The following is a 240,733-nucleotide window of genomic DNA, read 5'->3' as shown; positions in this document are numbered from 1 at the left end:
CGATCTTTTTGGCCCACTTGGGTCTTGAACGCCTTTGCCTTCTGAATGGGAATCCTGTCTCTTGAAACTGTTTCCCCAAATTGAAAGAAAACCAGCTGGTCCTGCCAGCTGTTTTTTCACGAATGATTACTCTCTACCTCATCACGCCATCTAAACATTGGTGAATGATTACTTACTTATTTTACCGAACTGTTTATGGAATTTAACAAAATGCTGCAATACAATCTTGATTATTATCTACGATGTGTATGAAGTACTAGAGGGACAAAGAACGACCATATTTATACCTACCACTTTCAGAACGCCATCTACTGGTACGTGTACAATTATGAAACCAGCGCTGTTGTATAATTATTTGACCGAGTACTTTTCGGTTTTGGTTCAGTATTTTTTGAGAAATTTAAAAGAAAAATAAAATGCATTTATTCTCTTATGGTGTAACATTAATGTATATGATAGATATTATTTATCATGATTACTTGTATTAATTGCTTGTCAATACGTAGATATTTGCTTTGTAAGTCGTCAATTTCGGGCCAATTCTCAAAATTGTTTTTGTTACCTAGGGATTTCCTTCATTTTGCTTTGGCTCGAATCAATTGTATAGGATATTGCAAAAAAATATTTAGTTTTAAATTTTTTTTTTAGTACATTTTTGAATTTTTTCCCTAATGCTATGATTATTCTGTTTTGGGGAGTGAGGATACCCTCCCCCTCGTCCAACTTGTTCTACTTTTTGGAGTGGGAGCTCTGGATGTATCGATATATTATTATATCGTGATGTAAAGTTGACGATGTATCATCGTTAAATGTAAAATTTTAAATATCGCCCAGCCCTACTGTGCACACTGACGTAGCGGTAGAAGCGGCACAGCAGAGTGCTCTTGAGGATCCATCTGTCTACCCATCGTCAGTGCCTAGTTGAGCCGAACCACGACGGGTAGAGGAAGATGGATCTTTTCAAGGACACTGCCGTACAGCTTCAACCGCTGCGTCAATGTGCACAGTGCACTTACGACATCCACCCGGAAGATCACATACTGATCCCGTTTTTTCAAACCGAGTGATTAGGTTCCGAATCATGTTACTGCTAGGAGAAACTCTGACATTAAAATGTTCCGATATTTTCACTGAGTTTTAATAATTGATCTTTCACTGGAATAGAAAAACCCAATTAATTTTACTCGTTGCTGGACATCATACTCAATCAATCTCTAAGGGATGCTCTATAACCTGTAAATAAAATTAAATAAAAAAAGCTTATGAAAATGAAACAAGTTATGACATTATTAAACCCTTCAGTCTTTAAAAATGACCACCCTTACTTCAAAATACTTACAAATAAATTATAATTTATTTGTAAGTATTTTCGTGGAGTTTTGAACCACTCTATTGTGGTTCAAAACTCCACAAAAGACCTTAAGGGGTGCTAATATTAAATTAAATAAATTTATGATGACTGTAAATGGCAAGTGAAGCTGACAGAAAGCCCTGCTTGCTTGAGGATTGATGGAACGCATCGAAGCGAACCATATTAACCTGTAACGGCATGTGAAAGTGATGAAAAATACTATTTGCAAATGTTTTTGGAAAGAGGGAGGGGACTTTAGAGAGAATAAAAATGCTATTCATATTAAAAAGCATCATCAGAGAAACGTCTTCCGGAAATGATGGGATCACTATTTGCCAACGATTTGAAGGGTGGTACGTACATATTCGTAAGGAAAGCAGCACCTGAAATGATACGCTAAGTTGACAGGGATTATTTTTTGCCAGCAGTTTAAGGGTTCATAAAAGCATAAAAATTAATCATATCCATCTAGAGAAAGCATGACCGGAAAAATCACCCGAAAAACTGGAAAATTTGGAATTAATTGGGTGGAGAGCATGGGCTACTACTACTAAACCAGACATGCACCTCGTCCATATTCCTTTACGGAACTATTCACTTATACGTATTTTTTCTTGTTTCCAGGCACCGACGCACAAATGAGAGATAGCTATTGCATTAAGGGTCCCATACCTTTTAACATGGTAAAAAAATAGCATTAAAAGTAGAAAATCAGTAGGAATATCATTTACCCTAGAATACCAACTAAAAAAAGGCTGATCAAAACTGCACGTTACCTGCCTATACTTCTATGTCCCTGAGACGTAGAATTAGTATTCTAGGGTTAAAAATGTTTTGCATGATTCATTGAAAGAGCATTCACCATATTAAGAGGTCTCATACCTTCTAACATGGTGAAAGCTATGCTCTGGTAGAAATATCATTAAAAATACTAATCAAAGATTGATTTATTTCAAATTTTTTACACATATTTTGATTATACAGTGGATCCCGCTTATAACGTTTTCAAAAAACCATTATGAAATTTCTCAGCCACTTCGTTGGGCATTTTGCCTGTTGTGGCGTTGTTTTTGTATTTGTATTTGAAGAACGTTATATACGTTAAAACGCTTTAAGCGGGAAATTATACTTGAAGTTGAGACCACGAAAATATTTCGTACTAAGCGAGAAAACCTTATAAGTGGGAACGTTATAAGCGGGATCGACTGTATATACTATCTTGTGACAATATAAAGTTTTATACCTTTCGAGTACTTAATTTTTTAGAAATTTTCAAAGTAATGCATCGAACACATCTTGCGAACATGATAGAATAGCATTACATTAACGTAATTGAATATAAATTGATTCAAAATATAATATATAAAGGAAACTTCCGTTTTTGAAGTGAGGCAAAAGGATGAGATTTCATTTGATTGAATCTTATTATAAAATTAAATATAAAATTTCGAAATTTACAAAAAATTTAATTTCAACTAAGATTGTGTCAATGAAATCTCAATCTTTTGCCTCCCTTCATAAACTCTGTAAACAGTTTCCTTTATATGTTTTAAATAAATTTTTATTCAATTACATTAATGTAATGCTATTTTATCATGCTCGCAACAGGTTTTTAATACATTATTTTGAAAATTTGTAAAAACTTAAAAAAGTACTAGAGATACATGAAACTTTATACTGACATAATATAGTACATATATATAATCGAAAATATGTGTAAAAAATTTGAAATAAATCAATGGTTAAGTAGTATTTTTAATGATATTATTAATGAGAGTATAGTTTTCACCATGTTAAAAGGTATGACACACCTTAACTCGAGCATATCTACATTTTCAATTCATAAAAAATTACCATCACTCTTACCATTAGTAAATCAACTTATGCATTACAATAATACCTAGTACTTTGAGTTACGAGTACTTCTAATCGTGAATCCAATCCAAATTGCGAGCAATAAATACATATATTCACTAAAAAATTATTTAACATTGAGAGCATACGAACATACAGCTCTAAACTTACGAGAAGACGTGGAAACTTGAAAAAATCAAAGTAGGCTGTGATTGTTGGACTGTACTATGTACCGTATTTGTCGTATAGGGAAAAACTCTTTTACTCTGGTAGAATAAAATAAACTACCACTACTACTTAACCGTTCAAATCATTCCTCTGAACGAATTTGTAACGAGTTGGTTACATGCAAGAAATGTCTTGTGTACGTGTAAACGTGAGGGCCTAACGCATTTACGTTGTCAGAGAATTGCTTGTTTCGTGTTGTACTGGCGCTGCCATCTGCTTTCCATATTTTGAAGTGAAAGCGGTAAATGATGCTTGAATTTTCCTGTTATATAAACACAGGGTGGCAACTAAAGGAAGAGGTAAAGTGGGCGATCGCCTCGTGCAACAAACTTTAAGGGGCAACAAAATTTTGAGAGGGAAAAAAATTAGTTATAAAATCATTGTATTTTGCAGTGGTGGGGGAGTTAAAATCATCCCCCCTTTAATAAAATAAACCTTTTCACGGCCCTGTATAAGTATCATTCGGAAGGTCTGCCTGTTCTCTGCGGTGGGACTTTTTCAAATGAGTGTATACAGTATGTTTTATTTTTAAACAAAACCCACTGTACCATAATAATTTCATAATTTATTAGCATATTAATTTTATACATGTGTTAACATTGTTAATATGTGTAATGAATTAAAGAGCCACCTCCCCCCCATTCTTTTCAAGTGGAAGGTTTGCTTCGAAATGCTTAATGATACGAATAACTTTCAGCAGTGAAGTATGGTCTCAACTCGATATTACCGTATTTTTCTTCTCAAGTAAATAATTAAATACAACTTGACTACTGCTAAATGCCATGCATGAATTAAAATCCCTGAATTTCCATAATCCGGGTCCATCTAAATTAAATTCTCGCGTAAAACCCTTGGGACAGGACTACAATACGATCCGAGAGCAGGATAGTTTCTTTGCATGAAGACCTAACCCGCAGTGTAGCCATGTTCCAGGGGTTCACATGATTGAATATCTAGCAACATAAGTTTCGGAATGCGAATAATTATGATATATAAATAACTTTGCTAAGCGTAATGTGTGTGTGAATAGTGCTGCAGTGAAAAATTTCAAATTTTATTTTTTAATAAAATTTAGTTGTGGTATTTTATAAGATCTTCCAACCTATTTATGATTTTATAATATACGACACTATCTCGATAAATATCAGTTAGAGCTTTATAATTAATGCAGAGGTGTCATTAAAAATTTTTAATGAATGAAATTTCGTGACTCGTGTTTACATATTATGATGAAAGTTCCCTCATTAATACTATTATTTGGTTTTACCGAATTTCTCAAGTTGTCGAAAATTTCGATCATTCTTATTTTTCTTGATATTACAATTGATTTTCGAAAGAGATCTCGAGGCTCAAAGTTATATATGATCATAACAATAATTATTCCACCATTTATAATCGGTATTTCATGTAAATACTCATTATGAGTATCTCCTAATAGGTATAATTGTCTGAAAAAATACTAATGGATAAAAGTAATTTAAAAAATAATCTTATTAGATGAAAGCAATTTAGATTCATCCAATTAAATGTAAAAGTAATTGGTTTGAAATAATTTTTATGGATAAAAGTAACTTAAAATAATCTTACTAAATAAAATGGTTTAAAAAAATACCAATAGTTAAAATGATTTTTGAATAAATCCTAATAGATAAAATGATTTGCGAAAATCTTAACAGCTACAAGTATTTTTAAATAATCGTCGTATACGGAAATAATTGAAAAGAATCTGGTAGAAGAAATGTAATATAATCCTAATGAATATATAAAAGTAGCTTGAAATAATCCTAATGGATGCAAGTAACTTGAAATAGTCCTAGTAGTAAATTATCCTAAACTAACTTAATAATAATGATAATGAATAAAAGCTTAAAATAATCTTATTAGATAAAATGGTTTGAAAAATACTAATAGATAAAAATGCCGACAAGCATTTTTAAATAATCGTTGGGTATGGAAATAATTAATAAGAGTTCTGATAGAAGAAAACTAGTTCAAAATGTTTTTGATGGATAAAAATTAATTTTAAAGAATTCTTTTTGATTATGAAAAATTAGTGAAAAAATTATAATAGATAAAAGTAATTTAAAATAATCCTAATCGATAAAACCATTTTAAAAAAACCGTAATTGATAAATTTATTTAAAATAATCATAATAGATGTAAATTATTTAAAAAGATCCTGATGTAAGAAAAATGATTTTTGATTTTAAAAAGTTGATAATCCTGATGGATTAGAGTTTTAGAAATAATGAAACATTTTCAGAATTGATGAAACATAATACTATAATTGATATGAAAGAAATAATTAAAAATTAATGAGATAGAAATTATTCTCGATTTAATGCATTCTTACAATAGTTTGGGGGTCCTTGTTTGATTCGGGACCAAGGTTCAGGCCTTGGCTCGGCAATCCAAAACTTTTGTTATTCGTGAATAATTAATAAGCATTTCCTCTCTCTCAAATTCGAAATATGCCTTAGGTTGAAATACAGGGTGATTATAAAAAAACTATCCCGACATATGGGCCCCTAACTATCATACCATTCACAGAAACTGAATGAAATTTTGGCATAAGGTATTTTGATGTATGCGCTCAAGAATGATGTGGAAAACAACAGTGTCACTCTAACAGTTACGGTTACAGTGAGAAAATTTCGAAAATATCAAATGGCAACACCAAGATTTTTGTATTGGAATGTGATCTCCATTGTGAAAAACCCTAAACAGCGTTCGAACGGCAACTATAGCATGAAAATCACCGGCGGTAGATAGGCTAAAAGTGAGGACAACCAATAAGGACAGAGAAGCAGCATAAAGCATTTTATTATTCTTGAGCGCATACCTCAAAATACCTTATGCCAAAATTTCATTCAGTTTCTGTGAATGGTATGATAGTTAGGGGCCCATATGTCGGGATAGTTTTTTTATAATCACCCCGTATACCATGGGTTCAAATACCCATAGGTCACTAGGTTACCCATAGGTTGACTGTGTTGTTGATTATGGGTATCAGTTAAAATAATAAGGGCCCCTAATCTAGTAAGTGTTCATGCACCGTCAGCTTTAGCCAATCAAAGTTAGTGTACAGCGTAAAGATGCAACAATAAGATCGCGACACACTGTATGAACTGCCAAGTTTTTTTGCGTATGGCAGACTAGCGTAATAGACGAGTGATCGCAATGTAATAGCTCATCGATGTACAACCTTTTCAGTTCGCGGACTAGATACGCGTTACTTTTACTGCTCGGGAGCCAGGAACTTGTACTTCCAGGGGTAGCCGTAAGACCCGTATTTTACGGAACATTTCCGTAAATTTGGCCGTTCAAAGGTTTTGTAAAATGTCCTGTTTTTTCCCGTATTCCCAACGAGGCTTGATTGAATTTTTAATCTTCACTGAAATCAAGAGCTCAGATTACTTTCATAGATTATAAATATGATAACTATGACTCTATCATTATAGTCCTGTAAAGAAATTCAGGTCCCATATTTGTAAAACTTTTTTTTCGTATTTGTCAAAACCTTGTTTTTTTAATAACATTTTTTTGGTGACTTACGGTACATTTTAATCAAAAGCGACTTACAATATCACTCTTTCCCGTCATTGGTGTTTTTCGGCAATTTAGCGATAATTGACAACTTTGCAGACTCAGGGGCGGCTGGACTGTACATTCATCCTGTCTTAACGAAACCCTGAAACTTTTCTCCAACTCGTCTGTAATCACCAACACAAAATTTGTTAATCACGACAGTACCCAATTGTCCAGTGCCTGAGTGGCGCCGTGGTAAGATGCTCATTTGCCACTATGAAGGTTATCATCAAGGCCCATGAGTTCGAGTCCGGGCATAGAACGTTAGAAGCAAGTTCTAACCTATCGATCTTGAGACGAACATCGATGGATGGGACCTCCATTTTCCACCCAATTCCTCTGGTTGGAAATTGCCGTATGGCGGTATATGACTGGAGTTAGTGTGTGGTGAAAATGTGTTGTAAAAGTTTTTTTCTTTTTTGACAAACAATTTTCACAAAATAAAGTTTTCCAGACTCTGCCACGAAGCTGGGCTGGAAGAGATCTCGGCAACGGGATAAGTCCAGTGGTAAAGTTCTGGCGTTCATTCAATCAGGGGCGGCTGGAATAAAAAATCTCCAACATTGAAGGACCCATTTTTGGCACCACCTGACCACGTTTTTTCGGTCGGCAAAGCTTTTTGTCGACGAGTCTCCGACGATTCTACTTGGCGTTGACGATGTTTTTTGGTGATAATTGGCGATGACTCGTATGAATTCTAATCTCACGTATTTTTATGAATCATATATGGTCATATTTATCGCGATATGTATTGATACGTTGGAATGCATTGATGCTTTTTTACCGTAAACATCTTTCGGAGCCACATTTGTCCCGCGGGTCGGAGGTTATTCCCCCTTAGTGCATACGTATATTTTAAACTCTCAACAAAACATACGTACAAGGTGTTTCGCAATTTCTCGTAAAAACAATCGGTGTGGACGGAGATCAGATCCGATTCCAAGCTAACATCCAGATCATACATTATAAATGGACACTAAATCAATTCAAAAATCTAACTTGAAACCACAAATTTTTCCTAATTATCAGAAAAATAAAAAATTCTTACACAACAGAAAAGATGGCAAAGTTGTTTATAAGCAAGAGGATGAGTTCCTGTTTCGCCAATTCAGATTATAAAATAACTGTTCTGTCTTTTCAAGCAGAGCAGTATTTGCTTGAATCTTGACACCAAGTCTATTTCATCTTACGTTGAAAACAGTAATAATGGTGCGCTAATTTGTTCAGATTCTCTCTCTTCCTTGCAACGTCTGCAAGGAATTCAATCGAATATAAATAAGAAATTCAAATAGGATATAAATTCAACAGAAAATCTTGTGGTGGAGACACAATATCTTATAAATAATGTTAAAAAGAAAAAATATATAATCGATTTCCCACATGTTCGTCGAAGTCGCTGTGGAATCGTTGGGAATGAGAGGGAAGGTTCTCTCGCACGGTCTGTTATACACTCCTTGATGTTATAGAAAATATGAATGGTCCCCAAAATCTTACTTTAAGTATGTTAATCGACATAAATCAATTCATCAGAGGAACGCGGAATACCACAGTTCTAAAAATGCAAGGCCGGTTCTTCCTCCCTTCAATTTCGGCGAGAATTAAATGTCATCATTTCTCCACCTACTTCCACTTGACTCAATTTATTTCTGGGCATGGGAACTTTCAAAGTTTTCTCGCCTGGATGAAACTTGCTGGTAGTTCGTTATGTACATGTGGAACCGATGAAGAAGATTCCATGCATCTTCTGATGTCATGCAAAAATCTGACGGAGAGGGCTTATCTCCGAAGAGAACTTGAGAAACTGTCTATTTCTTGGCCACCTGCTTGTCTGTTCTTCGCAAAGATATTTTGTACATATAATTTTAGAATGTGAAGGACTTCGTTTGACCTGACTAAATCAGACAATACAGGTGGCCAAGAAATATATAGACGGTTTCTAAAGTACTCTTCGGAGATGAGCCCTATTCTTCGTCAGATTTTTGCATGACACCAGAGGATGCATGAGATCTTCTTCATCGGTTCCACATGTATCTAATGTGGTTACTCTTTTATTATTTGTAAATACAGTGTATACATGTGTACATTCTCTTTTTTTTTTTGCAAATGCTGTTTTTTTTTTCGAGTAATTAATCTAATTTTTCATTATAAATTGTTATTTTTTTTCTTATTACTTATTATTATTTGAATTTAATATTTATTCACTATTTTCATATCTAAATATGTGTATGCGTTATCGTATATTTATCTATACATGTATGCATTGTGTGTACAAATCTGTTTTTATTTTTTTAATGCCTGCATTGATACCTCGTGGCATCCACTAGAGCTTTATTGCGCCTTCAAACTGCAACCGCATGTCTTTATTGTACATATTGATTTGTTTTATTTTTATTTTCATTTTTTTTGTATATTACGCTGTATTGCAATTTTAAGTTTCTCTGAATCGTATATGCTTGTTACTTGCGTTTGTAAACCTCGTGGCATACTCCGTGGAACACGAATAGTTGTTTCTGTAGGAACAAATGGAAAAATAAAAAACAGAAAAATGAATTCTAATCTCAAGTTCTTAAATATGTTTTTAAATTAAATTGTTTCTAGACTCCCAAAATTGAATTAAAATTTTATCAACTGATATTTTATCTATATTTTAAAAACAAAAAAAATTATGTATATATATTTATTTATTTAAAAAAAAATTATATCTATACGAATAATTCAGAAATTATCGATTTTTCATATAGGAAATCTGACACAGCAGTGCATCGGCCTTGAATCCGTCTTGTAATGAAATTCGGTCAAATATACAACGGTCGATGACATTTTCTTCGTTGAAATCCGATTCCAAATTAATTTGAAATTTTGTAAAAGTAAATAAATATATTTAAAAAAAAAATTTTAGCATTGATAAAAATATTCGAAACGAAAACCGATGTCGGTATCGTATTTTGTATTTATAGATACTTAATTCATAAAATTTGATATATATATTTTTCCGTTTTACGTGAACCAATTACAAAAATACGTTTGTGAATGAAAATCAGTTTATGAAAGAAAATGATGAGGTAATCTTTTTTTTTTTGTTTTTTTTTTTTATCTTACACATGCATATCAAATTACTCGAACGTATAGTAGCAAAAACCCAATCTTAGAAAAATTACAAATGATATATAAAATTGATTTTTCTAAATCTTAGGAAATTTATCAGGTATACAATAAATATATGTGTATGTAAAATCAAAAATACCGGGTGTTTCAAAGTTCATTCATCCAATTTTACGAATGTTTTTTTTAAATGAATGTAAGGTATATTTTTTTTAACAAAAAATTAACTGCTACTTTGAATTTACTATAAATGTTGAAAATGTTGGCCTTTTTCATGGATGCATAGGCACATTTGTTTTACCAGATTGCTCGAGACTTTACTAAGTCTGCGAAAATTAATTGTCTGGTATTGCATTAATGATGTTAGTCTTGAGTTTATCAATCGTATGTAGATTATTGCAGTAGACTCTCAATAACCCGGCACATATCAGACCAGCAGGGTGTGCCAGATTATCGAAATCACCGAATTGTAGAAAGTTATAGTTGAAAATGTCCATTTGAATAATAAAATAAATGCTGCTTATTAGAATCATGGATAATGTTATCATTTGGATAGTGTTATGACTTTTTCAAAGTACGGAATGGACCAATATAACAACATGGGTTAAAAATTCGTTAATAGTTAATCTGAATATTTCGGTTTCTATTATCAATTTTTTTTCCCTATAAAAACAAAATGTCCTTCCTTCAGTTCTTGGTAATTTTTTTTTCAGTAGACAAGATTCATAGTCGGACGACCGAAAGATTTTCTCATGCTTTCTATGGAACATATGCTGTATATTAGAAAAATTACCATAATTCGTAAAATCAAAATGACAGTTCCATTCAAACCCCTCATAATATCTGAATAATAGTAATTAACGCAGGATTTTTTAGCTTAAGTAAAAATGTCCTGTTTTATTTCATTAAGGAAAAAAGAAACACAGATTGCATTTTGCTATCAGTTGTGTGGGAAAAAATGTTTTGTTCCGAGTTGTCCCGTTTTCATACGTCCTGTTCGATTAAACTGGATCATTTTGCTCTTGGATTTCTTTCTCATATAGTTATCAATCGGTTATTGTTATCAGAAACCTCGAATCCCGATGTGAACACGTTAAGCGTCGTGCACTGTATAAGTTTCTGTGCACAGACATATATAAATACAAAGCCACAACAGGCAAAATGCCCAAAAGGTGTCAGGAAAAAAAGATGTCCATAACAGCAGCGACATGTTTTCCTCTTCTATGGACTTAAAGAAAAAACGCCGGATTACTGGACGGGCCGGATTTGCGCACGGCCGGATTATCGAGAGTCTACAGTATGCCGTATTTTTAAGATAGTCAGAAATTTTTTTATTTATCCACTATTAACCCTCATAATGTTCATGAACAGTCCTTATATGTTAATTTCGAGCAATCTAGTAAAAAAAATGTGCTTATGTGTCCATGAAAAGGGCCAACATTTTCACATTTATAGTAAATTGAAAGTTTCACTGAACTTTTATTAAAGATAATGTTTTAATTCATGAGTTTAATCTGTTATATTTCTGTTAAATAGTCATATATATATTTAAAAAACATTCATAAACTATGATTTACGTGAAATGTTGAAACACTCTGTACTTTTATTAGCGAATATACTATAAATCAGGGATGGACAACTTCCCTCTGCACGCGCGCCAACATAATGGTCAGCTGCATCGTCGCAGGCTACATCAGGCTAGATTTTACATACAGGGTGTCCCATAAATTCGTAAATCGTTAAAAAAATTTATAAACATTAAAGGAATTGCTAAATTTAAATTGCAGTTTACGAAAAAGTTATTCTCACGAAGGGGATTTTTTTTTTTTTTTTTTTTTTTTTTGGTGCAGGAAACAAATTTAGTTCAAATTTTTGTCAGGAACCTATAAGATGCAGGGTGTACGATTAACAGTTCATTTCTGAATTTTCCTGTTACTGGCGCTTACTTAAGGTTTCATTATTAGGGTTTTAACGTTGGGAATAAAAAACTATTAGGAAAGTTGCTTTACCTCAGCCGCAAATCGCCGCTGAAGTTTTACGAACGTTTCGAACATAGAAGAGATTGAATAAAGGTTCAGGTCCAATTTTCCCCTGCTGATCTGGTTCCCTTGCCCCATCGACAAAAACTTGAAATATATATTTATATATATTTTTTTTTCATTTTCAAAAATATCTCCGTTCATAAGAATAATTTTTTCGCAAACCGAATTCACAATTCATTCGATTTTTTTCGCAATTCATTCAATGTTTATGAATTTTTAAACTAGTTACGAATTTATGGGACACCCTCTAATTTTGCCTTGTTTGTGGTTGCACAAAAGGATCTCGCGGGCCGAATGCGGCTCGGGCCAGATGTTAACTACCCCTGTTATAAGTAATTTTTATTTCAAATGTATATAAACTTACTTTAAGTCATTTTTGTATTATAAGTAAAATAAAGGAATTATGAATAAGATCGGTCTCCGACCCCCCACCTTGGGATAGAGTTCAATGAGCTTCCCTCTTGCCTTCGTTCTATAAAAGGCTGTTCAACATCACGGGCCCTCGGGCAAAATGATGTTCTGGATGCCCAATACTTATCTGGAAGTAATAGTTTGCACGTTGCTAAAGAACAGTTTCAGTGTTCTCATTCGGGTGCTGCATGACGCCCTTGCGGTACTGGGATACTTACTCTAAGTCAACAATTCTCAACCTGTGTTCCACGGAGTACTTAGGGCTTTGTGTGCACTTTCCAACAGGCCCCCCTTTTGCCGCTCGAGGAAAATAACATAAATCAGTAAAATTGATGAATAAATAAGAAAAAAGACCTGCGGGCATTCTCCAAAGAATAATATATACCAAAAAGGGTTCCATGAGTTCAAAACGTTATGGACCGCTGCTTCAAGGGGTCCACTGGTGCAAATCAAATGTAAGGGAAGCCATTGCAAGTGGCTAAGGGGCGCCACAGAGAGCTGTGATGAAAAAACAATTCAGAAGTGAAGAAATAAAGGTTTAAAGTGAAATATGATGGGACAAAGTATATAAATAATTTTTAATTCCAGCAAAAAATACTCTTAGAACCAGAGCCATCTTAACGCATGGGCCTTTCTGGTCATTTCCCGGGGGCCTATGTTCGTAAAGGACCTAGTTACATAATAAGACCGAGTGACATTATTTTTCAGTTTGATTATGTAAATATGCAACCCATTAGCTGTTACATTCGTCTAATGAGGTCCAAATCATCACTTTATGAGGCCCTAATGCCCATGATGGTCCAGCATAGAACACCGATAAGAGAACACTCACTGAACTTTAGCCTAGGCGTCCGGAGATTGACCTCATATATTTTTCACATTTTTTATGGGCATCTTTTTTCGGCCATCTTGTCGGCCATTTTGTCTGTTGTGGCCTTCGCATTTGTATCTGTATAAAGTTTTTGTTCACTATAAATTTATTCAAAAAATTAACTCCAAATTATCTCACTCCTGGAGGGGGGGGGCGTGTAAGACAGGGAGGCCACAAGAAGAAAATGTAGTCTAAAAGAGACCATGGGCGAAAAAAGGTTAGGAAACACTTGCTTATATGCATAGATGTGCCCATGCGTTAAGACAGCCCTGGTTATAAGGGCAGTTCGGCTGAACTCCAAAATCAGTCCCGCCATATTTCACTTAAAAGCTTTATTTCTTGACATCTGAGTTTTTCCCGAAACACTTTACCGTCCGTCCGTCCCCCACGTGTTTTTCATCTGTAGCCCCTTTTTCCCCGCCCCACCCCACTAGTTAGGGTCACTCATATGCTTGTACACTCTCTAGGTCAGTGGTTCTCAACCATTGTAAGCCAGCGTCCCGGTTGATTCCTTTAAAGCAGGTCACACGCACGACTAATAAAAAATACAGGGTGTTTATAAATAAACTGACACTACTCAGACGTATGTACTGCTTAAGGTCACTCTTTAGGTCGCTCGCTCCCCTGATCTCTCGTTCTCTAGACAGAAGCAGGCGTACTTATGGTTTTGCCATCCTTCAAACATTCGACTCTAACTTTCTTGACCACTCATTCCTAATATTTTCCACTATACTGAAATTGCCACCCTGCATCCCCCCTCCCGGTAAATACGCCTCTACACAAAAATATGCAAAAATCGTAAATAAAGTGGCAAAAAGTGTCGTCTTGGAAATTCCACAGTCACATCTCAACACACTGAATAGAGCTGTCAGATAACATCCTGGCAAACTTTTCTGTGTGAATACTTTCAAATACATTTTTTTTTTTTTAGGAAAGGGTTGGAACTAGTTTATACATCTCTTATAAAGCCATTTTTTTTCCTCTTTCCTTTCATTTTCTTTTACAAGAGCAGACGTAAGACGTTTTTCTTTTCTCACACGTGAGAAGCATCGAATGTACCAGACGGCTTGACGACCAGTCGACCTACTCGCTTTATTTTTTATTTTTGCCAAAAGAAGAACCCTGGCTTCGAACCTGTCAAGCTGGTTACCGTGATTTTTTTTTTATTTTTAAAATGCTAGTCTCTCTCTCTCTCATTCTAATCATTTTCGCTCTCTTATCTCTTTTGTATGGTAGTCACGCTTCAAAATTCTGACTGAATGCCTACGGCTTTCACCTTGCAGGTGGTCAAACTGTGCAGGTGTGAACGAGATCTAAACGAACACTGAATTACTCCTTCCTTCGATTAGCATCTCTACCAATAATATTTCTTATTATTCTTATATTATCATCTCTGATGTTATTAATTTCTAATTTTTGTGGTGATGCAATTGCGAGGCTTCAATATTGCCATCGTAGATTGTGTGTGTGTTTCTGTTGATGCGCCGTATTAAGGTGGTGGGGAAAAAATTTAAGGGCAGGCAACCAAAAATCGTCGTATCTGGAAATCTTGTGGGTGTAAAATATCAAAATTTTTAGAGTGATAACTATACATTGTGACAGCTTGACAAGTGAAATGAAACATTTTCCAGTGAAAATAATTTTGTTGAGACAAACCCGCGACAGTGAAAGTTCACCAGATCAATCAAATCAAATAACGAATTGTTCCGGAATTCAATAAAACGTATAAAGTCCCTTTATTAGTTGAATGCATTAATTCTTAACCAGTGAGGGTTCAGACCCCTTGAGGACCTTTGGAGACGTTTCAAGGGATCTGTGAGCTTAGATGGGAAAAAAATTAACTTATTATTTGAAATTGTTAAATGCTGAACATTATTCTTTAAAGGTGTCCGTGGCCCTCCATCACACTAACACAAAAAGATCCCTGGCTTTCGTCGTATTGGTACAAAGGGACTGCGGAGCACAAAAGGTCAAAAACTCTTGGTCTGATGTCGCAGCAGAGCGCAGGAACTTAGTCAAGATCAAAAATACAAGACAGTTTAAAATTTCACAATTTTGTGTGGATACGACCTTTTATGGGGAAGAAAAACGTGTCTTTAAAGAGAACTATTGACCGCAATTGGTACATAGATTTGGTGCCCGCAAGTGCCTTACCAAACATTTACCACTCTATAACAACAATTCTCGTACGGGTGACATAAAATATTTCAGTGTTGAAATCACATTGAATATAACGATTGGAAAAATCATTTACAACTTGTGTGTCGTAACACTTTAGGGTACGTATAAGGACAAAATAGCGGATATAAGGGGAGCGCGTAATTTTAAATTCTGATACCATTCTCGAAGTTGCCGTAAATTAAATAAGTTTAGGAAACCCATGAATAAACGTTACACGCCAATTTCTAATAACCAAAATAAAACTTTCGGAGGAATATGATGGTATCTAAAAGACTATTAACTAAGGAAATGATTTATGCATCGTCATATGTCATCGAGGAAAAAAAATGGCTGCATTGCTTCCGTGAATATAAATATGTGTTTGATAATTATGAAAACATGCTTCCTTATTAACGAGGGGATTTTTTCGATGAAGGGGGGGGGGGAGCCCTGAGCAAGTGGATATAGCCATTTCTACTCAAAATAGACCGAACGTCTTGGCTGTAAGACACCATGACAAATCGTCTCCGACGTCTTCCACATGAAAAAGAACCGTCTCTTTCACAATCTCTTCACATGCTCTCCGTCCCATATTAATTACCTAAATAATTAAAACACTTGGCTCTTAATTAGTCAACACTAACTAGGTGGGCTGGTTCGCGGACTTCATTACACACAGGTGTGTATGTACGTACTTCTTTTTCTTTATTACTATCGGCTCCGCCCAATCGGGAACGAAAAATATTCTCCTCTTGGAAGATAAGAAAACGATATTCCCGCCATTTTCTTTTTTCCTGTAGTACTTTATCAGCATACATTTAGTCATTTCATTGACATTCTTAGTATTTGCGGAATGAATTACAAATTTATTTATTCATAGCGATATATTTTTTTTTCTATTTTTTACGTCATGCGCCGTCCATCACAGACGCAGGCCTAGGCTGACCATCGAGAAAAAAATACCGAAAATCAAGACCCTGAGTGCGAGAATGTACGAGACATCGCCAATTGTCTCGTAGGAAGTTGCCAAATATTGACAAAATAGCCAATTATTGCTGAGATTACTAATGGGAGGGAAATGACGAGCTATTGCAAAAATCGAAGTGAGTGGAAAACGTGTCTGGCAATGAACGTTTAATCACTTTACGATCGCTGACGAAATATTTCGTCCAAACGCCAGTGAAATAAACTCAATCAAGTTCATTGTGTCTTCTTTCCTCTCTCTCTCTCTCTCTCTCCCGATCATCGCGAAACTTTATTGTGACCATATGAACTGAAGTTGTTGTTGCTCTTTGCTCCTTGTTCTTTCTAGATCCCTGTTAGTGATTTTTCCCCGTGTATCATGCATCTTTCTACTATATACATGTAAGAGCGAAAGAGAACAGATGGGGTAAGAGTGAAAAGTGAAATCTACTGTACAAAGTACTGTCTTATCTACTTATCTATTATACTGTTTCTTTCCTTTTCTATTTTTTTCTTTACTTTTATTTTTTTTCTTTCCCTCTCTTCTTTCTTTTTTAACGTGCGGTAAAGTTAGGGCAAGATTACCAGATTTATCACCGATTACGTTCAATAGAAATCATACAAATTTGTTGCCAAACGCATACATGTTAAGGGGTTAAAAACATGAGAAATCTATGAGGTTAAAACTTATATTTATATTGTCATAATTGTCATAACGCAATTTATAAGTTACGAATATTATCTTCATCCAAGATTTCAGTAAAGTTCATGAATGAGTTCGAACTCTTTTCATTTTCCTGTTGAATATTTTTGTATAGAAGAGAAATACGCATAAAAGACTTTGCGCTGAAATCCCTGCTACCACCTATCAAATCAGATCGATTCTATTTGTTATAAATTCTTCAAATAAAATTGACTGTAGGTTTATACCAGTGTGTAGCATGAAAATGAACAATATGTGGTATTATACCATATATTATTTATTTTCAAGCTGCATGCCAACATTCTCATATTATTTTTTAGTAAACATGTGAAAACACAGTTACCTGTATTATGGCGCATAAAATTTCCATTAACATGCAGTATTAAAATAAAAAATATACGATGTCATACCATGTACTATTTATTTTCACGCTGCACTCCGGTTTAAGGCCAACAATTAATTTTACTCCCAAGTTATAGCTATTAGTTTGTTTTTATTTCATAGGTGGCAGCACTTGGCCTAGCGCAATTGTTTTTTCGTTTGCTGTGAGTCAAAAGCATATGCAAAAAAGACCAGTGACCTGTTAGGACGCAGAAAATGCACACCAATATGCAAAAAATGTATGCTATCATACCACATACTATTTACCTTCATGTTTCACACTAGTTTAAAAGTAACAATTAATTGTACTTTGTTAGTTATAACAAATAGTTTTGTTTTTATATGATAGATGGCAAAAGGGGATCCAAGATCAACGCTGTTTCTCATATGATAAAATATAATAAGTTAGAAGGTTTAGAGAAATTTTCCTGTTTTTTGCCGGTAGTCAAATTATTTCTCCCGTTTATGCCTGTCCGCGAAATTTTTCATTGAAGTTCGCCGGTCCGCAAGTACAAGGTATCCCATGAGTTCTGAAATAATTTGTATATTTTTTTGTGGTTTGCGAAACAGTTATCCTCTGGAAGGGGGATTTTTCTTTTTACCTTGGTGCAGAGGAACAAAATAGTTCAATTTTTCGTCGGTAGAAAGCACTGCACGAAAGCAAATCACTAGAAATGAACAAATCAGAGTCCTATAAAATGCAGGGTGCATGATTAACTGCTCATTTCTGAATTTTCTTGTTACTGGTGCTTCCTCAGGTTTTCATTATGACATTTACATTGGTGGATTCAATTTTTATAAATATTTAAACTATTTACGAATATATTGGACGACCTGTGTCACATTCCCAGATCAACGATGAGCTGGAATCAAAATTAAAATTAATAAAAATTTAATTTCAAAAATAATTGTGAATTTAAAATTTATTTTATTCGCATTAATATGTATGTAAATGGAGTCTCTCTCTTTCGCCATTAAATTTCGAAATTTATTAGCAATTTCTATGACACTGAGTTTGTGGAAACAACGTTATGCCGATGAACTCACATGTAAACAATAATAACATTATTGGGAAATAAAATCCTATTTTATTGATAATTTTTATGCCGGAAGTTTACTTCCCGTTCTCGTGTCCGATTCACTTCCTTCTTCCTGTTCCTTAAGATTGATATTAACTCATGGAAGATTTGTTTCCGTACTTCCGTGGAAAAATAAGAGATTTCGAGTGAAAATCTTATGTTTGTGGCATTGATACTTATGACTAAATATGGCGTCATCTATCTCCATAACTCTGCTTGCATCATGATCTATTTTTAAATAAATTATCAATGCCAAAAAAACTATATAAGTATGGATTTTTTTTCTTAAATGACCCCGGTCAGCTGGACTGTCGTGTGGTTATGGTCATGTTATCGACACATAGGATTTATATTTCACGTAAGATTTTTTTACTAGACATTTTGCCAAAATTTTTGGTGATATAACCAGTTGTAAAAAGTAAAACTATAAATCGGTATTAATTGTTCTGCCAAAGTTTGCGATTCGGTCAGGGATGTTCTCAAAGAAAGGTCGGTCAATGAAGCCAAAGAAGTTTTAGCGATTGAGCTGTTAAAGAAAGCACTTTTGTTACCTCATAAAACATTTTGTTACAAAGATTCATTGTAAGACTGGTAATTTATGGAGGTGAAGATTGCGAGAAAATTCATCTCTGCCCCCACGGGGACTTGAACCCCGGTCTCTCGCTCGCCGGACGAGTGCTCTACCATCTAAGGTTCTAAACCAGTGTTTCCCAAAGTGGGCAATATCACCCCCTGGTGGGCGATGGAATGGTCCAAGGGGGCGATAGAATCTACAGATTTAACATAGGATCCTATGGGTTTATTTGAGTTGGGGGGGCGATGAGAGGAAAAAATTTCTGATGAAGGGGACGACGGAACAAAAAGTTTGGGAGACTATGATCTAAACTATGGAAATAGGTAGGGCATTTCAACCTTGGAGCTTGTACGTATATGTTGAAAGGCTCCGTACATGGACGGCGGCAGCAATCAACTAATAGCTCGTGAATGATATAGGCCACCAACATATATATATACTTATATATACGCTCCCAGGTTGAAATATTCTATCTGTTTCCATAGCTTAGATGGTAGAGCACCATAGGCGGAGATAGACTTGGAAGTCTGGGGAGAGCACGGTCATTATTGCTGGGGGGGCACGTTGATGATGATGTCAATTCATATATACATTAGACCAGTCGATTCCACCTTTGACGCTGGGGGAGGGGGGGGGCAATGGCCCCCACGCCCTCTCCCCCCCCCATGTATCTCCGCCCATATACAGCACTCGTACGGCGAGCGAGAGACCGGGGTTCGAGTCCCCGTCGGGGCAGAGATGAATTTTCTTCCTCATAATCTTCATTTCCACAAATAACCAGTCTTTTAATGAATCGCGTATTAACAAGTGGGGAGCACACACACACACACACCCATTTCTATATACATTTTACTTATTCCGAAATTCTATAACACATTACCCCCAGAAATCACGCACAATACCAATTTATCATCCTTTAAAAAATTTGTCAAGCCATACATATACTCACTTAATGGTATGGAAAAATTTTTTTAATGTTTTTCTGTTGCTCATGTAATTCTTAAATAGCATAACAGTTGAATTTATTTACATGCTGCATCTTGTTTGTTTGGTTTTTCATTCTGACATCCAAAATATTGTTTTCTTCTTTTTTTTATATGCAACATGTGTAAAACTGTTTTTAAATTGCTCTCTTCTGTTGCCACGAATTTTCTTTTAACATACAGGGTGTCCTGTAAGCGCTAATGCAGCTGTATCTCATCAACCGTAAGTCGAACATTTATAGTTTAAATTTAAACAATGCTCAAAAGGCGTTCCAAAATTTCCCTGTACCAGTTCTAAGAGTGAAACTCTGTAACGAAAAATATATAAATTTTTATACGGTTTCCCCGTCCTCTAATTTCCAATTAGAAAGTTGTTGCCCGTCTCTTGTGAAACCAACAAAAAAAATCCATATTCCTAAGTGCAATATTCGCTGAGATATTTGAATTTACAAATCGGAGAAAAGTTGGTAAAAGACAGCATAAAATGAGGGAAAGGAGCGTTGTCCGTTAGTTTTTGCTGTTCTTTCATAAGTTTTCTCCGATTTTTAAATTGAAATATCTTATCGGATATTGCACTTAGAAACATGAAAATTTTCTGTTAGCCTCATGAGATACAGTGCAACAACTTTCTAACTGGAAGTTACAGGGCAAGGGCACCGTATAAAAATTTAAATATTTTTACTTTGTGACACGCTGTATTTTCACTCTCAAAACTGATCAAGGATAATTTTTGAACGTCTTTTGAGCATTTTATAAATTGGAATCGTACCTCTACGACGGAAGTTTGATGAGATAAAGGCCTCATTAGCATGTACAATATTTAATTTTGTCCTTTCAATATTTTGTATTGTATACTAATTTTACTAGCATTTACTAGAATTGGTCATTTTTTTACTTGCCTCTTTGGTAAATTTGTTTTTTATATTTTTCTTATATTTTTTTGTACTTGTATAATGGTAGTAATAGATATGTTTTGATTTAATTTTTGGCTATGGGGTTATACGGGGTGTTTCGGAAAGGACTCCCAAACTTGGAGAAAGTAGTGGGTATAAAAATGGAACAAGTGGGACGTTTTATGGCAAGCTTGGAATACACTGGTTTGAAAAATTAATTTAAATTTTAACAAATAGATGGCACCACAGTCGTATTGCTCTAGAACTTCTCTCCGTGGAACCTTTGGAAAGTCATTGTTTACAGTAAGAGACCTTTAACGTAATATCAGTTTGAATAGTTCATCTATGAGGCATACGCATCCATTGTACTAAAGAAATTGCAAGGAAGAGGCTTTAATCTCCACCCATCACTTCTGCCGTGCCGTTTCTAGGTAAAGCGATCATTTCGCGATGGAGCATAGAACAAGGGCCTTTGTTTAAAGCACCGTGACGCCATTAGTCAAAGTTGTAGCTAATTTCACAAACCAGTTTATTCGAAATGCCAGGCCAATCGAATGAACTACTTGTTTCATGTACTACTAGTGTTACGCGGGCGTAATAGCAACCTTCATAGTGGTTGATGAGCATCTTGCCACTATGCCATTCGGACGCTGTTTCATGTCATGTACTGAGTCGTTAGAAATTCCCCAGAAGAATGTTCAAGAGGTGCATGCGCGGTCAAGTAGTAGTATTTATCGTGCTATACCGTGGACTAAAATCCACCAAGTGTAGAATTTCAATATCGGTGGGTTGCGTGACCGTTAACTGACCAGAGAAATAGTAAGTTTTGAAAACTTAGAGGCAACTGAGGTCATGGCCATGAAAAAAAATCTTGACCACGTGTTAGTGCCTCACGGTATAAAATAAAAATTCAAATGTCAAAACTGACTAAAAAAAACCTCTTTTACCTCCAAAAACCTCATTCGAATCATGGAATAGATTTATAAATCTACCGCAAATAGCGTCTAACATGCTATATAGGACATGGTGCAGAGCTTCACGTGCCGTTACCGTACGCTGGCAGTGACTAATATATTAAGAATCCAGGGAAGATGGATAGCACACGTTGGCGTCCGCCACTCCCCTAGAGTAACCAGATTCTTTGGCGTAGGCACCACTCCCAACCTGCAAGGCACACACACACACACATATACATACATACGTGCATCCTATATGTACATACACAGACCGAAGACTTCGTGGTGAACTATCTCACTCGGTACTATATTAAAAGAAAAGTTGATCCTTTCTACCCACTATCAATCATTAGTCGGAAATAAAAACCGCTCGCGATATAATGTTAGAAAAGGTGTCTCGCCTCGAGCGCGAAATGAGTCACAGGTGCCGTGGAGCTGGTTATTTCCCATACAGGTGTAATGCCTTCTATTTTATTGTTATTATTATTACTGTTTGTTATAATACGAAAGCGTGGGAGAAGCTTTTGTTGTCTTGTTGAAGCCAGAGGATGCGGTTCATTCAAGAGGAAAACGGTTGAAAGAGAAAATGAAACTGGTGGACAACATAAGGAACTTCTCTTTTGTTTCTTAACCTACCTAGAAATAATGTTACAGAATTTCCTTATCTTCATAGATGAGGGATTTTGATAGCTCAAGAATAATTGTTTGTATATTTTTTTGTTGCGCTTGAATTAGCGATTATTCTAAAGACACATTTGCTACACTGAATATTCTAAATAAATACACGGATTGTTCTGAAGGCTCATTTGCTGCACTGGATCAACGATCATTCTGATAGCTCCAGATTAATCGTTTGCGTATTTTTGATGCATTGAATTAACGATTTATTCTGATTTCTTCAGAATAATAGCTTGTGTATTTTTATACAATCATTTGTGCTATTCTAAGTAAACGATTTTCCACAGATGGTTAAAACAATGTTTTGTGAATTTTTACTGCACCGAATTCACGATTATTCTGATAGCTCAACGTTAATCGCGTTTGTATATTTTTGCGGCACTAATATATATACACACACTATATTAACGATCATTGAGATGGATTTTGTTGTGACTAACGATTATTCTGAAGGCTCGTTTGCTGCACTAGATCAACCATTATTCTATAATATCAAGGAAACAGTTATTTTCCGGATATGATGCTGAGGCAAACTCGGAAAGAAAAGTCATCTCGTCTCCGCCGGGACTCGAACCCAGGCCCTCTTGCATACCGGGCAAGCATGCTACCATCTACACCACTAGAGACATGACCCTGCCTATATATCTCATTATTCTAATAACTCAAAATTAATCGTTTCTGTATATTGGCTGCACAAATTAACTATTATTCTGAAGGGTCATTTATTTCACTAGATCAACCTAGATACGTACTCGGGGTGTTAGGTACACATGCCCACTTTTAGCACAACTCTTTCGGTAGTAAATTGCCCATGGCGATAGACCGAACTTGCATTCTGTTCGAAAGAAAGAAAAGCAGCCACGAGCCGTAGTCACGTAAAGAAATTCGCATAAACCTGTGGCAGTAATATATACAAATGTAAGGTTCCTTTTCCGTAATAATTTGTGGATTTTTGTGGAAGACTTCATTTTTCTATCTCTAATCATTTTATCGTTAATCATCATCATCGTAATTCCATTGATAATTTTTTGAACACCTTGTACTCAGAATTTTTTATTTCTCAAGTATTCTAGATTATTTCAGAATGTTCAAACGAGCATTCCAATCAATATTAAATAAATAACGGGTATAAAGGACCTTGATGTCACAAGCAATACACAGAGCAGATTCCTTTCAAGACAGAAAATACACACTCATTAAATAGTCAAAACTCTCTAAAACGTATTCTTATAATCGTTGCTGTGACTTTTTGGATGTATTTATGCAGGCCATGCTTTGTAACTATGTAAGTGAAGTCGGATCTAGAGTGTCTGGGAACTGAGCTGTTTGCTTTTGTTCGGGAATGTTTCCATCAGATTTACGTGGCCGTCTCTCCTCCCAGGTGGGTGTATTTAAGTTTGTAAGCTTCAGAATTTTTTTCAGTACATGTATTCTTCTCTATTCATAATTCTTGTTCGGATACAGCACTCAAAAAAAAAAATAGAAGAAATGACCTTGCAATATCTATTGAGAGTTCTAGGGTTCATTGTACAAATAATAAATTCAATTTCTATTCCCCGTGTTACTCAAACTTTCACTTTTCTTCCATACGGTATTAGTTTTTGTTGGGGGGTGGGGGGGGGGGGTATGTTCTACTTATTTTCCAGTTCAACTATATAATAGGATATTGCATCATCATCTGCATGTAGTTTTCTTTACTATATAGAATCATAGCTATAATTTCGTAACTAAAAACCGGGAGTTAAAGCACTAAATATTATAAAAATAGGCAGCAAATAGTCACTAACGTGCTTAGGCACTCGAAAGGTCATTTATAATTAATGGAAAAATAACTGAAAACCTTAGTTTTTAATTTTTCTATTAAAGGTCCTAAAATTGGCTGCTGATATGGCTCCGTCTACTCTTCCATACTACAAGGAGCAAAATAGATAGGCATCAACCAATTTTAGGAGCCAAGAGTACTGTTTTAGTCTGAGCTAGTAACCACACATACAGAATTTTAGGCACCAATACCAATTATTTAGTCACTATGGTGACTCGGTACCTGGGATTTGTCAAGCCCTGCCGTGTTTGGTTATAATAACTGCATTATTAGTAAAGCCAAGTTGATACTATCATGCCTGAAAGAAGTGTTCGTGGTCTTTCAAACGCTTAGATCAAAAACAATTTAATTAATACAACAAATATATGTATAATTAGCTGACATGCAAAATAATGCTAGCTAAAATTAAAGAATAATAGCTAGTAAATAGTTTTAAAATTATGTTTTAATTAGAACTCTTACGACATCAATTCACAACTTAATGGTATGCTAATTGCTATCTGAAAACTATGTATATCAAAGATGAAAAATCTGTGTCACTTACATTCTGACAACACACTGCTTTGTCAAGTGTTAATCTTTCAGGCACTTACTCCTACAAGCATTCAAACGGGGCTGGAAGGGGGTTTGGCTTTCTGATAAGAATGAATACCAAAAATTGAAATTTTCAAGAAGACCAATTATGTTATAAATTTTAATGTCTAAAATATCGAAGTTATACAGAATTTTGCCCCCAAAATTCACCGGATAAACATAAAATACTTTCTACATAATAAAATATACATTTACGGCAGGAAAACTGTAAAAAAATCGTTTTTTATAAAACTTTTTGAAAATAGGAGTAAAAAAGGCTCTTTTATGTGTCATTTTGCCTAAACTTTCGTGCTCTATTCATTACAGATGCATGATAACAAAAATATACGAATAATACAGTAGATTCTCATTCATTCCTTTTTCCAAAAAACCGTCATAAGAAACGTTATAAGCGGGAAAACGCTTTGAACGGGAAATCTTGATGAGAATTAGCTAGAGTTGGGACCACAAAAATAAGTCGTACTAAGCGAGAAAGCGTTCTGAATGGGAACGTTATTAGAGGAATCGACTGTATACAGTAATATACGAGAAGAAATTTCCAGATGAATTTAAATCGAAATATTAAAGCTGAGTAAACAAAATTACGATACATCTTCAGCACTAAAAATGTCATTTTGTATTCCAAGAAATTTTAGCTCCGAGAGAGGAGAGATGCGCTGAATTTTGATAAAGCCTGGTTCACAAATATTCGAGAAGTGATCTATAAATCAGCAAATCAGCCATATTCATAATAGCATACCCTGAAACGTCAGTTGTAGGTTGTTTTGTTACTTTAGGCGAGTAATTAATACTTTTTGGGGATCTTTGAGGCCCTGTTATCTCGCCAATGCCACGCAGTCATTACTAACTAATAGCCATGATAACGATTCTTGATACGAGGATTACATGTCCAGTTGGCCCCATTTAAACGGATATCAACGGTTCCAGCACACACGATATTCAATTAAACGGGGTATTCGATTATGTGGGTAACAATTTTAGTACAAATTGTGTATTGAAAACTGGTGAATTATCATTATATTAATAAAGCTTCTAGAATAAATCAGACATGAAAATGAAATGAAAGTAATATTGAATTACATCTATCACAATACCTGTTTCTTACATTTTTTAAATTTTTCATTGCGAAATTAAGTGCTCTCTATGGGCTCAACAGAGAATAAAAACAAAATGATTAAATGTACTTTAGATACTTTGTGGGCAATACCCGCTCCAAAGTCTAAGTTTTTTCCAAGTCTTAACCAGTCAACATATTTTCCATTACAGTAAAACCTCTCTTTTGCGAACACCGGCGGGACAAAAAAATTAGTCCGCTGATGAGGGGTGACCGTTAATCAAAGGTTTGAAATGCATACCTTTATTGTACAAGGGGAAATCATTATTGGGCCGCAAAAGAGGGGGTGACTGCATCTGAGAGGTATCCGTTAAGAGGGGGTTTTACTGTAATTCCAAATTGAAAGGCAGTAAAAATATTATATGCATAATGGTTTATCTGCATTTACAGTTGTCGAATGAATCGTAATATCGGATTAAGCGGGGAAAAACTGATGAACTCATTCGATAAAGCGGGGAACTTTAACATTGTCTGTATGGGAGAAATTTTGGTTTCAGAGGATTTTATTCACTTATCCGTTACTCGATTAAGCGGGACCGACTGTATTTCAGAAACAATTTACGTTCCGTACACTCCTTTGATCACCTACCTTCCTACAGAAAAAAGTTTTGGAGGGGTGAATGAAAAAAGTGCCTCGGGTGGTGTTTTGGATTTTTTTTCTACTTGAAATATGGATAATTTTGTTCCCTATATCTTATCATAATATTTACGTGAAGTTTTGAACCAAACTACATTGTATATATGTAGTACGTGAGAATCCTACTCAAATTTTATTCTGAATCTACAGTTCTAAAGATAGAGTTGTCAGCCACGTCTTCTCGGTGCGAGTCTACAATGTAGAAAGTTTTAAAAAAAATAGCACAGGGTAAAAGAGTGAGTACACAGCGTATACACCGTGGAGTATTTGCTGCTGTCATCTTGGGTGATCCCCGAACGAATCTTTTTACTCTGTTAAGGCGCTGATTTATCGTTTCGTAACTTGATGTCTTAATTGGCGGTGAAATTTATGAGTAGGCCACAGAATCCGGGTGTCCCTTATCTTGGACGACCCATTCACTGATAAGCAAAAGTGAGATGAATGAATGAAGTGAGGGAATCACATGTGAAGCAAGCAAGAAAAAAGAACTAACAGCATTGACAACAAGGAGGAAGAGTCTCTCTCTCTCTCTCTCTCTCTCTCTCTCTCTCTCTCTCTCTCTCTTCACTTTAGGCTACGTGACCAGAATATCGTAAAAAGTCAAGCGGTCAATTCTCAATTCAGTTATAGGAAGAATTTGTAGTCAGTTTTTATTTTGATAATTGGACAGAAAAATTGTAAAATATGTAATTTTCTACATCAAATTAAAGACTGACACTATAATACACCAATTCAATTTTTTTTTTATTATGAATATGGGAAAAACTTCAACAGTAGTTTTTACCGAAAAAAGGAACTATCTGTTCCATGGTTTCATAACCGGGGTCCGTGAGAGCATTTAGATGGTCCGTGAGCTTGCTTGAGAGAAAATTCAACTAAATACATTTTTTCCTACACGGAACGAAATTAAGTGCATTCATAATTTCATCAAGGAATTGGCAGCTTCGCCATTTTCCTTCGGTATGCAGTTGGATGGAACTACTGACATACATCTCTCAATGTTCCCGGCTTCTTGTTTTTGCTCGCTATGTGCATGTTGGAGCCATCAAAAAATAATTCTTATTGTGTGAGCATTTTTCGGAAACTACAAAGGCTATCGATGTTTTCGAAATGATGAAAACATTTTTTTAACGATGAAATTTTGATTAGAAAGAAAAACTTCATTTTTAATTTGCATTGATGGAGCTCTTGTGATGCTTGGTAATAAATCTGGTTTCGCTATTTTGGTGGGAAAAAAAAGCTTCTCAAGTCATTGTCGCTCATTGCTTTTTGCACAGATATTTTCATGGGCAACAATAGCCATAAAAATTGTTAACTTTATCAGCAGCAAGTCTTTACAACATCGAATTTTTAGACGATTTTGTTTACGTAAAAAAAAAACTATATATATATCGGAAAGTATTTAAAATACACATATAACGTGGATTTAATCTTATATATCACTCGCACACACACATTTTTTGTTCATCCGGAAACATCTGATGCCTTGATGAATTTTAATCCGAGAACTGTCACCTCTGATTTTCATTCATAAACAAATTTTGATAACGCGGAAACATGTCCAACATTCAAAATATGCCAGGTCTCTTGCGATTCTGCTTTAAGTCATTAGGTCAGTATTGCACTATAAAAGTTTTGTAGAAAATCTTTTATCAAACTTTTATAGTGTAATGCTGTCCTCAAACAAGTTTTTTGTGTATTTCAAAGGTGGCGAAGAATAAACACATACTTGTTAGTGTGTGACTGTTCCGTATAGTTTTTATTTTACTATATTTTATGTGCTTAAAAGTTCTTTACAGAGAGAGGATGCGCTGTCTTCACTCTTCTGATACAAGGGGTCCGTGGAACTAAATTTGATCATTTCAATCAAATTTGTGGAACTGAAAATGTTAATAACCTCTGACTAGCTAAAATCCTGATTCTCTAGTTAGATCCCGACAACAAATATACCTAATATTCCAATATACACTGTTTTGGGCTGTATGATATCAAAATTTCAATGTCAGCTACCATTAGGAGCTAAGTAATATACAGTACGTTCGTGACTTTTTAGAAGGATGCCACATAGATCTCTCTTCCATCATATCTACAAGAACTTAACTAACATTTCTTATGAGAGTGAGTTTTAGGCGTAATGATGAACGTGATTTATTGTTTCTTCTAAGCGCAAACCTATCGTGACACTTTATTTAGTTAAAGAGCATAAATAAGGGTAGAAAGCATTTTACTTTCACGCGTGTATGTTGTTTTTTCCCACCTTTTCCCCATTTTTTGAATTCAAGTATTTCAACAAATATTGAACTTAGAAAACTTGGAATTTTATTATTTGGCAGCAGAGTGAAGACAGGACGTCAACTTTCTAATTTGGTTTTTGAGCACAGGGTGTCGGTATAAAAAGTTTTTTATTTTTTTATTTTAATAACTATACAACACCTTGAAATATGAATGACGTATCTGAGGTCCACACGTTATCTAGATAATTTTTCTAATTAGAAGTATGCCTCTAGGATCAATGTCTCACCAATAAAATGCGGTGTAAGATGTTGTTACATCACAATCGTAAAGTCGAGGTCTACTCATGCACATGCAATGATTCAGCCTGAAAGAGTTCAAATAATTCATTCAATAGGGTTCATATGCCAGTATTTTGTGTGTACTAATAAATTCGCTAATCTGATTACAGTAGGTCGAATGTCTAACGTAGAATATTTTCCAACTTCGTTTCTCACAATGCTCATCCATCAGAAATTGTACTAAAAGTTTCAATGAAGAATTATTTTCGGTCATATTTCCATTGAGAACATTGAACTCTCAAACATCGTTTTAATCAGTTTTTCTAGATCTTCCAATCAATCAATCAATAATTTCTCAAGTCATTCCTTTATTTACACGGTACCGCTCTATTTGTCTCGGGGAATTTTCAATAGTATGTGTCCTTAAAAAGATCGGAGTATAGTCTTTTCTTAACTATAACGTCTTTGATTGCCGTTAAAGCAAAACAAACGAACAACTGACTCTGTGAGAAAATGATTTGCTTTAATGGCGTAAGTGCCATCGATAACCTTTTGCATTCTTTTTTCTTTCTTTTACTTTAAGAACTAACAAGCAGAAAATGTGTAGAAACATGTTCGGTAAACATTTCAGCTTTTTGCCACTGCATAAAAAAAACATTTTTCGCTCTCGAATCTAAAGGTGAGTAGAGGACAGGTTCGGCAAGTGTCAAAGACAAATTCCTCGACGATAAGCTGTGGTTGGTTCTCCTCTACCTTTTCTTTTTTATTTTATATTCCTGCAGAACATCCATTGAGCAGAAGCTGTCATCCCTCCCGTAGAAAACCTATCGGAACGTCTTTATCTATGTTCAAAATCAAACAGCTTCACTAAGCAAAATTTCTCCTCAGCTTCTTATTCTTCTTCTTACCTTCTGTCTCACAACAACCTGATGATTCCTTATTCACCTTCCCCACCACTTCAACACACACATTGGGTAAAAACGATAACCTCTGTGCGAAAAACTTGATTTTTTTTTTTTTTTAAGGTTACTTACTTACTACGGTGGTCCCTGACAAGGTCCAGTGCAGCAGCAAACTATCCTTTTTCTCTCTTTCTCTCTCGGCTTCCGTACCAGAGGCTATACCATACTATACGGATGCACCTAGGCCCTGCGGTAGGCTTCTTTCCATTCTAAACTTTACCTTAAAAAAAAATATCTCTCTAATGGGTTTCTGTTTTCCTCACCGAATTTCTTTTTTCAGCCATTGTATACTCAGGGTTAGAAATTCAACAGTGTTAGTATGTAGTTATCAGTTTGAGAGATTCTCTCTCACCTGTTTATCTGAGTTACTACGTCTATGATGATCAGTTTCAGGTATGTTCCGGCTTTACTGAAAATTTCAGAATGTCTCAAAAAAAAGACACTTGTTTTTTTTTTTCCTTTAGCCACGCCCAAGTACGAAGACCTACCTGTGAAGTATGGGAACGCTTTGTTGTTGTTTTTTTTAACTCTTGTTAGAGTAGATTAATGGTTCCTTGCCATGGGAAAATGTAACAAGGGAAAAAATGTATATTCAGTTAAAAGTACAACTTGAAACTGCCGACCGGAAAAGTATCATTATTATGCAGGGAGATTCAGAACTCATACGCAAAGCTTTAAGAAATGATAGAAACATCTAATTAAGCAAGTTTAGGCTCGCTGTAACTTAGCGTTGGGTTGCAACCGCTTCAGCCTCCACTGCCTTCTCTGTGGCAGGCAATGCACCACAAATTACGAATTTTTCACATTGCTTTTGTACCTGTCTGATGCTGATCTCCCTACGCAATCAATCACCTTCTTTTGATATCTTTCACCCCCTCTCTTTCCAATTTATTCATTTTTTTTGAAAACGCAGCCAAGTCGGGTTTGCGATTTCACTAATAGCGTAAAAATACGCATTCGTAACACTCACGGGTAAAACACGTTTATTTTATTCTTAAAATTTTATAATTATGATGTTTAAAACGATCTGTATGCCAGCGTCTTTAACGTGTATATGTTACTGCCAAAGTCCGAAATTGGCCAGTTCGTGAACTGGTCGGCCCAACTGACCCGATCAATGTCCGAATTTCGGGCTTTGGCCGGCCCTATATATCGATCCCTATAATTCGGGGTCATTCCCGCGTTGGTGTAATTTTTGTGATAATCATGGCCATTCATAATTATGATTATCTGTGGCAACCCTAACGATCGAAGGAATCGGAATATCGATGCCTTTGGGATCGATATATAGGGACCCGACAAAAGCCCGAAATTTCGGACATTGGCCGAATCAACTGGGCCGGTTCACGAACTGGCTGATTCCGGGCTTTAGTAGTAATATACGGTATATATTTCTGTATATCTAAATTCATTCATTCTTCCTTTTTCTCTTTCTTTTGTTCAATATACAGTCGAATCCCGTTTTAACGAATACCGTTACAGCGAAAATCTCATTTTAACGAACACTTTTCCAATCCTCCATGTAATTTTATATAAGAACAATGCAAAGACCCGGAATTCCTTTATAACGAAATTTCGTTTCAACGAAATTATTTCTCCGGTCTCTTGGCGTTCGTTATAACGGGATTCGGCTGTATAACTGTGTATGTTTGCTCACGGACTTCAGCCCTTTTCATTATACAGTGTATGGTCGTAACGTGAACGGTGGGCCACCTTGCTGGTGCTGTGTTCCATATTTTGAAGCAAATAAGGTAAACGCTTGAATTTATGTTATGTAAGAATCATGTTGAAGGTCTGCCTGCTGTTTCAAATGGGAGACCGACTCGCATGCGCTTGCGGTGGACCGCTAGAAGGCGCTATTTTTGAACGCATTGAAACGCGCTGGTTTTGTACAGAAGAGATGACTTGTTTCACGAATCAGAAGAAGGCGGACATACATTTCGTGTCTGATGCTGAAACCTTCGAGCAATTTCACCGGTGTCTGCGCGAAACGGGCTCCTTATGGTGTCCTAACACTCCTGGTACGGATTGTATCCACACATAATTCCGGATACCGGATTAAACAGATGTCTTCGTTTTCTCCTCTTTAGTTTCTCTTCCTGTTGTTTAATTGTGACCCTGGTTGCAGAATTACGGATATTCAAGGGAATATAAAATTTAGTTATGCATTAGTACACATTCAAGTCATAGTACTATGACCACTACCTATTTCTAATATCGATTGTGTGTAGCTAAATAAATGAAGCAAAAGTTGCGAGCTAGCTCGGCGGGAATATAAAGTGAATTTTAAGCATTCCGGAAGCCATTTTTTCGACCTTTGTGATTATGAATTCATCAATCAAAATTATGCATACCCATAAATGTTTGTTGTCTTTCCTGAAGTGTATGGGATCTTCCAGAACGGTAATAAGGTACAGCAAGAGGTTTTCCAGAAATGTATGAAAATTATACAAATAGCGTGACTAAGACTTCCATTGCTTTTCTAGTTCCCCAGGCTTGATTTGAATCTAACACACTTGGATCAATTCAATCATCATAGTCCTACCGTTAGATCTTCCGCCACGCACTTTCCAACGGCTATCAAATATGCTGTAGTCTGCTTGGATCAAGATAAATTCAAAAACCTTCCAGCATCTTATTGTGTCATTTCTAGACCATTTTGCTGCTACGTGGACTGCCTAAAGCCGTTTTTCTGGATCTACGTTGGTATGAAGGTGCACGTGCGAGCACCTTCGTGTCTCGTGCGTGTGTGTCATGAATAGTGTGTCTCCACTATTCATGCGACAGTTCATACAACTGGCTGACGCGAAGAGGAATTCAGGAAAGAAAGTTCACCTGCCTACGCGGGAATCGAACCACCGTCCTCTCGCAATTCGGGTGAGTGCCCTAGAGAGACCACTAAAAAAGAAGTTTCTAAACGAAAAAAAAAATGATATTGAAAATAAAACATATATGATATTCGTTCTATGAAAACATTTGGGACTTATCCTACCGGTCGTTGTAATTAAATGGTCGCTATGACGTGGGGTCGCTGTAACGAGCGTCGACTATACCATGTATAGCACACGCATATGAATGGACTATAATGGACTTGTATCCCTACGGGAAAAAAGTAAAATATCAAAAGGGGGGGGGGGTGGATCATAAAAATAGGTATCAAGCGGAAAAAGTAGATGGTGGAGTTTGTGGAAAGCAACCGATACTCTCGCTGCTGATAACTGCTGAAAGTTCGGGAATGCTAGATGCTAGAATAAGATAAAGAAAGAACTATCGAATAGATGAAAAGACTAAAAAGAACAGAGAAAAAAATAGCAAGTGGTTGGTAGAGAACAGTTTGAGGTAGAATGATGGCAGATCACAGAGGTGATGGATGGACGGGTAACCTCCCTGTTGCAGTCAAAAAAAAGATGCCGACGACCGCTTCTCAGGGGCGTCCATCTTTATGTATGCTTTTTATTATTATTATTTCCTTCTTGTTGGTCAAAAGAAAACTCTTCTACAGTGTGGTCTCTTCAGCGAACGGAACGATGATCCTTCTCATGAATATTCAAGGCTGAATAGGATTGAGGTATTCTCCGGCAAATACGACATTAATTCTGAAAGACTTCAGAAATCACACTTCTGGTAATTAAAGGTTGAGTTATCGCTGACGTGAAAAATAGCCGTCACTAACTCAATCAAAGAGGTGATGGTTTTTGCGGTAGTAATTTCTCTGAGCACCCGAAACCACACAATGGTTTCCCTGAGCTCCCAAAATCTTCAGGTGATTTTCCTGGGCTGCCTACAGGCCCCTAAGCAGAATATGCTGAAATCTGCGACGTACATCGCGGTCGAATCTGGAAGAATTTTAAGAAAAGTGTAGTGCACCTTACGAATACAAATACAAGGCCGAAACTGGCAAAATGCCCAACCAGGTAGCTGAAAAACATGCTAAAAAAATATGGATGTCGAATATATATAAAAAATACAGCAACCCTATAACAGCAATAAAAAGCCAATAATTAATGATGAAATATAAATATACTGCCCATAAAAAATTATGGTTGCTTCATCTACGTATAGATAGCTTCTCTATTTGTCCCATTATACAGAGTGTCCCGTAAGTACTAATGCGGCCTTTATCTCATCAACCGTCCGTTTTATAGGTTTAAAATCACCCACTACCAGTTTTGAGAGTGTACGCCCGAGTGGCGCAGTGGTAAGATGTCGTCTTCTACTATGGAGGTTTCCATCAATGTCCATGGTTTCGAATCCAGTCAACAGAACATCAAAGAAAGTTCTTCACCTGTGTCGAGCCTGGGGCGATCTCCGATAGATAGCGCCTTTATTTCTCACCCAACTCCACCAGTTGGAAATGGCCATATGGCGATATATGACTGGAGTTGATGTGTGGTAAAGTAGTTTGAAGATAGTGTAATTTACTACCATTAATGAGTTAGGTTCGAAATGAAGACGCCATCTATAGGCGGTCGCCTCAAGCTCGTTAGGGAAAAAATCGTATCTAGTCTCCCCCGGGTTAAAATGTCCTCTAAATTCTAATATGAAGTTATTGCCCTGCCTGTGCTGAGGCCAACAAAAAAATTCCAAATTTCCAAGTGCAATATTTGCTCAAATATTCGACGCCTTCCCTGAGCTGCCAAATTCTAGAAGCAGCTTTTCTGAGCTTCCAAAATCTACAAACGGCTACCCAGAGCTCCCAATATCTTAAAATGAGTCTCTCGAGCCCATGAAAACTCCAAATAGCTTCATCGAAGCTCCCAAAATTTTCAAGCAGGTTTCCTAAGCTGTAAAGTCTTTACAAAAAACGCTTTTTCTGACCTTACAAAATCTACAGGCGCCTTCCCTGAGCTGCCTAAGTCTTCAAGCGACTTCCCTGAGCTGCCTAAGTCTTCAAGCGACTTCCCTGAGCTGTCAAATTCTAGAAGCGGCTTCCTAGAGCTCCCCAAATCCTGAAAGTGGCTTTTCTGGGCTTCCAAAATCTACAAACAACTTTCCAGAGCTCCTAAAATCTTCGAATGACTTCCTCGAGCTCCTCAATTTTCAAGCAGATTCCTCGAGCTCCTAAAATCTTCGAATGACTTCCTCGAGCTCCTCAATTTTCAAGCAGATTCCTCGAGCTCCCGAAAACTCCAAGTGGCTTCCTCGAAGCTCCCATAATCTTAAAGCAGTTTTCCTTAGCTTTGACATCTTTACAAAAGACAAAGATTTCCCCCGACCTTCCGAAATTTACTAGCGGCTTCCCCTGACTTTCCTAAATGCGGGTGAAGACATCCATGAGTCCTATTAGTATCTAAATAATACTTTAAAAAAAGTTGCTTTTAACTAGATATAATTTTGAAATTTCAGACATTTTCGCACCTCATCCTGGAAACTTTAAACGTCTACACGAAGGTGCGCCTTACAGTTTGACAACTCTTTAATAGTCGAATCCACATCAAAGAAACTCGTGTTATTGACTAGAGATCAAAGTAAAATTAATGGGAATTCCATTCTTGAGATAAAGTCACTCCGATTTCAGAGAGATTGAGATTTATTTCAGTACTACTTTCTGGTCCTGATATCTGAGTGGACGACTCAGGATACCCAAATTTGTACACTTTACACAATGTATATTCTTTTATTATCCAAACATCTTTGACACTATCCGTGGATCTTCTCAATACTTGTGTCGCCCAAGGGCCTTATCTGATAAAAGTTGCAGCCCTGGTTATTTTTGAAGACACCGTTCCAATTTTAAATTCAGAGAAATCTCTAAGAAGGGCCACTTTCCTAAAAGGCCCATTTTTTAAAAAACACTTCTTTAGAAATTTGATCGTTTTTGTAAGCATTGTTGGATGATTGTAAATACAGTAAAATTTACAAAGGGGGTACAAACTCCGCATAATGGTCAATTTTTTTCATGTCAAATTTTTTTAGTAAAATTTCTGTTCACCTCTGTTGAAGGGGAACACCGCTTTGAGAAGAGCCGTTTTCCTAAGAGACAGGGAGTTTCAAAACTGTTTGAGATGAGTTTTACCGTTGTTATTTTTCTGTCCAACATAATTTTTTTAGCATGGTTGTACGTGAACGCGCAAACGTAACATATCATACCGAGCCGGAAGCTTCAAGCCCTCGTGTAGCCAATCCGTACGCAGTACGTGATCGGACTTGACAAAATGATTTCATCCATAGGAGAAAGGCAAAATAATAAATAATAATACTTTGTGTCTCGCAACAAATACTTGTGACGTTGCAACAGGATAATTCCGGTATGTTTGCACCCAAAAATGACCGCAATAAAAATATGCTGACATAACATTTTGTGATAATAACGATGATAGTAAACAATTGCGATCTCTTTTTATTATTATTATCAGTTTCAACACATGAACGTCAACTGAATAGTAAAAAGTACACGCGTCCCGAAACTGAAATAAATGTATATTCGCATCACGTCCTCGGAGTTACCTCGCTCTACTCTTTTGAAGCTGTTAATCAGTTGATCTATCAGCTCGTTTGAAGCTAATTGATGGTAGGAGCAACCTCGAACAGAACAAGAAAAGTTGGCGACATTTGAATAATAATCAATAGTAATTAATTAGCTAATTTCAGCTATAACAACGTCTACAATGAATAATTGAACAGTTTATCGTGTTGTACATTTATCTATTTGTGAATATGTTGTTTATATACGTCCCAGAAATCTCTACAAACAAAATGGAAGGTGATATTGTAGCGGTTGCCATTTTGGGTGCCTGAACCCCCAAGGATCCACGATTCTTTTACTTGGGGTTCACGGCCTAGTTGTAGAATTATCGTTGCCGTTGTTCGAAGTACGGAGCACTCCATTCCGTGTTCTGCGTCTTTGGCACTCCAATGATATTTCATTTCATTTGATACTTTAATAGACCCAACAAGAAAACTTGGGTTGGCTAAGAAATATACAATTGTAGATCACATCAAAAAATAATTATATAAATGAATTACTTGAAATGAAAATTCTTAATTAAATTAACACGCAAAAACACCGCTGCAACTTTGGTACGAGTATTAGTACTAGTGTGAAATCTTTTTTTAGTTCCTTTGCAGTCTTTCAGCAGATGACATTGCTATTTCGTTATATTTACTAATACTGGCTTGAATTTCTCCCATTTTTCGAGAATATTCTCACTGATAGATGGCTGTACGTAGTTTCTGCTGCTATAAAAATGGGGGTGGGGGGTACATGGCAGACAGAAGATTTCAGGGGATCCGTGACTAAAAGTATTTGGGAACTGCTGGTGTACATCAATACGAACAATTTTCGCATTGGAACCAGAGTCGCAACTTACTTATTTGGGAGGGGGGATACGTGCATCACACCAACTCCAGAATTCGCCAAAATATCACAAGGAACTACAGAGAAATTTCATACATGGTGTGAACGAGAGAAAATACATACAATATCTCCTCCCAATCACAGGCAATTACGGGAGAAAATATCATCCCCTTTTCCTCTCTCCAACGATAATATGGTGTGTGTGTTGGGGGGGGGGGGGGATTCTTTCATTCCTAGGTTTACTTTAGGAACTTTTTCCCCCTCCCTTTTTTGGCACCATTGGTCTAAATTCCAAGGAAACAAGCGCTAAATGAAAAAATCATTTGTAACCTCAGCTGGTTCCATTGCAAAAATTGTTTGTCTTCGCATGTATTATTACCTCTAATCCCGACAGTAAAGTTCTGTGATACCTGTACATATCTTGACTTCTGAATATACTGCTCTAAACTCGCCTTTTATCCCACATAAAATTGCTTTTAAAATAAAATAGCATTCACAATGGCGAACGAAACGTCGAAAGACAAAAACTGTACTCCACGTCGGCCAAAAAACCCGAAAACTTTCATACTTGATTATAATTTACAAAGAAAATAGCCATATATGTTCTTTAAACCACGTATGTGAACATTACCATATACTATATTTAATTGCCCATCTGAGTCAGTTTTATCTCCCGCGCTAAAGGGACAGTGAAAGAATGTAAAAGCCCATTCCATTTATACCTTTTCTTTTGTATAGTAAACGAATTACCTTTTCTTTAAAGGGCAAAAAAAAATGGAAAGGTAAACCTAAACAAGTTTACCTGATCGTCTGGCCCCCGCGGGTAGGAAGAACATACAAACGGGGCAGAAAATGAAGAAACCTCCCGGACCGAGACCACCTTGTCACATTAGGGAGGACCTTATCTGGGAGTCCAATCTCGGACTTCAAATTTTCCGCTCTTTTAGGCGGTCTCAGCTGGGTGCCGAACCATAGGACATTTCTCACTCCAGAAGTCCATTTCTCTTCTCTCCTCTCGGTTCCTGTTTACGTCTGTGGAAGCGGGTTGAAAAAGCACCGACATTCTTCGCGAAACGTCTCAATGGCCCACACCTTAAAGCACGCGACGCTAACTAACAGGACGGAAAAAGAAGTTACAAAAAAAAAATTATATATATGTACATGCTTCTACCATACCTCACTGCAGGGTATCCTCAACCTTATCAGCGTGCGACGCAAACGTGTGAGTCCGTTCTGTACAATTCCGAAAGAACAAAAATATACTGAAGCAAATAACTGCCGAAATCTTTTTTTTTAGGATGCTACAGTTTGGAAAAGACAACACTCTGCAATAGATAAATACTATAGTCAAAATCTGTTACAACGACATCCAAGATTCCACTAAATTTTGGTGTTATGACCAAACCACGAAGTTGACGTTTTCAAGACCTTTTTTGGTGGCCTCTCATAGCCTGTGAAGTTGAAAATTCCCTCTTTTTTTTTTTTTTTTTTTTTAATTTAAAAAAAAAGTTTAAATTTCACTCACAGGAGCGCTGTAAACGAAAAACTAAACATAGCACATAAAATGAAACACAAACAGTGCATAATTACTGTTTATGGCAATTTGCATTACATAAAGCTACCATACTTCAACATGTGAACAGGGCCGCAACAAGGGGGGAACAGGCCCCGGGCGCTAGACCCAAGGGGGCGCAAATTTCATTCTGAAACCTCTTCTTCAACATTACAAGGGGACGTCAAAATGCGCGCTTGCCCCGGATGACCACGCATCTAGTTGCGAATCTGCATGTGAACATGTGTGAGTACCCTTTCATCCCTTTAGCTGTAGCATGAGATAAAAGGGGCGCTCTTATTGATATGCAGAGCCGCAACTAGATGCTTGGTCAGCCAGGGCAAGCACGCTTTTTTGGCACCCTTGTAATGTTGAAGGAGTGATTAAAGAGTGAAATTTGCGTCAATTCTTGTTCAGCCTGCGCCCCCACCCTAGTTGCGGCTCTGCTGATATGTGAGTTTTATGTAACGCAAATTGCGTGTCATAAACATTACTTATGCACTTTTATGTTTCATTTCATGTGTTCTGCCGTTTTACAACGCCACCTGTGAGTGAAATTTAAACTTTTTAATTTATCAACTTATTACCCCTCTTTCCCCTGTATCCGCTTATGCGTTGATGAGTAAATCGAATTGTCATACACGCATTTGTTAATTTTATGTTTTTTTCACACGTTAGGAAAAAAAAACAATTACGGTGGTATATATACGCGGGATCCTTTTCTTTTTCGAGATGTGGGGAGCAGCAAAGAACGGAAGCATTCTCATTCTCAGACCCCCCCCCCCCCAATTGTCCTTAATGTCCACAATTTGCAAACTTATTCATCATGAAACAAAGTGCCTTTCTTAGTTGATTTTGACCATGACTATAACAAACGGGTTACAATAAAATTTCATCAGTAAAAATGAGCCTTCTATAAAATATTAATAAATAATATGTATGCAGAGAGAGAGAGATTATATTATACACAAGAGAAACAGTATCTAACCTCTTCTGCCACCTATGAAATAAAACGGTTACAATTCTTCGATTGAAATTGTTACTTGGTTTCTAAATTATGTGCTGTATTGAAAAAATTAATGCAGTATGATATTGATAAATATTTTATAAACAATAATTTTAGTTAATTTGTCCCATTTGGTGTTAAAATTTTAACAGTTGTTATTTGTACACGGTAAAGTAACATTAGTATTGTATATTTAAAATATTTTTCTAGAAGGCCCATTTTGCTGATAGACTTTTATTTTTACTAATAACATTTTATTTATTGATCATGGACAAAGCTAACAAAGAAAGGCACCATTTTTTCATGTTGAATAACCTAGAAGGGTGAGGCTGATAGGGCTCCAGCCCCGGCACGATTCTCATCATTTTTGTGATTTTTCCATGCTATAAATTTACTGTTGGAGGGTCCACAAAATGCCCCAGCATAGAGCCCCTACTCCATGATGTGGAGACCCATGACAATGGCTCCCCACAACCTGGTCCCAGACTCCCTTGGCTGAGATGTTTGGTGCACCTCCTTTATAGTTAATTTATACTGTAAAAAATAATAATAAAACGGTTTGTCCCGGGCCAGAGCCCTGCTAGGCTTACCCTTGTAGGGATCATGGTTCTCATTAAAACCATGGAAGATGGATGCTTGATTTCGTACTCAGGAGTTCAGGGTTATTCACCGACAACTCGGATGAACACCCCGAGATTCAATGATTCGTATCATGATTATTTCAGTCTGAGTACGTGGGATTTTCTTGTAATGAATCAATGCTCTTGATTCGTGAATGTGCTTCCCAATAGACTAACAGGGCTCCAACTTCGTGGATATTCATAGAAATTAGGGCAATCTTAAGAGCGTCATCGGCATCCCGGGGCAAGTGTTGTTCGGGTACCCTTATCTGGTTGAAATTCACAACCTACCAGTTTATATGCTTTCTCTTGAAAATCATACTGTCGGATCTCAAATAATCATGAGACTCTCGTGTGCATCCGAGGACCCTGGGTAAGGCCCATGCGTTAAAAGTACCGAGAGTCCTCGCTTATCACTCTACAAAATAATGAAAATTTCCATTTTCAAAGACAAAGGGGGGAAAACACGTCTTAGAGAATAGTTCAATTTGAATTATTATAGGTGGCAGAAAACATTAAAAACCTGTAAATTTCTCTTTTAAACACGAAGACGTCAAACTTAAAAAATAATTTAAGAAAAGCACTCATTTCTTTATAAAATTTGAATTTTTGCCAGACTGTTCACGGGGCCATCTTTATTTGACTTTATGATGTGAAAAACAAAAAATGATGAATGATGTCGAGGTCCCAGAATGGAGCCGTCAGCCCCAACCTCCTTATGGGGGGGGCCAGACAGGGACCTCAGTTGCACGGGGGCTTCCACGATAAGATCTGGCACAGCGATTTAAGTCCATTATTTGTGTATATGAAGTCGTGGTAACTAAGCCTTCTCTCATTTTGTCCTGGGGCTATGATGCTGCTGAGACAGCAGTACAAACACTTATTTTGAATAAATATTGAAAAATTTGAGTTACATAGAACAGCCTCATTGTCATCAAGCGTTTCTCAGAACAGCTTTATAACTTTCACTGGTTCCGCGACAAGCTTTACGTTGGAAACCCATGCAATAGAACTGACAAACATAGTCTCAATGTGCGAGTAACATTATTTTGACACATTGTCTTATATGCATTTCTACGGAAACTTCTTTTCGTTTGTCATTTTTCCTCTTTCCACACGCCTTTATAGCCTTGAAAGCACAGTAAATATTTTTATTGTCTATCCAAAAAGGCATGCAGAAAAATGTACCATTTTCAAGCAATTTTTCCAAACCGATGGTTAAATTTTAAAAAAAAAAATTCTATATCAATACTTTTTCTTTTTTTCAGTCACGTCGCAGTGACCAACAGATTCACAACATTTAGAACCACGCTCATAAAAACACTATATTCACATTCATTGCCAGTTTCTCCTTCCGGATTGAAAAGACAAACGGCACCTACTACTAAACCGCATATGCACCACTGAGAGACTTCTAACGAATGGTGACAAATCGGAATATGGTGTATATATGTTCTGGTACCCAATGTAGGGTTACCAGATTCGCGTAAAAAGTCTGGTCTGAGGCCTGCCAAGGTCCCGGCCTAGAAGACCCTGGATCAGGACTTCAGGATGTGGAGGGTCATAATACGGAAAAAAGTCAAAATTTGCAAATGCATATGGACGTATATATATAAAAAGCTATACAAGTCTTGAAACGTCTTGACATTTTGGCATATGTCTAAACCCCCACCAACACACTTCAGTACACGGCATCTGCTGTTGGTGCGCAAACAATAGTATTCTTAAAAATGGATATTGCGGTTTTCTTCTTTCAGAGCTTTTTTCCGACTGTCTTTTTCATGTTATCCTGGGTCAAGCTGGGCCATGGTTAAAGCAGCATCTGCCCTGCTAGAATTGCCTCCTAGGACTTGGATTCACCTGGGAATTTCGAGGGCGTCGGTCAAAGCGTGTAAAAATGTGTGGAAGAAAAACACATGTAAAACACTCATGATAAAGAAGAGCTATATGTTTCAGAATGAAAAAAAATCCTCTAAAAAATAGAATGTTTCCGGAAAACTGAAAATATTGGGACAAATTTTCTAAAACGTAGGAGAATGCTTGAAATGACACCAAAAAGGAGGGCAGATGGTAACTCTAACCTAATGTAGAGTTTGTTTCTGAAGAATGCCTGTTATGTATTAAAAAAGTGATACCATGTCTTCCGGGTTTGTAAGCAAACAACTCTGCAGATCATTTTGTTCGTTGTATTATATAATTTTTTGAAATGCTGTAAGCCTGATTGCTCTCTGCAGAGTGGCTTTTATTTGCAAATGGATGGCAGCACTTGAACGCAAAAACAAGCCCAATACTTGTGCTTATAAACAGGACGATTCAAAAGTCAGTTAACATTTGAAAGTTCAATAATTCAAGGAATAACATATGTGGAAGAGTACAAACCAACGCACATGATGGAAACGACATGGGGGTTTTATTCAAACCTTCAAAAAATAATTACGAAATGGCCAATAGATGACCTTTTATCTGATAACAAAAGCAAGAATTAGCACATTTCAATGCATCTGTTAGCAAAGATTAATAAATACATCAATTAAAAATAGATTAAAATCCGTCCAGCGCCATGTCTTGATCATTTTTGTATTTTTTTTTCTCTCTTTTAAGGTTTGAATAAAACTCTACATAATTTCTAGCATGTGCACAAATTCGTCCCCGTCCTCCCGTATATTATTCCTCCATGAATTATTGAACTTCAAATGTTTTCTGACTTTTGAACAACCCTGTAAAGGCCTATCCTTTATTCCTTTTTTTTTTTTCTTTTGGCCCCCAGTTCCAACAAAAGATGAATAAAATGCATTTCTATCAAACTTTTTGCTGTAAAATGATATGATTGCATAATTTTCAGATCAGACTATGTGGCAATCAAACACAACTACCAGTTTCACTGGATAAATTCATAAGCCACTTGACAGGATATTGTGTGCTTTAGATCCCAATGTTATCCACTTTGCGAGAGAGTTTTGAATACATATAGTTTTAAAGATGTAATAATTAATAGAAAAATTAGGCAGAGTCAAAAACTCATTCAATACATGGTTACGGCTAATAAGAACGATTATAAAATTTAGAAATGCTTCTAAAAAATGGGTTCCCTATCTGGTTCGCTATTTAATTTAACGACAATTTCCCATGCTTTTTTTAACCAATCAAACAAAATGCTCCATTTATGAGAAAAAAAATTTTTAACTTCAAGTAAATTTTTGTTGCTAAATTTAAAACATGCCATACGTTGAAAACCATTTATTCCCTCCTCCCCATTGTTAAAGATGTCTTTTGTTAGTATAATTGTTACGTTTTAAGTTTGAAGTCTACCATCTTCAAAAAGTGATCAGCAACTGGTTAGTCATTTAGCAAAGTGGCTGATGTATGAAGTCCGGGTAATATGCAAAGTGGCTGGGCATTTCACAAAAACGCTAGACTTCAGAGAGAGAGAGAGACTGACTAATATATATATTATAATAACACGTGCATGCTTATTTTCAAAAGAACAATTAATAAATTTACATTACTATTTATAAAAAAGTTGAGTGGGCTGCTTTGCAAAAGTGGAAAATAGCCCAACAAATAGCATATGGTAGTGGTATAAAAGTATTTAAATATTATATTTCTTGATCAGCCATTCAAGGGAAGAGTTCATTTACATTTTGGAGATGTTCCGTTTTTTAAGAAAATTAGTGGAAATGTTACCTTTTGATCGAAATTGGAACTGGTTAGGGCTGAAAAATTGGAAATTTCTATGCTACCTTGTTGATTCCAGAAGGTTTCACTTAGACAAAAAAGGTACCAACTGTATTTCTTTTTTAAGATAAGAAACGTGATCATTCTACCATGAAACCTTCACTAATGGATGCTCCTGTTAGCAGACACCTCACTAACGGACACTCTTTTAAATTACGTCGACGGGACTCAATCTGCATTTTAAATCTGCATTAATGGACACTCCCCATAAGCAGATAAATTTTTCGGCTCCATAGATGTCTGTTATCGAAAGGTTTAACTGTAAGATGCAACTTTGAAAGTATACTAAAATATGTGTCATTTTGAAAAGAAAAAAAAATCCCTTAATACAAATAGGAAAACTGCATTGTTATGTTCCCCTTTGAATGAAAAATACCAAGCTAAATGAACAAAGAGGATATATTCCCTTTCGTTAGAAACCACTAACTTTATATTGTAATTTCTAATAAATATATTCCAGTTTGAAAAAATTCCTGTTCCAATAATCCTACACAGCTCATCACAAAGATTCAAAAACCATTGGAAAGGGAATTTCGAAGAAAAAGTGGAGATGTTCTCTTTTGAAAATAAGCTCCTTACATGAGAGAGAGAGAATGGTACTAGTATTTTTCAATACCAGTATAGACTACCATACTGCATGAAAGAATTGGCTTATTCAAGAACAGACTTATACACGAGTATACATAGTAAAATAATGAAATCACTCTGAAATAAAAACAAAAAAAAGTATGATACCCCCTTTGCCACAATATTTATTTCTAAATTTTTTTGACAGTGCACCAGTGGAAACACCCCTCAAACATTAGATGAAATATACACAAGCAGAAACATATCAATTTCTTTTTACATGCCACCATACTTATGAACAGGTTATTCACACAGGTTATAGAGGAATCTGTATCGAAGAGAGACAGATCTGTACATTTCAAACTGGGCCAACAAGTAGGGGGAAAGGTAAAACGAAAACATACAAATGAAAAACTTTCGATTAAGCCCGTGCAAAATGGAATAACTACACATACTTTTGCAAAATGTGATCTATACTGCCCATAATCGAAATAAACTACCTAATCTCAGAAGTTATACTAGTGAATATCTACACTCGAAATCACAGTAGAGGTGTCATTTAAAAAAAATGTTACTTGTATTGTACTGGCTTTCTCTCACAGGCACACATATAGGCAACTCTTATCATTTCATTATCAAATCATTAACATGTTACATTTATACATTACAACATGACACAGGAAAAAGTGCAGTTTACAAAATTAAGTGTGATTTTTCCAATCAAATTAGAATTTACCCTTTAATCCTTTGAAAATTGTTTCCTCATTAAAATGTAGAGAAATTGCAATTTCATTCCATAATTTACATTTCAACAATATATTTTTTCAATAATACACATATTATTTTGTTCTGAGATGTCTCATATTCTTTGCATTGTGAGATAATGTTCTTGTATTTATACATTTGAATTAAAAAAACAAATATTTTTCTTAAATGCATCCACTCATGCAAATTTCAAATTATCAGTACCTTTCTTTTCAATATGCATAAACATATTCAGAAAAATATGTACACTGTCTGCACAAAAAGTAACCACCAGCTACTAAATTCTACACAATCTTGTCTGAGCCACAGTGATCGCCATGTGTTATTTGCCTTACCTGGGTATCTTATAATCTTTATTTTTCTTCAGATTTTTAACTATCAATTTTTTGAAATAAGCACATGGGGGGGGGGGGAGGTGGTCACCAAATATTGTCTAAAATTTGGGATTAAAAACTCATTTAGCACTTTGTGAATTTTTAATCAGTAACTTCCAGTTTTGAATAGAAATTTAGTGGCAGCTTTCTTTCTTTCTCACACCTAAAAAACTTCATTCAATAATAATGAATTCAGTTTGTCACTTTCTGTGGAGAAAAAACATTTTTTTCTCGTGTGTGTATATGCTACCCATTCATATGTAAACAATATGTTTTTACCAATTATTATTTTTAAATATTTATTTCTATTCCAACTACCCAAAAGAAGAAAAAATATAATAATATTCAGCATTACAAAAATAATCTTAAAGGGAGAAGAAATTGAAGTTTTAAATGCATAATCTGCCGGTTATACACAGGAAAATGTTAGATAGTGCAACAAAGACGACTGCAGAAAATTCAGTTTAGAAACTTTCTGTGCAGAGGGTGTACATTCATAAACAGCCATAATAACTTGTGTCAGCAAAAGAAATTTAAAAAATTATTGTGGAAAAAAAATTTGGAAAACAAGAAAAATCTGCAATTCCTATCATCTTCAAAATAAAACTGAGAAATTATAATACTGAATATAAATGTATGTAAAGGGATCAAATAGAGTTTGTATTCTTTTAGGAAAATTCAATAAATTGAAACTTGTTTAAAATTTTCCACCCCATGTGACGTAGTTATATTTTAAAAATATGAGGTCACCATAAAAATATATAAAATATATAATACAGCTTTACACAAAATTATGTGTACATTGATAATTGATTAACCAAAAAGCATATTTTGTCTTTTCTGTGAAGTCTGTGATATTTTAATAAGTATAATATCAAATAAAGAAGCCATGAGACAATTAAAAGCAAATTATTTTGCATTTTACATGAATTTAACACTTGTAACAAAAAGAAAATTAGGAGATCAAAGCCATTATTTTAGAATAAACTACATTACACACAGTATAAACAATTATTTAACTCACAAGATTTGTATATGCAAATATTAATTTATTGAAAATAGACCCCCCCCCCCTTTTCAAAAAAAAGCATACCAATCGTACTTGGGCTCAGTTTAGAAAAAATTTATATAAATGTATTAAAAATATATGAGCAATGCAATTTTAAATTTCAAATATAACTAATTACGTCATACAAAAATACAAATTTTATGTATATTTGCGACTTCAATCTAGGTCTTAAGTAAAAAATTAAATTTATTACAGAGCTTTAAGGCATAGTATTAATATAAGAAACATATTCACATCGTAAAAAATCACAGGGAATGGAATGTCCAAACACTACAGCCTACATATCACTGCAGCATAAATAATTTATTTTACTCATAATAATAATATTGCAATTATTGGAAAGTGGCGGCACAATAATAGTTTGTATCATATGAAAAATTGCTTACAATGATAAGCCTAATTCAGCAAACAACACCTAACAAAATGTTCAGCATACAAAGAACAATAGGGCTAAAGAAATCTCGAAATACTCAAATGGGAAAAAACATAGGTTCAAAGCAAAAAAAAAACACATCTAAATGGTGCACATAGCTCAAGAGTCATTATGAACTTTACAATACATGAAATCAAAGGGAACAAATATCTATGTAATATACTTCTAAAAAAAATGTGGCATGCTGAAAAATATATATTTAATGAAAATTGATGTTATTTCAATTGATGAAACTCTTCTACAGATGTGACTCAATAAAATGGCATAATAACCAAACTCTTAAAATTCTCATCCTGACCTTCCGAACCATAGTGATATTGTTTACTGCACACACAAACACAAAAAAACATTTTTTTTTTTGCTTGTTTGTGGTATGATTCTCAATTCAACTGACAATAAATATTCAGATCACTACTCGATGTCAAATATTCAAACAAGCAGCTTCTACATACGTAACAAAATACTAGCTTAAAAAAATATATAAACTAGAAAATCTCATTCTAAAAAAACAACCTCTCTTAGTCCAAAAATGCAATATCAAGTTACATTTGAATGTACCTCACCTTTTTCAGAACAAAAACATGTAATTAATGAAATAATTACATGAAATTAACTTCAACTTATCTATCTTTTCACTGCCTTTTCTAGAATCACAATGTTTAATACGAGACATTAAAAATAACTATAAATGCCCATTTATTTTATGTATTCACAACTATGTTAAGAAAACAAAAAACAATCTGACGTAATTCTTTAAAGTTTGTTAACAGCAAGAAAAATGAAAGCTATTAGATTTAAATAATTTGACAGTGAAAAAATTAAATACTTACAAACTCTTGCAAATAAACAACCTATTATCAAAATGCATTTTGTGCAGCAAATCTAAAAAAACTAACAAAAACTTATGTTGCATGACAATTTCATGAGAGAAAAAATAGTTATGAGCACAAAGTGCAATTTATATAAAATGTAGAGGATAGCATAAATTACTTATAATCAACTGAATGCAAATCAAAAGAAAAATAAATCAGTGGCAAAACAATAGTCAATAACTAGAATGCATACTACAGCCTTTTGATTCAATGACTTGCAATAGTATGTTACAAGGCTATAGCTACATGCTACTTGTTCAAATACACTCAACAATTATCTACAAAATTTACAAGGAAAAACAAAGTTTAAAGGCACATCAAAACTAAAATTAAATAAATTGTTTTAAATATTTGTTTAATGGCTTGAATTCTGATCTGTGCAACACAGCAGAAAAACAAGCCAATATTTTTCTAAATTCAGTTTATATTCAATAATAATTAGGCAAATCTTTTAAGTATATTTCTGGTGGGGGAGAATTAATCAAAAAAACATAACTACAACAAAACATTATACACAATATGTGTTAGAATGACAAACATTTTCTTCAAAAAGAATTTAACAAAATTAGGAGTCATATTAGAAATTACGTGGGAAAGATGTATCGGAACCAGGAGTACTGGGACTTCTTGGTGAATCCCCATCAGAGGCAATGTAATTTCTGAGAAAAACAGATGTGCCGTAAAATCTATCTTGTTCTTCTCTTTGATGGATAAACTCTTCTTCCAGTTTCTAAAAAAACAAAAATCACTCTAAGATTAATACTAATTATGATGCTTCTAACAACATGAAAAGCCTGCCTAACTAGACATATCTAATAAACCATAACATATTTATGGCATATAATGAAAACCTCCTATATCAAAAATTCCAAACTTTATGGGAAGAACAAAAAAGGCTTGTTATTAAGAACACACAAAGAATATACAGATGGGACAAATATGGATTTGACTGAATAACTGAGTACCGAATATTCGACTAATGCTTTAGCCAAATATCAATTTTCTTAAAATTCACCACAATTATGAATAAACTTGATGTTTTAATTAAAAATAAAATTACTGGCAATTTTAAATGATTGAAATTTGATTTTAATTATGCAATTTTCGGAGCTCCCACTCAAAAAATTAGAAAAAGTAGAACTGAAAAGTATGATGACAACATAATCATAGCATAATGGGGAAAAAATCCCAAAAAAAAATTATTTAAAAAAATTTTATTTATATATATACCATTATTTCAATATCCTGTAAGATTGATTCAAGCCAAAGCAAAATGGCAGAAATGACTAGGTTACAAAAACAATACTTGGCCAAAACAATGTACTAGCAACAACGAATAAATCTTTTGTCTCTCCCAATATATATTACTAGCTGATACCCGGCGACGTTGCCCCCACCGTGAAAAATTAATATATGTATATTAATTATTCCTTAAAAAAAATTCTGTATCAAGTACGAAAAAATTACTTTTATTTTTAAATATTTTAATTAAAAACTTCAGGCAATTGCTTGCGGATACACAATGTTTTGTTTTCCATCTGGTGTGTAGATGTACAAATTTTTGGGATTACCAACACGCGAACAGGCAACGTAAAACTGTCCGTGTGAAAAACAGGGCTCAAGTAGGTTGATACCTGCCACTGCTAACGACTGGACTTGCAATTTGTTGATTGTCATGGCAAAAGATAAACAAATCTGGAACTTTAATCACTTCAAAGTGAATGGCATGTCTTCAGTGATAATTGGGATATGTGGAATGAAGACATCTTCTTTGGCACATCCAGTTAGAATCGTTGCTTCAATGATGTAATTGTGCAATTTCTTCAAGCAGAGTCTGGAGCCATTGCAGAGTCTCTGTGTCTCTAAATTTCTTAAAAGAATTATAAGTGCACCGACTTTGAGGGTCAAGTTGCGTGGTGGCACACTCGGAATATCCAAAGAGTTCAGAAATTCTGCAGGATACAGAACTGTCTGCACTGTGTCTGTGACAGTGTCAACTGATTTGTAAAATGTGGAGTCTCCTGGAATAATTTTCAGGATTTTTTCGTTGATCTTGTTCATACTGTGATTTTGCCGTGCCAGAATTGCTCTTTCACAAAGCCACGCATGGTTTCAGTGATTTTGTTGAATGTTTGGTCCATATACTCTCCCCCCCCCCTCCCCAAATAACCTTAAAAACGATACAATTTCTGCTTTTACAGAATCATTAATTGCAATCTACAACATTTGTAACATTGAACAATTATATCAATGATTCCCCCCCCCTCCTTTTTTAATTGATTTCAATTAAAATCAATTACACAAATTTTGTTGATAGGATTTGGTAAAATAAGACAAAAACTAGAAAGTAGGACATTTTACCAAAAAGTAGGAAAAGTAGGACAAGTGGGAGCCCTGAATTTATTATTTAATTAAATATTTAAAAATGGCAATCAGAAGACTTTCATGGCCATGATACTGATAACCAAATTTAATAATGATACATTGTATTTCAATATTACTTACAGAATCAATTTTTGCAGTAGGACTCTATTGTCAGTTTCATGTTTTCCTTATCCTAGAAATTTACGCTGGCATAGCCTTTTTTCACAGAGGGAATATACAACGCACAATAAAATATAATCAGTATTTTTTTTAAATTTGAGAAAATTCTACTTAATATATATTTTTTTAATTAGTTAATTGTACTTATATTTACACAGATATTCAGCCAGATACCTCAGCATTATTTGGCAAATGAGCAGAATATATTGAACACAGAAGAACTGCTGAATGTTCGTCCTACTCCTATATAATATAATGGTTCCTTTTTTTTTTACATAGAGAGCAGATCAGTGGCAATTATTATTTTTTTAACAGAAACAGACGTGCTAACTTTTGGGGTCCAGAAATTCAGAGATTGTTCCAGGAGGGGAAACCAGTTTGGAAGCATGGCTGAGGACAGCACAAGTGATTCTGACAGCATGACAGAACTAATGAAACAAGGCGAGGAAAAGGAAATCTACATATATGCTGAATCTAGCGATCTCATGATCGAGAAATTCGCATGAGCTGGCAAACTTGTTTTCCCCAGACATCATGTATGAAAAAAAAAATTAGGCTGATGTCAGACGAACATGATTATTGCCGCATGCTGAATATGACGGTAATATAACTGGTTGTCTTTTTTAATTTTTAAATCGAAAAATTTGAGACACTTCTTGATATTTATATTTTTACATTCTCTACAATATTAACAAATGAGAGGCTTTTAAAAGACGCATTTTAACATATGGTATTTCAGATTTCAAAACTAATTTGAAAATGAGTGTTTTTAGATTTAGCTTGTAGACTTGGTAATCACTAATTTTAAAAAATCACTACAGGAGAGACTTAAAACACTCATTAGAACGGCAATTATTTTTCTTGTTTTTGCCGCTGATGCAAGTCTAAGTTGCGTTTTTGCACTCTTCAGTTTCAAGCATTTTTGAAGGTTTATTTTGCTTCTTTTACCAGAATTTACCCATTTCATATTTGAAATGATGTGTTTTTTTTTTAGTTCACTCTTGATCATTACCTTACCTCAATTTGATTCAACATACTTTGAATATTGAATCAAACTGGCAAACTTTGAATCTTGAATAAACAACTGACCTTCTTTTGCTGGATCATTCTCAAAATATTTACTAGAAATTCTAAGAAATTAAATACAGTGATTAAAAATAATAGACCATAGTTTCCTAAACTTCTTGTTCCATTGCCCCCTTAACAGAATTTTTTTTCTCTCATTGCCCCCCACCTCAAGTGAACCCATAGGATCCTGTTAAATCCATAGCTGCTATCGCTCCCTGGACCATTCCATTGACCACCAGGGGGCGATATTGCCCACTTTCGGAAACAGTGGTATAGACTTGAATTATTTTTAATTTAAACTATAGAAATAAAAACTATAAAAAATAATGATTAAGCTATTAGAAATTTAATAGAATGATTCCATTTTCACAAAAAAATTCAATGCAAATACATCTGTTTTCACTCCCTATTTTCACTTATTTCTCATTTTGTTAATTTTCTGGGATTTTGACACATTTCCATGATCGTAGATACTATGAATTTACAGATGGCTTTTGCACCACAACTCCCGATGTTGAAGACGGATTCATCATTGTAGTTTTTCCAGTGCGTTAATACGTTCTTTTGCAAACTTTCCTGTTCTGTTAAAGGATACACAAATGTTTCGTCAAGTACAGCCAGTCAAGAGAAATTGACGCAATTTAAAAAATAATTAACGTTAAGAAATTCATAGATGAAAGGAGCCAACTTTTTCATTAAAAAATAGCTGGAAACAGCAATTGAAGGTGGGGTTTTTTTTTTTTTAATGAGTGGCAATTCACATAGTTTGATCCCATTTTATACGTTTTTAGAAGCCTGGGCGCCGAATCCTGGGGAGGAGGTCTCAAGCTAATTTGATTTGTGGCACCATGAAATAAAATTGCAGGGAGGAGGTCTCAAGCTAATTTGATTTGTGGCACCATGAAATAAAATTGCAGGGAGGACAAATTATGTTATCAAAAAGTCAGCTTCTATTGTGACGCAACTTCAAAATTTCTTAATGAAAAGTTTTGTTTTTGGCACAGGATTGTGTAGAATTGAAGAATTTTGGCATTTTTGTAGCAAACACCAGAAATTGTAGCAACTTGTAGCAGATTTTCCACCCTGTGTTTCGTAAAACTGCCAGACAATCAAAAGCCATCAGATTTTTGCTGTCCGCAATCATCTGGCAATTCTAGTTAAGGCTGCTCTTCATCCAGCAAGGCACGTGTTGAAAATAACATACGTGCAGTTAAATCTCATAATTTTCTGGCTAAAATCAAGCAAAAATCTAATTTTCGCCCAAAAGTGAGAGAAATTTCTAACATTTCTGAGAGGAGGGTGAAGGGTAAAAAATCTGGAGTCTCCCACGTTGGCAGGTCTGCAGCTGTAATAGATGAGATACAAGGTTTTCATTCTAAAACTGTCAAAACAACTAAAAGTCATTTTCAAAACAAAATGTAAAAGGTTTTCATTATAAGCCATCAATATTCAAAAACTCTGAATCTTATCAAAAATTTAATGGGGGAAAAAAATGGCAATTTTTTAAGGCAAGTATTTTGGAAACAAAGTCAATATTGAATTAACAGCTTTTTACAAGATTAAATATTTTGTGTTCTTCCCCTACTCAATAAAACCAGAAAAAAAAATGGTTTACCACTTTGAGCAATTGCAAATACCTAAATATGGTCATGATAACACCTGTTTTAAAGCGCATAGTACCACAATGGTTAATTACATAACATGAAATATTTAATTTTCATAATAAGACACAACACTAAGATTGTTCAATTTTATTTTAGAGGTGCAAAAAACATAGCAGCATTTCATTTATTTCCAAATGCTTCACATGAAAAAACTATTTGAATGTTAAATTTTTTTCAAATTGAATAAGTAAAAAAACATTTAAATGTCTGAGAAAAAAATATTAATACTTGAAAATTAACTTTGATGGGAACTTGTGTTTTAATTCTATGAAAAATCTATTCCTCGTAGAGATTAATTTGTATGCTCTTAGAGATCAAAGAATTTCTCCAACTCATAATTTTTCTATCATTCAATATAAATTACCTGTTTTCTAGGCTTAAGGTTATTTTTCCATTCTTTCAGTTCAACAGAATGTTCTTCCTCTAATTGTTTCAGCTTCAGAGTTTCATGTTCTAATAGCATTTTTCTTTTTTCATTCTAAAATTGAAACACAAATATGTCAAACAATCAAAAAGAACCACTAGAATAAATATTATGTCATCAAAGTTGTAGTTTTATATCTTTCAACTCAGAAGTTGAATGAACTAATAAGTGATGGCAAACATGAAAATTTCCAAAAACTATTTCATTTTATTTAAGTCCCATGTAAACTTTAAAGGCTGGACCCATTCTGACAACCATATAATACTTATGGATAATTAAGCTGTGGTGCATAGCAAACGCTTTCTTTTGATTAGACTGTCCCAAATGCTTCTTTCACCTTATGAGACAAAAGAATAAAAAGTTTGAAACTTCTGCATATTTTCACAAACAAGTGAAAAAATTGCACTAAAATGTTTAAAAAATTACTTTTCCCCACTATAAAATATGCCTCGAAGCAATGCAAATTAAATACATAATAATATAGCCAAAAACAAGCAAAAATCCTCATCATAAATTAGAAGAAACAGCAGATTACACACAACAATATTACAATATAATTTTTAGGAACTTTTTTATGAGATTTTCCACTAAGCATAAAATTTCTAAAAGTGAAGTCTACTACTACTTAACCATACATGTATCTCATAAAAAACAGTGAAATCTCTTGTCTCATTGATAACCAAGGGAAATGAAAAAAGTGAAAGACAAAGTCCACTATAGATGCAGATATTAAGTTTTTTTTTTTCCTAAATGGTAATAAAAAGTTCAACACCCCATTACCTCCTTACAAAGATAACTACTCCACCTGATTTTTCTTTCAATGAATGAAAATGGTCATAGAATGAAAATTTTAAAAGTGTGCTTAAAATAATGTGAATTAAGTTACCTGCAACTGCTCTAACTCTTTCACAGTAGACTCTGCTAAAGCCCTCTGCTCTTCTAGCTGTTTTTTCTGCTTTTGCTCCTGGCGCTGTTGTTCCAATTTATAACGTTTATTTTCTCCATCTTTGAACTGTGAATAAAAAATCATTTTGATGAAAAATTTTCAACATTATGGATAATCGATTTGAAACAAAATAAAATCATAATTTTACATAACATTAAATAATCACAATATGATCAACGTTGCTTACTAGAACCACAGATAATGTAATCATTTGGGTATTGTTACCACCTTTGCAAGAAACGGAACATACCAATATCATAATAACATGGGGAAACATGTTTATAGTTGTCTAGACTTTGGATATTGTTAGCAATTTTTTTTTTCTGGCAAAAGTTTCTTCTGTGTATTCTGGAGCTATGGTTTAATTGAACTCAATTTTTACCCTGTAAGTTATCTTTATCAGGATGCAAGACTATGTACGAGGATAGAAAGTGTCTCCCTTCCCTGTTAAACATTTCGGTACTTCCACAGTGCACATCATTCACTGTAATCAATATACATGTGAAGCTGCTTTTTCAATGGCCTTCCTGTAGCAAAGGCAAATATATGACAAAAAAAGTTTTAATTCAGCTCTTTATCAGTTTTTTTTAGTTGACCAGATTCAATTTTTTTTCCCAAGAGACTTTCTGTAAGGATGTATGAAACATATTGTGTACATTTAAAAATGCTGTAATTTGTGATAAATATTAGACAGTTTCATTCTAGCACCTCACAATGGCCAAGAGAATAACAAAAATGCAGCTAAAAGGAGAAAAAAAGGTGGCATTTTAAAATATAATTTAAAAAAATTAAAACAATTAAGCATTTTGCAAAATATTATGTGAGAAAGAAAAACAGTTGCCCCCCATTTACCATACGTCCTATTGGATCAAACAGGATGATGGTCACTGTACTTGCAAACTGGGCTTTTTTGGATTTAGTTACAGTTATCATCATCAGAACCCCTTCCCAATCTTGATGTTATTACATTCAGCCGGGTGGACTGCTGTATTATATAAATCAATACTACACTGTGCCTATGTTGAAAATAATTCAAATAAATAAATAATAAGAAATTCAATATTATTTATAATTAGTGTTTTATCTACAGATATGGCAATTACTCAAATTCAGATAGCCATGACATGGGTGGTTGCTCAATATTCAAAGATAGAATATCCACTGAGAAAAATATTACCTTCCTAATTTTTTCTCTCTCATCTTCCTGAGGCTCTGACAGATTCGCATAACTTATGCGAAGACTCTCTCTAAACATAAGCTCTCTAGTTTTCATCTCTGAACGTATTCTTTTCGGCAACTGCCTTCTTTCAATCGCTTGGAGTTTTAATAACTCTTCTTCCTTAGCATCATTCATGTGACGAATTTGCTCTAACTCCTGTTATAAAAAAATAAACATGTGCATTCATCAAGTAATAATAAAATAAACAATAAAAGTGGTGGGACAGTTTTACTTTCAAACACACTCTGGCAGGGTATTCATGTTAGAGATGGGGCAAATATCCGGCTGCTATTTGGTATTTGGCCCTTTTGCGAAATATTTCGTTCGGCCAAATAATGCTGAGGTATTTGGCCAAATATCTGTGTAAATCTAAGCCCAACAAACTAATTTAAAAAGATTACAATAATTGGAATTTTTCTCGCAAATTAAAAAAAAATTGCTAATTATATTTTATTATGTGGCATATATCCCTTTCTGTGAAAGAGGTTATGTCGGGAAGAATAGGAAAACGTGAAGCTGAAAATAGAATTCTGCTGCAATAAGGTGGATGCAAGAATGAGTTATACACAAGTTCACTAACTCAAAGATATACCTAGACAAGATACGTATTGAGCTATTGAAAGATGGGGCAAAGAACATCTAAAGAGGAATAATACGTGAATAAGTCCTAAATCTTACGATGCATTACCAGCTGAGAGTAAATAATGATGGGCATTTTCTTAATTAAATGTAAATTTGTATGTTGATAAAAAAATTGATTCCGTAAGTAATATTGAAATACAATATATAATAGTTAAATTTGATTATCAGTATCTTGGCAAAAAATATCTTTCAATTACCAGTTTTTGAATATTTAAATAATAAATTTCAAAATTAAAATTCAATATCAATCATTTGAAATTACCAATAATTTTATTTCCAATTAAAATGTGTGTTTAAAATTAAATTAATTCCATTTTAATTGGAATTTAAACTCGTGTTTTTAATTTTCAATTAAACACACAAGTTTTATTTATAATTGTAATGAATTTTAAAAAAATTGATATTTGGCCAAAGCATTAGTCGAATATTCGGTACTCAGTTATTCGTCCCATCCCTAATTCATATATGTTAACTGAAATTATTTTAAAAATATAACTAGTCATCATATATGATTGATTATGTAAGCCTAAACAAGACATTCATTCTTTATTTCTCACCATGTACATTCATCATTGCATACCACTTCAATTGTGAAACATTGACAAAAACTTGTTTGGAAAAGACAATTATATTCAAATTTCTACCTTTTCATGTCTGACGAGCATTTGATGCCTCTGGAGGAAGAAAAGATCTTTTAATTGTCGTTTAGCCAACTGATGTTTCTCATGGAGATGACGCTCTTCTAGTTCCCATATTGCAGCTTCTCTGGCTGTTGATGTGAAAGCAATACGATGTTTAAGACAAATAACCATGAAAATTTATTTTAACTATCACAATTGTCACAGAGTTCATTAATTACACTGATGAGTATTGAAGTGAATATAGCTCATGATTTGAAGGGATAAAGTATACAATGGAAAGACAACATCCAAGAGAGCAGATAAAGTTATTGTATAAAAATGAAATATAGCCAGCATCTTTATTGCATAATTATGTGTGTTTTAATCAAATCAAGGGAAAAAAATTTCACCATAGAATAATTTTAAAAATGAATGTAATTCCCATTAAATTATGCACAAAGACAATTTTAGTAATGCATTTGATTATGTTCTACTCAAATAATTATCATAAAACCCAATGACCAAAATTTTACCTCTCAAAAGCTGTTGCTTCTGTTGAAGAAATTGTCTTTCGAGGAGAGCAATTTTCTCTCGGTGAGTCTCGTTCAATCTTCTGAGTGATGCATCATGACTTTCATTCAGTCTTTCCAGAAATGTTCTTTCCTATAAATATCAATGAAAAAGACTCTATATTTTTTGAAAGAGAAGATGCAAAAGAAAGTAATTTTGCAGAATATTAGTTTTAAATCAATTCATAAGTCATCCAGTGATGTTACACAAAAATGAAAAAAAAAAACTTTTGTTTACTTTATCAGCATGATCCATTTCAAGCTGTTCTTTGCGAATCCTAAGAGCATCTTTTCTTTTATCTTTGGGTAGCATATCAACTTCTTGTTTCACTATTTTAAATTCATTTTTCAAGCTTTCTCGAAATCCCTTGATTTCTCTTTCCTGCAAAAAGAAGGATCCAAATACCTAAAACTGTTTTCAAGACCATTTACATCTAATGTAGTTAAGAATCTTTTCAAATTCTATTGAAGAAACTTGCACACAAAATTCTTTTACATGCATTCTCAAGACAAAGATAAATCAAAATCCTATTTTATTAATTATTACACAGTGAATTAAAGAAAATGTGTCATTTTCACTTCTAAATATGGAAAGCAGATGGTACCACTTTAGCACAAAACATAACTCTAACAATATGAATATATTAGGGCCACACATACATGCACAGAATACAAGTTCTGGCATATACAGATTCAATAGAAATCTCTGAAAGGGATGTTTAAAAGTTGCATGTTCAAACATGATCATCACAAAATGTTTAATAAACTGATAACTATGTGCAGTTAAACCTGTATAAAACAGAAGGTCAGGAGACTGAAATTATTTTCCATTCCACACAGGTTTCCGTTTTATACGGGTGCACATAAAAATATATGCAGTGATTTATTTCTATTGTTTACGAGTTTCGTAAACATCATCCTAACCAATGAGTGTTAAGCAAAGACATGTATATTATTATTTTGAATTTTTTTCATGTTTGCAGTTTCAAATTACTATACATTTGAAATTTCATATTTAATGTGCTAATAGTTAAACTTCAATATAAAACACATTCTCCTGAATAGCAATAGACTGAACACTTACTTTTGTGAAAAATTAAAATTTTTTAATCCAATGAAACCTTAATATAATTATGTTCTGCGGACCGAGAAAAAATATTGTTGTAGTGGGATTATCATTATATTGAGAGGCGAAATTATCCTTGCATGTGATAAAATTTATGCAGTTGTCATCTTTTCTACAGTAACATTGTTAATGCCATCGGAAAATGTGCTTTTATGAATTTATTCACCACAAAAAAATTTTAATTTTAATATAAAAAAAATAATTTGTTTATCACATTGCACTTTCATGTCTTACACAGAGAGTACCAATAGCAATAACTTTTTAAAGGAAGTTATTGCTTTCTGTGATTTTTTAGTGCAAGATGTTGATGTTATCGGATACCTTCAAAAGAAAGAAAGTAAGTGGCAAAGTTCAAATTTAATTCAAAATGATTTTGAGCGAAATATAAAAAATACCATTACAGCAGTTTCAACAATTTCCTAAAAATCTTGTTATAGAGAGATTTATCGTAGTAAAGGATATCGTTATATCGAGTATCATTGTAGAAAATCATATGTAACACTGGCAACAAAGAAAAAAAATTCTGTGTTTTTTAAATGATTATTCAATCTTATTTTCTTTCTTTTGTTTTTCATGTATTTATAAAAAAAAATTTAATACAATCTGCTTGAAAGTGGTGCAATCTACTGCAAAAAAAATGGCCATTTGAAATAGATTATATGGTCAATTAATACCTGATCTGCTCGAATTTTCTTTGAGGCAAATTTCAAGTCCATCTCTTGCTGCTGCTCTGCTTTTTCTACAAGTTGTTTTTGCTGTCGATTGAGTGCTTCTAAATCTGTGTCATAATTTTTTACTAACAGCTGGAATTAAGTAGAATTTGCACATCAGTTTTGAAATACAAGATAACTCAACATACATATTTTTTGTATTTCCCAAGTTTGTGAAATATTCAAAGGAAAATCAGACAGATGAGAATTAAACTTTTAACAAGATTGTCTTATTTAATTTTCATCAATTTTCCCCAAGTACAGCATAACAAATTTTTCTAGCTTGCCAACAAGTTAATCCATTTTTGTAAATGCTACAGGTTTCTGGTAAACGGAAAACTGTGGTTCATTTTGTGTTGGATTAGATTTGCATGGTAATAAAATTACAGTGAAATCTCAAATTCATGAAGTAAAGTGTGATCTTAAATTCATGAATTAAAGTGAAATCTTTCACCAGAAGCAAATAAAACAGGATACAGATATTAAATGTGCTGTATTATCCAACCACTGAAACTTAGTACACCAATATGTTGAAATGCTCACATAAAAACTAACTCACCACCATTTCCTGTTCAAACCGCTTTTCCTGTTGCTCTCGAGCAAATTGAGCTTTTATAGCCAAATCTTGAAACTGCTTAGTTTCCTGCTTCTGAAGCATCTTTAGTTCTCTAAGTTCTTGTTTTCTAAATACAAAAGTAAAATTCAATCATGACCAAAAATCATATTTTAATTTTAATACATTTACATGCAGTCACGTAAAACCATACGAGGTATCTTGTAATTGCACTGATATCATAAATTTTCCAGCTGTATGCAAAGCTAATTGTTTCTTTCGCACTATTCTGAAAAAATAGGAATACGATTTGATTGAGCTGCTGAAAAATATAGTTCCTATGCTGTATCACACTCGGTCAGTGTTTCCCAAAGTGTGCGATGGAAAGGTCCAGAGGTGCAGTAGAAGTTTTGGGTTTAGTATAGGATCCTTTGGGTAGGTGGGGGGGGGGGGAGGGGGTGCAATGAGGAGAAACATTTTTTGAAGAGATTGGGGGCAAATGGACCAAAATGTTTTCGAAAACTATGCACAAGGTCATTCAAAATCTTTGGCACTCGTGTGTTCTTGAACATGTCAAGTTTCTCATACGAAAAGAAAGGAATTCTTGTCCAAAAAACAGAATAAATATCATTTTGTCTCATTTAAACATCCAAGCCAAAAGAATCATTCAAAAGAAATAGTACTTAACTTTAACATCCAATTAAATGCTATAATATTAATCTCTTAAATTAAATTTGCAGCATTCATGATTAGTCAACTATTTCTGTGACCAAAAAAAATGTGTTCTTTTCCCTTGAAAGTGCAATTGAGTTTGTTTAAGCCATTTACTGATAAAAAAAATTTATAATGCTTAAACTTGAAGAAAAAAATATTTCCAATTTTTTTATGCATTACTCTGAAATGTATACCACAATTAAGGGATAAATAGTTGTGATTTCTGTCCCTTTCAGAAAATTTACTCTGATACTGTTCAGATTTTTTAATGCTATAATTATGAATTCTGATCAACAAACTTTCTACCTTGTGATCTGATCTTCTCTCAAAGTATGGTTTTCATCATCGTAAATTATTTTACTTGTGGTTGTAGTTACGACCACACCATCAACCAAGAATTTCCTAGTCTTCTTTAGAGTTTTAGGTCGGGGAACTTTCACTTTCCCGGGCATACCATTAAGTTTCCTACTGTTAGCATTGGACTCTTTTTGTTCCTAAAACAAATATAAAAATAAAAACAATACTTCACCTATGAGAGAAATTAATTATTGAATTTACCATTCTACCATTTTATTAAGCATATCATATTAGATGTGACCAAATGAAAAAAAATGACAAGAAATGCATGAAAAAAAAAATACACTGTGTGTCATGCAAAAGACGAGTGTGGTATTTTGCATGCAACAATGTGGGAGGTTGTTATGCATTAGATCAGCATGATGTCATGTATTTGGAAAAATTACTCTCCAATAAGAAGCAGCATGAGTAAGGATATATAAATTTCGTATTCACGAAATAAATGTGATAAATGCTAAATTTACAGAAATGTAAATTTTTTAAGTTTGACTCATAAATGAAAAAATTTGAATTTTTACTACTTCTCTGCAAAGTCTCGACAATTTATAGTTTGCACTTAGACGTCAAAATTCTTTCCTATGCTCCCAAGCTATAACGATGCCGTAAAAGAAAAAGTGAATACACTGAATTTCAGGATGTAGTATCAAACTCTGCGCCTTATATGACTGTGTATGATTCATCTTATTAAACACACTTCTTGGTGTGACAACATTTTACACTACTAATACTGGGCGCACAAAGTGAATATCGTGGTTGAAGTATTCATTAGAGTTCAAAGAACTGATTTCTCTTGTGGCCAAGACGTAGACAACTTTTTTTGCACTAACGAAAAATAAAAAGTGCTTTACACTGAATATGTATATATATATATACAATATTATATATATATATATATATGTACACATATATAAAAGCTACCAAAAAAAAAATATCACAACTGCCAGCAAAACTCTTCCACACGGGACGGGCCTGTACTAACCAGGTGGAATTTGTGGATCAAAGCTGTCATTTATCAGAGCAAATATATAAATCATATTGCTGTTTTTCTTAATGAATATGAAGACGATAACTTGAGCATGTTTCCTTTAAGGAAAGTTTTGACAATGAAATTCTACCTGGTAAAATATGGGCTCAGCTGAATTTCGTTTCTGAGTTCTGTTGGAAAATCATGAAAATAATTGACAATTTGGAAGGATCAAACTGTTTATTCGTACACATTTTATGGAGTAAATTAGTAGACTTTAAATCTTCTTTTGAGTGTCAATGGCATTTTTGTGAAAAAACAAATTTTGACAAACGAGAATGGTGAAATATAAGAGCAGGGCTGGACAAATCCCAAGTGCCAGATCACCATGGCAACTAAAAAATTTGGGTTGGCATCTAAAATTTTCTTTTTGCTGAGAGCAGCTCAAAATATTTGGAATTTATAACAGCCTATCTGCCAACATGAAAGAGGGTGACTATACCCTTAAAAAGTCAAAAGAACTTTTTTGTCTAGTAGAAAAATTTTTGTCTCCTACAATTTTTTTTTTTGCGATTTGTCCATTCCTGGTGAAGAGCATATTATTATGCTGAAAGAGCAGCAGCAGAGAAGAGTTTAAATAAATTGACTCTACACATGACATCGAATGCAAAAAATAAAGCTTTCCAGAGTATAGGTAAACTATTTATTCTGTCCATCTGAAGCTGCAACAATACCAGCATCATTTTTGAGATTCTAAATTTATTATCATAAAGCTTCCCCAAAAAATACTTTTTTTTTAACACATGCTAAATTTCTTATTTAACTTTTTTTTTTGCTAATACAAAATTTTTTACCAGTAAAAATTTAAATATAAAATTTTTTTATCAATTACTCAGAAATGAAATTCAGCTGAGAGAGCCTGTATTTTACCAGGTAGAACTTCATTGTCAAAACTTTCCTTAAAGGAAACATGCTCAAGTTATCGGCTTCATATTCATCAAGAAAAACTGCAATATGGTTTATATATTTGCTCTGATAAATGACAGCTTTGATCCACAAATTCCACCTGGTTATACATTACCCTTTTTCTGGGAATAAATACAAAATTTGATTTTTTTTTTTTTTTTTTTTAATTTGCGAAATTTATGTATCCCTAAGAGTGAGTTATCTGGCAGCCTAGTGCGCTCTCTCAGCTTCAGCACGGACATCACCAAGAACTGCTGCTGATTAAATTCTTTAAACATGGGCCATCACACACAGCCAGGCTATTGTAATACGTTGCAATGTCTGTGATGTGCTGCAAGGCGAAACATTTCATGATTCTGAATGCAGGTGTTGTTTTCGGTTCAATGTTAGACAAGAAAATTGCTTCATTGCGATAAAACAATTTTCGCTAAGGGAAGAAAAAAGCCAATTTTTTCCAGCAAAAATATAAATTTTTAAACAGGTATATACAGTAATTTTTTTAAATTTAACTGGAAATTCTCAAGAGCATAACAAACTGATGAAAATAATTACATTTTTCCAACAATTTAATAACTAATGTTTTCTTAAACAAGAAAAAAAGTGGTGTATACTAAAGAAAAATATTTTTAACACAGTACATTAAATTTAGTTCAAAACACAAAAGAAGAACACACAATTATAGCTATAAGAAAAGGATCATCTAATATAAAAACAAAAACTTGTATGTACCTTCTTCTTCAAACGCTTTTCATCAGCTTTGCTTCTGTTTTCCTTGTCACTGCTACCAACACTGTCTAGGGTAGACACACTTTCAGTGTCACTCAAGCCTTTTTTATGACCTTTGGCTTTGTTGTTCATGGTTGAGGTATTGGAAGGTATAGGCTCATCTTCTGTTGGAGTCAAAACTATTTCGCCAGACTGCTGCTGCTGTTGCTGCTGCAGCTGGGTGCCCAATGAAGGGGCCAAGCAGGATGGGTCCTTTTTCAAGTTGACACTGACACGAATTTTTGGCTTGTCCTCAGAGAGTGTTGGAGAAGATGGAGAAACACTTCGTGATGACTCACTGACCTGAGAGAAATTCTGACTAGATACAGGCTTTCGCTCAACAGTATTTTCATAGTTTTCTACAGGTACATTTTTCCCATCATCCATGCCAACAAGTTTTACAGATTCAACAACGTTCAGACTAACATCAGACAGAACTTGCTGTGTGGTAGTAGTAGTGCTGCTATTTACACTCTCTCTAGAACTGTGTGAACTGTTTTTAGAAATTACCTGTAAGCCTCCACCGCTGCTACCATTAGTGGTTTGGGAACTGTATGAACCCATTGAGGATTGGCTACTTCTTTCAGGCTGAGAAACACCATTGTTTTGCCAGTCAGATGTTCGAACTACCACAATATCAGATTTAGAAAGAGTATGAGTAGATGGTGACTGCACAACCACGACACTTCCAGAGTTCTCTGGAATGTAACTGTCAACATCTGTTGAAGTGGTAGTGATTCCTTCTACACTGATTGAGGAGTCTTTTACTTTTTCAACCTCACCAATTGTAACAATGGAAATGTGGCTAGAATCTAGAGTGGACACAGATGACACATTTACAGGTTCGATATTATCAGTATCTTCAAGAATACTATGAGAAGAAACTGTGACTTCGGAAGACTGTGTCTTGGAAGGAATCAAAATCCTGTGAAACAGAAATATGTACCTTATGAATGTGCAAATTAAGAAGAATCACGAATACAATATTGAAGTTAAACAAAGATATGTTTAAAAAACTCATAAACCACTATAAATATCACTCTCTCTTAAATTTTACGTTTTAACTTCCTCAGTCTTCAAGGTCATTCTAAATTTTACATTTTTCATGTTTATTTTAACTATGAAACTGGCTAAAATTAGTCTCTTTCGACAGATGAGAATGAGTATTTTACTACCAAATCTTTACAACTATCTAGACAATTAAAGTATTGTCTTAGGCTTTCATACCAGCGTTCAATGAGTTATAAACAGCTTCCGGGCTGTTAGGCGATGGTTTGAGGGATTTTCTTTACCTACATCTGTGGCAGGCAGCTTCTGAGGCTAAACACATGTAGATTTCTACAAGTGAGAAGAGTGTCATACATTTAGTGTCATCTTGTTGTCCTCTATATAGACTTCTGAGGCTTGATCAGAAGCAGAAGAGCTGCATTGGCTAACTTGAGTGGATGTGTTGTGCTCTGATTGGCTGTGTGAGGGGGGGGATCCTAATGGTGATTGCTGTCAAGATCCCACACACAGCTAATCAACATTAGCACGCAGCTACTTTTCCCTAATTGATATCCCCAACCACACAGCCAGAGCACAACAAATGCAACTCTTCTGCTGCCGATCAAGCCTCAGAAGTCTATATAGAGAAAAACTTGATGACACTAGATGTACAACACCTTTTTTGCTTGCTGCAGAAACCTATGTATGTTTATGCTCAGAAAATGCCAGCCACAGATGTGGGCAGGAAGAAAATGCCTTAAACTATGGCCTAACAGCCTGGAAACTGTAACTCATTATCTAGAAAATTTTTAATCACATCTAATAAGTGAAACTAATTCAGCTTGAATTTCATCTTATGTAAATGATAACCAAATAGTCAAATTTTATCTGAAGAGCACTGTCAGTGTGACCTATGACACAAGGGAAAGTGGGGCTTGAGAGAAGGCCAAATTGTTTTGTCTTTATTTCAATACTTCTTTCACATCTGAATGACAGCATTCAAATGGCTGTCATTAATCACAAGAAGTTAACCATCCCTGATTATTAGAGAAAAAAAAGACGGAAATCAGTTCTTCTCGACCACATTATCGACAGTCTGTTGTAGTTCATTTATACATAAGAATGAATGATATTTTTCAGTTTAATTTCTTTACTATCATTAAAGAGATTTTGTGGAGCCATCTTCTCAGAGTTCTGCCATCATATGGATCCCTTTCTTTTATTCTATAAAGATTTCTCAAGTCTGCATGACTACTTCTAAAGAAGTAGTAACAAAGAGGTGTCTGAAATGTTTCAGATCTGTGGGTGCTTGCTTGGCTTCAGCTTTACAGAAAGGATAGGTTCTAGCAGGGGTTGGTTCTGTTTCTCTTAAAGCTGCTACACACTACAGTGACATGGTGAATTCTGATTCGTGGGAATTCTGTGATGTGAGAATGTTATCAGCCTTTGCAAGGCTTGAGGAATCAAAAAAGTATTTAGGTGACAAACCAATTATTTATTTGCCCAAGTAGCATGGTGGTAAGATGCTCGTCTACCACGGTGAAGGTGGCTGTCACAGTCCTGGATTCGAATCCGAGGGAGGATATAGATAAGATATTTTCCCTAATGAACTTAAGGCAACCACTGACAGACAGCGCTTTCATTTCCAACCCATCTCATTAATGGCAGTAAATTGTAATATAGCAATATGGCCAGAGTTAGTGTTTGGTGAAGTAGTAGACCAATTATTTAGGGTTCAAACATTTTTTCTCTTGAGAAAAATGGTGCAAAACAGGGGTTCTCAAACTGTGCACCCTCAACGTTTGTCGGGGGTGTCTCGGAGTGATGATGCAGACAAAGGTTCTTTGATACACTGCTCTAGGAAGCATTGGTATGGAAAAGGGGCACCAAAAGTGGAAAATGTTTGAGAACCCGTCGAATTTTTTTTTTCATAATCACAAAACACAACTTAGAGCCCCTTTTCATGCTGGTACACACACCAATAAAAATTCTGGAAATTTTGTGTTGTCCTCAGACTTTGTTATATCGATCATAGATTGAAAATTTTAGGCGCCAGTACAATTTTCTAGTGCCCATGATGACTTGGCACCTGGGATGTGCTGATCCCTGGTCGAATGGGACTAGAGAGTTTATATATAAAATTGATCATCGCTGCAAAAGCAGTTAAACTATTAATTTTTAATATTGTTTTCATCATATAAATGTGTATGTTCATCAATAAAACACAATTGGAAATCAAATTTGCTTATTTAACTTTGAAAAAAAAACCTTAAATTTTCCCCATTGGTTGCCATATCCCCCTCCCTCATAAGTGCAAGCTGTTCATGTTGAACGTGTTATTTTATTTATTTTTCAAGAAATTATCTGAAAAGTAAAACATTTGCGTTGTCAAAGAAGCTACAGATATTCAAGTATGTAAATCTTGGTAGAAGACAGTTTCCAAACACTTTGGTAATCTCAGTCTGTCTTAAGTCTTATGCTAAGTCTAAGCTTATTTTTGCATACAAAATGCAAAATAAATTTTTTATATAAAAGCTCAATTAGATTGGATGAGTTCGCTAGCTATTTTCTGATGAGTAATGTAGCTGGCGAGCAAACCAGTTTCAACTAGTGCCACAAATTTTAATTACACAGGACTAGTAGAGTCGCTAACTAGATGAGCGTTCAACTCATTTTCTTTCCCTTCCTTTATTCATATTGTCATCATTCTCTTTTGTTGTGAGCCACAGTAACGGTGAAAAAAAGTAGCCACACCCATATTACACTCGGGAGATAACAAAAAACACTGGCGAGTAACAAGAAAAGTGGTAGCCGACCCTTAAACTTTACTTGCACTAGCAGGGTGAGCTGCGAGTTTACAAGATAATGTCATTACACAGAGCGACTTTAGTAGCAGCAAGTAAAACTGCGAGTAGCTAGTAAACTCCCCCAATGTAATTGAGGCTTAAGAGATTTACACCCAAGCGAATTCAATAGCACAGAATAGAAAAAACCGAAAAACTTACTCTTGATTAACCCTGTTCTGTGCACTGATAGCATCAACTATGTCTGGTGAATGCATCACATCTTCTTGATTTTCTCTGCATGAATCTGTAACTGCTTTACTGTCCTGAATCAGGGAATCGCTGATCGATTCTTTATCACGAATGTTAGAATCATCAATCTTTTCAATGTCACAAGAATTTGAATCAATCATCAATTCAGTGGATATAACTGGTTTTGTTAAGTCTCCAGAACTCTCTAAAAAGAAGCATAACATTGCACATTATTGATAACAACTAATGTAACTGAATAGAAGATCAGAAATAATAAAATGCAAACACACTGAAAATGTAAGAACTCACTTGAGTAAGGTAAGTTTTTCTCCTCGACAGCAACATCTAAATTATTTACTGATAATGACACTGGTGAGGTGACTATTTTGGTCTTTCCTACAGGGGGCACTGGCGCAACTGGTTTCCTGAAATAATAGTAAAACATCAATGTATATGAGATAATCATCAACATTTAATTTGAAAAGGTTCACAAATCTTTAGAATATTTACTTTAAATCAAATGACATAAAACCATTATAAAACATACACTTTGAGAAGAACGTGCTAAAAGAAGAAAAACATATATATTTGATGGACCCGTTTGTCATATTGGTAGCATTTATATACATTATCACAAAAATTAGAAACTTTGCCTGGTTTTAATTTATACAAAAATTGCCACGTTTTCAAGACAAATGAAATTCAATTGGTCAAATGGTCGACGTGTTTTGGCTCTTCAATGGAGAGCTGTCATCAGGACCTTGTGGTCAGAATTCACACGAATGAGTCATGGCCATCATCGACGTAAACATCACCCCTCCACGACTCATTCGTGTGAATTCTGACCACAAGGTCCTGATGACAGCTCTCCATTGAAGAGCCAAAACGCATCGACCATTCGAACAATTGAATTTTATTTGTCTTGAAAACGTGGCAATTTTTGTATAAATTTATATATAGTGTGTTTTTTTTTTTGGCATACTGCACACCGTCCTTGCTTCACAGCAGGGTTGTTTGGTTTAAACCATGTTGGTTTGAACCTTGGTTTTAACCAAGTGGTTTTTTTTCAAAAAGTCAAATAAAAGTGGCCTAAATATAATTTTTTCCTTGAAAAATATCATATTGGTTCATTATTAGCCAAAATTTTTCATTTTCTTCATCACATTTTATATCCTTGGGGTATATTTTGATGGTATATATATTTCTCATTTTTACCACATTTTCTAACCTTTGGCTACACATTCTGATGCAAAACAATTAGGGGAGCACATGGTTTTAACAAAATTACGCAAAGATGTATACCGATAAGTAACACAAAATGAATCATCCATAATTTAAAGCCTAGCAGGAAACGTAAGAAGAAAACTTCATATGCAAATCAAAGTTCATGACGTCAAAAACCAGAAAAAGGAGATAAGGGCAGAAATCGGGATGTTGCAGAAACGTCTGTTTTACTGCCGTAACTGTGAAATTTGATAGCGCAGTATTTTTTTTTTGAGACAAGGTGACTTGAGGATGTTTCAACAACGTGATTTACCAGAATCCATGGCATGGCGTGTTATAGGCAGACTGGAATCCGGGCAAACACAACATAGTGTCGCGGACGCTGTTGGAGTCGCCAGAAGTGTTGTTGCAAGGCTGTGGAATCGATTCCAAGAAACAGGAAATGTTAGATGTCGACCAGGGCAAGGTCGGCCACGCGCCACTACAGCAACTTATGACCGGTATATATGGTTAACAGCCCGTCGAAACAGAACAGAGAATGCTACGCAGCTGCAAAGACGGTTGCTCTTGGCAACAGGACGAAGGGTGTCCAGCCAAACAGTACGTAATCGGCTTCATGAGGGAGGGCTCTTAGCACGTAGGCTGAACATCGAGATTGGGAGCAAAATGATTGGAGCCAAGTGCTGTTTACAGAAGAGTCCCGATTCAGTCTGGAGTATGACACCAGGCGTGTTCTGGTATGGAGGGACAGGGGCACTCGAAATAACCCCGCATTCGTTCGTGAAAGGTCACAATACAGACGAGCTGGTTGGATGGTATGGGGTGGAATTAGCATAGGCGGACGTACGGACCTGCATATCATTCGGAATGGCACTTTGACGGCCGAAGGTATGCAGACGAGATACTGCGACCTCATGTCATCCCTTACGCTGGAGCCATTGGAGATTCCTTTGTTTTCCAGGATGATAATGCCCGACCGCATAGAGCTCGTCTGGTGGAGAACATGCTTGAAGCTGAAACAATACAGCGTATGTAATGGCCAGCGTGCTCTCCTGACCTGAATCCAATCGAGCATGTTTGGGACATGCTCGGACGACGCATTGCTGCGCGACCAAGGCCGCCTGTTACTGTCCGAGACTTGCAGATTGCACTTCTTGAGGAGTGGAACAGTATTCCCCAAAGTCTGATCGATAACCTCATCGCATCCATGGCAAACCGGTGTGCAGTAGTCTTAGCTGTTCGAGGAGACCACACGCTCTATTAAAACTCATGCATCATGTCTAAACAGTACTTTTTTTTTACGTCTTTTTTCTGTATTGCACATTGATACGCATGTACTATCCGTTGTATGCCAATACGTGGCTGTCTCGCATGGTTTTCTTCACTTTTTTGCTTGCTCCCCTAATTGTTTTGAGCAGTGTATATATATATCTTTACCTAATTCATGAATAAGGATTGTATCATACATCTAAATGTAGTGGTGTATTATCTCACAAGGTTACTTTTTCCTTTCACAAAGCAGCAGTAACAGTAGTGATACCATTATACTAGGGGCAGGTGGTCCTATAATCCAATAAAGACACCAGCTGTCCCTAAAGGACAAAGACTAGTGTACTAGTAGTTATATTACCTCACAGACATTTTCATTTTCTTTCCCATAAGTAGCACATCTCCTACTGTATATCTCAGTTTTAATATTCAATAGTTGTTTTTTTTATACTTTCACTGTTATGCCCAATTAATCAGGGTTCTACTGTATAGTAGTAGTAACAGGTTTATGAAAAATAATCAGCTATATACAGGGTAATTATAATTAAAGTATTGATTCAAAAACTATACAATAAGTACTGATCAGAATGACTTGGAAATTTGCACGGATACTCCTGAAGCAATAGAATTTTCTTTGGCGAAAGGAAAAAAGTGCAAGTACATGATGCTGTACTTGACCAGCAGTATACCCTATTGTGTGCAGCCACATCATTTTGGCACTTCCACAGCATCAGTGTGTGGATAGAACAACTTCTATCAAGATGCACATTGCAATACCAGCAAAGCAGCTGCTGAAGACCCATTTTGACAATAACAGGATTGCACGACACCTGGCTGGCCATCAATTCATTTGACCTTAACCGTTGCAACTTCTGGCTGTGGTGGGGGGGGTTACCTCAAAATGTTATGAATAGTGGTCGGATTGCAAACTTTGGTGAATTGCAAGCTTCAGCGCATCCCTGTATGTTAGAAGTTCCTCCGGAATATTGACGTGCGGGCACGTTTGGCTTAAGAAAGATGAATCGCAAGCGCATCCACATCATGACCATGGCGTACTCTGATCTGTTGTTAAACAAGAATTTTTGTGCTTTCACCTCATAGCCAGAACACGGTGGACAACATATTTAACATTTCCTGAGTAAGTTGTAGTTATTTGTTCAATTACTTCACTCTGTTTGTGATGTTTCCATGAATTATGAAAACGTGTAATGCTATAATTAGGTTATCATTTTGCCATGACTGGCTATTGTTTCCATTCTGCAATCAAATTTCCCATGTCATGTGTTGGATGATGTCATTAATTTTACATTTTAGTCTTTTTTTCCCCCTTTACTTAATAAAATTATATTCCTTCAGGAATATTCATGTCAATTTTCAAGTCATTCTTACAATCTTTCTTTTTTTTACAGTGTTTTGAAATCAGAACCTTAGTTATAATCACCCTGTATATCGTAAATCATTGTTAATTAATCTGCATTATTTATGCTTCATTATATTCACCTAATTTTTATTATAGTTTTTGCAAAATAGTTTCTTAATTAAGCATACTGAAAGTAACTGGAGAAAACGCCTTTATATTATATGATTAATAATAACATTAAAAGAATTTTCAAACATGAAGTAATCCATTGAGTTAAGCAAAAAATAATTAAATTGCAAAATTTGGTTTTTGTCAAAATATAAGAAATATTTATTGATTGATTAAATATGGGGAATAGTGTTAATTATATTATTAAACATTTTATTTTGATCAATTATTAGAAGTTTGATTTTCCAGAGAATTTATTGCTTCAATGTTAATACTATTTAAAAACAAAAAAGCCAGTTTAAACCAAAAAAGCCCAGTTATTTTACCAACCCTGCATTGCAAACACAATATAACGGCCATCAAATGACCTGACATGTTTTTTTCTGATGACAACGTGAACCTGGATAAATAATTATCCCTCCTTTGTACGTAGAAGATCCGTTATCTCTTCTCTTTGGAATTCCAAATGCGAAATAAGAGCCGCTTCTCGCAACTCTGAATGAATTATTTAACATGCTATAAGGGTCATATGGCAAATCTTTTCCAATGGAATCCAGAGCCGAGGTTTTGATCGGATTATAGAAAGATTTTTTTTTATCCCATGCAATAGTTTTTTCCAGATTGCTCATACAAAAAACAGTATTGCTTTTTCTTGAAACTTGAGTGTTGCACTTGGAGTTTTCTAACACCTTATCCTTATTGTTACAAAATTATCTAGCATTTCACATACCTAATTTTGTTAAATCTGTTGATACTAGATCATTTTCAACATATCAGTTTCATCTGTGATGTTCCCATTTACATTAGCACGTAATTGGCATATATCTACGTCCTCTAATTTGGAATCTGAAAGAGTTTCTAAATATCTTACAGCTTCTTCTAATGTGAGATATCGTTTTGATATAGTTACACTCAGCTGAACACAAGATTATCTAAGATTGTCGACCTCGGTTTGATTAGTCTGCAGTTTGCTAAAACATACATTTCCAGACATTGCAACTTTTGGAATCCAGAAATCCGGGGATTCTCCCGAGGACCCCCCTCCCGGCACTCATAGACTACATGAAAAAAAAAAATCAAATTTTTTTTTTTAATCAATTAAGAAAAAGTTCCATTCCTCCCCCAAGGCAGGTTCTGCGTTGCCCCTGAGCAGAATATAATTCCATGTCAGTCTTTTCACGCAGAATAGAGAAATCACATCTACATACTGTTCATAAAACCCAAGTGTTTCCTTTCGTGGATGCTATCAGTAATTGATAATCTTGGGTGTATGAACTCTTAAAAGCTTTATATTTAGCTTTATATAGTTTAGTTTTATATTTTCTTTCTGAAGGCACATTTAATCAGAGGAAAGAATTAAAAAATTTCAAACTACAAAGCTGCTGACGAAAAAACTTGTTTACCGCGTGGCTGTTAATGGAATACAATAACGATTATACAGGAATTTCAGCAACCAAGGGTTTCCCCCAGATAAATGATTGCTGATAAACGCTACGTAAACAGTCACGTGTTTGCCAGTTGCCTCAATAGTCACCAACACTTTTTTTTTATGGCTGCTCCATGGAAACGACCACGGCTGTCCTCTATGGGTGTTTTTCCTAACGACGATTGCAGTCATTGATGTCACGACAACATGAAAGCTCGAGTGAAATCTAATTTCCTGCCAAAATCTGGAGAAATTTTAAAAAATCCGGAGAGCAGGAGGATGGATAAAAAAAATCTGAGTCTCCCGCCTAAATCCGGAGAGTTGGCAGGTCTGCATTTCTAAGAATGCAAGAATAAAAACGTACTCATCCAATATAAACAATCCACCCCAGAAAGTACATTCCTGTGTCATATTACCCAAAATTAGCCCCTATACATATGTTGAATGATGACAACACTCTGGGGTTCAAACGGGAAAATCAATCGAAGCAGCCCACTGCACATTAGATATCCCTAGAAGAATCCCGCTCTCTTGGAAAGCGAATGTTCCATAAATGGAAAGTGCTTTTTTGAACGTGCGTAGCTCTTTAACGTTTAACAGTACAAAGAAACTAATTGATTTACTTTGATTGATATATTAAGTAGTATAAACACAAAACAATTTTCAATTTACTTCAAAATTGAAGTTTTGGGAAATTTTAATCGAAATGGGGAAAAAATGCCCCAAAAATGTCAAATTTCAAAATTCTGTCAAAAATTTTTATATGAACCTGAAGTTTCTGAATTTATTTCAAAAATACTTTGAACTCTTGTCTATATACGTTAAAAAAGTGGAAATGTTTGAATCAATTTTTATCTGATATTTTTGTAAATAAAAACTATGAACCATTTATAGAACATTGGCCTTTAAACAGAATGTGAAACTGGTATTTTGACGAAAGTGACTTGTTTTCAAACTTTATCTGATATCTTGAAAATTTCTATCAAAGCAAAACAATCCCTTGATTTGTTCAGTTTCACATTAACAAGATTCAATTGCACTTAAATCCCTGAATATTGAAATCTGATCAAAATCTAAAATATTCAGCAAAGTTAGAGAATTTTTTTTTTAAGGATCTGAAAAATAATTGTTCAAAAATATATTCCTCACAAAAATATAGAGGATATGTGGGACTAAATATTGTTATTTTTTAGAAGAATAATGAAGCTTCAAAATTATAAGACCAATCAGTCACATTTCATGACTTGCATTCATACAACATTTATGAAAACGAATCAATAAAATTACTGATGACTTTTATATATTCAGGGGTGGGAAGTGAAAGTCCATTTCGGAGCAGCAAAACTCAGGATTCGGAGCAGTTTCGGAGCAGCAAATTGAAGATTTGGAGCAGCAAATATAGGATTCGGAGCAGATATTTATAAATTGGAGCAGCGAAATTAACAATATTTTCGTTAACCCTCACCCCTTTTCAAAATAAAACAACTGCACTGTCTTTTGTTAAACATATTTTCATCAGTTTGTTTTTTGGTGTTTCAGGCTTTTGGCACCTTGTTTGAAAGAGCTTGTTTGTTCATTTGCTCAGTGAGCGCCCTAAACTCAAGCCAACAAATTCTCTTTCCTTACAGTTCATATGCGCTGAATGGGGTCATACATGGACAGCTGTCTAGACCGTTGTAGTAATAACAGAGAGTGACATCATCTTCGGATATGTTGCCATCTGGTGGCAGTGTCAGAAGTTGTGAGTTTTGCCTTGAGTTAGGTCTGGCTGTTCATGTACGGCCCCATTCAGCACACACAAGCTCTAAGGAAAGAGGATTCGTTGGCTTAGTGGTCTAGGACGTTCACTGGCAAATGAGAAGAGGTGGGTTAAATTCCTCGCAAGGGCAATTGAATTCCCTTTCCTGGATTTATCTTCGCATCAGCCAGCTGTTGAAACTTTCGTAGTATTAGTGGAGAAAGAGACATCTTCTTCAGATATTATCAAAGACTTTGCAAGTAGGAAAAATAGGAAAAGAAAAGCGTTAGCAGGGTGGGGTGGGGGGGAAGACCTTCAATGTCAGCGCTTAGAAATATTCACAGCATAATTCTGCCTTAGATTAATTACTTCTGAAATATAAAATTTCATTTTTTTTTTCATTTATAAATTCAATATCAAGTAAAATATACTTGTAAGGGACCACGGCACCAAAACCATTCAAGTGCTTACGCCTGAAAGCATCTTAATCTGGCCCTGCTTTTCTGTTGATACTAATAACATTAACAACAGAATTTGGAGCATGATTGTTGATTGTTGTTCAGTTATCCATTGTTTGTAGGAATGTTAGAAAAGTTCCTAAGAGCTTGAACTGTGTTTAATTCATGCATTCACTGTATTTTTAAACTATGTCGTTCATTTGAAGGGCCTCCTGAAATTCAATTTAATATATCTTCCTCAAGGTATGTGTCAGTCAAAAAATACTTGCTATCATCAATCAATTTCAAAGATGCTCTGTTTTTCACTTTTGTGTATATGCTCACCTTCACTCTCAAGTAAGGTATATTACAGGTAAAGTATATTCCCCTAGGGGAAGTGTGGCAGCTAGGGTGGCAGCATCTCAGATGCCAATTCGCAGACTCAGAAAATCTGTAGATTATCACGTGACAAGAATTCGTTGGTAAAGAAACCATGTCAAAAAGGGGAAATTTTGTATTATTTCTGGAAGAGATTGACTAGGGTGACTGCATGACCTATTTTCTCGGGACATTTCGTATTTTCCTGAGATTTTCGCCCTCTGAACGTTTCTTCATAAAAATGTTTTCTTTTTGTTTTTTTTCAACGTATCCTACTGGAATTTATATTTTTCACTGGAATCAAGCATTAAAATTATTTTGCGAACTTATTTTTTTTTATTTCTATGAATATTTCTCAAAATTTTTTCATTTAATTCATTTCAATCCACTGTGATTTGCGATAGCACTTCATTTCCCCTAGGCAATTTTTTACGAGTTTAGCAATAATTAGGAGCATTGATCACTTTTGCTACCATATTAAGAGACAATTGATAATTTTGCTTACTTAATATATATATAAAATCCCAATTTCCTATATTTTTTCAAGAAATATGGTCAGCCTTGGATTGCAAGGACTAGGATTTTTACTTTTGCAAAGCACAATTTGTGAGGAGTTTTACAGATTTTTAAAAAGATATGGAAAATCAGAAAAATCTGGTTTTCAACCAGAAGATTTTTTATAAGGATTAAAAATCGGAAGCCTTCCTAGGAAGCGGTGTCACCTAATGGCATCTGATTATATATTCCTCACCAGTATTTTAAAGGCATCAACTTCAGTTGTACGACCAGAATTTTGCATGGTTTCTTGCATATTGTTATGACCAAGTTTGACTACTTCATAATTAAATAGTGTAATTAACAACTACATTACTGTAACTTGATAATCCTCCTCCAATCTGAAACAATCGACTATGAAACTTTCTGAATTTCTAGCCTCCTCTAAATCCCTAGACTAAAAAAATAAAGTTTTCCCTTTTCTTATTCAACTATCTTGTACATCATAGAATGTTTGTGTTTGATACCAAAAACTAAATGATTTCATCTCAATTCACAATCTTTTCAAAGGATTGGAATACTTTTCATGATCCAGTGCATAATACAATAGATCTTTGATTGCAGTATCAGATTCCATGGAATTGTATATATTAGAATAAATTTTCAAAGCAGACCTGTAAGCAGGTGAAGTCTGCTCTTGCAAAGAAGATGTGCTCTTCGCCTTCTTCAACATCTGTTCCTTGGAAGCTGGTGATGATAGTTCTTCTTTACTCTTGTGTCGTTGCAAGGTTCCTTTCTCAGTAGGAACAAAGTTAGGAGGGTTGGGAGCCACACCTTTTGTTCGCTGCTCTTTGTGAGGTGCAGGTGGCATTTCTTTTTCTTTCGGACCATTAGCTGAGTTTTTATCAACCTCATTTTTGTCATGCACAGTGGGAATTTCTGCATCACATTAAAATTGAATAAAAAAATTATAAGATTCCAATTTAGAAGTAGAGTAGAAATCAATCAATTTCAAAATGTTCCTGTTTTGCTATTATGAAAGCTTCACATTCATAAATTTTTCTTTTAGATTTGTGTCAAGTATACAAAAACATTGTTATCATAATAGTGTCACAAATATCTATGCATAAAAAATACAGAGTGAAACTTACATATAACAATACCATCTACAAAAATATTGCTCTTCGTTCCAGATTTCCCATGGCAATAAAAAAAATTGAATTTCATTATATACACAACGGTACAGTCAAACCTCTATTTAAGATATACCTCCATTCCCTCATTTAATCTGTGCACCTTTTTCCAATTTAAGAGGTAAAAAAGAATGTATTTACTTCTGAATAAAAGACATCTCTATTTTGGGGACAAAACGCCTGGTCCCATGGATGTCCCTTATTGAGAGGTTTCACTGTATAAATCTTTTATAATGATAATTTTGCCTTTTTAGAGTTGTCACTGATTCTATTGTACATGCATTATGGTTATAATTATAATATTTTCACTTTGCTAAACGATATCTATACCAATATATATATCCCTCTCTTTCCCTTCCTCTTGAACAAATGAACTCAACGTCACAGCATCTAATAATTTATTCAACATAATCATGATCCTCGACGTTAAATTTACTAAATAAAAGAAAAATATTCACCCTCAGTTTTTGGAGCTAAAGCATCTTCCGATATGTCACTTAAATTAGATCCGCTATCACCTCCAGTCTCACTATTAACACTCATGTGAGATGATGATATTCCAGATGGAACCTGGACAAGCATTAAAAAACAAGCAATAAGCACAAAATGTTGTTTTGATAAATACATATACAAGTCCTCGACAAATCCTAGGTCACCTTACTAGGTGTGATGGGTGCCTCAATAATACTAAAATTTGTCAAACCATAACATACACTTACAGATTATAATAATAGATTTTAAGTCAAAGCTAAACCTGATGAATTCATAAAGGAAAATTTATTTCAATAATGAATGATGTAAGTATTGATCTTCTAAATTCGGAACCCAACTTGCAATACCTCTGATCATCCTTTGGCACTGTATAGACAAGTTTCTTATCGACCTGGGCTACCATGCGCAGCAGAGTTATAGAATAAAATAATAAAATGAGATAACTCCCAACTGTTTCTATTTAATTCGAAAGCAAAAGTTGAATAACTGAAATTATTTCACAAAAACTTTGTTTGCCAGCTTTTATGTTGAAATTATTTATAATTAATGTCATAAGTGTATGCAATCAAAATCTAATTATACAAATCCCTCTCAATCATCTTATTCATCTCAAACATTAATCATTTTTCAAGCATGAGAAAATCACTATTTCATTTACATCAAGATTGCACTTGCATATCTGATGAAATTCAAAGAAAAACATCAGCTATATTTTCCCCCAGTTTAGATCTGAAATATTTCATAAGTATATTTGAAAACTTCAGAAACAGTAACAAAAAAAAATTGAAGTTGGTTGCGATCCTTTACTAAAATATGGAGCTATACATGAAGATCACCAGAAATAAAATGATGCAATCACTGATTGGTACACACATTAGAACACTTGACTGATACTGAGGTTAGGATTCAATTCTAGTTGAAACGGCAAATGTAAGCACTTTCACACAAACATATTGCAATAATAACCATTATTGCAATGTGTGGTCATAAATGAGAAACAGTTGTTTTAAATAAAAAAAATTCTCATAGTTCCTTATATTTTACCTCTTGATCAAATTCATCATCCTCCACTTCTTCAAACACATCTGCTTTATGTTCACTAACAAGCTCTCGCAGAGGTCTACTATCAGTTGCATTAGTAACAAATGGATGCTAAAGATTAAATAAAGAGGCACAATGACTCTGAGCATTATTGGTACATACAAAATGCATACACACAAAAGAAAAAAAAAAGTGAAGCAGCTGACACATGTTTACATAAAATGAAATTACACAAACATGTATTATTTCTTCTCAATCATAAATAAAAACTGGGAAAATATTTTATTGGTTACACAACCTACTTACATGTAAAAGGACACTTGCATCTGGTCTCTGCTCTGGATCCTTAATAAGGCACAGTTTTAGAAAATCACTGAAATCCTTTGACCTGAAAAAAAATTAACTTTATAAATTTTTACGAATATGTAAATTTATTTATTTAAAATTAATCACTTCAGGTCCTTCGTTTGTAAGAAAAATAATTAATAGAAGCAAGTGATATAAATAAAAAATTTCATAACAGTGTCTGTAGAGAGAAATCTCATGCTTCAGATGTGATTAGTGTGACTTAACTGCCTAATTTTCCAAACAAAAAACAAACTTATGTACACTTTTATGATGTCAAATTAAATCTGAGCTTGAAACACTTTACAAAAAATCATGAAACATTTTTAAATTATCATTTCATTTTGGTTATTTTGAGAGGTTGCATTTGGTTCATAAAAATTTTGGTTATGAAAATTTTGGAAACTTTGAAAGTTGTTCAATTCAGCCATGTTGATATTGTGATATTGCTTCAAAATCTTTAAATTGTATGCTACAAACTTCAATTTCTCACTTCTTTCTGTTGGCCATCTATTCCTTACTGCTACATATATGAGATACAAAGAATTCTCATTGTTACAGCAGTTTTAAAAGAAAACTTTTGTCAAACTCATACCAATGCATGCTCTTTTCTACCATGTGACATCATAAGTATTCTGAACAGGTAGCATTTTATGTAAATATTTTTTATACATTCATTCACAAGTTAAATTCTTAAGCCATACATTGTTTCCGACATAATATTATGTGGGAAGTTCCCTATGGAAGAAATACAAACACCATTCTTTCGCTTGCCAAGGTGTGCCGATTTGAGATAAGAGTATAACCTTGAGAATTTTTTGTGAGAGTAGATAGAAAAACACTTTTTTCACTCAAAATCTTCTTTTCCCCCTTTTTTTTAGGGGTTTTACATTAGAATAATTTTATAGAGAGAGAAGATTCGAAACTGTGACTAGTGCTTTATTAAATTAGAAACGATATCAAGTACAATATGCAAAAATGTGAAATTATTGAAAATATTGGGAGGCTCAAAATATTGTGGGGGGGGGGGGAAGAGAGAAAGAAGCTAAACCCAATATTTTTATAAGTGTTATCAAGATGGTGGCAAATAAATATTGGGTGCGCTCAAGCTCATGAACTAGATACAAGTTTACATCTACGATAATATGGCACTAGTTCGCTAGCAATTTATTAACCATTATATAGTTTTCTGTCCATTATATTTTACCCAATAGTTCTTTTTCGACAAGATATTACGCTTGAGAATTAATTTCTCATTCCATAATTTTTATTTGATGTTTCATTCCATGTCACTGATTTATGCACTGTGCTAGAATCTAAAAGATCAGTCTAAGTGGAGACAATTCAATTCAGGAGCCTGGGAAGATTAGACTTGTGGTGCTTGGCTCGAGTTTCATGTCAAACTCTAATTTTTAAACAAATTCTGATGTGCTCTGACATATTGCAAAAAATATTAGGGTGCTCGAGCACTCATAGCTCAGACGTGACAGTTTCACCCATGAAGTTATATTAACAGTCTCAAATGTAAGCAGTTTAAAAATTTGTCATTTAAAAAAATGAAGCTTTTTAAAATGAGAAGCATATGATCAAATATTTATTCCTCGGCTGAAAATCACTACCCACAGTAATGACTAATATTCAATCATAGATGTCATCGTCCCCCCCCCCCATCTCTACATACGGGTACCACATTGTCCTCGTTATCAAATCGCTAAAACCTGTTTGTGCAAGCTTAAGAAATAATCTAACTAAAATAATCTATTTTTCCCTCTTTTCACAAAACCCCAGGTTTCAAATTTTGGCGGATCCCTGCTTTAGGAAGGAAAAAATAAATATTATTGAAAGGAAGAGAGAGAACAAAAACATTGCAAAGATTAAGATGAAATTATTTATTATTTTAGCCCTTCCAAAGAATATGTTCCAAAAGATTATTACCAAGAATTTTACATCTCTGGTTCCACTTATGACAATAAAACACAATAACAACACTTTTCATTTGTCTCTTAAGTATCATTGCAAAGAAGTTTTACTACATATAATAAATATACAGTCCTGTCAGTTTTTAATAATTCTGGGTGGGAGAATTTCAAAGGAAAGTAAACTGATGTTAAAATCATGAAATTTTAGCTATGAAGAATATAATGATTTCCCTTGTGAAACAAGTGTGTGTTCTGCTCACTAAGGGCTGTTTTAATAAAAATAAAAGTCCGCTAAGCATACGAGACTAGGAATATGCATAGGAACATTTTGATATCATAATTACGGCCATGCTTCTATAAATTGAACATCCATATTTTCGAATGTTCAATGCCTGGAGGTGATTTCATTCTTAAGTGTGATATAATTTCTGCATCAAAATTCTTCCACTGTAATTTTTTGCAACTTCAAGTAATATTAGTTTGCAGAAGCACTTCAAGATATCAAAGATAGTCTTTATATTTCTCATGATCAGTTATAGCTGTAATCTTACGTTATGATTACAATAACACACTTTTTTAATGTGATTTTTCTTACACATCTTTTCCCATTTTTAATGCAATTACAAATTAAAATTGAGCTAGCTAAATTTTCTTTTATTCTACAATATTTGTTTTATTTTTTCTTGTAATCTATATCACAAATGTGGGGCTACCAGATTTTTTTAAGTAAATAAACTACCTATTCGTGAATGATCACTAAAAGGCAAGAATTAATTTTATAACCACAATTATAATTGTGCAATGAGAGATGCAATTGAATCAAAATTTCAAAAAGAATATAAAAAAATTTGAACACTGCAAAATAATTATTTAAAGAAGATTTTTAGATGTCCGATCACCTGATGACCAAAGATGAGACTCACAGTTGTAACATAACAACTTTGGTTTAATTATAACAATCAAACATTATTAGTTTAATGTAGTAACATATACAAATTAGCAATGCCAGCTCGTGTACAGGCAAGTGATAAGTTAAAAGTATGTAAGCAAGTAGTTGATTGCAGCTCGCTACTTCTTATATACAGGGCAGGTTGAATGACATCATGCTCCTTGGCTTCATCTACATGATGCCACCATAAAGGTAAAACATACAGTTACGCAATTTACAATGTTTAATTCTTTTCATATTATCACAATTATTTGTGTATCTTCATCACTTGGCCTAATAAGTTATATTAAAACCTAGCTACACACAACCACTGGTGTATGCAAAGAGGGGTTTGGGGTTCTAACCCCCCCCCCCTCAAGCCAAGATTATAGTGTCATTTCGCACGAAAAAAACACGTAACCTCTCCCCCCCCCCTTTCCGAGAAGGAAAAAAATACCCCTCTGAGAAAATTCTGCATATGCCTCCTATGCACACAACAATACTCGATATAACAATAAATTCTTCTACAATAATATTTTCTCTTGGTTCACAGAGTACTGTTACACAAGGTTTTATTATATCGTCATAAATATTATACGTATAACTTTTATATTAGATGATCATATAATAATGGACAAGACTCACAAGGACCAAATAGCTTACCATCTGGATGGTTGATCTAAGGAGGGAGGATCTGACTTCTGTATTTTGAGCAGCACTCTCATTGGAGTCATCTCATGGTTTGGAGGGTCCATCTGAGCTAATTCAATAAGAGTGATCCCAAGGCTCCATATGTCAGCTTTGTAGTTATAAGGATTATCGCGGAATGTCTCGCAAAGGACTACTTCTGGGGCCATCCTACAAGATAATTTCAGCATCGTCATCATTAACTAGCTCTTCACAAAACAAGTGTAGTATATATTTTAAATTTCGTGAAAAATTTATTGAAATTTCTTTGCAAAAAGATAAAAAATTTATAGTATTCAGAACATATAAAACTATATTGATAGAAACTAGTTTTCAATGATGATCATTCACCATGGTCATTCTCCTAGCAATAAGTTATCTACCAATCATCAGAAAAAAAAAATGTGTACTAACCAATAAGGTGTACCTATGAATGAATCTCGACGCTGCAATGTGTGTTTATTCCTAGCAGAGACTCCAAAATCAGCTAAAAAGTATTCAAAAGCAGGAAAATTAATATGTACATATTACATCATGTGCAATCAATATTCTTTCAATCTTTGAATGAAATCATTTCTTAGCCACCTTATTGGGCATTTTGCCTGTTGTGGCGCTGTATTTGTATAGAATGGCATCAAGCTTGGTATGCCTTGTTTTTCCTTCAAGAATAAGACAATCAGTAGAATTGATAGATTCCCCCACTCCCTTTACAGGGCACAAAACTAAGACACATATTTTAATCTTTTCTTTTTTTGCCTTGTTATAATATAACAAGACATGTTATGTCAGAAGGTATATGAGATCACGATACTGTAGGAATTTTATGAATATCATTGATATTATGCAAATTATAGGGTAGGAAATTATCCCATCACCCATTTAGCACAACATGCTACATTGAGTGAGCAATGGGATAATAATTTCCCACTTTATAGCTGTAAGGAAAAAAATCAAGTAAATGAAACAAAATTTTATTTAAAACTAGCTTACCCGACGCGCATTGCTGCCATCTCAGAAGAAAGGAAATTCAAGGAAATGAAGAAAAGGAAAAAAACTTTAAAAAAAAACTATGCCAGAACCTTTGCGGGAGTGTGCTCAACAACTTCCCAAAATTTCATGGCGATCAGATGAATGGTGTAATAATGCATAAAGGACAGACAGACATTCGTTTTTATATATATAGATTAAAGTTTTATGTGAAATTACTTTAATCTTTGATATAAAATATGAAAAAACATAATGCACAAATAATAATGAATATAAGACTTAGGAGCTGTGAATAGCAGCAAAACAAACTTTACATTAAGAAACACATTTCTTACAAATTGTATTGCTCCTTTTCTTCTTTAGCCTTTGTGATTCACAATGCACAGTGCCTGTATTTATCTATACGAATTGCTATAAGTGATTCTACATTTGAAAGACGCACTTTATTTTTGATAGCAGGTCTCCCATCAGGATTATTTCTCTTCTTAAAACTCCATGTAAGAGTACGTAACCAGCGCATTTTTTGCTGCAAAATGTGCTAATCAATTTATTTGCTAAAATTGAACGGAACTGTATAAATGACATGGGTTTTTAATTCTGTTTGACCTTTTCTTTATAGAGCTTAATTTCCCTATTACTTGCAGGCTCGTGCATAGGGCAGATGCCTTTCGAGAAGCTAGAATCTATGCATGCAATGATAAAGGGAATAACTGCTTATAACGTCTTTGCCATAACATTTGAACAAAATAAAAAGCGCCATATATGGCCTGCACATTCAAATAATTTGAAAAAAAAATTCATAAATTATGACACATTGCTAATCAAAAAAAAAGAAAAATTAAGAATTAAAATAGTAATGACAGTTTTAATTAAACAAACTTTCTTGTGAGCAACATTTTTGATGCGATCAAGAAATTTTTATTACAAAATTATAGGCCTATATTGAATCACATTGAAATTGGTTACATACCTTTCAAATAAGTCATTGCTTTTTTTTTAATAAGGAAAATTTGAACACAGACTCCACAGAACAACGATATCCAGCTAAGTACCCAACCCAGTGAACCCCTAGGAGAAATACTTCCCACTTTTATGAAAAAACATTTATTGAAAGCAGGAAATGAATCTCTTATGAATATAATGCTTGCATCTATGAACAAAACATTCCCAATTTCATATAAATTCACAAGAAAAAAGAATAAATTCTAATAATTTAATTTTTAGTGGTGGGAAATTTTTATCCCAAAGACCCCCAGGGTTAATTCTGTAATTATTATACAATGAATTGCTTATAAAACCAAAATATGAAAATTCATAAGCATAAGTACAGCAAAGAGAAAGAAGAATCAAAATAAACAAATAATGCAACTAAAATATATAACCTCACCTAGCTTCACTCCACCATCCATAGTCAAAAGTATATTTCCAGCTTTCAGATCTCTATGTATAACTTTGTGATGGTGTAAAAAATCCAAACCTTTCAGCACTTCTCTACAAAGGTATCGAATTTGGGGCTCTGTCAAAGGTTTTTCTAATTCCACCATTATAGTATCCACAGCTCCCCCTTCACAAAATTCTATCAAGATCTGCATTTCAAAGGGAACACATACACACAGAATTAAAAAATTATGCCCACTTATTTCCCAAATATACATGAGTATTCATTCCAGGATTGGCAAGGTTTTGGACAGGTTGGTAAGAACCATAGTATTTACCGCACTGTCCTAAACCTCCTACTTATAACCATACATGAAAAACTTTACAATTTGATGAAGTAACTTCTGTAATCAAATAATAAACTTTATATTATAAATTATTTTATATTATTAATTATATTTTAAATATATAATAAAATTCAAAACAGTATATGTAAAGGGTTGTAGGGGGTTGCCCATATGAAAATTAATGAAACTATGGGATTGCACTTGAAAACTGGTCTTAAGGTTAAATATTAGATTCATTGAAACATATGAAAGATACAAGAAAGGGATAAAAATTTATCACATGAAAAATAGAAAAATGCAGCAGATGTGACTACAGAATGAAATTAAACTTATGTAACTTATGGAATAATTGAGCACTAATAATCAAGCTCAGCTATGCCTCTTAACATTCGATAGCACAAAACTAATTTAGCTGCCCTACCTTTGTCAAGATTATTTCTGAGTTAGTGTGTATCACAACGAAATTTTAAAATATTTTTTCAATTGATGCATAACGTGCGAGAGACAAAAATAAAAAAAATGTGCTGAAGACAGTCTTTTGATAAGCCTCCTTCCAATGTTTTTCTGACTGCTGTCCACCATGTGATAGGATTGTACGTGTAACTTGAATTTATTCAGTGAAATATTAGCTTCTAGCCTCATAAGAACAACAATTGAAATTTAACAAAAATTTTGGGTCTTGAAGTCTCATCATATAAGCGTAATCAGTGTTTGTGAAATTGTGTTCTGTTAGTCATGTGTAGGTGCTACATAGTGGCCTCATTTTGTTCAAATATTTTTCTCTATTTAAAACTAATCTTTTAAATTTAAAATTGGGAATGTAAAATAGAAAGTTCACTTTAAAAATAAAAATAAAACACTTGACAAGTTCAAATGTGGAACAATTTTCATTAAAAAAGCAATGCTATCTAAAGAAAAATATTTATGTAAAGTTTCGCAATAATGCAATGATTATAACTGTGACACTGGGTACCTTCAACATAATGTATTTTCAAAGAAAAGTGGTCTGGCAGATTCGGTAGGGTTTTGGACAAGAACTATCCTAAATACAGTAAAAGCTTCGTAATCATACATGAAAAATAAGATGTGAAGTAGAAATAACTCTTATAACAAAATAAAAAGTTGAAAACAGTGCTTATTTAAACAGTTATATAAGTGATATTAATTTACCATCAGATTTCCAGCTTAAAACCATCAATTTGATAAAACAGTTAACTTAACAAAAAAAGCAAAGGGGACACCTGAAAAATTTTTGATCTATTTAGACAGTTTTATATTCTTGCTATAGTAGCTACTCATTTTTTTTCACATGTTAGTATCATGAAAAAAAAAATCTATAAGTCTCCACATAGCATTTTGAAACTTGGGGGGTTTTGGACAATTTATCCTTTAAGCATAGGTGAGAAAGTTGAACGTTTGAAAAACTAGAAAGCAGAACACCAGTACAAATGTTGTGCGGAGAATATGGAATCAGAAAATCTTCCTTTTACAAGTTTAAGAAAATAATTTTTTTTTTTGTGTTTTTACAGATTTTTTACCTATGTAAAATATATTCAAAGAATAAAGGAATCTTTTTTACTAATAATGTTATGTAACTTAAAAATTATGGTTTTAGATAAAATTACCTACCACTATATTGCATATATTTATTATCATATATTATACGCCTACTACTACTATATGCATTATTCTCTTTTAAAGGAAAATATGGATCAAAATGCTCAACACAACACATTACTGATTTAAATATGAAAATTTGGGAAATAAACAAAACTGGATCCATAATTCGAAATCATCTAGATCCTGAGGAGTCTGGATTAGAGAGGTTCTTATATCATTGTCATCAGCTTTTCATATCTGTCAGAGACTTCATGTAGGTTACTGTTTTACATAGTACAGCGATCTATCATTTATAAGTTTCTCTCACTTATAAGACAGATTTTCTGCACTCTCAGTCAAAGATACAGCACAATAATGCTATTTACTTAAAAGTATTTGTCACTTATGTGTCTTTTTTTCCTTGTTCTCTCTTGCACCAACACATAAGTGATCTTTCACTTATTCATTGATTGACTCAGGTAAATGTTTTTTACAGAATAATTTGGATATTTGTGATAATTTTGATCTACTTCTCCTGTGCTATAATCTTGCATCATTTTTCAATATTAATTTTATTGTGTTGTATTTTAATTATTTTTATTTTGTTGCTTTATTCAAGAGAACATATAACTTGGATAATTGATTGGATGATTTGATAGGATTCTTAAGATAAGCTGTAGCGTGAACAAGAAGATAAATCATGCAAAGTTGCTGCTTAACCCTTAACTGCCGTTGTGAAAATTCTGTGTTTAACAGTGCTGTGGTACCATTTTGACCAAAGCAAGTACTAATGCATTTAAAAAAAATCAACAAAAAGAGTTTTCATAAAAGCAATGGGTTTTTTAACTGCCTCCATTCATCTATTAATATTAAGTCACTAAATAATTTTTTTTCAAATTTCTTCAATTATTTTCTCAAAATGATTTTTTACTGAGACATACATTCAAAAGAAATGGAGGGATACATGAGTTTTGCATTTTTTTCCAAATTATGTATTGAATTTCTTAGTTCAATTTCCATGCTTAAAAGCATAAACAAATATGATTAAAATACACTCAGAAAATGAAATTTACAAATTCAAATAATGTTTAGCATAAAGTACAGGCACAAAAACAAATAATGTTTAGTGCAAGCAACAAAACAAATAATTTTTAGCACAAGCACCAAAATTAGACTTATTCGAAGTCGGAAACACAGTCCTTGCGAACAACCCCACAACATGTTGATCATACAGATCAGATCTTACACACAATTTGCAAACATTACTGTCCTCATGCTCAACCTTGGATATCCGATGTTTCCTGATTAATTTGAAACTGTTATCAAGAAAACTGACACACTTCAGAAATGCCATTTTGATCTGAACACTCTGGCCGTCAGTCAAAAAAGCTTTACACAAGTGTCATTTTGACCTCACAGGAACTTTGATCAATGATATGGAGGTAAAAAAAAATAGAGCATCACGAATTTGTCAAACACATGTAAACAACAAGCTTGAAAGGTACTGAAAATAGGATGGTCTAGATACATTTCTTTCTTAAAGGGTGGCAAGGTCAGCCATGCGTGGGGTCGAGATGGCCCCCACCACACCAGTTAAGGGTTGAGTTGGGTCTGTTGATAAGATGTCATTTCTGCTCTGACCTACAAACAAGAATACTCAGCTCTCTGGTCTGTTCAAGTGATTTGATTGAAGCAGAATTCAATTTTGTGGTCTCTGAATTTATGGTTATTTTTATTGCAATGTGATTTTTCAAGATTCAAATAATTTTCTATTTAAAATGTGCATTTATAGAGCAATATGTATATTTACAATTATAATCATGAAAAACTATTTACCCATAATTTCCCTTCATGAAAGAAAGCCTCTTGCAATTCAACTATGTTCGGATGTCGACATTCAGTGAGAATATCAATCTCAACAGTGAAATCATCTAAATCATCTTCACCTTTCAATTCACAAATTTTTGCGGCTGCTAATCTTTCAGTCTCTTTATTTCTGGCCTATAAAAGAAAAATAGAAATTTTAATTAAACTTTTAATGCAAAAGGCATCTGTATACATTATGTTTTCATTTTAACGCAGCTAAGAGCACAGAAATAAATGCATGATAAATCCTACTGCAAAATAACTTGTTGCTACTAGAAATAACACTTGAGCAAGAATTCGCTGTTGGATAAAAGAATTTACCATTTAATTGCATAAGTTAACAATGTACTTTACATTTTGTTTGTTCAGTAATACCTAAGAACATCCAAAGAAAACAAAAATATGTTCTCACACAAACCTGAACCTAACTCTTTCTCTCAACCCAGGGTTGTCTCAAGAGCATTATGGGCCACCAAGCAATGTGATTTTTCTGAGGTTCACCTATTTGGTTGAAAATGCCTATCAACCAATTTAAATGCTTAATATCTGAAATTTTAACCAGATATTGAATGTCCATGAGACCCCTCTGCACTTGTGGCTTGGGTGAACCCATGTATTATGGCGACACTGTCTGAAGCAACCTCTATAGCCTGGTGATCATAAAGTGGTTTTTCTTTTTAAAAACTGATCTGTATATCCATACTTAGAATAAGACAACCATAAGTATTCTTTATGGGCATTGTATAATATTTTATCATGTAGGCCTATATAAAGTATATTGTTTATGACTTTTGTAATTTTCAATTGTGTTGCTGTATTTTAGAAATATATGACATCCATATTTGTTATGGGCATCTTTTTCTCAGTCACCTTGTTACACATTCTGCCTGTTGTGGCCATGTATTTGTATATCATAATTGATTAAAAACTATAACCTTTATATGATGATCACCAATAGAATATGAAATAGCATCGTTATTACACAGGATTTAATGAAGATGAAGAACATTAACACTACAGGAATTTGCTGGTGCTGGGACACAAAAATTTAATATCACATATATAGTATAGGGTTGGATGAATCCCAGGTACCAGGTTGCTATGGTGACTAGAAAAGCTGTATTGGCAGCTAAAATTTTCTAAATGTAGTCACTAAGTTGGAGTGAATTGCTTAATTGGAGTTTAAGGGCGACATAAAATTTTAAGATTTTGTTACGCTATGTCTTGTGACATGGGAAAAGTAAAAGAAATCATTATTTACAGAGCTGGTCAAATCCCAGGCTGCCATGCAACTAAGAAATCAGCCCTAAAGCAGAATGTTTTGCATTGTTCTGCAATGAGCCCTCGACTGACTGGAAATGTTCTGCAGTTCCCATAAGTGTTTTCTATATTTTTCTTAAAATTCTTTCTGATTGTTCACCATATTCTGCTTTGGGGGAAATCAGTATTGGTGTTTAAATTTTCTACATGTGACTGCTAATTCAGAACCCAAGAATGACAAATTTTTTCTGATTTCATAATCAATGTGTCTTCTAACAAAGAAAAAGCATCATTAAATCTCGGAAAAGTCAAAAATACAATATTTAGGACTGTTTTTCTTGGGGAAAAAACTATGCTTGGCTCCTAAGAAATTGAGCTGGCACATAAATACTTTTTCGATTTGTGAAGCGCTGATTATAGCCAATTATTTTTTCAATATTATATAAGAGTTTTACTCTATTATATAGCCTACCCAATAACATTCCTTTTTATTGTGAGTGTTTGTTTCTTTTATCATTTAAATAAAAGCTTTTTTTGCAAAAATTATTGTTTGCAATGGGGTTAATATATTGCCAAATCACTAGTAATACAGCTTTTTATGAGTGTTTGAATACAAGTAAAGTGTAAGGGAGAGACTGTAATAACTTGTAAACAGCAGTTTACTTTTTTGCATGTGTAAATTTTTGCCATGTATTCTACTACATGACTTGATTCAATGTTTCTCAACCTTTTTACCATGACATAAAATCTAAATCAAATATCTGCACTTTGAGAAGAACCTCTACAAACCAAGAACAGCACAGGAATTTTTTGCCACTATTCAATGCAGTTTCTTAAAAAATTTAAGGTGATTTGTCCCGCAGACACAAAGATGAAAAACATTGTCTTAATAGTCAAGAACCAATTTCACACGTCTCTTAAAACTCACGCAAAATATTGATCTTTATCAATAATACACAGAAAATAAAAGGAAGAATATATCATAATCACAAACCTTATAAACCTTGCCAAACGCTCCATCACCAAGTTCACCGATAATCTCCCAGAAGTCTTCGGGATTCTCGTTGAAGCGTATGTTGTTGGACACCCGCCTCCGTTTGGACTCTGAAACGCTTCCCGAAATATGAAATATTTTCTTGAAATTGCTCAAGAATGACGACATTTCCAATGCAATACTTTATACGCTGCACATAAATGAAAGATACTCCTCAAAATTGCTCAGTGGCGGCATATTTACATCATCAACTACAGGATATGGTCTGAGCATTTCATCATCACAGCAGTGCTCAATGATTATATAGTTCATGCATGGTATATGATAACAGATGTGTGATTATACAGCATCGCAACTCTGGTGGTATTACATTTTGTAAGTTGTAGAGATTCCATTGTCTCAATTCATAACAATTAAGTTATATATAGGTTTATGGCCAACACCTTTTAATATCACACACACCACCTTGAATAAATCACTTCCCATGTGAAGGGCAAATGGTCACATTTGATCAGCGGTTGGAGTCAAGATCTCACCATGGTTCCGTAATTGAATTGGATACGTTGGTACTTCTTTTATCGATATCAACACACGCTTACACTGGCTTTTCTTTCGTGTCACTGCCTCTTTTTTTCGGATACCCTTGGGCAATCCATTAGAAGGTAAGGCTGTTGGTGCTGCTGAGTACGTCCGTCCAGTGCTCCGGGTTCGTCGATGCACCCGGGGTTCAACACGATGTCAGTTGCTTGCGGCTACCCTCAGAGTAATGACATGCACGTGGAGAGACGGCACTAATTTACTTTGGAAAACTTCTACGAGAAGATAACCATGCTATTTTGCTATTGCACGGAACACCCAGTAGTGACATATTTCTTCTGCTGCCATCTTTGATTTCCGCAAATGACGTTTATCCAAGTCTGTCTGCTGCGCCATCTGATCTTGAGTATTGGAAGCTTTTAAATGGTGACGATTTATTATTGTATCGATCAGTGTTTTTGAAAATTTTTCTTCTTTGATAAGGGGACATTTAAATATTACGTAAGCAGATTTTCAGCCATTTTCGACCCCCCCCCCCTTGTCAGCAAAAGTCAGCAAAACACCGACCCCCCCTTCCCCCTGTCGGCAAAATTTCGTCGTCAGCAGCTTAGAATATTTCATATCTTCAAAAAGGGGTGGTTGATGACGTAAGCAACCTCCAAACCACCCCCCCTCTCCCTTTGTCATCAAAAGTTAGCAAATCCGAAACCCCCTCCCGATGCTGACGTAATACTTGAATGGTCCCTAAACAATTTCGCAGACCGGTGGGAATAGGAGGAATAATTTACGAACTGGTGGAAAAAAAAAAAGTTTATCTTGGTAAAATTTCAATTCGAAAATTTTAGTTTTTTCGTCTATCTGATAGATAGCAGCAATTGTTCAAGTTCAATGCAATCTAGTCATGGAGGAAAGAATAACAGGAGGTGACATCAGGCACGAAAATTGAAGCCGTTGTGGCAACCCTATGGGTTGACAAGTAAGCCCAAACAAACCGCTCTTTTCCCTATACTTAACATGTGTTTTGCCAGATCGAATTCTCTTAAAATATTAATATCTAAATAAATTCAAGCACCATGACTGTTTAATGCGTCTTCAGGTAATCTACATGATCCAATAATGGGGAAAGATAAAAGTTTATCCTAGTATAAGGGGTTTTTATATTTTTAATTTATTTTTGAAAGGGGAAGATCATTTTTCACTCTCAACTCGTCATATGTTTTTAGTTCAGTGCCTTCAATTTATTTTGGAAATTCGATGTATCACATTAATGTTTATGAAAATACGATTAATTAAAATAATATGAAGCTCCAATAAAATGCAATTTTCATAATTTTTTCTTTTAACTGTTTATTTTGCCTTTTTGTGTCGTTCGTCATTATCATAGATCCGGCACATTTCGGAAGTGTTTGAGGTCCGTGGGCGCTCGTCTTAAGCTTTACATGAGAAATTTTGATTTCTGAATCAATCCTGAGGTGCTCGAATACCTTCTGACAGCGACGTAGCTAGGATTTTTGCCATCCGGGGCAAAGAGCATTTTGCCGCCCCCATGCCTCAAAGTACTGGAAGTGCTCGAGCGTCCTCCACCACTGTATATTTATGGTTTTGCTGCCTGTAGGCTGTACAAATTTTGCCACCCTTCTGCCGTTCCACTCTCATATTCTTGAATACGTATGATTGAAATATATGCCGCCCATCCGAACCTTCCGCTATGTAGATGTAGTATTGAGAAAAAAATTATTAAAAGTAAAAAACTTTTTTTACGAGCCGCGATAAGTGATCTCTCTGGCCTATAGCCTATAGTATTTAGGAAAATAATCATTTGGGCTGTTTTTTTCCCCTCTTCATTTTGTACCTATTACTTTGCTTTTAAAGTGGTATGTGTACGAAAATTTGCAAAAAAAAAACCAGTTTCGAATTGAATTTGAAATCTAAAATTGTTTGTGCTCGAGTGTTTGTTGTTCTACCTGGACTGGAAGTATTTCTGCAATATTTTAATATAAACAGCTGAAAGTCATTATATATGCTAATGTTTTGCATATATAATGTTTTTTGCAAAAAAAAAAGTCAGATTTTTTCAAACACCGCTTGTTTAAGTGTCTTTAAACATTGTGTCTTTCTGAGCACTGAGGTATTACATGCTTTGGCATAATTTTTTTTAAATTAAAATGCCGAGAAGGAATTTTGGGGCACAAGATATGGGTAAATTTTGGTTATTTTTGCAGAAGGTTCCATGTTGTTCGAAGTTAATATTCGAAAACAAATAACAACTGAAATTGTAAAAGCTCTCGTTCACTTGTATAAATATATCCACAGAATTTGAGGGAAAAAAATTGAGTTTCTAAAGTGAATAGTAAATTTTTAAATGATTTTTAAAAACGGGAATGTTTCTCATAGGAAAGCATGGGAAGCCACGGATTGTTTGGGCTTACTTGGTCCCTTTAATAGAGCGATCACTGGCTTCATCTGGCAACCCAGATTCACCATGCTTTCTCAACGGATGCGCTGGTCGCGTCACCTCCTGTTATTCTTTCCTCCATGCAATCTGGTATAGGGGTTACCAGTTTCGAAAACTAAGAGCGGAGGATGCCTACGCGCGCACCCTTAGTGGCGTCACTTATCTTGACTTTCCTAATAGATGGCGTTAATGTTCCGACTAATAAAACCAGCCTCAACAATAATCATAAACAACAACAATAAATCCTAGCTCTAAAATAGAACCGCTGAAAAAAAGCAGAAACAGAAAAAATTCTGGGGATTTCGACGACTGTTGGTAAATGTGTGAATGAAAAAAACTCAAAAACACTCATATCATTGAAAGAATATATGTTTCAATGTGGAGAAAAAAAATTTCTCAAGAAAAAAAAAGAAAAATTATTCCAGAAACCTGAAAAGGGGGACAAAAGGGCAAATTTTCCGAAACGTAGAACGCTTGAAATGACATCAAAAAGGGGGACGGTTGTAACCCTAGTCTAGTGCATATGAAAGTGACTAAAAAATCGATCGCAGCTTGACACTGGAACTGTTGCTGCTATCTAGGAAACATAATTTTTTTTTTTTTTAATCGTATCTTTATGGGTTTCAACTTTTTCGTTTGGCAACACGCTAAAAACAACTATTAAAATCCTGTGGCATGCTTAATATTGTAACCTGTATTATTACCCGTAAAATGTAATTTTATTGCCTAATGCTATTCTTTTTTATGTGAACATCAGCTGAAAACTGGTCACCAATTTTTTCGGAAAAGTTTTTACAGTTTAGATATTTGTTTAATAAGATAGATGGCAGCACAAGTTATATCCAAATGTTGTTAGGTTTACATGTAGGTTTGCCAACCATCCTTCCTTTGGGAGGACATGTCCTCTTTTATGATGTTATTCCAGGCGTTCTCTTACGTTTCGGAAAATTCGCCCTTTTATCCTTCTTTCAGGTTTAAAGAATAATTTTGTTTTTGTGGTGTCCTTATAAGAAATGACTAAAAGAACTAAACTGATAAGAACATACAACGCCACCTAGTGTTGTGTAAGGGGAACTAGTGAGTTCCACCTCGGACATCAAGTAGACAAGATGTCTAAATGTTCTGCTCTTTCCGCTTTATAAATTCTTCCTATATATATGTATGTAATCTATCTAAGTCTAACGTAATAATAAATACCCATGTGTTATCCACTCGGCTCACAAAAGTGTTAAAGAAAACACAACAAGTGGCGACGAGGCCCACCTTAAAAGTTGGATAGAGTATTTATTCGAAGACTGCAAAAGGTAGGAGAAAAAGTTTTTCATACATCTCTGACGATGGAAAATTTAGTTGAAGAGTTAATAAGACAGAATCAAGCTCTAATGGAAGCTCTCAAAGAGCAACGAGGCTCAACGTCAACAAACCAAAAAGTGACGGTTTCGTTTGATAAATACGATGAAGCTTCAGAGACTTTCGATTCGTTTATAGAACGTTTCGAGGCGTTTTTATACATTCAAAATGTCCCGGAAGAAAAACGTGCTAAAGTCTTAATTTCGAGCATTTCTGCAAAGCTCTACAACTTGTTGAAAAAATTTACTGTCTCCGGAGAATCCATCGGAGAAAGAATTCGCCATTTTAAAGAATGTTTTGAAGACCCATTTGAATCCTAAAGCATTGATTATACCATGTTTATAAACAGAAAGCAGAATGAAGGCGAAAGCATCAGTTCGTATATAGCCGAATTGCGACATCTCGCAATCGCGTGCGATTATAAACAAGAGATGTTGAACACCATACTTCGGGATGTTTTCGTTAGTGGGCTCCGAGATAGAGCGATCCTCGATCGTTTATTTGAGGAAGACGACATCGAGCTAGACAAAACAATAAAGATCGCGCTGGCGATGGAGAAAGCTGTTCAGGGGGCGAATGAGATTATCGGGAAGCCGGCAGAACTGAAGGTAATGAAAGCGGGGAAGAGGAAAACGAAACTGCCCACGCAAAACAGAAACTACTCTGCCGCCGCTGTCAAATATCCACCGTGTATACGATGCACAGGACAAATCACGATAAAGACTCCTGCAGATTTATTGCTAGCAAATGTCGCTTTTGTAAAAAAATCGGGCATATAGAAAAAGCCTGCTACGCGGCAAAGAAGACTCAATCGACACCTAACAAACAGAAACAGATTTCAGTTGAGGAAAACGAAAATGACGTTTCCATGTTTGGGTTAGAGAGGGTATTGAGTGAAGAGCCGAAAAAGCCTCCGATGATGGTTACTGTCAACATAGACAATAAACCAGTGAGTATGGAAGTTGATACGGGTGGAACAGTATCAGTAATGAGCTTACAGAGATTCAGAAAAATCTCGAAGAAAAAAGTTCAACCTACGAATTTAGTATTCCGGACATACAATGGAGAAAAAATTGTCCCAGCGGGATATGTCACTGTGAAAGGGGAGTACGGAAAACAAATGTTTCACTTGAACTTATATTTGGTGAGGGAAAATTTAGACACGATTTTTGTGGCCGTGAATGGCTGTACAAAATCAATCTAGACTGGAACTCTCTTAAGACTGTGAGGACCACTAATGACATGGATCTCAAAAAATTGTTGGATGGTTATAAAGAGATTTTCGACAACAAATTAGGTGAGATAAATAACCATGAAGTGGAACTAAAGCTAAAACCAAATGTTACCCCAGAGTTTCGTAGAGCGAGAACTGTGCCCTTCGCATTAAAAGACCGGGTTGAAAAAGAAATAGACCGGCTTGAAAGACAAAGCATTATCGAGCGAGTTGAAACTTCAGATTGGGCTACACCAGTTGTTCCCGTGGTGAAACCAGACGGATCCATAAGGTTATGTGCAGATTATTCTGTCACATTAAATCCTAAGCTAGAGGTGCCTCAGCATCCCTTACCAACGTTTGAGAAAATATTCTCATGTTTAACTCTATAATGCCCAGATCGCCCGAAGTCGGCCGAGTAGGTTAATGCCCATAACCGCCTCAAGTCGGCCCAGCTAGGGGGTATGGGTATGTTTTGGTGGGCTTTTGTCACCAATTGGGGAGAAGATGAAAGCTCTCGTCAGAGGCGGGAACGGAAAAGACAACTGCAACGCCCTATCAATGGGATTTCAAAAGCTGATGTACTAGAATGTTCCCTGAGAATGGTACTCAGTGCATTTTACAAAGAGATACTGTGAGGAAAGGGGTGTTTTCAGTAGACAAATTATCTCCCGAAAATCCATTGAAATGAAAGGGTGAACGTCAATGCAATGGGTGGCATGAATAGAAACTCATGGAGTAAGGGTGGGGAGAGGGAAAGTGGCCGAAATTTGGACGAGTCCACTTCGAACACAAAAATCTTGGTATTTTCACGACCCTCCCAGGTTTTCTATCTGGGCGTTAAAGAGTTAAATGGGGGTAAACGATTTTCAAAATTGGATTTCAGTCATGCGTATTTGCAAATGAAAGTGCACCCTGACAGTCAACGACTTCTAACCATAAACACTCATAAGGGGTTATACGCCTGTAAAAGATTAATGTACGGCCTAAATGCAGCTCCAGCAATATGGCAGAAGTACATTGATGGGTTATTCCAAGGAATAGATGGTGTAAAAGTTTTTATAGATGACGCCAGAGTGACCGGAACAAATGACGAGTCACATCTCGGGGCTTTGGAAAATTTTTTCAAAAAATGTCAGGAGCATGGGCTGAAGTTAAATTTGAAAAAGAGCACCTTTTTTCAAAAAGAAATAAATTTCTTAGGTCACAAAATTGATGAAAATGGCCTAAGTGAAACGAATGAGAAAACTGAAGCAATTTGGAAGTTCTTGCACCGAAAAACGTTCAGGAAATGAAAAGTTTTTTGGGCATGGTAAATTTCTACGGGAAATTTTGTCCTAATCTGGCAACCATTGCCTATCCTCTCAATGAGCTGACAAAAAAGGACGTTCCGTGGCGTTGGTCTAAAAAGTGTGAGACTGCATTCAAGAAGATCAAAAAGGAAATTTGCTCAAAGCGAATCTTGATGCACTATAATCCTACACTACCTCTTATTCTTGCTTCGGATGCTTCTCCAGTGGGAATAGGAACAGTTCTATCACATGTCTTACCAGATGGAACAGAAAGACCAATTGCCTTCGCTTTTCGTACGCTGACGAAAACGGAACAGAGATACTCCCAGATTGACAAAGAAGCTTTGGCAATTATCTGGGCAGTAAAGAAATTTATGCTTTACTTGAAAGGCCGAAGATTTACTCTCATAACAGATCACAATCCTTTGGTAGCGATATTCAGTTCGAAGAAAGGTCTACTAGTGTTGACGGCTACTCGACTTCTGCATTATGCCTTGATCTTACAAGCATATCAGTTCGATATCATCTATCGTAACACACAGAACCATGGTAATGTAGATTGTCTTTCCCGATTACCTTTAAGGTCGGAAGACTTAGTTGTCAAGGATGACATAGAACTCTTCCAGTTGAATCAAACCGAAACACTACCAGTGAAAGCTCAACATTTAGCAAAAGAGACACAAAATGATGACGAGTTGGGTCCATTGCTGAGGAAATTGAAATTCGGTGAACCTTTAGGAGAGAAGGAAGCCGAGTACACTTTGCAGGACGGATGTATAATGCATGGACAAAGAGTTTTTATTCCGAAGAAATTTAGAAATCAAATTCTTGATGAACTCCATCAAGGCCATCTGGGCATTGTTAAAATTAAAGCAATTGCTCGATCCTACGTCTAGGAGGGACATTGATAGCGACATAGAAAAAGCTGCTAAAAACTGTCCAGTTTGCTCCAGATTCAAGTCCGATCCAGTGAAAGCAAGGGTACAACCATTGGGAATACCCGAGTGCTCCGTGGGAGAGAATTCACGTTGATTTCGCAGGTCCCATGTCCGAGCATATATTTTTGATCGTAGTCGATGCTCATTCTAAATGGATGGAAGTATACCCAATGAAATCAACAAACACGTTCAAGACAGTTGAATGCCTACGGGACTGTTTCTCTCGATTTGGACTGCCTTTAGTATTAGTGAGTGACAATGGTCCTCAGTTCACATCGCACGAGTTTGAAATATTCATGAGGAATAACGGAATAAAGCACAAAACGTGTGCTCCCTTCAAACCATCAAGCAACGGGCAGTCAGAGCGATACGTTCACGCCTTAAAACAATCCCTTCGGGCGATGCAAAGATTTCCCGGAAACAACTACCAAAAAGTGAGCACGTTTCTGTTGAATTACAGAAAAGCGCCAAATGCGACTACCATGCAAAGCCCAGGAATGTTATTCCTAAAAAGAGAAATCCGAACTAGGATAGACCTAGTCTTGCCAAATATCAAGAACAGGGTTCAAGAAACAATCAGAAATGAGGTCACAGACTTCTATGACCGAACTTTCGAGCCAGGAGATCGTGTGGCTGTGCGAGATTACAGATCCGCCAATAACAAGTGGAAGTTCGGAACTGTTCTCAACAAAGACGGAGTTCTACACTACACTGTAGATGTAAATGGAACTCTCTTCCGATGTCACATCGACCAGATGAGAGCAGCTGGCAATCAAGTTCAGCCAACCTTGGTGATACCTAGAGTTCCAGGCAAACTTTCATCAACTCCTGTCGCTGCTGACTCCGAAGTACAGATTGCTCCAGAAGAACAGACAACTCCGGCAGAGATCAGTAGCGATCTACCAACACCAGCTAAGGCACCAGCGACGTCCAGCAAGCCACCAGCGATGTCCAGTACTCCCGTTCCTTTGCGACGTTCCCAACGAACCAGGAAAGCTCCTGTCCGGTTGGATCTTTAAATTAGCGGGGAGGAACGTGGTGTCCTTATAAGAAATGACTAAAAGAACTAAACTGATAAGAACATACAACGCCACCTAGTGTTGTGTAAGGGGAACTAGTGAGTTCCACCTCGGACATCAAGTAGACAAGATGTCTAAATGTTCTGCTCTTTCCGCTTTATAAATTCTTTCTATATATATGTATGTAATCTATCTAAGTCTAACGTAATAATAAATACCCATGTGTTATCCACTCGGCTCACAAAAGTGTTAAAAAAAACACAACAGTTTTTTCCGGAGAAATTTTTTTTCCTCCACTTTGAAACATATATTTCTTCATGATATTTCGATATAGCGTTTTTGTGTTTTTCCCATTGCGAAGAAGTGTAATTTGTCCTCTAAGGTTTTCCCCCACACGCATTCACCAATAGCCGTCGAAATTCCCGGAGTTTTTTCTGTTTTTGCTTTTTTTAGCGGTTCTGTTTTAGAGTTGGTAAAAATTATTGTTGTGGCCGATTTTATTAGTCTGCACCATCTATTGTGAAAATAGTGGCACCATCTATTGTGAAAATTGGGTAAAGTGATGTATGAGCAAGTATCCTCTTTCAGTTTTCAAATTTGATAACCCTAATTACAGGTAACAAAGTTCCCATGACCATATAACCCGCAATGCTTGTCAAATTCTCGTATTTTCCTGCATATTCGACCATTCATTCAATTTTATCATAGAAATTAGGCTGACCATATTTCCTCGAGAGAAATACGGGACATTGGGATTTCAAATACGGTTCATCGCTAATTATCGCCAAAAATGACGCCAAAACCGAACAAAGTCGCCAAATATTGTTGAAATTACGGAGAAATCACAATGGCGGGAAATGCAGCATTACTGCTAATTGCAGTGGATTAAAATGAATTCCACGAAAAAAAATTTTCACTAAGACAAATGTGGGAGATTCATATACTCATTTATAGTTGCAGTTATCATAATATAATTTATAAGTTGAAAATAATTTCAATCTTTGACTTCAATAAAGAATAAAAATTCAAGTAGGCTTCGCGGCAAAATACGGGAAAAACCGGGACACTTTTGCTAAAAAGTAGGGACAGCCAAAAAACAGAAAATACAGGGACTGTCCCGGGAAATACGGGACGTATGGTCACAATAATAAAAATATACTGTTTTTCTCCAGAATTTTCAACGATTCAACGATGCCAATTCTAATTTTTATTCTTCACTGAAATCAAGGATGAAAACTGTTTTCTATACTTATAAATTCATACGGTATTATGGCAATGATGACTATAAATATAAATATTTATCATGTTAAACTTTTTTTTGTACATACAATTAATTTAAAAACACAGCGATTTATATAATTTGCTGAGGACCCAATACGACAAACGTTTCTTGTTTTTGAAATATCATAGCTGCAAGTCTCCTGGATTTTCCGGGAGGTTCCCGAATTTCTGCTCTATCTCCCGGACGCCCGAAAAATTCTTTTATCTCTCGAATTTCGCCCGTGATTATAAAAAATCTCTACATTTAAGGAAAAGATTGTTCTTCAAGAATTTACCTGAAAAAAAAACTGCTTCATAATCGTTGTGTAAATTTATTTCGTGAAATCACAAAAAATACTTCATTTTTCGGGAGAAAACATAAAATTCGCCAATCAGCAAGCGTCAATGCTCGCGTTTTTTTTTTCATGCAATAAATTCATTACAGAAGGGCCGGTGAAAAGTCTGGCTTGGGGCCCGCTAAAGATCTTAGCGTAGGAGCCCCTACTCCAGGATGTGGAATTCACAAAAAATAAAGAAAAACATTCTGAAATACAGTACATTCCGCTTAACATTCCCACTTAAAAAGTTTTCTCGTTTAGTACGACTTACTTTCGTGATCCTAACTTTTACTAAAACTTATTGAAATTTCCCGTTTAAAACGTTTTCATGAGTTTTTGAAAAACTCTATAAGTGGGATTCGCTGTATATGAGTCTTCATTGTTATTACTTTTGTTTCTTGCCACAAACAAAATCCAAGATTGCAATCTCAATATCTGAATATTCAAATTCGAAATTCAAAAAGCCACTATGGAATAGGTTGTGCCGAATATTAACAACACTAGCTGCAATATCAGCCTAAATCGCAGATATAATTTATTTAATAGTAGGCAATGAACTACCGGGGATGTAAGCTACGTAGCCTACATCCTAAATGTACGGAAATTTGTGCTCTTAAACGTTTTTAAACATGAGCATAAACTCTCTATTGATGAACAGGGTCGGTTCTGGACATTTTTAAAGTGTAAGCGAATGATGTTTTGGTGATAAAAAAAATCAACCCTTTCAGTTGGCGCCTTTTACGGCCGTGTAGTTCGCAGGGTTCAAGATCCGGCTCTGTTCACGAAACAAAATATCTGTAATGTTGGTACTGTGCTAGGCTAATAATTAGATTGAGAAAAAAAAAATCAGAGAGAAACGTCTTACCATTTTTCGGAAGTTCAGTAGTAAAAATTATCAAAATTTAGAAATTATATATTGTATATCCGTCTTCTGAAATATATGAGTGAATGATTCAGAGATGGAGTGGTGTTTATGAATGAAACCCCCCCCCCCCACAGCGCTACAGCCTTGAGTAATTTCAGAATTGTTAAAAGCGAATGAATTCATGAAAAAAAATAATTGAGAGTTGGTGAAAGAAGTTGTTTCATAATTAATGAAAATTTAAGATTAATGAAAAATAATTTCAGAATTATTAGGAGAATTTTCAGAATTAATTAAAAAAGAATCGGAATCAGTGAAAGAAGTTACCTCAAAATAAATAAAAACTCAAATTTAATGAAAAAAATAGATTCAGATTAAATTAAAGTGTTCAATAAATTAGGACAACACAGTTCGATAACCAAAGAATACCATGGTATGACTTGGTGGCCTGTGAGCTTCGTGTAAAATTTGATTTGGCCTGCAATGTCTGAAAGGTTGAAGATCCCTGTTCTAGACCATCTTGATCCTGGTTGGATAGCACAAAACCTTTTGTTTCAATATAAGCTATAAACAGATCCTACAGTAAATTTAATAAACAATTTATTCCTTTGAGATATAAAATACACATAGACTAAGCATCCACAGAATTCAAAATATTTCTCTTCAAGTGTCTTTTGTGTAGAATAAATACGACAAACCAGCAGCAAAAGCAGCTATGGCAGCACTAGCAACTGGAACTAAAAAGAAAAAAAAACATACATATATTTTAAAACATAAAATAAACCAAATTCAGTTGGCTTCACATATTTTTTCAAGACTATAAAAAAAATGACCATATCCTCATTTGCATGAAATATACATCTACAGTTAACATGATTACTGCAGCCTATTTGAAAAATGTTTCTGTTGAAGCGGTAGAAACGTCTGTTGGGTGATATCAAGAGGAAAACTTGTAGAAACAATGTAGTCAGTGAAAGTCACAAAAATACTCATGCAGGATACACCATCAGCAGAGTACCATGGCACATGGTTCATGTATGATGATGCCTCAACCCATTTTTTGATTTGGAGCATGTGTTGCATGCAAACATATACATATTATGAGCTTGATACATATACACGTGATCCAGCAGTGAAAATGCATAAATTGTGAGCATGGCACATAATTTATATCACCATTACCTTAATCATTTTCTCTTTAATATAATAGAGACAGCTTACTGGAATCACAAATATTATTATTCTGGTACTGTTATTTCTTTAACAAAGTAAGTATGGACAGTGTAGTGTTCTGTAGCGCATCTCTCAGTTGAGAACCTTGACGTAACAATATGGTATAAGGCTCGAGAGCGCAAGAAGAAGAAAAGCCTCAGGAGACGGAAGATTGCAAAAACAAAATTGGACATTCGAAAATAAACAGAAAGAGAGAATGGTGTGAAAAAGCGATCGAGTAGGATCGTCGTCTCATGTTAACGTTCTTATTTTATTTTTTTTTATTAATAAATTTCTGTTTATGCTTGTCATCATGAGTGCTCACTATTCAAAGAACTTAAGGTCACTACATTGGCGCAGTCGGTCAGGATAGTGAGCAATAGATCGAACAATATTTAACGGAAAAACTTTCGTCGTGAGAAGGCGACGCGAAGAGAACTTTTGTCGTGAGGAGACGATACGAAGAGCACTTGAAGAGTGTTGGAAGAACGAAGGAAAAGTGCGGTGAGTGTTTTTTTTTCATAAGAAAATTCGCTGGTTTTCTTTTCTTTGAGAGAATCATGGCTTTCTTAGCCAGAGGCAAAAAAGAGGACTTACAGCAAGTCGCTGCGGAAATGGGGCTTGAAGATGTTATGCAGATGAAAGTATTTCAACTCAAATCCGCAATAATGGAGGCAGAATGCTATGACAAAGAGTTCATCGAACAGTTTTTGAACACCGTAATTGAGGAGAGAAAACGGACAGAGATGGAAGCAAGTGAGGAGAGAAAACGAAAAGAGATGGAAGCAAGTGAGGAGAGAAAACGGAAAGAGATGGAAGCAAGTGAGGAGAGAAAACGGATGGAAGCTAGTGAGGAGAGAAAACGGATGGAAGCTAGTGAGGAGAGAAAACAGATGGAAGCTAGTGAGGAGAGACGAATGGAGTTCGAACTCAGAAAAATGCAACTAGAAAATGAAAGGATTCGCATCAGCGCGGCAGGTGAATCCCCAATTAACTCAATGGCAAGGCCAAGGCTAGAGCTACAGAACATTTTACAAAAGTTCGATCCGAAGAGCAACGAGATTAGCCTCTACCTGGTGCTGTTTGAAAGGCAAGCGAAAAGAGCCGAAATAAAAAGGGAACTTTGGGTTTCATATCTGATTGGACTATTACCTTATGATGTGGCGCAAGTCATTGCTAGAGAAAATGAAGAGACAACAGATGACTATGACCAAGTCAAATCCATTTTGCTTAAGAGATATAAGCTTACTCCCGAGAGGTTTCGACAGATGTTCACGAAGCACAGTAAACGATCGGAAGCAACGTGGTGTGATTTTGCTTATGAACTCAGAAACTTCTTCACTGAATGGATCCGAGGCCTGGAGATTACCACGATTGAAGAACTGTCTGATTTGATTATTACGGATCAGATAAAACAGAAAGTACCGTCAGAGATTCGAGATCATTTTATAGACGAGTGGTCTCAATTCAAGCGACCCGACATCCTTGGTAGTAAATTGGATGACTACGAGAACGTCAGGGCAGACATCGGCAAGAGTTCGAAGGAAGAAGAAAAGTCATCGTTACAGCAACAACACTTCAGCTATGGAGAGGGACGAGAAACATCGACAAGAACAGCATATCAACCACCAACTCGGAAATATCGTAGTAATAAGGACTGGAACAAAACCGAGAACACGAATATCAGAAAAACCCCAAAGGAGTGTTACATCTGTGGACTGAACCATTTCGCTCGAGATTGTGACAGAAGATTTAAGGCTAACACAAAAGAGAAATCGGAAGATAATGTGCTGATCGCAGAAATTCGATCGGAATTATTTAATTCCAGTGAATCGAGTCTGGATTTGAACCCTTTACGTTATGCTGATATTTGCGTAGATGATAGAAAAATCAGAAGCTTAGTGGATTCTGGTTGTCAAATTACAGTGATTCATTCGGACTGTATACAGGAACCAATAACTAAGAAAGGGAAAATCATCTTAGCGAGTGCATTTGGAGAAAGAATTGAAGCATCCCTTGTGAATATCAGTGCTTCGTTGGAAATAGGAAATAACGAAGATTTTTGTAAACCTGTTGAAATTCTCGCTGCAGTAACGGATAAAATTCGAGAACAATGCATTATTCCACCAAACGTACATGGACTACTTTGCGAGGCTGCAGACACCGAAGAAGGACGATTGTCCTATCCCACTAAAAGGGGAAAGCACAAGCCTCCTGCGACAGAGCGAAGTGAGAAGGACGTGAGTATGAATATTGGAAAGGAGGACAAGATGTCATCTCTACCAGAGGACAAATACAAAGGGCAGACTGAGCTGGTGGATGACCTGACTGAGCATTTCGACACCACCAAAATCTGCGAATTCAAACGCAAAAAGGTTGGGAAAACTCACCATCTCAATACAACCGATAGCCGAAGCAAATCGGAGTGCACCCTACAAATGGAACTGGATCTAAGAAGGATCATAGCGGAAACTCGCGACTATAATGAAATGGCAAACTTGTGGACATCTTGGAGAAACGTCACTGGTAAACCCGTCAGGAAATATTTCTGGGAATTTGAGAAGTTCAGCAACGAAACCGCGAAGCTTAATGACTTTGAAAACACCATATCCATGTTTCGGGATAGCTACGAATGTGACATACTCGAAGACGCCATATCTAAGCTGTGGAATCAGGTGAAACCGCCGTACAAGCAACTCCCCGTTTATGTCCAGTGCATGACCAGGAACTGCTATGGTAGCGACAAGATTCAAGAATGCGGACCCGTACCGGCGTATATTTTAGAGGACATGTGGACCCAGCAATGGGGTAGCATTATGGACCACGTGAAGCAATTTACCGAGAAGCCATCGGTGGACGTCGCTCCGGCATCAAAAGGGGAAAATATGACGGTGCTGAAAGTGAAGACGAATGAAGAGTTTTTCATTTCGGCTATATTCGACAGACACAAAGGCAAGAAGATGGTTTGTCACGCGTCTGCCCACGAATTGTCATATGGATTGGACTTCTGGATCAAAATGTTCGCGGACAAAACCAAGGATGATTTCATCGCTATTCCCCATGAGATGAGACACATTCAGTGCTTCATGCAGTACGTGCACCTGCCACACGTTTTCCGAGGCGGAACGAATCCTGGTTTCCACGAGGTCACCGGGAACATCCTCTTTCTGCCGTGGATAAAGGTCTTCGACATAAAACCCGAGGGTGGAATCGCGTTGATGTCCGACGTGTTGCGGTCGTTTCTGAACATCGACGTGAACGTGCTGATCCATGCCAATCGGTCCGACGAGTTGACGTCCGAAAAGTTCTGTGAGTGTACCATACATTGCAGGAACGCGGCGACTGCAAAAGTGCTCAAGAAACTCCTCCAGACGGATTTCTTCCGAATCTCGGTGATACGTGACGTGGAGATCATCGAGATGATAACGACCAGGGCATCTAGAGAGTTGGTTGATGCTGGACCGTTGCTGAGATACTTCGAGCCACGCTGTTGAAATTCGTCAAAGAACAGAACAAACAAGAGAATTCAGTTTGTGTTTATAGGTAAACCCAATCTTGCGTGGGGGGTGTAGTGTTCTGTAGCGCGTCTCTCAGTTGAGAACCTTGACGTAACAATATGGTATAAGGCTCGAGAGCGCAAGAAGAAGAAAAGCCTCAGGAGATGGAAGATTGCAAAAACAAAATTGGACATTCGAAAATAAACAGAGAGAGAGAATGGTGTGAAAAAGCGATCGAGTAGGATCGTCGTCTCATGTTAACGTTCTTATTTTATTTTTTTTTATTAATAAATTTCTGTTTATGCTTGTCATCATGAGTGCTCACTATTCAAAGAACATAAGGTCACTACAGACAGCATTTATATTGTAACATGGGAAAAACTTCATTTGTAGTAATCAAGACTTTGGTTTATATATGTTATCAATTTTTTTTCATGTCCAAATATTTCTTCTACTTTGCACTTTTCAAAGCTGAGCTTGCACTTGAGTATTTTTTTTCATCTGCAGACCAGGACTAGAACTAACAGGAGGGGGCAATTGTCCCAGGTGGCAGTTTTAGGTGGAACAAAGAACACCATAATAAAATTATAGAATTTTAAAGTTGTGAGGGGCAGCGGCAAAAGTCTAGATACAGACCTGCTGCAGAACTATGTAGGAAGGTTAGAAAGTGTAACAATTTTTCTTAACATTTTCATATTCTAGAGATGATGTTATTTTCCCAGCCCACAACATATTAAGGAAAGAGGCCTCCTGGATATTAATGCTGAGATGAACTTTGGAAAGAAAAGTTGCCAGTCTCCATCAAGAATCTAATTCTGATTATCTTGCAAACCAGGGAAAAGCACACTAACCGATATACCTCAGACACACAATTTTTCATTCCTTATAACACAATTCAGGATCCATCATTTGCTGACAATTTCAGCCATAAATGAACTATCTCAGAGCATTTAAAAGAAAGAGAGAGAGAGAGAAATGGGAGAGGGGAGAAAGGTTCTGAGTTGAAGAAGGCTACTAATACATTTTTTTCTGACAAAACAAATTTTTCCAGATTTCTTAAGACTTCATTAGCGGCGATACAGATCTACAACAGAAATTTACCACAATATAGGAAGCATATTTCAAGGGGGGGGGGGAAATCCACAAATCCCCATGTGTTATTATGAACCCTACCCTGCTACTATTTGCAGTTATAAATGGTTTTTGAAAAAGACATACAGTATCAGGCGAAGGGATTTCAAATTTCTCCACACACATCAGAAACTTGTGTGCGGATTATACACTGCTTCAGATTATGTGTTACAATGGATTATATAAGAAATGATGGTATCATAACAAATTATAGTTATTCATGTAACAATACTTACACAGAACACTTTTCTTAGTTGGTGGAGTGTCACCAAATTCTGAAAGACGATCTTCCATCACTTCAGACTGTATCAAATCACTTGTTGCTGCAATAAACATGATTATTAGGATTCACAAATTAAATAATGTTAGGTTAAAACAAAAAATTCTCAAATTTGAAATGTTTTTCATGATTAAATGAGATTTAAATGCTGAAAAATCAAAACTAAAGGATTTCAAGTTTTTAATAAATTTAATTGAAACCCAGTTCCAAATACCTATGAGCATTTTATTACAGCTACTGCCACTTAACCATACATTCACCACGTAAACATTCCTCTAAAGCAGTGGTTCTCAACCGGTGCTCCGTGAAGCCCTTGGGGCTGTGTTTACTCCCTTGAGAAAAAAACAAATAGGCCTATTGGGCTCGCCATAGAAATTATATGCCAAAAAAAGGTATGCGAGTCAAAAAAAAGTTTAGAACTGCTGCTCTAAGGAATTTAATAATTTGGCGCACGTCGGAATGTATGGTGTGAGTGTAGGTGTGGCCCTAACATATTTATTATGTGTTCAGAATTGTGCATGTTTTGTGTTTGAATGGTTCTGTTTGTGGGGTCATTCAAGTATTGCATCAGCATCGATGGGGGGTTTCTGATTTGCTGACGTTTGATGATGGGGGGGGGGGGGTCCGAGGGTGGGATGATGCTAACGTCATCAACCACCCTTTATAAAAATATGAAATATTCTTAATGGCATCTCACTCGATGTGCCAAAAACGTAAAAACCTTTCAATAGTTATTGGGCACTTGAACTAACATTCTTCCAATTGATAAGTCCAGTACAGAGCCACTTTAGTGATCTTTAAATGTTTCACGGATCATTCACGTGCTCAGGAAATGCGTCCGGGCTGCTTAAGTGCTATGGAAATGTTTCTGGGCCACTTAAATGCTTTGGAAATGTGTCTGGCTACTTAAGTACTCTGGAACTGTGCTATGCCTCACTCAAGTGATCCATAATTATTCCATGGTTCAGTTAAGAAATCTGGGAATGTTCCGCGGGTAACTTAAGTGATGTAGAACCGCACTAGAAGGCAGGGCCACTTAAGTGCTCTAAAATTAGCCACGTCACTCAAGGGATCCATAAATGTGCCATGAATCGTTTAAGTGTTCTAGAACTGTGTCGCGGGTTATTTAAGTGATCTTTGAATGTGAAAGTAATCACAGAGATAACCTTCAGGGCCACATTTGGTCTGTAGGTCAAGGGTTTACCATATATGGCTTAAAGGGTGGGTCGCAATGAATTTCTTTCAAGAAATTTTGAGTTCTTACCCTTCAAATAGCATTGAAATGAACAGAAATTGATTATAATAACACATATAAAGGTATTTTCTTCCAAAGTTTAAACTTTTATTTAAAAATATTTTTGCATTAAAAGGGGAGCCGCACGAGCCCCCTATGCTCCCCTCCCGCGTACGTTTCTGATCCCACCAATATGCATTAGGAGGTATGGGGCAGTGCTGACAAAATTTTGCTGACAGGGGGAGGGGGTTAAAAATGGTTAAAAATTTGCTGATGTGATATTTGAACAGCCACCTTCGATTTTTGAAGAGACTATATGCAGCAGATGAATGAATTTTTGTGTTATGTAAGTATCGCGTTGAACGTCTGCCACTTCTCTAGATCTTGTCACTAGAAGCAAAGATAAAACAAATTTTATAAGCTCGAATTGTGGTATCCATCAACAAAAGATCAGGGATAAATGAAAATCACAACTTCACTGTACAAAAAACATGCAGAATGAAGCATATCAAGACTATGATGTGTACAGTACAGTGTTACTTCCATCTAAGTGTAAGAGTGAGACTTGACTTGCAAGTAGAACTGGATAAATCTTCAAAAACTTACATGCCCAGTCGACCATAGAACTTAAAGCGATACAAGCAAATTGCAACAATAATACGACATGCAAATAAAAAATTAAAAAAATAATAATTTGCATAAAAAATCAAAAATGGTATAGAAACTTAGTTAATCAATTTTGAAAAAAATTACAAAAATTTAAGATGAATGTAGAGAGAAGTTAAAAATCGAAAATCAATGAACTGCCAATGTGTGAACAAACATGTGAATCCTCAACCACATCAAGCATGGGGATCAGAAAAAATACACATGGCTGGTTAAAACTTTTACATGCATGTGTGTGTCGAGCAATAGATTTGTCAGCCCTGTTTGCAAGTCCGAAAGACTTTCACAAGGGATCTGTGGAGTGTACTAGACATTATGAAAAGTACAGTAATTCGTGACATGCATTAGACAGTTCCATTTAAACTCCCCAATTACTGAATTTAAAAAAATGGACAATTTCAGCTTATATAAAGGGAAAAACATCTCATTTAGAACAATATATGGGGGGGGGGGAAATTACCAACTGGGCATTTTGCAACCAATTACGGTGGAGAAAAAATGGTGTTGTGTCCTGTTCCCACATTTTCTGTTCGACCAAACTGGCCATGTCACTCGAAACAGGGACTTTGTCTGACACAGTTATCAATCGGCTATTGTTATCAGAAACCTGAGTCCTGATGTGATCACATTAAGCGGTGTGTACTGTACAAGATGCTATCGGCTGAGTAGCTTCGACGAATGAATCAAACTAAGTGGAGGAATTACTATATTGTGAGAAAGCTTCAGTTTATCTTAAAAAAAAAAATCATGTTAACAAGTGTGTACGCAGAAAATTTTCCAATTAATATGGTTAGTGTTTTCATTTAAGCTTCTAATTTTTTTTTAAACATAATCCACCCACCAGGTGCAAGTTCACAAGCTTCAACATCATCTTCTGTGAGGTTGAGGTTCAACAGTTCCTTGAACGCAGTTAGGGAATCACTGGCTGTTTCACCATGGAACTGATAATCGCAAACTTGTATTCCACTTTGCATGAGAGGAACAAAAACTCTTTTGGGTAACTCATAAACTACAACTGGATCTGAAATAAATGAATTCAAAAATCAAGAATTATTTCATATAAAAAAGAATTGCAGTGTGTAGAGGAGTGCAAAAATGACAACTAAAAAAAGAGTCCCCATATGTGGTATTCTAATTTCAATATACACTCCCCCCCCCCCCCCCCCGTATTCGCTGGGTTACGTTCTGGGGGTGACAGCGAATACAGGAAATCTGCGGATAACTGAAACCATTCTTTTTCTTGTATACCTTGTTTATTGAACAGCATGAGAAGAGCAGGGTAACGCAGAGGTATAAGGGAATGTAAAAGAGGGTGCAGCGATTGTTGGCAATGTTTTCAGAAAGAACGTTGTGATTTCTATTTGCTGTTTCTTCTTCATATCATCAAGTATATTGAAATATGATGACAAGATTTCCTCTACCAATTTTTCTACACGTGAAGAGCGTACCATAGAGGGATCTATGCCATGAAAACAAACTATTGCTGATTTGAACATGCGAAGCCCTTCCGCTATGTTACTCATGGTGAACTTGTCTTCTACCTCTTTACCTTGATCTTCTCCATCTGGTACCGCTTCAATTTCAGGAGCAGTCAACTGTATTAATTGCTCCTTGGTCAATACCTCTGAATTGCTATTAATTAGCTGTTCAACTTCTAAGTCCATATCATTGAACCCTTTTCACCCCATCTGTTTCGATAACGTGACAATGTCTTTTATAGTCTCTTCAGTTGGCTCTGTAGAAATGGTTGTGTCCTTTAGCACACATTGTGACCAAAGGTAAAACCAACTCGTGGTGACTGTTTCTCTCTTGGGAGCTGCCACGGCTCTAGTGATAACAGTAATGTCAATAGCCAGCCATCCTAAAGAGGCACAACTCAAATTTTGTGAACAAAATACATGACATGAATGGCAATTTCTGAGTGTTGCAAAAAAATAAATAAAAAAATTCCAATAAAGGAAAAAACCCACAAATATGAAAACCGTGAATACGGGGGGGGGGGGGGGGCTGATCATATGACCATAGGCGGAGATAGATCTTGCTAACAGATAAAATCTTGCTTAGAAAAGTTGAATAGTTTTTACTTTGAATTTTATTTCAAATTCCCTCAATTAGATGCAAAATTTCAGGAGCTCAAAAAATGACAGTAACAAAGAATCAACTCTTTCTAGATAAGAAAGTACTGCATTCACAGCTGTATTTAGAACTGAAATGACACTATAAGATGTACTTTCTAAAATAACAAAAAAAAAAAAAAAAAAAAAATTGAGAAAAGAAACAGGTTTTCCAACCACGTATTTGGCATGTATATTCAAATATATACAGGGTCATAGAGAGTTAAAATTATAGACTGACACAAACAGGGCTGCAACTAGACATTTTTTCATCTGGGACAAGCTGGCATTTTAGCACCCCTTGTGATGTAGTAGAAGTAGTCAAAGAGTGAATTCGGCGGCCCTTCTGATCCAGTGCTCAGGACACCAAACCCACCAGCTCCCCTAGTGGCCCTGGACACAAACACAATCAACAATGTATATTTTAATGGAATTCCATGAATGCACTAATTTTAGTAATATAGCAAAGAACTGTAGAGAAAGGAAGACGGTCAATTGCAAACATCTCCACAATTTAAAGATAACTAAAACATTTATTACACAATTAAAGTTACAGAATCTAAGAATGGGATAATATGAGCAGATCGCATTACTGCAGTGCTTACCCAGTAAAACATCAATTAAGTTTCTCCATTGCACAGGAGCGCCCTTTTTCTATCGCGTGGACAGTGCCATCTAGTGGTGAATGCTGTTGCCACAGTACCATTCCCCTATGTGACAGAGTCACATCATTGAGTAACTCAGTCTATCCTGAGCTAGTACTGAAAGCCACTTGAAAGTTTAGCAGATAAAGTAAACTTTAAGCCGCCTAAAGTTAACTCTTATTGCAGCTTTGCTCTGACTATTCTGCCGGATTGGGTACGCTGAGTCAGAGTAGTAGTAGGTGCAAACATCACATGTTGGTTGGTCCGAATAGTTGCCGTCAGTCATCTCTTGCTCTAGTGTTTATAGAAATTTGATGTCTGGTCTGTCTAGGTACTGGTATTAAAGAGATAAGTTGGTTTCAGTCTGTCAATCGAGATGACAGACTCCTTGTTCTTGACATGTGCAAAAAAGAATTTTTCGGATAGCAACAGCACTTTCAAGGGGCCTTCATAGGTCACTTGCAGAGGACGGCGGCCTGCATTGGTGCAAACAAAAACATGCATGCAGGTCATCAGGGCATGCGGGACATAAACACTGCGTGTAGCACAATGTCGTGAAGTCGGGAATGGTTTGAGTATACCTATGGGAAGTTTCACTTTGTTGAGGTTTACCTTGGCAGACTGTGTTGGTGCAAATGAAACAATGCGTGTGCAGGTCATCAGGGTTTGTGGAACGTAAACATTGTGTGTGACGCCATGTCACGAAGTCCAGATTGGCCTGAGTGTATCCATGGTGCATTTAAATTTGTAAAGGATAAGCCATTTCAGCACTGGTAGCATTGCGGTCTGGTCGAAACAAGAGAAAATGAGAAAAATTTTAAAGATAATTAAAACATTTATTATACAATTAAAGTTAAAGAACCTACAAAAACGGGACAATATAAGTGGATTGAGCGACTGCTTTGCTCAAGGGGCAAAACGTTAATCAAGTTCCTCCATCACGCAGGCACGAGAACACCATCCAGTGGTGGACACTTGCCACAGAACTCAAAGTTTACAGAGAGAGACTAATAACACCAGCCTACATTGCCTGATTTACACAGCATGAGAATTCAAGCATTTGCATCTTCATTTCAAAATATTGAAGGCAGGTGGCAGCATAAGGGAAAAACATGAAACAAACACAACTTCAGCAATATAAATACATTAGGGCCGCACACATTCTGATATGTACCGATTCATTAGAAATTCCGAAGAGGAATGTGTGTATGAGGTGAATGTATGGTTAAGTAATATTAGCCTACCTTGCTGCTCTTCCTCTATGACAAGCAAATCTTCACAATGAATCTCACAACGAGCGGTTATAGATCTTATTACATCTTGTTTTATAGCCTGGGAATGGAAAGATGAAAATAAAAATAAAAAGAACATCAATAAGGTAATACCAGATGCTCCTAGAAAAATGGGGCATTAAAGTTAGCAAAAAATTAATAAATTAGCACATTTCAAATAATTCCAAAATAATGCATTGTTATTGCATCAGATTTGTAACTTCTGCATACCATAATTGCTTCTTGAACAGTCGCTTTGTTGTGAACGAAACCCCTGCAGTGCATGGTTCCTTTGAATGTCAACATCATACTACATGGAGAAGTTTTGGAATGTTCAGCATCTAACTGTTTCTGGAGTATAAAAAAAAAACTTGCTCAGGTTGGTCAAATGATCAATTAAATTGATTTTGGGGGTGGCTTTTGAATGAAAAATTTTATATTGAAACACACACAAAAATAATCAAATTATCAGGGATGGCATTTCTTGTGCTTGGGTATACAGCGATACCTTGGTTAAGGAAGATAATTCGTTTTGGAATCATATTTATTAGCTGAAACATAATTTTCCATAGGTTCTATAGAAAATTGTTAAATTTGTCTCAGTTCCTGCCCAAAATTTAAAGACAAGTTTCATAAAATACTAAGAAGCACTGTAAAAAAGATGAAAACTGATCAAAGGCTGAAATGAGCAGATTCATAATTGGATAATGGAAAATTTACAGGAAGATATGAAATTGAAGATCTACACTATGTACACAACCCAGTCGGGTTCATGGATTTTTCCCTATGTGATGTGGTCAGCTCATTCCTTTGTCTCAGACAAGCAGATGCAAAATATAAGCTCCTAGAATGTCGACTTTTCAGTTTGATGTGAAAAGTCTTGCCGTGTGCACTGAAAACATTCAAGTAAAAGCTTCTTTCTTTTATTCAAAATGTGTTTTCCCTTACCTTAATGATTTATTTTACATGAAATGGCTCAAAAACTTTCTGAAAGAGAAATCGAAGTATATCTGTAAATTGATTCTGAGGTGGATATAAATTAATCCCAGTTAAGTGGCAATAATTATGATGATTAGCAGAAAAAATTTAGCCATCATTAAATAATTTAGCTTACTTGAAAATTTATAATAAAAAAATTTAGCTTATTCACATCGTGGCTCTGTTATGTTAATGCATGCATCCATATCAACAAAAACATTCATTAGCTGAATCAGTATTCATTAGTAAAAATGAAAAACCATGGGAAAAATTTTTTGTTGGCCAAAAAATTCATAACCTAAGGTATCACTGTAATAATGTGTAGCTTTTCAAACGAGTTTTAGAGGCGTCTGTGTTATTTAAAAACATGAAATGATCAAACTTATGTGACAAAGATTAAAAAAATGAATTGTAAAGGTTTTTGCTATTACAAAAAACATTAATAATAATAATGAAAAGAGTTTTTACCAAAGGAATTAACAGGCCAATATCATAGGACACCTGCTCTTGGTTAACTACAGACTTATGTTTAGATTTTGATGCTAATAAAGGATCTTCCGGTGCTCTTGCCGAGCCATTGATTATAGCAACAGCATTCATAATGTTCCTGAAATAAGGTGATAGAGCAGAATCAATGTGGACTTTCACTTCTGATTTTTTGCCATCACTAGAAACTGCAAATTTTAAATCTACAGCAAGTTCTGAGTGAAGTGTAAGCCATGCTAGGTTACCAGGAAGCTGCTTCCATTCAGCAGGATTTGGTGTACTCTGGGAATGAAAAAAAAAAAGATATAAAAATATAAAACACAAGAATAAATATATAAACACAAGATATACCACACTTTGATGATATAAAGTTATTTATAACTACAGAAAAATTCAAATGTTCATCAAGAAATTATTAACACAGGTTGACATTCAAAAATTTGGCTATCAATGATGTCTCCTTTAGATTTTCTACATGGATTTACAAGCACATTTTAAAATTTACTGTCTTGACAAGCCATTGTTTTCTTTATTCAGTTGAACAAAAATTCTGTAGAATTGTTGTTTTATTTAGTTTATGAACATTAAAATTTTATTCACTTTTCAGTCAGTGTTTAATTTTTTTTAAAGTAGTACTTTACAGGTTTTTTAAAATTTTTTCTTACGGTACAGGTCGTCGTTTGTTTTATTTTGTTAAATACATGCATAATGGATATAACTATCCAAAATCCAGCACTGAGGTACCAGAGGTTGTTAGATGTTTTAATGTCAAACCATACAATAATTGAAAGACAAAAATAATAATTTTCCATTAAAACATGAATTTATACTTGAGTAGTTGTGTGCATAAGAAAAGTCACATTAAACACAGTGCGTAGCTGGCAATAAATATTTAGCATTAAAAAGGACAAATAATTTTTTTATTTCAGTAAAAAATGCTTGTTTGCGTTACCTTTGTATTAGATACATCATAAGTACGGCATACAAATGTATAACGATTGTTAAGGAAATCAATAAACAACATAACAAAAAATTAAACTATACTCTTCTACCATAATCATATAGCATACACGTGAGTCAGAGAGACTACAGATGTGCACACAGAAACACACAAAGCATTAAATTTAATTTAGAACATGAATTCGTCTGTTTGCATATATGTATACATTCCTGACGATGATATACAGTAAAACGTACGAGTGTTTTGCAAGACTAGCAAAAATTTTAAAGAAATTTTGACTTGATAAACAAGTGATATCTCACAATACAAGCAAAAAATTTCAGCACACTTTGACTTGATGAGCGAATGATATCTTGCAACACAAGTACTACATTTAGCAAAGCTCCTTGATAAAGACAAAGAGGCTTTGCAAACTCATGTTGTCTGTCAAGAGTCAAATGATCACAACTAAGCAGGTGTTTCCTTTTCTCTAGTTTTTCACTAATATCTAAAGAATCAGAACAATTTCAATTTGTAACCAATCACACACACACAAAAGAAGGATATTTTTTAGACACAGAGCAGTAATGAAGTAACACTCTGTCATGCACATCCCGACAAATGGCCAACTCTTGATCCTTTCCCAGAACTTTGAACATGTCGAACAGTACCTGTACGAGTATGTGAGAAAATTATGAAGACATAAGATGTGGTTAGATTGATGCATGTAGTCAGACACTCTATTATAATAATATTATACTTATGTGTTTTGTCTTTGGTTTTATTATTATTGTTTGTGAAACAAGAAATTCATCGAGCAGGGTCGAGTCGACCCTGCAAAACAAACTTTTTACAGGGATCTAAAAACTTTTCCTTTACAAAATATCAAAAAAAGATTCTCTACATAATTGGATTAAGCTGCAAACACCATTGGATCTTGTTAATATGAAATCTGAAATATCATTTTATGTGGAACAGATTTAAAGATCTTCTGCCAAAGAAAAAGAGTAAAAACAATTATTTATTGGATAAAGTGAAGTTTGATTAATGGTAAAAAGAACTTTTTACAAGGATGAAAATTGGAATGCAATGTAATATCACATACTTGTCTCAACTGCTGTTGCAGCTTATTCACAATATCAGTTGGAGCAAATACAAAAAATCCTAGAACTTCTATCCCACCAGGCAAAGTTCTTGTAACCTAAAAATATAAATTTTTTTAATGTAGAAACAAAAAGAACAATTTATATAAATGTCATGACACGACCAGATTCACCTCACCTCACATCTTTTGCAAGATAAAGAAACATTTCCCTAAAGATCGGCGAATCTGGATTCCTTTATTTTAAACTTGAAATATTTCAACAATTTCCCAAAAATGGGCAACAATGGCAAAAAGCTGTAACATCATCAAAAGGTGAAAATATAAAATAAATCAAAATATATCACAATCATGAATTGATATGAGCATCATTGATATGAATCATGAGCATCCGTTCAGGGCCTGCGAAATAGAATCCCCAATCAGAAGTATAAAACTATTTGAAATTTCTATTATGATCTAGATCGGGGTGGCCAACTTCTTTCTGTTCGTGAGCCAACATAATGGTCAGCTATAGTGTCACAGGCAGCATCAGTGGTGCAACTTATGTGCATAAGCTGCTAATATCATTTATTGATTGAATTAATTAGTTATTAAATAAATGTTGTCACTAGAAATAAGAAAAGTTTGTTAATAAAAAAATCTGCTGTTTGAACCAACAACTCAAATAATGATCACAAATTAAATTTTTTTACGGTACTTTTACCTTGTCGCAGGCAGCACAAAATCACTTCACGGGCCAGCTGTTGGCTACCCCTGATCTAGATAATCTGATTTGTCATCATTGGTATTAATCTTCAGGGGCTTTCAGTAGCTTCAATGCTGTTCTTATTCAAGAAGTTGTCAATATTGTGTTGTTTGGGAATGTGTCACAGGTGAGACGGTTCTATTTGAGACAAACAATCTTGATTTGAATCTGGTATATGGAGGCAAATATTTTCAGCTTACTCTGCCTATAATTTTTCTCCTAACAATTTATATACATGATAAACATCATGATAATTACTATTGATAAGGTTTCTGAGATTATCATCAATTGAAAGCGTTTCTTGAGTAAAAGGGACATTGTACAGGTTTATTTTCTTCCCAATGTTTTTTCTAGCGATAGTGGGTGGTATAACATTGGATGCTAAAATAAGTCATCAGTTACATTACACTCTTTCATTATGTAATGTTTTTTCTTTGTTTCCAGGCATGTGTGCTTGCAACATTTCGAGTTGGTTACGACAGCACTGAGTTTGGTCACATGAACCATCCCTCCAACTGACTATAAATATGGTGTTTTTTTTGTGGTTTTGGAATACACCTGTAAGCCGACCTCCTCATTAAAAAATCTCACCACAGACAGCAACAGACTCCACACAGTACAAACATTCAATGATTGCACTTCACTCACAATTTTAAATACAGATGGAAGAGCACTAACTTTACACATAACAGTGGCTAGGGCATTGTTAGATATACATATACTTCCAGCACAACTCACTTACGCTGATATACGGCCATAAATTGCGCAGAATAGTGCTCAACTTAGAAAAAGATGTTCCAACATGAAAAAACATGCAACCAATGCCGTACTTATGTTTCCCACCAAAAAATCTCACCTCTTTAGCAAAATGACATATCCATTTGTTGTCAAGTTCGAACACATCATCATCAGGATTCTTTTGTTTCTTTTTCCCCAGCAGCTGTTTTGGCTTATCAGAAGCAGATGCTTCAGAAGATTCGTCAACTGGCTTCTCTTCATCTTTTGGCGGTACTGGACATAGGTGGATAGCAAAATCTTTCAGAGCAGTATGCTATTTCATTAGGGAAAAACTTTCAATTTCACAACACACATGAATAACATTTGTATTGAAACATAGCATTTACTATATAATTTCATTTTTTGATAGTTGTTGATGAGCAGGGCTGGACAAATCCCAGGCAACAAGTCATTATGGCGGCTATAAAATCGGTGTATATTGGCACCTAAAATTTTCTGAATGTGGTTGCTAAATTGGAGTCGAAGGGTGATACAAATTTTCTGATTTCATTACACTGTCTTTCAACATAGGAAAAGTAACAGAAAACATTATTTAGGACCGTACCGTTTTTTGTGAGCTAAATACTATGCTTGGCTCCTAATTGGGCTAAATATTTTTTTCCATTTGTCAAGCCCTGTTGTTGAGTGAGATACATAAATCAATTATTTCAGTAAAAATCAACATTTTGTAACAACAATAAATTTTGAAAGACTTTTTGATCTGATGGAGAACATAACTAAATAGAAAACTATTTATTACTAATTTAAATGCTGCTTGAAAAAATTTTCTTACTAAAGTTTTTCCCAACAGAATATACTGTTACAGATCTAAAATGGAACTTGATAAATAACATGCACTATTCCCTTGCGGCGACAAAAGTTATATGGGCCCCTAAAATTTCTGTGTGTGATTACCAAACTTGAGCCAGAGAACAAATATTTTTCAGAGTTCATCCCATTAAAAAGTCTCGCCACAGAGAGCAACAGGCCTACAACGATAAATCATTCAACCATTACACTTCACTCATAGTTAGAAAAACTGGTGGCAGATGGCAGCACTACACATAACAAGCATTACACAGAAACAAACTTCATGCCAGGTTTCACTACAAGTACACACACATTCCAACATGTACCAATTCGTTAGAGGTTCCACAGAGGAATATGGACGAGGTGCATGTCTGGTTTAGTAGTAGTAGTAGACTTCATCCCAGCGTGTCTTCCGACATGATAAGGAGGTTTCCAACTCACAAATTATTTTAGACCATTTCCTTGAGGAAACAAAAAATGTCTGGCTTCTAAAAAGTTTTGTTATTACCTAAATTCTCATGTGATATGTCAAACCCAGATTTTAAAGTGGCATTTTTTCTTGATATTTTAGAGCAGTGGTTCACACCCCAATTTGCAAACTATGACAATGGTCGATAGAGCCTGGGCGGTGCACGGTATGAAATGAAATATTTTCACTCAAGTCAGGGACAGCCTTACTATATGCAGGGAGTGGTGAGAAAATAATACCAGGGCAAGAGGCGGCATAATAATACAGTCAAATTTTGTTTTAACGAATACTGTTATAACAAAAAAAAAAAATCTAGTTTTAATGAACACTTTTCTAATCCCCCAGATTTTTTGGGAATACTTTTTTAACACTTTTGGGAACACTTATGGAAACACTACAAAAACCTGAAATTGCTTTATAATGAAATTTCGTTATAACGAAGTGATTTCTCCAGTTATCTTGGAGTTTGCTACAACAGGATTTGACTGTTTAGGAAGCCCTTTAGCCATAGGTGTAGGAACCTAAGGGCTGAGGCCATTAGAAAGCTCAAATAAATTCTGTAAGGGGGCTGGGGCTCCCCAATAATTTTTAGAAAAACAATGCAATGCACTTCCCTAACCTGTGTTATAAATCTTTTGGGTCTCTAAGAGGTATGGGAAAGGAGATTTATAATAGAGTGGCATCGCTGGCTGTACAAATGAACACGAACACAAATCTTAATAATCTCTGCAACAACAGCGAAGCAAAAGTAATTTTATACTGTTCCAAAATTAGCGTGAAAATCATGTAAATCTATAATGAGATAACATTATTTTGATATCTAACTTTTGTCTGAAACGTGAATGTGTATGCCTATTGAAACACATGATACACAACATTTTACGAAAAGAACTCCCATGGAGTAAACATTCAAATGTTATTTCCACATTCTTTTTTCCCCAAGGATATTGCACATCTGTGCTTCTGACATGAGGGGGGAATTATATAACATTAAACCATCACAATTTTTCAGAAATGTTCTCATGAGCCAGATGATCAAAAAGACCATGGCAGCAAGAAATTACACAATTTCTTCTTATTAACTCCATTAAACACATTATACAGTGATGCTTAAGCTTACAAAGATTTTTTTATTATTTTTTTGTCTCAGCTAACGAATACGGATATGGCTGAAAAACATTTTCATTGATATGAATGCACGAACTGAATTTTCATGCCCCAATCATTATCAGAATTCCTGTCACTAGAGCTCAATTAAATAATGTCAACCTCAGAATTTTTTTTCCAGATGTATCTACACTTCTCTTTATGAAATTCTTTGAACATTTCCTGTAAAATAAAGTATTCAGCTAATAGAAAATGCATTGAAAAAAAAACCTATGTTTTCAGAGCACGTGCTCTTTCAGTGCAAGACTATTAGTATCATGCTGAACAGTCTGGAACTTCTAGATTATCTTTCTCATCAGCATCTATCAGACACAGAAATGAGCTAATCAAATCACATATGGATGAGGACACCTACGAACTCGATTGGGTTTGTGTCAACACAAGCTTTGCTTTAGTAGACTAAAGCTGGCGTTGATTGTGTGCATACTGAAAAATAGAAAGGTGTCCAGCCTGTTTCATCTTCTTGTAGATTCTCATTTATCCAATTTTGAAGCTTTTTACTTTAGCCTTCAACCAGTTTGTGTCTTTTTTACGGCATCTTTTGGTGTTTTAAAAAGTGTATCTTCAAATTTTGGGCAGAAGCTGGAATGTATGAAATGATTTTCCATAAAAACCTATGGGAAATCATGTTTCCAGAAAAAACAAAAATTTCGGCTGCAGAACATGATTCCGGAATGAATTACCTTTTTTATCTGAGGTATCACTTGTATATCATAAGTGCAGAAACTCTGAGACAATCTGGCCCATTCAAGGATAATCTTTGAATAGATAATCGTTAAGTTGATAAGAAATTGTGTAATTTTTTTGGATATTCTAGCCATTATTGATTCAATATTTTATGCTTATTGAAGTACAACTATTGGATTTATGATGCTGGACATACCCTTGGAAAGATAGGGTTCTCAAACAAAAGGATACCACCCCACTATGAACCATTCAATCTGTCAATCGTTTCAGAGCCATAAAGAAATTGCCTCTTATTAGTTGTAATCGTATAAAGCATATATTCAAATCATTTAAACTTGTTTATAATCCTGAAAACGTTCTGCAGTAAAGATTCTGATACAATGACACAATTATTCAATCATTACACTTTAATCATAATTAGAAAAATTGATGGCAGATGACAGCACTACATATAATTATTCGTTACACAGAAACAAACATCACGTTAGGTTCACAACACCTACATGCACATTCCAGCATGTACCAATTCAATAGAAGTTCCGTAGAGGAATATGGATGAGGTGCATATGTGGTTCAGTAGTGGCAGTAAAGATTCCCACAATGTTTTCTACGTTCTTACTGAATTTATTCCCGAGATTGTTCTGCTGCAGCATTAATTGCTTTGGAACGTACATCTCAGTTTTCAGCATATTCAGCTTTGGTGTTTATAATGACCTTGGTTATCAATAGACTTCGGATACATTGCTGATAAGCAGCAACCCTGACCAATGCCCATAAAGAAAAGTTTAATGGGCCTCATTTTCAATGATCTTGTATTGACACTGGCTGCTTCAGTACAATCTTACAACACTTTTGCAAGAAACTACTCAAGATTTGGTAAGCTCTCGTATAATGTGAACGGGTTGGCACATTATAATGATTTATGAGACAAGCAACAAAACTTGCACTCACAAGGATTTATTTTCAGTCAGCACATCGAAGAGACTAATGTCACACACCACCAGGATCTTCTATGGCAGAAGGCTGTGGCACTGCAGTCAAAACCGATTTGTACATGGCCATAAAAGAAAAAAAGATGAAAAGCAAAAGCCTGGTGCATTCATTTAATTACTTTCTAAAGAATCCAATTACTTTCATGTAGATGGGCATTCAGAAAATACGAGCTCTTAACACATTGATGAGATGTTTGTTGACCTTTCTAATTGATAACAATGACAATAATAATCAATATATTTTGCATGATAACTGATCATTGGTTAGTCTGCTTTCACTGCATTAGCAGAGTTCTTATAATATACATGTGATTCCCCTACTGATATGGATCTTTCCTTCCATATTTTAGCAGATTTTCCCTTCTACATTTTGCGCAGTCATGCATAAAGAGGCCAGGAATTTTGAGGATCTTTTGTTGATCTACTAATAAATACATTGTGCTAATAATAATAATTTGAAAAAAATTGGTCTGATTCTGTGTTAGAGCTGTCAGCTTCCCTTCCCCCCCCCCCCACACTTGTACACTTGTAGATGCTACAAGATATACTCTAGGGATTGGGGGATCCTTAACATTGTTTAATGAATTCGTTATCTCTGTATTTGAAGAGACTTTTAGAACTTACTATTAATTAACTGAATATGCAACTAAAAAAAAAAACTCCTCTAAGAAGGAAATAGACCTTTCCTAGATATTTTGTCGAAATGAACTCAGAAGGGAAAGTCATATGGTCTCTGATAGGAAGCCAATCAAGGTGCTTTTGCAAACCAGGCAAATGAGTTACCATATACACCACTGGAAACATGAACCTGCCTTTCTTATTTCATGTAATGTGGTGTAAAGCACAAAAGTAGAAGCATTAGTAGCCTGCCTTAACTCTAGCAAATCCAGATGACTTTTCTTTCCGAGTTCACCTTGCATAATATTCAGAAAAGGTATATTTTCTTGATGTATTGGATTGAGAAAAAACCATCTCAATTTCTCTAAGAAATTTCTAATGAATTGACACATGCTGGAACGTGTGTGCACGTATATATACAAAAGGCTAAGGTGTTTTATGATGTTAGAATTATGCTCGTTTTGTGCTATACTGGTGCTGCAACCTGTCTTTTGAAATCACAAATGCCTGAATTTTCATGTAATTTAAGTATCCTATTCATTGTCTGCGCACCTGCTCTCTGTAGAGAGACTTTTTCAAATCAGAGATCATTGCAGAAAACCAACTTCAGCCACCAAAAAGGTTTGGACCCGCGTGCTCAAATGTGAGTCCAGTGTGATACCTACTGCACAGCAGCTCTGAAACTCGTTGCAAAGCCTAATCTGAGGAACACACCATTTTGTCATTTTTAAACATCCATTCAAATTTTAAAATTTTCTGCATCACAATATATGAGGAGCTTTGGATAAATGGTGAGGGGGAGTATTCTTGTATTCTTTGCTTATATTTCAGAATTGTTTATTTAAACATCTATGTAACGATGTGAAACATCTATGTAACGATGTGAAACATCTATGTAACGATTCTCAAGGGACCAGATAAAGGTATCACTATAAAGGAGTTATCACAGGAATATTCCGAATTACATGATTTTTCATAGAAAAATGCATATCCCTCAAATTTGAGCATTTTGGCAGGATTACTGCAGAGATGGTAGCAATTACTGTCATATAATTAATATACCATACATAATGAAACTACAATGATTTTTTGGAGCCTTCCCCCCCCCCCCAGTTAAAAATGAAATTTTTTTACAGTATATTTAGAAATTGAATTCCAAGGCTTGTATGGCATCTGTACCCTAACTTATGTGGCTTTTGTCAGTCCTACCTACCAAAGGTGCTGATAGGTGATCAGCCTGGACTGCTTTTGGTTGGTATGATCTGTCCCAAGTGTTGTGTAGATTCAGGGTATTGCTGTATTGTTAATTTATCTATACTTTTAGAATATGTTAATAAGAGATTTGGATCTGTTGAAAAATACATGGCAAGGATTAAGCTTGATGGTATCAACTAATGGAACACTTCCTCCCTCCCCCATTTTGTCACTGCCCTACATGTTATAAGCAAATTAGCTGTTTTAGAAATCATCAGAGCTGCTGTGTGGTTATGTGGGCATCGTGCTGGACTCTCGTCCTGAGGATCCAAGCTCAAACCCCATTGACGGCACAGTGGTGGTCGGCTGAAGTTGTTTTTATGCAATTTTCCAGCTTCAAGGGATGGATGCGAGCCAAGCACTCATTTGAAAAAGTCTCTCGACAGAGGGCAGGCATACCTAGAACACGATACTAACATAACATGAAAATTCAAGCATTTTCATCTTTACTTCAGAAAATGGAAGACAGATGGCAGCACAAACACGAAACAAGCGCAACTAGACAACATAAATACATTAGAAACACACATTCCAGCAAGTGCTGATTCGTTAGAAATTCTGTTAAGAATGTGTAAGAGGTGCATTTATGGTGAAGTAGGAGTAATAATCCTCAGATCAAATGATTTTCGATATTTTTCTGGATCAAATTTTTTATGGTAAACATTTTCTGTTTACATGAAAACAATAACTAGTTATTTGACTCAAAAGTTTATAATTCATAATTGAAAGTTACTCGTATCATGATAAAATCGTATCTTTAAATAAACATTCCCATTTAAAATTATGATCCATTTACAGGGTTCCCACTCAAAATTGGAAAAAGTAGGAGGGGATGCCCCCAGGCAACATAATTATAGCATACAGGGGTGGGAAGTGACAAAGTCCATTTCAGAGCAGCAAAATTCAGGATTTGGAGCAGTAAATTCAGGATTTGGAGCAGATATTTATAAATTGGAACAGTGAAATTAACAAGAATATTTTCGTTCACCCTCAACTCTTTTCAAAATAAAACTACACTGTCTTTTGTTATCAAACACCTTTTCGTCAGCTTGATTTTTGTTTTTAGTGTTTTAGGCTTTTGACACCTTGTTTGAAAGAGCGGCTGTAAAATTTTTTTGCACCCGTCTATTTAAGATGATTTTTGCTTACTGAGGGCATTATTTGCTGCCTTGAACAGCAGCACTTCAAATGAGCTAAAAAAATTTTATAAGTTTTCAATTTTTTTATACTTGGAAAGAAATTGTTGCAAAATGGGAGAGAATTTCTGAAGAATCAACACGATGTTTGGCGATTCAGCACTCATTATCTGGCGATATTGGCGATCTGACACTCGTTATTAGGCAAAGTTTCTAAATTAACATTCGTAATTCGGCGGACATGTGCTTTTTACTCCCGGAATGAAATTTTTTTTTCACGAAACATTGGGATTTAACACAATGACGATCGACTACAGTAATTTCTGCTGCTTCCAGTGGTGACTTTTTTTTTAAAACGGAAACTGACTCGCATTTGGACTTTAAAGCTGAAAGACATTGCAAACCATCTTCAGTTCCACGATCACGGACAATATCTGGATTTCGCGATGGAAAGCCAGATAGTTTAAATATGGCGATAGTTTAAGTATAGTGGAATAAAACACGCTCTTCTCAAGAAAGAATCGTTTCGTGGCTAGCAGGCACAAAATTTTTTTGGCATTCTTTCCGAAATTCCGGGCATACTGAAGCAAAATTCGCAATCTGGCGCAGAAAAATACGAAAATACGCTATTGGAGCAGGATGGCGCAAGATATTAGTTTTGGCGCAGAGTTCCCACCCACTGAGCATAATATACAAAAATCCCTGTTTTTATTTTTACAAAAACTAAAAAAAAAATCATAACACTATTTTAGTACCCCTATAAAATTGACTCGAGCCACAGCAAATGACAGAAATGACTTAGTAACAAAAACAATTTTGGGCCAAAACAGCATACTAGTAACCACATAGCCTATAATTCTTTTCTCTCTCCCCACAATATACCTGTATACTACATTCTTTTTTTCGAGGAGTCTTCCAAAGTCTCTCTTCCTCGATGAAGTTTTTTAAGAATGACGCTACTTCGAGACCACTACCAAAAGCAGTGCAAAATGTTTGAATTACAATTAAATGCTATTGGGTATCATCAATTAATCAAACATTTTTAATTGGGTTGCATGACATCCATATTTGTTACGGGCATCTTTTTCTCAGCCACCTCATTGGGCATTTTGCCTGTTGTGGCGTCGTATTTGTATCAGAATCACTAAACCTAGAATAGGCCTTATGTGTCCAACTGCTTTGTTATGCAAACTGCTGTTTCACCAATACACAAAATATACACCATAATTTTGAATGATAAATGATAGCTATTGTCTAAGACCATGTGAATTAGTAAATACAAAATTATTTTTTCCATCCAGACAGAAGTTTCTAATGACTACTCTACTTGTTGAACCCTCATATAATCTGAAATACATTACAATTTCTGCTTTGGCAGAATCATTAATTGGAATCTACAACATTTATAATATATTTGGCAAATTTATCAACGATTTTCCCTCCTCAATTACACAAATTTCATTGATAGGATTTGGTAAAAAAATAGGAAAAGTAGGACAAAAACTAGAAAGTAGGACAATTTGCTAAAAAGCAGGACAAGTGGGAGCCCTGCATTTAATTCATTTCATAGCCTATTCCCATAACAAAACTTGTATATGGGTCATTCCATGTCAAATCACCCAGCCATGACACCCATAGTCTCAGATTTCAATGATTTTTTTTTTATTTGTTGCATTTACCATCCTTATTAACTGTGTGAAATATTATTTGCATATCTCTAAAACTTTTTGAGAAAAAAAATGTTGAAATTTATCAAAAACTGATGCAGGTGACTTTTCCGAGGCTCAATTTTTAAGCGGCATTGTTTGAGAAAATAAATCATAACTTTTTCAATTTTCAATATATTCAAGCGAAATTTTCACTAAAGTGTTCACAAAAGCATACAGAATACGAATAAAAATAATTCATACACTTACATTTGAAATTTACATGCAAAAAAATTATGTAAACTTTGTTTTTGTGGAATTTTTCGTTAGAAAAAATAAAATTTTTCAAACATATTTTTAGACCAGAGGCACAGCAGTTACCAAAACAACTTTTATTTTAAATTTCTCCTAAATATATGAAGTAAAATACTGGAGAAAAAAAATAATGGTTTTTTGACCGTTAATATGTTTATTCTGGCTCGCAACGCAAAATTCATCGAAATAAGACTGGATCGTTCCGATTTCAAATCATTCAACTAGATACTGAAATGCAACCCATCATCCCGGATTCCAATTATTATTTTTTATTAATTGCTTCTACCATGCTTGTTGACCATGCAAAGTTTCATGTACATATCTCAATAACTTTTTGAGAAAAAAAAAAGTTTTCTAACCTCACGAATGACGTCTCTTAGGCTAACCCCATTCAAGCAATATTATTTGTGAAAATATATCATAACTTTGCAGATTTTCAATATATTCAAATGAAATTTCCACTAAAATGCTCACAGAAAAATGCAGATTATGAATAGACAAAATGTAAACCTTAGAGGAAAAAAGTCATTTAAATTTACTTTTTTAATTTTTTTTATTTTTAACACAATTTTTTAAACACTTTTTTTTGGATGCACAGCATGAATTTTCAATTCTTTTTTTAATTTAATCCTATTAATATATTAAGAAGACTGTAGAAAAATAAAAATTATTTTGACAGTTAATACATTTGAGTAACAAAACACAATGTACTTATATGCCTACATTAATTATATTTGTACATTTTGACTTAATATGATTCATGCTTAGTAAAAAGAAATTTATATTTTATTTTTCATGTACGCTTATACATTTATTACAGTATTCACTAAATTAAGTTTCATGAGTAGTTAATGCCCAATAATTCAAAACAATTAATAAATTTTAAAATTCTAGGATTAAATGAATTCATGAAATAATTAGAAATGTTAATGTAATGTGTCAAATGGGAGTTGGTGAAAAAAAAAAGGTTTTGGGTGAATAAAATAATTTTTCAATTTAAACCTTCATGTTCAGATTCTTAGAAGTGTTAAAATTCCAAATAATTAATTTCACTTTTAATTGATGTATAAATATTTCTTATGATGCAACAAAGATGAACTTTTGCAATCTGATATATTTTTGCATAAAGAATTATTTTGTATTTGATAAACCCAGATAATATTAATCATATATATAGATGTATTTTTGAAGTTTTTCAACATGCTTAATTATAAAGTTATTTTACCACAACAGTGTTAAATTTTTTTTAATTACTTTGATTTTTACAGCATATATTTTAATAAACATATATTTAATGTATATGATAAATATGAAATGGTTATACTTGTGTGAAAAAAAATCTACATTATAATATTTAACACAAGTCTATATATATTTTTCCCAAGAAATAATTTAAAATTGCTGATAAAAAGCCAGAATATGAGGCATTAAATCACAAAGAATGAAATAATTATCAGCTACAACCTAATTGCTGTAGCTGAGGCAGATGGAAGAGAGTAGAATTGAAAACCTAATGTATGTAATGCCTGGTGGTGATGTATAAGATGTGATGTTTCTTGTTGTGATGACGATTGTAAAAAATAATAGCTTCTGTGAAGATATAAACTATGGCACAATGGTTTTTGTCCTTCAGAGGGCAGCTGGTGTCTTATTTAATTATAAGACTTTATCATCCCAGCAGGTGATAGAGTAATTGCTGCTGCTTCATTGGGAAGACTAAAACAAAAGTGTTAGAACTAAACTGCCCCCCCCCCTGGATCAAATGATTGAAGTCTCAATTATGATCTTGCTGAAGACAGAAAATGTGCTCCATAAAGTAGCCTACTCCAGGGTTAGCAAATTTTTCTTATAACACAATTTCCATTTGAGCTAAATATTTTATATGATCATTTTTGAATTCAAAGTAAAATGTCAGAAAAGACACTGAAATTTATAGTGTTGGGAAAAAAACTGTATCTGACTGTCATAAAAAGTGTTATGCAAAAGTGTAAAATCTGTTACCCATTACATCATTGGACCCATCAGACATCAATATTGAGGAGTGGAGCAAGTTCTGAAGATTTATCTACTGTGTGTCATAGAGCTTTTTTCTCAAAGTATGAAATGTATCCGAAAGCATGCTTTAATCCTTTAAAATGTCATAAGAAAAAATAAAAAAAGGTTTAAGGATAGTAAACTTGTATTTTTCATGTATAAATGAAATAAATGGTTGTACAAAATCAATTCCAGGACTAAAAATATGCCATGCCTGTAGGAACAGTGAATATAAACAACAATAAATTAGGTGAAGAAACTGAATACTGTGAAGAGATGAACAGTGATAGTAACGTAGAGAAGTAACTTGAAAAAAAGGCAAATTATTAAACAAGAAGCACTTGAAGAAATAAATTCATCTCTACAGAACATAGAAGAGTCATCAATTAAACTTCATAGAGTAGCTCCACAGTGCCAGTCAAACAATGCCAAAAGAAAAGTTGAATCTGCTTGCAACACATTAAAATCAAATGTTTGTAAAGTTTTAGAAGAATTACCAGAAAATGAATCTCAAAGCACACTTAATGAAGATATTAAACAGAAAGCCAATATGATTATTTTGATAAAGTTAATTAGAAATAAGACTCAATTTAACCATCACAAGGGGAAAACTGCAATTTTTAACTCTGGCCCTTGCTTTAAGAAAGGGGAACAAGGAAAAAAAATCTGAAGAGTTCAATGCCACTGAATATGCTGTGCAGGAGAGCTTTTGTAAATGAAAAAGCAAAGAAGAGCCATTGTGTTTTTATTATAAAAAGAATCAAAAATTAAATTTCACCGATTTTTTTGCAATCTAATTTTTTAATGCAAAGGTTTAAATTTTCTTTCCTAGTCATAATCTACATTTTTTGTGAGCGTTTTAGTGGAAATTTCATTTGAATATATCGAAAATCTGCAAAGTTATGATATATTTTCACAAATAATATTGCTTGAATGGGGTTAGCCTAAGAGACGTCATTCGTGAGGTTAGAAAACATTTTTTTTTCTCAAAAAGTTATTGAGATATGTACATGAAACTTTGCATGGTCAACAAGCATGGTAGAAGCAATTAATAAAAAATAATAATTGGAATCCGGGATGATGGGTTGCATTTCAGTATCTAGTTGAATGATTTGAAATCGGAACGATCCAGTCTTATTTCGATGAATTTTGCGCTGCGAGCCAGAATAAACATATTAACGGTCAAAAAACCATTATTTTTTTTCTCCAGTATTTTACTCCATATATTTAGGAGAAATTTAAAATAAAAGTTGTTTTGGTAACTGCTGTGCCTCTGGTCTAAAAATACGTTTGAAAAATTGAATTTTTTCTTCCACAAAAACAAAGTTTACATAATTTTTTTGCATGTAAATTTCAAATGTAAGTGTATGAATTATTTTTATTCGTATTCTGTATGCTTTTGTGAACACTTTAGTGAAAATTTCACATGAATATATTGAAAATTGAAAAAGTTATGATTTATTTTCTCAAACAATGCCGCTTAAAAATTGAGCCTCGGAAAAGTCATCTGCATCAGTTTTTGATAAATTTCAACATTTTTTTTTTTCAAAAAGTTTTAGAGATATGCAAATAATATTTCACACAGTTAATAAGGATGGTAAATGCAACAAATAAAAAAAAATCATTGAAATCTGAGACTATGGGTGTCATTTTGGCATTTTGCCGGGTGATTTGAAATGGAATGACCCATATATAAAATCAATTAGCATAAGTTATGCAGAATAGGGATTGTATTCATAAATTCTATTATTAAAATTCTATGCAGAGAATAAAACAAGTTTTGCTTTTACAGCAAATATAGCACAGAGTAGAGTCCAAAAATCCCTTTTGGCGTCAACTTTTTGAAAAAGAATGAGTTTTGCTCATAAGTTGAAGCATATTTAGTTAATACTGTTAACTTGGATTACTCTCACAAGTCACGACATTTTGAGATGCCACTGTATAAAAGAAAATCAATGTATCATAATTTCTGGAAGATAATATACAAGTCATTAATGGAACAGGGACTGAGAAAAAATAAGTGTTTTCAGAATTTATGCAGCATAGATTTATTTACAAGTTGAAACACTAACATTAAAAAAATTTAACATGGGGTTGAACTTTTAATCTCACCTAAAAGAGCTTTAAGAATTTGACTGCATTACTGATAAACAAGCCATCATTCATGTTCTATGGAGAATTCATTCATTATTGATTAATCAACAAAAGCATCTCAAAGATGCTTAACAGGTCTTTAACCAATATCATGATAAAGTTGATCGGTTACGCCACACTTTTGCTATGTCAAGCTTTTTTTCTTATCAATACATGATATAACTAAGACTTACTATATTTTTGACAGCGATACAAATGTGTACACACTACAGCAGAGCTGGACAAGCAAATAAAAAATTGGTATTGGCACCTAAAATTTTCTCTGTATAGTTGCTAAATTGCAGGCTGAGAGCAGCACAAAATATTTGGAATTTATAGCAGCATATCTGCCAACATGAAAGAGAAATGCCCTGAAAAAGCCAAAAGGGGAATTCAAAAATTTTGAGCCTATTTCTTCGGGAAGTTTTTTTAATGCCTAAAAAATTTTTCTGACACCTAGATTTTTTGCGAGCCCTGTACTACAGTATGAAAAAGGCTATCTGAAAATTTGGACCATTGTTAGCAAATGTGTTTTTGATCATAAGCCGAGTACCTTAGAAACTCAGCACCACTGTATAATCAAAGTGTGATGACACACCTCTGCTGTCTATCTATAACAGTGTTTTTCAAAGTGAGTGATATCCATTCCATGTGAACCAGGGGGTAATAGAGTCTACTGATATAAGACTCTGTGCGTTTTCTTGTGAAGGGAGGAACGGGCAATGTGGAAAGACATTTTCTGAGAAGGGAGAGGAAAGCGTATGACAAAGTTTAATACAATCTGACCTATGCAAATCATAGATTCCTCCCCTTTTTGAAAGAGATGGTACTCTGAGATGCAGTTAGCAGTCTGAGATAATTTACCCGACTGCGATGATTTCCTTTTCTTTGTCTTATTCAAGATAATCAATACTCAGCTAGTAAAAATGAAATTTCAGTGCATTCAGATTTATTTACAGAAAAAACCTGCAACTTGCTTTCAGTGTGTGTGTTTTTTTAGATTTAATAAAATAAAAAATCTATTGAGTTTTCAACATTTAAACCATGTGTGACTTGTCCACAGTAGGGTAAGCACAATTTTCTTGGGAGATTCCCTTCTTTTTTGTTTTTTCTGACAAAAAATATCCCCATAATCTTAACTGGGGTGGGGTGACACCCACTCAAACCCCCATCCCTCCCTTTGCGTAGGCCAGTACATTTGCAGTCGTCAAAAGCAGTGATATTTTTTTATATAGGCATAAAAATTTTATTAAGATAAATTTTTACTTTTTTTAAATTTTAATATTTTCCATATTATGAATCAGCAATCATTTTATGCACTTATCAGTTGAGTAAGCACAAACAGGCACACAAAGTCTATATAAATGTATTTTTCTATAACTTAATCTGCTTTCATTTCAAGAAGTGATAAACGAAATCATTCTGGCTTCTACAGACATTGCTAAATGTTTTTTAGGCGTCGAAATGTTACTACTCAATGCTTTGTTTTTCAGCAGATAGCATCATTTTACGCATATAAGATATTATTGTCACATTTCAAAACCTTCAGTTGAGATTGTAACCATTACAGTTAGCAAAAATTTTAAAAATAATTTAATCTGGGGAAAAAAAATCCATCTCTATGATCAACCTCCATATAAATATCAGCATATGAAAAGTAATCAATTAGCAAACTAAAGAAGTAAAATTGTTTTGAGGATAACTGAATATATTTTACAAAGTAACTAAGAACGTTGAAAGAAAAAATTACTTGTAAGTGGTTAAAATACAGGCAGTCTTAAACTTTTGGACATAATATAGTTTCAAATATATTCCATGGCTAAGTGTCATGTTTTGACATTAGTTGTTGAAAAGTTATCACTCCACCCTCATGAAAATAAAAAAGAATGGTGACAACAAGATGGTGGCACATATTAACCCTTCAAGCGGCACAGCAGAAATCACTAAATCCCTATAAAATGTCATATATTTTTTAATAAAGTAGTCTTGCTTACAATTTTCATCAGTTACAAATAAAGGAGTATGTGCGACAGTGTTCCATTGAGAAATCAACTTTACAAAGTCTGGGCATGTCAATGCTAAAAATGACTTTTAAAGAGACTTTTATCTCATCCATGCCACTTAAAGGATTACTTAGTCCTGAGAAAGCATTTCTATGTGTGTGATAGGTGTAAAATAATGAGAAGAGAGAAAAAAAAATCACAAAACCAACAAGTTTTACTGAATGCTTTTAATTGACATCTCAATGAAACATAAGGAAATAAAAAAACAAGTGTTTTTTTTCAGGTATCAAATAAAATTCTCACAAACATGTTCTGCTTTGCCTGAAAATGGTACATTTGTGTAACTTATCATTAAATGCATTATAACAGAAGAAATTATTCACTTTCCGCTACAAGAAAAACCACAGATCCAATGGCCCATTTTAGTAAATAGGTAGGAAAGGAAATTTATTTTTAAACTCACAAAAGCAATATATCTAGTCTATATGATAGTAGTTTAAAAAAAAATTATAACCGGAAAAGATCCAAAAAATCTAAGGAATGAGATTCATGTAAAATTTGGCTTCAGGAAAATTTAACAACACAAGCTCATTCACATGGAGCATTTATCATTTTTCATACTAATATGCTAACTCTCAAATAATGTGCATATTTTAAGAAACATGATAATATTTAAACACAAACCTGATAAATGTTAAAAAGAATATTTTGCAAAAGAGGGAGAAGGAAAAAAACAACTTCCAAAATACCCAAGAAATGCAACACAAAACAGTACCCATTATGAGCTATGACCTGAATGTAAAATGAGCCATGTAAAAATGTCCAAAAGTTAAGCACTGTCTGTATAATAACATCTTCGCTATGCAAAGTCGCATAAAAAGACCAGCTTTTGATTAATCTATAATCAAATAATATACATTACAAGTTTACGTATAAAACACATATGTACCAAACTACACCATCCAATTTAAAAGATCATGATTTCATTAAAGCAATCGAAACTGTCAATGATTTCATCAACGCATGACAACAAAATTACATAAATGAATGTCCGAAAAACAATATGCTCTACTTCATGTTCCCAAAAGCATCCAGCAATAAAAAAAAAGTAACAAAGCAATCAGTAAAAAGGAAGCAACTACTCAACTACATGAAATATAGTTTTATATCAAATATCACACAAACAACAACATGCATAAAACATCGTCAGTTTCAACTGTGTAGCTAAACAATTCATTACCCATCGGAGGATTTCACAACAATCGCAACAGCATTTATAATTCAACAACTCTTGGACAACAAGAAAACACATTCTCACATAGTCCAACGTTTCCCAAAGTGAACTCAGAAACAAAGTGAATAGGGGCCATTCAAGTATTATGTAAGCAGATTTTTAGCTATTTTTGACCCCCCCCCCCTGTCAGCAAAGTTTCGTCAGCAGCTTAGAATATTTCATATCTTCAAAAAGGATGGTTGATGACGTAAGCAACTTTCAAACCCCCCCCCCCCTTGTCATCAAAGTCAGCAAATCCAAAACCCCTCTCCCCCCCCCCCCCTCGATGCTGACGTAATACTTGAATGATCCCATACTTGAATATGTTTATAAAAATTTTCATACTATTAACAATTCAAGTGAGATAAATTTCTTTACACACACATCCACAATTGATATAAAAGGAAAAAAACCCTTTTTTCAAAATATACCCCATCATTTCATTATTCAATCATGTTTACAGAGTAGAATTAACGAGAACTCAACCCCATGCTTCAGGTTTTTAGAAAGACTGTCTTTTTTTAAAAATTACCTTGAGTTTGTTAAAATCATCAAGAAACTTAGCCCTTTAAGTGGCAATGATGTGCAGCCTCTATAAAAGCTTCTTATTTTAGCAATCGACAAGCCTAGCTATTTTGTAAAAATGATTTCTCAATGAAAACACTCTTCCCTATACTCCTTAGTTTACACCTGCTGAAAATCGGAAGAAAGCCTACTTCATTAAAAAATATACGGCATTTTGAAAGAGAATTTAGTGATTTTTAATTCCTGCTTAAAAAAATGTTTGACAACAATTGTTACTATTGTATATAAACCAAAGTTATTATAAAAATCACTTGTACAAAGAAATATTTAATCTAACAATAAGTCAATTAAAAACTTATAGATAATATTGATGTTTTCAAAAAACAATAAAGTGGACTCAAGTTAAATTTTCCTACCAACACATTTTTGAAATAATGAGGGCACCAAGTTTAAAAATCTATATATAATAACCATAGTCTATACCTATTTTACTTTACATCATTAATTCTTGCCAAAAAAAAAAAAAAATGTCAAATGTGGGAAATAAAGGGCCACTGCAAGTCAGAAAAAAATTAAAATGTATTTCACAAAAAAAATGTTGAACATGGAAAAAATTTGGGATGAATATTTATATTTAGAGTCACAATCATCATAGCATAATTTATGAGGAACAAAAATTATTCTTGTTCATTATTTTTCTTCCTCATTTCATGCGCTATAGCGTGAAATAAGGAAGGCAAGAGTCGTGTCTCCAGTGGTGTAGATGGTAGCATGCTTGCTCAGTTTGTAAGAGGGTTTGAGTCTCAGCGAAGACCAGAGTTCACTTCGGCATAATACAGTCAACATTCATTTTTACAGACTCATACAGACATGAGAAATAGTTAATAAATGAGAAGGACGCTTAACAGTATGATATATTGTTTGGGACTAGAAGATTAGTTTGTAAATTGGAGGTTCGTGAAATAGAGCACGTTGCCTGTATCCAGAAAATATGTGTTTCCTAAAAAATTATTTTAATGCATGATTTCAGTTAAAATTATGAATTTGAGTAAGCTTCATTGAAAATACAGGAATGTCTAATACAAGACAGGTCAAATGCAACCATATTTCTTTATCCCTCTCTATCACAGAGAAGTATGCCTCTTTTTGACATGACTTTGGCACTGCTAAACATTCCATTTCCAAGAACGCAAGGTCAAAACATCACAAGCTTTGTTCAAATTGTGTCTACTTAAAAAAAAATCACTTTTAGGACAAGAAGACATAACTGCAGGGTGACATAAGTTTTCTTTGAATCAATGTTTCAATTTTTTTCCAATTGCTTTGGGGGCTGAAGTTTGCACTACCCATGCCATAAAATCTCAAATGTTTGAGGTCAAAAATTTTCAAATTAATGTAAATTTATCAGTTTTTCACTAATATTTGGCTTGGGGTAAAAAAAAAGGCTGTTCTTACACGGTTTGTAAAAAGTAATCCCGGGCAAGACATGATATGGGAGCCAAAAAGTTATTGCATCAATGCTTAACTCAGAGGCGTACACAGGGCAGAAGGCTTGTGCCCCGATCAAGAGTTTGAAATATTTTTAAACGTCTTTAGAAAAAATATATTGAAAGGAAATACCTTTAAACAATCTATTTCTGTTAATTTAAGGTCAGGTTCAATAAAAATTTTTCTGGCAGAAAATTCTTGTGCCCTCCTAAAGTCAATTGTGTGTAAGCGCCACTGGCTCTACTGTGATTGGAAGTGCAGTGACATCAAAGCACTAATTTCAGTAATGGATGTTTAGACATTTATAATAACTAATTGATAATAGGGTATTTTTCAATTGAAATGGGTATTTTTCTTTCATATTAACCAGGGATCTGTCCAGCCGAAATTCAGGTCTATTTTCTTGATCCTTTACAAAATAAAAGTTATTGAAACCATAAATAAATGAAACTATAAATATAAGATTTTGTTTGTTTCATACAAAACTAACTAGACTGTTGAAATTTCTAGAAAATTGGGGATGATTTTCACAAAAATAGAGACTATTTTTATAGTAGAAGGACCCTACAAAAAAGGCTGACAGACTCCTGCTAACTAAAACCGCCAAAGCTACAGCAATTTTTGAAAAGAATAACATGAAATTCACTGTAGAAGAAAAACATCCAAATCGTTGTGTAACAATAGTTTAACCTTGTATGAGAGAGGTTTTATAAAGGCCAGATCCATCATGATATGCATCATTTAATCATGTTTATAACACTGTGTTGCAAAATATGCATTAATAAGTGGAACCCTCTCTAAATTTACAAATGATAAATTTATATACATAAATATTGCAGATATATATATATTCTTCAAATTAGCTAAAAAGAAAAAAAATCATGAATTCTTACATAACGCCAGGGCTTGACAAATCTAAAAAGGAATTGCACAACAGCAAAAAATTTCTAAGAATAATTTATTTCACCACTTGAGAAAAATAGTGTGAAATAATTTTTCATTACTTAGGGGTTAACCCTTTATTATGTTATAAGGAAACAGAGTCTTGAACTCCAATTTTCCGATCAGATGTGGAAAATTTTACGTGCCGGCACAAATTTTCCAAGTGCCACTGAGACCTGGGATTTGTCAAGCCCTCAATATTGGCTCTTATAACATAAGATTTGTGTAAGTTCCCAATTAGTGGGAAGGAAAAACTAAAACCTACACTTGTGTATAATAGAACTAATTTAAACAATCAATCATGACATTTGGTCTACCTGTCTACATTTCTGGAATTCCCCAAATTACAGGAGAAAAAAAAAAGCAAAATAGACTTTTTCTTCAATTTAATTGGTCACCGGGCTTTTGCTTTCACAAAAAACAAGTTATGTACAAGAATTCTCGAGGGTCAGTGAATAATTTAGTTTTTGTACATTTTGATTTCATTTATCCTTGCCCCCAAAAAGCAATGAGCTTTCTCTTGTGTCATACGAAATAATTTTGGGGCTTCATAGCCCCGATTTATATATTTTGTATGGGAGGGGAATCGGCATCTTAAGATTCATGCATTTATCAAAGAAAATACAGAAAAATATCTACTCAATGTCAATTAACATGAAATTTAATGAAAATTTTTTATTAATGACATTTTAGAATTGCAGAAAATTCTAATTAATGAAAGAAATAATTTCAAAACTGATGAAAATTCTGATTTAATGAACGCCAAAAAGTCCCAAAATTTATGACAATTCAGAATTGATGGAAAATCCAGAATTAATGAGAAATTAATTAATGAAATTCCAGAATCAAACAGTTAAAGCTCAGACACCTTGTTTACTGCACAGAAATGTATTTGATATATATATATTATATATTTTATTCACTTCTATTAGTGCAGGGCTCCCCAAACTACAGAATTAATGACATTTAAGAATTGCAGAAAATTCTAATTAATGAAAGAAATAATTTCAAAACTGATGAAAATTCTGATTTAATGAATGCAAAAAAAATCCCAAAATTTATGACAATTCAGAATTGATGGAAAATCCAGAATTAATGAGAAATTAATTAATGAAATTCCAGAATCAAACAGTTAAAGCTCAGACACCTTGTTTACTGCACAGAAATGTATTTGATATATATATATATATATTTTTTCACTTCTATTAGTGCAGGGCTCCCCAAACTACAGAAGCTGGTGCAACTGCGCCAGTCGCATACTCTTAACGGCGGCTCTGCAGGTAGATGGCATGGCTGCGTTTAGTCTAAGTTTTTACCAATCTATTTAATCTTTTTTTTCTTCCGTCTCTCTCACCTGCTAGCTCGTCATGTTTTTTTTTGTTTCTTTCTTTTCTCTGTTGTCTCCAAAGCAGAATATGTCAACAACAGCACCCTACATCGCAGAACAATTTCTGTAAGAATTTTAAGGGAAGAACTCTTTTGTGTAGAAGACTATTATGAGAATTTTACTTCAGAATATTTTCAGTCAACTAAGAGCTCATTGCAAAACAATCTAAAACATGTTGAGAGCCGGAGAATAGTATTATTTAGCCAAACCTCTGAATAAGGAATTCCTCTATTTAAGGGACAGATGTCCTGATTTGTGTTCCTTTAAAAGAACTGCAAACGAAAATTACCTCTATTTGAGTCCACTAGTCAAATGTTTCATAAAGTGGGCAATATCACCCCCTGGTGGGTGATGGAATGGTCCAGGGGAATGATAGAAGCTATGGACTTAAAGGATCCTATGGGTTAACTTGAGTTGGGGGCAATGAGAGAGAAAAATTCTGAAGGGGCGATGGAATGAAAAGGTTTGGGAAAAACTATGAACTAGTTCCACAGTGTCCCTTATTGACAGAAACTATATACATAGATGATTATCATTTTTGAGCAGGACTGAAAAACAAAAAAGCAAAATTAGGCACCAGTATTATTTTCAGTTTTTGAAGTCACATATACATAGTCATTTGCTCAAGAAAAATAGTCTAAATAATGTTTTCTTTTCCGGGACCCTATGTTAAAAGATGCACTGTCATAAAATCAGAAAATTTTATATACCCTAATTCAGTGGTTCTCAACCTTCGCAAGCCTGCGGCCCAGTTTCATTAATTTTTGTGAGTGGAAGGCTCAATCAAACACAAGATCGACCAATGGAAAATGAATGAAAATTAGATTTGAAAAATGAAATGGCTGATCATTCTGGGAGCAGTATGAATGTCAGGGCTCGGAGGTTGAGAAACAATGGCATAATCCATTGTTTCTCTACCTGGGGCCATATGGCCCCCCTTGCAGTACTGGGAGGCCATGGGTGGAAAATCAGATGGGAGGAGCCATAACAAGTGATAAGGGGGGGGGGAGTGTCACAGAAAGCTATGGAGAAATAAAGCCTTCAAATGAAATATGATAGAAAAGTACCCATTTTCAGAATCCAGCAGAGCTGTTCATAGATCCAGGGCCATCTTAACACATGGATACATTTGGGCTAGGCCAGGGGCTTCATATCCATGGGGGGGGGGGGGGCACCATAGTCAGATCTGGGATTATGATTTTGATTTTTGAGTGTGGGTATGTAAGTTGTTACTTCAGGCTAGGTATGGAGCCTCAGAACATCACTATGCTCTGGGGAGGGCTGCACTACATGATTTGTCAGCTAGGGCAATCCCGTATTTTGGCACACCTTGTAATGCAATTTGCGCCCCTCTGATCTGGTGCCTGAGGCATCAGACCCACCTGCTTCCCCAGGTTGCAGCCCTGGCGCCCATTTTGTTGAGACGACCATGCATAAAACCCCTACAAAAAAAAAGGCTTACTGATGAGATAGGGAGGGAAAGAGCCACAGGGGCAGACCCAGGGTGATCTTGTGTAGGTTTGTTGGATCCGTCTCTTGAGAGAGGAATGATCACCCACCCTCTGAATCTGTACCTGGCATACTATTCCAGAGATCCAGCTTATTTCTACAATTTTTTGTTCACTATAAATTTAGTTTCAATGCAACCCAATTCAATAAGTAGAAAGTATCTCACTCTTGGATGATAGTAGAGGCCGCCTGGATGGGGGGGGGGGGGGGAATGTTTGTCATGAGAATATAATATGGTTCAAATGAGCCATGGCCTGAAAGAGTTTAAGAAACACTGGCTTAAATTTACCCATAAACTATAATTTATCAATTGTATAGAAGAAAATTCTAAGCAACAATGCCCAATTTTTTCTAGTTGCCATGGCAATCTGGGACTTATTAAGTCACAAATAAGGTAAACTTAACTTAGTTTGTGTATCTTAAATATCCATGACCTGGGATTTGTAGAGCTCAGTTTTAGAGGGGTATCATTTGACACGTTTTTATACTGCATGTATCTTTCTGTATTTTCCTAATAACACCATCTATTAGCGATTTTTAAGACTATTTTATTATAAGTAAATTTTCTTTTCCACCATAAAAAATCACTCACACGGCGGAATCAACTGCATATTGTTGACATCATTTCTCTTCCCCCCTTTTTTGAAAAAACAAGTTTTTAAGGACTTTTTGCCCATTTTGAATAATACAAAACACGATCGAGAAAATAAGAAATGATTTGACAATTTTTGTACAAGAAATATGAATCGTAACACTTTGGGAAACCCTGGTCACAATGCACTATTCAGGTCTGGTGGAAATAACTTGAGAATAATCCAGCTAAATTCATACAAAATATTTGAGGATATGTCTTTTGATTTATGCGACATGCCGCAAGCGCTCCTACATAGAAAATATGTATAAATTATCATAGTACTTGTAAATCAATAATCAACACTTTCTCATTAAAATTCTATTAAAGCATTATGCTGTTTTGATATCGAACATACATTAAGATCAACACTCAGGTGCTCATTGTGTATTAATAAGCATGAACTGAACATGAATGAATGCCAAAACTCTGCTGCTGGACTTATCGCGTAGCATAGATCTCTTTTAGCCCAGCTTCCTGAGTCTGGAACAAATGAGCACAGACAGTACTTGTAACTTGTAGAGGGTTGAAGTTTCTTGCCAGATAGTTGCGGAAAATGACCTTTTAATGCATTTATAATGGGACAAAAAAAAAGGATGGAAAACCATTTTCCTCCAGACCTGAAAAGCACCTAAAATCTTTTTTTCTTCTGACATCATGCATTCATTAATGTGTGATCAAAACTATGACATGGAACTGCAAGGTACTCGAGGTGACCCCATCTGAGTGAGCACCCTGTCCAACCACTGTAAAGGACCATTCAAGTGCAGTTCTATCCAACAAGGAGTAGACATGACAGTCTGACGGCGATATTCAGCACCCCAACCTTTCACAAAGCTCATTCTGATTGTACACATCCTGGTAAGCTGATAAACCGCTTCGAAACCTTGACTAACTGAATGCGCCAACATCGCAGCAAATTCCTGATTGTTGAATATTTTAAGATTACAACCAGGAGGTATCTTACACACGGTAGCAGGATGCCAGCCGTACCGCTGGTTACAATTAGGCGACTGAACAAATATACTGCTGTCACTCAGGCATTCTGCAAACACTTCACCGCCGATGTAATAGAGACGGACACCCCGACCTATATGTCTCCGAGTTTGTTCGACGACAACATTTCTGTTCACGTTGGACAGAAGTCCAAGGCAGAACCGCTCCGAGCTCGAAGGATCAGTGAATCCGTCCACGGTAAGTGACGGCTGAGATGCGTGAAATGTTTCGCCGACACGCGTATTTAGTTCGTAGTAGGATATCGAACACCAAAAAGCCGGTTCCGTATACGTCACTGGTTGAAAGTCAAGAGGTGGACTTGGCGACGAGCTGAGCACAGCATCCATATTGCTGTCAGAAGCATTACGATCTTGGCTATCCCCGTCTTCACTCATGCTGTCCTTTCCCAAGTATATAACTACAGAGAAAGAAGATTACAGAGCTCACTGGTCATTGGAAACGATTTCTTAAATTTCATAATGGTCCAGAGGTATCTTTGAAATCGATACTTCCATTTAACACTAAATACAGCTGTCGCAGCTGCAGATAATGTCCAATCTTTTACAATCGAAGGGTATTTATATGAAGTGACTTTTCAAAGACGAACACATCCAAGATTCAAATTCATCAGCAGTCTAGAAACTACACAAAAAATATATTTATTTATTTACTTGAGCTTCAAAGACTTAGTAGTACTCAAGTGTGTATTTTTGAGACATTAAACACATTAAAAAAAAAAAGACTAACATTAATTGAGCTCTAATGTATCAAACACACAGTTTTTTTGTTTTTTTTTTTCAAATAGTCACGTTAATTTGAATACTTTGTATACGAATGACTTCAAGCGACCCTCCCATGTTAGAGACACAGCTGCTACCAATAATTTCAGTTTATAAATATGTGTGTATATATATACGGGGAAGAGTTAACGAACCTGGCCAACGATCAAACATGTTTGGGAACCTTGATTACTCAACAATTCATCCAAGATACCTTTAACACCAATATCAAACGCAATGATTCGACCCATTACAAAACTTATGTTGAGAAGAAACTGATGTCAACACAAACTTTCACGCCACTGGCTAATACCGATATTCATGCATTCATCGGCGTTGACGAGAAAGAGCGACTATGAAATTATCATGGAATTTTTCAATACCCAATGTAAAGTGGGTTATTGTGATGTTGTTTTTCCGCCCGTCTTCTGTACGCGTATGCACAAAAATAAATAAATAAAAATAAAAATTATATATATATATATATATATAATTAATCAAGCATAAAAAAATTAATTTTCCAGGAATCCGTGGAAATTCGGTACCGATTTATCTTAAATAATTAAAATTTTATAAGAGTAAATTTTATAAAAATAGAGTGGGGAGAAGAGTCTTTTACAAAGATAAGTAAACACATTTTACTTTTTGGTTGTACATGATATGAAAATGAGTTTGATTTTTTTTTTTGTTAAAAAAACAAAGTTAAATTGTATGGGAGAATCTAAAAATTCTGGACACACACATTTTTCTGTGATCTGTTAAATGAAAATATAGATGGCAGCACCAACAACATGCAGAGGCAGCCTCGGAAACGTTATTTGAGAAGGTTTGCAACAGATGCCGCCTCTATACCATCAAAAATCAAAACTAGGGTTACGAAGTCCGAAAACTGAGAAAGGAGGATGCGTGTGCTGACCATAACAGACTTAGTAGCAACGTCAATTTCCCCAACTGATGGCGCCACAAATCTGACCAATAAAACCGGCCAGGACAATAATTTTTCCCAACTAAAACAGAGAAGTGGCCGTTCAAGTATTACGTCAGCAGTTTTTAGCCATTTTTGACCCCCTGAACTTGTCAGCAAAACGCTACCCGTCCCCATCATTGTCAGCAGAATTTCACCAGCTCTGCTCTGTGCCCAATAAGCCACGCAAAGTACACATGTATAACAACAGATGGTGCCACTGCAGCAACAGGGAACTATAGGGATTTACAGATTCAGAAACTTTTATTAAATGAGGACACATGCGTGTGTTCAATCGGTAACGCAACTTACATGTGTATACAACAGATGGTGTCACTGTACCAACCGCCAACAACTGCTTTCTAACGGAAACAGAATCGCTTTTAAAATCGTCAATAAAGAAATCACAACCTTCCCCCGTGAAGTGCCATCTTTTTTATTGAACTAGGTGTTCCTTCAGATTTTCAGCAGGTGCAAAATAAGGGGCACAGGGAAAAGTTTTCACTGAGAAATCAACTTTTACAAAATATCCAGGATCTTCAATGCTAAAATAAGAGGCTTTATGGAGGCCAAATATATCATCATTGCCGCTTAAAGGGTAAATACGGAAATAAAGATTTTTTAGGGGTACTTTTTTTAAACAGAAGGCTTTTCTTTAAGGAAGTGAGTGCTATTTCATCCATCTTATTTATTTCTCAATTAGAGGGGGAAAAAGTAACCCCAGGGCAAGGAACTAGAAGGGCAACTGCCCCGGGATGCAAAAATTAGGTGGGGTAGGTGGAAAGAAATATAACAAATTTCCGGTGGAAAGAACATAAAATTATCAAATTTTAAATTGGTGGAAGTGACTAAAATCCTAGCTACGGCCATACCCAGGACAATGAGCAAGATCAACCTTTGGATGGTGGGCACAAGGAATTTTTTCCAGTGATATTTTTGTTACAAACCTTCAAAATGCATTTAAATTGATAAAATTGCAAAAAAAGTAATTTTCTCTCGATTAATTCCCCATCTAAATTATTGGTCGACTTGAGCTTCTATCCCCTTTACACTTACGTCCTCTGACTACACAATAATGAGATTTGGAGCAAAGATTTCAAAATGCATATGATTTGGTATTTCCAGCCAAGTGGGGGCACCTACAATACTACTGTACTTTGTTTGGTGGATATTGTGGTCTTCCAGAGCTATTTCTGGACCGTCTTGTAGCCGCTGTGGTGGTCATAGTGACGGACTCGCGTCGCTAGGTCCCGGGTTCGAACCCCACCGTCACCACAGTGGTGGTTGGCTGAAGTTGGTTTCCTATGGTTCCCAACTTCAAGGCGCGAATGCGAGCCGATCCTTTCCTTTAAAAAGTCTCGCCACAGACCTACAAATGTAATTCAATCATATCACTTCACTTCTGAAATATAGATGGCAGCGCTGAAAAATCAAACACTACACGCGCACAATTACACTTCTGACATAGCTCACTAGGTAGTAAATCGCCCATAGATGGTGACAGACCCGAGTTGTGCTCGGTTTGAAAGAAAAGTACACTGACTTGTAGGGTAATCGAACATGCAGCTGGAATAGTATGTCCTGCTGCTTGGAGGCAACTTAGGGTTCTGTTCCCTGCAAACGTCAGCAGCAATTGATGAAAGTATGAATAAAAAGATATGTTGGAAAAAACTGCAGATAAATACAATGAATATGAGGCACACATAGATTACAGTTCTTAAAGGAGGAAAAATTCTAGAGGGGAACGAAAGGGAGAATTTTATTCAAAAATGTATGAGAAAAAATGAGGGCATCTGATAATTCGTCTAGAAAAATGCACTATTCACTTATCTTTTCCCAACTCATCCGTTTCCCAAAGCGGGAAATGGAATTGTCCAAGGGGGCGATAGAACCTACTGATTTAACATAAGATCCTATGGGTTTACTTGAGTTCAGGGCAATGAGAGGGAAAAGTTTTCTGGAGAAGGGAGTGATGGAACAAAAACTTTGGGAGACTGATATAGCCAATCAATCAATATATAGATCGTATGAAATTTTTGATTATGACAACAAAATGAATGACCAGGACATCCCAGCCCTTATCCCAAGTCAGAGATTCTGCCATTCCTTCCCAATTCTTCTGGCCACACATTGGTTGAAGAGTAGCAACAGTCACAAAACGCATAGGGAGGGAGCATCTTTGGAGAGTATTCTGGAAGAAAATATTTGCAAAAGAACATTGAGCCAGGCTCGGCCAGTGTGTAGCCTGCTGGTGCTTCATTGCAGCAGGGGGTGGGGGCACACAAACATCGGAAACAAATATGTGTGAATACTATTATATGTGAATTACTATTAGACTAGGCTGGACATGAGTGTAGCCCCAGCATTACACTTGTGCTACCTTGCCATGATTGGTCAAGAAAAGTCAAAATTGAAGTGGCTGTTCAGTTCTAGGCTTAGTCAAAGATTACAGTTTTTACTCACAGCATTTTGAATCAGAAGTGCTGTAAAATTTAATCTTCTTTGTCGAATTAATTTATGCATTTAATAATTGTCATTGCCCCTTTCTCCTTGTTTCTGTAGACAAGGACAAAAAATAACTGCACAAAAAGCAAACATAAAAACCATGTATAATGACCTTACAATGAGACTGATATGGGAAAGTACCAGCCTTAAAAAAAATTGATATTTTTGAAATCAAATCAGGTTTTCAAATTGAAATTAAAGACTTATTAGATTTCTTCATGCTCTTCAACGTCATTTTAAAATTAATTAGGAAAAAAAAAACTCATTGGTTTGCAAAACAAAACATCACTGATGAATGGAAGTTGGTTTATTATTTTTTATTTCGATGCATTCTACATACAATATTTCAAACATTAAAAATAAATTTTTCAGCAAATGACGTTTCTTTTATATAAAAATACATCAACTATTTCAAACATTTCAACACTTCATTGGTTTACCTGCACGAGTTTAAACCAACACATTCAAAGCATGTGGTCTCGTGAACAAAAAAAAAGAAAAAAAACTCATTTCGCAATGTTAAAGGAATGGCACTAGGAAAACAGAAAAATTGAATGGTAATATACCGCAGTCAATAGTTACAAATAGTTAAAAATTTACATTTTATATCTGTACAAACCCCCCTGGCAAAGTGAATTTTGAACACGGAAGCCCTGTTAAAACCAATTCCTCAATTCACAATTGAGGAATGAGATTTCATGGGTTTTTATTTGAATGCCTTTCTATTCTTGGACATTGTATGTAGCAAGCTTCGAAAACAATATTTTTCTTATTTTATTCGAAACAAACACGATTAAAACTATCTTAGAATAGTATTTTTTTTTACAAAATAAAGAGAGAAAAAAAAAAAGACTTCCACGAGATTAAAAACATAACACACGAACTCGAGACAATCTAAAAGACAATCACTTGATTTAAAAAAAAATAATCATACAATGAAAAATGACCAGGGCACATGAACTGCATTCAAACACATTCAACACTAGAGTCCCTCCACTTTAAAATAAATGAAAAATAATCATTCAATGCTATGTTTTAAGGTTTTAAGGATAGGTATATGAACAATAATGATTTTATATCGAACAACCTTTCAGTGTCCATCATTCCGCCCACTCACTCTCACACAAAAAAAAAACAAAAACGCAGAATACAACACAACAGTCAATTTTCTTTTTTAGCTTCGTTTTCATTGTCTTGATGCTCCATGCTGCTATCCTCTTCATCAGAATAATCGGTGGCTTCTTCACCAGGCTTCAGCAAGCGACCAACATAGTCATATTTTTCTGTAGGGAGAGGAAGAAAAACAAGTTTTCTAGAACCTATCTACCTACTAATATATAAAATTATCGATCACACTTGGATATGAAATTCAGTATTGAATTTATACAAACACCCAAGAGAGCGTGACATGTGTTTGGACCAGTTGCCTTGGTTTTTAATTGTAAAACACAGTAATACCCCCACCCCCAAAGTTACGAGATAATATAATAAGAGAAGCGTGGGGAGGTTTCAGTGGCTAACTGGTATTCACCAGTACTATAAAATATTGTGCTCTCTGCATGTTTAGATTTCAGTTAAGAAACAAAGTTACTTCAAATTTGCACTGTGTCTTGATAAGCAAAGAATGGCCGGTCCTCTGAAAAGAAAGCGTTTTGAGTTAGTCTTTTAAAATTTGTCATTCCGAATTTAAGCTCCTGATCAATTTGACCCCAACCCAATTCAACGAATAATATATTGCCTGTTTCTTTTGATTCATTAAATTGGGGTTTTGTTGTACATATTTCAGGATATGTACTTTTCGAGATTCCCTCGAATTTTTTTTTAAACATATGTGGGAACACTTTCACTGTGCATGGTTCAACAGGAACATTATTATCAAAATGACCACTCATCCGACTCAAGATGACAATATTTATTACAGCAAAAGCAGAAACGCTGATGTTCAGACTAAAATTCAGTAGTTATACATGAAAAAATAATAAATCATCATGGTGACCTTGAAGTTTTTTATAACAGACTTTTAATCAGCATAAAAAAAGTTTTTATAAAAATTAATCCACCTCAGGCCGGGATTACACTACAAAAGTTTTGTAAAAGTGCTTTTATAAAACTTGAAAAATACAACCAATAAACTGATCGGTTGCATTCAAACAAATACAACCGATCAGCTTATTTGTTATACTTTATTTTGCAAGTTTTATACAAGCACTTTTACAAAACTTTTATAGTGTAATCCCAGCCTTACAAATATTTTACATAAAGCCTTACCAGTGAACTGCATTTCCCATTCTTTGACGCTCTCCATCTGCATTGAATTCAAGTCAGACAAATCATCATAGCCTTCTTTTGATACCTCTACCTGGAAAGTAGCCAAACCACGAGATGCATCTCTTCCAGCAAAAGCTTCATATGGACCTCCTGTGAAAGATTATATGAGAAACTTACAGATGATATTTCTTCATGGCAACAAGGCAGGGTTGGCAGGTTTTTGACGGTTTAAACTGACAGTCAAAAACCTCACATATTGCTTTTCAATATAAAAATTACCATTGGTAATACACACATTAATTGCATGTAATGTTTAAAGTGACTATGTTATACAAAGAATAAATATTTAATATGATTGTAAAATAATTTTCTACTCTCTACAGAATTATTTTGCACAAAATATAAATGGTTTTTTCTTATAAAATATATAATTTGAATAAAGCATAGCATAAACACTGAAGGGAAAACTATGGAATGATTTGACATTCTCTGATTCAAGATTATTCTTGACCTTCCAAAATTTCTTCAACTGCTTATATATGTGTGCATTGATATAAACCACCTGCTGTACTCTTTTCACAACAGATAAGTGTTTAAAAAAAGGTTTATTACATAATATATGTAATGGTGATTTCTGTTATTAAATTATCTAGATAACCACTGATACTTAAAACGATACTCTTATTATGCATAACATTGAAATATATCTAGAGATCAAAATACTAAACTGTAGGACTGAAATGTCATTTAATTTGACAACGCTAGCTTGTATATGATGCTTAAGAAACTCCTGTAACTTATCCTTAGTCGAACTATGTTATTTTTACTTCGGTCCTATGATATGGTATATTTACTAGCATTTATAATACAATGGTTTTCCAATTGAAGCTGTATTTTATTTTAAATGTGCAAAACAAATGCTTTGGGTATCAAGTCTTGTCAGCTCTGCTTTAGTTGAAAATACACTTTAAAACACGGTGAATTTATACACACTGAGCTAAGAAATTTTTAGGGGAAAATAAATGAGTTTAATTAGTGTATTAACAGATGCTGAGTGAGAATTTTTATATGGTATAAAATTTTGGGCAGATCACAAAATTGAAAATATCAAAATAGGTATTTTTCCTCAATTATAATTTTGAATATAAAACCCTTTAATCGACATAAAAGTGTTTTGTTATTTAACATATCTATCAGGTTAACGAAAACTATTCGACATCATTGACAGTAAATTTTGACAGTTTTAATAACGAGTTACTTTCTGGGGTCAAAAACCTAACCCTGATGCTCTATCATACATATTTTGAGTAAACAGCTCTATTTCGCTTAGCAAATTAAACACAAGTTAAGATAAGCTTGAATAAATAAACAATAAAATTATATTTTATATGTTCTAGATTCTTATGTTGAAAAATTCAAAATTTCAAATTATATAAAACTGTAATATGCAAAAAAGTAAGTTTTTCATCATGTCATATACCTATTATGTTCAAAACATTATCAAAAGACATTCATTCATGTTTTCGACAGTTTTTGATGGTTTAAACCAGTTTTGACAGTTTAAACCAGTTTTTAATACTTGTCATGTCAAAAAGTCAAAAACCCAATCCTGCGACAAGGTTGTGCCATAAAACCATCATAAAATATCAAAAATGGAATTGTGTACATAAGGAACCCTTGTATATAGATAACCACCACCCTTGATTTTTTGGCCTTAAAATTTGGAGAAAAGTTTTCAGCCAAGATATTTTTTTACTTTGAGATTTAAAAAAAAAGAAAGAAAAAAAGGAATTTTTATTTAACATAGAAACCATTAAATTCCTCTCATCACTCTCATCGGATATACTTCACAATCAGCTATATCTATTCTGGCGTGACTTATGGTGGTTCAAGTTATGAAGATTTGAGGTTCGAGGAATTGTGTAATTTGTGAATATATTATTATCCATGTATAAGAAATACTGCCCCCTCCTTAATTTTGTAACAATTTTTTAATAAAAAGGGAGCTCCTTATATACATTACAATACTGCACTTCAAGTCATGATTCCTATGACAAATACAAAGGCGATTAACATTGAACTTGCTTTGTCTTTAAAAAGGTCACAAGCCTTGATTTTTCATGTTTTGAAAATGAAATTCTAGCTCATAAAATATGAATTTAGCTGATTTTTGACTGACTGGGATCTTTGGCAGATCAAATTTTTCACAAGGGCTGATACTATACTTTAGTGAAGAGGCCATGGGTTTTGACAGCTCTAAAAGCCTAGGCCTATATAGACGAGCCCCAAAGCAGAAAGTGCCAAAACAATTAGCGCCACTACAGAACAATTCGGAAAAATGTTAAGAAAAAAGTGCCAAAAACACTTACATGTATGGGAATTTTTACCACAGAACAATTTCCAGTCAGCTGAGGACTCGTCGCAGAACAGTGACAAACATTCTGTTTTGGGTACATGAGTAAGTGTAAATATAGGTTAGTGGTTTAATTTAAGTTTAGTGATTAAATAAGAGCTAGAGGAATCTACAACAAAAAATTAGGTGCCAGCCAAATTTCTTAAGAGACAAGAATGATTTTAATTTCAAGAAAATTTTAGGTGCCAATACCAATTTTATAGTCGCCATGGTGACCTGGCACCTGAGATTTGTCAGGCCCTGGGTTAAATGGATAAGTAAAATAGAGGTCTATTTTTTTATTTTTTGATTAAGTAAGCACTATGCGAATACATAACTTTTTATCCAATTATCGTTCACTACTTGATTACTTACCAAGGGACAGATTTTAGAGTACTTGACGACTTAAAATTTTGTTAACTACTATATATATATATCACTGTTTCCACTGTGTTGCCAGGCCCTGCCCTCATTCATATCGGGCTGTGAGTGATTAGCATTTCATTTTCCCTCATTCATTTTTCGTTGGTCATGTATTTGACCAGGTCTTCAACTCACAAAAATGAATGAAATCGGGCCGCAGGTTTGAAAGAGTTGAGAACCACTGATATATACCACTTAACTTGTGTAAACAGGCCTTAATCTATAATAAATTGAGCTGTTGAATTAAGGACAAAACAAGTTAGGGTTAGTAAGCGTATGTAGGTCCACAGAAAACAATTATACAAAATTTAGAATAAGTTCCTGTGTTCAGGGCCGTTTTAAGAGCATCATGGGCCTCCAGGACAAGTGATTTTTCTAAGGCTTTACATGCTTATTCTTGAAAATTTCAACCTGATCTCATTTTTGTGAGGGCCCCACTTCTCTCGTCAGGGTGGGCCCCAGGGTTTAAGCTACGGTCGCATTTTTCACAAAATGCGAAAGAAAATCATAGAATGCGAAAACAGTAGTAGCCACTTTCGCAAAAATGCGTACAGGAGGTACGCAAGGAGTAGACACCCAACCATCAATCATTACATTAGCATTGTAGCATTTTGCTAAAGCATTTCTCCCAATTTTCGCTTTTTTGTGAAAGAAATTTTTTATCCAGCTTAAACCCTGGTGGCCCCATGCATTAAGACGGCACTGCCTATGTTCAACATTAACTAAAATTGGAATGACAGTGTCTGTCAGTAAAAGAAACTTGTATGCTGTTCGCCCCTAGAGTGGCTATCCCCCCTTCACAGCCAGTTTTCCTAGGCACGGACAATAAGCTCCATAAACATAATACAACGATCACCCTTATTCCACGGCCACCTCTGTATGCGGTCAGCGGCCACCTCTGTATGCAGTCAGCGGCCACTTTTATATACAAGTTTAAAAAAACAAGTTTTTGTGATTTTTTCTTCCTAGCACATTCAGAGCTCATATACAGTACTTGCTATAAAGAAAGAACCGATCCCGGATAATACAAATCAAGGAACTAATCGATTGATCTGGTATTTCAAGTTCTACGATATAGTGAAACCTCAATATACATAACGATACCGAACCAAGAAAAAATATCTTTGTAAAGAAATTGTCGTTATATTGAGAGGCAAAGTTATAACATGTCATCAAATTTATGCTGCTGTTGACAACTTTTCTAAATAGATTGTTTTTCAGTATCACCAAAAAAAATGTGCTTTTGAGTATTTATTCGCTACAAAATATTTTAATTGATTAGCTGATAGAAGAAATCCAGTTGAATGTGCTTTGCTCCGGTAAAAACATTTATCGCAATCCACTTTGGTGTATCACACAAAAAATAGCAATACCGAATACTTTCGATGATTAGGTGGTTGCCCAACACTGATATTATTATTAGACATCCACACAACAAGAACTAAAACATGTGGCATTAGTTTAAAAAAAGGAACAGGTGCTGTATAATCCAGAGATTGGCGATTTCAGGTGCCAAACATGTCAGACGACCCGATCAAAAGTTGCCAAGGCCGTTAGACACTGCGGACGCCGAAAAAAAAAATTGCCAGCATGGAAAATAATAAAAACCCATTCAAATATGAAAAATATCATGAAACATAAAATATAATAGTATATTTAAATAAACAACAGTAATGCATGTTATAATAAGTATATTCTAGGTATAAAAAAGATTGAGATGATTTTATCTGGTACACAAGGCTAGGTTAATTTCCAATATATGGTAGGCCTACACGTTTTTGCCACCGAGTTTTCGACTACACCAAAACAGCAATACATTATCCTTACCAGCTTCTATGGCGTATTTTTAAACATTGGTTTGTGTCGCGTGTAACCCCTGCAAGTAGAGCCAAATCAGGTAGGGAGATAAAAAAATTGCCATCAAGCAACTGTATACCATACATTATAAATTTACCTCGTTCATCATAAAATATGTTACAGCCAAAGCCCAAAATCGGTTACTTGACCTGACCAATACATAAAATTTTACAGAATTTCGGACATAGGCCGATAGTGGCTGGAGACAGGACCGAAACTAAATCCTGCATGACAGGCGGAACCGACTGACCTAATGTATATGCATATGTATGAATTAACATCACTATGCCCCCAGACTTTCAAGTCTATCTCCTCCTATGAACTTTTTGTGCCCCCACCCCATAATGCTAAAGGAGAGGATACAGGGTGAAGTTTGTGTTAACCACCCTCCTTTGGTCCGGTAAACCAAACCTGTTTGTTCCTCTCTAGTTACGGCCTTGTCAGTGTGGCTGAAGATCCTTATAATATTCATCCCAGATATCAATATTCAGATTCCTCCCATCATTAGGATTGCCATAGCTAACCACAAATGGCCACGATTATCACAAGAAGAGCACGGCAACTTGGCGATGACGCCCGAATCATGCCTTTTCTTTGGCCAGGGACCTACCACTTCAAGCACTGGCAGACCAAAGGCAGAAATTCAGGCATTGTCCGGGTAAACTGGGATGTCGAGCTTCGGCCTCAAACATGTAAGAAAAAAACGTTTATCATATACGAACCTGGGCCATAAAATCGTTTCCCTTTAGTCACGTCGAACACTTTGCCGTTGACTGCAACACATACGCGCCCCTCCTCATTTGTACCATCGTATTTCCTCAGTTCCTCGATAGTCATGTCCTTCTTTTTCATGGCAGGGAGAGGTGGTGTAGCCGGCACCGGGTCGAAAGGCTCCGCTTTGGTGTAGAGCAGCTTGTACAACAGGTACCCGCAAATCGCTAAAAGTGCGACATGGAGTGGGCTGAATAAAACGTCGTAAAGTTCCCCGAGCAACGACGATGACGTTGTACCTTCGTCGACCAATTCTTCAGCATTCTCCATAATTCTCAAAATCACTTGACAAAACGGGGGGCGTTGACGCTTTTGAAGAGCGGCTTTTTCTTTCTTTTAATTTGGCGATATGTTCATAGAACGCGCGAAACCATACGGACTACTTTACACACTTTGAAGCAAGAGGTAAGAAATCAACACGTTTTCCTTCAGTTGGACGTCCCAAGTTTAATATACGTTCCCGACAGAGATTCGCCAACGTCTTATCTATAACGTCACAGTAACTGGGCCTCTAATTGAACGTCGGCTAATAAAAATACTATTCAACGATAACGTTTTTTTTTTGTAATGTCAGAAGATTAACGCATAAGACTCTTTTCCTCCACGCCAACGTTGATGATGATGATTTAAAGGACAAAGTCCATTTCAAAAAAAGAAAAAAAAAATTCCTTCCTCTCCCTCTTTTATTTTTATGATATTATTTTTTTATTCTTATATTTTCCATAATATATATTTCTATAACGATAATGGAAATTTATTCAATGAAATTCAAGTGGGATTTGGTTATAGGTGTTTTAATTATTGTTTTGATATCATTTGAAATGAGGTCAAGGCCGTCCAGATAAATTCGAAAATAGTTGTCCTGTGGCTTTGATGTTGAGATCGCGGTTGTTATTATTAGTTTATAAAAATCAAGACTTGAGAATATTTTACTTTTTTTATAGTAAGAGCTGGTTTTTTTTAAAATAATTTTAATTGTTTTTTTATGCGTTTGTAAAAAATAAAAGTCTTTAAAAATGGCTTCAAAATCTCATAAACCTCTGATTACAAGGTTGAATTCATAGATGATGCATTGAATAATTAAATACAATGAATAATATTCTGATACAATGAATAATATTCTGATACAATGAATAATATTCTGATACAATGAATAATATTCTGATACAATGAATAATATTCTGATACAATGAATAATATTCTGATACAATGAATAATATTCCGATACAATGAATAATATTCTGATACAGTGAATGAATTTATAGTTTGTGGGAATTTCTGGAAATAATTTCAAAGGTGTGAATATAATCGAACTGCCCAACAACTACTCACTCAATCATTCTCGCCAGTGCAAGGCTGTAGCCAAAAATTTCTTTCAGGGAGTAGGTTCCTAAAAAATAAAAGAATGCAGGGCCGAAATTAGTGGGTGGGTGGTGGCAACTGGCAACCTTTGTAAGGGTCAAGAGCGGCTTAAGCGAGAGGTGTGGCAAACCCGGGTGTCAGGGGCGACAGTTAAGGGTTTTGTTTAGACTCATAAATTTTTAAGATTTTGAATAATAGAAATTCACAGTGCTGCCACTCTTTTTAGCCATACCTTGACAGCAAAGGTATTGAGAAAACTTGAGGGAACAGATAGGGCTGCAAAACGAAGCGGGAAGCAGGTGCGCCTGATGCCAGATCAGAGGGGGTGCAAATTTCACCTGTTCCTCAATATTGCAAGGGATGCCAAAACATGTGCTTGTCCCAAGCAGACAAAGCATCTAGTTGCAGCTGTAATACCAGAAAGAAAAATAATTCTATCACAAGTGTGCAGTTTGGTGCCTCCCACCCATTAATTTTTCAGGAGCAGTCAAATAAATGCAAAGAAAGAATTCTGGTTCTCACTTGTCCAGGGCCTGGAGCACCAGAACCCTGTTTCCATCAATCACCAGGGTCACAACTACAGTAGGGCAGAGGGAATCTAATGCCCTGGGTGGTAAAAATCACAAATGGCACGAGTTACTCTTTTAAGTTCAAAACAACAAAGGGGTGGGTAACTAAAATATAAACACACCCTAGGTGATAAAATAAATTTGTGTTTCTAGTTACGGCCCCGTCTCTCACTCCAATTGTTTCTACCGTGGAACCATGGAGTAAGTATTTTGTCATTAATAAGAATTAACTTTATATTGGACATTCAAGATGAATTAAAAGTTCAACCTCAGACCAAAAGAAAATCAAGAATTACCTCATGAATAAGAGCTGCAATATGGAAAATGTTATCTGGCATAATTAAGAACTGTGAAATAACCCTGGACCCCAAAAAGCAGGAGTTTTTTAAAAAGCGTGATGTATGGTCAAAAGCAAATCACAGTTGTTTTTTTTATTATGTGTAATTTTTGTTGTTGCATCATACCATTACTGATTTTCTCTTCTGTTGTAACGTGTATAATGTTGATTGGTTGCCTTATTTTAGGATCCAGATGAGTGGTCCAACAGAAAAACTAAAACAGCTTGAAGCTATTGAAAAAGAAGTTGCAGCAGCTCTTCAAGTTGCAGGTAATCAATGTTTTTTCGCGAAGAGTAATACATTAACTTTGACTGCATATGAAAATTTTGCTTTGAGGAAAATAAATGTCATCTGCACATGCAAGTTTCATTTACTCAATTATGAAATAATAAAGAATGGAAGGAGTTTTTGGCCACAATTTTATTATAGAAAAAAAACAAAAAATTTTGTATTGCTTATGTTATTTTTTATCAAATTATCAAAAATATTTATGATGTATGGCTCATTCAGTGGTTGCTACTTCACATCAACTACCAATGACATTCTAGAAACATTTATATTTAAATTGTTATTTGTCGTCATCTCGTTGTGTGAATATTTTCTATAGTTTCGGGCCAAGTTATTCTTTTTGATTATGAAAATACAATAGTCTCTCACTTATCTGACATTAACGGGCTGGCAGAACATCGGATAAGCAAAATGTTGGATAATAAGGAGTTAAAAAAAGCTGATTAATCACCAAACCATCTTGTAATTTTACACATTATGAACCTAATAATGTTTTACAACTTTCTTTTCATCACCAAGCTTGTGTAAATTTCAACTTTTAAACAATACAACGTTTGCCAAATTAACACATAGACACATATACATTTAACAGGATGAACTGATCCGCATATAATGATAAACTGCATTGCACTGAGTCAAAACCATCTATAGCAGGTCTCTGCGGGAAGCTTGTGACGTTACTGATGAAGGTCATCTCACCTATAGCTATTGGATATACTACAAAAAGTGGTAAAGATTGAACATGCGTTGGCCTACTATATCCAATGGCTATAGGTGAGTTAATCTTCTTCAGTGACGTCACGAGCTTCGCGCTTCCCACTTCAAGGCGCGAATGCGAGATGATCTCCCCTTTGAAAAGTCTTGCCGCAGAGAGCAACAGACCTACAAACAATACAAATGTAATTCTATCATAACACATCACTCACTTCATTTCTGAAATATAGATGGCAGCACTGAAAAATCAAACACAACACTACATACGCACTCAAAAAAAGACTGTTAGATACACACCCAGTTACACTTCCAGCACAACTCACTATGTAGTAAATCGCCCGTAGATGATGATGGACCTGAGTTGCGCTCAGTTTGAAAGGAAAAAAGCAAGTGAGAGTGAGGATGGGACAAATGACAGACACTTGAGTCATAGTATAGACTAGTGCCACTGTAGAGTCAGGAGCAACAAAAAAATAGACTACGGTCACAACTCACAGTTCTTGTTGCCAATTTATGCATTTTCGTTTTTTTTTTCAGTGAAATTGTGGATAATACGGAATGTCGGATAAGCAAGACTACTGTATTGTTAGGGGGCAATGTTGCATTTTTTTTTTTTCAGTTGAAAAGTCATATATTTTCTACCAATTGCAAAAAAAAAAAGTACCACATTAATGTTCAACTGAAGTACACTGCTCAAAACAATTAGGGGAGCACATGGTTTTAACAAAATTTCGCAAAGATGTATACCGATAAGTAACATAAAATGAATCATCCACAATTTAAAGCCTAGCAGGAAACGGAAGAAAAAAACTTCATATGCAAATCAAAGTTCATGATGTCAACGTCTGTTTTATTGCCGTAACTGTGAAATTCGATTGCGCAGTATTTTTTTTTTCAAACAAGGTGACTTGAGGATGTCTCAATAACGTGATTTACCGGAATCCATGGCATGGCGCGTTATAGGCAGACTGGAATCCGGGCAAACACAACGTAGTGTCGCGGACGCTGTTGGAGTCGCCAGAAGTGTTGTTGCAAGGCTGTGGAATCGATTCCAAGAAACAGGAAATGTTAGACGTCAACCAGGGCAAGGTCGGCCACGTGCCACTACAGCAACTGATGACCGGTATGTACGGTTAACAGGCCGTCGAAACAGAACAGAGAATGCTACGCAGCTGCAAAGACGGTTGCTCTTGGCAACAGGACGAAGGGTGTCCAGCCAAACAGTACGTAATCGGCTTCATGAGGGAGGGCTCTATGCACGTAGGCCAATGGTCTGCATTCTGTTGACCCCACGCCACCGTGCGGCCCGAAGAAGATGATCTGCTGAACATCGAGATTGGGAGCAACATGATTGGAGCCAAGTGCTGTTTACAGACGAGTCCCGATTCAGTCTGGAGTGTGACACCCGACGTGTTCTGGTATGGAGGGACAGGGGCACTCGAAATAACCCCGCATTCGTTCGTGAAAGGTCACAATACAGGTGAGCTGGTTGGATGGTATGGGGTGGAATCAGCATAGGCGGACGTATGGACCTGCATATCATTCGGAATTGCACTTTGACGGACAAAAGGTATGCAGACGAGATACTGCGACCTCATGTCATCCCTTACGCTGGAGCCATTGAAGATTCCTTTGTTTTCCAGGATGATAATGCCCGACCGCATAGAGCTCGTCTGGTGGAGAACATGCTTGAAGCTGAAACAATACAGCGTATGGAATGGCCAGCGTGCCCTCCTGACCTGAATCCAATCAAGCATGTTTGGGACATGCTCGGACGACGCATTGCTGCGCGACCAAGGCCACCTGTTACTGCCCGAGACTTGCAGATTGCACTTCTTGAGGAGTGGAACAGTATTCCCCAAAGTCTGATCGATAACCTCATCGCATCCATGGCAAACAGGCGTGCAGCAGTCTTAGCTGTTCGAGGAGACCACACGCCCTATTAAAACTCATGCATCATGTCTAAACAGTACTTTTTTTTATCGTTTACATGTAACCAAATTGTTGCCCTAAATCATCTTTTCATGTTTTTTCCATATTTTCAAAAAATTAAAGCTTAATTCCACGTCTTTTTTCTGTATTGCGCATTGATACGTGTGTACTATCCATTGTATGCCAATACGTGGCTGTCTCGCACGGTTTTCTTCACTTTTTTGCTTGCTCCCCTAATTGTTTTGAGCAGTGTAGCATGAATAAACCGCTCCACATAGACTGATACCGATTCATTGATTATTTTGATTACTGCACTGTTAATGGACAGTTTGAAGTTTACTGTGATTGATGAGTGAATTATTTGGTTGTGACTTAGTTTGGTTAAGAAGTGGGAAGGTAAAGACACTTAATGTCTACTAAAGTGATACCTTAGCTAAACAAAGATAATTTGTTCCTTGAATCTCATTCATTAGTCTAAATGTGATTTCCCATAGGTTTCTATGGAAAATCATTTGATTTGCTCCAGATACGGCAAAAAGAAAAAGTCCAAATTAACTTTTCTAAAACACTAAGAAGTATTCTGAAAATACAAACTCTGATCGAAGGTTTAGGTTAACTACTTCACAATTGAACAAAGAATTCAAAGGCAGATAAAAACTAAACTTCTAGTTATTTTACACTATGCACGTGATGGAGTCAGGTTCATGAGCCATAGTCAACTCCTTTCTGTCACACATGCAGATAGGAAAGATAAGCTTCTAGATATGCCCAGACTGTTCAGTTTTGGTATTAAGAATTACGCAACACCTAAGGGGCCATTCAAGTATTACGTAAGCAGATTTTCAGCCATTTTTGACCCCATCCCCGCCAGCAGCTTAGAATATTTCATATCTTCAAAAAGGGGTTGATGATGTAAGCAACTATCAACCCTCCCCATCAAAAGTCAGCAAATCCAAAACCCCCTCCCAATACTTGAATGACCCCTAAGAGTGTTCACTGAAACTATTCTAGTCTTCATGGTCTTTTTCTTTTTTTCATGCATTGCAAATGAAATGGCTTAAAATCTTTCTGGAGAAAGAAAGGTGTATCTAGAAAGTGATCCCGAGACAGAAATAAATTAATCTGCTGCAAGTGACAGTTACTCATTGGCACAAAAATTTAGTTCACAATGCAGTTGTTATGTTCGCACGTGCATCCACAATATAAAAAAAAATCCACAAAATGCAATCTTAAAATGGTCATTAGCCGAGGCAGAAAATTCTCGAAAAGAAATCTTTATTAGCCAAAACATTTATAAGCCAAGGCCCTCGTTAGCCGAGGTATCGCTGTATAAATTATTAACTCAGTTTACAGGATATTTTTTAAATGATTGCTACCATTTATTTGTTCTGTGTACTGGTTTCTGTACTCCCCATTGTTAGAGAAATTTGCTGTAGAAGCCACATTGTAACTGCATTTTTTATCATGTTATTGTCATGGATGTATTGCCTGCCCCAAAGATGTTTCTTTACTAAAACATGGCTTTTTGTTTCTTCTCTCAGGACAGGCTATATTAGAGCTTAGCAAAGAAAAACCCAGCGTGAAGCAAGCAGAGACTCACAGCTCACAGTTTTTGAAAAGCTTGGAAGGCGTTGAGAGCGGTCTAGCAAAGCATATTCTATACCTCACTCAAGTTTCTACTGGTAAATATGAACAGTTGCTGATTGAGATTAATCGATTATTTATGGTTGAGTCTCCATAAAACAAGGTCATTTTGTTCCAAAGAAAAAAATTGTTACAGGGTTAGTTTGAACAAAAAATAACTAAAATAGAGCAATAACATAATCTGTGATTTTGTTATCTATCAAATTAAAAGTACACATTGCTTTCTCGTCACATCTCCAGGTCAAGCTCATGAAGGGTCAAGTTACGCTAGCCAGAAAATGATGCAGATGGCTTGGCACCGTTTGAAACATTCTCAGTCTAGATTGAACGAATTAGACATCCTGAAAAATCAACACTTACAACAGAATGCTCGTCAACAGATGATGAGGCAGCAGCAGGAGACGCCTTTACCTCCACACACATGACCTATGAAATCTCTTCTTGCTGGTCATAAATAATTTTTATTCTTGCTACGATTTTTTCCTTGTTTTTTACATCTTGTAAAGCTGAATGAACATTTCTTGGCTTATTAACCATTTCAGATGCTAGCATTCATTTTTTTTTTTTTTGGAATTCTTAGTGTTTTTGCAGTTTTGATATTCAAAAAATGGATTAAAAACAAATGAATGTTAGCAATGTTTCAACTGTTAGCAAATATTTATTTAAAGAAAAGGTTTTTTGTAAAGAAATTTTTCAGCAAGATGATGCAGCATATATTTATTTTCACACAATTTTTTCCAGAATTTTATTACTAAATTTTATGTAATAAAGTACTTTTTCCCAGAGGCACTTACTCCTGGAAGTCATATTAAAAACTCAGGGGTGCAAGCGCCCCTCATCTATTTCGGAGCAGCAAATTTCATTTTTAAGCAGAAATTTTGAAAATGGAGCAGAACTAAAAACGAACTATATCTGCAATATAAGGAGTAATTTTTCTGTGAAATGCCAAAAGTTTTGCCAAAAATGGTTGAAACAAATAATTTTAAATAAATATCCTTCCCAAATTAAAATTTTTTCTGAATTATCTTATCTGTCACTACTAAAACATGCATTACTGAAATGATGAATAAAAATTATTAGACTTTTTAAATTAAGCAACATGCATACTAAAAACCTAGGCAGCAAGAATTTCTGCTGCTTGAACACCAAAATCTTATTCATCCTGATATAGCAAAAAAGTGCATGCAGAATATAATAAGGGTTTCCGTGAAAAAAAAATTAGCTTCTCATAGAATTTAAAGGAATTATTGAATTTAAAAGCAAAATGCAAAAAATGAGAAAAATATAAAAATACCTTATTTACTTAAACAATTTCTCAACCTAATAGCGTGTTAATAGATTACGAATCACGAGTCGCTTTCAGAAGTTCAGCATCTGAATGACATTTTTTTTCAAATTTCTCATGCCCTTGAACATAAGATTTTGTATGTCTTATTCCATTAAAGAATGGACTTATTTATTTGTTAACAATGAACTCTCTGTGACTGTCTGCGTTACCATGTGCTAAAGATAAAAAAGCCTTCACCAAAACTGGCAAAATTTTTAACTTTGGGCTGCTTTCAAGGTTACAAAGTTTGAATATGTCTGCCCAATACCTACCTATTCTCTGAACTGATTTCAATTCTTGTAATTCTTTGCATTGTAGTGCAACCCATTCATCACACATAATTAATAGTTCTGTTGGTGATACGTTAAGCAACATCCCAACAATACGTGAGGGAGTAATATACCATTCCAGCAATGCACGACAGGGAGTGCAAAAAACAAGAAAGAGTGCAAACGTTTCTCTCTCTCCCAACATGTTTTGGAAAAGTAGGACATTAATATAAAAAAGTTATCTCACAGAAGTTATGTAAAATGAGCACATGCTCCTAGTACAAACTCCTTCCTTTGACTATTGTTAAGAGCATGCTGTGGCGGACCGTGCAGCCATATTGGGGCCCCTGTGTGTGTTTACCAAATCCGGATTTTCGCAATGTGAAATTGTCACGATCAGCAACCGCCAACGATAACCACACGACAAAACTATGAATATTTTAGCTGGAGTTTTTTCTCAATGATCTTCGAAAAATGTCGGTAATTTAAACGAGTAAACAATCCCCTTTTCAATGTATGCCGTCTTTGAACGCAGGTTGGCAGCCACGAAATTACCGTTATTTTCAGTATATAACCCGCAGGAGAAAAAACGGTCTCCGAAATCGGAAAATTCGGCATTCAGGGACTTTGATAGCTTGCCGGTTAACCAATAACAGTATAGGGCTTTATACTTCAAGGTAGAACTACTTTCCAAGGTCACAAGATTGTAGTAGATGGTGGGAAGTGAAAAAAAATTAAAGTTTCTCCCTCCGTATCTTGGAAAGAATGCGTCCCGTGAACAAAATTTTCATGCTTTTTTCCTAAATTCCAGGTATTTGACGCAGCTCTTGCACCCCTAAGAGTTCTTAAAGTATTGCCCTCTGATGATAGTTCATATTTCCAATTCAAACTTACACAACCCTTTGTCAGGGTTTAACTTCCTGAGGTAAAAGGGAAACATTTCTACAGCAAGAAATGCAACCCACACGTTTATGGCACCAGGGTCTCTAATCAGTTATCATTAGATAGAAAATTCAATGACTAGCATATATAAAGCATTTTTCTTTTTCACCCTGATAAATATCAAATTCAGTATTTTACCCATAAAACTTGATATTAATGTAGGTCAAAATGACAGTGTAATTCTCGCATGAAATTAAGTTCCAGATCTCAGCAAGTTTGGTTCAAATCAGGGATTCTTATGGACTTGTAATAAATCAAAGGTCACACATACCTTTTTAGAGAATATCTTATGCACAATAATGTATATCAGGTTTTTTGCTCTGCTTAGCATTTATTCACACGTGTGGCGATTCATTGGAAAGGAGTCAATTTCACTTTTCCTTATGTCTGTGAGTTAAAGCTTCAATCCTTCCTTTATTGGTGCAAAATCCTACCAGATAAGTTTCTTAAACTTGCACATTCTTGTCTTTTGCTTTTTCACGCCAGGTTTCGCTGCCCCCTAATGCCAAAAGCACAAATTTCCCTTTTTAATCAACTGATTGGATACCTTATTTTGCTAAGTTTTGCCTAAAAAGCAAATATGTATCCCTATTGAAACATGTTACAATACATTTTATGAAAGTAACTTCCAGAGACACAGCATGTGGGAAATGACATTCGAATGTCATTTCTCACATTTTCAATTTGTCTCATTTCATCGAGGGTGTCTAAGTGCTGATCTCCCCCCCCAAAAGACATTCATGTTTCTGGGATGAGGGGATGATATATAAATCTAAAGATAAATACCCCATCATTAATGTACTGGTGTTTCAGAACTCTATTACCAAATCCAGAGGGGGTGATAGTATAGGTCGACAATTTTTCCAATGAAACCCAGGGTTAATAATTATTTTTTTGATAGGTGCTTATTACCATGAAATTTAAGCTACTGGTGCCAAAAAATAGAGAAAAGTCAAAAAGTAACCCTATGGGAGTCGGGGGGGAAAAAAAAAAAGAACCTTCCATAATAGACACTTTTGGAGCCCATGGAACAGGGATTCAATCAGTATTGCAAGTGAAATTTTCTATGCAAGATTATGAATGGAGTCGGAAGACAAAAACTTTGGACATTATGGGAGCGAGAGGAAGGAAAGCAATTGTAATTGAAACTTGGCTAGCGATGATTTAAAAAAAAAATTGAACAAGTCATGCGGTGATAGCAGGAAGGAAAAATCTAGCTCTTAAAATATCAATCAAAACAGATATGGGCAAAGCGGGAGAACTTCTGTATGTATCAGAGACGAGACAGACAGTGACTATTGTATATGAATCAACCTTTATAGTGGAGCGCGAACACTATCTTCAGTCACATTTGTTTTTTAAACAAGTTTTCAAAGTGAATACCCTCATGACAGTTCACTTCAATGACTGAATCAATTACAAGTAATACCTGTAGATGCATAATCGAAAATTCAAGCCTTACATCCCCATATTTTAAACTTTCTTCCAAAACAATAAATAATACAAGAATCTGAACGAGGTTTAGAATTTTTCTTCAGTTGGAAATTTTCTACCAAATCGTAATAATACACAACTGAATATATTTATTTTTATTGTACACATATGGAATTTGCTAATCCAATTTACATTCAGAATTATTTTTTCCACTTTGAAAAATAAGTTAAAAAAAAATTGATAATTGATAAAATTAATTTCAAAGTGCGATATACAAGAAAACAAGTATTAAGACATGCGTACATATATGTAACAAAGCATTTCAAAGGTATAGCAGGCAATATATATTCAATATAAATTTTAGTTAATTGTTAATAATGACACGGTATTCAATAACGAATCATCTTGAACTATGTTATACATTAAAATCAGCACCGATTTCCACAACCTTGTTCACAGAAAGGGGAAAATATATATATAAATGCAAATTCAGATTATAACACATAATACACACATACAATTAAGTAATGAATGCATAATTACAGTATGACATGAAGACAAATGAGAATGTACTAGATTTAAACATCACGTTTCTAAGTGAAATGAAGAAAAGGCAGAACTTTCTACACGGAAGATAGGGTATTCAGGTGGACAGTCTACATAAATTAAAGAAAAAAAGTGATAAAAACATTGAAGCTTCCAAATTGAAAACTACAAATCACCATTTTCTTTTTGTTTGGTATCATGTGTGTGACACTTTCTCTTATGAAAACATCTCTTTATTTCTTCTTCTTCCTTCCTCGTGCTTCGGACATACCATCAGATTTCCTCTTTTGCGGGCCCTTGAAAAAGAATGAAAAAGAAATTTTATAAAGTCAAACAGACATAGATTTTAACTAATCAAATGGTATAGTATGAACTATGAAGAGTTGATTCATTAAATCAGAATTGATGTGACCATGATTAGTCACAGAGCCCCAAGTTCGAACATGAATGTGTCTCTTACACAATACAGGACGGTTATCCTGTCATACAGGGTGCCAAACATGATGAAACATTTCACTGTTGAAGACGAGTAAAGGGGAAAATTGGTGATTTTTCAGGATGACTATAACCCATTTTCGAAGGACATTCTCATATATTCCTGTAATTTTGGCCCTTCCAGTTTGTTTTAAATAAAAACTGTCATTTCTTCTAGTATTTTTAATAAAGCCTACTTGAATTTTTATTCTTCACCAAAATCAAGCTGATTATTATGACTGAATAATCTCACATATTTGTCATGTTAAACGGTTTTTTCTTCCTGTAATTGATTTTTGTGTGATTTGCACAGTAGCGCTTTATTTCCCACTATTAAAGTTTCTTCTTTTTTTTAGTTTAGCAATAATTAGAAACTTGGCTTAGTTTTGGTACCATATTTGGCGAAAATTCACAATTTCCCATATTTTTCTCAAGAAGACATGGTCGCTGAGATTGGTTTTAAATAATTAAAGAAATTTGATTCCATTTTTCAATCAATAATTATGTGATAACTTTTCTATTCAATACATTTGTTTGATTTTTCATCTTTGGGCATAGTTGCCGGATGTCCCACATACAATATCAGACCTGCCAACTCTCCCGATTTAGGCGGGAGACTCCGGATTTTTCATCTTTCCTCCCGCTCTCCGGATTTGTTAAAATTTCTCTGGATTTTGGCAAAAAATTAGATTTTACGCGAGCTTTCACGTTGTCATGGCGTCAATGATTACCGTCGTCGTTAGGGACCATAGAGGACAGCCGTAGTCATTTCCATCGAGCAGCCGTAAAAAAAAGGCTCTGTGACCACATTTAAGCAACTGGCAAAGACGCGACTTCATTTTCGTAGTGTTTATCGGCAATCATTTATCAGGGGCATCACCTTGGTTGCCGAAATTCCTGTATAATCGTTATTGTATTCCATCAACAGCCGTGCGGGAAACACGTTTTTACGTCGGCAGCTTTGTAATTTGAATTTTTTTAAATCGTTTCTTCCGATTAAACATCTTCAGAAAGAAAATATAAAACTTTTAGCTGTATAAAGCTAAATATAAAGTTTTAAGAGTTCATAAACCCGAGATTATCATTCACTGATGGGATCCAGGAAAGGAAACACCTATACTTTATGAACAGTATGTAGATGTGATTTCTCTATTCTGCATGGAAAGACTGACATAGAATAATATTCTGCTCAGGGGCAATGCAGAACCTGCCTTGGGGGGGGGGGAATGTAACTTTTTCTTAATTGATAAAAAAAAAAAATGTTTCGAAATTTTTTTTTATGACCTTTTTTTTGATCGAGTCTATGAATGTCGGGGGGGGGGGGGGGTTACCCCCCTCGGGAGAATCTCTCTGGATTTCAAAAGTTGGCACATCTGCAATATTCAGAATCGTCTGCATTGTATAATACAATTACACTGTATCTATAAATTCTTGGGTAGAGACCAAGCCTGTTAGTTACAAGAAGCCCTAGAAAACCTTTAAACAATAGCAGAAACACTGGAATCAGTAAATTTAGTCTTATTAGAATTATTTTGAAGGCAATCTATAACAATTGGGTGAACACTAGGCTACTGCAGGTCTTACATTAGACCTAGTGTGCATTTCCTAGTCTGGAATTTATTGCATGCTGCAGGGTTAAAACTATTTTACTGTCAGTCTAAGAACTTTTTGACCACCCTGTGTATTTTACATATCAGATCATTCAAAGTTTCAACTACTTTTTTAAATAAATAAAATTCAAAGGTTACCTTTGGTATTCCAGGTTTTGGACCTCGTTTCTTCCTGTCTGCTTTTTCTTTCTCCTCGAGTTCTTGATTTTCCCTTTCTATGAGAGTGATCAGTGTGTTACATCTTCTCTGCAATTCCTATAAATATAACATTTAAAAATGTTGAATGCTAAGTAAAAGATATTAATGAAAAAAATTAGGCACTTCCTTGAATGGGTTCTAGATTTTACTAACTAGAATCTTTTGCTAGATAAAATTTAATTTTAATTTTTTATGAACAAAACTTCTAAAAAAATAGTGTGTTTTTTTTACTACGAAAAACTATTTTTTATTTAAAATTTATTTTGTAATTAAAAGTATACTTGAATTAACAATTGCAGAGATTGTCCAGTGGAAAAACAATTTTGAGCAGCCTACACAACATATTCTCTCACTGATCGTAATCAGTACTACCATGATTAAAGTAACTAATGCTTACAGCTGCTGTACGAGACTTGATGAACCAATCAAATCTAAATTGTGGCGCTTTCCTGATCTCTGATCTTAGTTCATCGTATGCATTTTCACGATCAAAGCCCAATTTGTGTAACATGCAGACTAAGAAACGATCTTCCTCCTCTGTGTAGTTCTTTCCCTTATTCGTGCCATAAGCGATCCTAAGTTGGTGAAAAGGAGCACGATACCGAGCCATCTGCAACAATGGAAAGAAAGAATGTAAATTTCATTTGGATTTCAATTTAAAATACATATGATATAAGAAAACCCTAGAATCTGATTTAAAAAAAAAAACAGAAATCAATCATGGCAGAGAGTAATAATTCCTCTTCTGCTTGAACGTGTGTCCCTCATGATAATGTGATTCATTGATGAAATTACTCAGTATGCAGCTTCCAAAAGAATAACATTTTATTTGTTCACAACTCCTGTTCCAGGTAGAAGCAGATTGAGGTTTGGTGAGGCCCTGGGTGCAGAAGAAAATATTGGGCCCCTTCAATTGGAAAAAAGTGTAAAGTTGAAGTTTTTTGAGGCTCTTAAGAAGGTGGGTGCACTTGACATTAAATCTGCCTCTGCTCTCAGTCAAACACAGAATTCTCTAAAATTCCAATCTATTTATTGAATGTCAAAAACACTTAATATCAGTTTCTTTTGAGGCCTCTTTTTATTTTATATCTCCTGAACCGTACACAGATCAAACATTCTACCAGCAAAACGTTTATACAGGAGAAAAATTATAACAACCAAGTCATATATTTATGATTTTTACTGCGTGTGATCATACAGCATTAAAATTTTTCATAAATGGTAGTCTTCTCAGTCCAAATTATCAAGATTATTCAGATTTTTCAATGAAAGAATTACTGTATATTTTACTCAAAATTTTGCTGATGAATGAAACATTCCTAATTTTCTTCTACCAGGTAAGCAACATTTTTGGAAATTAAGAACATGTTTTGTCTTAAAAACAAATCCTGTTTTATTCAAAGATGACCCCCCCCTGCAATAAAGGCAGGGCTTTATAAGGAGGGGGGAAGAGACAATAGTTTAAGGCATTAATTTTTTTGAGAAATAAAAAATCCTGTTATAAAATCAAATTTTACAGTGAAGGCGAGAGCAAAATTATGTTTGCTTATCCTGAGAATCCTTGTTTTCAATCCTGAAGAAATGCACCATATTTTATCAGACTATGAGACAAGCAAGCACACTTCAAGTAACAGTGACAACTGCAACTGTCCATCTACAGCTCCCTCATCTCTTTCTCCCCATACAATACTATCAATTCCATGAAGAAAACACAGAATGTACAATTTTTTTTAGTCTCGGGATTTTGTGGGTTTCCAAGATAATAAACTACAATTATGGTTTTGGATAAATTTCTTTATTTTACTTGCTGGCAGAAAAGGATGATTCGAGTCCTAACTACTAGTTCATGATACTACCTCCTAAAGTGGTTCTTCAGAGGTTTAATTTAGTTGCATTCTGAACATGGGAGTAGAAATGTCATTTCAGGAACCACAACAAAATCCAAATTTATTTTTTACAATGATTAAGGAACATATTGTGCATTTACTGAAGATAGAATCCATGTAATAAGCATCATAACAAATTTTTAACAATGAAAACTCAAGAAAAAATCCCATTATCTCACAATTGGGTGAATATGATATGCAGAGAATTTATTTTTTTAAACCTTAAAAAACAAATGAAATTAAGATTTTTTTCATTTGAAAAAAAAAGTGCAAAATTCAGACTTGAGAGTAAAAATAATAGGCAAACTTTTAAATATAGTCATTTAGCATGTACAAATGGGTATTTGTAATTTCATCAAACCTTAGCATCCAAAGCCTTTTTAATGCTAGCACGGCGCTGTATCCTTGCTTCACCTCTTTCAATTTGAGCCATTATTCTCTCAATATCTTGTAGCTCATGGCACCTGTCCCAAAATACGCCCGCATATTCCATCACCTATCAAAGCAAAAGTGTTTGAGAAACTCAAAAATAGAAGCAATTTGATTTTTTTTGCATCAATATCATTTACTGCCAAACTTTCATAACACAAACAAATTTTTGATACCTCATCAGGTGTTTTGCCTTCAACTTCTCTGGCAACACTTTCTGAATCATCTCGACCATATTTTTCATTAGCTTTTATGAACTGGTTGAAATCTCTACGAGACCAGTTAGTGAAACCCTGGAAAATAAAATGCAATCAAAATCAGTCTTAAATGTAAGGAGTAAATGAATATGTAACTAAGTTAAAAATTTTTGATGAAAAGCATTTTTCAGTGATGGTAAAAACTGGCAGAATATATAAATGTACACTTTGTAAGGAAAGGGGGAATTAAAACAAAAACAATGGATATAAACAATTTGTATACATTGAAAAATAGATAACAAAAAATGTCTCGTACACCAAAAGTGCTTTTTCTAACTGCAGGCATGTCATCCTAACAAGCTAAAGGACCGGGCTCAAGCATTTTTCAGAGCTCCTTTTTATTTTAATGAAACATGAAATTGAAAAATATATTGTATACATATATCTATTATCAAAAACCTTCAACAGTTTAAGGGCTCTTGTTTGATTTTGGCTCATTCATTCAGATGTCACTAAATATGGGAGTGGTATTCATGGTTACAACTAAGCCTTGGTAAGCAGAACCAAGATGGGCTCTGAGTTTAATTTGCTTCTGATCAAAATTAGAGGGAGTGCCTTTTGTTTTAGTGGCATTCATAGCATAAACCAATGAAAGACTCTCACTCTAGTTCGGTGTTAATGTAATTGGGAACTCCAAAGTGAAACCCCTTGCTCTTCTATATCATTCCGTAAATACTGGAGCTTTCAATATACAATAAGTAAAAATACAACAATTCAAAATAAATCAAACTACACCACATCTTTGAAAAAAATTGTGGTGGGGGGGGGGGGGGGGTTATGGAACTAATTATTATCAGAGCCAATTATTAGAATTCATATTAATTCTGATAAAGAAGTTCGATTTAATACATGAGTATTTTGAATTACAAGCACATTTACAGAATAAATTATCCACAAATACCGAAATCCCTCTGTATTTTCATAATTTCAGATAAACAAATTGCTGGGATGAATAAGCTGCATCCAAAAAAATGACCAAATAAAAGTTTTTGTAGAAATGCTGCAAATTTTTACATGCCCATCTTTGTATATATAAGCCCCACATAATTTTTATTAAAGAATTTGAAATATACAGAAATTTGAATCTTTCCAAGTTGTTTTTTCCTTTAGAATCTCCCAAAGTTAGAATGCCTGAAAAAAATGATTGAATATAGGCAGAATCTTTCAATTAGCTATGGCTTCCAGGAAGTTACAGTAATAGAAAATAACTAAATACAAATAAACATTGAAGCTACAGAAATACAGTCAAACCTGCTTATAACAAACACGGATATTATGAATTTTCATACATAACTAAGTTTTTCCATGCCCTGCGAATTTTGTATTGCTTGTCTGTGTTATTTTGATTGCTTATAACAAACATCCATTTTAGAAATTCATGCCTATAATGAATTTTCACCATTTTCACACAGCAATCGTCAAGAATCTCTTTGTAATCTTATCTGAAAATTTATTTCCTATAATGCTGAAAAATATTACAATACAGCTAATAATGTCCCTCTTTCTTTTTTTGATCAAAGTCATTCTATTAAGGTATTTATTACTGATTTCCATTAAGTCCTATTTTAGTTGAAAAAATCTTGAAAGAAACAAAAGGTTATTGATTTCAAGGACATTGACCTCCAAACACAGAGGTCTTCCACCTTTTTCTAGTCGCGAGAACTGTGTCTTTACCTATCATCAAAGGAAGAGCACCCTTACGCCAAGTGTGACACATGAATGCATGGAATCAGAATTTCAATCCCTGAATGCAACTTGTACAAAGTTGTTCAATTTGTAGAATTGAAACGTTAATCAAGTGTTTGTGAACACCAAATCGGACACAAGCATCAAGCACTCTGGGTGCTTCAAGGAGAATCGCGGTGCTCTCAAGCAACGGGTTGAAGATGCCAGCTCCAAAACACCTTGCTACATTTTCCTCTCTTCTTCAGCTAGATTTGGACATTGGTAGGTGGCGAAGTTGTCAAGCGTGCAAATAAATTTGGGAATGTCCAAGCTCAAAGTGTCTGCTTTTTCTTTCAGAACTGAAGCTATACAGTTGGCATAAAGCCAAAAATGAACAAAAAGTGAGGTATCGGAGAAATTTAGACTTAAGATTTTTAAGAGCAAAGAGGAATAGAATATTCCATTTCAAAGAAAACAAGAATCTAATGGTGATTTGTTCATCAGTAAATTAAGAAGAGATCCAGAGAAGCTCATGCTGAAACGGAGGCAACTCTTTTTAAAAAGTGAGAAGACAATACATCTGCTCTTCTTTCTGTATGTCTTACTGACCAGGACCTCGCTAAAAGAAAAGACTTTTATATTTAGTATATTTATTAGGCAGAAATGATTTTAACTCTAAATATTCAATGTCCATTATCATATCAAGAAAAAAGAGAACTGGCAGCAATTAACATTTATGCTCATGTATTGAATTATGTAGGATTTCAATTAAATTTTCAACTTTTTGTAAATAACTATAATTTTAATATGGCAATCTATTATTGAAAAATGCATAGGTTCTTCTAAATTATGTTTCCTTTTGCTTAAACGCATCATTTTCTAAGCCGGTATGGATTCAAAAAAGTATGCGTATAACAAATTCACTGTTTTTTTCGACTTTGTTGTAAGTGGGTTCAACTATATAAGAAACTAACTGACCTCTCCAAGAAGTCGTTCTTTCTCTGTCAACTCTTCTTCTGGCAAAGGTTCAGCATCATCAATTTTTTGCTGCTCTTCTTTCTGGAACCTTGCTGCTTCGGGACCCAAGTCTGGGTTTTTTGGAACCTAGATTATTGAAACACATTAGCTGAACTATAATGAATAAACTACATGAAACTATTTCCATGATTGAAGACAGCAAAATAAAAATAGGTTTGCTTATTTATTAGGGTTTTTTTGTACCTTGTACCCAATGGTTTTTCTGTAGTGGTATATCTCTTTGTCAAGTAATTCAAATAATCTTGGAGGGAAGAACTGGAAGTCTTGAATAGTTGGCTGTTTTGGAGGTCGTGGTGCCTGGAAGATGCAAATAATTTTTAACATAAGAGGTTTCATAACTGAACAAAGTCTTTAAAACAATTACAATCAATACATAAAGTTCAAATGGGGGGGGGGGGGGAAGAAAATCATACAACTTTCATATAATCATATCAACTTTTGATATAGCCAGATAAAATATGTATTTTTATTCAAAACATGCACATATAAAAATTATAAAATGATTGAAAAAAAATTACCTTTGGAGCTTTAGGTTCGCTCACTCTGAGAGCTTCACGGAAATAGGCATCCACAGCATAATTTGCTTTTCGCTCCCTCTTTGGTGGTTCAATCCAATGGCCAATACCTAATGTCTATATTAATACAATCAATACATATTTATTGTAAACAAATCTCTGCAGATGTAAAGATAAAATACTTGCATGAAAAATAGATTTATAGATTCAGGCTTAGAAAACCCATATCCAGGAAAGCTACAGACGCTGTTTACCTTCTGACGTTCTCTGTAATCTTCCCCTTCGAAACGATAAACACTTTCTGATGGAGTCTCAAGAGTAAAATTTCTGAGGCTACTTTCACCCATTGATTCAAGTTTTTTCTGCATATCAGCAGTCTGAAAAAAATGTAATCGCAATTATAAATCTGATATGTTGATATTCATACAGAATGGGTGGGCGTAATCACAACAAGTGTTTCAAAGACCGACACATGACCTACTACATTGTAATGTGAAACATTATTAAGCCACCAAAACTGTGGGGAGTATTGATCATAAAGAATTATTAGACACATTGTTAATACTGGCATATTTTTGACTAGGTTTTCAGTGAGGCTCAATATACAACTATTTACAATTTCTTTTATTAACTGTCTACTAATCTAATCATAGTCCAGATTAGAGATGTAAAATTCTCGAGAATATTCTCTGGTAGTACTACTATTACAAATAGCTTGAGAATATTCTGACACTACTTACTCAGCTTAATTATACTGACACTACTCCGACCCATGTAGCGCTCGTTGTGGAAGATGTATTCCGCTGAAACTTGGTACATACATTTTTTGGACCATGGAAAAAAGATAACTGCGATGAAAAAAAAAAGTCTCCCAAAAATTGAAATATTTTTCTTTTTATTGTGAATGTTTTTTTTTTTTTTATATCAGGATCCATATATTCTACAGGGGTGGGAAGTGACCATCCATTTCTGAGCAGTTTTGGAGCAGCAAAATATAGGATTCTGAGCAGTTTTGGAGCAGATATTTATAAATTGGAGAAGAAAAATTAATTTACGAGAATATTTTCATTACACCCCCTTTTTCAAAACAAAACAACTGCACTGTCCTTTGTTATCAAACATCTTTTCATCAGCTTGATTTTTGTTTTTGATGTTTCAGGCTTTTGACACCTTGTTTGAAATAGCGGCTATCATGAAATTTTTCACAATAGTCTATTTAAGATGACACACTTTTTTGCTTACTGAGAGCACTATTTGCTGTCTGGAACAGCAGCAGTTTAAATAGGCTAAAATTTTTCTTTTTAAGTTTTCAATTTTTTTTTTAATACTCGGAAAGAAATTTGTTGTAAAATAGGCTAGAATTTCGGAAGATTAACCATGATACTTGGCGATTTAGCACTCATTATTTGCCGATTTAACATGTTATTTGGCAACATTGGCGATTTAACACTTGTTATTCAGCAAAGTTGCTAAATTAGCATTCATAATGTGGCGGAAATGCTCTTTTACTCACAGAGTAAAATTTTTTTACGAAACATCGGGATTGGACGTAATGATGATCTACAATAGCAATTTCTGCTGCTTTGCAGTGGCAAATTTTTTTCTTTTTTTGGAAAACTGAAACTGACTCGCATTTGCGCTTTAAAGCTGAAAGACCATTGCAAACCATCTTCAGCTGCACGATCAAGGTCATTATTGGGGTTTCACAATGGAAATCCTGATGAGGGGCTGATAGTTTAAATAAGGGGCCGTAGTTATCCCAATCCAATTTTCGGGGTCAAAGTCGAGCGTGGGAACTTGCCGGGAAAATTTGGAAATTGATTCAAAAAATTTAGCGGAAATTTTTTAATTTTCTCTCTAATTTCGAAACTTTTCTGGACTTCCGGCAACTCTTTCAACGAGAGACCAGATGGATTATCGGTTCGACATACTTGTAGCACTTTAAGGAAAAAAAAACTGTCCTGGGGTAAAATTGCAAATAGTAAATATTAAATATTTTTTGATTGAAAATTTCAATTCAAACGTAAAAAATCTCTGTAGTGCTTACAAAGCGTGAAAAGCACACATGGTTACATATAGCCTGCAAGTTTTTTGCCCAACACATACTTTACAATGTAGTGAAACTACTTTCCAACAGACTACTATTTTTTTCACGGTCACGAGATAGCATGACCACAGAAGGTGAAAGGAAGTGGTGCTGAAAGATACAGAGGAATAAAACACGCTCTTCTCAGAAAGAATCGTTTCACGGAGAACAGGAACAAAAAATTTTTGGTGTCCTTGGCAAAATTTGCTATTTTGGCTATTTGGCACAGAAAAATTTGAAAATACACTATTGGAGCAGGATGGCGTAAAATGTTAATTTTGGCGCAGTACGGCACAGAGTTCCCACCCCTTTATATACCAAATTTCATCAAAACACCTCCATTATAGTAGACGTTACATACGTCTGAGTAGTAGCAGTTTATTTATGTACCCACACTTTTTTTTATAAAGAGTTAATATTATGACATTACCACAATAGATTAACATACCTTTCTTTCACCTTTAGCTAAAATAGCATCAATATCTTCATCGGTTATTTCACTTTCTTTTGATGCAAAAATATGGTCTGCACCATGCCGGATCATTCCCAACATCTCTTCTTTACCAAGTTTGGTTTGCTGACTATCAATCAGTCGTCCTATAAAAAAAATAAAGATCAACTTTCAATATTCACATTTTCAATAAACCACAAAATAGAATTTTTTATGCACACTTAATTTTGCTAATATTAACAGAATAAATCACCTTGTTGAATGACAACATTATCAAGTCTGAGCTTGACCTCTGCTCTCTCAACAATACGTTCTTCCACTGTGTTTTCAGTTATAAGTCTGAAAACCCGAACATGCTTAGTTTGACCAATACGATGAGCTCGATCCTATAAGGGTGGGAAAAGAGTTCACATTATAAAAAAACAAAAGTGTCAATTATACATGATAATTGAAACCTATCTAATACAAACAAAAAAGATGAAAGAATTCTTTGATAATAACATACCATTGCTTGCAAATCAACTTGAGGGTTCCAATCTGAATCGAAAAGGATGACAATATCAGCCGTAGCTAAATTTATACCTAAGCCACCAGCACGAGTGCTCAGCATGAACAAAAACTTCTCACTGTTTGGCTTATTGAATTCTTCAATTTGGCGCTGCAATGAAAATTATGAATATCAATGTTTCCAAAAAATTAATATGCATTCATACTTTGATGAAATAACAAATCAATGGAACATTTAGCGCAAAGGAAAGTTCGTAATGCTGAAGGATATATTTCAGACTTTAGGGATTATCTCTAGAAAAATAGGCATGCCAAATCAGTTGAAACCAATTACACCATGCAATGCAAAATAGTTGGTGAGTGAATTCAACTTGTCAACAAAAAATGAGATAGAAGAAAAATGGCAATTTTGTTGGCAAAGTATTGCCAAATTTAAGAGGAATGGATTCCAGAAAACAACCGTGTGATAACATTTTTAAAATATAAACTAAAGTAATAAAATATAGAGATGCCCTTAATCAACACAAAAATTATTACAAGCAAATTGCTGGCAAACGTAAAGTTATATCTTAAAATATATTGTAAATATCACATTTATTTATTAATTTTTTATTGTATGCATATAAACATATCACTTGCAACCATTTGTGAGATTAAATAAAACCAACATTAACTCTCCTGGGCATAATTAAAGGTCTCTTGAAAATTAACTGCATATAATTTCACAATGTTCTACAACTTCGTAAGTGAAAGGTTTTTTTTCCCAAGTCGTTGCCGAGTTAGGTTTGCTAATTGCAATATTGTACTTCATGGAATTTTTCAATCAACTTCAATCGATTCCAGCATGTATTTTACTACTGATACTGCCTCAACATACCACAGGGGCTTTGGAATGCTTTTTTCTGAGTAAGGGATGGTAGAACAAATGTGTTTGGTAACTTATGTACAGTCAAACCTTGTTAGTACGTCACCTGGGTAACACGTCACTCAGCTTACAGGGCCACTTTTTGGAAATGCCAATTGCCCTCTATGGGGTTCTAATGTTATTAAATTCCTGATAATATGTCACCCACTGTGCTTAATGAGTCACTTTTGTGAAATCACTCTTTCGGAAATTAACATTCAAATCAGAAACTTTTCGCACAATATACACGATAAGTTCAACATTCACTCTTACCCTGTCAAACCTACCTAGCAATTCAAGCAGAAGCCACTAATGCCTTCATCCCCCCTCCCCATTCACTGGAGGCTTGTTGATAGATTCTTTCAACACTGGGCAGCTTCTTATTTGAAAATGGCTCACAGGAATTTTTTTTCTCTTGCTGAGTTGTGATTCTTAGTAAACTTTTGCTGAAAAAGTGTCCATGGCAGAAATTCGCTGGTTTTTTTTAAAAGTGTGATAAAAAAAAAATGTCGAGTTTAAGAAGCTCAATATTTTTGTCAGCTTTTTGACGTTTTAAACAAATCTTAGCTGTACAATTATCAGGCATCTGTAATCCTGTGTTCACCCTATCGTCACAGAATGTTCTCCAAATTAAAAAAAAAAGTTAATTTTTCACCTTTAAAGACAAAGTAGGATTATAGTGGAGGAGTATGAAAAAATAATCTATTAAGAAAATTTGTATCGGGACTGGAAAGCACAATAGACAGAGCCTTCCAATTTCTATCTTCTTTAGAGAAAAGGATCGCTTCAACTTCCACACAAACAAAACTTTCGCCAGTGTTTTTTCAGTGAAAAAAAAAAACCCATTTTTTTTTTTCGAACCCATAGAGAATATTTTAATTTATGATGTTCTGAAAGAATTAAACTACCATACAAGACGACAATACTTTGGTTTTCATAAACATGGGAGAAAAATTTGAGAATTTTTAAAAATCAAAAAGGGTAATATTTTATGTTGTTCAAATGCGTAATTATGTAGCAAATATACACATTAATTGACTAATAGAAACTTGAGTAATAAATTTTCATGACCAAACTCATTTGAATAACTAAAATTTGATTTTTTCTGCATCAATACATCAATAGAGAGATAGGAATCAGCAAGGACATGGCTTACTCCGTTTAACGAGCCACTCCGCTTACAAGGTCATATTTTTGGTCTCCCAAGAGTGACTTATTAACGAGGTTTGACTGCACTACAATATGCTTTTTGTTATTTGAGTTCTGATTAAACAATGAAAATTTAAAAGTCAAAATATCATCTTCCCATACATATATATTTTCATTTTTCATGAATAAAAAGTACTAACCTCACGGTCCTCATGAGGTGTTTGACCATCCAATCTACAGTAAGGGAATCCCCTCCAAAGAGTGTAATCTTCTAATATATCAAGCATCCGAGTCATTTGAGAGAAGATGAGAACTCTAGACCCTTGTTCTCTCAGCTTTGGAAGCAGTTTGTCTAGAATAACCATTTTTCCACAGTTATAAACCAAATGTTCATCTGTAGTGTAAGGAGGTCCTAAAATAAAATAATTTCAAGGTATTGAATATTGCAAATTGACAAGCAGGAAGGAATTATAGAAGGACAAAAAAAAAAAAAAAAAAAAAAAAAAAAAAAAAATTCAAAAGAAAGTTTGATTTTTTATAGTACAGGGTTGCAGAAATATATGTAAGTACATATACTGAGTTAAAGCCTAGATATTGGCTCAACAAAAATGTTAGGAACTGATTCTAGTAAGTTGAACATAGTGTGTTTTAGAATGTGATAATTGTTAAATCACTTATAATAAAAAACATGAAATTACCTGGTTCAGCACCATCAAACAGATATGGATGATTACAACACTTTCTTAGCTGCATCAAAATATTCAACAGTCTCATTTTATCAACTTTTCCAGCTCCATTCACGACATCAATATCCTTCATAAGTACTTTGGTATACCTTGATAATAAGAGAAAACACCATTAAGCACATGTAAAATTATTGTTATCTGACCCTGATCCTCTAATTACACAAAATAGTCATATATATACATTCCTGTATTGAAAAAGACTCCCTTTATTCCCTCATCACAATTCAATAAACCATTCAGCAACATGTTAAGCTCATCATCTATTAGTAATGGGGGGAAATTCCAATGGTTAAATGTTACTGCTGTGCAAAATTTATCTACAATAAATCAAGCTATACACCAAGGTGTGTTATCGCTAATAAGGGCCGCAACTGAGGACGAGGGGGAAGCAGATGGGTCTGGTACCCCAGAATGGGCGTGGAATTCACTTAACTGTTTTCTCTACATGCAAGGGACGTAAGCATTCCGCCTTGCTTTGAGATACAAAGTGTCTAGTTGTGACCCTGCCACTAATGAATACTATATAGTAGTCCTATACACTATAATTATAATACATTGCTTCATGTGCTGAGTATTACAGCTTATGACCATAAAAATACCCTATTCACTTGAATTAAACTTGTACCTTTACCCTTACAATATCCAAAGCATTAGTATTGGTGACAATATTAAGAAGAAGTGTGCATCTGCTCAGCTAAGAAATACTGTGTATGTTAGATTGGAGTAATGTTAGTTATTTATATTCTCAGACACATACAAATGTTGATTCTACACACAATTTTTATTTATAAAAAATAATTAAGTAATAACTTACCATTCACGCTGCATCTTGCTAAGTCCAATGTAAACTTTCACTTCTTTCTTTGGTGGTAGCTTCTTCTCTACATCTGATTTCAATCGCCTCAACAAGAAGGGTCTAAGAACCTGAAAGACACATAAACCATATTTTTTCATAATCAGATTTGTTTCATAAAAATCAGTAAATCATTGAAACTATCAGCATATGGAAAGTTGCATTTCAAATAAAACTTCAATTACCACATGCAAATAGGGCCTACAGCCTACTTGTCAATCCTACGGTTGGAAATCATAATTACCAGCACATATAGGTTTAACAGATATATAAAAAATTTGGTCGTCTTTTGCTTTCCAGCTGTGTCAAAGTTTTCAGCAATTATTCCGATGAATCACAATTTTCCTGTTGCTTCAACTAAGTCATCCCCTCACAAGTAACATTATTCTTATTTGCAAGTTCCTTGCCTTTTTTTCTTTCTCTTTTCCCCCTTCATTATCTTTTATCGGTACGAGAATTTCAGACTAAGCTTTAATTTTCTCATTAAATATGGAAAATTCCAGAGGAAAATGGGCATTGGCTAATCACAGTATTCCTGATGAACTATGGACAGATACTTCAGGTTCTCATATATCTTAAAGATGCTATTATGCTCTAAATTTTGATGAGAAATAAAAATCATGGTTGTATCTCTTCATAAGGTTAGGGATATAATAAGCTGTAATACGTCCCATCACGAACGCCATCTCTGCCACCGGACTTATCCCGTTGCGAGATCTCTTCCAGCCCAGCTTCGTGGCAGAGTCTGGAACAAAGTGGGTGCACCTAACAGTCTGAGTGTGTAGCTAGTGTTGTGTATGATATTTCAGTGCTGCCATCTATACTTCAAATTGTGAGTGAAGTGTAATGATTGAATATTTGTAACGTTGTAGGACTGTTGCTCTCTGTGGCGAGACTTTTTAACGGGGAGGTCGGCTCGCATTCGCACCTTGAAGTTGGGAACCACAGAAAACCAACTTCAGCCGACCACACATATATATATACGTCCCATCAGAAGGCCCCTTTACACGTACGATTTTGCGCGTGCGATAGCTGTAAACAACTTCAGAACCGCCTTCAAGAGTGTGCGTGTAAAGGCAAAAAAAGTGTGCGGTTAGGAGTGCGCGCAGGAACTGGTCATTCCAGCGTTCAATCGCGAACTCAAAATCTTACGTCTAAACGCAAACCCGACCTACGGGCAAAAATGGGGCCAATCCCTCATCTTCTGTGTCGTCTTCCTTCATTACCGTTCTAAAAAAAGAGATGTATACAATGCAGGGTTGGTAAAAAAACCAAAAAACTGGGTTTTTGTGGTTTAAACCGGTTTTTTTGTTTTAAATAGTATTAAAATTAAAAACAATGAAATTTCTGAAAAATCATTCAAACTTCCAATAATTAACAAAAATAAAATGTTTATTAATGTAATTAACACTATTCCCATGCTAATTAATCAATAAATATTTATTACATTCTAACAAAAACCACCTTTTGTAATTTAGTTATTTTTTGCTTAATTCAATGGACTACTGTGTGTTTGAAAATTCTTTTAATGTTATTATTAATCATATAATATATAAAGGTTTTTCTCCAGTTACTTTCAGTATACTTAATTAAGAAGCTATTTTGCAAAAAGTAATAAAAATTAGGTGAATATAATGTATTTAATGAAGCATGAATAATGCAGATTAATTAGCAATTATTTACGATATACAGGGTGATTATAACTAAGGTTCTGATTTCAGAACACTGTAAAAAAAGAACAAATGTCAGAATGACTAGAAAATTGACATGAATATTCCTGAAAAAATTCAATTTTATTTGATAAAGGGGAAAAAATACTTAAAAATGTAAAATTAATGACATCATCCAACATGTGGGAAATTTGCTCGCAGAATGGAAACGATAGCCAGTCATGGCAGAATGATACCTTAATTATAGCATTTCACGATTTCATAATTGATGGAAACATCACAAAAAACGAAGTAATTGAACAAATAACTACTTAAGAAATGTTAAATATGTTGTCCACTGTGTGTTCTGGCTATGAGGTTGAAAGCACAAAAGTTCTTCATGGTCATAATGTGAATGTGCTTGCAATTCAGCTTTATTAAACCAAATGTGCCCCCCCCCCCGTTAATATTCCTGAGGAACTTCTAACATATAGAGGATGCGCTGAAGCTTGCAGTTCACCAAAGATTGCAATCCGACCACTGTTCATAACATTTTGAGGTACCCCCCACAGCCAGAAGTTGCAAGGGTGAAGGTGCAATCCTGTTATTGTCAAAATGGGTCTTCAGCAGCTGCTTTGCTGGTGTTGCAATGTGCATCTTGATAGAAGTTCTATCCACACACTGATTATACTGCAGGCCAAGTACAGCATCATCTACCTGCACATTTTGCACTTTTTTCTTTTGCAAAAGAAACTTCCATTGCTTCAGGAGTATCTATGCAAATTTTCAAGTCATTCTGATCAGTATCTATGCAAATTTTCAAGTCATTCTGATCAGTACTTATTGCATAGTTTTGGAATCAAAACTTAAATTATAATCACCCTGTATATAGCTGATTATTTTTCATAAATCTGTTACTACTATACAGTAGAACCTTGATTAACTGGGCTTAACAGTGTGTGTGAAAGTATAAAAAACAACTATTGAATATTAAGACTGGGAGATATATAGTAGGAGATGTGCTACTTCTTATGGGAAAGAAAATGAAAATGTATGTGAGGTAATGTAACAACTAGTACACTAGTCATTGTCCCTTAAGGACAGCTGGTGTCTTTATTGGATTATAGGACCACCTGCCCCTAGCATGATGGTGTCACTACTGTAGCTGTTTCTTTGTGAAGTGAAAAAGAAACCCGGTGAGATAATACACCACTACATTAAGATGTGTGATGCAATCCTTATTCATGAATTTGCTAAAGATAGAGCATCAGAATGTAGCCAAAGATTAGAAAATGTTGTAAGAATGAGAAATTTTGGCTTTTATATATAACTTTAAATGACTAAGATACTTCATATGAAAAAAATATATATATATTCTGGCTACTTTTATGAGACTTTTTGAAAAAAAACCACTTATAAAACCTTATGTCATTTAAAGATATACCATCAGAATGTACCCCAAGGATATACAATGTGGTAAAAATGAAACATTTTGGCTAATAATGAACCAATGATATTTTTCAAGGAAAAAAAATGATATTTAGGCAACTTTTTTTTTTTTAATAACGTGATCCACACGTATTCCCAAGGGATCAGCATGATCCGTCCAGGGGAAACTTTTATTTGATTTTTTGAAAAAAACCAAATAAATAACCTTGGTTTAAACCAACAACCCTGATACAATGTAAATAATTTTTTTCAGTGATAATATTAATTGCAATTTTTTTTTCAGAGTCTATATATTTGACGATTTTTCTTCCTTTTTTCAACGAATTGTTTTTTTTTTTAAAGAAATGATAAATTAGTTTCAAAAGTGCCGTAATTACATTTATTAGGTTATTGTAATAATTTTCGAACTTTTTGATTTGGTTCCTTTATTTACTAACATTATTATATCAGATTTATAGATATGTTAAATTACTATTATTATTTTGATAACTTCGCAAGCTTTCATTTATCCTCAGGATGTGGGAAAAATTTCAAATAGTTTTTTAACTAGGGGCTCTTTTAACCTATAAGTTCTTTTTTCTTTTTAAAGAAAATATTTTTTTTTTTAATAGGAAAAAGTATTTTAAGAAAGATCAGTTTCAAAATTTGAAATTAACGATAGAAGTATGTGCGCATAATTAATGCAAAATAATGCGAGAATTGATGAAAGAAATTATTCCAAAATTAATAAAACTCCAGAATTGAACGAAGATAATTTCAGAATAGATTCCCCTTTTTTGATTTGGCACTGGTTCCATTCCCGTTCACTCACCAGTTAAGACGCCTACCACTGGCTACAGAAATTTCGATAAAAAAAACCCATTTTATTAATTAGAAATTTATTCAATATGCATATTTTTAAAATTGGAAATATATCTGGGGAACACAAAGTTGGTGGTGATGTTTCTAAGCGGTTGCTAAAAAGATTAAGAACATCTGATTTAAATTTGATAGTATAAATTTGACTTCAACACACTAGAAAAAAAAATAAAAGGGATTTAGGGTTGTGGAAAAAACTTCCATTATCTGAATGTCTGGAAGTTAACAATGGTGCTGTTTGAAAAGAAGCACCCTATCATTAGATCCAGCTAACTCTGCATTCATAGCAAGTGTTCAGTGGACAATGTGCTGTAGTTTTCCATGATAAGAGCACAAAAGATGTCCAAAGTCAAGTGATGTTCAAAATACCTAGTAAAAGGGATGTTTCATGTTATAAAATTACCGCCGATTTCATTCAACACGAAAAACCATTAAATATCATGAATGGTATCCAACTAAAAACGTATTGCTATTCGCACTTTTAATTTTATTGCTGTCAGCATGACACACAACGGAATGTTTTACACAGGTAAGAATATGTGTATAGAGTTGTAAAAATTTGAAAAAAAAACTATGCTTCAATTTGTTATTTTTTGTATTGTTATTATGCTCGACAACATTAAACTGAAATGATTTTTTGAGGATATGAATACAACCGAGAGAAATTTATCAAGAATTTCTTAAAAATATCTGAAAAATAACACCATAATTTCAAAAAAGTGCAGTGAAACCTCAATATAACGATACTTAGCGGACCAAGAAAAAATATTGTTGTAGAGGGATTATCGTTATATCGGGAAGCAGCAGTTTAACATTAGAATATAGACATTTCCAAAAAAAATTTGAAGACATATCGTTGTAGAAGGATTTGTCGTTATATCGGGAATCGTTGTAGCGAGGTTTCAATATAATAATTTTTATCTATTTTTCTGGCTGGTAGTATTAAAAAAAACATCGGCTACACGCCGAGTCAATAATTGATGGAAGTTGTTTCGGTAAAATTATAATATTAAGTATATAAACAATTAAATTCAGAAAATGTAGTTAAGAGCTAATTACAGCAATTAAAGTTGAATCGAAACAATAAAAATTTAAAATTAACGATCACAGAAATTTTATTTCTTATCAATTGCATAAAAAATTACCATAAATTAGTAACAGTAATTTCATTTAATAATTATTGAAATTATTTTTAAAAACGAACAATCCACATATAAATATATAATAAGCTTTTGAAATCTATATTTTTTCCACGAAACGTCAGCCGATTTCGATCTACCAACAGGGAAAAAACTTGGGCCAGGAGCGTGGAGTTTTGTGCTTCCCCGAAAGTCCACGCGCCACGCAAAAGCGAATGAATTCCGCCACATGCTTCCCTTTACACACACAATTCTGAACGGGGCCTTCTTACGTGCGCAAGAATGTGCCTCTTTTTAAGAACACGCTCTTGATCGCCGTGGTCCTAACCGCCCTTCAATCCTTCATGCAAGAACGTCCCGCTCCGGGCTTGCAGGGAAGATTGTACGTGTAAAGGGGCCTTAACTTCCTTCTCCCCAATATATGTAAAAAAAAATCTATAAAACTATGGTTAAAAAGTAATCCCTCTGGTTCATACAAACAATGTGTGTGAAGCAGTGTTTTATAACGAGTTATTGCATTAAAAATAGCTCCTATAAGATTGTTTTCAAGAAAATTGTCCCTGAAATAAGATAAAGGCATGCAATGTTTAGATTAAAATAAAGAAATATACTAACAGCATGTAACCTTTCCACCAACCATGAATCACCAAGACAATTATTTGTATTGAACCACGAATCGAAATCCTGGAAAGATAGCGGAAAAACATTTATGCTTTGTCACATTATGCAAATATTTATGAACAGAACCGCTTAAAATATTGGTTTACTTTTCTGAATGACATCCCAAAACTGGACGCCTTCACAGATGAAATTTTCAAAGATGAAAATTTATAAGCAGGAATGCACGCAAGAACAAAGTATTGGTAATTTGTATTTTATGACAATGCGTGTGAAAAAAAACGTTAGTTGATAACTTTTCTTTTGAAAACAAATTAAAAATGCAAAAAATAAAATTTTAAATGAAACTTACTTCTGAAGAATTAAACACATCAGGTAACAGGAAATTCAAAAGTGCCCAAAGTTCATGCAAATTGTTCTGCAAAGGAGTTCCTGTCAGCAACAGCCTGTTTCTAGACTTGAATTCTCGAACTATTTCAGATAACTATAAAAAAAAGTCAACCATGAAAAAAATGTGAAACAACCGTCTAAGAAAGTAAATTTTTAAAAGATAGAGGAAGAAGTAAAAACTGAAAATTCAACTCATTTATAAGGACTTGAAATACTCTTAAAGCAAAAGCTAGCTCTTATGACAAAGTATTGGAGGCACTCAGAGGATTTTGGTGCATTGGAATTACTGATCTCACTTATACACTTCTCTCAGTTACAAGACAATTTTCTGACCTCCTGGTCAAAGATATGGTATATATCATAATCATGCTTTTCCCTTATACGAGCTGCTTTTCCCTTATTCTCTCACATGTCTTTTCCCCTATGGTTCCCTTGTACTGACACATAAATGAGAAATCATTATATTTGATTACTATAATGAAAACTAAAAACACAAGATATGTTTCGAATACACAAAATTTGATAAAACATACCTTAGATTTCTCATTCTTGATTCTATGGGCTTCATCAATGACAATGTACCTCCAGTTGAATTTCTTTAATGCTGCTTTTTCTCTAATAATCATTTCATATGATGTGACGCAGACCTCCCATTCACCAGGCATCAACGTATCTCGTATGAATGCTGCCTGTAAGTACAATGTATAACTTTGCAAATCATAAAAAATTAAATTATAAATCATTTGGTTACGTTACAATACAGTATTTCAATTACAGTGCTGAAAATATTTTTTCTTGGTTCGTAGAGTATCGTTAGATTGAGATTTAACTTATTACTTCACAAAAACAATATTAAATCAGTTCACAAATATTGAAATATTTTTGAAAATGAAATAAAATTTAAGATAACTCACCCTTGTAGCTTGGTCACCAATCAAACATACTGTGCGGAGAGAAGGGCACCAACGTTGGAATTCATTTCTCCAGTTAGCAAGTGTAGATTTTGGTACAATAACCATGTGAGGACCATCTGTATTACGATAATGTTTCATGTAACCAAGTAAGGATATAGTTTGAAGTGTCTTGCCAAGACCCTAAACAAAAAAAATCAAGGCAAAAAATAAAAATTTATTAAGTAATAAAAATTACCTAAAAAACAAGAGGGACATAAATTATTTACAAAAATCTGAATCAGTTATATAATATCTATATCATCGGAATATAAATGAAAGGTTAATTACCATCTCATCAGCAAGAATGCCATTGATCCCATGTTCATACAATGATATCATCCAGTTCAAACCTCTCACTTGGTAGTCTCTCAGTTCTCCATTGCATATAACTAATATATTTAAAAGTCATCAAGAATATTTCATTAATGGAAAAATATTAATTTTATTATAATCAACAATTAACATAATTAGAATCTCAAAAAATCTGTTTTAAAATACATTATGAAAAAAAAGGAAATATTTTGAATATTTTCTCTGAAAATATTTTTTACCCCTTAAAATTTGACACACAAATGGAAAAAAAGAATAATTTATAGTTCATTTGATCTTATGATGGAATTTCAAAGGTTCAAATATCCTATACTTTTATTTATAGTAATAATAATATCCTATACTACTATTTATTTAAAAAGCAAAACATGGATTCACGCTATGACACTTTATTGCTATCACCAAAATTTGAGCAAAATATTTTCATTTCAATATGAAGAACTTACATGAAGGCGACTCCTCAAATCTTGTGACAATTTTCGAACTTTTACGAACTTCTGATAAAAGCTCTTCGTCTTCTTCTTGCTCTGTCATTCTGTGACGATGACTGTACAAAACAATATAATATACTCAGCTCAGAAAAATGTTATAATTCTTCATGTACAGCAAATTACAGGTGTATGCGTGTGATGATTTTGACACTCATGATAAAATAACTTACTCTCCCATGGCAGAAAGTTTTGCCTTTTCATCATTCTTCTTTAGTTTTGGCCGCCCTGGCTTCATTTTAACTGGGGACCCTCCGTGCTTCAGGTTTGCTCCACTAGTCATGAAATGGGAGAAAATTTCTGTCTGTTGCAATAAATAATCAAACCTTTTGGAACGATCAATATCCTGTGCAGGAAGGGAAGAAGAAAAATTACATTTTTAAATATATCGTCAAATAACTTAAAAAATGATATAATTTAACCTTTTTTCTCAAAAAATACTTTTTACACTCGCATACAAATACACAACAATCTACTGCCTAAAGCAGAGGTGCACATGGCCCCCTTTTCCTGACAACATAACCATATCTTTAAAAAAATCACAAATTTTAATTTTTTGGGAAAAAAATTAAGTTCATTCAAATACAGCACCTTCTAGGCATTGGAACTTAGGGGCTTAGACTCGTCTCGAGTCTTCTTTCCCAAGAAACTTTGTGAGGTTGCCAACACTCTCAGCAATTCATGCTCCTTTTATATATAACAAACAAGTGTGTATGCAGACATCTACATTAACTACAGCTATCACTTTGTAATACGAAATTTTGTTACAAAGGAATTCCAGATTTTCACATCGAACGCATGTTAACTTATCTGGGGGGATTAGAAAAGTTTTCATTAAAACAAGATTTTTGCTATAACGGTATTTATTGAAACGGGAATCGGCTGTATTCTATTCCCTTAACTTACGCCCTAATGTTGCATCACAACATGCTTAATGATGCACGATATATAAATTAGATAAATGACTTTTACAGTCTGATGAAAATATTCTCTCGAACTCTTCCATTTAGAGACAAGAATATACATATTTGTTGCTAAACCATGCTATTTTGAAAAAAAAAAAAAAAAAAATTAAAATACTGCAAGAAACTCAAAAGACCCATTTTTGTTTGGAAATAAAAATATCTGAAGAAAAACCATTCCCCACAATATTGAGAGAATCTCCCATAACTGAGTGTGGCTATCTGCAGCAGTTGGATATGTTATATGGCTTCTGCTTGTGGGCTATAAACTGTTAATCTACATTTACACTGGTGTGTGTATTGAATCATCTAGAAACACCTTTCATGGGCCAGATGGAAACTTCGGTGGGATACATTAGGCCCACTGGCTACGTGTTGTGCCCCCCTGGACTGAAGAATCAAAATTTCATGAAAATGAACCTCAAATTTAGAAGCAAATTTCAGTTCTAAAATATTTATTAGACTCGCATACCAGCTTTGTTTCAAATTCTTTGTTGTCTGCCATAACTGGTACATCCCCATCTTCATCCTAGCCAAATGAAAAAAAAAGAAGAAAAATTGTAATCATTATACACATGTGAACTTGACTCAAAAATATCTAAAGCACATAAATGAAAAAAAAACGTGAAATTGAACTCAAGGAACAAAAGGTTTACTCTTTCCTACATACAGCACATGACTCTTAACAATCACATTGGGAATCACGTCAAGAGGTTACGATAACAATAATTAATTGATAACTATATCCAAAAGAAACACAGAAGGAAATATGATCATACATCCTGTTTGGTAGAACAAGATGAAAATAAGGGGGGGGGGGAAAATCTGTTTTTGTTTTATACACAGTTACAAAATGCGTGATCAGTTAGAATGTAACCCCTAATGTCAGGGCTTCACAAAGTGCAAAAAAAAAAAATTTAAGTGCCAGATGAATTTCTCAGGAGCGAACAGTTTTTCTTATAGCAGTCCCAAATGATGTTTTTTGACTTTCCTGAGACTCATCATATGAAATCAAAAAATTTTGTGCTATTTTTTAAACTGATTTAGCAATCGCATATAGAAAATTTTAGGTCATTTGATAATTTTTGTCACACCACAGTCATTTTCTGCGCACGAGGGCTAATTAGACTGGGACCTACAATTTATTACCCAATTCAAATGGCAGCCTTATTATTTTTATTTTTTATACTCATCGAGAGGTTGGTAACCCCTTGATGGGGTTAGCGTATCCCTGCGGTAGCAATCTTTTTCTGTGATCATATCACCATTTCTGTTGTACCCCTATGTCAGGAAAGTTTCACACAAGGACGAACAAGGGTATCAAACTCTAGACACCTCTAAACATCCTATGGTACTGCAGGCGAGTATCTTATCGACCTGGGCTACCACGCCCCAGAAAATTTTAGGTGCTAATCCCATTCTTTTTCTTGCCATGGTGACTTGGTGCTTATGATTTGTCAAGACATTTAATGTTTGAGTTGCAAAATGTACCTTTTTTTATGTACTGTCCATTTCAGATATTCTTGAGAAAGTCAGAGATGAAAAACTGTGAACTGAAGTTTTTTCAAGTCTTGATTATTAGCCTTCACTGTAGAAATTCGATTGCCCCACACATACTAGGATCACAGTGATGACCACAGCCGGATCAGGTCATTGTGAATTGAGTACGGAAAAGTTTATGAAACAAGGGAAGGGGTGGAAAAAACACCTTCTATCCTTTTTACATGGTCTTGCAGGCTGATAAAAAAGTCCTGGTTAATGGTTAAATCTCAGCTTCAGAATGTGCAAAAAAAATTTTCAAGAGAAAAAAATTGATGATATAAACCTAAGTCCTGTTAACTGTAAACAAACATTCCCACCATATTATGTTGGCGAGTGCTGTATTTTGTAAAAGTAATAAGAAACCCTGAATGATGACATTATCTGTGCTTCCAATAAATGGTGTCAATGACACAATCTGTTTTGAAATTCATCTCAAAACAAGCACACTGAAAAAAGATCTGAAAAATGTACAAAATTGCCATTCTATTTTTGTGTCATTATGTCAAGTTGGTTGTTTTAAGTCAAAAATCTGTACAGGATTCCCAGAAAGAAATATAATTCAAAATCTTAAAACTTTCACAAATGTTTTTAGAGTTTTTTGTTTGTTCCTTAACAGAATTTCCCCAACTCGCATCTAACAATTCCAGTTTGCCTCACCATTTTTATTTTTCCTGCCTTTTCAGGTTGCTAAAAACCCTGCTGTATATTAAATTATGAGCCATATAACTGTATAATGTCATCACTTTTAACATCGTGGGGCTTACAACTTCACTTTTTATTGATCCCTGCCAGCACAATTAGTAAATTAAGAATTTTATCAAGTCATCCTGCTTCTGAAGTTATTTTTATTTCCTCAGGGGTGATGTTACGCCAGGGTCTGACTGTATCGTACCATGATTTTTATCATATTATTGTTCAAAACCAATACCGGAAGATTATAAGGACGACTGCCAATCAGCAATGGAAAAAAAATCAGCCAAGCCTTGTGTGTGCATGCTTTGATGGCTAAAAAAAGGTAGCTGCTCGAATTGCAAGCAGGAATAGAAATGTCACAGGCTGCCATGAAAATTCCTGTATATCTCACCAATAGTCCCCCCAATAACCAGTACTCCATAGCCTTTAAAATCTTTTCCCTAAAACACTAACCAATATAAAATTTAAACATAGAAAAAATAATGAAACTGACTGGTTGTCCTTCTTGTTCCTCAATTTTTGTTTTTACAACTTCTTTATCTTCTTCTGCATCACAATTCGAAGCTACAGCTGTTTCACTTTCCTCTTCTTCAGCAGTTGCTCCATTTTCCTCTGCATCTGACTCTTGTTCTTCAGTCTAAAATAATAAATAAAATTGAGAAGTGAAATTTCATAGTAGAGAGTACACATTAAATAGATGAGCATAATGTAGTTCTTGCTGCTCAATGTCATCACATCATGACTTAAGGTTGCCAATTTAACACTCATTAATCCTTTAAAAGCAGCAATGCCTAGATATCTCTGTAAAAGCCTCTTATTTTAGCATTGACAAGCCCAGATATTTTGTAAAAATTTCTCAATGGAAAACTTTTCCCTATACCTTAGTTTGTATCTGCTGAAAATCAGAAGAAAACCTATATAATTAAAAAAGATTACATTTTGAAGAGGAATTTAGTGATTTCTAATTGCTACTTAAAGGGTTATTCTGCAGAACAACTCTTTTACTCACAAAATAAAATATTCCATTGACATTTGTTGCAATGAACATACCATGGAAACCCTGGTTGTTTCTGCAGCTGGCGATATAATTTTTTAAAACAGACAGATCACTTTCGTGCTTTTGGTTGGAAACCCTTTTCAGCTGACCACTCCCAAAGAAAAATGTTTTGAATTTTTCTGCAATGAGCCCTCGGCTGATTGGAAATGCCCCGCTGTAAAAATTTCCATTATAGTGCGTTTTCAACATTTTCCTTAAAATTCTTCCAGATTGTTCTGTGACTTACATTGCAGATTGACACATTCTGCTTTGAGGGTATTACCAATCAAATCAACAGGAAATTGGTAGTACCACCACTACACTTTAGAAACAATGAGACTTCTTCTTTGGAGCATATATGCTGAACAATGCCAGGCGACAGATGGTGACAAGCAAGCAATCAGGCAATGGTTCATAAATGACAAAGCCCACCAGAGAGCAGCATGATGCTCTCTATGCTTGATAATACAAGATAAGTAGGAAACTGGTGTTATGCAGATATGATGACTAGGATAGAAAAATCCACAATTTTTTTTACTGGGACTTGAACCACAGCCCTAGCACTATGCTATAGAAGTTACGAGACACTTCTTCCATGGCACATATAAAATAGAGAGGACGTTTCTCTCTACATATATGTTGCTCTTGATGTTGTTTATGAGCCAATAGCTAATTTCTTGCCACCGCCCATCACTCCGTACCATCCAGCATATATGCTTCAAAGAACAAAATATGTAACATTAACATGTAGAAGGCATCTTTCACTAAATATGTGGTTAATTATACATAAGCATGGTCTGTGCCAATGTGGCGACTTTTTTCGCGCCAAGCAATTGCCGCTTTCACTGAGGTCAATTCAAGATGGCAGACAAAGAAAACATACAATTACACATAAAATGCAATGGAATCAATCTATAATGCAGCAACAAAGGATAATCAATAGAAATATGCCGCGAAATGTCCCTAAAACTGTGAGAACAAAAAATTAATACAAAAAATTAAATCAACGAAATATGCAGTTGATAAAAGGTTAACCAAAACTAGCAAATAAGCTAACGATGTTGCTGTAAGGGTTGAAAATTTAGGTGCAAAAAAATCACCACATTGCCACTAACCACGACTGTGGAAAATTAACTGCATATGTATTAATGATTTATTCAAGATTTTTGCAATCAAGTGCTGTGCAGGGCCTGACAAATCCTAGGCGTCCGATCAGAATGACGACTAAAATATTTGTGTTGGCACCTAAAAATTCTGTTTGTGTAGTTACTAAATTGGAGTCTAAGAATAGCACAAAATATGTGGAATTCACATCAGCATATTTACCAGCATGAAAGAGGGTCACTATGTCCTAGACTCTAGGACCTACAGAAATGAAAGGAAATATTATTTTGGACCTGTTTATATTTTCAGTGTAAAAAAATTTTCGCTCCTAAAAAATTGTTCTGGAGCCTACACTTTTTTTTGAGATTTGTCAAGCCCTGGTATTGCCATCTTCTTTACAAGTACAAACACATTGAGAGCAATCGAATTCCGAAAATAAAATTATGTAATAATAACCACATACAGAAGCTTTTAGACACTTGTTAACACTAACATCAATGGAATAATTATGATTTTTGAACACTTTAATTGTCTTTGAAAAAACAAAACAAACCATTTTTCGTACACAGACCTGCTCCTCCACATTTGTATCGTCCTCTTCGTTCTGGGCGGCATTGCCAGGCTCTTCAGCTGCAACTTCAGACATTACCGATGACGGCGAGTTTAAAAACAAACCAGACGATAGGGAGGAATGATTAAAAACAACTATACACCGGTAATTAAATTATTAATCATGAATAATAATAATGAAAGACAGTGGGAAGCAACTTCAGCCGCCAAACAAGTGTTGTCCGTCTTAGAGAAATGCATCGACAGTTGTTTACTTCTCACTCCGTTGTTTCCAAATAAAACCCATGACCATACTCTAACTACAGAAATACAGGCTATCAGAGTTGTGCTTCTACTCTGACCATATTTAATAGAAAAAGTACGGGTCAGTGACAATCGGTTTTCCTTCAAACCGAGTCAGGTCAATCGCCATCTATGGGCTATTTACTATCTAGTGAGTTGCGCTGGAAGTGTGAGTACCTAACAATCTAAGTGAATATCTGGTGTGTTGTATCTTATTTCGGAGTGCTGTCATCTATATTTCAGAAGCGAAGTTATGTAAGTTAATTGTGAATGCTGTCATCTTTTTCGAAGTTTGAGTGAAATATAACGATTGAATCCGTTGGAAATCTGTTGCAAGACATGGGGGAAAGAATATATAAAATAAGTTATTCTTTCCTCCATGGTTGCGAGACTCAGGACCGTCTTAAGAACATCATGGGCCCCCGGTTCAAGTGATTTTTCTGAGGTCGCTACTGAGGCTAGAAATACGTCCCTACCCGTTTACATGATTGCTCTCGAAAATGTTATTCCGATCTCATTTTCATGAGGCCCCAGGGCCATGCCCGGATGGGCCCATCCGTTAATACGGCACTGGTGAGATTTTTTAACGAGGAGATCGGCTCGCATTCGCGCTTTGAAGTTGGGAACCGCAGGGAACAGACTTCAGTAAACCCTCAAACATGGCCCCCACATGGGAGGGGGGGACAGGACTCCAGCTCTGAGGCCCGGGAGTCGGGCACAGGTGGTGATGCGGGGGGCGAGGCATTGCCCCCCCCCCCATCGTCAAAAGGGGAGTGGGAAATCGAATGTATATGTGTATATAATGAATTGGCATCATTATCATCGTGCCCCCTTAGCAATAATGACCTTGCCCCCCCCCCACAGACTTCCAAGTCTATCCCGCCTATGGAGTCGGGGGCCCGTGGGAAGGTTTTTTTCGATTTTTTTTTCTTTTAGATATGTCCCACAGGAAAATAGACAGGACTCTTTGATATCAGTCATATCAATTTGCATTCGTATGGGCGGATATCTTGAACTACGTACCTTCTATTCTCATTGAAAAAGTGCCACTACTTGCAATAAGCAATACATCCCCAATACGCAAACTGAAATAGCAATAAAGCACTCATTGAAATAAGCAATACAGAACATGACGCCCTACAATACGCAATGCATTACAATCAATAATGCACCACTATTTGCAGTGCACCACAATAAGCAATACAATATGATATGCAATCCACCACAATACGCGATGTCTCACATTAAGCAAAGCACAATAATAAGCATTGCACGTAAGCACTGCATTACAATAAGCAATACAGCACGTATGCACTACAATACGTAATGCATAACAGTACGGAACCAGCAAAATCAGCAATGCACTGCAATCGGCGAAGCATCACAATAAGCAATTCACCACAATACGCAATACAGCAAAATACGCAATACGACTGCATTATAATAAGCAATACAGCATGCGATGCACTAAAACCAGCATTTTACCACTATTTGCAGTGCACTAGAATAAGCAATACAGCACAATAGCAATAACCACTGCATTTTATTAAGCAATACAGCACGCGATGCACTGCAATACGTGATGCATAACAAATGCAATGCACCATATTGCAGTGCACCACAATGCAAAAATGCATAAAAATACGCAATGCACCACAATCAGCAATTCTACATATTGCAGTGCATGACCAGCAATACCAGCGTAATAAGCAATAGGCACGATACTAAATACGTAATGCACCTCAATACGCAATGCACCACAATACGCAATACAGCACAAAGCGCAATACAGCACAATTCGCAACACGCCACAATATGCAATACGTACTGCATTATAATAAACAATAAAGCACGCGATACACTTCAACCCAACAATACGCAACACACACCACAATAAGCAGTACAGCTCAATACGCAATACATCACTATGCATCGCAATAAGCACAATACACCATAACCATTGAAATACGATAAAAATGCGATGCACTATAATCAGCGATGCACAATTATTTGCAGTGCACCACAATAAGCAATACAGCTCAATACGCAATGCACCACAATAAACAATACAGCCCAATACGTAATGCAACACAATACGTAATAAGCATTGCATTGCAATGAGAAATACAGCACGCGATTCACTATAATGCATAACAATACGCAACGCGCTACAATCAGCAATGTACCACAGTGAGCGAAACAGCACGATACGCAATATGTAGTGCATTATAATAAGCAATGCAGCACGCGATGCATCAGACATTATAAGCAATTCATCACTATATACAGTGCACCGCAACACAGCATAAAACGTAATGCACCGCAATACGCTATGTATCGCAATAAGCGAAGCACCATAATATACGCACAAAAAAGCACTGCATTACAATAAGCAATATGGCACGTGATGCACTGAAATACGTAATGCATAAAAATGAGCAATTGACTAATATTTACAGTGCACCAAAATAGTCATTCAATTGCCAGTTTCCCATTCTGATTTCGATAAATAATGCACTGCCATCATGAATACAGCACAATACTCGATGCACAGCAATACATACGTGATACACAATAAGTAACGCACAACTATATGCGGTGAATTTCAACAGGCAAAGCACCATCATCAGCAATAAAGCGCAATACTATCACTACATGCAGTGCACCACAATGAGAGATACAGCTCAAAACGCAATACAACACCCTCAGCAATACAGCAAAATAAGTAGTGCGCCATGATAAGGAATGCATCGGAATACGCAATACAGTACAATACGCGATGCATCGCAATACACAATGCACCACAATATAATAAATAATAAGCACTGCATTATGTTAAGCAAAAGCACTAATACACTACACACATCACATAATAATCAATGCAGCACCGAAATACAGCACAATACGCGATGCATCGTAATAAGAAAAGCACCATAATACGCAATTAATGACATGCTTATACTAATAGACATAAGCACTGCATTACAATAAGCAATACAGCACTCAGTGCACTACAGCAAGTAAAGCATCACAATCAGTGATGTGTGCATCAGTAATATAGTGCACCACAGTAAGCAATGCAGCATCATACTACCCGATGCACCACAATTCGCAATACGGCACTTTGCTTATTGCGATACATCGCAATAAGCAAAGCACGAAGTACGCAATATACCACAATGCGCAATAACGCTACATTAGAGCAAGCAACACAGCTCGCGATGCACCGCAATATGCAATGCACCGCATTATCAACAATGCACCATTATTTCCAGTGCACCACAATAAGTAAATGTAGCACAATGCGCAATGAAAAGCAAAACAATGAAATTCATCCTCAACTCGAAATGAAACCTGTGAATTGATGATATCTGTCCAATGCCGCACCCTGGGCACCCCGACCCTGTGAACACACGGGGCACTGGTGATGGCACGGGGTACTTCTACACATACCTCTGGGTACATGCACAAAATTTCACCCTACAGATCAAGCAGTTTCCGATGTGTTCAGGAGTTAAATGAAAACTTTCCGTTACATAAAAACGGGCCCTTTTCGAGTTTGTGATTTTATTTTACAGAGTAGATATTTGTCATGTTTTTTTTGATTCACAGTAATTTGAAATGACTCTTCATTTTCCTCGATTAGCGACTTTTCTGTGATTTTGGTACAAATTGGTCACTTTGCTCACTGGTGGCATCATTTTTTGGCAATTATTAGCAATGTCCCGTATTTCGAAGGAAAATTTAACGTATTTTACTCGAGCTAATAATATGATCAGCCCACTTTTTAAGCATAGCATTGATAGCAGGTGAGAAATGTTTGTTCACTGGTATTTGTAATAGACAACATGCATTTCGCAGTGACATCTAGTGAGTTTGCGAAACACTATGGCATAATTATATATGATGCTGATCATGATAGAATAATATTGGTCTTTTACTACTTTTTTAGGCATTACTAGCAGTTTCAGTTCGTTTACTTATATTTGTGACAGACTATTCGCAGTGACATCTAGTGAGTTTTTATATGCTATGATATTATCATTAGCTGTGAAAAGTGTATTGGGCTTTTAATACATCTCAGGCTTTGGTAGGGTGACCATACGTCCCGTATTTCCCGGGACAGTCCCGGTATTTTCTCTTTTTTTGGCCGTCCCGGTTTTTCCCGTATTTCACACGAAGACTACTTGAATTTTTATTCTTTATTAAAGTCGAAGATTGAAATTATTTTTCAACTCAAATTATTTTGATAGTTACAACTATATATGGGATATTAATCTCCCACATTTGCCTTAGTAAACGTTTTTTTTTCCGTGGAATACATTTTAATCCACTGCAATTTGCAGTAATGCATCATTTCCCGCCCTTGTGATTTTTCCGTAATTTCAACAATATTTGGCAACTTTGTTTGGTTTTGGCGTCGTTTTTGGCGATAATTGGCGAAGTCCCGTATTTTCCCGTATTTGGAATCCCGATGTCCCGTATTTCTTTCGAGGAAATATGGTCAGCCTAGGCTTTGGTAAAAGGTCAGATTCGTTTACTCATATTTGTTACAGACAACCAACTGTTTGCTGTGACATCTAACGAGTCTTTATATGCTGAGAAATTATCATAAGCTGAGAGAAGTATATTGGCCTTTCCTATGTTTTAGGCCTTGGTAAAGGTTGATTTGTTTACTTATATTTGTTACAGACAACAAACTATTTGCAGTGACATCTATTGAGTCTTTATATGCTGAGATATCATTAGTAAACTGACTGATGAATAAAATTGATTGGGGGCCCTGGAATTTATTTGTTGGTAAATTGAATACAAGTTAAAATTTTTCGTGGCCCTCACAGATGGGATGTCCGGCAAGCTACCAGGTCGCGGTCCCCGTGTGGTAGTTGACAGGTTTCATTTTGGGGGCCTTGAATGAATCGCATGTTTTTTTGTTGGTTTACACTGTAAAATTTGCAACAGTGGAAGACCGAGATAAATCCAGTCTGGACTACGCTAAAATTTGCGAATCGGGTCGCGGGTCCCCGATTGGAAGCCCTGGAATTTATATGATGGTGAAATGAATTGAAAATTTTTCTTGGTGCAACAGGGCTTCAGTCTGGAGAAACTTTCTGGGGGTACTTGATGAATCACATTTGCTTTTTTTTACGTTTATTATTTTAAAATAAGAGAAAATGGGGGTGTGGGGGTGGCTGCCACAGGCGGAAGAGGCCCCTCAGTAATTAAATAAAATCAAAATGTCGCTGCTGCTACTATCTGTTGACGAAAATTAAAACCCGGGTTCAATGGCTGTGAAGCCTGATTTAATATCAGATATTTGTGACACCCTGGGCCGTAACTAGCAAAGCCTCCTAGAGAGACTAGTATCTAGGAGGCTTTGTAAATAGTCTGGGCCAACCGGAGCACTGCCCTGAGCCGAATGGTTTACGGAAAATTCACCGACAACAATTCACTGCTAGGAAAATTCACGGACCATCAATTCACTGACAACAGTTCGTCAAGAAGCTACCGAGTCCGTGAGTGAATGAGCGAGCGAAATATTGAGTGGGGGAACGGTGAGCAAGCTACCAAGTCCATGAGTGAGTGGCGAACGAGTGAGCGAGTGACTTAGTGAGTGAGTTGGCGAGTGACTGAATGAGTGACGAGTGAACGGAGTTTGTGGGCGAATGAGTGGGAGAGCGAGCTACTGAGTCCGTGAGTGGGCGAGTGAATGGGCGAGTGGGTAAATGAGCAAGAGAGTAGTGGGCGAATGAGTTAGTTAACGGGTGAGTGGGTGGGCGAATGAGTGGGCGAATGAGTGTGCGAGCGATCTACTGAGTCCGTGAGCAGGTGAGTGCGTGGGCGGGTGGAAGAATGAGCGAATGAGGGCGTGGACGAGTGGAAGAGCGAGCGAACGAGAGAGTGGACGAGTGGACTATCGCGTGAGCGAGGGAGGAGCGAATGAGTGTGAGAGTAAGCGAGCAGCGAGTGGGCAAGTAAGCGTGTGATCGGGTGAGTGGGCGAGCGGGTGTTTGAGTGAGTTGACGAGTGAGCTACTGAGTCTGTGAACGGGTGAGTGAGCAAATAAGTGAGTTAGTGAGCGAGCGAGTAGGTGGGTGAATGAGTGGGAGAGCGAGCTACCGATTTCCTGAGCGAGTGCGTGAAGGAACGAATGAGTAGGCGAGCGGCTGGGCGAAGGAGCAAGTTGGTGAGCATGTGAGTGAGCGGGCGAGAGGAGGAGTGAATGTGTGAGTGAGCGGGCGAGTGTAGGAGTGAATGTGTGAGTGAGCGGGCGAGTGCACGGATGAATGGGCAATTGGTAAGCGAACGAGCTACTGAGCTACTGAATCCGTAGCGGGTGAATAAGGGCGCGAGTGAGTGGGCGAATGGGTGAGTGAGTGAGTGAGTGATCGAGCGAGCTACTAAGTCTATGAGCGAGTGGGCGAGCGAGTGAAATAGTGAGTGGGTAAGTGGGCGAGCGAGTGAGTGAGCGAGCAAGTGGGTGAGCGAACTACTTTGTGTGGGTGAGTGAGGAAGCGAGTGAATGGGAAAGTGGGTGAGTGAGGAAGCGAGTGAATGGGAAAGTGGGTGAGTGAGGAAGCGAGTGAATGGGAAAGTGGGTGAGTGAGGGAGTGATCGAGCGAGTCCGTGAATGAGTGAGGGAGCGAGTGAATGGACGAGTGCAGGATTGATCGAGCGAGCTGCTGAGTGAGTGAGTGTGTGAGCGAGCGAAATAGTAAGGGAATGAGTGAGTGAGAAAAACACTTTTATTACAAATATGTAAGGAATGAAAATTATGTCGAAAATTATTAATTAAATACAGTATGTATTGAATGAAAATTACAATTAGTAATTTTCATTCAAAACACACTGTATTTATTGGGGGCATACTGTGCTTATCAGACCCATGTCCTACTACTGATGCTGGAAAAAACATTTTAGCGTCAGTAGTAGGACATGGGTCGACAGGTCAAAATCCCGAAAGGGTCGAATTGAAAATTTTAGTTTCACCGTATACGTCGCACTTCGCAATTTCTGTCGAGATTTGCATTTCTCGCGGCGAGGGGCATTGTGGGGCTCCGATCAAGCAAATTTTGAAATTTTAATTTTCACCGTATAAGCAGCACTTTCTGTCGGGATTTGCATTTCTCGCTGCATAATATTTTGTATGTCTGGGGGGGGGGGGGGGTAGGAGTAAAGTTTCAGTTATTCGACACATTCATACGATGTTTTGATTTGGCCTCTTGAACGTAGTATAAACGAGATTCCCCTGCATTATGCAGTGGACTTGGCGAGAGGTCACGTTATGTCCTGTTATTCTGCAACCCTATTTGACTTGTTTATGTCGAATGGACGCTTCCCGTTGCTAAGCAGCTTATGCATGTTTACATTGCCGATTTACTTTTTTCTCTGTGATCGGTTTAATATTTGCAAAAGGATACATTAATCTTAATCCTCAAATCGCACTATTTGTAAAAATAAATTTTACTTTTTTTTATATATGAAGAGAAATTTCAGCTGCCTAATCCAGGGATTTTCAAACCATCAAAAACATTGTGGGAAAAATTAGAACTCTCCACGAAGTCCACGGGCCAACAACTCTGAATACGGCAATTCACAACGGCTTAATGCAGTGTAGAATGGGTCAACGGGAACCCGGTTAGGTAGGGGGCCGAAATAATTGAAGACATTTAATTACTTTGAAATTATCTCTTCAGTTTAAGACAGTTTTTCAAAAAAAGCGATTGCTTCCAGTAATTAAATTATCATAAAAATCAGAGAATTTTTATCATTTATAACTAATTTACCAATTTTATACTGTAAAAATAAATATAGATTCATCATGAAGCCCCAGGGCTATTGCACTATCAGCCTTCTGATGTAAGAACTGCATGTAGTCAGGGCCACTGCCGTCTTAACGCATGGGTCCAACAGGGCATTTCTCGGGAATCTCAAGTTCTCAAGTGCAGAATGGGCCTCATGACAATGAGACCTAGTCAAAAATTTGACATTCAGAATGTAAATATGTTAGCAGGTGTTTCCAATCAAGTGGGGCCCAATAAAAAGCATAAAACCCCTTCGCCCAGTGTAGGCCGATAATTGGAGAAGTAGGGTAACTGCCCCGCTGAAAAATTTAGGAGACAGCAGCGTGTTCAAGGTGGGAACAAAGAACACCGTTTTAAAATTACCGACAGAAACCGCGAAGTGTGGCTTATACGTTGAAATCAAAATTTAAAAAATTTATTTGATCGCAATTTATTATCCTTATCGGAGCCCCAACTTCCCTTGCTGGGAGGAATGCAAATCAGGACCGAAAGTCGAAAGTGCGGCATACACAGTGAAATTAAAATTTCAAAATTTTATTTGATCGCAATTTATCATCTTGATCGGCACCCCAGAACGCCCCTCGCAGGGGGAAATACAAATCTCGACAGAAATTGCGAAGTGCGGCGTATACGGTGAAACTAAAATTTTTAATCCGATCATTTCGGGATTTTAACCCTGTTGGGATTTTGACCTGTCGACCCATGTCCTACTACTGATGCTGTAAAAAACATTAGTGGAATAAAGTGAATATAAAGATAATTTCAATTTTCTCCATCAGCAAAACTGGTAAAAGAGAGCCTCGGCTTCTTATTGTTAAAAGCCATGCTTGAGTTCAAAAGCTGTGTGAAGTTATCTCGTTTTAAACATCTAATTCTTGCACATAAAACCTCGTGGGTGACAAAAAACATTTTCGAAAACTGGCTCATGAAACTAGAGCTTCAAAGAACGAAATAAAAAAATAGCGCTTCTTTTTTGGGGAATGTTAGAGGAGATATAATTTTCGACAAACTTTTCATTACATGTTTTAATTGGTAATTTTCATTCGAAACATACTGGATTTAGAGAGATGTAGGTGGCTTTTTTCTCAGCCAGAGATATCAAGGAAACAGTTATTTTCCGGATATTATGCTGAGGTGAGCTCGGAAAGAAAAGTCATCACGTCTCCGCCGGGACCCGAACCCAGGCCTCTTGCATACCGGGCAAGCATGCTACCATCTACACCACTGGAGACACATGAATCTGCCTTCCTAATTTCACGCACTGTGTCGTGAGGCGCTGAAGTAGAGGCATTAGTAGCCTCTCTTAACTTCAGGAAATGGCCCCCGGGTGGGACGGTTTAGAGAGATGTAGGTGGCTTTTTTCTCAGCCAGAGATATCAAGGAAACAGTTATTTTCCGGATATTATGCTGAGGTGAGCTCGGAAAGAAAAGTCATCACGTCTCCGCCGGGACTCGAACCCAGGCCTCTTGCATACCGGGCAAGCATGCTACCATCTACACCACTGGAGACACATGAATCTGCCTTCCTAATTTCACGCACTGTGTCGTGAGGCGCTGAAGTAGAGGCATTAGTAGCCTCTCTTAACTTCAGGAACGGCGGAGACGTGATGACTTTTCTTTCCGAGCTCACCTCAGCATAATATCCGGAAAATAACTGTTTCCTTGATATCTCTGGCTGAGAAAAAAGCCACCTACATCTCTCTAAACCGTCCCACCCGGGGGCCATTTCCTGAAGTTAAGAGAGGCTACTAATGCCTCTACTTCAGCGCCTCACGACACAGTGCGTGAAATTAGGAAGGCAGATTCATGTGTCTCCAGTGGTGTAGATGGTAGCATGCTTGCCCGGTATGCAAGAGGCCTGGGTTCGAGTCCCGGCGGAGACGTGATGACTTTTCTTTCCGAGCTCACCTCAGCATAATATCCGGAAAATAACTGTTTCCTTGATACTGGATTTAATTAATAATTTTCATTCCTTACGTATTTATAATTGAAGCGGTTCCCGCTAGCTCAAGGACTCGGTAGCTCGCTCGGTCATTCCCTCATTCACCCAGTCGCCCATCCACTCACTCGTTCACTCGCTCGCCCGCTCACCCACTCACTCTCTCTCGGACTCAGTAGTTCACACACCCAACCACTCGCCCACTCACGGACTCGATAGATCGCTCGGTCATTCCCTCACTCACCCACTCGCCCACCTATTCACCCATTCACGGACTGAGTAGCTCGCTCGCCCACTCACTCGCCTGTTCACCCACTCACGTATGGGACTCAGTAACTCGCTCGCCCACTCATTGTTCCAATCTCCCACTCACTCACCCGCTCACGGACTCTGTAGCTCACTCACCCACCCGCTCGCTCACTTACTCGCCAAACCGTTCACCCACTCACTCGCTCGCTTACTCCCCAAACCAATCGCCCACTCACTCGCTCCCTCACTCACCCACCCACTCACGAGCTCAGTAGCTCGCTCGTCCACTCATGCGTTCCCTCGCACACCCCTCACTCACCTACTTACTGAGTCACTCACCTTCTCAGTCGGTCACTCGCTCTCTCACTCACTCACTCGCTCACCCACACACTCGCTCACCCACACACTCAGTCACTCGCCTCCTCAGTCGGTAACTCGCTCGCTTGCTCACTTACCCTATCGCCCACTTACTCGCTCCCTCACCGGAGTCGTCGACGTGAAGAAAACATTAGAGGGGCTGAAAATTGCTGATCGTCCCGTATATACGAGACTCAAGCGCGTACGCAGGAGGAGGATGGCGCTTACATTATATTTTCAGAAATTATTGGGGCCTCGAATGACCTCATCCCCTAGGTTCCAACGCCCTCACTCACCGGCTCACTCATTCACTCGCCCACTCACTTAGTATCTCGCTCACTCACTCCCTCACTATTTCGCTCTCTCGCTCACCTGCTCACGGACTCGGTAGGTTCATGTCAAACTGTTATCGGTGAATTTTCCGGACACGGAGTCGAATGGGGGCCTGACAAAAAAAATGTACACTTATTTTGCATAATTTTTTTTATTTTAATGGGCCCACAAGAAAATGTCTGCCCGGAGCCACTAGAAGGTATGCTACGGCCCTGATGAGACCTATTGGTGTATGAGCAGCCATTTAGCGATGAACTGGTGAACTTGCAGACGAACTCCTAAATATCAAAATAACGATAGGTTCTTTGTTTTGGACGTCTCCTTGTGCCCTGAAGAAATAAAAAATGTCCTGAAGTATGGTCTGTACATCTAGTATAGTTGCCTTTCTACAAATGTAAATTATTTTGTTTATGGTTTGCCTCCTTTCCGTAGTTCTCAAAAACTTACAATAAACAACACATTTTAGAGCCCATTTTAAAGGGGGTCATCAGCTTCCGGAATGCTTATGTATCCGTTTACAATCATACTAAAAATTATGGCTTTTCTGGCGATAATATTCGTAAAAATATTCATTTCAGTGACTTCTTTTGCTACCAGTTGAAATGAAAACGCCGTGTAATTGATGTTGTGCGTCTGATAAATTAAATATTTTAACGTTAATATATGTATAGGAATAAATTGCGACCGAAGAGCCAAACGTGTAAAATGAGTGAGTAAATGTCGTATAAATGAGAGTCGTATTAACGAGTGTTCCACTGTATTATGGTTTTATGAATTTTTCTGTGTATACCGAACCCCACTACAATACTTGAAGAGTGATTCCGTCACTATTGAATCTGAAATGTTTGTAAAAATTAGACGGGGGAAGGGAAGAATGGCATGGCTTCTGTCTTTGGAGAATGTGTTGGTGACAGTATCTCTCTTTATGATGAAGCTATCCAATGGCCACTCTCAAGCGGGGCCATACAGTAATTACAAATCATATAAAAATACCAATTAAGACCTGGGGTGTCATATCATATGTAATAATAATCACATAATATCATATGTGAACGCCTTTTAAGGACGATCTGTGTTACGTAAGATAAAATTTGAGGTGATTATAACCATAGACTTAAGATATAAAGTATTATTACTATAGTATTAGTATAGTATTATTACTCTGTGATTATAACCGGGAACTTCATGTTGAGAATTTATTATTCGCAAATGCGGACTTGTATAAAATTATTTTTTGTTCAGATTTTTTTCATTAATTATTTGTTTTTCATTTCTTGTTGTGTTCTTTCTTGATTGTTTTCTTGTTATAATTAATTGAAAAAAAGATGGAAATCAAAATATACATTTTAACATAAAAAAAAGGGTAAAATGTTTTTTTGTTTTTATTCTCCATTTTAAAATTTGAGTGTTTGCATGTGTTTCTTTAGTGCCTGCTCAAGCTGGAACAGTGTTGACAACTTGGTTATTTTCCAACTAGATCAGGCCAGTTTCTTAGCCATTTGGTTCCAAAAAATACCTATGTAGTTGTTTGCCTTTTTCAAAAAAATTTCCTGTGTACTAGTCTATTATTAAATCACGTGAAAATACAGGAATGTTCCGGGAAATACGAGACGTATGGTCATCCAAATAATGATTAAAATTAATTCTGGTTTTTTAAGTCCGGTTTCTAATTGTTTTCGATGAATCCCTTTTTTAAAAAACAAAAGAAAACTAATTTTTCTGCATGTGCAAAGGAAGCAATGTCATCTTGTTTCCTCTTGTAATAATTTTCTACCTCCCATATGTTTTTTATATTATTCTCTTGCTTTTGCCTATTTAGTGCATTTTTTGCGTACCTTCATGTACCTATTTTTGCAAATGTTATACACTCCTGTTCTGCATGTGCTATACAATTTCACCTTGCATCTTTTTGTACATGCAATAATTTCCTACCTCGCATATGTTTTTTTATATTGTTTTGAATCAATGCCAACAAAATGTGTCATTACCGCCATTGTGTATAATTTTTAATTGCAGCTCGCTCTATAAACTCCTGATAGATTTCTTGCTATGTTGTTTTTCAAGTTTGTACACCTATGCTCTCCCTGTTTTGCATATGTTATGCATCAACACAGAGAGAGAGAGAGTTATAATTAATTAATGAGGTTTAATAATTAATAATTTCATTACTTAATACTTTTGTTAATTAATATTTTTGTTGATTAATATTTTTATTAAAATTTGAAATACGGAGCCCAGGAAAAAGCTGTCACGGAACCCCTTGGTAGCCCATGTATTAAGAGGGACAAACTCATCCTTATTTCCCATGAAAATCACGCATTTTAGAGAATTTTAGCTCCAGCATATAGCACTAATACTATCAAAATTAAAAGATTATAATTGTAGGTTGAATCACACACACAAATTTATCTAAGCACGGAAAATTCGGTATTTTAAGTAATAGTTTAATGAATGTAGCGAGCCGCGAAATATAGCCGACTTAACTTCTTGCCAAAATAATTTATAACTGGGTGCTTTTCTGCTTGCTACGAGTGTGTGTGTATTTTTTCAAATGAAATTTTAAATCTCAGGTAAAAAATTGGTCATTTTTTGACACCTTTTCAATTGTGTTACTAGCGGGTTGGAATACTTCATTTCTCAAAAGTGTAAATTTTTATTCCTATTTGTGTGAACAGCTACTAGTAACTACAAATTCTGGAATAAAAAACATGTAGAAGTTCATTTGCATGAGAATTTGCTTTTTGCAAATTAATATGCACTATAAGAAATAGAAAATATACATTTCAAAAACACGTTATATATATATATATATATTTTTTTTTTTTGAGTGGTGTTTTCGATGCATATTTTCTCAGTTTTAATACATATTTTGGAATTTTTAACGATTTTTTCAATGCATATTTTGACATATTTTAGCGCATATTTGCATATTTTTGCTCTTCTAACTTCTCCACTCTTTAGTGCATAATCCAGGCTCTTGTGATCACTGTGAATATCAATTAAAAGGATATTTTAATTATTTTGTTTGTTATTCTGAAACTTTCAAAATCTAATCAAAACAAAAATTGCAGATGAATGAAAATTTTTTTATTCATCGAGTATCATAATGCTGCACACATGAGTATTTATTGTCAATGAGGAGTGAGGTCATCTGCAAAAAGGTATAATATACAAATATATTTTTTTTCTAAATGCATCTTGGGAAAGAGAACACTCTGTGGAAAGTCGTTTTCTAAAATGAGTCGTTAGTCCCTTTTAATGTTCAATTATAATTGTCTCACATTCAGATATCGACTGTAAATTGAAAGGCAAAGCAGGCATCAAAACGCTCCCATGACTAGAGTCAATAATGTTTGGTTAGTCGGTGAATATATGATACTAAAATTTGAGGCCTTGACTAAATGTCCCACTGTCTATGTAGAATGAGTTCCAGCTCACATGAAAATGAACATTTTCGTGACAGTTTCTCACACGGAATAACTAATGTCTAACTAAGTCAGTCTAGAATATATTGGAAATCTTGAGATTCTTCTTTGTTTACTTCTGCGACTATGTTGTGACTTGATTTCCGGCTGTCAGGATGTTTCAGAAGAGTCTCCTACAAGATCCAAAACATCCGTTGATGATGGCCTCTTCATAGGATCAGGATTAGTACATTTTCTGACAACTTGCCGTAACTGAAAAAAAAAAAACAAACATTAATACGCATAAAATACCCAAATATAGCCAGACTTAATAACTTTTAATAATTTTACCATCAGTATATAACTTTTTAATAGGGCGTAAGACAGCATTCTGAGGATCCTATTTCTATTGCTCCCTCCTCCTCCTCTTTCTGGAGGCCGGGATCTTTGGCTAGGACGGTCTTGAACGCATGGCTCACGGGCTACCTTTAGCACTTGGAGCTTTTCGGCGTTTCCAGCCGATAATTGATGAAATAATTTCAGAAAATTGATGAAAACATTGGGAAAGATTAATTCTAGAACAAATGAAAAATAATTTCTCGGAATTAATGAAAGAAATAACTTCTCGGAATTAATGAAAGAAATGACTTCTCGGAATTAATGAAAGAAATAACTTCTCGGAATTAATGAAAGAAATAACTTCTCGGAATTAATGAAAGAAATTATCCCATAATAAATGAAAGAAATTATCCCATAATAAATGAAAGAAATAATTCTAGAATAAATGAAAGAACTAAATTTAGAGAAAATGAAAGAAATAATTCCAGAATTGATGAAAATTCAGAATTACTGAAAGAAATGATTTTAGAATTTTTGAAACAAATAATTAAAAAAAACTTACACATCAATGAAAGAAATAATTTCGTAATTTCTAATAGAAATTATTTCACAATCAATTCCATAAGTATTGAAAGAAATGATTTCAAGATGTACTCTGAGAAGGAAAATAATTTCAGAATTTCCGATATAAATATGTAAAGAATCAAGAGATGGTATTGTTTCGGCACGAAATATACTGAGAAATTTCATTTTCTGTTATGCCGAAACGAATATTTTAAAAGAAAAATGATTTTTTTTGTCCCCTTTACATACCGGGCAAGTGCGCTAACCAATGCATCTGAGACATACTTTTCAATTCCTTATAACACGCATTATTAGTGTGAATAACACGCGTTATTCCCGGAGGAGACCACTTTTCTTGGTGTGTAAAATGTGTGTTCAAATATTCGTTTCGGCATAACATCCGGAAATTCAATTTCTTAGTATATTTCGGGCCGAAAAAATACCATCTCTTAATACAAAACGCCACCTGGGCGAAAATTGCTGTAGTTAAGAGAGGCTTCAGTCTCCACTCAGCGCTTCACGCGAATAATTCGTGTTATAAGGAATTGAAAAGTGCGTATCTCTGGTGTATTGGTTAGCGCACTTGGCCGATATGCAAGGGGTCAAATCACTTTTCTTTCCAAATATCCGTTTCGGCATAACATCCAGAAAATTCAATTTCTCAGTATTTAAGGAATCATTTAAAGTGATTTCAGATTAAAATTCATCTCAGAATTAATCAAGAACGTTTTGAGAATTAGGGAGAAAAATGATTTCAGAAGTAATCGAAATTAATAATTAATAAAAGAAATGAGTTTAGAATAAATAAAAGTCTTCAATATTATTTTTGTTCCTGTTTAACTCGGGGGAGGGGGGGGGGGGGCATTGACTCCTTCTGTTAAGATATAATTAAATTACATGAGCTGGTGGCCCGTGGGATTCGTGGGAAGTTCCAATTTGGCCCACCGTTTCTGGAAGGTTGAAGTCCCCTTGGCTAGGATTTTTCACGAGCTCCATTTTATTGAAATTATAGCTGAAAAATGAACGAAAAAAATACGAGTTTGTTAATAGGTGCACGTGTTGGAGTCCTGTGACTTTTCAAAAACTCTCTCATAAAATCAGACACTCAGAAAGCAAAGAGTATGAAGTTCTCTAAAAGAATTCCCCGATTTCTTCAGAGCTTATTTGCGATTGGAAATGAGTTAAACGTTTACTCAGACCATAATTTTGCAATGTACTCACTTACCACTTCCAAGATCTGTTCTTCATCTTCGCCTTTGATTTCGAACCGCTTAATGTCACAGCCACCGAAACTTCTGAGCCCATAACTTTCCCCTCGTGCCTCATAAGACGAGGTTTTAAGCAATGAAGGTGTTTCCAAGATGTTGCTGTACGTCGAATCTTCGCGGGCTGTAAAATAAAATGTTATGAATTAAATAAATTATTTAACAGATAAAATAACGCAAGAGCTATAGAGGAATTCTATTTCTTATTTGAATTTGTAGACTACAAAAAAATGTCTCGTGGAACCTTTGATCTGTCTCACGGTACCCAAGTGTAGGGGATTCCAACGTAAAGTTTTTCGCGGAGCACTTGATAGTTATAAGTAGAGCCCAGATTATAACTATCAAGTGCTCCGCCTTTGGCCTTTTCTAGCATTAATGCACATAAATGCATAAGAATTTTCAGTATAAGTGCATATTTTTGAAGGTTTATTTCAGCTCACTAAATTTTTTTTATAATTTTTCAAATAAATATTGTTCATAATATTTTCATAACATCAGTTTTTTTCCCGCAGGTGAAATTTAATACATATAATAATTAAATTTCACCTAATAATATAAGGTGTTAATTAAGGTTTAAATGAAGTTTCTTGATTATAAGAATAGTACTTACCCGAAACTTTCTCATATTCTTGCCGGTTTTTCTTGAAACTGAAATAAAAATATGAGTCAGGAAGAGAAGAAATAGGTGGTCTTTCAACTGTATTAATTAAAAACGTAGAAATAATGGTGAGTCAATTATTATCAATAAAAAATGTCTCGCGGAGAAACATAAAAGAGAATTCACACACACACACACACAAACGGAATTTTACCTTGGCGTTCTGCTGAAAATATTAAGGACGAGATCAGATTTCCTTCTGGTTTTTTGAACTGGTTCTGCTCGACTCTTTTCTTTCGATTTGTTTGTGGTGAATCTTGAGATAAGAGGTGACTAAAATGTAATAAATGTATGTATGAATATTATTTGCACATCTATTTTATGAAAACAGTTTTATTCAGCTACTAACCAACTAAATAGCTGCATTTACACAATAATCCTCTTAGAATTCGTGACGAATAATTGCACTTTGCTGGAAAGTAATACAGGAGTTTCAAAATTTTAATGACTGGTAAGTTAGTGAATTATGGTGTGAGATGTTATTAATTTTCCCTGTAAAAAAGATTTTCTCCCACAGGCTTGTAGATAAACGTTTGTCTGTGTTGCATTGAAATGGGAAAGATGATCGAAATTCAATCCAAGCAACGCGTTTTTCTTATTAAAATTCGGAATCAAACAAACAAAGTCCTTCACAAAAGTATGAAAGTGGTTAATACTTTACAAGAATCTTCGAGAGCCATCAAAAATCGAGAGATTTTATTCGGGCCGATCTTAAATTTTTTTCAAAAAAAGGCATCCTATTTTAATTGCTCGCATGGAATGGGTTCAGGTTTCTGTTTTACCGCTGTGGTGGTCGAGTGGTCATAGTGACGGACTCGCAACGCGAGGTCTCGGGTTCGAACCCCAGCTGCGCCACAGTGGTGGTCGGCTGACGTTAATTTTCTACGGTTCTTCGCGGCACGTATGCGAGCCGATCTGCCCTTTAAAGTCTCGCTGCAGTGAGCAACAGGCCTGCAACGGTACAGATGTTCAATCATTACACTTCAGTCATAGATGGCAGCACTGAAAATTCAAAACACGACGCAAGGTACGCAGTCAGACTGTTTGTTAGGTACCTACCTAGTTAATTACCGAGTCATCCAGAACATTTTTTTTCTTTGTAAGTATCTGCGTGAAGAAAAAAAGCTTGAGTTTGCCTCTATTGTCGAAGTGTACTTGTTGTTTTTCAATTTTTCTTTCTTCTCTATTTTTCACGTATTTTCAGAATTCTGTCCATGGTTTACCCGTTAACCCTCTAAGGTTCATCCTCATAAAACGTGTTCAATTTTTTTTCGAAAATGTATGTAAATTGGTAGTTAGCATATTTTTAATTGAAAAAAATTCATCAACAAAGCTATTTAATTAATTAGGGTTGGGATATAGTTTGCCTTGATTCTAATGTAATCTATACACATATTGCTTAGCAAGGCGAAATCTGGCTGAGCAAAGTTGAATAGCTTTTACCTCGAATTTTATTTCCGATTTTCGTAATTTGGTGCTATTTTATAAATCTCTGAACACGTGAAATTCAGTAGCTCTCAAAATAAGACACCCACAAGAAAACGTTTCTAGACATAAAAAAAGTATTATGCTTGTACTTTGCATAGACCTATTTTTTATTGAAAAGAAACGGAAAGATATATTTGTATCTATATATACACATAGGCGTAAACTTATTGAAAATGTTGGGGGGGCTCCGGCTCTAATAGAACCTCGTTTATACGACGCGTCGTATAAATGCGAAAGCAGTACTGCAAAACGAACTTTTTCCGAAAATTACCCCCCCCCCCCCCACCTTTTTTTTACAGACGTTTCCGAAAAAAAAATTTGTGAAAATCTGTCGTTTTGATTCAAAATCTTATGCTTGAGAAGAAATATACTTATAATACTATCATAACATTACTGTTGCTAAAGTCTCAAGCACTTTTACGGTATTCATTTCAAGATTCAACAGAAAAAAAAAGTGTTATTTAAACGTTATGTAAAACGTCCTTTACTTGACAGAGAACACCGTTACAAAATTATCGAATGTGGGGGCGACAAAAATCCCAGTTACAGCCCTGGCTATCAGCATACCGTAGCCCGTTCAATAATTATTTCAGTACCTGTCAAAAGCCATTGAACACAGGGCCACAACTAGGGAGGAGCAGGCGGGTCTCGTGCCCCGGGCGCTAGACCGGATGGGGTGCAAATTTCATTCTAAAACCTCTCCTTCAACATTACAAGGGGGGCGTCAAAATGCGCGCTTGCCCCGGGTAACCAAGCATCTAGTTGCAGCCCTGATTGAACCAGTCAATCATCTTAAATTTTATTACTTTTTCAGTAAAAAATATGCATGAGAAACTACAGTCAGTCCCGCTTAGTTTTTCCGCTTACAACGTTTCTTCATGATGGGTTTTTGAAAACCGTAAAACACTGTATTTCAGTGACACGTTTTCACCAGTTGAAAAATTATGTGATTCGATTGATAGAAAAGGTGTTTTCCAAAGACTTGGGAGTTCGAATCGAAGTGAAAACGTCGATTAATTGAAGTGTATACAGGCAGGGCCCTGGGTAAAGCAGGAATTAGGAGGCTCTTGCGACAAGAGTCAAAGATGTTAATTGGTCAGTGAATGTATGTTGTTTGTACTAATAACTAGAAATTCCTAAATAAAATACATGTAGAAATCATTTGCATGAGAATGTTTTTGCAAATGAATATGCACCGAGATAAATAGAAAAGATGCATTTAAAAACGCATTTGCGTTTTTTGCTTGGTTATTTGTTCTTTAGCACATATTTTCTCAGTTTTAGTTCATATTTAGCCATTTTTTTTAAGTGGAAAATTCGGGCTCTAATTACAGGCGAATCCCGTTTTAACGAATACCGTTACAGCGAAAATATCATTTTAACGAATGGTTTTCTAATCCCTCTAATAAGTATACATAGGAACAATGCAAACAATCTGAAATTTCTTTATAACGAAGTGTTTTCTCCGGTTTCTTGGACTTCGTTATAACAGGATATTCGACTGTATAACAATCATTTAATGTATTGTTACCAAGGTGAATGGGACAAGGGCGTAGCCAGAAATTTCGTTCGGCAGGGGGGACCAAAGTGATAGAACAATAGATTTGGTCATCTTTTTCCCTTTTTTCGGTCATTTTCTCACATTTCGGACGAGGGGACCAGACCCCCAAGTCTTCCTCTTCGCTACGCCCTTGGAATGGGATACCCCTGAGCATGAGCTACCCAAGAAAACCAATCTATTGGGGGGGGGGGGGTACACGGAATTTCTTCCAGAGAATTTTTGAGTTGGTGCCAATTTTCCAAAAGCATTTAATTAACAAAAATTTATTTGATTGTTGGGGGCGTAGCCTTTGCCCTTGAGCCCCATTCTAGTTTGATCACGGTCCAAGTAAAAATATACTTTCATTCTCTCTCTCTCATTGAAACGAGCACAACTCCGGTCTATCGCCATAGGCAATTTATTCAGATCTAGTCATGCCGTAAATCTGAGTATATCCTCCCAGGATCCCCCAGATCTCATGAATCCCGAAATCCCCTGGGCGGGGTCATGAAAATGACTATATACAAAAAATATATTTAGAACAGTATATGCATCTTTATTTATTCCAGGGTTGGACAAACCCCAAGTGCCAGGTTACCATGGTGACTGGAAAATCTGTATTCGCGCCTAAAATTTTGTATATGTGATTGCTAAATCAGAATCTAGTGATGGCTCAAAATTTTCCGATTTCATAATTGTCTTCCAACATGGAAAGGAGCAGAGCCACAACTAGAGAAAGCAGGTAGGTCTGGTGCTCCGGACGCTGGACCAGAATGTGAGTCGAATTCACCCTTTAACTGCTTCTTCTACATGCAAGGGGCGCCAAAATTCCGAATTGCCCCAGATGACAAAGTATCTAGTTGCGGCCCTGGGAAGGGGGTCATCAATTCCCAGAAAGGTTGAAAAAAGATTATTTAAGATACTTTTCTCGTGAAAAAACCATGCTTGGCTCTTACAAAATTTGGCTGGTGCCTAAATTTTTTAATGATTTTTGTCAAGCCCCGTATTTATTTATTTATATTTTATGATACAGTGTATATTTCCCCCAAAATCAAATTACATGTCACTTATTTAAGATTTATTTTACTCTCATATATTGAGTCATATATCAGGTTTTAAATTAGAAAAATAATAATTTTTTTAGTTGCATAAATTTCTTATTAAAAACTCGATTCAAATATTGTCACTTTTACAAGTATGCAAGAAAAATGGAGTTTAAATTTTTCTTAAATAAATTTTAAATATGATTGAAAAAAATAAGACATATAGTAAGTTTTATTAATTTATTGATGTGTCTAACAGAAAAAAAATTATTTTATACTACGCTTTATTGATTATAAGTATTAGAGGGCTGCAAAATCTAGATTGTTTTTGAAGATTCTGAATAAATTATCATTAAAGAAAATGCTTAAAATGCAGGAATTTATCAAAAATGTGTAACTATATTTAATATTGCTTACTTTTTCTGTCAGGAAACTGTGCGGAATCACGAGGAACTTTTCCGTTTTCTTGTAATACAACATGTTTTACTAACAGAAGGTTTATACTGTACGTGCACAACCGAATGTGGTCCACACAAACCATAAAATACTGTGGAACTGTCTATCTCAACATTTGTGGGGGGTGGGGGGGGGGGTTTCAGTGGAAAAACAAGGAGTTTACTTCAAGTGGCTCCAAACACAGCTATTCTTATTTTGCAGAATCACAAACCTCGTCTAGATTTTTCTTCACCACCGTAATTTCTTTATATTCCAATTAGGATCATCTATGTCGGCGTCCTTCAGGGATGGCCATCCATTAAGCACAAAAGCTTTTAAAGCCTTGACCGGCGGCGTCAAGAAGAATGTAGTTTTCAGGATCAGAAGGGGGGTCCCCATATGGACGGATGCCTCCAGGTGACATATTCCCCACATAAGCGACACGCTATACACTCCCCGTCCTTCTAATTAGGAAATGGTGATTGTATTCAGTAAACCTGCATTGAAGCAGCCGAAACTGAACCCTATTGAAATGCTCTTTGTCAGCTGCAGAAGGTGCGGCCCCTTTATCATGAAAAAAAAAAAAATACATGGAATTAAAAGTCCGCCAAAGATCCCAGGCTAGAAGCCCTTCTCCAGTATGTGGGAGTCCATGGCCGTGCTTATAGCTCGCTGAGTGCCCCCCCCCCCCGGGAAACACGCCACTAGATGCCACGGACGGGCTGTAACTAGGAGTGAAGATCATTTTATTGTCGGGAAAGGGGGGGGGGGAAAGCATCGAAATGCCTCCTTGAGATCGACTGTGATGCCGCAAGATATTTAAAATTTCTAACAGTGCTGCGAACGTAAACAGGGTATGTAAAACCCCCTCTTTGCGGTCACCGGCTGGACAAATAGAAATTCGTCCGTAAAAAATAATTGATCGGGAAAGGAGGAACCCTATTAAAACATTGAGAATAATTCTTCATTTTGAAATAAACACAATTTTTTGAATAACATAAGTAAGAAATACTACATCCTTTTTAGAAAAATTCCCCAATTTAATTTGCAATGGAACATAGAAAAAATTACAGTATTTTCCGATAAATAGAGGTCGCATCCTGTAAAATGGCCGGAAAAAGTGTTTGTGGAAAAATCGCCACTTTTTTTTTAACATGTCACAGCTTCGTATAAAGGCCGAAACTCACTGTACTGACGTGACGTGATTATTCCGAGTCTAGGTGTGGAAAACGTGTCCATGCGATTTTTTTTTGGGGGGGGGGGGAAGATTGAGCCAGCTCTCCGAAATTAATAAGAGGGGGGGGGAGTCTCGATCCCATTGGCTTAAAACAAGTTACGACAGGTAATACAAGTTACGACTTAATGCACTTAACATACGACTTAATACAAGTTACGCTTACGACAGGTCCAAGCACTTCCCTGTAAAAAATCGGGGTCCTCGCGAAAGATCTGTCCAAAAGCCCGGTCCAACGGAGACAGGATCATTTTAGTCGTGGAGGGAGGGAAGAGTATGTAATTTTTTCACCCTCTCCCCACTAAAAAAACGATCGAAACGATATTTTTCGTTCTTCCACCCCCCCCCCCCCCAGAATTAGCACTCCCCACAAGAATTCCGCCTGTGAAAATTGCCTTCTTCCCTAGTTCCGGCCCTGGCTACCTAGGAGTACTGGAAACAGGGCTGGGGGGGGGGGTCAAATGTCTAGGGTGCCGGACCAGAGGGGAGGGGGGGGGGAACGCAAATTTCACCTTTTAACCTCTCTTCCAACATTTATTGAAATACCGTATTTAAAATTTCTATATAAGAGTGCTGCTAACGTAGATAGTTTGAGAATCCCTGATTTATAAGGAGGAAATTTCATATTCCTAGTATTAGAATGCAATGGTACCCGGCTCAGGGGGCTTTGAAATTTTCCATTCATTTCTTATTTTCTTTTTTTTTTGTGTGTTAATTTTATTTTACTATTATTTATTTGATTCCCCTCAAAGGCACCGGAACCTAGGAGTGGAGGATATTTGAGCCCAAAAAATTTTGTAAGGCGGTTGAGCCCCCCCCCCTGAAAAATGTTTCGGCATCGGTCCTCAAGATCTGTTATGAATGGGCATTTAGAATGTGCTTTTTTCCCCAATATTTTTCAAAAAAACATTGGGGGGGGGGGGGCCAAAAAGTTATTGGTCCTCCCGCATATACGGGACTCAAGCGTGTACAAAGGAGAGGGAGAATGCATTGCACAATGGTTTTTTTCAGCAGTAATTACTGGGAGGCTCAGTCCCCTTACAAAATTTATTGCGGGGGGGAGGGGGGTGCTCAAATGGCCTCAGCCTCTAGGTTCTGGCACCTATTATTTATAGAGTGTAATTTATTTCGGTTTCAATATCATTGCTTCCCAATTTTCAACCTCCCCCCCCCCCCCCACCATGCATCTTTGGGCTTATTTTCATGTCGGCGCCATGGCCGTCCTCCGGTCGCAGTGAACAAAAGAAGAGACACTCAGTTTTTGCCACAGGCAAAGAAGAAAGAGCCCCCTCAACACCTCAAAGAATCTTCCTCTCAGCCGTGCCTTCTGGCAGTAAATTGGAACCGATGGAGGGTGCAATTGGGGATTGAACGGCAGGGAAGAAATGAGATAAACGTATTGTCATGGAACAAGAAAGCCAAAGACCATCCAGATTTTTTAAAAGAACTAAAATTTTGAGCAGATTGTTTCCATTAACTAATTCATAATTAGGACAACTTTTGGTTAAAAAAAAATTTTTCATCATTGCAAAATGAATAAGCCATATTCATACGAATTTTTGGGGGGGCTGAGCCGCGTCTTCAAAAATGTTGGGGGGGCTCGGGCCCATGGGCCCTATAGAAGTTTACGCCTATGTATATACAATATAAATAAGATATAAATTTGTATGTTTTTTGACCATGTCTCACATGAAATTCAAATACGTATACATAGGATCCATAGAAGGTAAATTTAGCTGATTCGGAAGGAAAAAGTTTATTTGTGTGTGGCTTTATAACACAATTATTCCAAGAAATGCTTTTATATACCGAGAACTTTGATGGGAGCGAAACGAATGAGAGTGAGATGGTGCGATTTCTGGTACACTGGATGGTGCGATACAGTACAGTGGAACTTCGGTTAACGAGAACAATTCGTTCCGCGAACGTGCTCATTATACGAATCGCTCGTTATTCGAATCAAACTCCCCCATAGGAAATAATGGCAACACGGATATAATTCGTTCCACAATTATTCATTCACATAAAAATGACGAATAAGAACGACATTTAATCAATAATACAATGCAATACAGTCAGCCCCCCGTATTCGCGGTTTTTTTTCCTTCATTGAAAAATTTTTTTGACAGCACTCAGCAATCGTCATTCACGTGTTTTGTTCACAAAATTTTAGTTGTGCTTGTTTAGGATGGCTCATTCTTCTAGTGCTACTAATAATGCTTTGAAAAGACAAATAAAAGTGAAAACTTTTGACAAGAAAAATTGGATATATTGACTATATATATACTTGACGAAAGTAAGTCAATACCTGCTGTGGTCCGCCATTGCGGAATCAATGAATCAACGGTGAGATATATCAAGAAAAAGGAATCTGAAATTCATTCAGCCCTGGCTGTAGCTGCACCCGTGGCAGTCAAAACTTTGCAAGCGCCTACGGGATCCACGTGTTTCTCGTACATAAAATGCTGTTTTTTGTGGATACAAGACTGATACAAAAAGGTATTCCAGTTGATTGTAATATTATAACAGAAAAGGTGAAAAATTTTATTTTTCCATAAGGAAAAGGCTGGTGAAACGGCGATTTCATCAGAATTTTATGCAAGTAAAGGTTGTTTCATAGGTTTGCGAAACGATTCGGATCAAGCAATGTAAAAATCACTGGCGATCAAGCCTCTGCCGATCAGAAGGCAGCTAGAAAGTTTCCAAAGACTGTAGAAAATTATTGAAGAGAAGGGTTATGCACCTCAGCAGGTGTATGCACTAACGAAACTGCACTATTTTGGAAGAAAATGCCACAAAGAAGTTAAGCAAGAGAAGAAAAGCGAGCTCCTGGTTTTGAGGAAAGTAGACTTTCCATGTTGTTTTGCGCAAATTTTCAAATCTGCGAATCCGTGAGCATTGAAGGGAAGGATAAGCCAAAGCTCCCAGTATTTTGGACGAACAATAAAAAGGCTATGAAAAAACTTTTCCTGGATTGGTTTAAACGGTGTTTCGTTCCGGAAGTCAGGAGGTACCTTGAGAATGAATATATGCTATTCTCAAAGTTCTTTTGATACTGGGTTGACCGAGGAGGAAGGAGTTAATGCAGCTGACTGGCCCTGAAACTGAAGCAGCACCAGATGAAGAAGATCGAGATAAAGAAGTAGAAGACAAATTCACCACAAAGTAACATAGCGGAAGGGATTCGCAAGCTCAAATCAGTAATAGATTATTTTCATGACATAGATCCCTCTATTTTACGTTCTTCACATGTAGAAAAATTGGTAGAGGAAGCCTTGTCAACATACATACTCCAACAGAAAAAGCGGCAAACAGAAATCACAATGTTCTTTCAGAAAACATCGCCAACAATCTCGCTGCACCCTCTTTTACATTCCCTTCTACTTCTGCGTCACCCTGCTCTTTCTCGTGATGGTCAATAAGCGAGATATACAAAAAAAAACCTATGGTTTCGGTTATTCGCGGATTTCCGTATTCGCGGTCACCCCCGGAACGTAACCCCCGCGAATACGGGAGGCCCGACTGTAATAATAATTATATGTATTTTAATGTATTATACACATTTACATACATTGGACGAGCCAATGAATTTTCAAAGATATTGACTTTGGCCCGCGACTATTCTGGTCTAGAAATCAGTGAACTTCCCTCTTGCGGGGAGGGCGTCTGAACATCATGGGTCCTCAGGAAAAGTGCAGGGTTGTCTTAAGAGTCCCATCGGCTTCTCCCCCCCCCGGGTACAGTAATTTTTCTAAGGCCCCATACTTGGATAGAAATGCCTGTCTAGTATGCTATTCACATATTGAAGCTCTCGAAAATTTTGACCAAACATCGTTATCCAGAGCACTCCTTTCAAACTTGAGGCCCCCGGACCGTTCCAGGGTGTGTCCACGTATTAAGATGGCACTGCAAAAGTGTTATAGGGTCACCTGTACTTTGCTGGAGATAAGTAATAGCTTACATATTAATTACATCCAGAAATTGTAGTACCAGATCTCATCATGTATCCCCCGCTATAGATATGAGGGCCTTGGCCCTGCCCATATGGCCTGCGGATTTAGATGGTCCTGGTTCCATGCTGTGCTGGATTCACAAAGGATTAACGTTTTCTCCCACCACACACAATTCACTTCAAATCTATCACCTCTCTCTGAGGGCCCTCTTCAGTACTTGTCATGGTACCCCTACGTCTGATTTTCATCTGTGCTCCACCCCCAGATTATCCCAGTCACGCTAGAGGGCCATATGGCACCATGTTAAGAACCACTGCAATCTAACATGTTAATAACATAAATCGCGTTGATCTAAAAATATCTGCTGCCACCTACCAAATAAAACTAATATGATTTTTCAGTTGACATTGCATTGGTAAAATGTTTTTTGATTGGTGAGCTATATTGAAAAACAATTGAAATAAATTTTAACGGTTAATGATTTTGTAAAATAAAATAACGTTAGTACGCTCACAGAGAAGAAACGCTCTTAGTTTTGTGAGGGCATATTTTAATTCTAAATACGCCATCTTTGACCTCAATCACTCCAAGAAAAACCTTGGTGACTGCGCTTGAAGAAATTTATTGATATTATATTACTGTATACAAATATCAACTGATAAAACTTTTTTAGTAAATTCAATAAATCTATGTATATATTATTTCTTTTTAAATTATTATCAATATGATACAATATTTCTTTTATTACTTTATTACGCTATTCAGAAGCCGGTCAGCAGCTTCAATAGGAAAATTATAACAGTTTTATTCGATAGATGACAGCAAAAGTTCCAGTGAAATGATTTTTCTGTGCATGTTATATCAACCTGATGCCATGTGGCCCGTTTGTGGCCCTGGGATACTCTAAAAGAGGGCCCCAAATAGAAAGGGGGAGCCACGACAGGTACCCAAGGCCACACACGGAAAGATAGAGCTTTCAAGTGAAATATGTACAGTATATATAATGTAATAACGCCATAAACAAACATGCCATAATACATACAAATTAACTTAAATACAAATACAACGCCACAACAGGCAAACTGCCCAACGAGGTGGCTGACTTAAGAACATCATGGATCCCCGAGCCATTTTTGGAGGCCCTACCTACTACTGCTACACCACACATGCACCCCGCCCACACCCCCCAACGAATCGGCACATGCGGGAATGTGCGTGTAGTGAAACCTGACGTGAAGTTTTTTGTTTCTCTGTAATGCTTGTTATGTGTAGTGCTGCCATCTGCCACCAGTTTTTCTAACTATGAGTGAAGTGTTATGATTGAATGATTTATCGTTGTAGGACTGTTGCTCTCTGTGGCGAGACTTTTTAACGGGGAGATCGGCTCGCATTTGCGCCTTGAAGTTGGGAACCACAGAAAACCAACTTCAGCCGACCACCACTGTGGGGTTCGAACCCGGATCCTCGGATCCTCGCATCGCGAGTCCGTCACTATAACCACTCGACCACCACAGCGGCTTACTCTAAACAACGAGAGAGAAGAGGACTATCTCGTGTTGGACGATTTACGGACTCTCTGTTGTTTTGCATTCTTATTCTTTTTGTGTGATTTTAAAAAGAACGTATCTAATAACACTTGCTTTCTGCCTCCTTTTTAGAATTTCTCGGAGATGGGAAATTGCATTGTCGCTGGATAGATTTATTGCTTGCTTTACTGTGCTTCTATTTCATTGGTACTTTTCTACAGAATTTTGCACGGATTCCCACATTTTACACATTTCTCCAATCACATTTGAAAAGTGAGGACTTCTCACTCTTCTCTCTTCCTCAGAAAAAGATCCCTTCAATATAAGCTCTTGCTGTTGCATGCAATGGAGGTCCATTAGTTTGTCTATGGTCAAATCCTGGCCAAGCAGAATTTGTATTAAAAAAAAGCGCGCATACTCGCGATTACAATGCGACATCTACTTTCGTATAATAGCCATACTCAATTTTTCCAGTGAGGGACGCTGACCGGACACTGTAGGGGAGAATATTACCTACAATTCCACAGTATGTGTGGGCACGAAAGCGAAAAATCATCAGCTTAGTTGTGAAAACGTGACAATAAATAAAAAAAGCACAAAATATTTGCTCGTTATGCGAATTGCTCGCTAACCGAGCTGCTCGTTAACCGAAGTTCCACTGTATTTCTATATGATTATTCGATTAGAGTCATGAAACATTTCAGATTCAAACTTTCATATCTCATACTTAAAACTTGTAGAGGACACTGATAAAGTTCATAAAATTCCAACCAAATGGTAAGATATCCATATTTGGGGTTTATTCTATTAACACGTGTCGTATAAATATTCCCGCAAAATTTCAGCTATTTTGATTGTTTTTTTTAATCTTACGAACAAGCTCAAAAAACTGCAATTTGAAAAAAAAATCGCACTCAAAATGTTTTTTTTTTCTTGTTTACATTCACATTATAATTCTTTTTTTATTTTTTATTTTGAAAGAATCGATTGAAGGATTGTCACGAAAATTTTGCATTTGATTTGCAATCAAATTGAAAATATATGCAATCAACTGCAAAAATATAATGGTAAAAATCAAGAATATTTTGGAAATTGAAGTGACTTTTTTGAAGCCCTAGAGGCTGTGGCACCCCTTAAAAGAAATTAATACGAAAATGATTCATTCAATGGGACACTATTTCCCACAGTTTCTGAAGATTAGTGTGCTGTTTTGCTATTTTTTTCCGTCTGAACACGAAACAAATTCGCATCGATAAGAAAATGTTATCATTCAGAGAGCCATTATGCGCATGTTATCTGTTCCACTAACAGTAGCTCTCTAAACTCGTAGGGAAGAGAAAAAAAGTATATTTTCTGTGTTCACTGATAGTAATTGTGAAAGTAAGTAGTATCGTAGTGTGTTCTGTGTAAGGGGCTGAAGAGATAATACTTTCAAGTTTTTTTTTTGCTTTGCTGTGGCAATCATCATGGATTTGAACAAGTTCGTTTTTATTCTTCTCACCGGGGATCATTAATCTGTCCATGAATGAAAATAGCTTTTATCATAATCATTCATGGAAAACTGATAGAAAATGATTCGAATATGCATCATTATTTTCATTCTCATTTTTTAAGAATTCAATTGAATGAACTTGTGTGTGTGTGAGATATATATATATAGTTTCATCATAGCTTACAGCGCACCTGATATGATAAACTCCAACTAACTAAATCTCAATATAAAAGACATCATCATTTATTAGAGATCAACGTCAACAATAATGGGTTTAACTCATAACAGCCAATGTGAAGACTGATTCTGAATTCATTGTACGAACTTTCATAACTCTAATATAGCAAACTGAAACGAAACGGAAAGAATAGAAAACGTTCTTATTTAAGCACTATTTACTTCACTGGTTTTAATTAATTCACTGGCACTATTTAATTCTTTGTTTGGTAAGCATACTTGAAATCTCTCTCAGATATAGTGGCATCTTTGTGGCTGGGCGAATGGTGGTCCCGGGGTCATTGTTTCCAGTCTAACAGAAACTCCAAACATTGTGAAGATTTTCATTATTTCTTTCAATAATTATGAAATTATTTCATTCACTAATTCTGAAATTATTTCATTCACTAATTCTGAAATTATTTCATTCACTAATTCTGAAATTATTTCATTCACTAATTCTGAAATTATTTCATTCACTAATTCTGAAATTATTTCATTCACTAATTCTGAAATTATTTCATTCACTAATTCTGAAATTATTTCATTCACTAATTCTGAAATTATTTCATTCACTAATTCTGAAATTATTTCATTCACTAATTCTGAAGTTATTTCTTACATTAATCTTTAACTTATCATCTTTGATTACAATAATGATGTGACATGTTTTTAATGATGTACATAATGTGACAATGGGTTATGTCTTTTTTTTTTTTTTTTTTATAATTTTGAGTCAGGGGGCTCTTTAAATGGGAATTTAATCATTTTGGTCGCACCACGGTCATTTTCTGCACACGAGGGCGAATTAGCCCGGGACCTACAGTTTATTGCCGAATTCGAACGGCAGCGTTCACCATTATTTTTCATATACAGTACCTATTTTGCCAGATGGTTGGTGCACTAACCACTCGATGGGGGATTTCTTACGGTAGCAATACGCTCTGCGGTCATACATCGCAAATCGCAATGACTGTATGTATATCATATTCGCATATTTTCTGGCTTAAATTGTCATTAGACAATGGAGCCCAGAACGTGTACAGTTTGAACCAGTACCGCTGGTTTCTGTTGTACCTCTGGCTCATGAAAGATTCTGACAAGGGCGAAAGATTCTGTCAAACTCGCGACACCCCTGATCATCCTTTGGTTTCTGTCACAAAGATGTTTTTTAAGTTTATATAATGAGTTCAAAATCACCCTGCAAAAAACTTCAGTTTTGATAGAAAAGTAAAGTACAATCACCAGAGTTTTCGGACTGGCAATCTCTGCATACGATCCATCCTTTTCGTTTGGATTCTGTGGTGCCTCTACAATCGTTGTAGCCTGTGGTCGCATTGCAACTGAAACCTTTTGGAGGAGAGACAATATGCTTTTAAAAGGTAAAAAAAAAAAATTCTCACGATAATGAAGTGATAGAAATGAAGCTAAACCCATCAAATGTCATACTCATATTATCATTACATTACATTTATCAGACATCCCGTATCCAAAAAAAAAATTAAATTTTTTTTTAAATGTTCATAAGCGTGGGTTTAGGATGAGAAAATTTTCAGAGCTAATTTTTAGAATTTTATAAACATAACAAGTGAATTTCTGCCGTCTTTAGCCCTTTTTACAGCTACATGGACATATTTACTTATATGTGAAATGGGTTCTGCCTGCTTTATTTCGGATATGTGAAGCTTCCGAAACATTAAGACGTCCTCAAAGTTTCAAGCTTTCTGATGGTTATTGAAACTGCACACAGTTCAGAACATGCCAACTTTAATAATTTGAATCTCCGTTTTTTTTTGTAAAATACTCAATTAAATTTAAATTTAGCATCTTTCTGATATACAGTGATTTCTCCGTCAATTTACTTCTTGCAGAAAAAAAGTACCTTAAACTCTGAAAAGAGTGTCTCATTTATTTTAAAAATGAGTGCCCTAGATATATGAAGGGTTTGATCCGTTTCATTTATTGAAATATCAATTGAATACGGTATACATAGCAAAATAATAAATTATTTTCTAAGAAGTAGGCTAGAGTCCATTACCTGATCAACTAACAAAGTAAATTTGCGTAATTTTTTATGGACCCACCGGTGTTGCGGGGCAGCCAAGAAAGAAGTAAATTTCTTTTCACGAGACCCATAGTTATGCAAAATGTTACTGCTGGGGTATGATAAATATTTTCCAACATGGCCCAGGTCTTTGACCACCTGCTTATATCTCTGCGTTGAGACAGAGCGGTCCTAACCAGAACATGGTTAGGTGTTGATATATAAATAATATTATCCGATAAAATAACACTTCAAGTGACACGAATCGAATACGATAATGAGAGAGAAAAGTTTTGACAAAATTCTTACCTTTGTCTTCGGTGGTTGCTTCTCAGAAGAAGATTCATCGTCCTCGACGAAACGAATGTCTTCATTTCCATTCACTATAGTCAAAGCGCAGTTGGCACTTCTCTCGCCCATCAATATGTTTCCTCATCAGAGCTTGCTCTTTCGAAAATCAATTGAAAAAGTTGAAATTAAAACATGATATTCATTACCATATTCGATTACATTAGCAATGGGGGAAAACAAGGAAGTCGATGGGACGTGTATTTTTCATCCAGTAATGATTCATTCTGAACTGGCTTATCTTAATAGCATCATGGGGCTCCCTGAAAAAGTGATGTTGTGGAGCCGCTAAATTGGAGGTACCTGCCTACTACCTACTTACATCTTCTTGGAAATCATGTTATCAAATCTTATAATCACGAGCCCCTCCCCCACGAGAGGTTCCCGGGTGGTTATGTGTGTATAGATGGATACAACACAATAAAACTGTTATTTTTCCTTTTTATGGCAGAGAATGCATAAGCCTAAGTGACACGTTCGGGCTTTCGGCTTATTTAGGTGGTATTGATTGATGTGTGTGTGTGTGCTAATAGGTAAAAATAACACAAGATATATGCAACAATTCTTTTTATTACATCATCGCATATAACATGTTTTTTCCCATGTCATGCTAAAATACAGTGGACTCCGCTTATAACGCCCTCTCTATAACAGGGGCGTCGGAAGTATTTCGAACTTGTGGGTGCTCATCTTTCTTGATCTTCATCAATTCACTAAGTGTTCAGACCCATGATATAAATAACCGTGGGTGCTCGAACACCCACAACACTTCCGACTCCGATGCCACTGCCTTCTTAGAACGTTCTCCCCCACTTAGTACGAATTATTTTCAAGGCCCCATCTTTCACTAACACTTATCGGGATACCCCCGTTTAAAGCGATTTCCAGCTTAAAATTTTTTCATTATGGTTTTGTGAAAAAAATTTATAAGCGATTTGTTTTTATCAGTGATTTGTATATTACTCTGATCACCCAATATTCATTCCAAGAACCTGTCATTTGCGACTATGATTTTACTCATGATCTACGTGTTTAGGAATTTCGACATTTTCAAACTTAAAAAATCAACAATGCCCTCCCTCTACAGATGAATAAAAGCTCATTGATAATAAAGCATAAGACACTTTAAGGAATACTTTAAATATAAGAAATTAGTAATAGGGCAATGCCGTCTTACCACATGGGCCCACCCGGGCACGGCCCGGGGGCCTCAAGAGAAAAGGGGCCTCACAAAAATGAAATGGGGGTTGTAATTTCCGAAAATTCACCACGTAGGGCCTCAGAAAAATCATTTGGCCAGGGGGCTCATGATGCTCTTAAGACGGCCCTGTAGTAGGGTCTTTTGTATCATTTCCACCTAATAGCACTCTTACTCGATAGTACCTAAATTGGCTACGAAAGCTTAAAAGCGTCACTTTCGACTATGTTTGGGCCATAAGTTCAAAATAAACCACTATACAGACTATCCCAAATTGTTTGTACCGCGGATATCTCTGCAACCGTTGACTTTAGAAACATATTTTTAGTCACAAAAAGTTTTCAAATGATGTGCAGTTACTCAAATCGCATGATTTTTTTCAATGAGTCGTATATATAAAAAAATAGAAAAACTAACTTTTTATGTAGACCCTGTGTGCTAAAACGTCCATTACGTGAAATGTAAATGCGGCTCTGAGAAGTAATTTACAAAAAAAGAAACAAAATACAACATATTTTTAAATGCGATATTAACGGAGATGTCTGAATTTGATGTAGCAATTGTCGCTAATGATTGAGGGTGTGAGTCGCAAATTTCGAAATGTAAATTAAATTCAAAGTTGCATAAATTCTGTTACTATTAAAAAGTGTAATTGATATTTATTGTGAATAGAAAAATAAAATAGTTGAACTCATTCTATTTGTGTACAGTCCCTAAAAATGGCAACTTTTGATTAATAACAAGTTGCCAACACAGTGATGAGTTGCTAAAAACATGGTGATTTTTTTTTATATTTAATGTCTCGATAAATATCGCATTCAAGAACATGAAATTTTTCGCAAATTACTTTTCAGAGTGCGATCTACACTTCAATAACTAGAAGTTTTAGCACAAGGGGACTGTGTGTGTGGTTTTTTTTAAATGCTTTTTTTCCCCAGAAATAACATTTGAGATATTACAGTTTACACACGTGTTTTTTTTTCGATTGTGCAGGGAAACGCTTATGTTATGGCACACATTGGACTGGAGAAATGTATCATTATAATAAAGATATCAAAGTTAATTTTATTTTCATGAATACGACTCCTCAAATTTTTTTTTTTTTTTTTTTTGATTTTAAGTAATTGTGCGTTTTTTGAAAACTTTCTGTAATTGAAAGCATCTTTCTGAAGTCAATGCTTTAACAGATATCCGCTGTGCAAACAATTTGGGACAGGCCTGCATATTACTATTGGTTATTACTTATTTCACTGAAATAAGTAATAACCAATTCAAACAATTCTAGAAAGCACCAGACAATGAAATTATGTTATGAAGCATCTTCAAGAAGTAGAGTAAATACGTCCTTACTTGTTATTACTGTTCCGTCACCAGAAAATATAGTTCTCGAAAACTCTTTTCATCCTTCAAAAAAATAGCCTTCTAAGTTTCAATTCATTCGATAACGGATTGCATGTTGTTTTAATTGATTTCCCAATAGAACATTTCAAAAAATCAAATGTTAAATACCATTCTCTAAAGAAAGAAGATTCCTATCGGTAATCCAACGATATCAAACCGAACATTATATTGAGAGTTTGTTTTACTATCGAGTTACCACTTGAACGTTTTTCACGTATCTATATTCAATTATCTTTTCTCTTTTCACGATTTCTGTCGGTTTGGCGAAAAAAAAAAAATCTTTTATTTTATGGCATGTTTTTTTTGGCGAGTATCATTAAGTCGCATGCTATTGTGAACATTCGCCGGGAAGAAAAATAATTAATATAATGACTGTGATCTCTTTCCACACGTGTCTTGTCAGCCATGATAATGCAGGGCTCCTTGGTTTATTTCAGTACGAACTACTTTCAGGTCGCAATATTGGCATCATTGGCGTACGCAAAGGGGGGTGTTGGGGTTAACCTACCCCAGGAGGAGCCAAGTTTATGGTGTAATTTTGCAGTGAAAAACAGTAACCCCCTCTCTTGCCAGGTGAAAAAAAAAAGATTGAACCCCCACTTGAGGAAATCCTGTGTACGCTACTGATTGGTATCAATGTGCCGCAAAATTTTCCTCAAAATATTTCTTTTGCGCTGTAACAGATTGTTCATTTTTTATGCCACCACATCTGCAACATCGTTTCTCACACACACACACCCTGATATCATTGTACCGTAAAATTTATTCAACAGTATCACATTGATTTCATGCCACCACATCTGCAACATCGTTTCTCACCTTGGTATCGTTATACCGCAAAATCTCTTCAACATCATAATTTTAATTTTATGCCGTCACATCGTTTCTAAATTTCGTATCTTTGTGCTGCAAAATTTCTTCCACAGTGCCTTTTTAATTTTATGCCCACAGAGTCGTTTCTCATCGTTATCTTTGTACCAAAAAATTTCTTTAGTACACAAACAACTTGTTTTTTTTTGAGTAGCGAGTGCTTATCATTCGAAGATTAACATCTAAACGGCAATTATGACACTTGGATCAAAATCCATGCTACTCGACTGGGGGGGGGGGGGGAGGAGGGGGGTAATTGGAGCAGCTCAGTGTTTCCCTAAGTGTGTGTTGTGGCTCTTCGAGGCGTCGTGGTGAACTGTCAGTGTTGATGTGTGTCTATTTAGCACCACAAAGTGGTACTTTTTCAAACTATCATGGAGAGCCCCGCGGCTAAAAAAGTAATAGGCAAGGAAGCCACTGATGGAAGAGTTTGGGAATCACTGGAGTAGCTGACAATACCTCCTTGGTTAGTATGAAATCGGGCAAAAAAACTCTTGGGTACTTGGTGCCCGCGATATGACTTGTGTATACAGAATACTTCGAGATTGGATGATGGTTGTTTCATCTGTCGACGAAGAAGACGTGATTTTTGACGTGTATTTGGGGAGAAGGAAAAATCTACTTTACCGAAGATTGCTCTTTTTCACCACTTCAGATTCAATCGATTAGTATTTGGTGTTTGTGTGTGTGTGCCCCCCCCCCCTTCGTGGACTTTGACTGCCGATAACAGCTTTTACTTTTCTGGATAGGACCAGTAACACGAACTGTAAATATAATCAGCACATCGTCCTTTTTCAATAATGTATATAAAATAAATAACTTCTTTTTGGTGAACGCCGCTGATTGTTCCAAAAATCTCGGCGTCCTATTTTTTCTTCCCTTCATATCATTTTCATTCATGCTTTCTTTCTCTCAGTGAGGATACTCGTAAATTTATCAGTAAAAATACTGAGAAAATATTGCAGTTTGAAAACTTCCATTTTTTGGCTCTTATAATGATTACGAACTCAGGCGTCAGCTGTGAGCAAAACAATAATTTTTCACGATATTTGAAATTATTATTAGTTTAAAAAATAATAGTAAAATTCCCCTGTTTCTTATAAACGATTTGATATACAGGGTGTCCCATAAATCCGTAAATAGTTTAAAAATTCATAAAAATTGTAGGAATTAGTATTTTGAATGCGGTTTGAGGAAAAGTTTTTATGAAGGGGGGGGGAGGGATTTTGTTTTTTGTACTGAAAAAAAAAATTAGTTACAATTTTTATCGATGGACAAAATCCTGCCTTTGACCAAGAATCTTCGGCCACTTCACGAACTACCTGGCCAAAGCCCGAAATTCGAACAGTGGCCGGGGCAATTTACAACGAAATTGGCCAATTCGTGAACTGGCCAATTTCGAACTTTGGCAGTAACATATGCAATAACGATCATGTTCACATCAAAATTTGTTAAATTGAAGATAAAGGTCATTCAAGTATTACGTCATCATCATTTCGGATTTGCTGAATTTTTGATGACAAAGGAAGGGGGGGGGGGTTTGAAGGTTGCTTACGTCATCATCCACCCCTTTTTAAAGATATGAAATATTCTAAGCTGCTGACGAAATTTTGCTGACAGGAGGGGAGGGGGGTCAGTGTTTTGCTGACAAGGGGGGGGGGGAAGGGGGTCAGAAATGGCTGAAAATCTACTTACTTAATACTTGAATGGTTCCTAAGTAATGAACGATAATCTTGTAGATAAACTTCGTAAGTTCACATTTAATGATATAATCTTTAATCTGTTTTTCCGAGTGACGATTTTCCACAGCACTCCTTGATATAGAGTCGCTGAAGAACGCGGGGATGTTTCCTCGTTGATCTGGACCGTACGTTGCGCTGCTTAGCTGAAAGTGGTGCCAACAGGCACCATGTTGAACCAAAACGCTGTGTACAGCTTAGATGAGCGCCGCGCTACAGTATCCAACTGAACAACACTTATTTATGCTACGCCATTCAGGCGATTCAGGCTATGGGCCCAACAATTGAACCTATATCATATCTTGTTAATTAGATGGGACTGCGCATAATAGCAACTTACGCAACAGATGCATGACTAGGTTTACATCCACAAATTAAATAGTTTCCCATGGCTCGTATGAATATGGAGCATTAACGTACTATCTGCTGTCAAATAGACATCGTCTACTGTTAGCCGTGCATTTAGAGGCTTACGCAGCTTTAATTCTTTAATAATTTGCATCTGCAAATGATTAAAGAATGCTGTTGTTGCGTAAGATTATTCCTACGTATAATGGCACCTGCGAATAGCGCATGGTGCTCCACCATATCGACGTAATATGAGTCGTCTTACCAGTGAGCACTGATATCTTGAGCGCTTTCTTAAGCACTTTGGATCTTTACCTATTATCTTGATCCCTATGTATCTAGGGCGTTGAATACCTCTACGGGTATTAATCGAAACGCTGCTCCAGTCGGAGGTTGTAATGGCACGTGTAGAACGGTCCCAGATCTCCGATAAATAGTCAGGGCCTTGTGATGTGGATCGTGGTAAACTTGATAGTAAGCCTACTCCCTTATTGTGAAAACGATGTAAGTTTCCTTCCACGATTTGGATAACGTGACCAGGTCTCATTGGACTCTGTAAAATCCGTCTCTTTTACAACCGCAGGTCTGCAGTAACCACATTTCCAAAGTGTAGTGTAGCTGTCTGTGGGCATTACGATATGTAGTGCCCTAACGAGCTCATGGCACACACACACACAAATATCATTGACTGATTTTTTGAAGCGGAGAAGATAACTCGGGGATATCCCCATGTTCAGTTATTATTATTGTTTCCCGACGAGGGCATAATTGATGTTACATATACTATTGATGTTTGATTTTATGTGCATCCTTGTCTTTAGCTTTCGCCCGTTCTTTTTGCCATAGATGCCGCATGTCTTCCTTTAGGAGGCGGCAAGCATGAAATCTTGGTGCCTGCCATGGACCCCCCACTTTCAGTCGTAGACCCAGAAATCTCGTGTTGTTTTCCATTGACCCCACCTTATTTACAACAGCAGAACTACAGCCATCTATCAGCGAGAATGTTCTCGAAGAATGGAAAACATACTATCTAGTAAATGTGATGCGTTAGCAATGCCATCTACTGGTTTGCAAAAATAACTAAAACAACGTTTTATACTTCTATCGAGAGATGTCACTACAAGTACAATTGTTCGTCAAATCATAAAAATATTACTACTGCAGTCTACTAACGTTATAGCGGTGCTTTTTGCGCGATTATTTAATTAATTCATTTTAACATTATTTTATTTACCATTCTATAATTGGGCCGTGAGCCTCCAGTGAAAAAGCCGTGGAGGCCTAGGGGTGCCGCTGATGTAGATGATCAAATGCTGATGGGAAATCAGTGCGTCATTAGATTCGCCGCCGAAATGATAAGCGAGATACTTTGTGTCGTCGTCGTCAGATCGTTTTTCACGGGGCTGTCAAGCTCCTCTGCTGGAAGTTATTTTAAGAGCGTAGTAAAAAGTTGGTTTGCTTCCCCCCACGATGGTCTCTTCTAGAGCGGGGAAGTTACCACGGATAGGTTGAGCGATGTTATCTAACGCGTATCCTTCTCCGAACGAGACACAACAACTTTATCGCCATGGGTTAATGATTACCCAAATGGCAAGTGTCCAAAATAGTGAGAAAATATATGTTTTTTCGCGCGAAATCGTTACCTGCCGCTACACCTGGCAGGAAATCCAGCCAAAACTTTTCTGGATTTGCAGCAACTCGGTTCAAGGAAATGAAATAATCTTTCCGAAAAGTTTCTGTTTTTTTGATGGTTTGCCACGTGCACATTAACACGGAGCCGTAATACATGTTTTGTTACATGAATCACGCAATTTGCTGTCAAATTTGAAGTTTGAAGAGTTAAACTATTACTAACCGCACATGCACCTCGTAAACATTCCTAACGAATTAATGCATGCAGGAAGTGTTGTATGCGTGTATTAAATGCGGGCCCTAAAGTATTTGCGTTGTTAATTAAGTTATGCTTGTATCACGTTATACTATTACTTTACCGCATACTAACTCTGCTCATATCACCATACAGCAATTTACAATCGCTAGAGTCGGGTCGAAAAAGAAAGAAAGCAGCAAGATGGTCACCTCAGGTTCGTCGGGGAAAAAACTTGTTATCCATGTTCTTTTCCCAGAATCGAACCTGACGGTAACCTTCATGGTGGTAAATGAGTATCTTAAGACTGCGCCATTCGGACGAATTTCGTGTTATATTTTTCTGTATCATTCCAATTTTAATATACTTACTGTCGAAGCGAATACACATAGCGTGTACGAACAAGTGACTTTATGTTATGTAGGTGCTGCCGTCTGGATTCTAAATTTTTAAGTGGAAATGGCTTGAATTTTCGTGTTACATAAGTATCGCGTTGAAAGTACGCCTGCCCTGTGCAAAGAAACTTTTTCATTTAGTTTCTACTGTAGATGCTATGGGCTTCTGGTGAATAAACACTGCGCCAACCAACAGGAATGCAACTAGACTTTTGCAACATTTTGTTCATTTTTCTTAACTATTTTCAAGATATTACTACTACTTAACCGCACATGCACCTCGTACACATTTCTCTGTGGAATTTCCAACGAATTGGTACATGCCGGAATGTGCGTGCTGAGTGTATGTACGGCACTAACGTATTTATAATGCCATAATTGTGCTTGTTTCGTGTTCTGCTGGTACTGCCATCTCTTTTCCACATTTTGAAGTGAAAATGGCAAATCCTTGAATTCTCCTGCTTTGTTTGTATCGTGTTGAAGGGGTGCCTGCACTCTGCGGAGAGACTTTTTCGAATGTCCGACTGCAAAGAAATTCGGACTCAAATCTAATTTATCACCAATGCAGAATCCGTAAAATCAACCACGAAAATCGAACTCCATCTTCGACATTCACAAAAGTCATGTGATGACTGCATTATTTTTCTGATCTAGAATCAACGTAGAATTTCTTGATTGTTACTTACTTCCCTCAGACGGATCTACGGGGGGGGGGGGTAGAGGGCTATAGCCCAGGACGGCAAGTTTGAAGCGGCAGAAAATTTTAGGAACGATTCAAGGAAATTAGTAAGGAAAAAGGGCGGCGCGTTTGTGAAACCATTAATCCGCCTCTGCCTAAAGAGCGAAGAACAATCATGTGAGTGAACAAAAAAAGTAACCTAAACAGTTTGTAAGCATGTGAGTGACCAAAAAAAATGACCGAAAGAGTAAGGAACAAAATCAATGAGGGACCAAAAGATTGATCTAAAGAGTTTGCATGCATGTGGGTGGCCAAAAACGTAGCCCAGACAGCTAGGAACCATGTCGGTGAGTGACCAAAAGAGTGGTGCTCTCTCATGTTAGAGAGAGAAAGACACAAACTCAAGCATTTTGGCTGAACAATCTTGAAATGGGCCACGTAATACACGTTTCAGATACGATACACTAATCACACTATTTACACCGCATGCGTATACCGTATTTTCCTGCGTATAATCAGCGGATTTTTTTTTATATGTTTAAAAACATCGGAATTTCTTAGTGGAGAATATATGCCGCTGCGTGTCTTATCTGCAGGTTTTTTTTTTCCTGAGAGGTTACAATACACATATTATGTCTATTGTAACCTCTCAGGAAAAAAAAAAAATAGTGTGTGTGTGTGCGGGCGCGCGCGTTGTGTGTAAGTTATACACTCATTGCCATAAAAATTTGCGCACCCAGAAGAAGTCGTCAAAATGAAACGAAATTTTACACATGTAAGTACTACGTGTATATAAGTAAGTGATTAGAAAATCCAACAAAAAGTATCATTTATTGCAGAAAAAAGTACAGATGAACAGAAGTTTTAGTACTCTGTTGGACCCCCTCTAGCGCGAATGCACGATGCGATACGAGCGGGCATTGAGGCATACAAGTTCCGTATGATGTCCTGAGTCATCTCGTTCCACAGTTGCTGTAAATGCGCCTCTAGTTCGACCAACCTCGTAGGGTGTCCAACTTGCCGTCCCAAATGATCCCAGATATGCTCGATTGGTGACAAATCTGGGGGTAGAGCAGGCCAGGGAAGGGTGGTAATGTGGCGGAGGCAGTCTTGTGACATCCTTGCTGTGCGTGGCCTAGCATTGTCTTGTTGAAAAATGGCTCCTGGGAGCCCTGCCATGAGTGGCAACACATGTGGCTGAAGGATGTTATGGACGTATCGCTATGCTGTCATTGTGCCATGGATCAATATTAGGGGTGACCGTGTATCGTAAGCAATGGCACCCCATACCATGACAACAGCTGTGGGAGCGGTGTGTCGCTGTAAAGCGAAGGCAGGATTGAAGCGTTCACCACGGGGCCTCCACACACGAACACGATTGTCATCACTGTTCAAGTTGAATCTCGATTCGTCGCTGAAGACGACCTGGTTCCATTCCGTTGCAGTCCAATCCCGTCGTGCTCGACACCACTCCAAACGGAGACGTTGGTGGGTGGGTGTCATTGGCAGCACACGTAATGGGCGCCGCGATACCAGATGTCCTTCAGCCAGGCGCCTTGCGATGGTTCGGGAAGACACAGGGGCCCGTAGTGAAGCTGCTGCCTGTGTCTGGATAGCGGCCAATGAGGCAGTTGGCTCTACGCGTGCGTTTCGGATGATGTGACGGTCTTCTCGACGACTGGTCTATCGAGGGCGTCCTGAACCTGGTCGCCGTGTAAATTACGTCTCTTCTGTCCACTGGTCCCAACACCTCCTCACAGTAAAATCAGAACGGCCTAGTTGACGAGCTACTCGCCGAGCTGACCACCCAGCTTCCATCATCCCGATGATTCTTCTCCTATCGAACTCTGACAACTGCTCATATGGTCTTCGACGGCGGCGTAACGGCATGTCTACCTCAGCATTTCCTTTGCAAACGATTAAATACACTTCAGCAAGCTCTGCTTACCTGTTTTATACTCCAAGGAGAACGAAGTTCAACGCCCTCTAGTGGCATTACGCAATTCGCAATCACGCTGCATTTCTAATCATTTGCATATCTGCCCGACATGTACCTTCAGGCCAACTTTCGTTTCGATCCCACAATTATTTCTTGGTGCGCAAATTTTTATGGCAATGAGTGTACTCAATATACAGTAAGTTCTTCAAAAATATGTAAGTTACGTGCCTGACCTGGAAATTTTGCAAATGTCCCAAAAAATTTTTTGGGCATTTGTCCAGCCCTGCTATACGCCATCCATAATTTTTATTTTATTTTTATTTTTTTTGTAGACTAGTTATGAATATATATTATAATGTATATTCATAACTAGTCCCAAAAATCTTTTTTGGGACATATGCAAAATTTCCATATCAGGAATGTAACTTACACATTTTTGGAGAACTTACTGTATATATAACTTATACAGAACGCGCGCACTATTTTACATGCTACTTCACCGCACACCAACTCCGGTCATATATCGCCATATGGCAATTTCCAACCAGTGGAGTTGGGTGGGAAATTAAGGCTCCATCCATCGGTGGTCGCCATAGACTAAGTGGTGGTCACGCAAGGTTCGGTAGGTAAGGAACTTGCTTCTGATGTTCTATGACCGTATTCGAGCCCACGGACCTTGATGGTAACCTTCTTAGGGGAAGACGAGCATCTTTACCACTGCGCCACACGGACAGTTATTTTACATATGCTGACATATTTATTTTTTCATGTTTTTAAACTTTGCTCTGTGTGTGTTACAAATACAAGAAAACCGCAATCTAGGACCTATGTCACCGATTGAATAAAATCAAAACTACCTGTTATAATTCTCAAAATAAAATGATTGTGGTTTTAAACCGATGTTCAGAATGGAAATGAACAATACGTGATGTGAATTAATAATTTTATTATTTTTATACTTCATATCGATGTAAAATGTATACGCCAAAATACTGATTACTTTAGTTTTTGGTATTTACAAAAAATAATTTAGTGGCGAACAAATAAATAAATAAAATCTTTCATAGCTTTCTGCGAATATAATCCAAAACCGTGCAAAACCGGGAACTAAATATACAGTAACTAGAATACAATCACAGGAAGCTACAAAGGGGGCCGTGCTTTATCCGATAATTATTAACGTTATTCTACAACAAACAAACAACTGTTAAAATATGAGGCAAATTCAACAATCTAATTAATATTATTGCTAAAATATTAATAATAAAATACTTATTAACATCACACTATTTTTTTTTCTTACGGTACATTAATCAAAAACCGGTCACCAGTTCGAACCATAAGTTTGTTGCATAAAATTTTATTTTTACCCGTTGGTTGGTTATAAACAAAGGTGACG

General features: G+C 35.6%; 7 protein-coding genes across 10 annotated transcripts; 1 reads left to right on the top strand and 6 right to left on the bottom strand.

Moving 5' to 3' along the window:
- Nucleotides 1-49,181: 49,181 nt before the first annotated feature.
- Slik (Sterile20-like kinase) lies at nt 49,182-93,064 on the bottom strand. The gene is made up of 22 exons (XM_089254559.1): nt 92,153-93,064; nt 89,869-90,033; nt 86,097-86,295; nt 84,137-84,209; nt 83,699-83,893; nt 80,150-80,231; nt 79,847-79,954; nt 78,769-78,880; nt 77,792-78,056; nt 68,932-69,047; nt 68,593-68,827; nt 64,565-65,525; nt 61,855-62,042; nt 60,841-60,964; nt 60,246-60,374; nt 58,684-58,827; nt 58,410-58,539; nt 57,901-58,025; nt 56,573-56,770; nt 55,336-55,461; nt 54,390-54,503; nt 49,182-49,479 (listed from the first exon to the last, which is right to left on the bottom strand). Exons 1-22 carry the CDS (start codon nt 92,318-92,320, stop codon nt 49,327-49,329), a joined length of 4,110 nt encoding a protein of 1,369 aa, XP_089110685.1. The 5' UTR covers nt 92,321-93,064; the 3' UTR covers nt 49,182-49,326.
- A 10,935-nt stretch (nt 93,065-103,999) lies between these two features.
- LOC149064924 (protein odr-4 homolog) lies at nt 104,000-145,676 on the bottom strand. Its single transcript, XM_089255513.1, has 11 exons — nt 145,446-145,676; nt 120,576-120,770; nt 118,975-119,070; nt 118,437-118,540; nt 117,882-117,918; nt 116,912-117,211; nt 115,697-115,816; nt 115,439-115,526; nt 112,278-112,457; nt 109,493-109,579; nt 104,000-104,153 (listed from the first exon to the last, which is right to left on the bottom strand). Exons 1-11 carry the CDS (start codon nt 145,539-145,541, stop codon nt 104,080-104,082), a joined length of 1,377 nt encoding a protein of 458 aa, XP_089111639.1. The 5' UTR covers nt 145,542-145,676; the 3' UTR covers nt 104,000-104,079.
- LOC149064925 (SMAD family member 2-like) lies at nt 144,072-145,025 on the bottom strand. Its single transcript, XM_089255514.1, has one exon. The coding sequence runs from the start codon at nt 144,904-144,906 to the stop codon at nt 144,199-144,201; it is 708 nt and encodes a 235-aa protein (XP_089111640.1). The 5' UTR covers nt 144,907-145,025; the 3' UTR covers nt 144,072-144,198.
- Nucleotides 145,677-149,048: 3,372 nt separating the features above from the next.
- LOC149064923 (membrane-associated progesterone receptor component 1-like) lies at nt 149,049-157,072 on the bottom strand. The gene is made up of 3 exons (XM_089254742.1): nt 156,422-157,072; nt 151,028-151,177; nt 149,049-150,042 (listed from the first exon to the last, which is right to left on the bottom strand). The coding sequence occupies exons 1-3, from the start codon at nt 156,738-156,740 to the stop codon at nt 149,921-149,923; spliced, it is 591 nt and encodes a 196-aa protein (XP_089110868.1). The 5' UTR covers nt 156,741-157,072; the 3' UTR covers nt 149,049-149,920.
- Nucleotides 157,073-157,298: 226 nt separating this feature from the next.
- Nucleotides 157,299-163,790, top strand: MED11 (mediator complex subunit 11). The gene is made up of 4 exons (XM_089254743.1): nt 157,299-157,413; nt 158,926-159,008; nt 163,215-163,355; nt 163,558-163,790. Exons 2-4 carry the CDS (start codon nt 158,933-158,935, stop codon nt 163,740-163,742), a joined length of 402 nt encoding a protein of 133 aa, XP_089110869.1. The 5' UTR covers nt 157,299-157,413; nt 158,926-158,932; the 3' UTR covers nt 163,743-163,790.
- A 3,639-nt stretch (nt 163,791-167,429) lies between these two features.
- Iswi (nucleosome-remodeling ATPase imitation SWI) lies at nt 167,430-196,636 on the bottom strand. Of its 2 annotated transcripts, none has more exons than XM_089254741.1 (25): nt 196,386-196,636; nt 194,168-194,311; nt 191,912-191,968; nt 190,651-190,823; nt 190,436-190,536; nt 189,948-190,048; nt 189,621-189,800; nt 189,240-189,395; nt 188,669-188,800; nt 188,314-188,382; nt 182,565-182,674; nt 181,703-181,839; nt 181,205-181,416; nt 178,950-179,102; nt 178,698-178,830; nt 178,442-178,590; nt 176,162-176,284; nt 175,911-176,024; nt 175,576-175,689; nt 175,333-175,458; nt 172,609-172,725; nt 172,365-172,499; nt 170,515-170,727; nt 170,058-170,174; nt 167,430-168,131 (listed from the first exon to the last, which is right to left on the bottom strand). In XM_089254741.1, the coding sequence occupies exons 1-25, from the start codon at nt 196,458-196,460 to the stop codon at nt 168,069-168,071; spliced, it is 3,204 nt and encodes a 1,067-aa protein (XP_089110867.1). In that variant the 5' UTR covers nt 196,461-196,636; the 3' UTR covers nt 167,430-168,068. The 2 variants fall into 2 exon arrangements, with proteins under 2 accessions (XP_089110867.1, XP_089110866.1); XM_089254740.1 differs by having other exon boundaries at nt 196,368-196,621.
- Nucleotides 196,637-210,416: 13,780 nt separating this feature from the next.
- Nucleotides 210,417-232,447, bottom strand: LOC149064920 (uncharacterized). 3 transcript variants are annotated; one of them, XM_089255258.1, is made up of 8 exons: nt 231,606-232,443; nt 231,447-231,500; nt 228,860-228,997; nt 227,752-227,856; nt 213,734-213,852; nt 213,532-213,569; nt 212,882-213,045; nt 210,428-211,026 (listed from the first exon to the last, which is right to left on the bottom strand). In XM_089255258.1, the coding sequence occupies exons 3-8, from the start codon at nt 228,968-228,970 to the stop codon at nt 210,925-210,927; spliced, it is 639 nt and encodes a 212-aa protein (XP_089111384.1). In that variant the 5' UTR covers nt 228,971-228,997; nt 231,447-231,500; nt 231,606-232,443; the 3' UTR covers nt 210,428-210,924. The 3 variants fall into 3 exon arrangements, with proteins under 3 accessions (XP_089111383.1, XP_089111384.1, XP_089111385.1); XM_089255257.1 differs by having other exon boundaries at nt 210,417-211,026; nt 231,447-232,443; XM_089255259.1 differs by having other exon boundaries at nt 212,878-213,045; nt 231,447-232,447.
- Nucleotides 232,448-240,733: the final 8,286 nt, after the last annotated feature.

The sequence above is a fragment of the Pholcus phalangioides genome, unplaced genomic scaffold (genome assembly GCF_987345545.1).
Source record: "Pholcus phalangioides strain wild (caught in Gottingen) unplaced genomic scaffold, Ppha-v1.0 ptg000042l_1, whole genome shotgun sequence".
NCBI lineage: Eukaryota > Metazoa > Arthropoda > Arachnida > Araneae > Pholcidae > Pholcus > Pholcus phalangioides.
Note: the sequence above shows the minus strand (reverse complement) of the source record. Positions and strands in the feature narration are given on the sequence as shown.

What these genes read in the sequence shown, in the direction of transcription:
- Slik (XM_089254559.1), bottom strand. Translation starts at nt 92,320, where the DNA reads ATGTCGTCATTCTTGAGCAATTTCAAGAAAATATTTCATATTTCGGGA. An exon ending in GAAAAACTTACCTTACTCAA is followed by an intron (nt 68,828 to 68,931) that starts GTGAGTTCTTAC and finishes GCTTCTTTTTAG; the next exon opens with AGAGTTCTGGAGACTTAACA. An exon ending in GGTTTGAACAGGAAATGGTG is followed by an intron (nt 60,375 to 60,840) that starts GTGAGTTAGTTT and finishes ACTTAATTCCAG; the next exon opens with CTGTTAGTAAAAAATTATGA.
- LOC149064925 (XM_089255514.1), bottom strand. Translation starts at nt 144,906, where the DNA reads ATGAGTGAAGACGGGGATAGCCAAGATCGTAATGCTTCTGACAGCAAT.
- LOC149064924 (XM_089255513.1), bottom strand. Translation starts at nt 145,541, where the DNA reads ATGGGTCGAATCATTGCGTTTGATATTGGTGTTAAAGGTATCTTGGAT. An exon ending in TATGTCATTTTGCTAAAGAG is followed by an intron (nt 119,071 to 120,575) that starts GTGAGATTTTTT and finishes TTATATTTTTAG; the next exon opens with GTTACAAGAACTTTGCCTGG. An exon ending in TGCAACAGCAGTTGAGACAA is followed by an intron (nt 118,541 to 118,974) that starts GTATGTGATATT and finishes ATACTCGTACAG; the next exon opens with GTACTGTTCGACATGTTCAA.
- LOC149064923 (XM_089254742.1), bottom strand. Translation starts at nt 156,740, where the DNA reads ATGGAGAATGCTGAAGAATTGGTCGACGAAGGTACAACGTCATCGTCG. An exon ending in GAAACGATTTTATGGCCCAG is followed by an intron (nt 151,178 to 156,421) that starts GTTCGTATATGA and finishes AATCTTTCACAG; the next exon opens with GAGGTCCATATGAAGCTTTT. An exon ending in ATGGGAAATGCAGTTCACTG is followed by an intron (nt 150,043 to 151,027) that starts GTAAGGCTTTAT and finishes CTCTCCCTACAG; the next exon opens with AAAAATATGACTATGTTGGT.
- MED11 (XM_089254743.1), top strand. Translation starts at nt 158,933, where the DNA reads ATGAGTGGTCCAACAGAAAAACTAAAACAGCTTGAAGCTATTGAAAAA. An exon ending in AGCAGCTCTTCAAGTTGCAG is followed by an intron (nt 159,009 to 163,214) that starts GTAATCAATGTT and finishes TTCTTCTCTCAG; the next exon opens with GACAGGCTATATTAGAGCTT. An exon ending in CCTCACTCAAGTTTCTACTG is followed by an intron (nt 163,356 to 163,557) that starts GTAAATATGAAC and finishes TCACATCTCCAG; the next exon opens with GTCAAGCTCATGAAGGGTCA.
- Iswi (XM_089254740.1), bottom strand. Translation starts at nt 196,460, where the DNA reads ATGTCTGAAGTTGCAGCTGAAGAGCCTGGCAATGCCGCCCAGAACGAA. An exon ending in AAACTTTCTGCCATGGGAGA is followed by an intron (nt 190,537 to 190,650) that starts GTAAGTTATTTT and finishes TGTTTTGTACAG; the next exon opens with TCATCGTCACAGAATGACAG. An exon ending in AGCAAGATGCAGCGTGAATG is followed by an intron (nt 181,840 to 182,564) that starts GTAAGTTATTAC and finishes CTTATTATCAAG; the next exon opens with GTATACCAAAGTACTTATGA.
- LOC149064920 (XM_089255257.1), bottom strand. Translation starts at nt 228,970, where the DNA reads ATGGGCGAGAGAAGTGCCAACTGCGCTTTGACTATAGTGAATGGAAAT. An exon ending in ATTTTCAGCAGAACGCCAAG is followed by an intron (nt 213,570 to 213,733) that starts GTAAAATTCCGT and finishes TTTTTATTTCAG; the next exon opens with TTTCAAGAAAAACCGGCAAG. An exon ending in AGAATATGAGAAAGTTTCGG is followed by an intron (nt 213,046 to 213,531) that starts GTAAGTACTATT and finishes TTTATTTTACAG; the next exon opens with CCCGCGAAGATTCGACGTAC.